Genomic DNA, 288,358 nt, shown 5'->3' with positions numbered 1-288,358 from the left:
CTGGGCTCACAGGCACAGCCTACCCCCAAATGAATCCAGACCAGTGCCTGAAACAGCTGTGACAAAAAGCAAGAGCATATAAAATTTAAAAACCAAGCAGGAAGAGTGGGATGTTCGAAGCAGCTTTCGGTAAGCTTTTAGCAATTACCAGGCCCAGGTTAGTAAACAATGCAGGTGCTCAACTTTTAGGTATTCTCAAAGAAGAAATGCACCTGGGAATCTCATTCAAACCCTATTAAAATTGAACAGAAATTGTGCCACAGGAACAGTTCATCAGCAGGCCCAGGAGTCACACTTCCACAAGAGTATGTTTCTATTCATGTAGTAGTTAAGATATTTCTATGGACATTTTATGGGGAAAATGGAACACTTACTAGCTACTAATCTGTGCTGCATCGAATATTTGCTGTACTAGGGAATTGTTGTTGCATCCCATTCCACCACAAACCATATTCTGTCCATCCAGAGTAGTATAGTCATGGCCTTCTTCTAGCACAAAATATACTGGAGGACCTGCATGCAAGTATTTACTAAGAGAGTTGAAGTAATCCATCATATATGAGTCCTTACATAAAAGAAGGAAGAAAGATCTGTGTTAGTTCTACAATATTTTAGCCCTTTTGTGCTATTCATATTTCTATTAGACACATAACTATATTATTTTAACTCTGTGATGTTACTTTTCAGTAAACTTGCTATTGTAATGACTTCCATTGAAATCTAGCATGGGGTTTTGGGAAAGACATAAAAGCCACTTACATCTGGCATAGATAATCTTTGGTCCAAGCCAATCTCTACTTTGTTGACCACTGATATACTGAATGACAGAACACCTACAAATACAGATATCTGAAAGATAAATGGGCAAAGCTGATGTAATGCACAAAACCAGAAATTTATACTTAATATTGCAGGTTAATACAGCTCTCATATCTTCCAATATTTCAGATTTTAATGCCCACTTATGTCAAGTTGAATTAGCTGTGTGGTAGAAGCAACAATTAGAAGCTGTGTGGTAGAAGCAACCATATGAATGTTCAAGTGCAGCAAAGTGTTAACTGAATGCTTAAATCTGCTATAGAGGTTTACAAGATTATGCATGAGGTAGAGAAGGTAGAGAAAGAAGTACTTTTCTCCCTTTCTTACAATACAAGAACTCATGGTCGTTCAATGAAACTGCTGAGCAGTCGGGTTAGAACTGATAAAAGGAAGTACTTCTTCACCCAAAGGGTGATTAACACATGGAATTCACTTCCACAGGAGGTGGCGGCAGCAGCAAGCATAGACAGTTTCAAGAGGGGATTGGATAAACATATGGAGCAGAGGTCCATCAGTGGCTGCCACAGTGTATTGTTGGAAGTCTCTGGGACAGTGATGCTCTGTATTCCTGGTGCTTTGGGAGGGGGGGGGGAGCTTCTAGTGCCCTGACCCCACTGATGGACCTCCTGATGGCGCCTGGTTTTTTTGGCCACTGTGTGACACAGAGTGTTGGACTGGATGGGCCATTGGCCTGATTCAACATGGCTTCTCTTATGTTCTTATGTTCATGCTCTTTTGGTAGATTTGCAACTGTTTAGTCAAATGAGGTGAAATGTACAGTGTAAAGTAGACTGAAATGGAGCTTAGAATTCCTTTTTAAATTTACAGTAAAATTAATAGAATGTGTATTCTATAGTCACATGTCCTTAATTTGATTATCACTACTCATTTCATAATGTACTGTGCCATAGAAATGCTTTATGGTGACGTGTTGTTATGTACTTAACCATTAATCAGAGATGGAAGGAGAATTGTATATTGTTAACTGAAGATCAATTTAGATGCCTAATTGTATTTATAGTATTTAAAGCAGTATATACAACACAGTTTTTTTTAAGGTTGAGATTAACTAGTAGTATTTTTACTAATAAGGTTGAGATTAACTAGCATTTTTACCAATAAAACAGAAGCAGACATGAAAATTTGCATACCATAATGGGTCTTATCCAATCTTTAAAAAGAAATGGTGAATATATGTTTTTGAAGAACAGAAACAAGCCACTTTCAGAGTGCTGCACACTGCCAAGTTCTTCGCCACCTTTTATGCAACAGAAAATATCCAACTGATTTTTCTGGAAAATAAAACCCCAAAAGTACAAGAGTGAATGTGCTGCTGAAAGCAGTAACTGCCTACACAGAATGAATTATATTACAGTGGATTCACCTCTTGACGCTTAACATCCAGTCCGAAGAGACTAACAAAGCAGGTAACTTGCAGGAGGAAATCAATGAATACAGCCATTGCAGCAAAGAGTGAGAAAGTACGAACAGCAGGCATGGTAGACAAAGTCCCTAAGAAAGAAAAACAGAAATGTATTACAACACTGCATGGTAGAGAAACAGATATAAAACAATTTATGCCTAAAATCTTGTATTAAAAAAATAGCTAAAAGACTTCCCTTTATAAATGAATGGTTAAAGAATTCCTTAATGCTGTAAGCTGCTTGCTTAACAGAAGAGGTGGTTTCAAGATATTCCATTTCAAGATATAACAGTATTGCAGCTGATAGATGCCAGTTTTACAAACAGCTAAAGATTAAACCTGTTCACTCATTTTACCACGAGATAGTTTTCCCTCCAAACACCTCTGCCTTTAACAAATGAATGCAGAGATCTCACAACCCTATATTGGGGGTTGCTAGGTAACTCCAAAATATTATGTTTATGTTCTTATCAAAGGGTGATTAACATGTGGAATTCACTGCCACAGGAGGTGGTGGCAGCCACAAGCATAGCCACCTTCAAGAGGAGTTTAGATAAAAATATGGAGCACAGGTCCATCAGTGGCTATTAGCCACAGTGTGTGTGTATATATAAAATTTTTTGCCACTGTGTGACACAGTGTTGGACTGGATGGGCCATTGGCCTGATCCAACATGGCTTCTCTTATGTTCTTATTAACAAGTGTGCCTCAGTTAGTGTCACTCAAGGTGGCAGAGAGAGACTGAAAAAGTTAGATTGCTGGGAGGAAGAGACAAGAGGAGAGACTGCAAGAGTTATAAGGAGGAGGGAACAGATGCATGGGAGAGAGAAAAGGAAGTAGGGAAAGGGAAAAACAAGGGGGCTGCCGGGGAGACAGAAAGAAAGTAGGAAGAATGAATACAAGGATCAGAATAAGCTAAAACACAGCAGTAAAGAGACTAGAAATTCTTACCCAAGAAAAAAGCCACTGCCTCTGAAAATGATGACAGGAACATGCTAGGAGCCACATCTCCAAGGATTCGTCCTATCTGCTTATCTAGAGTTTCACCTTGAAGACGGTCATCTCTCTGAAATTGCAATTTATTTATTAGGAATATATCTATATACATTCTGAGATATATCATGGAAATCTTAAGAACAAAAGAACATAATAGAAGCCATGTTGGATCAGGCCAATGGTCCATCCAGTCCAACACTCTGTATCACAAAGTGGCCAAAATGTATGTGTGTGTATATACACAGATACACACACACATATATATACACACACACACACTGTGGCTAATAGCCACTGATGGACCTCTGCTCCATATTTTTATCCAATCCCCTCTTAAAGCTGGCTATGCTTATAGCCGCCACCACCTCCTGTGGCAGTGAATTCCACATGTTAATCACCCTTTGGGTGAAGAAGTACTTCCTTTTATCCGTTTTAACCTGACTGCTCAGCAATTTCATTGAATGTCCACGAGTTCTTGTATTGTGAGAAAGGGAGAAAAATACTTCTTTTTCTACTTTCTCCATTCCATGCAGAATCTTGTAAACCTCTATCATGTCACCCCGCAGTCGACGTTTCTCCAAGCTAAAGAGCCCCAAGCATTTTAACCTTTCTTCATAGGGAAAGTGTTCCAAACCTTTAATCATTCTAGTTGCCCTTTTCTGGACTTTTCCCAATGCTGTAATATCCTTTTTGAGGTGCGGTGACCAGAATTGCACACAGTACTCCAAATGAGACAGCACCATCGATTTATACAGGGGCATTATGATACTGGCTTTTTTTTTCAATTCGCTTCATAATAATTCCCAGCATGGCGTTGGCCTTTTTTATTGTAATCGCACACTGTCTTGACATTTTCAGTGAGTTATCTATCACGACCCCAAGATCTCTCTCTTGGTCAGTCTCTGCCAGTTCACAACACATCAACTTGTATTTGTAGCTGGGATTCTTGGCCCCAATGTGCATTACTTTGCACTTGGCTACATTGAACCTCATCTGCCACGTTGACGCCCACTCACCCAGCCTCAACAGTTCCCTTTGGAGTGCCTCACAATTCTCTCTGATTCTCACCACCCTGAACAATTTAGTGTCATCTGCAAACTTGGCCACTTCACTGCTTACTCCCAACTCCAGATCATTAATGAACAAGTTAAAGAGCATGGGACCCAGTACTGAGCCCCGCGGCACCCCACTGCTTACCGTCTTTCACTGCAAAGACTGCCCATTTATACTCTCTCTGCTTCCTATTAATTAGCCAGTTTTTGATCCACAAGAGGACCTGTCCTTTTATCCATGACTCTCGAGCTTTCTAAGGAGCCTTTGATGAGGAACTTTATCAAAATCTTTCTGGAAGTCAAGGTAAACAACATCTATTGGGTCTCCTTTGTCCACATGCTTGTTCACCCCCTCAAAGAACTCTAACAGGTTAGTGAGGCAAGATCTTCCCTTACAAAACCCATGCTGACTCTTCCTCAATAACTTGTGCTTATCAATGTGCCTACTCATTCTGTCCTTGATAATGGTTTCTACCAACTTTCCTGGTATTGAAGTCAGACTGACTGGCCTGTAATTTCCTGGATCTCCTCTGCTTGGGAAGCATAAGGTCCCAGGTTCAATCCCTGACATCTCCAAAAAAGGGTCCCGGCAAATAGGTGTGAAAAACCTCAGCTTGAGACCCTGGAGAGCCGCGGCGCATCTGAGAAGACAATACTGACTTTGATGGACCAAGGATCTGATTCAGTATAAGGCAGCTTCATATGTTCATATGTCCTCTGGAATCCTTTTTAAAGATGGGGGTGACATTTGCTACCTTCCAGTCCTCAGGAACGGAGGCAGATTTCAGTGAAAGATTACATATTTTTGTCAGGAGATCCACAAGTTCAACTTTGAGTTCTTTCAAAACTCTCGGATGTATGCCATCCGGACTGGTGACTTATTAGTTTTTAATTCGTCTATCAGTTGTAGGACCTCCTCTCTTGTCACCTCAATCTGACTCAGATCTTTCAACACCCCTTCCAAAATTAGTGGTTCTGGAGCGGGCAAACACTTCTCGCCTTCCACAGTGAAGACGGAGGCAAAAAATGCATTCAGCTTCTCAGCCATTTCCCTATCCTCCTTCAGTAATCCTTTTGGTCATCCAAGGGCCCCACTGCCTCCCTGGCTGGTTTCCTGCTTCTAATATATTTGAAGAAATTTTTATTGTTGGTCTTTATGTTTTTTGCAATATGCTCCTCATAGTCCCTTTTTGCCTGCCTGATCACAGTCTTGCATTTGATTTGCCACAGCCTGTGTTCCCTTTTATTAATCTCACTTGGAGTAGCTTTCCACCGCTTAAAAGAATCCTTCTTACCTCTTACAGCTTCCATTACTTTGTTTGTTAACCATGCAGGCCTTTTCTTAAACCTGTTTGTGCCTTTTCTAACTTGTGGTATATATTTTATCTGAGCTTCTAGGATTGTAGTTTTAAATAGCCTCCAAGTTTCCCCAAGGGTTTTGACTGTATTTACACCTTTCCTTTCAGTTTCCTCTTCACATGCCTCATCTCAGAGAATTTACCCCTTTTAAAGTTAAACATGGTTGTGCTGGTCTTTTGGGGCAACTCCCTATTTATACAAATGGTGAAATCAGTAACGTCATGGTCACTGCTCCCAAGCGGTGTGATCACCTTTACATCTCTCACCAAGTCTTGGGCATTACTTAGGACCAAATCCAGGATTGCCCCACCCCTCATAAGTTTTGTGACCATCTGCTCCATAGCACAGTCACTGAGAGCATCCAGAAACTCAATCTTTCTCTCGACCTGAACACATATTGACCCAATCAATCTGCGGGTAGTTAAAATCACCTATTACGACACAGTTTTTACGTTTAGCCACTATCTTTAATCCTTCCATTGCTTACCGTCTTCCACTCTCTCTGCTTCCTATTAATTAGCCAGTTTTTGATCCACAAGAGGACCTGTCCTTTTACTCCATTACTCTCGAGCTTACTAATTTAAGAGAGCTTCAAATGAAGTTAAGGCTAAGAACTAGAAATCTGGAAGTCTTACATTATTTCTTGAAGTGTAAACCAAAAAATACAAATGGCAGAATCATATTGATTTGGACAATGATTGGAACAACTAATAATAGACTTAGGACTTTTCGCCTTTCCATAAGTTTTGAGAAAATTGCCAAGAAACATTGGTTAAGTCACCAATTTGATTACAGACAAATCTGTTCAATCCTATACAAATATCCCATTCCTACATGATATGCTTCATTTTGTATTAAAAGGAGATGGCGCCTATGACTGCTCTCTTTGTAATCCCTGGAACAGATACCATTACTGGATGTTCTAGAAAGCATACATTCCTAAATCCTGAATTTTCTTTTTTGCTTCATCTCTTGTCTTAGTCCCTACTTTTCTGGCCATATGTAATAGATCAGCAGTCAGAGAAACTGCCTTTCTCCTTTACACATCACTTAACAGCAATATTATTAAAAATAATGACATGAATGTGATACAAAAGAACAAAAGAATGTGAACAAAAGAACAGGTTTGTAAACAGGCATCTATGTCTTCAGTTAATTTGGTGGGAAAGTTTTATTAACGAAAAGAAAGTGCTAGGTCTCCACCCCCACAGCACCCTTTCAGACTGTGTTGCTAAATTATTTGCTCTGACTCACCATCATCGTAACTGTTCATTTTTATGGGTTAACATCATGTAGGATTATTGGCAATACTGTGATAGAATGAATCATGACGTAGCTTTTTTCAGCAGTTGAAAACAGGTAAGGCATGCTACCATCTTTCAAATATTATTTGAAAATGCCTTATTATTACCATTTTTCTCACTGCGGCAGAGGCAGTGGCATCTCTTACCCCACTCTCTCTGGACGCCCTTGGCCATATTGTCAACCATACCTATCCACTGACAGGTTGTTGAAAGGATAAAATGGGGGAGGGCAGAATGATGTTGCAAGTTTCTTTGGGTCCCCCATTGAGAAGAAAAGCAGGAGAAATATGTATGTATAATAAATAAATTGGATTTTAGCAAGCCAGATTCTACAAGTAGATAGCAGCCAAAGCTTTCACTGAGCTTACCAATAATTAGGAGGTACTTAGCAACTTATAAAAATTTCTTCAACAGGATCATTTTACAATAATGCTTTTTTGGCACTCAGTTGGTCCAAACAAGGTTCCCCAATTAAATGGAACACAACAGAACCATAATAGCTTCAAGTGTTTGACTTGTCAGTTTAAAAGCACAAATCAGAGAAAGAATATAGGACTAAACTGAACACTGATGTCTCCCATTAAGGTAATTCACTGACAAATGTATATTTGAACTCAGTATATATTTTAGAAATAACAAATACCTGAAAAGTCTGAACAATAATGAATATGTTGTCTACTCCAACAGCCAGCACCAAAAATGGAATTACTTCAATCACAATCAATGTTAACGGGACTCCAAAGTAGCTGAAGATTCCCAAGGAACATGCAACTGAACTCAGTACAATGATAACGCCTGCAATGCCTAAGGAAATTTTTGAATCGACCTAACAAAAGACAAAGCAAATCGCACCATTAATTATACTTACAGCTAGAACACGTATACAAAAACATTTTGCAGGCTTAATACCAGTGATCACAAGTGCACTCTGATTCATGTCTTCATAACTAATCCACATATACAGATCTGGGGGAAATTACTGATAATTCTGAAACATCTTCATAAAAGTCTTAACTGTTAAGCGCAATTCCACAACAAATGTAAAGATGCATACCAAGAATCTTCTAGCACTCTTGATGTGTCCCAGAGCTATGGAGACATACATAAACATGACGACATAGCTAATTACAACAGTGTTGACATCACCATTGCTTTCCCGGTTTATTTCATCTTCAATGCTACGTTCAGCAGAGAAAGAAATGGTCAAATTTGGATTGCTGTAGTTTTTCACAAAATTGAGGAACCTGAAATAAAAATCAAAGCTTTCTTAGAAATCCAAAGCTCTTCCAAAACTACTCACACAGGCCAAAATAATACTCCTCTCATATTAATTGTACAAAGTGCTACATTCGTCATGGAGACATATGCTGGTTGGGAACCAAGGGACTGCTTTTTAATACCGAAGACAACATTGTTGTTTTAGTTTTTCTGGATAGCCAATACTAACTCATAGACATGATTCACACTTTTAAAAAGTGAATAGACCATCTGCTAGTAACCTAAACCTAACTCATTTGCTCAGAGGCATGTGTGAGAACAACTGTCAAATTGGAAACGCTGAAAATTTATGTCTGATGACCTATTAGAATTTTTCTAACACAGTTTCTGAATTACACAGATTCCACTTTGCAAACATGATGCAATCACTGAACAACTTTTATTTCTGTAACCCACACACCCAAGTGGAGTTCAGTTACTAGCTGAGATTATCTTGTGCAGGAAAACTCTCCAAGAATACAGAATATATTTCAAGTTAGTTTTATTAGAAAGACTTACTCCTTTTCCCAAGCCAGAGCTTTCATCAGTTTTCCTGTGTCATTATAAAAATTCTTAACAGGAAATGTAATCACAAGGGCTGTGGCATTATTGTAGTTGTCACCTATGCAGAGAGAGGAGAAGCATAAAAGTAATTCTGAAGGGATAGCAGAGAAAGGTGCTTCGCTATATGCATTAAAAGCATATACTAGGAAGTTAAAATCCCCCCAGCAGCATTATTTTAAAACTTCTCCCACTTTTGTTGTATGCTGTCTCACTGACTGCAACTCATCAAGTACTACGAAAATAAAGCCTATTTAGGAAAGGAAAGCTGCCCTGTGCAAGCACCAGTAGTTTCCAACTGGTGACATTGCTTTCACTACATTTTCACAGCAGACTTTTTATGGAGTGGTTTGCCTTTGCCTTCCCCAGTCATCTACACTTTCTCCTCAGCAAGCTGGGTTCTCATTTTACTGACTCGGAAGGATGAAAGGCTGAGTCAACCTTGAGCCGGCTACCTGAAAACCCAACTTCCGCCGGGGATTGAACTCAGGTTGTGAGCAGAGTTTAGGACTGCAGTACTGCAGCTTTAACGCTCATGGATATAAATCCAACTGATCTAGTCTCAGGTGAACAAATGCCCCCCTATTATTTGCTTTGCCCTTTTCCCTTCCCCACACACTAGACTGCACTATTCCTTAACAATTTAGGCATAGAAACTAAAGCAGGAGCCACAGACTTTTTGAGTTTGAAAGTACCTTTGGAATTCCAACACACCCACAGTAGGCAAAACCAACCACTAAATGTCAAGGTCATGCAAAGCATCCCCAACAGTAACTCTTCAGCATTTTGGGCACAAGCTCTTGTGCTATATTTATTGTATAAATTACAGTGGAATAGTCTGTTCCACCTTTCATATTTGTATGTTTTGGTTTTGCCTCATGGGGTGGAGTCCCTGCTCCTTAGTCCTGTTGGTCAAGTTAGAATTGTAAACAGCACCATCACCTTTGTCCTGAAATCTGCTGTTCCCATCCTTGTATCTTCTTTCTAATAAACAAATGTTGTTTTAAATGCACCTGTCTCTGCTGTGTGAACCCAAAAGGAGGGAACTGTGGGACTCCCCTTCCCTGATTTGCAAACAAAAGGGAACATTACAATTGTTTTAACATGATGCCTTTTAAAATGAACATATTGTTTAAGCATATTTTCTTGCATACACACGGCTTTTGCCTTCAGTCATACAACGAAGATCTTTATGCTGTGGTAGCAGCTGCTGACAAAGTAACTTTTAAAAAATATGCACAGCCTATCAGAACTCCAAAGGTCAATCAGAAACCCTGTTGGGCAAAAACCCAACTTGGTGCGGTTCACTTTCTAAAAAAACTGGCAGGCACCAGGAAGTGTGTTAGTAGGCACCATGGCAAGTGCAGGCGCCATTGCTGGGGACATCCAAACTAGATCTTCCCTCTCCTAAACCGACTTTGCCCCCTACCTCAACACATTGATATTCTTAATGGTGCCAAAGCTTCTAATGCAGTATATGGAATTGTAGACTCCAACTATTCACTGCAGTTCTATAGGATATTCTCTCTAAAACAAGCTTTATATCAACATACAAATATTTAAACAAACAGAATAAGAATACTAGTTCATACTGTTTTCAGTAAAATAAACTGCAACTATCCATTAAAAAAGATTTCCCCTCCAAATTATTATATCTAATGAGCTATTTATGTGACCCTCATTCTATGTTCTCTGTGAATCATTATAAAACACTGGCGAGACTACAACAGCCCCATATAGCAATATGGCATTTCTGGCTTCCACTAGGTGACTAGATTTTTAAAAGTCACCCTGCTGAATTTTTTGCCTGGCTAATTTTGTCTTGCTAATTCTTGTTGGTCAAGAAAATGCAGTTTGTAATTACGAGCATCTCCATCCTGCTCACCATGTGATGCCCTCCTACACAGTAAGACAAAAGGCTAGGCAGGTCCTTCTATCAATCTGGGATGTTTAAGAGTCTCACAGCTTATGTTGTACAGGCTAGAAGTTAAATACTGAAGCTGTGCTGTACTGGTGAGATTACAGAAAATGACTTTACAAGTCTTAAATTCACTTGACTTTCAATTTCCCCTCAAAATGAATTATCAGGCTTTCCAAAGTCATGTCAGCCCACAATGCTTTACCATCATATCCTCCCAACACCAGCCATGGAAAGACAGGTCCACCAAATGTTGCCAAGCATGGGTCATGGAATATACTTGTATCGTTCAGAGATGCCGGAGCCCTGTAAAATTCATTAAAAATGCTGAAAATGATCCAAGTGGCAGGACAGTACAGAGAAAAAGCAAAATGCACATTACATATGAAACTGGTACATGAAATTAGATTTTATATTCAACAAATATGCAAAAATTTACTCCATAACAGCTAACCCAGAAATTGTTTCTTGCAGTTAGCACATAAAAGTTATTCAATAATTCTGTTAAGAAGTCCTTATTCATGAAATATTTCATAAGAAACACTTCATTCAACTTCTTCTTTACTCTGGTGCCTTGCTTTATTGCTTACCATCTCAATCCTAAGTACACTTTGTCTAGAATTTTCCACTGAAACCAACAGAAGTCTTCTTTCCAAGCGAGTGAATTTAGTAGTAAGGTATAAAAGTCTTCAAAAACCCAAACCCTTCCAAGCATAGACATTCTCTTTATGAGTTCAGCTTTATTACACTGGAACACCAGTAAACCAAGAATCAAGTCACTCACTCCTGTACAGACAACTAATAATAAAAAGAAAGTCAGCCTGACAAGCCAACATTAAAAAGCAGGTTTTAAACCTAGCCAAATATAAGAAGGGGTGAGGAGTTCCCTCTACTTACTGGACACAGTACAAGAAGTGAGAGTGGTAATCTGTGTAGACATAGAAGTGGTCACCATCTGAATGATCAAGGACAGAATGACTGTTCTGGAAATAGTTGAGTACACTCAGGATGGTACAGTTGTTATTGTAGGGGGAAAGAGGTGCCAGGCAAATGTCCTTCAGCATTACGGTGTCATTATTATAATAAGCAGTTATATTTTCAATAGCATCCTGCAAATCTAGCACCTGAAAATACGAGAAATCAAAAAAACAAAATGGCATTTAGTAGAGAAATACAAGAGATTTCCCCCATGTTCATGCATTGAAGTATTTTATACAGTATTTTGACAAAAAGTACAAAACAAAAATGTGTAATTTAATTTAAAAAAAACTCTCTTGGTGATAACAGAGGCTTCACAGTATTAATTAGAAGGATAGTAATTAATGCTGTGCCATCAAGTAAAACTAAAGCTTAATAAACCAATATTTAGCTGTATGTATTAGAAGCAAACAGTTCATTATGATATATTTAATTTAACATATTTAATCTAATCTGAACCCATGATCAAAAATCCCACACACTGGGGCCAGGTAGCCAGCAGTAGAATGCTTTGTACAAACTTGAGTCAGTCCTCAATTTTGCACAAAAATCCAAAACCGGGGGAGAAAAATCCTAACACGATGCCACACAATTTCAGCTGCTATTCTGAGGGCTGCTTAAAAACCCCATAAACACAAAGAGCCAAAGACAGCAGAAGCAGCTGCAAGGTGCTATTGCTGGGTACACTGTAACACTAGTGATGATGGATGGAAGAGAGGAGGTAGCAGAAAAGGTGCCAAGACTCATCACTGGGTAAGCCCGGCAGGCCAGCAAGGCTGTGCTGTGTGGCAGCAACTGGAGACAGGTAGATGTGGCAGAGACTAGAGAAGCAATGATGAAAGTTCCACTGCTGGATGAACCCAGCAAGCAAAGAAAGAGGCAAGGGACAGGTAAAGTAAGATAAATAAGTGGGATGGAGAAAAAGGGCCAGAGGGAAAAGGCCAGTGGGCAACAGCAGAAATCACAGAAGGAAATGTGGAGAACACATAAATTGTGATCCCACCCTTCTCCACACAAGTCTAATAACCCACTTATTGAATTCCATATTACACATTAACATGCAGCCATTGTGAATGCTAGATTATGTGCTTAATGATTTCCTAAAGCAATCCTAAATCAAAGCATGTACAGTGACCTAGCACTCCAATAGATCAACAAGCCTCATAGAGCCACAATGGTGGTAAGTATCCGAGCAGATTCTGCAAGGGCAAACATATCTGACTAACCCTTTTTTGGCAAGCATCTAACCCATTTTTGGCAAGCATTTTTTGGCAAGCATGTCTTAAAGACAAGGAAAACCTGCACTCAGCTATCCAGGCCTATCCACACACCTACTGCACATCCAGAGGGTCTAGTTCTGTATTACCTGATGTAAGATCTCTTTGGTAAGTGGTGGCCCAAAGGGAACATCTGCTCCTGGTAGGTACGGTGAGTAGATATCTGGCTTGGTATGTGGAGCTTGAATAATAAGTTGTTCAGTACGGAAGAAAGGACCAAAATGAGTGTCAAAATACTCCTTCTCTTTACGAGCTTGACTGTTTGGTGATGACCAGAGATCTATAGGGTTTGTAGTTACTTTCACAAACATCAGGCCTGAGGAGCACATGGCAATAATAACCAGGGAGAAGACAATAACAGGCCTGGGATTTCGGACACAGAAAGCTCCCCATGATGTGAATGTGATTCTTAATGCATTCTCAAATCTTTCACCAAGCCTTTCACACCAAGAAGCATCACCTGCAAGAATATACAAGGAAAATGAAATGGTTCTCATTCTGCAACATGCCTATCTAAGCAACATTTTAAAAGTTAAGTGCTTTTGTTGGATGTAATATAGTTGCAAAAGCATAAAATCGAGGCGAGAGAGAATATTGTTATTCTCAATCCCACCTAAAACAGGACATAATCCAACTATTCTGTGCTTCCTGGTCTGTGCACATATCCCCTCCAAGGCAGCACAGCAAATTGGGATGCAGGGGACAAAACAAGGCTGAAGATGCCCCTGAAGTTCAAGATACATTTAAAAGCCAATTGTGTGACACAATCAGGTTCATTTTCAGCTACTGAAAGTGAAAAAAAACCATGAACTGATGTAGAAACTGGCAATATGAAACAACGTGCCACAAAATATTTAACAAGTACATAACTTCAAAATGGGAAGGGCGGGATATAAGTCATAGAATGAATGAATGAATGAATGAATGAATAAATAGTAATTTTAGCAACATTATGACTGTCATTATAAAGGGAGAAAAACCAAACTACATTTAAACGCTATTACTGTCTAGTACCTACCAGAATTCTGGTGTGAATTAACAGAATAAGCAATGTTGCTGTCAATAGGTGTATATTCAGAAACAAAGTATCTCTTCCTGCAAAGAAGAACACACAGTATATCAGATCATTCTTTCATTTTATTTTATTCACTATTTTGATTCAAGACATGCCAGACTACTGTTTACCAAGAAAAACACAGAGAATGTTAACATATATTGTAAGAGTTGTAAAATGCAAACCACACCATTTCAATGGCAAAATCTGCCATGTCTAATGTCTGTAGATGTTCCCCAGAATAGCACCATTAAGTGGTTACCTGCTTAAGTATGTCCCCAGCTCAAAGCACTGGCACAATGTATTTACAGTAGCCCTGCTTAAATATTTCTCCTCTATGACTGATGTGTTCCTTCCCATCTTCCCACTAATTGTTATTGCCCCTCTAGTGGTAATCATAGCTTGTATAAAATACATAACTATGGTTAGCTCTAAAGACTAAACAAAAGGGGAACACATGAGCCTGAGGTCAAAATGTGAACTGACCAAACTGACTCCAAGCTTCTCGAAAAGCACCCCAGTTTAAAATGGTACTACAACAACTGCATTTTAACACTGAAACTAAATGTTAGTCACTAAATTTCTAAGCAGTCTTACTTCTCTTAATGACAATCCTCTGCTATTTCAAGACTGGACTTTTAAAAGGCTTCTTTAGTCACAAACACATGACCACCAGATACATCAAAATTAGTTTACACTGACAATATTGGTGTGCAGCATTTCAAAAAACGGCTTTATTGTACCCAGCTATGATGGTGCAACTGTGTTAAAGTACAGATAGCGTTTCTATGGGTCATCATTGATAAATTAAAAAAAATTAATTTGAAAACTAAATTTTATGGAGAATGTGCCCCCCCCAGCCTAGTGATTGTTTTTTGTTTTTAATTACGGACAAAAAATACCTACAAATAAATGTTCCTAAGAGTTCTTGTTCATCATCATATTATTCTAACACCTTTTGTATTTTCAGAATCTACAGATATTCAAATTTCCCTCACTTGAACAACATTACTTTAAGGTAGCCAACTCATCACATTGCATGGATTCCCCACCATAGAGAATAACACAAATGGGTGAACATGGAAAATTTGGCATATGGTTACTATGGTATCCTTAACCTATACATTTAAAAATAAGGAACACACAATGACAATGGGTATTTAACTGAGGGAACACTATAAATGGAATTATAGAAATTCTCAGTAAGGTGAATTTTGTAAACCTTGTGTGCGTGCCATTTAACATTATATTAACAAAAGCACAATTAATTTTTCAGTGTCAGGCTTTGCACATTATACATAAAAGGGTGTCTATTTACCTGTAACACCAGACTCCAAAAACCACTGCAAAAAATACAAGTAAAAATCCCATGTAGGAGACCCACATGATGACATACATAGCATCCAAACCAAGCAAAAGCCATGGTGTGGGAGGTGGAGGAGGCTTTGGTTTGGGACCACAGACAGCAGAACAATCTTGACAGCTGCAGGGCCCTGTAAAGTCATCCACAGACTCATTGCAGCCTTTGGTAGCATTATTCATAGGAGTCATTCCATGGATGGAAGCATCTGAACAAAATATATTAAATAGAAAAACAAAAAGGTACTATATACCACTGAGTTTACACATACAACCTATGACTTCAAATTGACACAAACAGCTAAAAGTCTTCAGTTTGGCACGGTTGTCTCTTAGTATTAGTAAGCTGTCAGAATTCCACAGCTCACTATTCTGGATGGAGTTCCTGTATCATTGAAGCAGCAAGGTCCATAGTTTGGGTGTGCTCTTGGCCTAGATGTTCTGTTGGATAACCTGTGGCCAGGAATGCCATTTAGCAGCTTTGACTGGTCAGCCAACTGCAGCTCTTCCTGGAGATAAAAGATCTGGCCACTGTTGTGCATGCCCTGGTTACAGCACTCCATGTGGAGCTGCCCTTGTAAAGTTTTAAGAAACCTGAATGGGTGAAGAATGCTACAACCAGGATGTTGATCAGAGTGGGTCACTAGGACGTGATCACTCCAGTCTTTGCCCTTCTGCACTGGCTCCCAATCTGTTTTCAGGCACAAGCCATGATGATTGTGTTGACTTTTAAATCCCTTCACTGTTTGAACTAGCATATCTGATAGACAGCCTACTCCCTTATGAACCTGCTCAACTGATATCTACCCAGCCCGCTTTCTGAAAATAGGCAGGAACTCTCTCCCCAGAGAGACTCACATGTCCCCTTCCATTGCTGCTTATCACCAGAAAAAGATTTTGTTTTGTTTGGTACCCTCTCACTAATCTCTCCTTCCTCTCATTCTGATGTATTTTTATTGTACTGTATGCTTATTTTAACATTGTTTTAACTGTTTGAATAATGTGAGGGGTTGGTTTTAATGTTTTAAAGAAACATTTTTATTCAATATGTTTTTAACCTGTTAGGTACTTTGGCAGCCCTGGAGATGGCAAATGGAAGGTGTATTACTTTTGTAAAAATATATAAATAGTGTTCTTGTTCAGCTAGATAAAGCTGGAATCAATTAATTAACAATTTCAACCAGTGATTGATCATTCTTGTGCTATCATTTCAGCTGGCATTCCCCAACTTATGCTGTTTAAATGGAAGCAGCAGGATAAAATAGAGTTATAACCAGTACTTTTCTCAGATACTGAATCTTTCATAGTTTTGAAACACAATATTCACTTAAACTGCTCTCATTCTCATTTGTAGACAGTGATTAGGAAAATAATAAACCTTTCCACAGAATATTAAACAATTGCTAGACTGAAGTTAAAAACATAACAGTAATTCTAAATAATTATTCTGGTGCCTGTACTTCTAAATAGCCACATTAATGTAATTGCAAAAGATACAGCCAAATATTTTTATATGTTTTTCAACAGCAGCTTAATCACTTGTGCAAATAATAAAAGCTGCTATTAACCATCTTGCTAACCATAGTTCGGTAAAGAAAAGTATCTTAAAACATTTGTATTACTTACCTGAAAAAACTGCAATGATGTTGAATGGAGCCTGACCATTATCCTTGCTGAACATATACTGAATCCAATTGGTTGCACTGCATTCTTTAACATCTCTCCCACACAACAGTCCTAATGCTTTAACATTGCTTGATGGAGCTTCCACATCTTTACAGGCATTATACATAGCTAGATGTGTGGACAAAAAAGAAAATCTTGCCAATATTGAAAGATACAAACGAATGTTATAGGTCATTTACAATACCTCTAAGTTTGTAACAGGATTCATGGACATTTTGGAAACTGTTCAGAATTAACCATAATTCTACAGATCCCCTTCCCAGCTTGCCAATGGCAACTATCACTCTTATCAACATTATTAATAGAAGTGAAATAAGTCTGCCTTCCTTTTGCACAGTTTTGCTGAAAAAACCCAAAACATTGTTGCGTTAGCTTTTACAGAAGGTTGTGGTCAAGAAACCAAGTGAACTACAAGCAGCTTGCAGCAAAGGCTCTAGTTTTTCAGTCTGTGGTGAGCAAGGAAAAAATTAGGACTGTTAGTTGAAGCAGCTGTACCCCAGCTGCTACCTCAAGCAGTTGCCAGACTGGGCAAGGCACCTCTGCAAGATTCCAAAGCTCAGAGCCATTTGGGAGTAGGAAGAACACACAATTAACATGAGAGGGAAAGGTCTAATTTTTGCTCAAGTAAAGCGATATAGGATTGCTTTAGGCACACCCCCGCCTCCAGACTAGCTCATGTCTAAAATTTAGAAAATGCCACTTCTCCAAAGAGCCTGCTCAAGGCAGCTTATAAAGTAAAGCATAATAAAAACATAACACCATAAAATTAACCGATGAACTATTATAATACCAGCATTCTAGAACTGACCGGGACAAGAATGCTCAACAGCAACAAGACAGAAAAACTGGGAGAAGGCACAGCTTCCCTTACCTACACATTCATTTGGTGCAAAAGTCAATAACCATTCACAGAGTCCTTCTTTAGATGGGAACAGAGCAGAGATGTAAACAAAACAAGAGAACAGCAAGATCCGGTTTGAATGATGGTGCTTTCCCCCAGCATAAGAAGCCTTCTCCCTGAGGTAGGAGACTCTCTCACCAATGGGAGGGGCTGTAAGCCAATGAAACTGCCTTGCACTGAATCAGACAAATAGTCTGTCAAGACTTTGCACCAGCACTTGGCTCTATACGCTGTTGTAAGCTGAACTGATCCACCAGACCCAACCCAAAATATCCTTCTGTAAAATCTAACTTTACCCTAGATTTAGGGGCAAGTTTGTTGTTTGGTTGAATAGTAGATGTTCACTAAAGAATCTTCTCTACAGACTATATGATAGAACTGGTGACTAATCCATTACCGCTAATATTTTCCCACCCCCTTAACATTTATGGCCTGCAGATGTACCATAAAGCCATTTATACAGGTATACGCAGGGAAATAATTACTTCTTATAAATCAAGGGAGTACACAATAAATATCTGATTGGTTCGCTTACCATTAGCAAATGTGTCTCCAATGTAATACTGCAACTCTGTGATGCTGGTTTTGTTCTTTTGGCTAACAGGATCATAATAGGGAAGTGTTTGTGTGACATTTAGAAACTCAGACTGATGAGGACTGCAGGTTAGCTCACAGAACAGATTTACAAAGTTATAAAAACATGATGGACACCTGAAAAGGAATGGGCAACATCAAAATTCATCCGGTATATGGAATAATATATAGAAAATATGTATTGAGAAGTTTAATTCTCAACCTGTCTCCAACCGAGAATAGGGTAGAGACTTTCGAAAGGGGACTTTTTTTTTTTTTTTAACAAACTTGGGGAATACCCCAGGTATGCAGAAAAATCTGTTAAAATTAACAACAGGGAGGTATAAAACGCAAAAATAGAGGATCAAGTTATTTGCACAATTGCAAACAATATAAATTTATGGGGGAGGAACCACATAACCCTGTGCACCCTAATGAAATTCACCCTCCCTTTTCTCTGGAGAACAGTGGGTCAGGAGAAACAGCAAGACCTACCCTCAATGAAGTGGCGGCACTACAGGCAGGTGAAGAGGAACAGGAAACCTTGTTGTCTCCCCTTCAGCCAGTTAGATGGGTGGGCAGGCATTGTTATTGCCTCCTGAACTGCCTCTGCATAAGTCACTGCCAGCCTGGCTCATCTACCCACTCACTCACTCCTGGGAGAGGGCAAAAATACAGGTTGGCGAGGAAGGAGCCACTTCCTGATTATTCCTTAAGCCAGGCAGAAAGGCAAGGGAGGAGAGCAGGAGCCTGCATTATTCTCCTCTACTGAGGTAGTACAGCAGCAGTGAGCCAGGAGAGCTGCTGCCACTCCCTCACTAGCAGGTGGGGAGAAGGATGAACAGGCAGGCAGGGGGATGAATAAGAGTCAAAGCTGTTGCCCTTCCCCACAACTGCTGCATAACTGCAGAGGGTGGCCATGTAGCTTAGGAGGAAGGAGCTACTAATGCTGCTCCCCCACCACCAGCAGCTAAAAGGTGGATAAGCCTGGTGGGCTCGTAGACAGGGGAGGGAAGGAGTAAGAACAGTAGCAGCAACAGCAGACTGCCCAGCAAGAGTTTTGCCCAGCAATCAAAAAGAGGGCTATATTATGCTATACATATACTCTTATGCTAATATACTGTGCCACATCATTTGACAAACTAATTGCTATACTTTTGAATATATATTCACACATTGATTTAGAAATATCCTTAGTATCTATAAAACTGCCCATATATTGTATAATCATAACAAAGCTTACTTAATATGTTTTTACATTTCCCTGTTTTTCTTTCCTTTCTTTTTTTGTATCCATAAGATGGGGCACAACAGATTTATATTTGAAGAAGAGAGAGTTGGGTGGGATTTCACCTGCCTCCACAAGTCTTGCAGGTCCCAACTTGTATACATCTACCTGGGAAAACTGTCACTGGCTCTATTTTGCATCATTTCCATTATCAAATATTGTGTGGATTGGTATCTAAGATATTCCTTGAGAAAACAAAGAATAATGTTAAATCTATTTATTTATGACATTTATTTATGCCATTTATAGATCAGGTTTCTCACTTGGCCTTTGAGCAGGTTACGAAGAGTGAGTCAATACAATCAACAGGGTGGAGTATTCAATGATCTAAAAACAGAACCGAAGCAAAGCAGAGCTCTCAACATGATACATTTAAATGATGCAAAACTTACATACATGAAACCCTTGTTTCAAAAAGATAAACACAGTAATATAGACCACAGTCCTTAAATTAAGTAATTTTATGAATCATTTATTCTATTGCCTGCATAGAAAGCGCTCTTGAGTCATTCAGTTTTTTATAGTTTACAAAAAGCCTAGAAACTTTCCTGACCTCATAAAGCAGGTTGATCCAAAAGGTGGGGGCATAACAGATAAGGCACAAAGATGGGCAGCTGCTGATTTTGCCTGTTTTCAAGATGGCACCTGCAGAAGACCCTGCTCAGAGGACTGATGCTGTTGTGGCAGTGCATAGGGGAACAGATAGCTTCACAGATATTAGGGTCCAAGGCTATGAAAGAATTTTTATGTCACAGCCAGTACTTTAAATGGACAGCCAGTGGAGGGACTGCAGAATGGGAGTAATAAGTATGTTCCATCTAACTCCCAATAACAGCCAAGCCATGGCATTCTGAACCAAACAAAGTATCCAAAATGATTTTCAGGGGAAACCAATGTTCACTGCATTACAGTAGTCTAGTATGGATGTCACTGTCGCATGAATCCAGGTAGCCAGATCAGCTGTACCAAGATAAGGGGTCATCTTACAGCCTAGGCTGAGTTGAGAGAAAGCCTTGCTTCTCCAGCAATAACAGTCGGTCCAGTATAATCTCAAGGCTCTTAATTGAGTCAGCAAGAGTCAGCTGAACTTTATCAAAAGCGTGAAGCACCATGTCCCTCAAGATCTCTGCCTTCCCAACCAACATCACCTCTGCCTTTTCAGGGGTTAATTTAAAGTCATTCACTCTTAGCCAATTTACCACAGCTGTCAGTCAGTTATTCAGGACCTCAGCATCCAGAGATTTGGATAAGGATACAGAGAGCTGGGTATCATCCACATATTGATGACAACCAACCTCAAAGCTATGTTTTGTCCTAAGGGATTTACATAGAGGTTGAAAAGCAGGGGGGATAGAATTAGGTTAGGTCCCAATTGGTAATAAAGAGTTGCTACTGGAAACCAATTGAGTTCAATCTGTGAGGAATGATTTGAACCAGTTCAGCACACATCCTCTGATACCTACTTCTGCCTCCAAGTACCTCAACAAGATAGTATAATCTACTATATCAAAGGCTGCAGATAAATCCAGTAAAAGTGACAAACAGGTACAGTTTGTTTACATTCAAAATGAGATAATCAACTAAAGCCAGCAGAGCTGTCTCTGTGCCATAGCCCAGTCTGAAGCGAGACTGAAAAGGCTCTAGAGTATATGAGGTATTCCAAGAAGACTGGGAGTTGGTCTGCTACTCCTCTCTCAATTACTTTGCCCAGTAAGGGCAGATCAGAGACCCAGAAATAATTGGCCATATTATTTTTTTCCTGTAGGGATCTTACCTTCATTTTTTTTAGAATGCCTATTAGATTGCCTCCAGCTTAAAATAAAAAACCCTCCATAATAGGGCTGCCAGGTTTCTCTCCAAGTTGAACCCTCTTATTGGTGTAGTGTCAAAGTTTAATTGTAGTAATTCTTTATCAGAGATACCATCAGTGATACTAATACCATTCCACCCGACTATCTGCTTCCCTACTAAACAGCGACCACAAGAGGATCTTGGTGTGTTAAATCACTACCCAACTGGTGCTACAGGCCCATCTGATCTGTCTGAATGTTTTATTAGATGGGTTCTTGCTGTAGCACTAGCAGCCCCTGCTACCACTTCATAGGCGGGGTGGGGTGGGGTGGGGTGGGGGAGAGAAAAAATTGCCATTACTTTGATGACGTATCATTTCTGGGGTGAACCCAGATGTGACATGTTATTCTATTATTCAGTGGAAACACTCTGGTAAAAAAAACAACAACAGTTTCCTCTAAATCCTAGAGCAGCACAATGTCACTTGCAGGTTCAACCTGGAAATAATGCCACACAATTGATGTGACACTGCCCATCCCATGTCCCCACCCCCCAATCCCAGGCCAGGTGCCAGCAGCTAGCTGACAACCTTACTCCTTAGGAAGTAAGATAACAGATAATAACTGCCACAGGAAGTGGTGGTGGCTACAAGCATAGACAGTTTCAAGAGGGGATTGGATAAATATATGGACCAGAGGTCCATCAGTGGCTATTAGCCACAGCATATTGTTGGAACTCTGTCTAGGGCAGTGATACTCTGTATTCTTTGTGCTTGGGGAGGGCAACAGTGGGAGGGCTCATGGTGTCCTGGCCCCACTGATACACCTCCTGAAAGCACCTGGGTTTTTTGGCCACTGTGTGACACAGAATGTTGGACTGGATGGGCCATTGGCCTGATCCAATATGGCTTCTCTTATGTTCTTAACTAACATACCTGGAAAGAAACTGCAAAGGAAGGTCCAAGTTGGCTTTCAAACTCTGAAGCTGCTGCACATCACAACAAAGACTAACATTTCCATAGAAGAAGCCTGGGCAGAATTCCTTAACAAAAAACAGATATTGATTGAAACATTTAGAAACGATAAGTAAAAAATCTCAGATTTGTTTCTACTTTAGAAGTCCTACACCTGATTCTGAACACCATAGGTAACTATCTCATTAATTTCAATAAAACATTTTAAAATTAGTGTGACAGTGAAAGTAATATTTCATTCTTCCTTAAAAGTTGCAATTAATTGAAATAAAGGAGATTGGGTTTCACCTCACTTTAAACTTCACAGAACTTGAAAATCAGAACTGTGCACACCAACTTCAGAAGACTGATTTCAATAATCAGAATGCAGTTTACAGCATAGTTAACATTACTGTATTATACAAATAAATACAAGGATAAGAATTCATACGTAATCTACTGTAATGAAAACAAGCTATTTAGACACAATTTAAGAGGGAAAGTATAGCTATGTATTCTACCTCAGATCCCTTCAAGTTGTTATTTTTAGGATCATTTGGGAACATTGTTATCCACAGGAGATTTACCTGAAGTAGTTCATAGCCATCCTTTGGTAGAGGCAGTGGTGGACCATCATATTCACAATTATACCTTTTATCAGCAGAAGCCTTTCCACACTGACCATACCAGACACAGGAGTCTGAAAATACCTAAATAACATTAAAAAATTAAGTTAAGAGACCCAGTACTTTAATTAGTTTGCAGTAGTAACTCTGAGGATATTTTGAAGTTAAAGTTAAGGCAAATTAAAGCTCACAATTCTTACAACTCCAATTTCTTCCTATTGTGAAAACATTTCCTAAGAGAAGATGTTAACCATGGCCAACATCAAAAGAGCTAGGTTTTATTTTTATTTATGTCATTTATAGTCTGGCTTTCTCACTGGACTTAGGTGGATTACACAGAGTGAGTTAACACACATGACAGGAAGGGGAAATACAATAGGATTAGGGTTGTAGAGCCAATCAGAAATCTAAAAACAGAACACAAGCAAAGTTATGATAAAACAGAGTCACACTGAGCTTTTAAAGAGATAAAACCCAACACAACACCCCACAATTCATCCTATGCAGAAAGCATGTAATTTAACACGACTACTACTTTATATATCTGGAGCTGACAGTTGACTTTCTGTATTCCTGCTACATGTAATAGATCTTGCTATCACATGATAAGACTCAAGTTAGAACTGTTCATGAATAACTGAAGCCATTCAAGTTTAGAAAGTAGATTTCGATTTCACTAGATTCCAATGTAAGATTCTTGAACAAAGCAAAGAAAGATGAAAAATGAAACACTCACAATACAAAAATTAAGAAATCACTAAAAGCAATAATTTAAAAAGTAGAAGACGAAGAAGACTGTAGATTTATACCCCCCTTCTCTCTGAATCAGAGCCTCAGAGCGGCTTACAATCTCCTATATCTTCTCCCCCCACAACAGACACCCTGTGAGGCTGGTGGAGCTGAGAGAGCTCTCACAACAGCTGTCCTTTCAAGGACAACTCCTGAAATAGCTATGGCTAACCCAAGACCATTCCAGCAGCTGTAACTGGAGGAGTGGGTAATCAAACCTGGTTCTCCCAGATAAGAATACACACACTTAAGCACTATACCAAACTGACTCTTTCATTAGTTTCAATAAAACATATTTTAAAATTAGTGTGACAGTGAAAGTAATATTTCATACTTTTGATGTCACCAAACTGACACATATATATACAGCAGGAGTATTACACATTTTTATCAAATGAGAATACCCCAAATGCCCTCAGAAACAAAATCCATCTTCCTTTGGCATATAGACAATGACCAGGAGGTAACAAGGTGAGCTTTCCTAGTGAATAAAGCTGCCTCACTCTCCGTTTGTTATTGTTTAGGTAGCAAGCCCAACATCCAAAATTAAGCTAGTCATCAGCTATTAGATATTTTATGTGTATTTTTAAAATTGCACCAACGTTTTTCTAAAAGTATTTCTGTCTGATCTACATGTTTTCTGAATACCCAAATATGAAGATTAAACTTTTTTTCCCTGGAAAAGATGGCAAGTACAGTTTTGGTGCAAATGTGTTTTACTCAAGAAGCTGATATAAATTATGCTGAAGAAAAGGAGTCAATTGATAACATGTAAAAGGTGTACAAAAGCCCTGGTAATTACATTTCATAACTGCCAGATAATTAAAAGTCTGCTACTGGTTTTTATAGAATCCTGGGATGAGAGTGTAATAAGAAAAAGCCTCCAAAACAGTGTTAGATGGGTGCAAACAGTAGCACCCCCTAATAACAAACACCATGGAGTTTTGAACTGAGATAAGGTTGGTGAAATGTTGCTTTTCAAAACTAAAGTTCAACCAAGAACTTCAGTTATTATCAATGTACCTTCCATTCAACCACAGATGTTCTTTGTATAAATGCTGAGCATGTTATTCTGACAACACCAACATTAAAACAAGAGAAGAGATTACAAATAGATAAAGGGATAGCAAATGCCAGTGCCTTTCAGTAATTTAGAAAGAAATGACAGCAGCATAAATATTTGAAGGGAGGAAAAAAACACAGGCTCTTACAAAGCAGAGACTTACAAAACAAGATTTTACATACATCATGTGACAAGCCTTTTGGTCACAACACATTTCCAAAGGGCTGGAAAGAAATGTGCAGAGAGCAGGCATTTTGTATCTTGTCCCTAGCACAGTCCCCAGCTAGCACTACTTGAACTAGAAACCACAATTAGAATAACAAATAGTGCTTAAACTTTAATAAGCTAATGATGTATCTCTGTTGAGTCCCCAATCCAAATGTTATCCATCTCACAAATTCACTAGGAGGCAAACCTGTATTATCTCAGTTTTCCTGTACACACACGTAACTATAATACAAGGGTATTAATACTAGCCTACTCTGTCACTGTAAGGTACTGAACATTAGGCATATATACTATGATAAAGCAACACTTCACCCCAAATAGCTATGTAAAAGTTTACAACTTTGTATTGTGAATGTGGAATTGCACTTCAGGAATGCTCAAAGGCTAAACAAAACATACCTTTATAGGCTGTCAAAAGATTGCAGACTAAGCTTTCTTTCCTAAATTCCACTCTGCAAAGATAGTAGGATGTCAATGCAAATGCTGATGGAGTTCACCAGAAGAACAAATACCATGCACCCAAAAGATCCGTAAAGGCACCAGAGCACTGAAAACTGCTGAGAATTTTATAGGAGCTGGTTAGTAATTTTCCTTTGGGTATATTTGGAAGGGGGTGGGGTCTAGTGGACAATAGGTTGCCAAGGTTGTATACTGGCCAGAAGTTCACCTTACCCCCTCCACTGGCAATGTCATGGCATCATTTCTAGTGTGATCTTGAAGTAACAGCTTCTTGTAGGGGTGACAGTCTAGCACTCACCCAAAACTCTGCGGTTTAACCACAGAGTTTATGTGAATGATAAATCATTGCCCAGTGAAATGATGTCACTTTGGTGTTGCACCATAAGTGATGTAATGGTATCAGGCCGATGTCAATTCCCCCTTCCCATTTCCACCAGAATTTCTCTCTTCTGTTGTCCAACATAGTGGCAGTGGGAAGAACCAGACAGGGGCAGGAAACTTCCCAATGAACCAGAAGTCCTGGCCTCTCTAGGTATGAAAGAAGGAAAGAGAAGATTCAAGAATTCCTTTGGAAGGGAGAAAGGAATCAGACTTCACTAAGAGGTCAACAAAGAACATCTCCTGTACTTCTAGCCTGACAGCTAAGATCTTCTGCACAAGCCCTGCTCTCTATGTCCCTGCCATTAGAGGGTAAGCGGGCAGCAGAGACAGGCCCTCTTCAATGATGGAACTTCACCTGTACAATGCCCTTCCCCCTGAGACTTACCTGGTGCCTATTTTACGGATTGTTTTTAATCTAAGAAATGTTTAAGACACATTTTAAGCTGTCTTTTCTTTATGTAACCAATAACAGCTTATTCAAGCACTTTTGAAATTGGTGTTATGTGGCACAAAGCCTAACTCAGGTCATGCTTACCAAATTACAAAGATAAGGTAGGAAGGTGTGTGCCTGGAACTGAAAGAAAAAGCAAATTTTCCAAAGTTTTTCCCTACATCCATGATGGTCTGGAGTATGATAATGATTCATAAGGAACAGAAATAGTGCATCTGAGTTGCAAGTTATCAGGCAAGCATAACTCCCAACTGCTGGTTGAGTGCAATAAAGCTGGGAGTTGAACTCTTCCACAAGACCTAGCAGCTTGGGACCCAGCTAAGTAAATTCTACATCCCGTGACAGAATGAAGTGCCTGTTTCAACTTATACAGGAAATGCTTTGATTTAATTATTTTATTTAAATGCTGAATAGACGGTTGTGATTTACCATTCTCTGTAATTCGTAATATTTACAGCAAACAAATAATATTTTCCAGCAACTAATATTCTCATTTCCAAAGTTTTCTGGACTTAAGGTTTTAATCGGGGAGAACTGGGTTTGAGTCCTCACTCCTCCACTTGCAACTGCTGGAATGGCCTTGGGTCAGCCTTAGCTCTTGCAGGAGTTGTCCTTGACAGGGCAGCTTCTGTGAGAGCTCTCTCAGCCCCACCTACCTCACAGGGTGTCTATTGTGAGGGAAGAAGATAAAGAAGATTGCCGCTCTGAGACTCTGATTCAGCAAGAAGGGCAGGGTATAAATCTATGGTCTTCTCCTCCTCCTCTTGGTACAAAACTAAATAGTTTTCCTGATTCACAGTTCTCCATAACATAACCCCATGGAAAACATAGTAAAATTCTGGAAGCATTTTCATTTTAGAACACTGTTTTACAAGAAAATTTTCAGACAATTTATTTTAGGAATTACCTTCAGTAAATTATTACTTGTAAATATGCTTGCTTTACAAGGTCAGATTCCTACAGTCTATGTTTGACCATGACTTTGTTAAGAGCCCCGTGGCGCAGAGTGCTAAAGCTACAGTACTGCAGTCCTAAGCTCTGCTCATGACCTGAGTTCAATCCCCAGTGGAAGCTGGGTTTTCAGATAGCTGGCTCGAGGTTGACTCAGCCTCCAATCCTTCCAAGGTCGGTAAAATGAGTACCCAGCTTGCTGGGGAAAGTGTAGATGACTGGGGAAGGCAATGGCAAACCACTCCTTAAAAAGTCTGCTGTGAAAACGTTGTGAAAGCAACATCACCCCAGAGTCGGAAACGATTGGTGCTTGCACAGGGGACCTTTTCTTTCCTTGTTCTCTAGCAAAAAAAAAGAAAAGGGGGGGGGGGGGGGGGAGAAAGTCAGGGAAACAGGAGGGGGTCACCCAGGAGAGGTGACCAGCTTTACCAAACAGCTTTACCAAACACTCATTCCTTGTTTTTCCTTGTAAGCTGTACCATGAATTTTGGATCTGAGAAAATCCATATTCTCTCCCTGTTTCTTTTCCCAGCTCTCTGCTGCCATGGCTGGACCCAAAGCAGCTCCTGGAGTTCGCTGCTACTGCAGTTGAGTCCGGAGCAGCTCCACAGAAGCAGCAGCAGCCAGACCCTCAAAAGTAATTTGCATTGTCTGCAGCTTTTACTGCCTATCTGTAACCAGCCAATTATACTCTTCTCTTACAGCCATTGGCAGGCAAACCTTTTCTTGCCCACAGACTCCTAACCTTAAACAATATATCACCCACAACAGTATCCTTCCAGACATGAACTCTGGGCCCAGGGTCTGCAACAAACCCAGATGCCAACTCTGTCCCCATTTCCACTATGACAACACAATAACTGGACCTAACAACACCAGACATCCAAGTCAGTCCCTATGCAAAAGAATAAAGGTTAAAGGTAGTCCCTTGTACAAGCACTGAGTCATTACTGACCCATGGGGTAATGTCACAACACAACGTTTTCTTGGCAGACTCTCTCTTATGGAATGGGTTGCCACTGCCTTCCCCAGTCATCAGCCACTTAACCCCCAGCAAACTCATTTTACCAACCTCTGAAGGATGGAAGGTTGAGTCAACCTTGAGCTGGCTACCTGAACCCAGCATCCACTGGGATCAAACTCAGGTCATGAGCTGAGCTTGGACTGCAGAACTGCAGCTTACCACTCTATGTCATGGGGCTTGTTACACAAAAGCACATAAATGCAACATTAAAAACCGCAACACTCAAAAACTAACCTTCCAAATCATTCAGTCACTGACCCCAGAATGGCAGTCCTCAAACAAAAAACATCAAGGGTAACTTACAACGCCAGATTGTTGAACTCGAGATGATTCACAAGTTCAGAACCATGGACCCCCTCCAGGGCTGAACAGGGACACAGCATTCTTATCTCACTACAGATGCTAATTTTCTGCCTCCAAACATTTCACCTCTGTTCTAACCAAGCTGATTACAACATACATTGTATTTCTGCATCCTTTACAACACCTTTCCCACCTTCTGACCAAGATAAAACAACTGAGAGATCTCCATTTCTTGTGTCTGACAAAAGGAGAATCCCTGAAACTCTTGTTGGTCTCTATGGGCTACCAGACTCAAATCTATCTGTTCTATTGAGCACATATGGTTGTTTCCTTCCACACTATTCATTGAAGGCTGTGCATTCAGTCAGTGCAAACAAAGTGCATTCTACTGGCAGAAGACTCTTTATGTCAACATGCTGCTCGTAACTGAGCTGAGTCGTAGGATGCAGTCCCCCAAGGACAGTGCTGCTCCTCAATCCAAAACCAATATAAATGTACAGTGTGTGGAAAACTGAGTCCTAATATGTTAGCAAGGACATCTCTGTTTCAAAGGGAAGTATCATCTTCTATGAGGTTTTTGCGCAGGCTTACAATCCTACACAAACTGAGAATGGGGTAGGCTGATTGTTGCAATGTATTCTTCCCTGCCTAACTGTAGTTACTTTCCTCACAAAAAAGACAGATACTGTAGACAGATACTGATGATACCATGGGATTCCCAGGGAAGTTTGAGAGCTTGTGGCTATAAACACAAATGCTGTTTTCCTATCTACTGGGCTATGGAGGTTTTTCCCAGGAAAAGCACCAGGGTTCTTCTTTGAAGTGTGTTCATGTGTTGTGTGTAGGAGCAATAATTAAGCTTCATGACATTATCATAGTACAAGGCTGGCTAAACTGTGGCTCGGGAGCCACATGCAGCTCTTTCACACATACTGTGTGGCTCCCGGAGGTCAAGGAAGAACTCAATCTCACAGAGGTCTGAGAGGAGCGGAACAGAGCACAGCAGCTCTCATAGCTGAGACAGGTAAGTTGACCCTCTAGAAGGGGAGCCACTTAAACAAACAGCATTTAAAGAGGACTGTATATTTTAAAATATATATCATGAAGATAGAATGCCAGCAGGGGGTGGGGGGGTTTCCAGTGTTTTGCACTGAGTGTCACATGTACGACTATCTGCCCAAAGGACAGAAGTCTTGGGTGTGTGCTCGATGCAAGGAGCTCCTGGTCCTCAGGGAACGAGTTCGTACCCTTGAGGCCGAGGTGACTGCCCTCGGGAAGCAGAGACGGTCAGTTAAGCACTTGGGGAAGACTCTCGGGGGCGTATTAGATGAACCCCGCTCTGAACGTAGCAGCCCCGTTGTTGCCAGAGAGCGTGAGGGTCGAGAGGGAACAGGGCACCGTGTTGAGGATAAGGGGAATGCGCCCTCAGAAGGGACCTCTTCTTCGGTTGGTGAGCAGGAATCCTTTCGTGCCAAGGAACCATCACTGGGCAGGGGGGGAGGGGGAGTTTTGGTAGTTGGTGATTCGATCCTTAGGCAAGTAGACAGCTGGGTGGCGAAACCGTGTACTGACCGTATGGTGACTTACGTGCCTGGTGCAAAGGTAGCGGACATTATGTGTGTAGTAGATAGGCTGATAGACAGTGCTGGGGAGGAGCCTGTGGTCATGGTGCATGTTGGCACCAATGATGTGGGGAAATGCAGTCATGAAGTCCTGGAGGAAAAATTTAGGCTGCTAGGCGGGAGACTTAAGGCCAGGACCTCCAAGGTAGCCTTCTTGAAAGTCCTACCTGTTCCACGTGCAGGGCAGGAGAGACAGGCACAAATTAAAAGTCTCAATGTGTGGATGAGACGATGGTGTAAGGAGGAAGGGTTTAAGTTTATTAGGCACTGGGATGCTTTCTGGAACAAGCGGGAGCTGTACAAAAGAGACGGTCTCCACTTGTCCCCGGATGGAACCAGGCTGTTGGTGCTTAAAATCAAAAAGGTGGCAGAGCAGTTTTTAAACTAAATCTTGGGGGAAAGCTGACAGGAGATGAAATGTCTCTGGTTTGGGAGGACTCGTCTCAAAGAGATGAAGGGTTGGCTGCTATTTTTCTACCGGGTAACGGATCAGAGTTGTCCACTGTGATGGTGACAAGCAGTATGGACTGTCTGCCAGAGTCTCGAGGCGGCAGGAGGAAGGTGGCGGGCCTAGCTTGCCTGGGAAATTATAGATGTTTGTATGCAAATGCTAGAAGTGTTCGAAGTAAAATTGGTGAATTGGAATGCTTAGTGTTGGGAGAAAACATAGACATTGTGGGAATTTCAGAAACTTAGTGGAATTAGGAGAATCAGTGGGACACGGTGATTCCTGGATATAAGTTATATCGGAAGGATAGGGAAGGAAGGGTTGGAGGTGGGGTGGCTCTGTATGTCAGAGAGGATATACAATCCAGTAAGACTGAGGTCAGAGAATTAGATTCCCTTTTAGAAATGCTTTGGGTTGAAATAGAGGGCCCAAAAGGAAATTTAACTATGGGAATTTGTTATTGCCCACCAAATCAAAAGAGAGAGGACGATTATAATATGATGGAAGGCTTAAAGATAGCTGCTTAACGTAAAAACTGTGTCGTAATAGGTGATTTTAACTACCCGCAGATTGATTGGGTCAATATGTGTTCTGGTCGAGAGAAAGAGATTTAGTTTCTTGATGCTCTCAATGACTGCTATGGAGCAGATGGTCTCAGAACCTACCAGGGGTGGGGCGATCCTGGATTTGGTCCTAAGTAATGCCCAAGACTTGCTGAGAGATGTAAAAGTGATTGCGCCGCTTGGGAGCAGTGACGATAATGTTATTGATTTCACTGTTTGTATAAATAGGCAGTTGCCCAAAAAGACCGCCACAACCACGTTTAACTTTAAAAGGGGTAAATTCTCTGAGATGAGGAGGCGTGTGAGGAGGAAACTGAAAGGAAAGGTAAATATGGTCAAAACCCTTGGGGAAGCTTGGAGACTATTTAAAACTATAATCCTAGAAGCTCAGATAAAATACATACCACAAGTTAGGAAAGGCACAAACAGGCATAAGAAAAGGCCTGCATGGTTAACAAACAAAGTAATGGAAGCTGTAAAAGGTAAGAAGGACTCCTTTAAGCGGTGGAAAACCAGTCCAAGTGAGATTAGTAAAAGGGAACACAGGCTGTGGCAAATCAAATGCAAGACTGTGATCAGGCAGGCAAAAAGGGACTAGGAGAAGCATATTGCAAAAAACATAAAGACCAACAATAAAAATTTCTTCAAATATATTAGAAGTAGGAAACCAGCCAGGGAGGCAGTGGGGCCTTTGGATGACTATGGGGTAAAAGGATTACTGAAGGAGGATAGGGAAATGGCTGAGAAGCTGAATGCATTTTTTGCCTCCGTCTTCACTGTGGAAGATGAGAACTTTTTGCCCACCCCAGAACCACTAATTTTGGAAGGGGTGTTGAAAGACCTGAGTCAGATTGAGGTGACAAAAGAGGAGGTCCTACAACTGATAGACACATTAAAAACTAATAAGTCACCGGGTTCGGATGGCATACATCCGAGAGTTCTGAAAGAACTCAAAGTTGAACTTACGGATCTTTTGACAAAAATCTGTAATCTTTCATTGAAATCTGCCTCCATTCCTGAGGACTGGAAAGTAGCAAATGTCACCCCCATCTTTAAAAAGGGTTCCAGAGAAGATCCGGGAAATTACAGGCCAGTCAGTCTGACTTCAATACCGGGAAAGTTGGCAGAAACCTTATCAAGGACAGAATGAGTAGGCACATTGATGAACACGGATTACTGAGGAAGACTCAGCATGGGTTCTGTAAGGGAAGATCTTGCCTCACTAACCTGTTACATTTCTTTGAGGGGGTGAACAAACATGTGGACAAAGGAGACCCGATAGATCTTGTCTACCTTGACTTCCAGAAAGCTTTTGATAAAGTTCCTCATCAAAGGGTCCTTAGAAAGGTTGAGAGTCATGGAATAAAAGGACAGGTCCTCTTGTGGATCAAAAACTGGCTGAGTAATAGGAAGCAGAGAGTGGGTATAAATGGGCAGTCTTCACAGTGGAGGACAGTAAGCAGTGGGGTGCCGCAGGGCTCGGAACTGGGTCCCATGCTCTTTAACTTGTTCATAAATGATTTAGAGTTGGGAGTGAGCAGTGAAGTGGCCAAGTTTGCGGATGACACTAAATTGTTTAGGGTGGTGAGAACCAGAAAGGATAGTGAGGAACTCCAAAGGGACCTGTTGAGGCTGGGTGAGTGGGCGTCAACATGGCAGATGCAGTTCAGTGTGGCCAAGTGCAAAGTAATGCACATTGGGGCCAAGAATCCCAGCTACAAATACAAGTTGATGGGGTGTGAACTGGCAGAGACTGACCAAGAGATATATCTTGGGGTCGTGGTAGATAGATAACTCACTGAGAATGTCAAGACAGTGTGTGTTTGCAATAAAAAAGGCCAACACCATGCTGGGAATTATTAGGAAGGGAAATGAAAACAAATCAGCGAGTATCATAATGCCCCTGTATAAATCGATGGTGTGGTCTAATCTGGAGTACTGTGTGCAGTTCTGGTCGCCGCACCTCAAAAAGGATATTATAGCACTGGAGAAAGACCAGAAAAGGGCAACTAGAATGATTAAAGGGCTGGAACACTTTCCCTATGAAGAAAAGTTGAAACGCTTGGGACTCTTTAGCTTGGAGAAACATCGACTGCGGGGTGACATGATAGAGGTTTACAAGATAATGCATGGGAAGGAGAAAGTAGAGAAAGAGGTACTTTTCTCCCTTTCTCACAATACAAGAACTCATGGGCATTCGATTAAATTGCTGAGCAGACAGGTTAAAACGGATAAAAGGAAGTACTTCTTCACCCAAAGGGTGATTAACATGTGGAATTCACTGCCACAGGAGATGGTGGTGTCCACAAGCATGGCCACTTTCAAGAGGGGTTTAGATAAAAATATGGAGCAGAGGTCCATCAGTGGCTATTAGCCACATTGTGCGTGTGTGTGTATATATGTGGGGGTTTTTTGGCCACTGTGTGACACAGAGTGTTGGACTGGATGGGCCACTGGCCTGATCCAACATGGCTTCTCTTATGTTCTTATGTTCAATGCAGGCTGACTCTCAAGTAAGAGTGCTTTGCATCAGGACCTCAGTCAGATCTTTGAGTACTGACCCATAGGTAGGCAACCATTTCTGCTGTGTGTGAAGGAGGAGGGGAAAGGCAGGCTTTAAGCTCTTCTCCACCACCACAGAGGTCAACTGGTGACCTAGCACAGGGAAAAAGAGCACGTGGAGGGAGCCACTGGAAGAAGAGACGGAATTACAGAGGGTTGAGCAGAGTTCCCCCTTAGTTTCACAGCTCTTGTAGCTGTGTTTACTAACCTTGATGTCAAGGCAAAGAGAGATGCATAATGATGCAAACAGTGATCAGTGATTTATATGGTACATCTGTTTTTTTTTTCTCCCACTGGTGCCAAAAATAATTCCTTAACCCTTCCCTATGCTGGTCTTATGGGAACTGTTAATCTCAGCGTTTGTTTTTTAAAAAGTCTCCTACTATGGTTGTGTTGTAAAGTGCATAGATATGTATTTTATCTTTCTGTGCAAGTAAATTAGTAAGAGTTTTGATGAAGACATGGGTGTATTATCTGTTTATATCTTGTGGCTCTCAAATATCTGACATTTATTCTATATGGCTCTTACACTAAGCAAGTGTGGCCACCCCTGTCACAGTATCTTTCATTATCACCTATGGATTGAATGGAACTGTAGATGCATGAGTTCTATGGAATGTTACACACCAGTAACATGATTAGTCTATGGCAGTAGAGTTGCCAAGGACACAATGGGAGGGGCTGTCTATTATACTAGTATAGAGTCTGTTGGTTTTATTGGCAATACTTTGCTTTCGGTAACAATTCTATATTAAGCTGTTTTGCAATATCATACATATCACCAGTTTTGCAAGATCATACATTTTCTCTTCCCATTACTAGTTAGTACTATTGTATGCATCATTTGTAATATTTATGAAATTCAATTAAGAATGAAAACTGTTTATTTGTAGTTTTAAACTACAAATAAAACCAAATTATATGTGGAGCTACAAACTGCTACAATAAGTAAGAACCCATAAATATATCTTTGAGAACTGCAAACTGCTACAATAAGGAACAACCCCAAAAGAGGAACTGTTTAGAAATGATCAGCACTGTCAAAAGAAAGACTCATATTCTTAGATGCTTTGTATTCAGGAAAGATAGTTTGGATAAAGCACACACACAAAATCTAAACTTTTGGTAGCCATAGCAATAGGAATTAGGTGCTTTATCATGTTACCGTAAACAAACACTGGAATTTGAGTTAAGATTTTATTCAGCCATCTTTAGATAGTTTTGTCTGAGCACTATTTGAAAAAGGTTCAATAGACACAACTGTATCTATTGCGCTAGGAGCTTTAATTTTCCTAGTCCAGGTTTTGTAGTAGTAGCACAGACCACTGACTGAAGAGTACGGTATATTCAATTACATATACCAGGTAAATTATCTCATTGCCTCCAGATAACACATCTTAACCATATGTAGCTAGAAACTGTTGGGAGTGGGGACAAACAAATATGAGTCAGTAGATATGATGATGCTATATGATGATGCTGCTAAGATTAAAATTTACCAAGAGTTGTTTAACTGCTCTTTAGCATTCATTCAGTGTTAAAGTGTTCAGAGCTCTACAGAAAATTCAGTTTTTAGTCCTGACTTGGATAGCCCAAGCTATCCCATTCCCTTCAGATCTTGGAAGCTAAAAAAGGTCAGCCCTGGTCAGTATTCAGAAGGGAGACCACCAAGGATGTGAAACGGAGGCAGGCAACGGCAAACTTCCTCTGAATGCCCCTTGTCTTGAAACCCCCAAGGGGTTGCCATAAGTCAGCTGTAACTTAATGGCCACTAAAAAAAACATCAGGTTATTTCAGACAAAGAACAATGTTGCATTAAAAAAATATATGTCTACAACATCAGAAACCGAAGCCAGCTTTGCAAGAAGACGTTTCATCAGACCATCTTTTTGTCATATTGGCCCTGAGCAGTGAGCCTGCAAGCTACCTACCACCTCATGCCTGTCCAATGACCACAGATATTCAGGGCAACTTGACATTTTACCTGAATTCACCAAGCAGCCTTTTCTACTGCAAAATGACTCTTATTTCATTTCATTATTTGTGAATCACTTTTATAACAACTCAGCTCTCTTCACTCTGTGAATGGTTGACCACAGTTTAAGGTCACCTTGTAGCAGAAATTAACAGATGCGTTTAAAACTATCAAGTGTGAGCAATCTTACAGCAGAAGAGTCATGAGAAAGGAAGTCACAGAGGAAGGCTTACCACCGGTACTAAGTCCTAGGCTGCAATCCACAGAAGACTGAAAACTTGAATCAGAAAATAAGTACAGGAACGGCTTAGGTTCAGAGACGCATGCTTCAGCATAACTGTTTGATGGACAACAAGGACCAGTGCTAGTTTAGAGTTATATTCCTCACCCAGCATTTATCTTATTATAGTACAAAATCAGCAAAAGCAAAACTTCTTAAGAGGCGCCTGAAACATCAGACAGGTATCTACCGTCCAACTATTGCTCGTAAATTTGCCTCCCTAATATAAGCCAACAAAGGCCATGTTTTTGGTTATAACCACCCCCGCCCCCTATTTCGTACCTGACACCAACCCAGGACCATGGAGGGTGGGGGCGCGACACAGACAAGCCTTTTCCCTCCCCATCCCACAGAAGCACATGACGGGGGCAGGCCCAGTCCGCCGGCAGAATCCTCTCCCTTCAAGGCCGCCAAACTTCCCCCATACCAGGCCAGTCTTGCCCCATTCCCCCAGAAACGCCCCCACTCACCCGGGCAGGGAGAAGCGTTAGCAGAAAGAGGAAGGCAAGGCTCAGGCCGCAAAGCCACCCACAGCCTGGGCGGACCAGACCAGCCAGCCTTCCCATCTTCGCACAGTCCACGGCGCCACTCGCTGCTAGTTGCTGGAGGGCTGCGACACTCGAGGCGGTCCTGCGCCGGTCGAGAAACTGCTCAGCGCCGCGGGGCCCGTCCCTTCTCTAGGGCTGGAGTCTATCGAAAAGATCCTACGGAGGCTGGGGAACCCTCTTGCCGTCAACCAACCCGCCCTATTTGGCCTCTGAGCTCCTCCTCCGCTCAGCGAAGCGCACGGCCTTTTCCCGGGAGGTGGTGCTAAGCCGCCCCCGCCTCCTCACGCCACCGGCGCTGACTAGCCGGCTTCTCTGTCCAAGCCCTGCACCTGGCTCTTTATGAAGGCGGAGAACGTTTTTGTTGCACGCAGACTCTCCTTGGATATGTTTACTTAGACGCCAGAGAATTTTACTCCTTGGTTCATGTGGCTGAAGCTCAAGCAACAGAAGCGTGTTTGGCGGCTGCTAGCACACAATGCCAAATATACTAGAGTCTGGGTGGAAGGAACCTTCATTGATTTCAGTGGGGCTCATTCCCTAAGACGCGCGTGCAGGTTTGCGATTGGAGTTCTCTTATTTTCTTTTGCGGAAGTTGTGGAGCGGTGTGATTCTGCGCTGTGACAACAGCGTCACGCTTCTTTCGCGGTGGCGCCCCCTACCCCCTTTCCTGGTCTTTCTGGTCCAAATACAGTCATTTTCGTGCAAGCTCACTAATCACGTGGTGTGCTTGACACACAGCCCTGCGAAATGTCTGCATCCTCTAGGCTTGAATCACAAGGTTTCGGTGCGTTTTGCTTCAAATTCTGCAGAGTTCTCATTTTAAAATGTTGTGTCAGCAATTCTGTAGGCCTCATTCTGATGGCTTTAATTTCAATACACCCTTCGTTTTTGACTGTGAGACAACATAACCCGTGTGTATAGGAATTTATACTGCTATGAGTACTGGCTTCTCTACCAGTACATTTTACTTGCAGTAAATCTTGTTAGTGGTTGATGATTTCGTACACATTGTTAGCCGGTTTTCATATGTGTGCAAATAGTGGCTACAGGTGCACGTCTACATCAGATGCACTCAGTACACTTGTCATAAGATTTTCTGCGTTTTGCAAGGTTCAGGCACATATTTGAGCAGTCCCCTGTTACATGGGCATATAGCAGAGAAATCCTGCCCGCCACCCAAATACTTAAAACCTGGGATAGCTTTGCAGCACACTCCCTTGCAACAGCAGCTTTGTTAAGGAGACCCACATTACAACTGCTTCATGATGGATTTTCTTCTCCAGTTTAAATGTGAATAAGCAACCACACATCCACAAACCCCACCTTCCTCAAGCTACATCTCCCAAATCTCCAGATATTTACTAACTTACTTACTTACTTACCTTCGAATTATATCTTGTCCATTCCAAAAGTGGACCCAATCCTAGAAGTTTCTGAAGTTTTGGGGGTGTGGAGTAATGCATTGTCTCTTGAATGGTTGGTAAGCGGCAAAAGCCTTCCTTGTCTGTTTTATCATGTTTTTCCCCATCTAGTCCTGGAACCTCAGTTCACCTTCTTACAAATGCTAATGACTCTAGCAGGCAAGACAATAGGACCGTCAAGCAGGTCCATAGCCATGGAGGGCTCTTGGGGCACTGCCCCCAATTTCCGGGCAGTGCCCCCTGACTTCCAGGGGGCCCTCTGTGGTGCAACCTGCTTTTCTCCTCTGTGGAGAGCCAGTTTGGTGTAGTGGTTAAGTGTGCAGACTCTTATCTGGGAGAACCAGGTTTGATTCCCCACTCCTCCACTTGCACCTGCTGGAATGGCCTTGGGTCAGCCATAGCTCTGCCAGAGGTTGTCCTTGAAAGGGCAGCTGCTGTGAGAGCCCTCTCAGCCCCACCCACCTCACAGGGTGTCTGTTGTGGGGGAGGAAGGTAAAGGAGATTGTGAGCCGTTCTGAGACTCTTCGGAGTGGAGGGCGGGATATAAATCCAATATCTTCTTCTTCTTCTTCCTTTTTTGCCATGGCTGAGCCACTGAAATATCATCAGTGGCAGAGGGAGCTGGGAGAGCTGAGCAGGGCACAGGGCATTGCAGCAGCAAAAGCAGCAAGCGGAGGAGTGGGGGGCAGAGGAAGCCATGTGGAATGGGGAAGAGGGGTAGATGTGAAAGGGGGAGCACTGTTGTTTAACTCTAGTTCTATAAACACGTGTGGTTGCTATGGAAACTAAGTAAGAAAATGTAACTGTAATGATAGTTGGAAGGAGAAAAGCGGAGGGGGGAAGATTAGGAGTATTATACTTTAAAAACCTGGGCGCGTTGATGCTAGGCAAGATTGTGAGGGAATCCACCAATTGGTGGGACCCACAGGGGGTTTGGCTTAGGTATATAAGGTCTGTGCTGCGACACAGAGGGTGGAGTCGACGGATGGAATTCATCTATCCGGGCTCCCCGTGCTTTGCAAACCACGTTTCGATTAAACAATCCTTGTTGGACCCTCCCGTGTATGAGTCATTGTTTGACATACAACATCTGGATAGGCTCTACACATGACAATTTGGTGGCAGCGGTGGGATACGCGTCTTCCTAACAGGGGCCGTCTCAGCGGTTCAGGGGAAGGCCTCTCACGGGCCCTAGGACCATTTGTCCTTTTTAGAGGGGTAACCTCCCTCTAATCGCTGCGCAGACCATCCGAGGTTGACAAGAACCGTAGAGGGTCCTCCAACAATTGTAGGGGCGCCAGGACTCAACCAGCGACGGAAAGTTGGTGAGCGGGCGCCAGCAGGGACAACCAGCGACGGAAAGCTGGTGAGTATCTTGGTTAAATAAGACACAATGGGTCAAAAGGGATCCAAAAATAAGGAGCGCCGGGGAGACATCCCCAAGGGACAGGTGCAAGGGACTGGTAAGCTGGCAGTACAGGGGTGCCAGCGGAAAGTGGAGTTCCCCGTGGGAACCCCCTTGGACCGCGTATTAAAGGCTTGGGAATGATTTAAAGATTATGGCCCAACCAAAGAACAACTGGTTAAAACATGTGTTTTAGAATGGCTGGCCATCCAAGATCTTCCGTACGGACATCATTGGCCAAAATATGGTACCACTAATAAGGAGATAATTCTGGATATGAGGCAATATTGGCTGAGGTTGGAACTGCGCCCGGAGGTTCCTTTTAATTTAGATTGTGTTGTTATCTGGACTGAATTTGCAAAAAAACCCTTTTCCACCGCCATTACAATGATGGCAGTTGAAATAGAAGAAAATGAAAACTCCCCTGTGTGGGATCCTAACGACCATGTTATAGGGAGAAGGCGCCCTCTGCCTTTACCAGAGCCCATCGCGCCAGAGCCCACCAAAAATAATGGCCAATCAATCAATTCTCCCCCACCATATGCTCAGGAGGCAACACCACAGGGAGCCACCTCTAGGGGCTGAGGAGTATATGCTGAAGTGTCCGACCTTTTAAAAAGAACAGAAGAATGGGGCCGCCAGGAGGGAGGAGGAGAGGGGAGGACAAGATCAGAGGTAAAAACAAGCAAGGTTCATGCTCATTTAGCAGACGGTGTGCAAGAACCTGGAAGAGACTTGTTGGCCCCCCTCAGACAAGTTCCAATGGGAGAGGCGGTGGGGTATGTGGAAGTTTTATTTTATTTATTTATTCCGTAACTTATATCCCGCCCTTCCCACAAGTGGCTCAGTTAAGTTCCATTAACTAGTACTGAATTACGTACTATGTACCCTTATCTGAAAATCCAATATTGTTCAGGACAAAACTGGATGGCTTACTGGGACCGTCCATATACTCCCCAGAAGAAATGATGCACATAATAAAACAAGTGGCGGGAAATGAGGAAGCAGCCCAAGCACTTTCAACTGCTAGGAAACAATGGGTTAAAGGGGCTGGAGATAGAACAGATGAAGGAGCCCTGGTGGTTCTTCCTGATGGCAATCCACCAAACCTAGATATTCAAGTAGGTGCTGGACGGACTTTTTGTTCCCAATATAGGGGAATGTTATTGGATGGGTTGGTAAAAATGATTCCCCCAGTGGTTAATTTTCATAAGGCTTTTGGAGAGCCCCAAGGCTCGGCAGAACGCCCTTTTCAGTTCCTAGAAAGGTTAAAGAACAATATGACCGCTTTTACAGGGCTAAATCCCAAGACAGATGAAGGAAAGGCAGTCTTGAAGTTTCACTTTGTGGAACAAAGCAACCCAGATATAAAGAAAAGGTTACAGAAGTTAGATGGTCTGCTTACAAAGCCCCTGACAGATCTGGTGGTAGAAGCACAGAAAGTTATAGCCCGAAGAGAGACAGAGAAGGAAGCAAAGACAGTCAAGTTAATGGTACAGACAGCAAGGGAGGTACAGAACCAGAAAGATAGAGAGAGAGGAGGAGGTTGGAATAACAGAAAGTAAGGAATGCGAGGGAGGGGTTCCCGCCCCCCTTGGGAGGAGCAGAGGGACTCAAGAGAAGAGAGGGGACCCCTACCCAAGAATGTGTGCGAGTATTGCAGGATGAGGGGACATTGGGGAAGAAAATGTCAGAACAGAGATAAGGAAGAGTGGGAGAGACATAGGGTGGCAGCCATGTATGAAGATGGAGAATAGGGGTGTCATGGGAAGAGCGGTAGCCTTCCAAGAGAGAGGTGGGAGGCATTGCCCCCTAGGATATTTTTCTAATACACTAGACCCAGTGGAATGCGGATGGCCGACTTGTTTTCAATCTTGTGCAGCAGCAGTAAAAGCTCTAACGGCAGCCAAACAACTATTTTGGATGGGACACTGGATAGTGCCCACAGTGCACAACATTAGGGGCTTGCTGACACAAGTAGCAAACCAGCACCTTTCAGATGCCAGATTATCAAAAATGGAAGTTTTACTAGTGTCCCCTGGAGACCTGACCCTGGTAACAGACTCCTACCCTAATCCACTTCTAGCCTTGGTGGGCTGGGAGAGCTGTAAGGGAACACATGGTTGCATTCAATTGGTTTCGCTTCAGACTAAAGTACGGGAGGATTTGGAGGAGATGCCCATACCAGGGAGTGAGGTGTTTTATATTGATGGAAGCAGCCGAGTAATAGAGGGGAGGAGAGGAACTGGGTATGCAGTGGTGGAAGGTCAGGGATTTACAGTGGTTGAAAGGAAACCCCTTCCCAGCATTGATCTGCCCAAACAGCAGAATTATATGCACTGGACCAAGCCTTGAAAAGAAGCCGAGAAAAGTCTGTTGCTATATACACAGATTCCAAATATGCTTGGGGAGTAGTCCACACTTCCGGTAAATTGTGGAGAGAGAGAGGACTGATATCAACCAGGGGAAAGCAACTGGTACATGAAAAATTAATAAAGGAAGTATTGGAAAACCTACTTCTCCCAGCTCAAATAGTGGTGGTGCATATATCAGCCCACCAGAAAGGAAATTCTGATAACATAAAAGGGAACAACAAAGCAGACATAGAAGCAAAAAGGGCCACAGAGGAGTTAATAGTGGGAGCCTTGGTCCCTGTCTTACCTTCAATTCAGCCTGAAACACCTTTGTCTTACACAGAGGAGGAGGCCCAGATAGCCAAAGATGAAGGGGGAGTTGAAAAGGGTGGAAGAATATTCATACAAGATAGGTTGTGGTTGCCAGAGGCCATGGCCCGGTGGGTGTTCAGAAAACTACATGAGGGAGGGCATTGGGGGTAAAAGCACTGATGACTGTCTTTCAAGAGAAATACCTTACCAAAAGCCCATGGACGATTGCACAACAGGTGTTGAAAGGATGTGAGGAGTGTACGTGAATATGTGCTGGCTTTGTCCTCTCTCCTTAAGTTCCATAGGGAGCAGGGACTCATACATCTTACTCACCACTGAGACCGCAGTAAGAACTGCAGAGAGAGGTTGGACACATCATACTCACACCAAGAAAGGGGCAGAACCGGAAAACTGGACCAGCCAGACGGTAGAAGGAGAACCCCTGAAGCTGCGATTAACGAATGTGGGAACTAACCAACCCAGACAACTCGGAGTGGACCTCAGTGCAACGTTTCTTGACAGTATCTTCAGCGTGGCCTGATGAGTGGATCTCAGAAGAGCTGACTCTCTAGAAAGGACCCTTGTGCTGTCATTTGAATTTCTGGCTTGTTGGACCAGCCTCAACTGCACCCTTATTCCCTACTTTGTTTGATTTTATAGCAGGTAGACTCTTGGTGAAAGATCCAAGCTTGAATCTTTAAAAGGAAAGATATCGATTTGCAAAAATAGGGAGCACTCCTAGAAATTGGAAGGTTTGGGTGGTGAGTGATTGGGAGGATGGTGAGGCTAGGGGGTTGCACCCACCTGAGGATTGGAGTACTGGGTGGAATACCCTGAGCTATTTCCAACCAGACAACTGAGGAGAGAAGTTGTGTAACGCTTGTACACCTGAAGGGGAGGTTACAGTATGACAGTGAGGGGGGAAATTGGGAAGACTGCTGGGATTCCTATGGGCAATTGTTTTATTCTCAACTGTCCTAGGAGGATGGGAGCAGAATATTTGGCACAAAACAATGAATGCCATAATTAAAGAAGCCAACCTTACAACTTGTTGGGCCTGTGTGCACCCTCCCTCTTCAGGAGGGAAGGGATGGCCCATGATGGTTACTGCAGTACTTTCTCTTTATGGATGGAATATGACATGGCTGCATGCTGCAATTAACGGTTCCAGAATTCCGAAGAATCAAGGAACCATCCCTAAGGATAAAGACCAGATCTTATTAACTAGACAGCACTCATGGCCTGAGGCACAAGTGTGTTTTCAATGGCACAGTCAATCAGAATATCATGTTATTAGTGATGGCTCTCCCTCTGGGCTTAGAGTGAGAAGGGCTTTAGTAGGTGACTATCCAAAGTGCAACTTAGCAATTAAAGTGGGACCCGGGATAGAAGAAGGAGTCAATGGAAAAAACTGGAGCACCCCTTTTTCCATTTATACAGATGGGTCGAACCAAACCCCAGTTATACAATTATACTCACAGAAGGGGTCTCAGTTGTTCTTTGGGATACAAGAACGCATTTATATGAATCACGGGGAATACTTATATGGATTACCATCAGGAGTGTTGTGGATTTGTGGGACATGGGCAGGAAAAATATTACCTAGAGTATGGAATGGAATGTGTATGGTGGGAACAGATGCCCCAGGGGATATTGCCTTTCATATTAAACAGCAAAGCCTAGAAACGTGGGATTCACACATGAAGTGGCAGAGGGTGAGAAGAGAGTATGATGAAAGCAAGTGGTATGATCTAGACAATATGTATCTGTCCGAAGGGGAGAGGTATGTCGCCATCACGTTTTGGGGTGTGGGGATAGCATGGAATGTGAATGCAATAAGGAGGTTAAGCTATACAGTAGAAAAACTAGCAAACACAACTGCAAAAACGGTACAAACCTTGCAAACAGAAATTGAATCCTTAGGGGCAGGATTGTATCAGCACCGCTTGGCTTTGGACTATATGCTTAGTGCTCAAGGAGGCTTATGTGTTTGGCTAACCTGCTGCCATTGGATAAATGAATCAGGTAAGATAGAAACAGATGTAAAAGTCTTACAAGGTATAGGAATACAGGTACGACAAATGTATTCAACGAGTACATGGAATCTTTGGGATTGGCTTACAAGCTGGTTACCTAACTTCAGTTGGTTAAAGGGTTTGTTTACTGTTGTTTTAATTATTTTATGTATGGGGGTTTTGGTATGCTGTTGTATGCAATGCTTACCAATATGTATTAGCTTTATTAAGGACTTGAAGCCAAAAACACAAGTAGGTATGGTTTTACAGCAAACACCACAAGCAGAATATGAGAGCATCATTATAAGTTCGAACTAGAGAAACAAGGTTAGAAATAAAAAGAGGAGGGACTGAAAGGGGGAGCACTGTTGTTTAACTCTAGTTCTATAAACACGTGTGGTTGCTATGGAAACTAAGTAAGAAAATGTAACTGTAACGATAGTTGGAAGGAGAAAAGGGGAGGGGGAAGATTAGGAGTATTATACTTTAAAAACCTGCGCACGTTGGTGCTAGGCAAGATTGTGAGGGAATCCACCAATTGGTGGGCTCCACAGGGGGGCTGGCTTAGGTATATAAGGTCTGTGCTGCGACACAGAGGGTGGAGTTGACGGGTGGAATTCATCTATCCGGGCTCCCCATGCTTTGCAAACCACGTTTTGATTAAACAATCCTTGTTGGACCCTCCCATGTATGAGTCATTGTTTGACATACAACATCTGGATAGGCTCTACACGTGACAGATGGAGTTGCTGGCTGCAAAGTGTTGAGGTGGGAAGAGGGAGGTGGAAGGAACCCACCCCACTTGCTTGCAACATGCAGTCCCTTCTTGACTCCGAAATGTTAGAGTTAGCTGCCTCAATTTGGCCACTTTCAGAGCCTCCAGCTTTGCCCCTACACCAGAAAGCTTCAGAGAAACTGCAAGCCCAGCAGCGGATGGGAAAGGGTGCTCCCCCCACTTTTAAAATCCTGGCTACACCCCTGCTATCAAGTCTTCCCCCTTCTCCCTACTTCCCCAGGCAAGAAACTCCCTCTTCCCCAGGCAAGAAGTCTGGAGGGCTTTTGGCTAGACAGTTTCCAGGAATGGGCTGGAGGAAATGCTTCTTTGACTTGGCATGACCTGGTCAAGTGGGTGAAAAAACAGAGTTAATAAAACTTCCTTGCAAGAGGAAGTTGCTCTCCCTTCACAGAATGCTGCATTGATTAACACAGGGGCAGATCTCTTTTCTGAGTAGGTTGCCATTGACTATGTGGCCAGCCTGAAAGGCTGAAGCATGCATTGAGGTAATGAAACTGGGTAGAGATGCAGAGTGGTAAAGCTGCAGTACTGCAGTCCTAAGCTTTGCTCACGACCTGAGTTCGATCCCAGCGGAAGCTGGTTCAGGTAGCCGGCTCCAGGTTGACTCAGCCTTCCATCCTTCCAAGGTTGGTAAAATAAGTACCCAGCTTGCTGGGGAGAAAGTGTAGATGGCTGGGGAAGGCAATGGCAAACCACCCCGTAAAAAGTCTGCCGTGAAAACGTTGTGACAGCAACATCACCCCAGAGATGAAAACAACTGGTGCTTGCACAGGGCACTACCTTTACCTTTTATCTTTTTAAGCTAGAAGAGACTGTCCTATTTCAACTTCAGAGGGCACATATAGTGGGTGGGACAGTAGAGTTGTGTTTTTACCAATTCCTTTTGTTCTTTCTTGCTCAAATCTGGCATTGTTCTAAAACTATGCTTGTAATTTTTTTTCTCTTTAATAAATATTTTAAGCTTTTGGCTTGAGAGCGATTCTCTGTACCACACAGAACCCCCCCATCTCAAACACACTATTTGAAAGGGAAGACCCAGGAGGCAGGAAGGCAAGCAGTTGGCAACAGGCTATTTCCCCAGGGCACGCCAGGAATTAAACTATCCAAGTGGTAGCCAAGTATTGGGAGGTGGAAGACACAGAGGCAAGGCCTCAGAACTGGGAAGGGGAGCTGGAAGCCCTGATCTTATCAGTGGAAAATCCCTACATTGATCAGGTGATGGTAGTGGTTTTTAGGGGTGGAATTCTAGCAGGTGCTCCTTTGCATATTAGACCTAGGGTTGCCAAGTCCCCCCCAGCCTCTGGCAGAGGACTTGTTTTGCACACGCAAAGCGCGCACAGCACGATGATGTCACCCACGATTGATGTCATTGCGCTGGCAATGTTGTGTGCTGGCTGCTCTAGGCGTTTCCAGGAAAACTCTATGTTTTTCCCAGATGTTCTAACATTTGGGGAGGATTTTCCCTCCAAAATTGCTAGAGCGTCCAGGAAAACCATAGTTTTCGCAGGTGACATCATCGCGCCAGCAACGTCGGAGGAGGTTCCCCACGCTGGCCCAGTGTGGGCTGGCGGGTTGGGAACCTCCCGGACAGGAGAACCCCCCACCCAAACTGGGGGGCTTGGCAGTCCTAATTACCCCCTGATAAGCCAATCCTCCAAGAGCTTACAAGGCTCTTTTTTGTAAGCTCTTGGAGGATTGGCTACATCACGGGTGTGTGGCCTAATATGCAAAGGAGCTCCTGCTAGAATTCCACCCCTGGTGGTTTCTCAAGAGTAAAAGAAAAGCCCCTTCAGGGAGCTGGAAACTCCAAGGATCCCAAGGTGGAACAGGGCCTGCAGGCCAGAGCACATTCTCCCACAAGGAGCGATGCTTGAGGAAGCAAGCAGGGGAGGGGAGGCCAAACAGTATGGCTGTGACATCACAGTATGGCTGTGACATCACAGAGAGTCTGCCCTTCAATGCTGCCATTTTCTCTGTAGTTTGGGGAACAGCTGAAATTTAAGAACCCTGAGCTCCATCTTGAAGCTGGTAATCTTATATTTAAGTGATTGTTTAAAGCACTCTTGTGCAGGCATTCTGTAACAGGTTAACTGAATTCTTTTTGCTCCTTGGTCATACTTAGACTAGCTATAAAATGCATCCTTGGAAAACTAGAAGGGAGGGGTCTGTTTACTCATTAGTTTCTGCTGAGAGTGTTAACAATGGGTCAATCTAACCAGCTTTTCCTCTAGTGAGAAAGGGAAGAGGGACTCCTTAGACTACAAAAGAGGAATCATAGGATATCCAGGGACAAAAGCCACAAGTAATGGAAATTGTAATAAAGAGGAGAGCTAGCAACTTAAAGCCAAAAAACAAGTTAAATCCAACCCAATTGGAGGACACCATGAAAAAGTCACAAGGCCAATTGTGATCCACTTCAGTTTGCTCCATGTTACTTCTCTAAAATAAATAGGCAACTCAAATTCCATACAGTTAAAATATTTCTGCAGTTCTTGCATGCACCTAAGCACAAAAGGTGTCTCTGATTCTGCTCTTCTCGTTTTGTTATTTTGTTCCTAACTTTGTAATGTGAGTGTAATAAATATATTTAGCTCGGAGAAACGTCGACTGCGGGGTGACATGATAGAGGTTTACAAGATAATGCATGGGATGGAGAAAGTAGAGAAAGAAGTACTTTTCTCCCTTTCTCACAATACAAGAACTCGTGGGCATTCAATGAAATTGCTGAGCAGACAGGTTAAAACGGATAAAAGGAAGTACTTCACCCAAAGGGTGATTAACATGTGGAATTCACTGCCTCAGGAGGTGGTGGCGGCCACAAGCATAGCCACCTTCAAGAGGGGTTTAGATAAAAATATGGAGCAGAGGTCCATCAGTGGCTATTAGCCACAGTGTGTGTGTGTGTGTGTGTGTATAAAAATTTGCCACTGTGTGACACAGAGTGTTGAACTGGATGGGCCATTGGCTTGATCTAACATGGCTTCTCTTATGTTCTTATTTCACTTGCAAATAGGGTTGCCAATCCCCAGGTGGGGGCAGGGTATCCCCGGGTTTGGAGGCCCTCCCCCCGCTTCAGGGTCGTCAGAAAGCGGGAGAAGGGGAGGGAAATGTCTGCTAGGAACTCTGTTATTCCCTATGGAGATTAATTGCCATAGAAAAACATGGAGAATTGATCCGTGGGTATCTGGGGCTCTGGGGGGGCTGCTTTTGAGGGTAGAGGCACCAATTTTTCAGTATAGCATCTAGTGACTCTCCCCAAAATACCCACCAAGTTTCAAAAAGATTGGACCGGGGGTCCAATTCTATGAGCCCCAAAAGAAGGTGCCCCTATCCTTCATTATTTCCTATGGAAGGAAGGAATTGAAAAGGTGTGCCGTCCCTTTAAATGTGATGGCTGGAACTCCCTTTGGAGTTCAATTATGCTTGTCACAGCCTTGATCTTGGCTCCACCCCCAAAGTCCCCAGATATTTCTTGAATTGGACTTGGCGGCTCTGAAGTAAACCTTCTCTGCTAAACTACCCTTTCTGCAGAATAAATTAGGAAAGCCTCCATATTGGTAATGTTTTCCATAGGAATTAATTTTGACTGCACCCTATAGATTAAAATTCTGAATAACTCCAAAGAAATTTTTTAAAAAGCTTTACTTGATTTTATAATGTTAAAGTGATTTATATCCTTACAGATTACTTTTATGCATGCTTTCCTGAAAGTGAGTCTTAATTTATTTCAGCCCATTTTATTCCAAGATAAGTGATTTTTAAAAAAATCAGTTCAGATCATTAGCCCCATTGTGCAAGACAATTATGGGCCATATTTATGTCATGTGCTATCATAATTTTTTCTTGGAGTTGCAAGTAAAATGACTGCAGCTCTGTTGTTTGCATGAGTGTAAAATTTCTGTGTGCATTGTACTTACGTAAAGTGGCCTGACCTAGTGTTGCAATTGAGAGCAGTTCTAATCTCCTAATGTGGATGTAATTTGACAGCATGACTAAACAGGAGAGAAGGGAAGAGTTTGTCAATCAGCTGTTGCTACAACAACCAAAATGATTCTCAGCCTAGCTGCAGCCATCCACTAGAAAAAAACAGAAATCACTAACAAGAAAATTATCATTCAGTTTTTGTTTTTATGGAATTTTATCTCTAAGTTTTAAACATATACATTATCAGCGACAAATAACATGCAATTATAACAGTAACAAAGTACTTCAACAGGAGCTCTTGCAGAAATTTTGCAATGTTTGGGAGATATGAAGGTACAAAGCAAGGATTGCCAATAAAATGGGCATTGTTAGAGGACTTCTTTAATTCCTAATAACTTGGCATAAGCAAAAATGTGGTTTGCTTCATGGTTTGTGGTATGCCTGGTTCACAAACAATGTAGTCATGAACATTTTGGTGCTTAAATGAACTGGTGAGGTTCCTGAGATTTGTGATGTAGTAGAATGCTGCCCCCACCCCCGGCATGCTAGAGTCATCAAATTTACAAGAGATCTTTAGTGACACTCTTCTACCTAATCTCCAAGCTTCGTGACTATTGAGTTTATGGGGTCTAAGTTATAGCCCCCCCCCCCCCCCAAGAAGATGCCCCCAGGAAAGTGCATTCTGGGGAAATGATAGGCACAGGTTCAGGAGTGTATAGAACAGGTCCTGTGCAAGCTAGAGACACAAAACTCACAGAGGATCTCTGGCAATCTCTCATCTACCTTCTGTCCAAGTTTAGTGAAGACTGGATTTACAACAGCCAAGTTATGACCTCCCAAAGGTGTCTCATCCTCAATTATTTTCTATGTAGGAGGGGAAAAAACTGCAAAAAAAGCAAGGGCAATAGAAGCCCAACAGAACGGAAACAAAATTCCATAGATTCTCTGCAGTAGAAACTGAAGGTGGAGGGCAATTTTGCAAGCCCAGAAGAATCAATGCAATCTGCACAGAAGAACCAGAGTCACTGTGGCACTGCAAACCCAGAGGCCTTAGGTCAAATGCCAGACACAGGTTCAAAAGTGTATAGAATGGATCCCCTGCAAGCTGCACACATCAGTCTTTCCAAGCTGGTTCTCACACAGGCAATAGGGTGGAGACACTGGACCCATGCTGTGTACTCTGCAATGTATCAGTTGTCCCTGAGAAGGCAGAAAGAACTGCCTCTATTTAAACAAAATGTGGGGGAAGAGAGGATCACATTTTGGAATTTTCCCTGTTAAAACTCCTCACAAGCAAAAACAACAAAAACAGCACAGCAAAGAAAAACAGTTTGACCTTTCTCCCTGCTGTACTAGTTTTCTATTGGCATGGAAGTTTTCAAAAGTGAAGGAACACTCAAAGTGCACTCAAAGTGCAACCTGCAGTTTGAGGCGCTGCAGTTCATTACACAACTTCAGGCCTCTGCCACCACATTCTCCTGCATCTATATTCTACTGCGCTCACCACAAGATAAGACTGAGTTTGCGTATGAGGGACTCTCCTGCAGAACACAGAAAGGTGGTTTTCAGTGTGTTTGTATCAGTTTTTGGAACTGATTAATGGTCACACAAGATGGCAATTTATTTACAGATGTTTCATCCAAAGCATAGTTTTAGTTCTCTACCCACCATTTTCCCCATAGGGTTTTTACACACTTCAAAAAAGATTTATAAAATATTTTAACCTGTTCTGCAAGTGTCACTTTCATCACTTTAACTTCGCCACTTTATTTTAAATGCTTGAAAAGCATTCTTATCTCTTGATGATGGATTTCACTCCAAGGCAGTGTGCAACTGAGTGGAGCCTTTTGGGAATTTGTGCCCTTTATCTGATATGAATGTTCTGTTTTGAGGGCACACTAGAAGGAAGCTTGGCACACACTTCAGATTGGTTTGAACATAAGAGCCCTGCTGGATCAGCCCAGTGGTCCATCTAGTCAAGAATCCTGTTCAGTGCTTTACTTTAGGCTGGCTAGCCACAAACTACACAAGAAGCTGAAGACAAGCAAGGGGGGGGGGGGGCAGAAAGTAAAGATTTTGAAAGGGAAAAGACTTCACAATGACACTGTTCTTTTCACTGGCTTTTCTGTATTGTTAAGTTTGTAGAGCTGATCTGCAAGGCCTTTTGTTCCATCTTGACTGCATGATTCTGCATCACAAGATTAAACAATTGTTCATATTCTTGCTTGTGTGAACTGAGTCAGTATTTTGTGGCCCTTGCCTAATCTTGCGACCTTTGATATTTTGTCATCTCCCAGCCATAATTAGTTCAAGAATGTCAAAACAAAATTGTTCCCAAGTTGAGGAAAGCCCCATAAAAATGCTGGTAAGGTTGTTTCTTTCAACAAACATGCCAAGGACACTAGAAGTGATTCAGCAGACATCTGGGCCCAGGATAAAACTTCACATTTCCTCAAACATGGATAGTGAAGTATACAAACTGTTCATTGGGGCCATAGGTGGCTGATTAGCAGGTCTTCCAAGGTTAGGCTTCCCAACCCTCCCGCTCTGGCGGGAGAGTTCTGGGTTCACAGCCTCATCTCCCGCTCTTCAAAACTCTGGAGGCGGGGGTGGGGGTGGAGGGGGGGGGAGAACATACCTGTAGGCTTCATGTTGCAGAGCTCCTGAGCCCCTTTAAGGCTGGGGAGGAAGCAGGAAGGGCTGCTTCTGCCCCTTTAAGGCTGGGGAGGAAGCAGGAAGGGCTTGGGAGAACGGCCCCGCCCTTTCTTTTGCTTTCGTTTCCACAGCAAGAGTTCTACGGAAGAAGATCTGGTAAGTGTGTGTGTGTGTGAGAGAGAGAGGGAGGGGGCAGGGGATTCCCTGGTTTGGAGGCCCTCTCCCCCCCCCTTTAGAAAGCGTGGGGGGGGGGAGGGAAATGTCTACTGGGCACTCTATTATTCCCTATGGAGAACGATTCCCATAGGGAATAATAGGAAATTGATCCGTGGGTATTGGGGGCTCTGGGGGGGCTATTTTTTGAGGTAGAGGCACCAAATTTTCAGTATAGCATCTAGTGCCTCTCCCCAAAATACCCCCCAAGTTTCAAAACGATTGGACCAGAGGGTCCAATTCTATGAGCCCCAAAAGATGGTGCCCCTATCCTTAATTATTTCCTATGGAAGAAAGGCATTTTAAAAGGTGTGCTGTCTCTTTAAATGTGATGGCCAGAACTCCCTTGGAGTTCAATTATGCTTGTCACATCCTTGTTTTTGGCTCCACCCCCATGTCTCCTGGCTCCACCCTCAAAGTCTCCTGGCTCCACCCCCAAAGTCCCCAGATTTTTCTTTAATTGGACTTGGCAACCCTATCCAAGGTTCCAAGCAGCATTGCAGATCGTTAAAAAATTGACTGAATCATTGCCAAAATTAGGACGTGATACTCTTAATACATCAAAAGAGCTAACCTGATAGTTCCCTTGCTGGTCTCCATCAGCCTCTCCCTCATTCCATTTAAACTGGTAACATGTTGGTATCTAGGAATGTGGACGAATGTGAAATCTGCATTTGCAGTCAAGGATGATAGGTGTGATGATGGTTTTTGGTGAGTAAAACCCCCAACAAACTTTGATTTCAGGAATGTTTATACTCAGGGCTTTTTTTCTGGGAAAAAGGTGCCAAAACTCTCAAGAGGGAAGTGAAGGAGAAATACATGGGGTGCCTCTCATGTGTTTATAAACATTTTTGAAGAATTTTGTTTCCACTAAGGGTTTCTGGAACTCTGTTCCACTGTGTTTCCCCAGGGGAAAAGCCCTGTTTATGCTATTGCTTCACAGAATGTTTATGATGTGCAGTTTTCAGTACCTAAAACCACAGAAGTCTGGTGAGTCCTCTTCTTCCTCATTTTTGCATAACCGCTTGCAGCCATCGCTGTCCTGATGTGTTGCTGCCTCTCTGCCATTTTTAAACTTAATTGGGCATTACCTGTACTAACTTTTCCAGCATGGTTGCTATGAGCTCATCTACTTGCTGAAGCTCATTTTCAAAATTATTCAGTGTTGCCTTATTTTGTTACTCATAAAAGGAGAGTATATCTGATTTCTCAAAACCAAATCTGGAAACAAAACCCAAATCCAGAAGTAAAACCCAAATCCAGTCTGTGTTGAGATAGTATACCAAAAAAAGTACTATCTTATTCTTACTCAAATTATACCTTGTCAGGAAACAACTGAACAAAAAGTGAACATAGAGAAGCGAGACAAACTCTCAAACATATTAATTTTAATGAGTACACATGGAAAGCAGCACAAACTGTACTGTTTCAGGAATCAACGTAGTACAGAAGGGCATTTTCGCAAATATGCTGTAATAGGCAGAATTAAGAGAAAACAATTTAAACTGGAAAACCCTCACTAGCAAATACAGAACTGTTGCAAGGTGGGACAACAGAACCTGTTTCCATTCATGCACATGTCCCTGAAGTATATTTATATGATCTTTGGTTAGGCTGGTTCTGAACAAAGTATACCCAATGTTGTAACATGACAGGATCAACAGGGTTCCAGCAAAGTATTTTGAAAGTATTATTTTTTTCTAAAGGCAGTTTTTTTTAAAAAAATATTTCTTTGTTTTTTCCGTATGAATAAGTCTGTTGAAGAAAATAAGAGTGTAGAATGTGATTTTGTAAACACATCTGATCTGTGTACTTAAAGAGTGCCAGCTACAATATATATCAATTTTGCATGATTCAGGAGTTAACTAGAAAATCACACCTGGCAATGTCTTCATTTAATTCAAGTATTATAGATCAGCGGCTGTAAATGAATTATTTGCATAAAGCATACTGCAATTCTAAATGCTCTCACAAAAGGAATAAGGCATTAGATTTTCAAAATATAATTTAACGTCTTGCACTTCAGCCTTAAGACTTAATGCAATATTTAATTATTTAATACTTTGAAAACCATAGCTACACTAACATTATTCATGCTGTTAAAAAGAAAACCCTAAACTAACACCCAGCAACAGGCATAGCTGTACAAGCAGAAATATTTCAGGTTAAGGGAAGAGTCCCCCCCTTCTTTTTTAGTTTACTCAGAGAAAAGTTTAATATGTAAGATTTAAGTGTGGGCTTTGTAAATGCCTTTCTTGCTACTTGTATACAACTGAGTAAACCTCTCTGTGTGTCAACTTTCCCACCCTTGTATCCACAGGAGAAAATTTACTGGATTGAACAGTGCTATTAATACAGATATCAGTGCCCTATGTAGGCTTACATTCAAAGACATTAGAATTAATTAGATTTAACTGCTGTTAATCAGAAAATGGCATTTACAAGTCAAATTGCAGTCCATGTGTGGGGATTAAACTGTCATGTGGCTTTGAAAAGGTGTATTGGGATGGCTGTGCATTGGTTGGGACCCAAAGTACTGCAAGTTCCACTCTATTTGTTGAATAAATCTTTCTCACCACCCCCTTGTCTTAAGAACATGAGAACATAAGAGAAGCCATGTTGGATCAGGCCAGTGTCCCATCCAGTCCAACACTCTGTGTCACACAGTGGCCAAAAAACCCAAGTGCCATCAAGAGGTCCGCCAGTGGGGCTAGAAGCCCTTCCACTTTGCCCTCCCCCACAAGCACAAGAATACAGAGCATCACTGCCCGAGACAGAGAGTTCCAACAATAAACTGTGACTAATAGCCACCGATGGACCTCTGCTCCATATGCTTATCTATTCCCCTCTTGAAGCTGTCTATGCTTGTAGCTGCCACCACCTCCTATGGCAGTAAATTCCACATGTTAATCACCCTTTGGGTGAAGTACTTCCTTTTATCCGTTCTAACCTGACTGCTCAGCAATTTCATTGAATGCCCATGAGTTCTTGTATCGTGAGAAAGGGAGAAAAGTACTTCTTTCTCTACCTTCTCTATCCCATACATAATCTTGTAAACCTCTATCAAGTCACCCCTCAGGCGATGTTTCTCCAAGCTAAAGAGCTCCAAGCGTTTTAACCTTTCTTCATAGGGTAACTGTTCCAACCCTTTAATCATTCTAGTTGCCCTTTTCTGCACTTTTCCCAATGCTATAATCTTTTTTTAGGTGCGGTGACCAGAATTGTATGCAGTACACCAAATGTGGTCACACCATTGATTTATACAGGGGCATTATGATACTGGCTGATTTGTTTTCAATTCCCTTCCTAATAATTCCCAGCATGACGCTGGCCTTTTTTATTGCAATCACACAGTCTTGACGTTTTCAGTGAGTTATCTAGTGGCCCCAAGATCTCTCTCTTGGTCAGTCTCTGCCAGTTCACACCCCATTAACTTGTATTTATAGCTAGGATTTTTGGCCCCAATGTGCATTACTTTGCACTTGGCCACATTGAACCTCATCTGCCATGTTGACGCCCACTCACCCAGCCTCAACAGATCCCTTTGGAGTGCCTCACAATCCTCTCTGGTTTTCACCACCCTGAACAATTTAGTGTCATCTGCAAACTTGGCCACTTCACTGCTTACTCCCAACTCCAGATCATTAACGAACAAGTTAAAGAGCATGGGACCCAGTACTGAGCCCTGTGGCACCCCACTGCTTACCGTCCCCCGCTGCGAAAATTGCCCATTTATACTCACTCTGCTTCCTATTAATTAGCCAGTTTTTGATCCACAAGAGGACTTGTCCTTTTACTCCATGACTCTCGAGCTTACTAAGGAGCCTTTGATGAGGAACTTTTATCAAAAGCTTTCTGGAAGTCAAGGTTAACAACATCTATTGGGTCCCCTTTGTCCACATGTTTGTTCACTCCCTCAAAGAACTCTAACAGCTTAGTGAGACAAGATCTTCCCTTACTGAACCCATGCTGTTTCTTCCTCAATAACTTGTGTTCATCAATGTGCCTACTCATTCTCTCTTTGATAATGGTTTCTACCAACTTTCCCGGTATTGAAGTCAGACTGACTGGCCTGTAATTTCCTGGATCTCCTCTGGAACCCTTTTTAAAGATGGGGGTGACATTTGCTACCTTCCAGTCTTCAGGAATGGAGGCAGATTTCAATGAAAGATTACATATTTTTGTCAGGAAAAATGTCTTCTGCAGGTCTTTGCATCACTCATACACCCACTCCAAAGGGACAGCCTGGGATAGACAACACAGGCATGCTACAGTTCATGTGAAAGCTGTAGAAATTATAGACCTGCCTGGCACAAATGGAAGTTGTTCCTCTTGCGCAAGAGCAGGTTCCAATCCTTTTTGTGTTTTCTTTCTATTTTTTTAGCTACTGAAAAGTTAAGGTTTTAAAATGTAAGAGGAAAAGTAAAATGATGGAAAGTCCCAGTATTTAATCTGATTGACAATAAAGTGCATTTAGCGTGGTCTGCTGACATGGCATCTTGCATTTGAGATACACATACATACACACATACATTTTTCAAGGGAGGAATTGCATAAACAGATTGTGGCTATGTCTGGACCGATCATGGCCATCTCCAAGGAACCCTGATATCCAGAAAAGAGTCACAGTGCTATCATTTGGCAACTGCAGCTCTTTCCTGCTAGCTGGAGAAAATATTTGAATTGGACTTTACTAGCAACCCAGACAAACTTGTCCAGTAGTCCAGAGCACACACACCCGCCCCCACCAGACAAATTCCACAGTAGATGAATTGGAAGGCAATCGGCTTCACTACTTTTATCCTCAATTTAGTCATTTCTGAAGAACAGTAATCATGCCAATGGTTTGAAAATGACCCAGAAAATGGCCACAGGGAATCCCAAGTCCAAAAAATGGCTACAGGGAATTCTAGTTCTTGTTTCCATTATTTAACTTTAGAACGTTCCTTTTACAAGGGTCTTCAGTTCATGTGATGGCATGCTATCCAATCTATTTCCTCACAGCCATTAACAGAGAAAAAAGTTTGTACTAAATCACCTTCTATGAAATCATAGAGTACGTTACTGTGTTGGAGAACATGGGATATTAATACTTTAAATTTCATCTGAAGCAGAGTTACTTCTTCTTGTATCATTGACCTCAAGAGCCTTAGAAGGATGTAACTCTGTTTACAATGACTCAGCATGTCCATTTATTGATTTTTAAACACATAATTTAAGCTGTTGTGTCAAAAGAGAGGCAGTTGCCCAATCACAACAAGATCCAGGTGCCAGTGTCATGTGTGCAAAGTTTCATGACTCCCCATGTATTTATTAAATACCATATGAACCACATGAAACAACATCACAAGCAAAAAGCATTGCATATATGAAATTGCAGTATTATAGCTCACTTAAGCAGGTTGCTTTTTAAATATCGCACAGCTTAGAGCCCTATTTTTTTCTCTTCTGTATTAGGACATTTGTTTTGTAAAGGCTATGGTGTAAGGTCTTCTCTGAAGACAACAGGGCAGAGCAGTTTACATGGATACTGTTATCAACAATGGCCATTCAGCTGGGGAAGCATATGGTATATTCTCTCTGACAAAAATCAACATCAGCCCTGACTGTGCTAGAAAAAGCGGCTGCAGCAAAATGATCAGCCATAGATGTACATATATTTTAGCACCGTTTATTCTTGTGAGCATTCTACTTAATTATTATTGTGTCTGTTTGGAAGGGCATCTGCCCTATTATTCTGAATCTTGCTTTCTACACGTTCAACGTACAGTGGGCTGTATATTGAATATCTAACTTTATTGCACAGTGGGTGTTCATAACAAATTGGCATTGCAGGCTAAAATACATTACATATTGGCATTATTTAAGAGCAATACTGGCTTTATTTGGTAACCATCTTTAGAACTTCTGACTTTTTCAGCAATTTGTTAATCTATTAAGATATGTAAGGGTTGTATTGCCTCAGTGGTACAATGCAATAGAATATAAAACTGTCCTTAAACCTGCAGCTGACTGTGGCAACCTAACAGTGGGATATAGACACAATAATCAGTAATGAATAACCAGGCTTTCCTGTTGATAATTATACATAATGGATTGCAAAATTTTGTATCCTATGAAATGAAGTTACTGAAATCATGTAACTAGCATTTATTTAAAAAAAAAAATCTCCAAAATAGATCAGACCTAGTGGAAACGTAATCCCAATCCTTTATTTATCCATTACAAATTTCAATACTAAAAGCACCATGTTAAGCAGAGTTATACCCTTCAGAGCTCTTTGATGGTAAAAAGGTAAAGGTAGTCCCCTGTGCAAGCACCAGTCATTTTCAACTCTGGGGTGACGTTGCTTTCACAACAACGTTTTCACGGCAGACTTTTTATGGGGTGGTTTGCCATTGCCTTCCCCAGTCATCTACACTTTCCCCCCAGCAAGCTGGGTACTCTTTGATGGTACTGTCATGTTTAAATGAATATGCTTTGTTATCAGGTTTGTTTCAGTTATGTTTCAGAGTTCTGGTTGGCTCCAAATTTCCATAATCCAAATCCTATTGCTCTGTTAATTGGATGCTTCATCTTGTTGATTGTATTTGATTTACGCTGTGCAATTCACCTTGAGCTTCAGTGAGAAAAGCAGACTATAAATAATGTAAATATATAAACCAACAACCTTTATATTGACTATGCTGATACGTGTATATACCACCATTAAGAAACACAATGTATAGATACAATAAATGATTCTATTTTGGAACAGCCATGTATCCAGCTAGATAGTAGGTGACGGTGGAATTAATCCTGAATGATGCCAAGACTAACAAGTATACACACAGCCACAGAGTAACTTATTCCATTCTGTATTATTTTGCTTTCTCTCTAAATAACCAGTGCCTTAATAAGACACTTGAAAAGCTTGCAGCAACATTAAATAATGTGTTTGTGAAATGAAATAATTATCCTGTCTAATTTACATATCTCAGTCACAGAATGAAAATAAATTATTTCATGCAGTCTGTAAATACTATGCTATATATGCTTTCTTGCTTTTCCTGTTTAATGGGCTCACTTGTCTATTTCTTTAGCATTTCAACAGTGCCCATGACATTTTTTGCATGGTTATGCAATTCCAAAACCCACTAGAATCCATGACATTTTTGCATGGCATGTTATCAGTGCAAAGTGAGGCCCAATCATACAAGTTTTATGTCTTAAAAAATTATGGATCTGTCTGTGAAATATTTCCAGTAGACAGAGCATCCCAGTGTAACAACTGGAGTCCTGAGATTCAGCAGTGGCGTGGATTAGCTTGACAATCCTGCAAGAGACTAACTCGTACATTTTTCTTGCAAATCTTTGTGCTATTGCTGAGCACGTATGCATTCAAATTAATTGCTAGGAGAGAGGCTGAAGTCTCATATATTCCAGCACTTCAGATGCTATAAGTAAATATTAATTTTGCAGTCATTTTACGTAGGAGCTTAGGACCCTCACCCCCAATTTTCTATAATTACATTTCACTCTGTAGTTGACTGCATTTTATGAGACCCTGTTGTTGTTTTCTTTTCCAACTCCCACATAAATGAATACAAAATAAGTCTTATCCTGGAAAACAAAATTTGTTGGTCATTAAGGTGCCACAAGGCCCCTGTTTATCTGTGCTGCAGCAGATTAACACGGCTATCCCTTTATATATTTTAAAGAACTGTTTAGTACCTGGGGAGTCATAGGAGGACTGGGAAGGCCAGTGCAACACCACTATAAAAGAACCAGAGAGAATGGATGAGGCCATAGCAAAGAAGCTTTCTCTGAGGCAGAAAAGGCTGTCATTTGGGAATGCTACATTAGAGACAAAAACCTCCTCTGGACTGAAGCCAGCAACAGAAACCTGGTGAGTTCAGTGGGATAAAATCAATGCCTCAGCAGTGCCACTCCTTGAAGAGTCCTGAGCTCATTCTCAGAGTAAGAGCCACGGCGTGTTCAGGTCTCAGCAAGACGTTTCCAGTTCTGCAGGAACACTAGCTTTGCTCAAGGGCTCATAGCAGGCAGGGCTCCTCTGCTCTCTCAATGCATGATCTTGCATTAGCTCTTTCTGTGCTTTCCTCGGGCCTGCAGGAGCTGTAGGATGCGCTCGTTTTTTGTTAGATCTGAAGGCAGTTCATTTTTCTGAAACAAGAAACAACTTGGATGGAAAACAGACACAAGGTTTTGGGTGTGGCTTGAATGTGGAGTTCAGAAAAGAGCTTCTGCATCCAACTGTGGACTATAATGTTAACAATTAGACAATATATTGTTGCAGAGCCATTCCACAGGCTTGCTCAATAGCAACCGTATTTCAAAATTGGGCTTGTAATATGTTTTTGGAGTAACACCAGAAAATAAACTGCCAGAAAATACTTGTAGGATAAGTTTTGCATGCATTTGGGTAGGGGAATACAAATTAACCTGTCAGAACCCGCATACACTGTACCTTATGTATTTTTTTAAACTATGCAGGTTAGAAGATGACATCTTTGCAGAGAGATGGTTTAAAAAATAGTCAGCATTTATGTAATAGTTAAAGTTAGGGTAATATCACATAATTTTCATGGTAACTTTCCCTAAACCACCATTTACTTATCCCATAATCTGTTGCACAAGCCCTAGATTTTGTTTCTGTGCCTTCAATTCAATACACACTTATTTGCAATAAGTTCTATTGAATTCAATGGAAAATTCACTGCCAAATAACAGGAATATGATTGGTCTGCTCATAACTCATGCTGACACACTACTAACACCATCATTTTGATGTGGTTTTATTCACCTGACTAGAGGTGGTGAACACATTCTAAAAACTAGGGCGGTTCCCTTCTCCAAATTTAGTAATGATCTCTGGCTGTGAGTTTGTGTATTTTACTCTACTTCACCTAGCCAGGGAGAGTTTGCTGAGGATGAAGCAGGAAAGTTGCTTCAGCTAAATAGATGGTTTGCTGGAGAGATCCAATAGTTAATGTGCATGTACTGTTTCCATTTGAAATAGCAGCCAAATAAGTCTCCCTAGCTACCTGTAACATAGCAAAATGCACAGGAGTGTGATTATTGCAGTCACAGTCTACATGTAAGGTTTCATTATTTTTTTTCGTGTACTAAAGGTTCTTTTCTCATGAAACCTTATATCTTTGATAAACATTTTATATTGTATAGTTACAGGGATAATCTTTGGGAGTGGTAGTATCAACTGCATAGGAATGCTCAACGTTATCGCTTAAACCAAAGGATTTTAAAAAAGTTTTGCTGGATTTAGTAGCTTCTGAACCAACCCCATACTGAATTGGGTTTCAGATTTGGATCACCTGTGTCCCTTGAAGAAAATAATGACGTTAACTTCTATATACATTAGCAAATTACCAGCATTATGGTTAGCATGTATAGTTTTCTTGGTGACTGAGATTAAGAAGTGCAGATAAAAGTCAAGCAGTAAATGCAAAGGTTTTTTTTCTGTAGAAAGTAGTTCTGCTGCCATCTAGTGAACATTTATAAATGCATCAGTGCGATTTATTTATCTTATTTCAAAGAAGCAAAAGTTTTCTGTGGTTGCTTCAGGGGCTGACACTGCTTTTCATGTCTTCCTGATCATATGGCCACATGCATCCAGCCTAACATACAAAGCCAATGCATACAGTTAGTGCACAGGCTCTGTACAGTTGACTGATGTGGCACAATCTCACTCTGGGATAATGCACGCTGCCTGTACACAGGAATGTTGAAAACCATTTTATTGAGGACCACATTGGGTTAAATTTACTAGCAGTCCTGAGTAGTGATTTTACATTTTGGTTGTATGTTTTTAATGTACTTTATTCTGGGTTGAGCACCCTAAGGACAAAATGTGGCTAATAAATGTTTTTCATAAAATAAACAAATGCATAAATAAGTTGTCTGTACGGGGCTTATTTGAGTGTACTGAATGCTTCATAACAGTCTCTAAGCTCCCTCAAGTATAAAGCACATAAACATAAACACTACCTTGTTCCTAAGGAAGGGATCTGCCCCAGCTTCCAACAGTAGTGCTACTGCTCTCAGATTGCCACCAAGAACTGCTGCATGGAGTGCTGAGGTTCCATTCTGTGAAACAGAAAAAAACACATGGATCTATTCATCAGGCATACACTGAATACTGAAATATCAGCAGATGTTTCTAGTGGCATTTAAAAGGCTCAAGAGGTTCTAGGGAGTAAGCTTTTTCACAGTTTTTCAAAAGAGGAGTACTGCAAGCCTTCACCCTCCTGGCTTTATTACCTAAGATGCATGTTATAAGAACCACCAAGAAATTCTACTGTAATAACTGACATCTCTAGCACTAGACCATATAAAAGAAAACGTGATGAACAGCTTAGGATTTTGGAGTATCATTGACTGATCTTCCAAGCAAGCCCACACCTTCCCAGTGAACTGTGCTCCTGCGTGTCTTAAAGGGTTTCTCAATACTTACCTTCAATAAACCCAATGCAGGGGAAAATTTAAGCAGTTCTTCTATAACACTACTATAGCCTTTGTTTGCTGCTTTAAACAAAGCAGTTGTGCCATCCTTCAAAAGGAAAGAGAGAAAAGAAAGAATGATGAGTTAGGGTGATCATTTGTCATTCAGCTGAATTCACATGGGAAAGTCCCCCACATGTAGGATGAAGAGAAGCACATGCACAGCTTCCTCCACAGGTAGCTTCTATGCATCATCTCTGCATTCCTGGCCTCCATTCTACTTCACATCCAGTCCACTCTTCTCTACATCACAGATGTTTTCACAGACATATTTTCACTTCAATAGGAAGAAAGAGTAGTCTTTGATATGCTGTTCTTAAAGACCTCAAAACCTGAACATTAAGGAACATTTCAGAAAAAGATAGAATTGTTCAGGGGAATGCTTTTGTTTTTATACTATTTATAGTATGTCATGTCTTATACTGCCTTTATTGCAGTATTTTTACGTTTTGGAACCTGCCTGGGGTATCAAGGAGCAAGATGTGCTATTAATAAAGTAAATTAAATATCATAGGTATAAAAATTAATACAGTGTACACCTGGTAACATGCACCTGGAACATAAAATGTAGTAAATGTGTACATCATATACATATACATCAGTGAGCCAAGACTGGCTGCAGCTCCTCCTTAGAACACACTTAGTAATAAATTTGGGTTTCATCTATATATGCACAAAACAATACATAGGCATTATCCTGACAAAGCAGAACATGCAGTCTGGTTTACAGAATGTGACTATGGCCTCCCAGTGTTCTGAAGCAAACGTAAGATATCCAGAAAACTTCAGATCTCATTTTTTTTGGTATTATTTTATCGTTGAACTGTGTTCCTCGACTGACAGTTGTTGTTGGGGGCAGCCACCCCCCACCTCCATGGTGAAACCCAGTGAAGGCCCACAATCTGGCCATGAGGGCCCCAGAAGAGAGGGGTCAGGGTCTTAAAATGATGTTTAAAGAAAAGCAGCATAATGTAAAGCTTGACCAGTATGGTCTCTACCCCAGGCCTCCCCCTGCCAGATTTAACCTAAGTGGCTTCTGAGCTCAGCACCAATGAGGGGAAAAGAAAAAAACAGTAACTTTTATTAGGGACAGGGTAATAGTTTAGAAAAGAAGATAGAATCTATTGGCAGGTATCATATAGTTCTGCTGGGCCCATTCATTCATAAGGTTACAGTTTGTATCCCTGAGGCTTAGGGATACAGTTTGTATCCCTAAGGCTTTCCCTCAGCCTTAGGATTCTCACATTGTAAATGTGAGCTCCTCTCAAAAACCACAAGTCTTTCACTAGTTTCCTTCAGAAGGTGGTGTTTTCCAAACTGCTGCAGTCTCTTCCACAAGCTAGCTTGCTTTATCACAGAAGACAGGTTCTGAGACGTCCCAAAAGTCTCCTCTTCCAACTAACACTCTGGAAATGTAAACCCTATCTCTACACATTTACTAGTTTAGCTTGTTTACACATAAGGCAAACTTCTGTTTCTCTTTCTCTGAAGGTTCAAAACCTATCTGTTTGAACTAGCAGCTTTTTCTTTCTCACCCACCCCTCCTCTCTGGCAGTTCCAGCCCTTCCAGGGATCATGATTGGCTGCTAGCTACTTCACTCACACATCAAATAGGAATAAAAGGGATTCTTCACTGTTGATCCACTGCAGTATTTCTTGTGCAGGATGTGCAGTGCATACTTTTTGTTTTCATTATCAAATGGTTCCCGTGAAACATGCTTCTTTGAAGGATGTTTCCTGTATTTTGGGTGCACACCACAGCACAATACTGGCTATATAACAGTCAGACTGGGCAATATGCAGGAGATTTGTGAACAGGATCTCCCACAGGTAGCTTCAGCTCAGACTGTGGCCAAGGGATGATGATGATGGAGGAGGAGGAGGAAGAGGAAGATGATGATAGATTTATACCCCACACTTCTCTCTGAATCAGAGTCTCAGAGCGGCTTACAACTCCTTTATCTTCTTCCCCCACAATGAACACTCTGTGAGGTAGGTGGGGCTGAGAGAACTCTCACAGAAGTTGCCCTTTCAAGGACAACTCCTGTGAGAGCTATGACTGATCCAAGGCCATTCCAGCAGCTGTAAATGAAGGAGTTGGGGAATCAAACCCAGTTCTCCCAGATAAGAGTCCACACACTTAAGTGGACAAGATTAACTCTTTCCTCCCATAACATTTTTCTATCATAAGCCCTTCTCTCAAAAGCTGCATTTTCCCTGTGGCGATCGCAAAGAGAATTTCCACCAATGACAATGGTGTGATCTTGGACAATGCTGTACCTGGGGTGTCTTGTCTCCAAGAAGCAACATGGCGGTGGGTATGGGTGGGTTGTGTGGCAGCAGGAGAAGGGAAGATAGGAACATCCACTCTGCTGACATAGAAATCTCTTCAATCAGAAAAATGTTCCATGGGATTCAGGCCATACAAGATAATGTACATATTTTCTAGTATGAACCTAACCCTAAGAAATGATGGATTCTCAGAAATGCTGTTCACAGTAAAGTTCACTTGAGTTATATGCCAAGCTAACAGTGCAGACAATTATTATGTTTATAATTGGAAAGCCAGTGTAGTGTTACAAAGAACCAGGTTCAAAACCTCATGCTATCACAGCCTGAGTGACTTTATGTCAGTCAGTCTCTCTCAGCTAAAACCACCACACAAGGATTGTTGTGAGAATAAAATGTGGGGATGGATGAACTATGCATACCACCCACAGCTCCCTGCAGGAAGGGCGGGATATCAAATAAATAAAAATAAAATTATTAAAAATAGAAATCTCAAAACTGCATTGACACTTTTCTTCCAGCATTAAGTTCACAAATGTCAGTTACTTACGTCCCTCGCAGCATCTCGGTCTGCTCCACGGAGCAGCATTACTCTCACTACCTCACTGTGACCCATCTGAGAGGCTATCCACAATGGAGCTGTCCCATCCTTTAAGAGAAAAAAAGAAGTCCCAGGATTGCTTGAATGAAAATGGGCATCATTTTACAGCATTAAACATCACTGGCAGTTTATCACAGGATTCTGGCTGGAGCTCAAGGATGTTATGAAACTGGATCCCTGAAGGATGTTTTACCATGCAAAGGGACACAGTGCTCAGCATTCAGAATGTGAATGGAATATACAGTGTACCCTTGTGGATGAATGAACATTTTCTTGACTCAGCTAAAACATTCAATGCATTAATAATATGAAAACATCACTCTGAATGACAATAATGATATTTTCGTATTTAAAAATACCTTCATTTTTATTCTGTAAAAAAGCATAACTACTAGAACATACTGGGTTGGATCCTATGACTCCCTTCTCTAAATCTTCCTTCAACAAAGACCTCCATCAGAGGAAGCTTTTCTCTATCAGAAAAGTCGTTCATCATTGGCAGACATCTTTCTTCACTGAAATAAAAATTATACCACAGATGCCCTGACACCCCTCTGACACCTTTCCCGGGGCCTACTCAGTGTTCTCAGAAAGTGGATGGGGCTCTTGCCCAGCAAGGCTTCTGACTGGCCACTGGAGATCCAATTGACTGTGCAGATTAAAATAACATTTCAGCAGCAATTGTTACCATGGTGCTGGTTTTAATCTCTCTCTCATATCCCGCTTTCCCAGTGTATTTTTAAAATTACCCCCCTCTCCTTTTCCTTTGTATTTAAGCTTTCTCTGTATGGCTTTGCCTCCTGTGGCAGTTATTATGGAGTTGCTGCCACAACATTTTGTCAGAATTCCAAAGGTGCCTACAGGCTCAAAAATGTTGGGAATCTCTGACTTTAGAGGCAGGCAGTCATAGAATATAACTCAGAGGAAGGCAGGCATAGGAACCAACCCAGTGGGCTTTACATGCAACTGAAATCAGAATTGTAATAGCTAAAGAGAAATTACATGCAAAGATGGGTCTCATTCATTCATTCATAAATAATTTGACCATTGCCTCTACAATATACAGTTGGCTGCAACTCAAGGCAAGGCTTGACTCCATGGTGCTGGTTTTAATCTCTCTCTCACAGTCTTTAATCTCTCTCACAGTCAATTTTAGATACCACTGCTCTTTCCAGTGATAAAAAAATTTCCCTGTGCAATAGACACTTCTAGCGCTAATGAAGCTGAATGGGTGCCCCTCCCTTCCAGAGAGATCGCAACAGTTCTTTCCCACTTAAACCACCACATGCTAGCGCTCTCTTCCTCAGCTCCTGCTTGTCTGCTGTGACACTCTCCAATTAGAACTCAGCAAATAAAACAACAAGAAAGAGCTCACGGGGGCAGGAGGGACAGAATGTGCCTCCACAGAAGATACATCAATGAACAAAAGTTACAAATAAGTGCAACCCTGTTTTCATCTTCCATCTTCTGTGCAGTCCCACAATGGGAATCTAGTAAAGCTATTCACCAAAGGAAGCAGGGTGATGCTCTCACTGCTGCAATGACTGAAGAACATCTTTACTGTCCTCTGCATCTTTCATGCCTCACAAAGGTGCCTCTTGACAACCAGCCTTGCAGATCTTCACAAACAGTAGTACCCTGTGATGGAATGCAGCCAAAGACCTCTGTGCTCTGGTAGAATGAGCACAAATGTCAAGGGGGCAAGATGCACCAGCATTCTTATAGCAAAATTTCATTGTAGACACCAATCATCTTAACAGGGACAAAGGAGATGCAGCTTTACCTTTTGTTGGCCAGAATTACAAACAAACCAGAGTCCTTCCTGAATTATTCATTTTTTTGTGTAAAACAATAAAACTTTCCTCAAGTCAAATGAGTGCAGTGCTTTCTCAGTTTGAGATGTGGGAGAGCCTCAACTCAACCTCCTGAGCTATGTGAAACTTAGAACTGTAGGCTGGGGCGCAATACAGTTTTCTCATGGAACATCTTAAGAAAGGGAGGATCCATCCTCAGTGCAGCCAACTGACTGATTCTTCGTGTGGAAGTGACAGCCACCAGAAAACCCACCTCCAAGCTCAATGCCACTAAGGGCAGAAAGCCAATGGTTCAAATGGTTTCAGCATCAGCTGCAAGAGAACTAAATATAGAGATCACTGTGGGACTATCTTGAGCTGAGATGGGAACATATTAATTAGACCTCTTTAGAACCTTAACGAAATCCTGTGAGAACAAAGAGAAGAACCCTTGCAAGATTTCATTTAGGTTCCAGAGAGATCTATTTAATATGTAGTGGTGGATTCTAATCTGGAGAACTGTGTTTCATTCTTCACTCCTCCACATGAAAGCCTGCTTGGTGACCAGTCACAGTTCTCTCAGAATTCTCTCAGTCCCACTTACCTCACAAGATGCCTGTTGTGGGGAGAAGGGAAGGCAATTGCAAGCCCCTTTGAGACTCTTTAAGGTACAAAAGAGCACAGTATAAAAACCAACTTTTGTTCTTTTAAATTATAATAAGCAGATACAGCCACTAAGTGAACCTTTACCGAGGAGTTAGCAAACCCCCTCAAACTTAGGGAAACTAAATAGTCCAGTACTTGCAAAAGCAGGCATGGGTACAGGCTGGATACAGGACCCTCAACCTAGCCGAGGAAGAGAAACACTCCCAGTTTCTAGAAAAAGAATCAAATGTGGAAGGCTTCCTCAGTTGAATCAAGACCTCACAAACATAAACTAATGGGGAATCCTCCATGCAGTCAGGCGCTTTATGGGTACATTATGGGGCAATACTGGATCCCTGGGTAGAAGATCCCTTGCTTGTGGGAAATGAACATACCCCCCCCTCCTCCCCCTTGTCATCTAGCACAGTTCTGAAAACCAGACACAATGATGCCAAAAAGGTGTTACAAGGATATAATTGAAGTTATTTGCTTGGATTCTGCCCAGAACCCTGCAGATCAATGGGAAAAGCGGAAATCCACAGAAAACTCGGGGAATGCACCCCCATTGAATGAGGGTTGCTGCTCACTCCAGAACAAAATGCCAGGGTCTTTACCACAACCTGTGTAGCCAAGTGATTTATCTGTGGCATACCCCAAAGGTCAAAAATGTAAATACACTCCAATAAGAAGGGTGAAATCCTGTCCCTAAAACTCGGACCCACAGCAGGCTCTGCAGATAGTCAAAACAGCTGGTTTTGAGGGAAGTGTTGAGGATCTTCAGATAAATTAGGCTGAATCCCTGTCTTAGGCCTATTAGATCCCCTCTGTCTTTGGAATGATGAAGGCTAGTACTGCTTGTGTTGAGGATGCTTTTGGTGTGGCTGGAAATATCTCTGGCCTCTGTGGTAAAATGATAGGTAGTTCTACTGGTAGATGAGCCGGTTGTGGTCCAAAAGCCATAAGCTTGACACCCCTGAACTAGACCCTACTGCCTGGAATAGCAGTAGGAGGTACCGAGCTTTGGTGGTTCCACTCCTACCTGTCAGAGAGGATCCAGAAGGTAGACATGAAATTGAAGTTATGGGGAATCTGTACTACAGAGTTCTTCAAAGAATTATTCTCTACATATGCTGTTAAATCTATGTGAAACAATGGAGTGAGGTCACTCAGAGATTTGGAATCATTAGCATGTGGCAATACTCAACTCTACTTGTCATTTAGGATCCGTTGATGCAGTAGGTGCTCTGGAGAAGTGGCATCAGTAGTGAGTTAATCAACTCAGTCTAGATGTGCTGTTGGGTGAGGGTAACTTTTAGATTCCATTTCATGCAGCATCTAATGCTTGAAGTGCATTTCCGGTTGATATCCCTCCTGGATAGAAATTGTCTTGCCAATGTTATGCATGATCTTATATCCAAGCTTGATTACTGTAATGTGCTGTATGAAGGTTACCTTTGAAGGTTGTTTGGAAACTGCTCCCAATCCAAAAATCCATCTCTTTACCCACAGTTTTAATCACTTTGGTTATTGGGCTATAACTGCTCATGTCTTCTTCTATTGCTGTATTTACTGTTTTTAATTGGATTTATGGTATTGTGGGTTCATAGGATTATTTTCTATTGTTGTTACTAATCTCTTGAGAGTCTTTATGGCATAAAGGCAGAATCAACATTTTTTAAATAAATGGACAAAACATAATATATGGTATTAAAAGAGAGGCCATGAAGTTAGGGTTTATTTATCTTCATTGTATCAGAGTGAGACACTAGGAAACAAAATGCTGATTCAGAAGAGAAGATGTCGCTGTAGAGATGCCAAAATTCCAGAGCAAGTTAAACTACAACTTCGGCAGTCTGTATAGGGAGCCAAATATTAACACAGAACTCCAAATGTTATCAAATATTAACTTAAGTACCAAAACACAACTCTTGTTGGAATTTAGCAAGTATCAAGTTATAGCTGGTTATAATTTTAGCGTATAACAGAAGAGGGAAATCTTTTAAACAAATACACCCACACAAGAGAAAGAGAACAAAATGCTCTGTCTTAATAATGCAGAACATTACCTGCCTTGGCTGGTTGACCTTTGCTCCTGAAGACATTAGTATACGAATTAAATCCAGGTAGCCTCCTTGTGCAGCCAGGAACAGGCTAGTAGCTCCATCCTTTACATGAAAAAAATGTAATTATGTTTAAGGTAACAAAATGTTCTTAATAGAACTGTCTCTTATCATTGAGCAAAAAAGCAGGAATCCTTGCACTAGCCTGTAACCACATATAAGCTTTTGCTGCTTAACACAAGGCTTTCTTCATTCAACACTGATAAAAGCAAAAGGCAAGGCTGCTATTTAATTAGTCTGCTGCTCTCCTTCTAATATGTAATCAGTTTAAAGATTAAGTGATAAGTCTTGAGGCTTTCTGAGTAATTGTTCCAGCAAGTGTTGTATTTGAAGATTGCCTTTCATAGAAGTTGGCCAATCACAAAGAAAGCCCCTTGCTAGTATAATTGAGCAACAGAAGATAAGCAGAAGCTTGGATGAGAGACACTTCTTTTTATTTATAAAAATTCCATATGTGTTTTAACATTCAATGCATTAACATTTTTAAATGGATACTAAGAAGAGATTAATTGAGAAAGGGCCTGCATCTCCCAAATCTTTCTCAACTATTTTATTAAATTATTCAAAGCAATCTAATAGAAGATATTGGATTTATATCCCGCCCTCCACTCCAAATCTCAGAGTCTCAAAGTGGCTCACAATCTCCTTTATCTTCCTCCCCCACAACAGACATCCTGTGAGGTGGGTGGGGCTGAGAGGACTCTCACAGCAGCTGCCCTTTCAAGGACAACCTCTGCCAGAGCTATCGCTGATCCTTTTTAAATGTAGGCATCCATTTAACCCTAACAATGGATTTTTCAGACTCTTCAATGTGTTTAGCTCTGGATGCAATATGTTTCACTCTAAACACATTGTGCATGTGTTTAGCTCCAGCAGCAAAAGCAATTACACATTTAATATTATATGTGGTTTTAAAAAGAAAATTTAATCCAAGAAAAAAACTGAAAGTGGAATATACAAAGATATAAAAAATTACACTAACAATAAGCTCATGCATATGGAACATATTGTATATCTAACCACACTAAACTGTATATTAATCAACAAAGTCCCTAAGGCTCAATATATGACAATATCTCAATCTACATAACATCCCTCAATTAAAACACAGCAGATTATGAATAAGCACAAAAACTTTTGTTTAATACCACACCTTCCTCTTGTTCTAAATAAAAGCTCAATGTGTTGGCTCAACCCTCAATTTTTATTGGAAGCAAAGCAAAGCAAAGCAAAGCAAATTTTATTTTTATATCCCGCCCTCCCCCACCAGAAGGCGGGCTCAGGGCGGCTCACAGACATGACAAGCATGATTCGGTTAAAATAGACAGCAATGGTTTAAATAATACAATTACATGAATTAATAAAGTTTAAAAATATAAAAATAAGAGAATAGGAGATTAAAAGATATAAAAATATAAAGTAGGTAGAAATAGGTGCTATATTTCTGTCGGTCATAGTTTACATATTGTCATACATCAGTTCCAATTTCAACATAAAGTGGCTAAAATTACGATAGTTAGTCAGTTTGGTCAGGTCCTGTTCCAAATGAGAGCTGAAAAAGATGGGTTTTGCAAGCCCTGCGGAACTGATTCAGATCCCGCAGGGCTCGCACCATCTCTGGGAGTTGGTTCCACCAACGAGGGGCCATTAGTGAAAAGGCTTGCTCCCGGGTTATCTTAAGTCTGGCCTCTTTTGGCCCAGGGATTTGTAGAAGGTTTTGGGAGCTGGATCTTAGTGCTCTCTGGGGAATATATGGGGAGAGGCGGTCCCGTAGGTAGGCAGGTCCTCGGCCATATAGGGCTTTAAAGGTGATAACCAGCACCTTATAGCGAACACGGTAGACAACCGGCAGCCAATGCAGATCCCGCAGCACAGGCTGCACGTGTTCCCATCTAGGTAGTCCCGCTAGCAGCCTGGCCGCCGCATTCTGCACTACCTGGAGTCTCCGCGTTCGACACAAGGGCAGCCCCATGTAGAGGGCATTGCAGTAGTCTAATCTTGAGGTGACCGTTGCGTGGATCACAGTTGCTAGGTCGTCGCGTTCCAAGAAGGGAGCCAACTGCCTCGCCCTTTTAAGATGAAAGAAGGCGGATCTTGCGGTGGCGGCTATCTGGGCCTCCATTGATAGCGAGGATTCCAGTAGCACCCCCAAGCTCTTGACCCTGCGCACTGGTATCAGTGGCGCACCGTCAAAAGCCGGCAGAATGATCTCCCCTTCCGGTCCGTCCCGGCCCACGCAAAGGACCTCAGTCTTCGTTGGATTCAGCTTCAGCCCACTCAGCCTGAGCCAGTCAGCCACGGCCTGTAACGCCCGGTCCAAATTTATAGGGACATCGCCAGTCCGGCCTTCCATCAATAGATAGAGCTGGGTGTCATCAGCGTACTGATGACAACCGAGCCCATACCTCCGCGCAATCTGGGCAAGGGGGCGCATAAAGATGTTAAACAATATCGGGGAGAGAACTGCTCCCTGAGGCACCCCACAGTGCAGAGGGTGTCTCTGAGACAGCTTCCCTCCAACTGCCACCCTTTGTCCCCGATTTTCGAGGAAGGAGGAGAGCCACTGTAAGGCTAGCCCCCGAATTCCTGCGTCGGCGAGGCGGCAGGCCAGCAGCCGGTGGTCGACGATGTCGAACGCCGCCGACAGGTCGAGCAGCAGCAATACTGCCGAGCCACCCCGATCCAGTTGCCGCCGGAGGTCATCTATGGAAGCTGTGGCAACCACAGGAGTGGCCTTGCACTCTGACTGTCACCACTCCCCGTCATTGGGTAGCCTCGCTGTGACCAGCCTACTGCTGGCCCTATCAGGCTAGAACCCCATCAGAAGGCCACTGACCTTTGAGTGAGACAGTTCTCTGCTGAGAGGTTTTCCTGGAGCCTTACTGATTACTACTGCCTCGCCTCAACGCCTGTTGTAAGAAGTCTGGGAAAGTCCGCCTCCCCCCCCCCCCCCCCCGCCACAAACAACATTGCTGCAAAGTAAACTGTGAGAAGCATATTCCTCTGCCCCTGCCTACTCAGGCCCATGAATGTTAACAGTCTTACTTCAGAGACAGCCAACTCTTATCTGTGTCCTCTCTGTCAACCAGCGTCATAAAGGACTGCAAAGCTATTGTGGCCTCGTGAAAGGCCTCCCAGCACATGCAGCCTCCAAAACCCACACAAATAGCCAAGGAGGGAAGGCCCCACTTATTTCCCCCCTGGGAAGTGCTAGCCAGAGGTTGTTGCTAGGCAACCCAGGCTTCTTTTCTCAAGTAAAGGAAGAGGCCTCAGGTGAATAGAATAGCATACAGTCCACCCTCCAAAGCAGTTATTTTTTCCAGGATGGGGAGAGAAATCTGTTGTCTGGAATTCAGTTCTGATCCCAGGAGATCTTCAGGCTCCACCTGGAAGCCTGGCAACACCCTCTGGGTGACTTGATGCCACCCAGCTGGCATGACTTAACTAGGCCTGGCTGCTTCCTCCTGTTCAGCTGCAGTCCCTCTATAACAGCCAATGTGAATTAGCAGTTGCCAACTCTAGGTTGTTCTAGGCTACTTTTCTCAGTAAAGGAAGAGGCCTCAGGTGAACAGTCCACCCTCCAAAAAAGTTATTTTCTCCAGGATCGGGAGAGAAATCTGTTGTCTGGAATTCAGTTCTGATCCCTAATCAGTTCTGATCCCTAACTTGCCAACTGATCCCTAGTTGCCAACTCTAGGTTCCCTCTCATGGATTGCTGCCTTGACATGGTGAGAGGGCTTGCGCAGTTCAGTGAGGCTGTGGGCTAAGCCATGCAGGGCCACCCAAGATGGACAGGCCACAGCTGAGAACCCAGACAAAATGTGATCCACTGGAGAAGGAAATGGCAAGCCACTCCAGTATCCTTGCCAAGAAAACCCCATGGACAGTAACAAAAGGCTAAAAGATATGGTACTAGAAGATGAGCCCCTCAGGTCAGAAGGTGCCCAATATGCTACTAGGAAAGAGTGGAGGACAAGTCCAAGTAACCACAGAAAGAGTGAAGCAGATGGGCCAAAGCCAAAACGACGCTCAGCTGTGGATGTGTCTGATGGTGAAAGGAAAGTCCAATGCTGCAAAGAACAATACTGCATTGGAACGTGGAATGTAAGATCTATGAATCAAGGTAAGCTGGATGTAGTCAAACAAGAGATGGCAAGACTGAACATTGACACCTTGGGAATCAGTGAACTAAAATGGATGGGAATGGGTGAATTTAACTCAGAGGATCACTGCATCTTTTATTGTGGGCAAGAGTCCTGTAGAAGAAATGGTGTGGCCTTTATAGTAAACAAGAGAGTGAGGAAGGCAGTAATGAGATACAATCTCAAAAATGACAGAATGATCTCAGTCCGTATCCAAGGCAAACCATTCAATATCACAGTAATCCAAGTCTATGCCCCAACCACTGATGCAGAAGAGGCTGAAGTGGACCAGTTCTATGAAGATCTACAACACCTTCTAGAATTAACACCAAAAAAAGATGTCCTCCTCATCATAGGGGACTGGAATGCCAAAGTAGGAAGTCAAAAGATAACCAGAACAACTGACAAGCTTGGCCTTGGAGAACAAAATGAAGCCAGACAAAGGCTAATAGAGTTCTGTCAAGAGAACAAACTGGTCATAGCAAACACTCTCTTCCAACAACCTAAAAGGTGATTCACCTGATGGGCAACACAGAAATCAGATTGATTATATACTCTGCAGTCAATGTACTTCCTGTTTGAATATACAGTGGAGATGAAAAATAGGTTTAAGGAACTAGAGTTGATAGACAGAGTGCATGAAGAACTATGGACGGAGGTTCGTGACATTGTACAGAAGGCAGCAATCGGCACCATCCCAAAGAAAAAGAAATGCAAGAAAGCAAAGTGGCTGTCTGATGAGGCTTTACAAATAGCTGAGGAAAGAAGGAAAGCAAAAGGCAAAGGTGAAAAAGAAAAATTCAAACAACTGAATGCAGATTTTCAGAGAACAGCAAGGAGAGATAAGGAGGCCTTCCTGAAGGAACAATGCAAAACAATAGAGGAAAATAATAGAATGGGAAGGACAAGAGATCTCTTCAAGAAAATTGGAGAAATCAAGGGAACGTTCAGTGCAAAGATGACCATGATAAAGGACAAAAATGGTAGGGACCTAACAGAAGCAGAAGAGATCAGGAAGAGGTGGCAAGAATACACAAAAGAATTATACAAGAAGGATCTCAATGTCCTTGACAACAATGACAGTGAAATTGCTGACCTTGAACCAGACATCCTGGAATGTGAAGTCAAATGTGCCTTAGAAAGCATTACTAACAACAAAGCAAGCAGAGATGATGGTATCCCAGTTGAGCTATTCAAAGTCCTAAAAGATGATGCTGTTAAAGTGATGCACACGTTATGTCAACAAATTTGAAAAACACAACAGTGGCCACAGGATTGGAAAAGGTCAGTTTATATTCCAATCCCAAAGAAGAGTAATGCCAAGGAATGTTCAAACTATTGCACCATTGCACTCATTTCACATGCCAGCAAGGTCATGTTAAAGATCCTACAAGCTAGATTTCAGCAGTATGTAGATCGGGAACTACCAGAAGTTCAAGCTGGGTTTCAGAGAGGTAGAGGAACTAGAGATCAAATTGCCAACATTTGCTGGATAATGGAGAAAGCACAGGAGTATCAGAAAAACATCCAATTCTGTTTCATTGACTACGCTAAAGCCTTTGATTGTGTGGATCACAACAAACTGCGGCAAGTCCTTAAAGAGATGGGAGTACCAAACCATCTCACATGTCCTGAGGAATCTGTATAAGGGTCAAGAAGCAACTGTCAGAATGGGATATGGAACAACTGATTGGTTTAGAATAGGAAAAGGAGTTCGACAAAGATGTATATTGTCACCCTGCTGATTTAATTTATATGCAGAGTACATCATGTGGAATGCTGGCCTGGATGAAGCAGAAGCCGGAATTAAGATCGCTGGGAAAAACATCAACAACCTCAGATATGCAGATGATGCCACTCTAATGACAGAAAGTGAGGTGGACCTAAAGAACCTCTTGTTGAGGGTGAAAGAGGAGAGCACACAAGTAGGCTTGAAACGCAACATAAGAAAAACTAAGATCGTAGCATCTGGCCCCATCACACCTTGGCAAATAGAAGTAGTGACAGACTTCACATTTCTGGGATTCAAGATCACTGCAGATGGTGACTCTAGCCATGAAATTAAAAGACATTTGCTCCTTGGGAGGACAGCTATGGCGAACCTGGGCAGTATAATAAAAAGTAGAGACATCACCCTGCCAACAAAAGTCCGTATAGTCAAAGCGATGGTATTCCCAGTAGTCATGTATGGCTGTGAGAGCTGTACCATAAGGAAGGCTGAGTGCAGAAGAATAGAAGCTTTTGAGATGTGGTGCTGGAGAAGAATCTTGAGAGTCCCTTGGACTGCAAGAAGATCAAATCTGTCAGTCCTAAGGGAAATCAACCCAGACTGTTCCCTGGAAGGTCAGATGCTGAAGCTGAAGCTCCAGTACTTTGGCCACCAAATGAGAAGGGAGCACTTACTGGAGAAGATCCTGATGCTGGGAAAGACAGAAGGCAAAAGAAGAAGGGGACGGCAAAAGATGAGATGGCTGGACAGCATTACTCATGTGACTAACACAAATTTGAGCAGACTTCAGAGGATGGTGGAAGACAGGAGGGCCTGGCGTGACTTTGTCCATGGGGTTGCAAAGAGTCAGACTCGACTGTGCAACTGAACAACAACAACAACAACCTCTAGGTTGGGAAATTCCTGGAGATTTGGTGGGTGGGGTCTGGAGAGGGTGAGTTTGAGAAAGGGTGGGACCTCAGCCAGGTACCATGCCATAGAATCCATTCTCAAAGTTAGTCATTTTTGCCTGGAAAACCATTGTTGCCAATCTCCAGGTGATGGCTGTGTCATTATACCCTGCTGAGGTTGCTTGCTTCCTGCTTTTGTCCCCATTGTGGAAAAAGACTGTACTTTTACTAGGTAGATGCTGCAGGGAGGGGGGAGAAGATGGAAAATTTCCCTACAGAAAATACCTGCCTTGAGGTGCTGACTCTATAACACAACCATGCCGCCGCCCCACCCCCAAATCATGCCACAAGCTCACGCTGATGCTAAACACCGCAAGGCTGGATATGACAGAAAAAACTGGCAACACTGCACTGCAAACAAAAGGAATGATGTCCTTCATTGTCTGTGTGACCATCGTCATGCTCCCCCTGCACAACCCCCCCCCCTGCAATTATTCTTCCTTCTCGGCATTCTGGACCTGTTTCAGGACTTTGAGCCACCACAGACATGGGGACACACACACATACACACATATGCGAGGGGGGAGGGAGTGGAAAGCAGGTGTCTGTTTCAGCTGCAAGGGTGAGGAGCAGTGTTCCCTCTAAGCTGAGTTAGCATGAGCTAGCTCACAGATTTTTAGTCTCCACCTCACACCTTTTTGTTGTCTTAGCTCAGGAAAAATTGCCCCAGAGCACAATAATTTATGCAGTAGCTTACAACTTTAATGCCAGTAGCTCACAAAGTAGAATTTTTGCTCACAAGACTCTGAAGCTTAGAGGGAATGTTGGTGAGGAGGTGAGTGAAAGCCAAGGCTGAGGGGGGGCCTCAGGGTGGGGTCTGCCAGACCCAGGTTTTTGCTGTGGAAGCTGACTGGGTGATTTCGGGCCAGTCACAGACTTTCAATCTAACCTAATTTATAAGGTTGTACAGATCAAAGCAGGACAAGGAAAATGATGTAAGCTCCTTTGGTCTTCCGCCCCCCACCAGTGTGAAGAAAGATTGTCCTTTTCGTACGTAGAAACTGCAGGGAGGAGGAAGGCAATGGAAAGCTGAAAAAGGGAAGGACATACAGTTGCCAACTCCAGGTTAGGAAATTCCTGGAGATTTAAGGGGCGGAGTTTGAAGAGGGACGAGAACTCAGACAGATACAATGCCATTTCCTCTTGGGAAACCACTGTTGCCAATCTCCAGGTGAGGACTGGCGATCATTCAGAATTACAACTGCTCTCCAGATGACAGACATCAGCTCTCCTTCAGGTGTGTGGGGGAAGTGCATGCCTTTACTTGGGTGGGTGGAAGACAGCAGGAGTGTGGGGGGAGGCACTCAACCACAGCCTCTTTCTAGAGCCCGTATTTTTCTTCACAACTGGCCTTATTAGTAGTAATTAATAAAAGACTTCCATCTTTGTATGAAAACAGAGTATATTGTTTTCCCCCTCTTAAGTATTTGCATATCATTGTCATTTTTAATGTAAATTCTTCATCATAAACAGAAGTTCTGAATTAGCTTTGAAAATCAGAAGCTGCACTCGAACCCCATGGCAAACCTATTTGTTCTTGAGAAACATAAAGGAAATGAAACTTACTGTCCTGCTCAGGAACTTTTCTCCTCCTTGTGTGTAAGGCATTGAAAGTTTCCTGCTTCTATACACAGAATCAAGGTACTTCTGTGCCTGCATAGTAATGATTATCTAGGCCCAACGACATGATCTAGGCAATCCAGTGCTTGATTAGAGCTAGATTGCAACCATTTTTATATATTTCAGAATTCTTATTGTGCCTTTCATCAGGTGTGAGTTTGTAAAGCAAAACAACACTGACTGATTTATGCTACTTCTGTGTCATACAGACTGTCTTTTCAAAACCCTGAATGAATCTTAATTTTCAATAAATGTGATGTCATCATTCACAATAAAGGTGGAAGTAGAAACGATCAGAGAAAGACTGTGAGAGCAGATGGAAAAGATAAAGGTATTTTGAACAGATGCTAAAAGAACTGAGAAATAGGAAGAGAAGCACAAACACATGAAGCAGACCAGAAATCTCAAGCAACATAGTATATAGCTTCTCTTTTTTTCTGCCCAGGGGTCTCAGTTATAGAACAATTCTTTCCATAGTGATAGAATAAAAGAAAGAATTTTCCAAGTGTGAGGCAGATTTTCCTATAGAGACATCAGCCACTGCTAGAAGATCTCTGATTTCTTCTCAGAATTCACTTCACTTGTCATTTTTACACTCAGGCAATTTTAGCATCTGTGCCCAACAGCTATTGTATTACACAGACAGCCATTTTATACATTATGTAGACTGAGGCAGAATTCTGCACTGTACCCTTTTTGATAAATGCTCCTCCAATGCAAAGCAAACCTTGCATAGAGTTCTGCTCTCTATTTAGAAAAAGAGTGAACCCTGGAAACACTCCTAAAGCCTTCTACTTTTCAGGGGAAAGGGAGGATCAGAACTATGAATGTAACTCCAAGGCAACTCACGTAAAGCTGATCTTGAATGTTGGCACCATGCTTCAGCAAGGTCTCCACCACTTTCATATGCCCATACTGACAAGCAGCTAGCAGAGCAGTGCCTCCATCCTGAAGGGGGGAAGAAAGCAGACTGGGCACAAGGGAAGAGAAATAAACAAAGGCTGCAGAGAACAGAAAGTCTTAAACATTTCTTAGTATTTGGCTCACAGAGGCTGGAAACAAATCCCTTTTCCCTGTGATGTTTCTCCCAGTTTCCCTTTACCTTAAAATGCTCAGCCTTTTAAAAGAATCTGAACCTTCCTCAGAAATCAGAGCAGAACCCCTGAGTTCTTGTCCACATTCTACTGCTTGTAGGAACCTGTCACTTTTAATTTTCTTCAGTGTTTCCAGTAATGTGAAAAGTTTCTTGGAAGACAGAGCTCTCTTTTCTTTTCACTAGCAGAAATGCACTTTTCAGGGTTGGCAGGCACTATGTCACTCCCAAGGACACAAAAAAGCAGCAAACCCATATCCTCAAATATGCCACTTAGATATAAAGTAGATAGTGAGAATGCAGATAGGAGGTATTAGCTATTCCCTTATTTCCTTCTTGTCTCCCTGCACCATCCCCCATCAAGGGCTTTTCTCCCAGCCGGGCTTACTTTTGGGATGAGAGCCAGAGAGAAAATAGTGATATTGAGCAGCAGACTGTATGCAAATAAACTATGGATGTGTGTGTCTAAATGTGTTAGCTTCCTTTTCCTATAAGCTTCTTTATATCCTGCATTCTATCTGATAAAGGCAGTCTGCATTCTAAAAAGTAAGCCTGATACACTCACATCTACACACATCCTTATTATAAGGACTAATTCTGTGGAATGTTGCAAACCAGAAAAGGTCACACCAATGCCTATTTTAGACAGACACTAAATGCAAGATGGGTGCCCAATTTGCACAGTGCTCCTATCTTGTCGATCTGGTAAACTTACTGAATGGTTGTATCCATTCTGCCATTTCAATACATGTCGCTATGTTAATCTATGAGTACATCTTGCTCTGAGTTTATGCTGCTTTGGAGGATGTCGCTATGTTAATCTATGAGTACATCTTGCTCTGAGTTTATGCTGCTTTGGAGGATAATTGCGTTTTGGCTATTTTATATTTCAAGGATCTCTAGATTTTGTTCTAGTGGTGATCAAGAAATCTAATAATAATAATAATAATAACCATATGGCAGTGCGTGTAGTATAGCCAGGAGAGCCTAAGATTATCTGGCAGCCAGAAGTTTTAGTTCTTTTTAGCACTTGCACCACTAGCTTGTGAGCTAGACTTGATTTTAAGGCAAGAGATGTTTCAGAGGTGGTTTGCAACTGCCTGCCTCTGTGTCATGCCCCTGGTATTCCTGGAAGCCGCCCATCCAAATACTAGCCAAGGCCATCTGTGCTTAGCTTCCAAGATCTAACAAAATCAGGCTAGCCTTGGCTATCCAGGTAGGGCTAATAAATCCTATAGCAGTCAATCCTATTGGTCATTCATATTAAAAAAAGCATCCCATTACCAAAATCACAAATTTGTAATTTGTTCATATCATCTAGTGCTTCCTAATAATGACATTGTGGAAAATGGTAAACATCTTTTCCACATTTGCTTCTATGAATGGCCAAGTATTTTAAAGTATCTTCAGCACGTCTCCAAATAGCCCCAATAAGCAAGCAGCTGTAATCTTTCCCCATTTGTATCAATTTACCCAAATTACACTGGTTATTTATTGTGAGCAGGGAAGGGCAACATGTGGGGCAGAGAGGCAAGCATAAAATCTTTCTAGAGTCTGTGAACTACCAGTGTTACATTTTCTAATGTAAAAATTCTTATTTGCACATAGGAGGGTGCAAGCACCTGCCTTAAAAGGACTTAGTATCATAGAATAATAGAGTTGGAAGGGAGCTCCAGGGTCATCCAGTCCAACCCCTACACAATGCAGGAAATTCACAAATACTTCCCCCTAAATTCACAGGACCTGCATTACTGTCAGATGGCCATCTAGCCTCTGTTTAAAAACCTCCAAGGAAGGAGAGTATTTTGTGAGTACCCTCAATGACAGACAGAAAGCACCCAGTTTCACGCACATAGAAGCCCGCCTGAAAGCCACCAGGGAAAGGGCTTTCTCCGTTATGGCCCCCGTATGGTGGAATCAGCTGCCGGAAGAGGTGAGGGCCCTGCGGGACTTAGCGCAGTTCCGCAGGGCCTGTAAGACGACCCTCTTCCGGCTAGCCTATACCTAGCCTACATTTAGCTAGGATAACAACCGGAGGAAACTGGCCAGCCATCTGTTCACAGGAAACTGAATTACTTTGTTTTAATGTTTTAACTGCTTAAATTATTAAATTGTTTTACATTTGAAATTGTTTACTTTTAAGTTTGATTAACTGTTGGAAGCCGCCCTGAGCCATCCGTGGGAAGGGCGGGATATAAATCCCAAATAAATAAATAAATAAATAAATAAACATATAATGGCCAAGGGGAAGAGGATGAAACAGGTAGCCATTAAATGTTGACAGTCTTTGAAATAATCCCTACTGAACCTAAGCTTGAGCAGCCAGAGCTGGAATGAACATATTCATTTTATCCTTACCCTCACCTCCCTCCGTCATAGTGTCCCTTGGGTTACGTAAATTTTCATTGTAAACACCTAGGGACAGAGAATTGTCTTCTTCTGTTCTGTACATGCTCAACAGATGGCGCTGTAGAAATTATGTATATGGTGACAATAATGTAGGCATTGCCTTGTCCTCATTTAACAGGTAACAGGTTAGGCAGCCTTTAATATGCAAGGTTCTCCACATTGCTCATCGTTTTCTCTGCCCTTTCTTTGTGAGGTTCCGAATCTTTTAATTTTGGAACCATTTTGACTACATCTGTAGGGAATTAGCTGAGGCAGCACTGTTGTTGTTGGCACACACTGGTGGAAATTCTGAGAAACAAATCCAGTACTAGCAGAATTGCACGACAGCAAATCCAAACAGAGAAATTTGCATAATGACTGTAGAGTTACCAAGAAATAGTCATGCTGGCAACCGTGTACATCAGATCTTTTCAGCCAGAAAGCAGAGGCAGAAATTGTACCATCGATCCTGAGCATTTAGAACAGATGAAACTGTGCTATGGATAGTAACCCTTTCATGCCAAAAAACCATGGCTCTCAGCCACTACACAATGCTTTTACAAACTGACCTACAATTACAGTGTAATATATTAAAGTCTGAAAAGCAGTGTAGCACTTGGATTCTGTGGCATGCCAACATGCTCTCTTTTATTCAATATGGCAGACTTCAAGCATCTTTATACCAGGACAGAAAGCATCAAAAAGAGAGTACTTTCTAATCCTTACTTAAATCTTTTTTGGCCTTCCTATTCAAAGTGTAAAAGAGGAATGTCTGCATTTCCTCTATATGAAGTTGAGCCAATTCCACATTTACACATCACCCTAGAAGTCCAAAAAAAGACAAGCACGATTTGGCACTTGCAGTGACATGCAAAGCCATTGTAAGGTGTTTTGTTTTGTTTTGTTTTGCAGTGTGGCCAGAAAACCATGTGATGGCTGGCATCAATCAGCTGCTTCTGAGAACCAAGCACTTGTACACAGCAAGATTTCTTTGCAGTTGGCTCTCTAGAATTTCACATACTTTGTTGAAGCCTAGGACAGTCACAAAGGTGGTAGGGTTCAGGACTGAGAGCAATCTGTGCTGGAGAAGTACATCTGCCCACATCAGTCTGTTGTGTCAGGTAAGACAGTGCCCCTCCACCTAGGTGTACAATGGAAGTATCAGGGACCAGCTTCACAGAGATTTAATGAAGACAAGCCACATACTGATTGCATAGCAAGTATGGTAATAGCAGTAGCCCAAGTAGTTCAGCATTGTCTTGTAAACCAGTTTAGAAAGGTGCTGTCCCTAAGGACGCAGCACGCAGAATGTATCCTATAATTCTAATGGCTGGAGCTGATACTATAGTTCAGGGGAAAATATAGTCAGCTTCTCTTCTTCAACACTCTCAGGATCAAAATAGATGAGATACTGGGGGGATCTGTGACCTGTATTTAATGAAATACATTTCAGGCATGCATGGGACTGATTCAGATTAAAGTTATGCAGAAACAGGGCTGAAGCTTTCCTGCACTGAAAAGTTTTACTTACTGACTACCCTGCCCAGGATGGTTGCCTATCTTTTTTCCCCTTTCCAAAAAGAACCACAGGTGTGTGTGTAAGGGAGGCGGGAATTGGCAAAATTGTGCAGAGTCAGAAGGATGAAATCCCTCTACCCTTCCCACAAGGCCACAAACCAAGAGTTAACCTTCAAAAGTCGCAGACAGATCTGTGAACTCTGTCTTGTCTAATGTAATCCTAGATCAGATGTGTATATTTTTAAGGTTCATTTTCTTGTATTTAGTGAAACTGAAAGTGAAGAAATGCTGAGTGAAAAATAACCCTTAACCACAAGGAAGCTGCCGTCCAGCTGGTGCAGGATTACCAACCACTAACATAACAGCAGCTTACATTTCCATACTGTTGCAGAAATTCATTCATATAGGCTCGGCATGAAACAATTATGCCAGATGCACTGCAAATGAAAAGATTCCTTCACACGAATCTTTGCCAAACCTGACACCAACTGAATTAAGAGAAAGATCTTACAAGAGATAATTACCAGTGGTATTTAACACCACATAAATTGAGTTGCAGCCTATCCTATTTTGGATATTTATTGGTGGTGTTAAGATTTCAAATGCAGATTTTATTCATGTATTTTGGTACTGTTCCAAAGTAAGAGCTTTTAGCAAAAGATAGTGTAATTAATTAAGGCTATGGCTAGATATGGTCTCCCAACTGATTCTAAGGCAGTCCTTTTGAGATAACTAAAGGGCAAAGCAGAAGAAACAGATGAAAAGATGTGTTTGAATGTAACCTCTGTTTTCCAAATGTGTATTGTTTTCACTGTAAGCAAGTTCATGCACCAATACCAGCAGAATTATTTAAAGGAGTTTGGGAGATTGTTTTAATGTCAAAGTAGCATACCACAGGAAGTTAAGAAACTCCTGAATGAATGAATGTATTGAGAAATCAGAGCTTTTTATTATGTTTTTGAATCTACAATATCAAGACATGGGCTTTTTGTTTGGTAGAAAAAGCCCAGAAAGAACTCATTTGCATATTAGGTCACACTCCCTGATGTCACCATTGTTTCACTGTACATGGCTTTTTTTGTAGAAAAAGCCCAGAAGGAATTCATTTGCACACTTGACACCTAGCCAGCCGGAACTACGTTCCTGTGCATTCCTGCTCAAAAAAAGCCCTGATCAAGACAAGATACAACCTAATCCATTTTCAATCTCATCTAACTAGCTGACTGGATTAATGTATCCCCAAGAGATCCCCAAGATGGTTGCCATGGCTGCCAAGATACCCACAAATGTGCTTCCTGTTGCCCACCTGCCTGGGGTCAAAAACATCTTTCCCTCAAAGCCAATCCTGGCTCTCCTGAACTTCACTTGAAGTGTTTCAAAAGACTTTTGGATCTGCAAGTACTACCCATTTGGAAATGGCTGCCCAGAAGGATGTCTGGCTTTTACCCCCACCCTTTTCTGTAATTTCCTTCTATAGCAGTCATTTTGCAGAGGTGTCCATTAACATTTCTCAAAATTCCAAAAGTGTCCACAGACTCAACAAGGTTGGGAAAACCCTCTTATATAGAGTTGTTGTTAACTGTCAGTATATTACATATTTTTTTTAAAAAAGAAAGATTTCTGAAATGTCTGGATGATACCAGCTGACAATCTTATGAGTTATTTATCCTAGCAGGTATAAAGGTGTACAAGAAATGAGAACCTCTTGTTAAAAATCCAGTTGCCAGAGCACATGCAGTAGTAATTCCATACTCTTACACTCTGACATCTAAGTGGAGAATCTTGTCTGTGCTTTTGGCTTTCACATGACTGAACAGAATAAATAGGACAATCAATCTGGTCAGCTTTCATTCTGCCCTTTCAAAATGCAAGAGTACAAAGTGTAAGAAAATTAAGGAACACTCATGCAATGAAAAACAAGCAATAAAAGCCAGGCCTGGATCAATGTTCTGCCAGAGAAATGCATGGCAAGAAGGGGAAATTATTTCATGGGCCTCTTGCTTGCTTCCCTGTCCAAGTTTCTGATCAGCAGAAAACAGCAGCCTTTCCTTCCTGCCTAAATCCACCAAAGCCAAACATAATCTCTTACTTGGGTTTTAAACTCTGTGGAGGCTCCATATTCCAACAGAAACTTCACAGCATCGTTGTGACCTTGTTGGGCAGCGAAGAACAGGGCAGTGGCACCAGACTGGAAAAAACAGGCATGAGGCTTGTATTATTATCCATGTTGCATGTGATTTCATTTGAATTAAGCACAAACTGCATTTATACTTTAAACAGAAAGTCCAGGGCCACCTGAGGTCTTAGGTACACTCAAAGTCTCAGCTATAGCAGGAGATAATCTTGAAGAAGAGCACAGAGAATCTCACTTACAGAATTACCAGCTTTTCCTTCTAGTAAAGTTCCTATTCATTTAAAAATTAGCAGATCCACTGCTCAATGAACAGATAGACAACTCTAAGGAAAAATGAAAGTGTTACATGTCTATATCATTCCAATTCTGGTACATGAGCTGTAGAACCATGTACTGAAGCTAATACATTTCTGTCACGTAGCTGTGAAAGGAGAGGGTGATGGAATGCACCTTGTAAGTTGTGTAAGGCCTTGTTGAACATCATGACAGACACCATACAGTCTTCATTCAGGCTTTACTGTATATTCCTGTTTTGGTGAATGTAAACCATTATCCAAATTCTGTTAACAAAGAAGATTTGAATAGGAACGTCTATGGGTGAGAATAGAGAACCATTAATGAGCTGGTAACTTACAAATGTGCACATGTTACCACGTGCTAAGCCAGTCATCTTTACTCAAATAGAATGTGTTCATGGAGATGTACAACAATGTCTTTCTAATTTTATAAGTACACTCATGGTTGCGCTAGCTTTATTCTCTTAAGTCTCTTTATCAGATACTTAAATACATGGAAATAATGCAACTATTTACATATATTAAGTGTTTTGCTGGACAAAAGCCTCATAGCAGACATTCCAGTCTACTTGAATTCACACAAAAATACCCATTTGTCTGCTGTTAGATCTGGTGATGTGATTTGTAGATGTTGACATAAGGACTGATATCCTAATTCCACTCATCAAGATCAGTTGGACTGTACCCTTTCCTGAGGGGATTTATGTACAATAATTCATGCCTGAGTCATGTCCCCTTGACCATGGCACTCTTTTGCACAAGGCTGCTTTCAAGTAGCAACAACTGGTACAGAACACAGCCATTTGACTGCTATGTGCACTATCTAAGCAGACAAATCTATACTAATTTTTCTGCTGACTTCAGAAGTTGCCTGTTTGTTTAGGGGTTTAAAGGGAAAACTCCAACTTTTGAATTAACATGGAAACAGACAAAGAAATTAAAGGAAATTAAAGGATCATCTACTCCTTTGCTGAACATGAAGAACTGCCTTGGTGGTACTGTATGCCATTTCCAGCAGAAGTCTATTGGAGAGTACATCAGATAGGGTCTCTTCAACAGTGGGGAAAAGATTATCTCCCTAAAAAATACCTTTTGTGCCTTCCCTGACAGCATTTTGCCATCAGTTAAAAATTATTCTCATCAAGAAAGCTTCTAGATTCCCCATTTAAATGGCACCTGATGGATCTTTTGATTTTTTACTCCTCTGCTTCTATTGCTATTAGATAAAAGCTTCAGAAGAGTCCTACTGGACCAGCTCAAGATCCACTGAGTCCAGCATCCTGTTTTCCTCAGTGGAAAATGAGATGCACTAGAAGAACAAAAGATGGGGACAAAAGCCAGTACCTCCACCTGTTGCTGCCCCTCATCAACTGGTATTGAGAAGTTTAGAGCCTCAGAACATGAAAGGTCCATTTAGGATGGCTAATATCACTTGATGGGCCTAATCACATTTCAACCCGTCTATGACATATTTGCTGATATACTTGTTTTGTTCTTGCCAGTTTTGTTATTTGTTTAAAAATTCTTTTCTTTTTAACTGCCCTGGTGGCTTAATGTCTGCTGTTCCACTGTAAAAGATACAAAAATCCTACTGGGGGAAAATTCAGCAACCTTATAAATAATTAACATTCCCTTTAGGTTCAAAGAACAAAAAGCCCTCCCATATTGGCAACTGCAATTGTGCATATGAAATAGAGAATGCCATATCCTGCATCCTGTAGTCCAGGGGTGGCCAATGGTAGCTCTCCAGATTTTTTTTGCCAACAACTCCCATCAGTTGTAGGCAAAAAACATCTGGAGAGCTACCGTTGGCCACCCTTGCTGTAGTCCCTTTATAGCTAAAAGGCCACCATGAAAGAGGATGGTTAAGATGCACCATCACTGGGGAATATTTATCTTTGACTGAGTCAGACTAACTCTCAGCATGATTACTGTTGCCTTCTCTTTGTAGTTTTATGGCAATATTTAAGAGCAAGACATTGCTATTCTGGTTGCAGTAACCAAGAAAGCTCAGAATATCAGTGTCATCATTCCCATTCATTATTGTTTTCTGTCATCAGTTAAAAATACAGTGACCTCCAGAAAACTGCTTGGTCAGAAACCAAGGCTGCCAACACCTTGCGCAGCAATTTCCTCAACCAGTGTTGAGTTCAGTGATTCTGTGACCCTGAGCAAAAGGCCAAGATGGGGCCCGAGAATCAATGCCCATAGCCAAGCAAGGAATGCCCCTTGGTCTGTGCAAGGCAGGCAAGTGTCACTGTCCATCTGCCTGTCTAAGCCCCAGCCAAAGCAGGCAGGAGTGGCAGCAACTGCAGGTGCCTCCTCTTCATTGTGGGGCCTGAGGCAAGTGCCCTGGTTGGCCATTAGTTAAGAGCAGACTTGCCAACAGGTGTCCAGTACAGGTATACAGAAACACCACCGGATTCAGGACCAGACCCTCCACTTCTGCTGTGAGAGACATAGCTCCCAGCAGCCTCACTATACAGAAGCATGGCAGCCTTCTGGACAACAACACAGGCCCTTACTTAGCACCACAACTCCAGGTGCAGGCAGAAGAACCAGCTGGGGCCCAACACTGAAGCAGCCCAAAGAGGATAGCAGCCTTCACAGCCAGACTAGAAGCCAGGGTGGGGCCAGAGGCCTGCACAAAGACAAGCCACAGCAGAAGTCAGGTTGGGCCAGAGAAGTCTGCTACTGGGCAAGTAAGCTCAACAACAGGCCTGAGAGGGCCAGGGAAAATCAGAACTGGGGACTGGTAGCCTACACCCACCAACTCCTGGTATAGCCAGTAGGGCAAGGGAGAGGGCAGCTGGGGAGAAGAGCCATCCAACAGCCCAGTAGGAAGGACGTGGGAGAACAACTCACTGCTTTCCCTCAGAGAGAAGCTGGGAACACCCAGGGTAGGAGTTACTGGGAAAAATCAAGGAGAGAGAGATGCAGCTCTGGTTCTGGGGAAGAAGAAGGAATAAGGCAGCACAGCCCCCTTCCCTTCCCCATTCTGATGCTTGGGGAGACCTGCTGAAGACACTCAGCAAGACAACTGAAGTCAAGCCACCAAAGCTGGAGAGGAAGAGCCTCACGGTTGACAGCCTTGAAATACAGTCACTAAATCCCCACACTATAATAGCAGATCTTGAATGTATGTCTGTGCTTTGAACTGTTAACACTCTGCAACAGTCTCTTTGAGAAATCTGTCCTTAAATGTGGAATTTTACAGTACCTCTCTCTGAAGATTGATATCAGCTCCTTGCAGCACCAGTTCTCGGATGCATTCTTTGTGGCCATAATATGACGCTACCATAAGAGGTGTTGTACCAAGCTGGGGATTAAAAAAATACAATTCAGTACCTGTAAAGTACAAAATTTTAGCCTGAAAAACTGCAGAGTATGCTCAGATGGCCTCCCCGCTGCTAGAGGCTAATTATTGAAATCTCTTTATATGCATCAGAGGGGTTAACTGTATTGGGATGATTAATATAGCAGAGTAATGTTAGCAGTAGTGGATATTTGGTTAATATAGCAGAGTTTTGCCAAGTCATAGAAGCATGATACTGAGTGCAGTAAATAAATCTCCCAATAAGTATATAACAAAAGGTAAAAACTTATTTATTCAGTTCACATTCAGGATAAAGTCAAAAGGAAAGAGAGAAGCCTAATCTAAAGATTATTTTCCCTATCACAAATGCCCAGCTAATCTGGCATCATATGTATGGGAGTAAGATGGCATTGTTTCTATGGGAGAAACTGGCACACATGTGACTCCATGAGAAGCCATGTGAAGAATGGGAAAAACAAGTGACACAAAGAGAGAGGAGGGGTCAGAGGGCAGCTCCCAGGTTAAGACAAAGAGAGGCATCCCATTCAAGGAGATAACACCTATACACACTTAGGGGGATGCAGTGCCCCCCTCCAATGTCCAGGCATACTGAGTCACTCATTCCAACAAGCAGATGTGGTTCTCAAGTTATTGTATTAGCTAATTACACCCACAACTCATATTAACATGCCCTGACCTTGTGATCTCGTCAGATCTCAGAAGCTAAGCAGGGTTGGCACTTGTGGGTATTTGTATGGGAGACCAGCAAGAAATATGAGGATCATGACGCAGAGGCAGGCAATGGCAAACCACCTCTGAACATCTCTTGCCTTGAAAACTCCACAAGGTCTCCACACATCAACTGTGATTTGATGGCAAAAAACACAAAAACAAAACTCTCCATTTAGGATAATGCTGTTAATTTACAAAATATTGCTCCAAAGTAACAAAGACTTTGAAAACTTACTTTTAAGTATACAACAAAGTACAGAAATTAATGTGTATTCAAGCTGGTTCTTTCTCTGCAAAATAAGGCCACACTAGATAGCATACAGGGCACTTCTGAACAGCATATAGGGCGCTTTTAAGCCTGCTGACTTCAGTAGACCCAGAAGGGTGTGTAACTCTGCTTAGGATGGCACTGTCATAATAGGATCTATCCACACAAGTTTTTAAAAAGGAAAAGTAGCTGAGGAAAGGGATGGATTATGGCCACAGACCATGACCTTTTCAGATACAACTCATCCCTTCATGGACCTTATCTGCATACAGGTATCATATGCAAAGTGTTTATATTCGAAAAAATTGCAGGAAAAAGATTAAAAATTACACCTCCTTCAGTGCCGTGGTCTTGATCCAAACTGAGACACTACACAACTTCCTTTAGCTATGGGAAAAACCTGCAGGATTTCCAGTCACAAATTACTCAGCAATTCATCCAGTTTGACCCACAGTTGCAAAGTCAGGCTCCTGCCATTCATCCAGGGTTCTTACACTGTCTTTGCAGTCTACATCCACACGTCCACTGTTCAGCAGCAGCTGAAGAAGAGCCAGGTTTCCCTTCCTTGCAGCCCAAAATGCTGCATTTGCAAGTGGCGTCTCCTTCTATTAAAACAAAATAAAACCAAAATAAAATCAGTTTCACATTATTATTATGTACAAACAAGTAAAGATTCAGGAAACATTACCAATAATGTTTTTCTGGCAAACATTATTTTGTTCTTAATAAAATAATCTTTTTCTGGCAAACATCTTTTGTTCTTAATAAAATACAGAGCCATCCTTTTTTGACAATTGGCAGTGATGCAAGCATAGTGCTTTGCCGATCTGTGACCTGCTTCAGTTTTTGCTCTAGGTCCCACAGGAGAGAATACACATTAACACATCAGAGGTCTGCGGGATCAGACCACTGAAACACAATTCCTACTTTTCATCTTCATTAGGAATGACAACTTCGTTACTCACTCTGCTCAACAACCACCTGGCATGCAAACATTTAGAAAGTGATTCTTTAACTCAGTGCTTTATTTCTATGCCAGGAACAGTTTTCACTGGCTGCATGGTCTATGTGAAAGACTGTAAAGGATAGTGAAGAACTCTAGGTTTCATGTAAATAAGGGCTAAGATAACTTATAATCCTCTGTGATGTGGGCCTTGTACAGTCACTTATCAGTCAAAGAAACCACATAAGTTTCTATTCCTTCCTCTCTTTGTATTGTTCAGTCAGGAAATCCTCATTTAAAAAAAGCAATGTAAATTTAAGGTGCTCATCAACCCATTAACACTAACAAGGAAGCAAATGGCTTCATATATTCTTCTCTGACAGTAGGCTGATTGCACTAAGCTGGTTGTTGACGGAATCTATGTATATCGAACAAAATCACACTGCCTGATTTAAAACAATGATTTCCTTACCACTAGGGCTAGATCCTCCACTCACTGATGCAATTAGTACAACACTTAAAAATAATCATTAATAGCGAGTGGATAATTCAAAATAAAAATACTTAATATTTTCTGCAAGAGATAAATATGACATTGTTAAGATATAGCAGTGATAGAAAGATGAAAGTATTTTTAAAAGTTGTGATTTATAAGTGTGATATGCAGAAATCAAAATTATTTCAGTTAGAATTAATCCCACTGTAAAAAGAGTGTGAATAGCTACAGTATTCCCCTTTGCAGGTAAGTAGGATAAATATTCATCAAAACGAGGGTAGCCACCTAAATCAGGATCAGTGCAGAAAGAGCAGGACAGGTGTTTAGTCCCTATAACAGCGCGCCTCGCGGTCTCACTGGATCGCTTCTATATGCGGCTTATGGCTACCCCAGCCCTTCTTCCGCCTCAGTTCTTCCTTTTGAATTTTACCTCACGACTATGAAACGCAAGGGGTGGGTGTAATATGGATTTCTCACTACTAGTCTCTTCGGGGGTTTTGTTTTGCTTTCAGATGAATATAAACTCAGTTTGTAGGGGACCACAGCAGCTTTGATAGCTTTCCCAATATACTGGCACCAGAGAACTTTAAAGTAAACCACAGAAATTTATTAATGTACACACACCGTCTTCAACTGGGGAATGGGAAATATATACATGGGCTATATTGTATCTCAAGCAGTTAACAGTTTCTTTGTAGTTCCGGCTTTGTAATATCAAATTCACTTAGGTCTCTCAGGTTTCACAGATCATACAGCTTTCACTCTCCAACACTATTCTGGGTTGGCCTCTTGGGTATAATGTGCCAAGTCCCTTAAGTCGACTGGTGTCTCTTCTCCCAGCCCTTCAGATTTCTAGACCTACATCTTTCCCTCAACCACCTCTTTAGCTCTTAAGAGAAGTGTCTCTGTGTTTGTGACCTCTCAGGTCTTTTACTGTGACTTTTCTCTAGTCACACACACAGTCCCGTGGCTGTCCTTGTAGAGTGAACAGTGAGCTTTGCTTCTCTCGAAGACTCTCCTCAGCTGCTGTCTCAGCTCCTTCTCAGACCAACTGCTCTCTTCAGCAGTCTCCCTCAGACTCCGTCTGTCACTAACTGCCCTCAGCCGTTAGCTGTCAATCACCTCTGAGAGTTCCGAGCACTCTGGCCCCTACCCTCAGATCAACTGACGTAGGCTCTATGAGTCCTTAGTTTTCTTGTTAACCCGTTAATTACCGTCACAGTCCCATTCAAAGGAAACAACTTTGTTGTACTCCCCCAACTTTTCTGCCAGCTCCCCTGTGGGCCTGCAACTGCCACAGTTAGGAAGTGGCTAGGGTAAACAATGCAATCATACCACCAGGATTTCCTTTCAGCATTAGTTATTTTCTTTCAAATTCAGGTTGTTATTGTACAAATTGGTGTGCTACCCTGATAAATCATTTTCTCACTTCTGTAATATATTTGGATTAATAATGATGATGATGGAGCTCACCATGTTTTGAGTAGTATTGACAGGCACTCCTTGCATTACTGAGCAACAAAAAGCACAATATTCGTGTGACAAGGTTTAGCATCTTCCAGATGAGCACTGAAGACTTACGATGTCTTAGTAATCAACTTAACATTTTGCCACTGCCAGTTCTCGTAAATTTTATTTCTCGTTCTAATCAGATCAGGCACCTGATTAGACTACAACACACCCTGTGTGAGTTAGAAACAAATAAGAGGATGCATGGGGAAGAGGAAATCCCATTCCTCCCTAACTATCCCTTGCCCAGCTTCCTCCCCCTCTGTGGCTTTGCTAAGCCCCCTGCTGCTGCTCCTATCACCACTTACTCTTCCCTTCCCTCATGCTGGACTTGTGCCCTCTCCCTGTCCATCCTCCAGTCTCACCTGACTCCTGCCTGCCTCTCCACTTTCACCACAGCAGCAAAGGGGGGAGGAAGAAGCAGGTTGTTGTGGAAGTCACCCAGCCAGCTCTAGCTTTTTCTTTCAACTCTACTCTGGTAGTCATCACCACCATGTTTTCACATGAGTGCTATAGTGGTTAAAGCATCACAATAGAACTGGGATGATCTAGGTTCAAACTTCTGCTTTCTTTCAGCCTCACCTACCCCACAGGTTTGCTGTGATGATTAAGTGGAGGAATGGATTTCTATCTATGACAAATTGAGTTCCTTGGAAAAAGAATTGAATATAAAGACACTAATAAAATTCATTCAGATTTGGAGTTGCTATCACAATCCAATGTACTTTCCAAACTGTGCTATTGTTGTTTTTTGTTTTGTGTTCTGCATAACAGCTGTCTATGCACTTATACCATTTCCAGAAGTGTTCACCCTGCAATATTTTAAACAGAATTTGAATTTTTCTGCAAACCTGGAGTTTTTCTTGAGTTTGCAAAATCCTAAACCAAGCTGGGCAAGCCCCATTTTGCAAAGATTTTAATTCACATGGAGATCACCATAGTCTGTTAGATATACAGATGCTAAAATTCACCCATTGTAATTTGTTGCTTTGGGTGGAGTAGGATTTGGTGTTTACTAAAGTCTCAAGTTGCCCCACAACACAGAGGATCTTTACCAAAATTTCCTAGTTTGGTATAGTGGTTAAGTGCATGGACTCTTATCTGAGAGATCTGGATTTGATTCCCTACTCCTCCACTTGCAGCTGCTGGAATGACCTTGGGTCAGCCCTAGCTCTCTGCAGAGCTGTCCTTGAAAGGGCAGCTTCTATGAGAGCTCTCTCAGTCCCACCTTCCTTACAGGGTGTCTGTTATGGGGGAGGAAGGTAAAGGAGATTGTAAGCTGCTCTGATTCAGAGTGAAGGGTGGGGTATAAATCCAATATCTTCATATCCTACTTCAGGGGTGGCCAACGGTAGCTTTCCAGATGTTTTTTGCCTACAACTCCCGTCAGCCCCAGCCAGCATGGCCAATGGCTGAGGCTAATGGGAGTTGTAGGCAAAAAACATCTGGAGAGCTACCGCTGGTCACCCCTGTTCTACTTTGCTCTGCAGGTATCTGGGGATGCCAGGTCATAGACTTCAAGTCATCTGGTGGTTTTTTAATAGGTTTCTCTTCTTCTTGCTTTCCTGTCTCCCTCTGACATGTCCTTGCCCAAAAAGCTGATCTAATGCCCGCACCAAATCTTTATTTAGAGAGAAGACACTCTTGGTCAGCCAGACTGATCTATTCAGGCTGGCTAGCTCAGTAATTCTCCTTTCTCTCCATCACCCCACCTTTTATATTGAGAAAGATCTCAGAGTCATCCCAGTTCATTTTGCTTCTGTAACTCATGGGCTTCTGGATTACTCCCACTGTAGGGGCCTGAACTGATACTCAAAGCCATTGTCACAGGTTAATCATCTATAAGGACTGTTTTCCTCACCACAGCTTCAGGTTGCAGCTGGTTTCTTCCAGGACACCACCTGCTTCTTGATGCACTCTCGCCTCACAGTTTTCTGGTCCCAGAGATGGTTCTTCCTGTTTTTCATCATCCCTATTGGCAGGCTTCAAGACAAAGCCTGTTGATTCTCAGCTTCTGATTACAATGCTCTACAGTCCAAGAGTCAGCTGCTCACCAACCTCACAAATATCTTTAATTCCTCCTCCCTCCAACTAGGTACTCTGCAACTGGACTCCTGTCTTTGTATATGGCTTCAGTTGTATTTAAAAACTTTCCAGGCTGTTATACTTGTTTTAAGATAATTTTTAAAGAGATGCTCTATTTGGTGCTAAGACACTAATTCTAATAAGCATGCGGCTCCTATTTTCTCCACTGTAGATCAATTATATCATTCCCCCCCTCCCCAAGAAACATCAGTTTAATCAACACTTCCTGTTCCATGAGTGAAAGAATTTCTGCACACACAAAAGAAGGATTTCCACAGAAGGGCCCTGCCCCCATTAAGCATCCCACACCTTCAGGAGTGGCATTTCTTGAGGGGACAGGAGACCGGCAGCAGAGAGAGGGAATCCTTACCCATGTGACCATTTATTTGGACCCAGCCTCAGTGTCTTTCAAATCTATTTCCGTACAAATATTGGAAGGAAGTAGATTCCTCAAAACCATCACAGACACTGATCTCACATCAGATTCTGAAAAAAACTGTTTCATGTTCAGCCAATTCAGTTTTCTCTTGCTGTCTCTATCTAAATGTAATGCTTCAACTGTTTCTGGCTGTCTCAGTGTTCCTCCCACAAAAGCTAAAGGGCATAACATTCTTAAGGTTGGAGAAAAATTCCAGGCACATCTGTCAAGTATACCAAACAAAAACCACAGTGATGGGTTACTAATTATCATCAAGTCATCCAAACTATAATGCAATAATTAAAAATGCATAACTATAAAAAGGAACATTTTTAAAAAAAACAACAACAGCACAATACAATGCAGAATGAAGACAAAAATGCAATTATTGAACTCTGAATTGGAAATCAATGTCACTTAAAATAAACCAACAAAAATGTATCAACAATAGAATGTAATGCCCACCAGGGAAAGTAGCCCGATTATTTAATCTATCATCTCTTGTGTTCTGATCAACTGTAATCCTTCTTTCTCTTTAAGAAATGAATTCAGCTATTTAAAGTATTCCAATAACCCAGTCTTATCTTAATTCAACCCCCACCCCAAGTTTGCTAACTATAAAACTATACAATATGCTTTTGAACCAAACATAGTGAAAATAAAATAAGTAGTTCTGAACATTTTAGAAACACTGAATCAATTCCAGGTTGAAGATATGAACATACATGAAGCTGCCTTACACTGAGTCATGCCACTGTTCCATCACAATTAGTGCTGTCTACTCAGACTGACTTCAGTTCTTCAGGATCTCAGGCAGAGCTTTCTTTACGTCACCTACTACTACCAGATTCTTTAACTAGGGATGCAGGGAGCAATGTTCCCTTTAAGCTGCAGAGTCTTGTGAGCAAAAATTCTACTTTGTGAGCTACTGGCATTAAAGTTGTGAGCTACTGGCATTGTGAGCTACTACATAAATTAGTGTACTCTGGGGTCATCCTTCCTGAGCTAGGACAAAAATGTGTGAGCTGGAGGCTAAAAATCTGTGAGCTAGCTCACGCTAACTCAGCTTAGAGAAAACACTGGCAGGGAGTGAACCTGGGACTTTCACATGCTGTGCGGATGCTCTGCCATTGAGCCTCAGCCCCTCCTTCAGTGAAGTTAACTGCAAATGGTTAAAATACTCCAGCAACAAGCATCTTTTTTCATTTTCTAAAAGCAACTGGATTTTTGCTGCTCCTTTACTATAAGGTATTTAATTTTTTAAAATCTCACCAGTGATAGGTCCATATCATATTTAATATAATTAGCAACTTCAAGAAGGCCAAAGCCACTACAGGTTGTGCAGTTTGATGAAAACTTTATAATGTGCAAGTAACATCTCATCATTGCTAAATATATTGTGGGAAACTGAGTGTGTGTGAGAGAGATAATAACCAAAATACTCCTAGCAGACTCTTTAAACGCACTCCTCAAACATGCACTCGGCTGTTTACGTCTGCGGTAAAGCATCTCTCAAAACATTTCTCCGCGGTATCAGTGGTCTACGCTACGGCGCCACTGCGCTATGGCAACAATGCTTTTGAGCATGTACAGAGAGTTCTCTACCTCGCCCTTCAGAAATCATAACCAGTCTGCATAGACAAAGGAGAAGGACGTGACGTCCCGCCCCCTCTTGTAAATACAAATGGCCATCCAGTTTAGTTTAAACTAGGAAGCGTTTGGCTCAAACTCGCTACTTTCCGACTCTCGTTGAGTGATTCCACGCCGCCGCCGTTCTGTTTGCTTCCCCGTCCACCCGGTCTTACTTCAGCAGCTGCACTGGTGAGAGGGAAGGCTGAGGCCCGCGACCGCCTCTGCAGTGCTTGCAAAAGGAGGCGCGGGAGGGCTGCCGGAGACCCCAGCCCTAGAGTGGACGGGGAAAGGCTCACCTTGAAAGACATCGTGTCCATCCTCCAAGGCGCTCATGCCGGGGATCCAGAGGGGTGCCGCATTGCTTTCGCCAGCAGCGCTGCCGGGGCCTTCCCCGGCGTTGGCGAAGGACTGATCATTGGCTCGCTTTGCAGAGTGACTGGAGCAGAGCCGCGTCTGGCTGCAGGCAGCAACGCGCCCGAGCCGGCGTCTGGGTAATGGTAGCGGCTGCCAAGCACCCAGAGAGCACACGAGGCCTGCTCTGCTTCGCGACAAGCATGCTTCACTCTCATGCAATTCTCTCTCGGGTTAAGTTACACCGCAAGCTGGAGCTGCTCTGCTGAAGCAGTGCGAAGACTAGAGCTCCGCACGCTCGAGGTCGGCGGCACCAGGGCGTCTTTGCAGCACGAGGGGTCCGGGGCTCCCTAACCGCGCCTCGCTGATCAAAGGGCCTGGGTCGTCTATACGGATTTCTGGAACAGGGCTTGGGACAAGCGTCATTTGGCATGCATGTACCATGGCCGAGGAAGGTTGCACAAACGGATATGATGAACGGCACAAGAACTCTGGCCTCCTTTGCAGCGGGTCATCCTGTCTGTTGGTAGGGTTGCCAACTTTTCGACCAACCATGCAGCTGTGCATCTTGAAAGGCAGACATTAGGGACGGCTAGAAATAATGGTCATGTTGTTTTTCTTGCTGATCGCAAGAATAGGACAGGCAGGTTGGGCCGGTTGTTTTCGGGCCAGTTGGCAGTCCTACTAGTCAGAAATGATACATAAATGTACCCAACACAGACGTAATCTGGAACTGAGAATGGAAAAGTTTCTACAGAGCTTCTTTTTTTTTTTTTAACATAGAGATGGCTCAAAGTTATCCGCTGCAGATCACATGGGAACTTAGAACACAAAAACACAGGATGAACTTCACTGGACAACAGCTCTGCTGCAGTACAAAGACTTTGGAGACCCAGGTTCAAATGCTTTGTGCCATGGACTTGACTGTGGGCCAGTTACTCTCTGCTTCACCTACCTCACAGGCTGGTTGTGAGGGAAAAAAACGAGGGAGAGCCAGATAAAATGTTTTGAGCTCCTTGGGAAAGTGGGATAAAGAAATTCAATACATAGGTAGATCTGGGCCCAAATCCTAATTAATCACTTGTGCTCTTATAAGCAATTCCACAATTCACTGTTTTGATTACAGATCATAGTTGGCAACCCCACCCCAACAAAAGAGGGGGGAAATGCTGCTTGGTACCTTCAGACTTGAGAGGAGATGAATGGGGTGTCGCAATTAAGTCTCAGTTTACTAACTCCCATCTTGACATATTTGTTGCTTAGATGTTGTTCCCCCTTAATTAAATCCATATAGCTGTTGTTCCTATATACTTGTTATTCCTGTTTTGTCTCCCCATATCTTAAAATATCTTCAAAATGTTATGTGCTAACTTACTGTTCAGCCTCTGTGACTGTCTATAAGTCTGAATGGTTTTCTTTCATTTCATTATATCTGAAGAAGTGTGCGTGCACACAAAAGCCTTGATTAAAATGTTTTTGGTCTTGAAGGTGCCACTGGACTCAAACTTTGTTCTACTGCTTTAGAACAACACAGTTGCCCACCTGGATCTATAGAGATAAAGATAATCCCCTTTGCCATGGGATGATGTCACATCATGACGTTTTCTTGGCAGACTTTTTATGGGATGGTTTGCCATTGCCTTCCCCAACCTGTCTTTATAGTTGGCAACAAACTGTTATAAAAACATGCATCCAGGCCTCTGTACTATTAAAACAATAGCCAAGGAGGCACAGATCCTTATGAATTTATACATGAAAATTAAAAAAACCCAGAAAATTAAACTATGCAAGATACTAGGAGACTAGAAAACAGATCTCCCAGACTTTTAAACAGGTATAGTAAGCTCAACCAGAAATCTAAATAAGACCTACAATGTGGGGAGAGGGAGGTTTAACCTATTTCTCCTTGTGGCATTTTCCTGACTTCTAATAGTCTTGTGTAACTGCTATTTACCCTTGAAGGGGAAATGTACAGGAAACCAATGTTTCCTCCAATGGAACAAACTTCAGCTGTAGGGCATTATTTGCATTGGTGGAAGGATTCACCCAACAACGCATTGGCCAAATCCAAATTGGGGCACTCAAGTAAATACCCTCAGGAGATCCATTAGCAGCTATGCCAACTCCTCTAGTTTGGCACTAATAATAGCCCACATGCAGGCCCACAGTAGCACTATACAGACTCCAGTGTGGCAGCTGTCCATGCCCATGTGCTAACTTTGCTTGGCCAAACAGCTTTTCCTTGTAGTGCCCTCACGGCAAACAGCATGCACTGCCACTATTCACTCAACTTTTTTTGATTACTGCTCTGCTCATGGCTTCAAAGAGTCCTTCCATTCTTGTCAAAGGCTATTGAAGTTTAAAGGGTGCTCTGTTGAGGGCTGTGTAACTTGACTGAGGGCTGATTTTCTCGAAGTTGTTGATTTTTGTATTCTTTAAAATTTTGTTGTAAAAGCGTTTTTGTCTTGCTCCATTGCACTCAGCAGGGCAGGGTATGACAGTGCAGAGCCAATGGATTTAAACGGGTATAACTCTGCTTAAGGCTGCACTGAAAATGTTTCAATAAATAAAAAAATGTTTCAATAAATTGCCATGGTACAGAAAACATACATATGAGGTGCAGATCCTCATGAAACAGCATGATTTTCTAGGCAATCGAAATGCATTTATTTATTTATAGTCCATCTTTCTCACAGGTGCTCAAAGTGGATTGCACAGAGTGAGTCAGTACGGTCAACAAAATGGGACATTTGGTAACCAGTGCATTTGAATTTTAGAAGTCTAGATCAACCAGAAACAACTGAAGCATAGCATAAGTATTCACATGACACATCAAGTGGTACAGGAATTACCGTACATAAATCGGATCTTACTTATAATAAACTATAGACAGCAATATAAACCACAGCCCCTAATGATTTATCTAAGAAAGTTTGCAAAACCATTTTGTACAGCGCAACCCTATTGCCTGTGAAGAAAAGCACTCTTGAATAGTTCTATTTGTCTAGTTTGTGGAAAGCCAGGAGAGAGGGAGCCTTTCTGACTTCCTCAGGCAGGTCATTCCACAAGGTGGGAGCCACAACAGAGAAAGCACAAGTGGGGGCAGTTGTTTATTTTACCCATGTGCAAGTTGGTGCCTGCAGAAGGGAGCACAGGGAGAAGACTGGTCTTGCAAACAGAAGGGGATGAGTCCATGAAGGGCTTCATATGTGATTGCCACAGGACCCAATGCCTAAGCAAAATTTGTATCTGTCCATGCCGTAAACTACCCCTTGAACTTTGATAATATGTGAGTGAAGCTCATAAGAATCCAGGCTTCAGAAGAACAATATATTTTGGCTAGGGTAACAATACCTAGATTTGAAGGAGGGAGGGGGTTACTCTGCAAGGAGCCCCATGGCACAGAGTGGTAAACTGCAGTACTGCAGTCCCAGTTCTGCTCACAATCTGAATTTGGAAGTTGGAATCAGCTGGCTCAAGGTTGACTCAGCCTTTCATCCTTCTGAGGGCAGTAAAATGAGTACCCAACTTGCTGGAGGTGAAGTGTAGATGACTGGGGGAAGGTATTGGCGAGCCATCCTGTAAAAAAAAAGTCTGGCAAGAAAATGTGATGTGACATCACGCCATGGGTCAGTAATGCTGATCCAGGGGTGCTTGCACAGGGGACTACCTTTACCTTTTTACTGTGCACTGTGTGGGCACAGGCATGAATGGATTAGAAACTGGATTTAGATCTTTCGTAAGTAAAGATTATGACAATTTTGGATTAATTATATTTGCCACAGACTGCATCTGGTCACATAATTTAAAATCACAGTGTTTTTGGTTGAGGGTGTACAACAAAAGCATAAATACCTATAATATGCATTCATGGAAACTGCATTATGTTCCTCCTTCATGATCAGGGTTTTTTGTTTTTTGAGCTGGAATGCACAGGAATGCAGTCCCAGCTGGCTTAGTGTCAGGGGGTATGGCCTAATATACAAATGAATTCCTGCTGGGCTTTTTCTACAAAAAAAACCCTGTTCACTATCATGAACATCCATCTAAATACATGCCCCTGTGAGGCATATGTATTTAGATGGATGTTCAAGTAAAGACGCACCTCTAGGTTTCCTGGAGATTAAACTTCAAGAGACCCAAGAGAGCAATCAGACCTATGTAGCAGCACTGACAGCATTTTCAACAGGCGTTCTCAAAAGATAAGGACTCTAATGTCTCACTGTGATTCTTTTTTTTCCCTTTCTCCCCCTTTTTAAAAATTTAAATTTAACTTACATAAGTTATTACATGCATAAATAAGAAAAACAGATCACCTATATTACAATAAAGGTGGGTTGTCTTTAGTATATTTGTTGTTCCAGTATGAAATAAACTATTTTCAGCTATCTTTACAATTTCCACTCTTTAGCTGACTTTTTTTGTAAACAGAACATTTGAGGTTCTTTTTCTCATTAATGCCATGTTTTCTTTTCTGGCAAAGTAGCATTAAGTTAGAAGTACTTTCAGTAAATCACTCATCTCTTACAAACTAAAGGTAACATAACTTTTAACATGTGGTTCTAAATTATTTACAAGAGTATTAAATACTTTGCTATCAGCACTGAGCTATGCAAGCAATTTTCAAGAAGGAGTTTCCACCACAGTAGCAGAATGCTGCAGTATGAGCCATTTGGACCCCTCCCACTCAGCATTTCCTATCCCTGTTATCTAGACAACAGAGAGCCACTCTCAGTGATTGTTTGTGAATGGAATAATCTGTGTTCATCTCATACTTAAAATACTCCTTATTGATCGCCTGGACTCATTTTCTCCTAAGAGCTTACTAAATGGCTCATTTACTCTCACAGGAGGGGTAGGAAACCTTTCTGGTGCAAGTCCTAAAAAATGTGCGGCAGCTAGACATCCAGTATATGACATATGTACACCTCTGCCCTCCCCCTCCAATGAAGTAAAGGACCAAAATAAGTCCGCATTAGAAATGTCTGTATGAAAAACCAGTGGTTTTGTTTTCAATGCAGACACTTAGGAATGTGATTGCAGTGGATGTATCTAAGGTTGAGGGCCCTGCCCCAAACTTGCCATAGCTGAAGGGGATCCCAAGGCAGGTGGGGCAGGCTCTGCCTATGACCAAGGCAGCCCTGGCATCTTCAGAACCTAAGTCTTGTCCAGAAATATTGCAAGAACCAGGTGAGCCATGAGGTGTTTCCTAAACTGGCCATGCCCACCACCCCACACAGCAGGGAAACAAGGCTCCATAGCTGAGCCACAGCTGAGGCCAGCAGCATTCCTGCCCTTCTTGGACCTGTATGAGCTGAGGAGGAGGCTTTTTTAGGCAGTGGGGAAGGTAAGGAGGCATTCACTGGATATCCAGCTTCTATTGACCATGCCTCACAGAGCCCCTCCCAATGTCACAGGGACATTGGTGAGCCTGGTGCTGTGCCACCCCCAAGGGCTCCTTCAGTGGCAGGACCTTGGACAGCTGAGGAAGAAGAGCCAGACCTCTACCTTGCTGCCAGGGAAGAGGAATATGTAAGGAAGAGGCCTAGATGAGTTAAGAACATAAGATGAGCCCCTCTGAATCAGATCAGTGATCCATCTAGGCCAGCATACTGTCTCATACAATGAAGCTGAAACTCCCTTCTCTCCCAGCAACTGAGACTCCTCCTACAGCTTGTCAGGAAAGGAGACTGGAGAGCATGGCAGACCCAGCGAAGCCTGATAGGGTGAAAATAATAACTGAAAAATGTCTGGTTGAAATGAGGCAGAGAGGCACTATTGAGAGAGTTTCCACTCAAATTATCATACTCCAAACAATTGCTGTTCTACAAATTGAAACCAATGTTCCCTCTAAGTTGCAGTCTTGTGAGGAAAAATTCTAATTTGTGAGTGACTGGCATTAAAGTTGTGAGCTACTGCACAAATTAGTATGCTCTGGGGTCATCCTTCCTGAGCTAAGACAAAAATGTGTGAGCTGGAGGCTGAAAATCTGTGAGCTAGCTCACGCTAACTCAGCTTAGAGGGAACACTGGTTGAGACCCCTCCTCATGGTCCTGCAGGCTTCTCAGCTATGATCTGAACTCATGCAAGCTCAACTGCAATCCTGTTTTTGAAATGCAGAAAGTCTAATGTGCTGCCCTTCAGCATGCATGCTAAGATTTGCCTACTACTGTCAACCATGATATTTCTGGGTATTGAATCAATGTATGTACTGGAAGCCATTTCCTCTCTGCCTCTAAATTCTTCTCTCTCACAGTTGCATTTCAAAGTTTGCTTCTTCCTCCCCCCCTTTTTTCTTTCCTTCCTTTCTCACCTCTTGATAGAAGATTTAGAATATGCAAGTAACCTTGATGCTGGAAGTGAGCCGCCTCCCCCGACCAGTTCCCATCCATACATCTTATCAGAAAGACAGGAATGTCTGGGAACCGGGAGAAGTTGTAGTAACATAATGGTAGTTGATAGTACCCTTTGAACCTTTGTTGCAATTTACATCTGCATGCTATGTTTTGGAGCTATCTTTTCCAATGTCTTTGAAGTAGCCTTTAAGAATCTATACTGTGTGAAATTTTGTATCACTTCCAAGGTATCAACACCTTGGAGCAAGTACCGGATTATCAATAAAACGAGTCTTTGTATCAAACAATTGCTTGGTTATTCGAAATAGCGATGCTTGACAACTACTGCCTTATAGCTTGACTTGAGGATCCAGCAATGCATGCTCGGGTCAATAGTATATTGTTCATTGTCAATCATGGAAATAGAAAAGCATGAAATCTTTCATTTAATCATAGATTTTGGAATTGTAGGATAAGTAAATGTTTGTAAGATAATAATTGTCACTGGGGTCTAAATCTCAAATGAAATGGTTTAATTTCTAAGTCTCTTTTACTATGATCATCTTTACAACATGTGGTATTCGGTACCATAGGTGAATTGTACAGTGTTAGAAAAAAATGTTTTGATAACATTTAAACCCGCTATATGGATGTAAGTGAGCATTCACACAAACAAAATTACCTTTGTGAGTTCCCTCTGTTTTGAGAGAGCTCTGTCATTTTCTGTTCTTTTTCTTTCTGACACTGGATGTTCTTAATAATTTAGTCTCGTCTCATATAAAAGCTGCTTTTATAGTGCACTCCGTCAAAGATGTGCCCTGCAGGACCCTTTTGTACCTACCACACTCTTCAGAGCTCTACACATGGGATTTGATCCCTCCTGCAAATGCAGTCATTTTTTTACTCCACTTATATCACCTAGACAATTCATTATTACCTAGATAGCTTAGAAAGCCTGGAATCTTCCACTAGCCCTGGTGTCAAAATCAGCCATATATCCAGGCCTCATTTTGGGCATAAGCTCACAGGAATGGAACTCTGGAACCTCTAAATTTAATTGTGCTCTTTCTTTCTTCCCCCCTCCCGGCAAAATACTTGCTTCTGGACTCCACTGTTCAAACCCCGTGTGAGAATTTTGCTGAACACTTAAGATGTGACTATATTCTTATATTTCCTTCCACGAAAAAATGGGAAAAATAACCAAAACATATACAGCATACAGATGGAAGTTTTCATCATGCTGCTGTGGCCACACAGGAGAAAGTAATTTTAAAAGTATGATGGGAATAAGGTTTTATAATGATAATTCTAATTCAAGAAGCATTTTAAAGTAGATACTGAGCTGATATAATTAAGTACATCTCCCAGAGATTTCAAGGGTGACCTATGCAAATGAGTTGTGATAATGAGCTCTGGCACCTCTTTTTCTACAAAATGGCCCCTGCATATATCCCAGAGCAGGGAAACTGTAGTGAAGGGTACTACTGTGGAACAGCACAGACCATCCTAGGCTCTACTGCTGTTAGAGGACTACCTGGAAAGAGCCAAAAGATTTCACAATGAGTAGTGTTCTGCAGCAGTGGATCCAAGTGCTCTGCACATAGGAGTGATGGATCTGAAAGAGTGGCACCATCCAGGTGCTCTTCAAGTTCCTGTACCCAGGGACATCCCTGCCACTAGGAAAACTAGGCAATTGCCTAGGCCGTTGGCATTCTGAGGGTACCAAATTGGGCAACCCTCATGTGAGTCAGTGACATTATCAGTGTGGAGGGGCGGGGGCAGATAGCCTAGGGTCAGCCCTGCCTGTACTGCCTTCTTATCCCCTAATGATTAAGAGTGATCCACTTGCTGATGAAGTGTAGCCATCATGCCTGTATTTACTGATCTGTTATTAGGAGTTGCACTAGAATACAGTCTGTGGTTTCTGTTGAGGTTGCTCTATGGGGATCTTGTCCAGCAAACAAAGGATTATGAGTGTTTGGTTCAGGTCCATAGTGTCCCATGGGGCCTTCAGGGCCCAGCCTCCTTGTGGATTTTATGGGCCCCCTCACCAAGCCTTGGCTTCCCCCTCCCTCTCGGGCCCCCTCACCCCAATTGCCTCAGCACATGAAACAGGAAGTGGCACCGGCAAGCTCTTTCCTGAAGCACTCTGAGCAGAATTGGGTGGGTGGGCGTGCAGATTCCAAAAGTTGGGTGGGCAGGTGGGCAGCCAGCCCCATCCCCTGCTCCCAGCAGCCCTTAGTTCGGCCATGAAGAGCTGGGGGCTTCACATTCTGCCTTGTTTTCTACCGCCATGAGCCTGAACGGTAAGTTCTTGGGTGGATGGGAGGAGAGGACCCTAGATTGCACAGGCTGCAAGAGCAGCTAGAGTCCTTTCAGAGTGGGGAGGGAGGAGGGCGGCCAGAACATGTCTCCTCCAGCCAGCATGTACAAACTGTGTGTGTTCCCTGCTGCTCCTGGTTGTGGAAGGGCACAAAAAAGCAGGGAAATGGAGAGGGAGCGCAGAGATACAAATCAGCCTTCTTTTGAACTTTGGAACTGGAAGTTGATCACTGCAGGCTGAAGTCCAGGAAAGGTAGAAGGGGAATCGGAGCTTACATGCAATTTAAATCACACTGGAGGGGGGAGGGAGAGGAGTGTCCCCCAGCTCTCCAGCTTCTTGCTCTCACCCCATGGCCCCCCCTCCTACAGCCCCTTGTGGCCCCCTCCCCTTGTGACTCTTAGCTACGAGGCTGGTTTGGTTCACATTAGCAAAGGTTGGGTGGTAGTAATCCAGAAATGTGCTTGTGTCCAATTTCTCTCAAATGTTTCATCAACATGGCTTTGCGCTGATATCATGGTGATACTCCGTTCTTGTATCTCCATGGAAGAGTCTTCCTTTATGCACTGTGCATACATATGCTGTGCCCATTGTGTGGGAGACACTGCTAGCAACTTTCAAGGGAGGAAGCATTTTGAGATAATCAGGGGTCGTTTTGTAGATTGTTATCCAAGGATTGTTATGCAGCTGGACCTACTATTCAGTGGACAAGGTGGGAAGGAGGAGGTGGAACTCTCAGAAAGGTTCAGAAGCTGCGCTCCTGTGAGCTCCCGCTGAATCCGAGGCCTGGAGATAATACACTGTAAGAACATGTGGTTGGATGGCAATGAGAGACACTTGTCGCTGTAAAAGTTTGAGCCAGGGATTCCATTTCCTGCTTTGCTATGTGACCGGTTAGTGTTGTGAGGTTCAATAAAGAGCATAGAAGTATTAGAAATAATCTGTTGACCCATCCTTTGCTGCTTGTGCAAAATGGCTTATTTCTAGAGTTCCTGTCACTGAATTCCCCCGTGTGTGCCACTGACATGATGCCACAGGCCATACACCTGATCACCTGAGATATAGGTGTCTTGGCTGGGTCCATGTAGTGCCTAGGAGAACTGAATTTACCTATAGATTTAGACAGTATCCTAAGCTGTGCCATGCCTGTGTAGGCATGTGGGAGGCAGATTGAGGGGACTTTGAATTCAGTGGGAATGTTTTTACTTATGGCAAATAATTATTTTATTATTTTGGTGGAAATGTTATGCCAGCTGTTGGATATGAACTGCAGGTTGGTTTAGAATAGCCCAGCGTGTTCTTCCACTGTCAATTCCTGGTGCCTACGCAGATCTATACCAGCACCAGGTTTACACTGGTGTGTCACCATAAGGGTGGTGTACCTCTATGTCATACTCATGTGGGGCTTTGTTATCCAAAGCAATTTACAGACTGGTCTTAGCACTGCACCCAGGGTGGCACACTGCTGGGCAAAACAAGTGTCTAAATGTTAATCTGAACACAAGTCAGTGGCACTACTCTGCAAATAATTCAGAACCAACTTTTCACTCCAAACATTACATCTAAGATTCTCTGTTGTCTTGTACCACTGACAGTGTAATCCTCAGAAAAGTTACACCCTACTGTGGCCTCTGAAGTCAATGAACTTAGAAGGGTATAACGCTGCTTTGGATTGCACCACAAGTTTTCTTCTTAGAATGTAAACAATTTTCCCTTGCATATATAGGTACAACAAGTTTAAAAATATTCTGTTCTTCCCCTCCCAGCATCGGAATTTTTTCCTTTATGCTTTTTTTTAAGACACAAGTTTAGTACATTATGTGCAGGTAATGATTTCATGCACCCTTTTGCCAACTTTGCATGCCCCTCCTTTTTCTTTTTGTGTATCTTATGATTCAGTCTGAAGTTAACTGTTTACCTGTTCTCCATTGACTCAATAAAACACCCAAAGGACATTGCACTGCCTTTCTGTCGAAACTCTTGCCTTTGGAGCACTTTCTAAATATGGATTCCATTAAACTGCTACTGTTAACATCAGCATTTGACATCCAAAAAGCTAGAAGCTAAGGGATACAAAGAACTACCAGACAATTTGAAATAGAAAAGTTAAATTGCAGCAAGGTCTATTTTTAGGACATTTTCTGGGCGTGGAAAAGGCAATTCATTGATTCACACTGTGAACACCTGAACAGAACATGAGATCTTATCTAAATGCACACAAAAGAATGATAACTTGAACTAAAATCTCACATCTTTTGCATTTCACAGATGAAAATATTTCATGCCAAAGATCATTTCTGACAGTGCTATCATCAGATTTATTAGATGGAGCACACTCCCATTTACGTATTCATCAGATTACTGCCTCTCTCTCCGCATTCCCATTTTGCTTGCTTGAGGGCTGTATTCACCTTATTCTACAATATCCTATCCTGCAGTATTTTAGAAGCTGGGAGAAGGGTTCTTTTTAAAGACACAATAAGTGGCTGGAAGAATTGACCTGGGATGAGGTGTTTCCAGCTCTGGATGGCATGATGGCAATCCCCTTGAAGGAGCAGGGAGGACCTAGCATTCTCCCACAGAAAGACTCCAGATATCAGTTTCCCTGGGGGGCAGGGAATTGGCAACCCTAGGAGGAGGTCTGCAGCTTGGGGGTATCATTGGAACTAGGTCTACTGTTGGATAAGCAGATGGCAGCTGTGTCCAGAGTTGCCTTTTGCTAGCTTTGACAAGTTAACCAGCTGTGACTTTTCATGGGAAGAAAAGGTCTACCCACTGTGGTGCATGCCCTGGTAATAATTAGCTTATATTACTTCAATGTGATCTACATGGGCTGCCCTTGGGAAGAAATCAGAAGCCTCAGCTGGTACATTTCTGTATCCAGGGTGTTAACTGCAGTGAGTCATAGGGACTATATCAAGCCAGCTTTTGTCCAACTGCATGGGCTCCCAATTTGTTTCCCAGACCAATTCAAGGTGCCTGTCTTGATCTTTAATGGCTTAGGACCACCCTACCTTAAGAATTGCCTATTCACACACACACCTACCCAACTGTTATGGTCACTTTGCGAGGTGATGCTTCATGTATCCTTGCTTTCTGAGGCTAGATGGGTAGCTACCTGAAAGGGAGGGCCTTCTCAGTCATGGTGCTGAAATGATGGAACTTCCTCTCCATGGATATTCATCTGCCCTCCCTTATATGCAGGGCTTTTTTTGTAGCAGGAACACCTTTGCATATTAGGCCACACTCCCGTGATGTAGCCAATACTCCAAGAACATACAGTTTTACCTGCTGTTAGCTGATCACCTTTAGACAGCCCAGGAGCGGTGCTCTATCGCCCTTCCTGACATTGAAATAGACCTGGGGTGGGGAAGGGAAGAAGAAGGAGGCTGGGGAACGGGCAAACTAGGCGTTTGCCTAGAGGCAGAGTGGAGGAGGCCGAATTCAGGGGCTCCACGCTGCTGGTGCCCTAGGCAACCACCTAGTGAGCGACCCAGCCCTGGGTGTGTGGCCTAATATGCAAGAGTTCTTACTACAAAAAAAGCCCTGCTTATATATAGGGTTGCCAATCTCCAAGTGGGGGCAGGGGATCCCCCAGTATGGAGGCCCTCACCTCGCTTCAGGGTTATCAGAAAGCAGAGATGGGGAGGGAAATGTCTGCTGGGCACCCCATTATTCCCTATGGAGATCGATTCCCATAGGGTATCATGGAGAATTGATCTGTGGGTATCTGGGGCTCTGGGGGGGAGGCTGTTTTTTTGAGTTAGAGGCATCAAATTTTCAGCATAGCATCCAGTTCTTCTCCCCAAAATACCCTCCAAGTTTCAAAAAGTTTGGTCTGAGGGTCTAATTCTATGAGCCCCCCAAAAAGGTGCCCCTATCCTTCATTATTTCCAATGGAGGGAAGGCATTTAAAAGGTGTGCAGTCCCTTTAAATGTGATGGTCAGAACTCTCTTTGGAATTCAATTATATTTGTCGCACTCTTGCTCCTGGCTCCACCCCACCCCCCCAAAGTCCCTGGATAGTTATTGAATTGGACTTGGCAACCTTACTTATATCACCATATTCTGCCAGCAGGCGAGAACTCCAGTGCGCCCCCTCTGCGTTCTATTTCATGCATGTTTTTAATTGGTTTTCCGATTTACTTTATAATGCAGTTTTAATCATTAGCTGCCTCGGTGGCCCAGAAAGGTGAGATATAAATGTTATAAATAAAATCAAATAATAACAACCTTAGTTAGCACTTATTTTTATATCTTGGCACACCAGCAACTGCTTTTTTAATAGTGGGAAGTTCCCAGATATAATAACCAGGAGAGGATATTTTATCATTATGAAAACCACATCCTGATTCTTTGCCATTAGGTGCATTTATTCAGAAGATACCAGTATGTAATTTCAAGTCATGCTTAAGATTGCTGTTTGGAGTGCCATGGCAAAAGCACACTAAAAGCCACCTTTCTTGACCCAAGCACTGAAGAGAAAGAACACTAGAAGCTGCTCATAACAAAAACAGGATGTCAGTTCAAGAGATTGAACATCAGTTTTTCCCCAGGTATTTGTCTGGCAAGATAGAAGCAGAAAGTGCTGTAGTGGTAGAACCTGGAACAAGTGAGTCATAGCTGCTGTTCCCTATTATTAAGATCCCCAGATTATCTACCCTATCAGCACCTGCCTACAATAATCTGCCAGCATAAATTTGGCTGTATGGATAGAAGTTCCTAAAGAAGGAGGAACAAATTACCTGGAGTGTCAGTTGAACTCCACAAATGAATCATGGATATTTCTAAACAGATCACTTAGATTTGTGAAAGACCTCACCTTTGTAATTTTATGCAATGTAGTCTGAAGTGCAGTGCAAGAAACCATGTATTAGCATATCACAACTGTTGATGTGTATGTACCATAGTGTGAATTAGGCACCAACCTTAGATAGGAACTGAACACAGAGATGCAATTGATAAAGCATGCTGCATAGGAATCTCCACAAGAACTGCAACAGGATTATTAGAAAGCAGACAAGCTTTACAGAAAGCAATTGTAAGCACATGGAACCAATAATTAAAAGATAGCTAAAGGAAAGTAGGCATACCATACATAAGAATATTATTATAAGAGTATTATTATTATTATACTAAAATACTATTATGTTTATTATCAGAGTTATCTCTTGCATATAGTATTACAGACACTATCTACCAATCTGGATACCATCTGGAGAAGGATAGAAAATGCTAGATTTGCCTACAGAGAGCAATGGTAATAATTCGATTTCAAGAGATCCATTATATATAGCTTTCTCAGAGGATAATAGTGATGCCACCAGCAGTTCTACCAAAGAGAATAATTCCTGGCATGCTAACAAGCTCCAGCCAGTAAATGTTGGCTGGAACCTTTAAGACCTCTATAAGTACTTAAAAATTCAATTCGAGAGGAAAAGACTGGAAATTTAATAGTGCTCTGTTTAGAAAACACAGAAACACAAATGCAAATAACCTCATGTATAGCTAAGGCTCATCACATTGATGAATATTAATTAATAAATAATCTCATGAATAATTTAGTTTCAAACACTAAAAACTGCATAAATGAAATGTGAAGTGAAAGTTGAAGTCACCCTGCCATGTTCTCTGTTTCAAGCTGCTTAGGTTAAATATATTTCATACCCTTGATATGAAATTGCAGGTAGCTGTATTGGTACAAATCAAAATCCCAAAAATAAAATTCATGTAATACCAATTATTAAGACCCATGAAAATTATATTAAACATTGGGTAAGGTTTTGGGTTCTCCAGAACTCCTTATCATTCTGGAATATTAAAAAAACTGATAGGGAAAATATGTTTTAGGCCCTGATTTTGAGGTGACACATCAAAAATCTGTGTCAAATGCCAGGCAGTATTGAATATATTGGGGTGGTGCTGGGTGCAGCTGGTATCAGGATGCACCTTCAGCATTCTGGCAAGAATGTAAAATAGATGCCTCCAGTTGAAAAATATAAAAACCAGTAGATGATTGAACATCTCTCTAACATCAAATGGACCACACAGGTCCTGCTTCTGTGGCTACAGAAACGTTTCATAAAACAGATTAATGGTTTGGAATGTATTAAAAATGGTTCCATCCTAAGCAGAGTCACTCCCTTTAAGGCTCACTGACTTTGACAGACTTAGGAAGGTGTAACACTGTTAGAATGGTGGCACTGTAAGTACTGTACATACAAGTTGTTCCTTTATGTTTTAGTTGATTCTTGATGAGTAACTGCTTATTTCTTCAGGTATTTGAAGGTGTCAGGTATCTGAAAAAGTGATCAGTGACTCACAAACGCTCACACCCTGCCACAAATTTTGTTGGTCTTTAATATGCTACTAGACTCTTGCTCTTTCTATTGATTCCTGAAGGTTACTCCAAAATGCACTGAAATGTAAGACCTGATGCACTGTAGATGTTATATAATATTGTATGTGACCATTATATGTGCAGTAATGGTATTGGTTTCGTGCAACATTATTCATGAAAAAATTGATTTCATGCAACATTAACAACCTGGATTGTATGTATGTCAGGCCTAAAAGCCAGTTTGTGACACCCTTCTGATTGTTGTTGTTGCACCCCTCCATCTTAATTTGAACAACCTGCTTATTTTGCACATTATGACAAATGTTTCAACATGGATCAGCCTTTTTCAACCTGAGATTGGTTCATCATAATTGTATTGGGGGTTCAGGGAGGAAATGAAGGTGACCAGCTGTCCGCACTGGTCATATTAATTAAGCCTTTTATTTCATTCATCCATTATCAGTTTAATTCTTGTTATTTCATTCCTGCAAGGCTGTCATGTGATTTGCACAATACTTTTTGAAGGTAAAGAATGGAAGTGATGCACCTTTTCTGATGCGTTTTGTGACTGGGTTTAACAGGCCATTGAGCAAACCTTCCCCAAACAAGCAAACTACTTTGTTTCAGAAGAATAGAGATGTGATCTGCATTTCTGTATTTGTTGTGCTCATCAAAATCTTCTAAAGAAGGTGTTGGCAGTAAGTTGTAAGATACACTCTCACTTTACTCAGGCATAACCTTGAGGAAGTGCTGAACTAGGCTTTGGCAGCCAGAATCCAAGGCAGTGTCTCCGTTTACAGTTGCTGAGAGGTAATTTGGATACTCTGCAGAAAAAAAGCTTGCTTTCATGCGTACCCTGTGCCCGCATGGGAACTGCAAAGGGCAGCCCCTAGTCATGGCTATCATCTTCAGTTCACCATAAGTCCCACATGTCTCTATATATTTATAGAGCATTAATGTTATTTAGAACAAGCAAAAGATACTTTCAACAGTTCTGTTACTTATGTAATTACATCACAAATTAGTTACAGTATTGTAAGACAATGAAATTCTCAGCAAATTTATAATGAATTATAGCTTCTATCATAAAAACCTTAAGAAGAGCCCCGCTGGATCCGAACAATGGTCCATCTAGTACAGTATCCTGTCTCACACAGTGGCCAATCAGTTCCTCTGGATGAACAACAAGAGGGCATAGAGGCTGAGGCCTTCCTCTGATGTTGCCTCCTGGCTCTGGGATTTAGACAATTAAGTGCCTCTGAATGTGGAGGTTCCTTTCAATCATCGTAGCTAGCAGTCAGGGCTTTTTTGGAGTAGGAACACATAGGAACGCAGTTCCAGCTGGCTTAGCATCAGGGGGTGTGGCCTAATATGCAAATGAGTTCCTGCTGGGCTTTTTCTACCAAAAGGGCCCTGCTAGTAGCCATTGACTTATCTTCCATGAGTCTATCTAATCCCCTTTTAAAGTTGTTTATTCCTGAGCCATCTCTACATCCTCTGGCAGCAAATTCCACAGTTTAATCTCACTCTGTGTAAAGTAGTATTTCCTTTTGTCCATCCTGAACCTACTGCCCATCAACTTCATTGGATGTCCTCAAGTTCTAGTATTTCGGGAGAGGGAGAAAAAGTTCTCTTTTCCAGTTTGGTGTTGTGGTTAGGTGCGTGGACCCTAATCTGGAAGAAATGGGTTTGATCCCCCACTCCTCCACATGCACCTGCTGAGTGACCTTGGGTCAGTCACAGTTCTTGAAAGAGCTGCTTTCTCAAGAGCAGTTCTCAAAAAAAACTCTCTCAGCACCACCTGCCTCACAGGGTGTTGTTGGGAGAGGAAATGAAGGAGATTGTAAGCCACTCTGAAACTCCGAGTGAAGGGTAGGGTTTAAATTCAATTTCTTCTCTTCTCTTCTCTTCTCTTCTCTTCTCTTCTCTTCTCTTCTCTTCCTCTTCTCTTCTCTTCTCTTCTCTTCTCCTTCCCCATGCATAATTTTATAAACATGTATCATGTCCCCCTTAGTCACTCTTTTCTAAACAAAAGTCGTAGACTCTTCAGCCTTTCCTCATAGGGAAGGTGCTCCAGCCCCCTAATCATTTTCGTTGCCCTCCTCTGTATTTTTTTCCAGCTTTGCAATGTTCTTTTTGGAAATATGGTAACCACAATTGTACACAGCACTTCAAATGAGGTCGTATATAGACCTATATAGGGACATGATAATATTGGCCATTTTATTCTCAGTCACTTTCCTAATAATCCCTAACATCCCTTTTCACTGCTGCAGCATACTAGGTTGACACTTTCACTGAGTTATCCACTATGACCCCTAGATCTTTCCCCTCTCAGTTTCAGCAAGTTCAGACCCCATTGGCCTATACTTGAAAGTTGGTATGTTTTTGTACCAGTGTACATCACCTTACACTTACCAACATTTACTTTCATTTGCCTTAGAAGGTGCTTCAAGGATCATCTAGTCCAACCCCCCAAGGTAGTGAATGCGCTCCATGTTTCAAAGCAAAACTATCGTTGGTAGTTTCAGAACTCAAGCCAGTTTCCTCAACTGTTCTGGTTCCTTAGAACCCTGCCCCTGTGAAGATCTCCTCTTGTAATCCACATCTTTTCTCTCATCTTTACAGACCACTTTGGGAGAGTGTTTAGACTTAGTTGCTCCTTTTGACAGCTTGCCTGCTTCTCCTTCTTGCCATTGAAATATGTGCTCAGCCAAATCTTCCCCTACAAACATAGCCACAGGGGTGTGTTCATGCACAGCAACCTTCCACTTTCTGCTCCAGCTCTCGTACTGGATAGGTATCCTGGCCATCGGGAGGGTAACTCCTTTGGCTTCATGAAGGCGAAGCACCTGCCTTCCTTCACTTATGATGAAATGCTTAGGGTCAACAAAGGAAGAGGTCAAAAGGAAGCAGTGTCTCACCAGGCTGTAACACCATGCCCACCCATGGTTAGTTCCTTATGGTGACCCCCTTCTGCCCACCCACAGTTAGTTCCTTATGGTGACACTGGGGAATATTCTCAGGGTCCATATCAGAAGTGGGTTCAGGGCTCATTGGCATCATGTGGAGTGTCATGCTAGTGCTAGACCTTGGGTACTGACTTATGCCCCAACTCATTGCAGGTCAGTGGCGTAGGGAGGGGGGGGGCGGGGGAGGGCGGGTCACCCCAGGTCTGGGGGGGTCTGGGGGGCCCCTTGGCAATGCCAAGGGGCCCCTCAGAAGCTGGCTGCACTCGCCGCCTTCCCCGCCCGCGCGCGGGGCCGCGGCGCGTGTGGCGGAGGCTGGAGAAAGCGGCGGCGAGGCCGGCGCTGGTCGCTGGAGGGCCTCCAGCGACCAGTGCGGCCTCTTCGACGCTTCCCCGCTCCGCGACCTGGAAGCAGGTAAGGAGGGCAGGCAGGGAGGGAGGGGGCCGAAAGCGGGGGGGGGGGGCTGGTGGGAGGGGGCGGCCTTCCTTCCTTCCCTCCCTCCTTCCTTCCTTTCTTCCTTCCCTCCTCCCTTCCTCCCTCCCTCCTTCCTTTCTTCCTTCCTTCCCTCCTTCCCTCCCTCCTCCCTTCCTTCCCTCCCTCCCTCCTTCCTTCTTCCTTCCTCCCTCCTTCCCTCCATCCCTCCTCCCTTCCTTCCCTCCCTCCCTCCTTCCCTCCTCCCTCCTTCCCTCCCTCCTTCCTTCCTCCCTCCCTCCTTCCCTCCTCCCTCCTCCCTTCCTTCCCTCCCTCCCTCCTTCCTTCCTTTCTTCCTTCCTTCCCTCCCTCTCCTTCCTTCCCTCCCTCCTTTCTTCCTTCCTCCCTCCCTCCTTCCCTCCTTCCTTCCCTCCCTCCCTCCTTCTTCCCTCCTTTCTTCCTTCCCTCCTCCCTTCCTTCCCTCCCTCCCTCCCTCCTTCCTTCCTTCCTTCCTTCCCTCCCTCCTCCTCCCTCCCTCCGCCAGCTGTTTCTGATAGCCTGCGCCCCCTCTTTCATTTGATATGTGTCCCGTGCGGGTGCCACCCTCCGCCGGGAGATGCCGCAAATGAGCCCCCTTGAGGCTTATGGCAGCAGGGCTCGGGGAAGCGAGCTAGACTGCTGTTCTTTTGAGGGGTTATAGAGTGTTTCGAGCCCGTCCCTGTGGCATCGGTCCCATCGTTGTGGGACCCAGGGGGGCGGCGCAGCGGCCCGCTGAAGCAGCCTGTCGGTCACTTCTGGGTTCCTGTCCTGCATCTTGACCTGTGTTATTAGTGACAGGCTGCTTCGGTGGGTCGCTGCGCCGCCCCCCTGGGTCCCACAACGATGGGACCGATGCCACAGGGACAGGCTCGAAACGCTCTATAACCCCTCAAAAGAACAGCAGTCTAGCTCACTTCCCCCGAGCCCTGCCGCCATAAGCCTCAAGGGGGCTCATTTTGCGGCATCTCCCGGCGGGAGGGTGGCACCCGCACGGGACACATATCAAATGAAAGAGGGGCGCAGGGCTATCAGAAACAGCCGGCGGAGGGAGTCGGGAGCCCACCCCACTGGGGGATCCACACCCCGAAAGTGATGAAGGTGGTGCAGATAGAGCCAACAGAGCAAACAGGACAAAATAAATAGGCTGCATTATGCCGCACAGTTGAGAAAGTGCCTTATCCATATACTGATGAAGTATATACAGGATTTGAGAACAAAAATTGTTTCCGGCGGTGATATTTGGGGGATTTTTGGGGACGTCACAGGAAGTGCTGTGAAGTCACTTCCTGTTTCCGGCAGTGGCATTTGGGGAAATGATGTCATTTGGGGGAAGTGATGCCACAGGAAGTGATGTCACTTCCTGCTTCCGGCAGGTGGCGCGCGGGGAAAATGATGTCACAGGAAGTGATGTCACTTCCCGTTTCCGGCAGCTGGCGAGGGGGAAAATGATGTCACAGGAAGTGATGTCACTTCCTGTTTCCGACGGTGGCATGCCGTCACCGGAAGTGACATCACTTCCTGTTTCCGGCGGCGTGCACACACGTAGGGGGGCCCACATAAATCTTGGGCCCCGGGCCCCGAAAGCCCTAGCTACGCCCCTGTTGCAGGTATAACATCGGGGTACCTTCCGATCTCCTGACTGTGGTCAGGAAGGAGCTTTGGGTTTTCTCTCGGGCAACCATCACAATTGGTGCTGGGTCTCTGCCCTCCGTATGCCTCAGCCAGACATTCTGCCCACTGTCCAGCTTCTTTGAGAATGGAAGGGCTCTTGTCAATCAGAAGGCATCCAATGTGCTCAGGAATTAGAGTCAAGAACTGAAGAATACCCATTAGAGCTTTTATATCAGCTAGGGTCTTAGCATCAGATACTTGAATTCATAGATTCCTGTCTATACATTAACTGTGGGTAGGGCTCCTTGGGTTCAGGTTTCACTTCCTTGAACCTCTTGCTGCTTCTTCTTTGGAAAACCCTACCCTCTCTCACATCTCTGTTTAAACAGCTTGTAGTCTGACCTCTCTTCACCTTCCATCTGCCTGGACACTGAAGCCAGAACTCCACTCAGTTGGGGTCTCAACTTCTCAACATATAACTCTGGAGGGACCTTGTAGTTGATGCAAACTTGCTCAAAGGCAGGAAATTCACAACTATGTTCCACCCCAGCTGCCCCAGTGACTCCCTGCTCTATGCTCAGATAAAGGCAAAAAGCAAAAACAAAAAAACCCCTCCAGGATCTCTGGGCCAATCATCCCTGGGAAAACACCCCTGGCAGGGATATGTTGGGCTTCAGATAGCAGCTTCCCTCAGTTCCTTCCCCAGAAGAGCTTCCTTCGGTTATAACAAAAGGATCGTGAGGGCTACTTGGAAAGAGGCAAACAGGAATCAGACTTTGGTTTGATTCAACCTTGTGTTGAATCTCCTGCTAACTGCTAATTCAGTTAAAGCCAATTGCACAGAGAATTCAATCTTGGAAGATTTATGACAGGTTTTACACAGTTTACCGCAACATCGTCCTTTTTTACTATAAAATTTACATGTAACAGATTTCACATCCTAATGCTGATTGACACTTTTGCACCTCTCTGCGCTCCATGTGGCTGCCTAGTTGGTCTAATGGTAGCGCTGGCCCTGGCTATATGCACATCACCATGCTTGGATTTATGGAATATTTAGCAATATCATTCCAAGAAGAAAAAGAAGAGACTGGATTTATACTCCATTGTTAACTTGGAATCTCAGAGAGTCTCATAATCTCCTTCTCTTCCTCTCTCCACAACAGACACCCTGTGAGGTAGGTGGGACTGAGAGTGCTCTGAGAGAACTGTGACTGACCCAAAGTCACCCAGCAGCTGCATGTGGAGGAGTTGGGAATCAAACTCAGTTCTCCACATTAGAGTCCTCTGCTCTTAACCACTATGCCAAACTGGCTCTCAAGGTAAAATAAGAGTTTGCCAACTGACCATTTCTAGCAATTAAATTTATCAGTGTGCCATTCCTTGATACCACAGATCTAAAACTGCAGAAAAACCTTTTGCATTACCTCAAACATTCATTCAAATGCCAGCCATGAAGTACAGGGAAATGAAGCATAGTGTAATTGAGATATGTACACATATGCATAAATGAGACCAAAGTCTTTTGGGGCGGGGGGGGGGGGAATCCAAGTGAACAGAGTAACAATGGAAGAATACTTATTTGAATACCCTTGACACATGCGATGTGTGATGCAGATGTCCTGGATGTGCTGAGCACACCTGAGCACCTTTTAGCTGGTCTGTTTACGCCTGAGTATACTGAAACTGGCTAATAGCAGTGATTATGGTTTGAGTACCATGGGAACATGAGCTCTGTTCAACATCAGTCACCCTATTAATGACAATTGGGGCTTCAGAATGGGATCTGGGCAACCTGGGTTCAAAATCACCAGTCTGCCATGGAAGCCCACTATGTGATGTTATGCCAGTCATACACTTTCATCCTAATCTACCCCACAAGACTGTTCTGAGGATAAAAATGACAGGAGAATGATGTCAGGTGCTTTGTGGAGAAAGGTGGGGTATGACTGAAGTAAATAAATAATTAATAAAGCTGAAGATGGGAGGTGGATAAAAGACAGATTGGTGGGCAGGAAGCAGAGAAGCAGGGAGTGGAGAGAGGATATGAGGGTTGCTAGGTGATAGGAAAGGGGAAATAATGTAGGGAAGGGGATACAGGGGAAAGCAATGTGCCCCCCAAGTCCTTGAGGCTTTTCCTACCATTCACAATACAACTAGGCTATAATTTTCATAGGTAGCTGCTGCCAGGGGGAGGGATGAAGACAGAGGCAGAAAAAAGTAGGTTGGTTGTGTTGGAGTGGCAAAGCTGCAGTACTGCATTTCTAAGCTCTGCTCACAACCTGAGTTCGATCCTGACGGAAGCTAGGTTCAGGTAGCCGGCTCGAGGTTGACTCAGCCTTCCATCCTTCCAAGGTTGGTAAAATGAGTACCTAGCTTGCTGGGGGGAAAGTGTAGATGACTGGGGAAAGAAATGGCAAACCACCCCTTAAAAAGTCTGCCGTGAAAATGTTGTGAAAGCAACATCACCCCAGAGTCGGAAACGACTGGTGCTTGCACAGGGGACTACCTTTACCTTTTTGTGTTGGAGTGAGCGACTCAGTATGCCTGGACATTGTGGGGGGGGGGGGGGGGAGGCGGGGTATGCTACATCCCTCTAAGTCTATATAGGTGTTATCTCTTTGAATGGGATGCCTCCCTTTGTCTTAACCTAGGAGCTGCCCTCTGATCCTCTTCTCTCGCTTTGTCCTTTCACTTACTGCACATGGCCTTCCATGGAAACATAGGTCTCTGCAGGTCTGTCCTGTAGAGACAATGCCCTCATACTCCCACACAAATGATGCTGGGCAAGTTGGCCATTTCTGATGGGGAAAGAACTCTTTAGATTAGGTTTCTCTCTCTCCTCTTTCAACTGCAACCTGAATGTGAACTGGATCTACTTGAATAAATGTAAGTTTACACTTTTTGCAGTATACACTACTTGGGAGATTTATGTACTGCACTCAGTATCACACTGCTACATTAAACAAATATTGCAATAGGTTGCTGGGTTAGAAGGTAGCAGAAAAAGGGGAGAGGTTATGGGGGCTTTCAAGGAAGAAAAAGAACATAAGAGAAGCCATGTTGGATCAGGCCAATGGCCCATCCAGTCCAACATTCTGTGTCACACAGTGGCCAAAATATTTATTTATATATATATATAATGCTCCATATAATTTATATATATATATATATATATATATATATATATATATATATATATATATATATATATATATATATATATAAATTATATGGAGCATTTTATATATATATAAAAATATGGAGCAGAGGTCCATCAGTGGCTATTAGCCACAGTGTGTATATATATGTGTGTGTGTATACACACACACACACACACACACACACATATATATATATATATTTATATATATACACACTATGGCTAATAGCCACTGATGGACCTCTGCTCCATATTTTTTTATCTAACCCCCTCTTGAAGCTGTCTATGCTTGTGGCCGCCACCCCTCCTGTGGCAGTGAATTCCACATGTTAATCACCCTTTGGGTGAAGAAGTACTTCCTTTTATCCGTTTTAACCTGACTTCTCAGCAATTTCATTGAATGCCCACGAGTTCATGTATTGTGAGAAAGGTACTTCTTTCTCTACTTTCTCCATCCCATGCATTATCTTGTAAACCTCTATCATGTCACCCTGCAGTCGACGTTTCTCCAAGCTAAAGAGCCTCAAGTGTTTTAACCTTTCTTCATAGGGAAAGTGTTCCAACCCTTTAATCATTCTAGTTGCCCTTTTTCTGACTTTTTCCAATGCTATAATATCCTTTTTGAGGTGCGGTGACCAGAATTGCACACAGTGTTCCAAATGAGACCGCACCATCGATTTATACAGGGGCATTATGATACTGGCTGATTTGTTTTCAATTCCCTTCCTAATAATTCCCAGCATGGTGTTGGCCTTTTTTATTGTGATCGCACACTGTCTTGACATTTTCAGTGAGTTATCTACCACGACCCCAAGATCTCTCTCTTGGTCAGTCTCTGCCAGTTCACACCCCATCAACTTGTATTTGTCGCAAGTATTTTTATTTATTTATTCTTCATACTTATATCCCGCCCTCCCTGCTGAAGCAGGCTCATAGGAAGTATAGGAAGGAGAAATTATATGTCCCCTGCAAGTCCTTGTGGGTTCCTATTCTTTCTGTTTTACAGACAGGAAATGGATTCTCATAATTAAGACAAGGCAATACATGGCATTTGGTTGATTGTTTATGTTACTGTGTAGTGTCAACTGCTGTTCTCATGGGGACAGTCTGTGGTTCAGTAGAGTATCTACTTTGAATGCAGGAAGGCTTGGGATCAAATCCAAGCATCTCCAGTTAAAAAGATTAGGTAGTAGATAATGTCAAAGACCCCTGCTGTCAGTTGTAGATTAATTATCTGACACACTAAGATGGTTTACAGTGCAATCCTAAACACCTACACCAGAACTGTTGAACTCATTTTGTTATGAGGGCCGAATCTAACATAAATGATACCTTGTCAGGCTGGGCAATGTGTGTACCTATTTGAGATTAGGTAGCAGAGATATAAACTTTATAAAGGACACAAACACATTTAAAGTTTTGGGTTTTTAAAAACTTCTTATTGTTCAGTTGCACAGTCGAGTCCGAACATGCTTAAAACATTAGCACTCATTGGTCTTAAAGGTGCTTCCTTTGTACTTCTCCCATGGGATTCAGGGAACTGGGCAAAAGAAGCTCTGGCTCTTTTCTTCCTTCCCCAGGGGACCAGGAGGAGGAGGAGCCTCAGCCAATAGACGGAAGAGAAGCTTGGCTCAGTAGCTCTGTTGTATGATTGAGACAGCCTGGCAAAGCAAGCTCTCCCTCAGAGCCTCAGGCAATGGAGAAAGAAGAAGATGATATTGGATTTATATCCCGCCCTCCACTCCAAATCTCAGAGCGCCTCACAATCTCCTTTATCTTCCTCCCCCACAACAGACACCCTGTGAGGTGGCTGGGGTTGAGAAGACTCTCACAGCAGCTGCCCTTTCAAGGACAATCTGCCAGAGCCATGACTGACCCAAGGCCATCCCAGCAGGTGCAAGTGGAGGAGTGGGGAATCAAACCTGGTTCTCCCAGATAAGAGTCTGCACACTTAACCACTACACCAAACTGGCTCTCAGAAAAGAAGATGACAGCCAGTCACTTGGGGCCCTAATAGGAGCCCTCTGGGGGCCTGATTTGGCCCCCTAGGCACATTTTTTACACCTCTGACCTACACTCTTCTACCATGAGTTTAGAACAGGGGTGTCAAACATGCAGTACAGAGACCTGGAGGGCTCCTATCAGGCCCCCGAGCAACCGGCTGTCATCTGCTTCATTCTCCCTCTCTCTCGCTTTCTTCTGCATCACAGCTTGCTTTGCCAAGGTTGCTCATTCGCACAGGAGCTACAGAGCTCCAATGGACTTTTTAATGCCCTCTGTGAATTTTTATTTACATTTATTTCTATTGAAAACATTCATATCCTGCTTTTCTTCTGATCAACAGGCGATGTTTTAACACATGTTCGTTTTCAAGCACCATTTAATGTGTGTGCAATGGGCGCAGCTTGCACAGCTATCAGTCTCGTTAGCGTCTGGGCAGGTTCTGTTCTGGACCCAGCAGTGGGTGGCAGCTTTTTCTCAGCCTCCCCCCCCCGCCCCCCATCCGCCGCATCGTGTACACCACGAGGTCCACACGTGGACATAAGTCTGCTCGCTGGCTCAACTGGAGACCCGAGCCAGGCACCTGGCCTCCTGCAGCCTCTCAGAATCTGCGCCCTTCACTCCCTCCGGCGGCTGGGACATTTTCCCGCCCGCTGCCTGCAGTACAGTTGTCTGCGCTTCTCGCTGGCTCCTGCGAGGTTGGCGGCCGAGCAGCAGGGGGTGTCTGCGCCTCCGCCTCTCTGCACGGCTTAGCTGTGCCCTTCGGGCCAAGCGGCAGAAGGAAAACAAAGGCGGGCAAGAGAAGCCGCCGAGAGCGCCGGTCTCCTGTTGCCTGCCTGCCTCCCTCGTGCGCGCCGGAGGGAGAATGGCCCCCGCCGTGGCTGCCTTGACGCCTCCGGGCTCGGCGATGGCGGGCATCGTCTTGGCGCTCTGCTACTGCTGCTGCCGCCCCGGGAGCGCTCAGATGGTTCTGCCCGGCTACCCCGAGGAGCAGGGGCTTAGCCTTTACCCGCCCTACTTCAACCTGGCGGAGACAGCCCGCATCTGGGCCACGGCCACCTGCGGCCAGGACGAGAGCCAGAGGCCACGCCTGGAGCTCTACTGCAAGCTCGTGGGGGGCCCAGCTGCTTCCCCCGCGGGCCAAACGATCCAGGTAACGGGGACCGCGGCGGGGTCGGGGGGGGGCGTTGGTGGTCCTAGGCTCGCTTGCCGCGAAAGGAGGCGGACGGAGCGGGTCGCTCTTTGACTTCTGTCGCGCTGGAGCCTCACCCGGTTTGCCTCCAGTCTTGTGCTTGCCGCTGCTGGACCCCTTAATCCGGCGTCTGAAAGGGTTGCATAAGGACGTGTGGAAGGGAGGGGAGGATCCTGCCTCGGAGAGGCTCCGATTCCTGTTCCAAGCTTGCATTCTGAAGAAGAGGCAGCTAGGGTTGCCGCCCTACGGCGAAACGTCCGCGGGACAGCGTTTCAACAGGTGCAGAGTTCCATCCTGTCTTCGCTGCCAAACCTGGCACCGGTTGACTTTGTGTCGCGAAGTTGTTTAAGCCGCAGAAGCCTTGCTGGTTTTTTTTTTTTTTAAAGAACCTGTTATATGTATTGAAAATATCTTAATACCAATTAGTTGCCCTTGTCTGAAACTCCTGCTCACAGTCCAGGTGGCTAAAGGAAATGTTCAGTGCATCTTTGTGAGTGAAATGCGAATTCTCCCTCATTGATTTAATTAAAGTATCAAAGGGTGGTTGTTAAATTACTTTGGATTAATGAACATCTAATGGTTGTTATTGTGAATGCAGAACCTGGATGTAGTAATTATTCTGAATCCATACTACCAGCAGGGCTTTTTTTGAGCAGGAACGCAGTTCCAGCTGGCTTGGTGTCAGGGTTGTGGCCTAATATGCAAATGAGTTCCTGCTGGGCTTTTTCTACACAACAGCCCTGTGTGAAACAATGGCGATGTCACGGGTGTGTGGACTAATATGCAAATGAATTCCTATTGGGCTTTTTCTACCAAAAAGCCCTGACTACCAGAATCACTCAAGGATAGGAGGAGTGTGATATTATCATTTTAGAAACAAACATGTATTCCACCAGGATTTATGAAAAGCGTTATGAACAAGGGAGCAACACCTGTTTTCCTCAGGCAATCTGTAGTTGTGCCTCTGTTGACCCCAGCGCTGCAGAGTGAGGTTGAACCTTGGGGCCTCCTTGAATTCTAACCTGCACTCTTCTTTCCTATACTGTGATAGCATTGGTTGTTATGCTTGGTGTAGGAAACCAGCCATAATAATCACTTTTATGATTGTACTTTTAAAAGCAAGCACTGTATTGTTGAAAGGGGAAAAGACAGATAAAAGACTCTCAGGCTTGCAGACTTCCTACCCAGATTTTCCCTCAGACTTCCCTTTAGTTACAAATAAGATACTTACAGACTTAGAATGAAGGCAATTATCTCATGATGCAAAAAGGAAATGTGTACCCACCTTGTGGGAACTGAGCATCCTATCTTTTCCAGTGCTTCCGGATTATTTAAAATTCTCAACTAGATCAACCTTTTGAAGATTTTTCTTTTTGGCCAGACATAATGCCTTATCCCTTAATGAATTATTTGGCAGATTCTCAGATAGTCCGATTTAACAGAGAGACTGCCCGTGTGGAAATTTGAAGATGGAAATACCCATTTTTTCAGTTGTGATTTATATTCTTCTATAAGATATTCTTTTATTTCTCCATTGGTTTCACACTTTCCAGTATGCTCATATGATTACCATTTATCACGGCTTTTGGGGGGCAGGAGTGTATAGGTGCGGAGCTCTGCCTGAGCTGGCCAGGGCTCCGCGTGGCACACTGGGGAAAGTGTGGGGACGCATTTTTAAATGCCTCCCTGATGGCTTCAGCCTTCCCCAGCATTGCCCATAGACATGCTGGGGAAAGACATGGAGGAGCTCCTGCTGGGCCTTTTCTATTAAAAAAAGTCCTGCCATTTATTATATTTGCTGTTTGGCAAATATAATAAATATTATGTGGCCCAAAGATTTAATTAATTCATGCTTAAATGCTTATTTGCGTACTGACGCTCTTTTTGTACTAGAACTGAGTGGAGGGGGGAACCATATAAGCCAAGAACAAGACAGGTTGCCTACATTCTGAAATCTTTTTCTTCTGTGTGTAAGAGTGGAATACCATTTACTCTTACTGTTCCTAAGTTATGCGTAGACATGTAATGGTCCATGAACCTGTCTTCATACTGTGGATGCTTCAGTTACATTACACTGTGATGAGTTGCATCTCATGGCAAAGAGTCATTTAAAAATACTATTTAAATGTATGACTTGGTTTTTCAAATCCAGAATCTCTGACCCTTCTAAAGTAAACTTAAGTCATTTCTTGCCTGTTGCCCAAAGGAGCGTGAGAATCAAATGATATGTTTAAGCAGAGTTATATCTTTCTATATCTTTAAAAATCAGTGGGCTTAGAAGGGTGTAAATGTGCTTAGAATGGCACCGTTAGTGTCTCAGGAGCATGAAAATGACAAAATTGCCAACCTGTTCAGATTATGAACCTGTATGTATCATGTGCTTAAATAACAATAAAATGAAAAGTCAAAGACAATGTTTCAGGGTTGGGTTTAAGATGATACACTTTCCCTTAGGTGTTTTGGCAGTAACTTGTAGAATCTTGCCTATCTGGGAACAGCAGTAGAATAACAAGAATATAGCCAGGGTGATGTAATGATCAGCATGTTGGACTAGGACCAAGGAGACCCAGGTTCAAATCCCTGCTTATTGGGTGACCTTGGGCCAGATACACTTTCTCAGCTGAACCCACCACACCAGATCGTTCTGAGGACAAGATGGAGGAATAGAAAACTATGTCTGCTGCCTTAGGTTCTTTGAAGTGGGTGGGATAATAATGGACCAAATACACGGATTTTAATAAAAACAGTACCATATAATATGGAACATTAGTTCTGCATTACACCAACCTGGTGACAAGTGATGCAGATTAGTTGCTGGGCCAGTTGTAAATTAGCCAATTTGCTATGTATGTGTTTGATTTCTATCTGTTTAACTCATTCCCAGTGCTAATGAATAGACAATTTTACCTTGATGTATGCTTAAATGAAGTAATAGATGTAAAAGAGCTTTGGTTGTCTTTGTTTTCCAGGGAAGAGGGCAATCCTGGTTGGAGATGATTTTCCAAGTAGTATTTATGTACTCTGCAGGAGATTACTGATGGTATAGGAGCAAAGTTTAGTAAGGTTATTTATGAGTATTCCAAGGGGCAAATTTCTAGCTGCAGACTATTGTGTTTTAACATTCGGGGAGGGACAGTGGCTCAGTGGTAGAGCATCTGCTTGGTAAGCAGAAGGTCCCAGGTTCAGTCCCTGGCATCTCCAACTAAAAAGTGTCCAGACTTGAGACCCTGGAGAGCCGCTGCCAGTCTGAGTAGACAATACCGACTTTGATGGACTGAGGGTCTGATTCAGTATAAGGCAGCTTCATATGTTCATTAGTGGAGGAGTTCCAGAGTTACATCCTACTACAACCACTGAAGTCAGTTGTCTTAGAAGAGTGTAACTACATTTAGAATTTCAGGATAAGAGGGTTTAAAAATTATTTCAGTAATTTTAATGATGGATTTTAGTGTAATCATGGTGTAAACCATGTCATGTGAGCCGCCCTTAGCCTGCTTCAGCGGGGGAGGGCGGGATATAAGAATAAATTTATTATTATTATTATTATTATTATTATTATTATTATTATTATTAAAAAGAAAACATGTAAGCTAAGCCAAGGATATAGTTTGAAGGCAACTATTTGTATTTTAATATGTGAAATTAATATTATGTGGCCTAAGAATAAATTAATATAATTCTTCTGTTTGTATGATGGTAATAGAGAACAAGAGGACTCCTTTTGTTTAATATTTGTCTTAGATTCCATTACAGAGGTCATTTGTGTTTTGTGTCTGATCCAAGTTCGTGGAAGGATTACTGATAGATCTGCCCTGGCACAAGGAAGCATGCTGTGTTGCGTATAGTATTTGTCTAAATGTGACTGCAGCAGTGCTATCCTTCTCCAATTTCTAACAAAGCCTCATTGAGACGCATAGCATGAATACTTCTGCAGTTTACCAGACATTCTGCTTCAAGAGGGATTCCATATTATTTGAAAAGCCAAGGAGATCAGCTCTGGAAAATGTGATAACAGTACAATATTATCATACCTCTCTTTAGTGCAAAGAAACTTTGTTGCAGAATAATATTTTGTGGTTCAACCTCCCCCACCCCCTGTCCCTTGAACATAAATTCAGAAAAATAGAAGGTTGAAACAGACATGTCCACTTATATTAATGTGCATGGTATAAAAGGGCAGAGAAAAACAAAACCTGTGGAAATTTCAAGTAATCACAAGGGCAAGATGGACTATAGTACCTGCAGCTGGAAATTCCAGGTTAAACTGTGATGATGCTTTGCCATAGTTCTATGGTGCTTCAGAGGCATGCATTAGTCTTGCCTTCATTTGATAGAGATAGCCAGTTTGGTGTGGTGGTTAAGAGTGGCAGAATGTAATCTGGAGAACCAGGTTTGATTCTCCACTCCTCTACATGGAACTGCTGGGTGATCTTGAGTCAATTACAGTTCTCTCAGAACTGTTCTCCCAAGACCAGTTCTCTCAGAGTTCTCTCAGTCCCACCTACCTCATAGGGTGTCTGTTGTGGGGAGAGGAAGGGAAGGAGATTGTACTCTTCTCTGAGGCTCTGAGGGAAGGCCAATTATTATTATTCCTCCTCCTCCTCCATATTTGCCATCAACAATAATGTATAATGCAGGTTTTAAATGGATGTAAGCGGTCTGAGAGGCTCATAATACTCAGGTACTCCAAGGAGAATTCTCAGTGAGGTATTCAAAACTTCCAAATTCGTACAGCTACAAAGATCATACTTGAAGGTGGTTTATGTTCATGCTAAGTGGTTTGAATAGCTCAATCATGTTAGAGTTTGGAAACAAAGCAGGGTCAGCCATAGTTAGTACTTGGATGGGAGACCATTGAGGAAGACCAGTATGATCATTAATTATGTTTATGTTGGGTATAAAAATGTTCTGACTCTACTTTAAGTACAGTATTTGGCATCATAGGTCCATGACTGCTTCCGGTCTGTACTAACCAGGAGCATCATATATATGTGCACAGTTCTTTAAGCATACCTTCAGGTGGGCATAGAACTGTACATTTCCTTTGAAAAACTACTGCTTATAATTTTTGCACAAGCATTTTCTCTTAATGATTTAGATCCCTTTCCTTTGTTAGAGTAACATCCTTATTGGTAATTGAAGAAGTGTTGGCTGCAGTACCTGTAGCTGAGCTTGGTGGGAAATCCCCAAATCTTCTAGACAATTTGCTTGTAATTTTGCTGCCTCCTGGAGTTCAGCGCCCTTATCATACTATACATACTTAATAACATCTAGTTACCGGGGGTGTCGAACTCATTTGTTATGAGGGCCAGATCTGACATAAATGGGACTATGTGGGGCTGGGCTATGCATGTCATAAAATGTAATGCCAGATATAAAGGAGATATAAAGGACACAGACAAACACAATTAAAGATATTATTTTTTAAACTCAAAAATACAAACATGCTTAAAAATCATGCAGCATTTTGTTTAAAAAGAAAAGGTGGGGGAATAGTGGGATTGGGAATGCAGTTTTTAAAATAAAACACCAAGAAAAAGCACAAGGAGCACAGCAGAAATTGAAAATATAAAATACTCTGAGTCTAGGAAAACATGAAATGGTTGGGCGTTGCAAGCTTCTCCCCACCCTGATCTACTCAGATTGGCAATGGCTCTGCAGTGTAATACCCCCCCCCCTCTTTGGTTGTGGGTTCCCAGGGTAGAGTACTCACTAGGCAGCAGCTCTCAGGTCCATTCAGCAGAGACAAGCTGGCTCAAAGCATCAACCCTTTATTTAACAGGAAGTAACAACTTCAGCTGGCCATAGGAACACTGGGAAGTGAACTTCCACTTCGTTGAAACACATTGCAGCACAAACAAAATAGCGAGGAAAACATGAAATGGATTTTCCATTAAGGTCTATCTGGGCGCAGAGACCTAAATGGAAAATCCATTCCACACTTTCTTTGCAGCTTTTCAAGCCCAGAAGAGGTTTCTGCTGCAGCTGGCAAAGACAAGGCAGAAGGAGCTGGGGGAGCTTCAAAGGGTGAGGACAGGTGGGGAAAGAGAAAAGAGCCCCATGGGACTGATTAAAGCCCTGGGTGGGCCAGACATATAACACCCAAAAAAGGCTGCACTATCTTCTGCTTGTGAAATGCAGCCGACTCTTCCTAATAAATCCAAGTTCTTTTTAAATTTTCCTGCACTGATTTTGAGAATCTTTCTACCTCCCACTGTAACCTGATAAAGTTTTATAGGGTAAGGTGGAAAGATTATTTAGAATTATCCCTTTTTTCTTAGTTATGAAGCATTAGCAAGAGATACACCCTGAGTGGAATGGGTATAAGCTGCTTTTCCATTCTCATTTATTTAATTACTTATAGTTTACCTTTCTTGCTAGGATTCAAAGTGGATCACAAAATCAGAAAAACAATGCAATAAAGAAAAACAGTATATAATGTACCATAAACAATACAACAACTGGATTACAAAAATTAGAAAAACAAAAAATGTAACCCAAGAACCCCAAGATATTAATAATAAAAGTCAGTAACAGCCAAATTAAAGCAACTATCCTTAATTAAGAAAGCTAAAACATATAATTACAGCAGAGAAAAGGAGGCCGGAGGTTTGCTAAAACAGCTGTGTCTTGATCTGATGCCTGAAGGAGGGCAGGGAGACTGATAGAGGTGCCTCCTGAGGCCTGGAAATCCAAAGCCTGGGTGCACAACTGAGAAGGCTGGTCACTCATACCCAAACCACCATAAGGCCCTCTAATAATGAGGGAATACAGATTACTTCATACAGAAAGAGACAATCTGTAGGATACTGAGTCTCCAAATCATGTAGGGATTTACAGTTCAAAACAGCACCTTCATTTAGGCTCAGAAATAAACTAGAAGCCAAAGAAGATGTACAATGTAAGCATTGGCAGTAATCTGACTTCCACATTCTAAATAAGCTTTTATTGGTTTCCAAACACTGCAACCCTACAGCAATTACTAGTGACAGTAATCTAGTCTGAATACGACCAAGGCATGTGTGACTGTGGCTTCTAGATCTGTGCTATTCAGGAGTACTGTGCTTCTTAGCCAGTGTAATTAGACCTCACTTTTCTCCTGCTCACAATATAACACAACACAGCATAGCAACATAACGAACCTGCTTCGGCAGGGAGGGCGGGATATAAATCCAATAAATAAATAAATTTCTTCATTTTAGTCTCACGACAACAACCCTGTGAAGTAGGTAAGGCTGGGAAAGTGATTGGCTCACTGTGCAAGTTTCCTTGGCAGAGTGAGAATTTGAATCTACATCTCCCAGGTTCTTGTCCAGTACTCTAACTAGGGTTGCCAAGTCCAATTCAAGAAATATCTGGGGACTTTGGGGGTGGAGCCATAAGCAAAGTTGTGACAAGCAGAATTGAACTCCAAAGGGAGTTCTGGCCATCACATTTAAAGGAACTGCACACCTTTTAAATGCCTTCCCTACATTAGAAATAATGAAGGATAGGGGCATCTTCTTTTGGGGCTCATAGAATTGGACCCCCTGGTCCAATTGTTTTGAAACTTGGAGAGCATTTTGTGCAAAATCATCAGATGCTATGCTGAAAATCTGGTGCCTCTATCTAAAAATAAAAACAGCCCCTCCAGAGTCCCAGATACTCCTAGATCAATTCTCCATTATACCCTATGAGAATAATGAGATTTCCATAGGGAATAATGAAGTGTCCAGCAGACATTTCCCTCCCCCCACTCTGATTCTGATGACTCTGGAGCAGGGGATTGGCATCTCTACTCACGAGTTGCTGAACGTCAAACTTCAAAGTAACACAGAGTAACCAAAGGTTCAAGTTTACCTTTCCTAATGCAAATTACCTTTGAAAAGATTGTGCTACCAATGGAGGGGCTGGGCTGCTTTCACAGCCACTGGGAGCAGCCATATTGTTCTGCCTGCTCCATCGCCCCCATTCAGCCTTAAAGACACATATGCACCATCCCAAGAGGAAGCCTTTCCAAGCAGAGTCTGAAGCCTCTGGAGGTGGAAAGGCACATGGGGGCTGTGGGGTGGGGCTTCCCCCGCCGGCCAGCTGACTGGGAGCGGGAAGGAGTCTGGGAAAGCGGGAGAACCCCTGCTGGGACCTGGGGATTGCCAAGCCTAACCACTATACCACTTTGACCTTCCAATTAAAGTTTACAACTTTACTGAGTTGTGTGTGTGTGTGTGTGGGGGGGAATTTTAAACAACAAGAGTCTAGGCCATATTTCCATAGGCCTCAGAATCTTGCTGCATACTCATGAGAACTCTAGGTGATGCAGATGATGTGATCATTAAGACATGTACACCTACTTTGATGATGAATTCCAGCCAAATTGTACACATGGGCCCTAGCCTACTGGAATTGAAGCATGTGTACCCTATCAGACAAGCTAGTGTGGAATGCTTGTCTGCAGCTATTGCCAATGTGAAGTGAAGAGGAAGGCTTTATCCAATTACCTGTTTTCCCTCGGCTTCCATCCGCCGCCTTTATTGGCAGCTCTTGTGGAATGTACTTTAAATAGCTGAAATATTTTCTGTTCCTGGAGAATGTTTTGACGTACATGTTAGAAACATTACTAAACCTTGTCTTCAGAACACCAAATGACCTAGTTAAGTAGAAACAACTCTCCTAAAAGCCTAATAACTGGTAACAAGCTAAAACCTTATCAAATTTGAAAGGTGGGATGGGATGCCAGGGTTGGAGAATCCCATTCAGGGTACCTCAGCTTGAGATCCTGGAGAGCCACTGCCAGTCTGAGTAAACAATACTGACTTTGATGGACCAAGGGGGGTCTGATTCAGTAGAAGGCAGCTTCATATGTTCATGTTCATATGTACCTGTTTGTATGGATGGGATGAGTATTCCTTACTGAAAGGCAGACGTCTGGGAGGCTATGCTAAAAGACTGCTACCATGGAAAGATCTGTGTTATTTGAAAATGAAATATTCTTTTTCTTTCTTGATTTACGAAATTATATTTATAGGATGGGGTCCTTTGTGTGTGTGTCCTAACCCTACTCTCTGCTAATAGTTCCAAGTGTCCCCCTCTGTTTACCAAACCTTACTAGCTACTTCTACTCCTCTAATAGAAATACCATGACTGCATGTAAAGAAAAGGGTGGAATCAGGGGTTATTTTTCAGACTTACAGTGCTGCCCCCTGCCCAGTAACTGCATCCTCTGGCACAGCCTGAAAGACAGCTCTCCTTCCTTGCCTCCATGCCTCTAGTTTGCAGGGAGAAACAATGTAAACCCATGGCCCTTTTCCTGCAATCATAGAGGGAGACAGTAATCTTTGGTATGGAATTCCTATCAGTAAGACTAAATCATCAAGTGTGGTGCTTATTTTCCCCTTCAGAGGAACAAAAAGGAGTCTTCTGTGTGGGAAGGGTGTGGGTGAAGGCATGCACTCAAAAACACAATTGGAATGGGATATAAACCTTCCCTTCTACCCAGTGGTCATCAAGGTTTGTTCTGTCCTGAAGTGCAAACATTATATGTTTGTCTCCATAGAATTCAGTTGATGCCACAGAGTTTTGAATCAGCCACTGACTGCATTTTCTCACTTGGGTTCATTTTCTTGGCTCTTTTTTCACTTGTCTTTTTCAAACAGAAGGTAGTGCAGAGTGGTAAGTTGCAGTACTGCAGTCCAAGCTCTGATCATGACCTTAGTTTGATCAGGTAGCTGCCTCATGGTTGACTCAGCCTTCCATCCTTCCAAGGTTGGTAAAATGAGTACCCAGCTTGCTAGGGGTAAAGTATAGATGTCTGGGGAAGGCAGAGTCTGCCAATAAAATATTGTGATGTGATGCCAACCCATGGGTCAGTAATGACTCTATGCTTTTTTTCAAATGGCTGTAGGTAATTCCAGAATTAACATCAGGAGTAGGCTACTCACCTACCACTTTGGTGAGAAATAAACTATTGCTCTTCCTTTCTGTCTCCAAATTGAATATTGGTTATGTCACAGATTCTGTTTTTCAGGAGTACACCTGTCTAAGAAGTTCTAAGCAAGATGGTAGAAGCAGGTGCAATCTATGACAGAACTGTTGTCATTGTCGCTTTCAAACATCCCAGAAGTAATTACTATAAACCACTGGATCTTTCAGAAGCATTTTGGACTGATGTAATGCTGGTTAAGTATCCGGCCCATCATGTTTATTCTTATGTGGGTTTTTTTAAAACATTTCTGTTTCAGGGCCAGTTTTGTGACTATTGCAATGCTGCTGATCCCAACAAAGCCCACCCAATAACCAATGCTGTAGATGGGACAGAGCGTTGGTGGCAGAGTCCTTCTCTCTCCCAAGGTTTGAAGTATGATGAAGTAAATGTCACTTTAGACCTAGGACAGGTAAGTGTAGCACTGATTTTTTTATTTTACACATTGATCCAAAAGACACTGTCTTTTTGTGCAAGTTAACTTTTGTTCTAGAACATTTAGTTATATTGTGACGTTCTTTGCTCAAAATGTTAGCTGTGTTTTTCTATAAATTGTATAAGATATTTTGAATTCTTGAGCAGAATGGCTGATGATGGGACTTTCTTGCCAAGGTACTAGAGTCCAACAGCTGCCACCACCAAGTCCTGAGAATGTCCCAAAACCAACCACAAGCTTTCAGGAAGAACTTCAAGGTCTTCTCCAAATTGGGTGCCCTTTGCAAAATGTGGACCTAACATTGTTTAGAAGAAAACAAAAAAAGAAAGTTATCTAGACAGCCTCTTAAAAAGTATGAGTGCACTCTTAAAGGATCATGGGCATATGCTTTATTTAAAAAAGCAGTTTTTGAAAACCTGAAAAAAAACAAAAGAAAGCAAATATTACTCGATCTGTTTCAGTGTCTGCGTTTGTCTTAAATGGAACTGTCAGAAAAAGAGGCTAAACTTACACGTTCTGAAGTCCTTTGTTCATTTTAAAAGTTTGTTTGCCTTAAAGAGCTCAAGATAGTCAACCTCTTGTTTTCTGGATTCAATTCATTTCTAGTGCAGCTCTTCCCTTTAGGCTTCCTTATTGACACTCTGTCTGCAGACCTAGAAACTTAAATTTCACACACTATAAACTTCTTTTTAAAAATTTATGTGAGCCTTTGGGACTGCTTAGTCTCCTGATCCTCAGTGAGGGCAATGCCTGAATTCAGGGTATTCAGCTGGCCTATTATGAGCAGATTATAGGCATGAAGGAACTATGCTGCAGGGTTGAAGAAAACAACTAAGAAATAGGTTTATTTCAGTGGTATGTGTAGTTTGTTTTTATCTTTGCTTTCCTTCTCTCCATCCCTGTGAGTATTACACTAACAAAGCTCCTGGAGAACTGGGGCCTGAGAAAGTTTAAGAGTTACAGTGCAGGTTTCTTGTTTGGCTGATTTCGACTTTTAACATGGAACAGAAAGGCTTAACTTTTAACAGGAACAGCGCTCAAACTCTTCTTATTTTCAGGATACTTGAAGTCCCCAATGGATATGGTTGCTAGCCCCCGCAGTCTAGGTGGGGATTCCCCTACCTTTGTGGGCTTCTCCCTGGTGCTGGCCAGCGGGCTGGCAGGGGAAAATTCTTCTTGCAAATGCCCCCAAATGTGGCGTAATTATGTCACCTGGAAGTGACATAATTGTGCCACTGATGTTGTACAGCAATGCTCTAGTTCTTGGGCAAAACTCTGTGGTAAATTTGAGCAAAACTCTATGGGGATGATTGCGTAAACACTCATGGTAATATTGATACGAGTGTAAGAGAATCTGGGAGTGAGGACACAATGGTGACTGAGGGCCACATGTGGCACTGAAAGGACTGAGGAAGGTGAGAGTTACTGGAGATGGAAACACATTATGGGTGTTTATATGCCACTGGTAGAAGTCTGCGAGCCAAGATGAGCTGAGGGAGCCAGAGTGCTCGGTGTTCAATGACAATTTTGTTACAGTAGGTATCTCACAAACATGATGGAATGGGGAAAATCCCTTTGGGATACAGTGATTCCCGGGTATAAGCTCTATAGGCAGGACAAGGAGGGATGGGTTGGGGTAGGTGTTGCATTGTACATCAAAGAGGGCATAGATTCCAATGTTAGAAAACATCAGGGGAATGAGCTCCCCAGCAGGAGCAATCTGGGTTGAAATACTTGCCCTTAAGGGTTACTTAAAAGTGGGGTGTACTATTATCCACCTGATCAAACCCTGGAGGTTGAGCTTGAGATGGAGAAGGAAATAAGGGAGGTGACTAAAGCCAGTGATGTTATATTGAGAGACTTCAGGTACCCTTTTCCCATATACTAGTATTCAAGGGTATCCAATGAAGCTGATGGGCAGTAGGTTCAGGACGGACAAAAGGAAATACCACTGTACACAGCAAGTGGATAAAATGTGGTTTGCTGCCAGAGGATGTAGAAATAAACAAGTTTTAAAGGGGATTAGATAGATTAGACAAGTCTATCAATGGCTGCTAGTCAGTGGTAACCTCCACTTTCGAGGCACTAAGCTTATGAATCCCAAAGCCAGGAGGCAACATCAGGGGAAGGCTTCAGCTTTTGTGCCTTGTAGTTGGCTGTCCAGAGGAACTGGTTGGCCACTGTGCAAGACAGGATGTTGGACTAGATGGACCATCGGTCTGATTCAGTTGAGTGCTTCTTATGTTCCCTGTGCTGAGACAATCACATAGTTTGATCAATGTGCATATAAATGTTCTAGTTCATCGCCTGCCCTGAGTGGGTTGAGCAGCTCTGTGTATATACAAATAAGACATTTATTTTTTCTTCCTCCTAGGAGAATAGCCAGCTTCAGTTTGAAGTTGTATTTAAATACCATTCTGAAATAAACTCTAATGTAGTAAGGTGGAGATCATTACAGAAAGTTTATCAAGATTAATCTGCAGGCTAGGTCAATATACTGGTTTACACTTCCTTTGAGTTAGAAAAAAAATGCTGCATTGTGTGGAATTTCTTAGCTGTTTTATAAAACAAGCAGTCATTAAATATCCACAATTAGAGGAAGGGGGTTGCAACCGAAACCACAGATTGTGTTCCTCCTATTCTGTCTTAAAAACCATCAGTGACTTCCTTCCGTCCTTTATAATGAATGTAAGATTTCAGAACTTTTTAAGGAGTGGGCAACAATATCCTCTAGCTTTATTTTCTTTAAAAACTGCTTGGGTTTGCAAAAATCCCCCCCTCCCCCAGTATTCAGTGGGAATATTTTAGTTCAGGATTCTTTGGAAGAGTATTGTTCTGTGCTTTCCTTGAACATGCTCTGCAAACAACTAGCCTATTTACAAATCTATCAGCAGAGCATACAAAAGAAATAAATGCACGGAAGATAATAAATTAAAAGAATGAATAAATGCTGAAAGCCAACAGCAGCATTACTTATCCTAAATCTGATTCTCAGTGAGGGTCAGTGCACCTGACTTGTATCTCCCTTCCACTGCAGCTGAATTTAGATATAATATCTGACCATCTAGTAATGAGCCTTGTACTCATATATTCCTTCTGTCATCTCCCTTTGTTCCTTTGCATGCTTCATTCCAATCAATCACTCTCTTTTTAGTTCAAAGTAGCTTATAATAATTAACAATAACTAGAAATATCTAATTGAATCAGAAAGTGCAAAGGCTAGAATAAGAGGGAACAGGGAAGGTGAACACAGATTTGATCCATGTATATTCAAAACTTGGTTTGGCATTATGTCTGAATTGAGCCATGTTGTTATCTACCTTTAAACTGAAATTTGCTATAAGATGTTTCTCTTTTCTTTGCAATAGCTGTTGCTGGTGAGCATTCCAAAGGCAAGGGAGAGAGAATTCCAGGACTTTAAGGCAACCATCCACAGTAACACTATTACATCCCTGCCTAGCTGTTAAGCTGCTAGATGGAATAATAAGATTAAGTTCATTAATGCTGAGAAATATCCTTTAGAGTATAATATGACACAACCAGTTTATTAATCTTGGAGATGCCCACCCAGTTTGCCAGGTCATATAGAATGGGACTCTGCTTCCCCAAGTATTGCACTGCCACGCTGTCATGTTTCTGGATAGTAGTTGTGCTGGTTATTGTTCACAGCTGTATGGCCACATTTATACTTATTTGACCTTTGCTTCATATCTGTTTAACCCATCAGTCTTTGCCCTATTCCTTGGTGTGACAACTGTTTATGTTTAGGCATACATTTAGGCTAGGGTTGCCAAGTCCAACCCCAGAAATATCTGGGGACTTTGGGGGTGGAGCCAGGGGACTTTGGGGGTGGAGCCAGGAGACACTGGGGTGGAGCTAGGGGGGAGGGGGGAAACGGCGCCAGGGAGCGTGGCGAGCCGCCCCGTCTCGGAGTGGGCGACGCCGCTGCGCCACTGCCGCCTCTTCTCCGCTCGCCGTGGCTGCTCCTCCGAGATGGGCTCAGTCTGGCTCAACCTGGCTGTCTCAGATCCTAGTTGGACATACTGGTTTAATCTTAAAAAATTAAAGTATTAATTTGCAGCCTCCATGTTTCTACTAGACATAGAGATGATAATAGAATTGGCTTCTAACCAGATCACTGTAGATAGGCTTGAGAACTCTTGTTGAAAGCTGAGTCATATATCGCCATATAAGGAAAATTAGAAGACCATTTAAAAAATCTTTAAGGTCCTTTTGTTGACTTCGTATTATCTCATCAGTGTTTGCTCTGGCTTGATCTACATAGTCACACGGTACTTCTTAGAATTATTTTGGATTTGTGTTGCCCCAGGTTAATACTGGGTGCATGCAGAAGTGCATGCACAGACATGTGTGCTCATTCACATTTTAACATAAAAAGGGTCAATGGAGTGCAGAAATGTGGAGGAAAGATATGCATTGTGGTATTTTCATTAAATAGATAAAAGTGAAATCACAATAAACCATTTATTTAAACAGTGAATTTATGTTAAGTATTTGGAAATTATTGTAATCATCAGGACAGATCAACAGGGGAATATGCTACTAAGATTGTTTCCAGGATCTGTTTTCTTTGAGGCTGCCAGTACAAGTTGCATAAGTATCTGCTGGGAATGCTTTGGGATAGGATATGTGTTCTGTGGGCAGTTAGTTACATTAAATGTTAACTCAGGTTCCTTTCAGTCACAACACTCTTTTAATCCCATGTTTTATATTTTTAATGATTAGATACATCTCAAGCTTAAACATAATTTACTATTTTATTCTGAGAAGCTTTCTGTTCTTATTTTGCTTTAATGTACTCAGAATAGCGTACAATTCAGTTATCTGAATGCTGGCTGCTTAAATTCATCAAGTCACCTTTATGCTAATATGGACTTCAGATCCATACTAAGAATGCAATCTAAGAAAAGAGGTCCTTGTGCTCTTTGTAAGCTATGATCCTTTCATGGACTTCTGAAATGTGGGTACTGTCTGGCCCACCAGGCTGGAGGCAAGGCCTTGGACAGCTGCAGTAACAGAACTTACCAGGCTGAGACCCAGTCCAGCAACTGGTAGCCACATCAACAAAGTTGCAGCCAACATAATTCCCCCCCTCCCCTCACTGCAGGCTTATATAGGGAGTTTCCCTTCAGGTGATCCAATTTTAGGCTCCTCTTGCAAGCTGAGTTGATGCTTCTACACCTGAGGAGTAGCAAGATCCAGATCCTACAGTGACTTACTGGTTTGTTATGATGTTTCCTTAGCAGAGGGGAGGCTTTGGGCTGCCAGGCACTTCCTCCTGTGTCTGGTCAAGGCCTTGGCCTTAGTTCTTCACCTTCTTTGCTCCTGGGGATATTGTTACAAGTCTGGTAGCAAGTGGGTCCATTGTGTGGCCCCTGCTGGTTCAGGGAGCAGCCATGGCAGGTGCTGGTGAAGGTTCCCACTGAGAAGGTACTAAGGCATTTGCCTTGCAGGGAACATCTGGGCAGGTCCTCCACCTCCGATAAGGGCTCCATCCTCCCATGCTAACATTTGGCAGTATATGATAGGTACTTAACAAAATGTTATGAGACCATTATCTATAATCAATAAAATGAATTTTAACAGGGATAAATGTCAAGTTCTGCATTTAGGTAGGAAAAATCCAATGCATGGTTATCGGATGGAGGAGACTTGTCTTAGCAGCAGTATGTGCGAAAAGGATCTAGGGGTCTTAATGGATCATACGCTGAACATGAGTCAACAGTGTGATGCGGTGGCTAAAAAGGCAAATGCAATTTTGGGCTGTATCAACATAATAATAATAATACCTTTTATTTATATCCCGCCCTCCCCGCCGAAGCAGGCTCAGGGCGGCTAACAACAAAATTCAATATACATAGTACAAAACAACGTTTTAAACCACAATTAATTAAAAGCTATTAAAATTCTAGAACAGTAAAATTAACATTTTGTGCTATTACCTGGATGGCGAACTTACTTAGCAGTTCTAGTCTGTGAAGGCCATTTGGAACAAGATGGTCTTGCAGGCCCTGCGGAATTGCTCAAAGTCCCGCAGGGCCCGCATTTCTTCTGGAAGTTGGTTCCATAACTGTGGGGCCATAACAGAGAAAGTCCGAGTACGGGTACTCTGAAGTTTTACCTCTTTTGGCCCGGGGATAGTCAGCAGGTTCTTCCCTGTTGACCTCAGTGCTCTCTGGGGTTCATGTGGGGAGAGACGGTCCCTAAGGTAGGCAAGTCCTCGGCCATATAGGGCTTTAAAGGTAATGACCAGCACTTTGTAACGAATCCGGTAAGTAACTGGTAGCCAGTGCAGTTCACGCAGTCCCGGCTGTATGTGCTCCCACTTTGGGAGCCCCAGCAGTAATCTAGCAGCCGCATTCTGCACTAGCTGCAGCTTCCGGGTTCGGCACAGAGGCAGCCCCATGTAGAGGGCATTACAGTAATCTAATCTCGAGGTGACCGTTGCGTGGATCACTGTTGCCAGGTCCCGATGCTGTAGGAAGGGAGCCAGCTGCCTCGCCCGCCTCAGGTGAAAAAAGGCTGACTTGGCAGTGGCTGCTATCTGGGCCTCCATTGATAATGAAGGCTCCAGTAGAACTCCCAGGCTCTTGACCCAGCGTCAAAAACCGGGAGAGATATTTCTCCTCCCAGAGCGCCCCGACCCAAGCAAAGGACCTCTGTCTTCGCTGGATTCAGTTTCAGCCCACTCAGTCTTAACCAAGTTGCCACAGCCTGCAGTGCCAGGTCCAAATTCTCTGGGACGCATCCAGGCCGGCCGTCCATCAGCAAATAGAGCTGGGTGTCATCTGCATATTGGTGACACCCAAGCCCATACCTCCTGGCAATCTGGGCAAGGGGGCGCATATAGATATTAAATAGCATCAGCGATAGAACTGCTCCCTGAGGCACACCACAATGTAGTGTGCGTCTCTGGGAGAGCTCTCCCCCGATTGCCACCCTTTGTCCCCGATCCTCGAGGAAGGAGGAAAGCCATTGTAAGGCCAACCCCCCAACCCTGACATCGGCGAGGCGGTGGGTCAGTAGCCGGTGGTCGACTGTATCGAACGTGGCCGACAGATCTAACAGCATCAGCACCGCCACACCGCCTCGGTCCAGATGCCGCTGGAGGTCATCCGCTAAGGCGACCAGCACTGTTTCCTTCCCATGGCCTGGGCGAAAGCCGGACTGGCAAGGGTCTAGGACAGAAGCATCATCCAGAAGTGTAGTGTCCACATCACATGAAGTGATGGTATCATTTTACTCTGCTCTGGTAAGACCTCACCTGGAGTATTGTGTTCAGTTTTGGGCACCACATTTTAAGAAGGATATAAACAAGCTGGAATGGGTCCAGAGGAGGGCGACGAAGATGGTGAGGGGTCTGGAGACCAAATCCCATGAGGAAAGGTTGAAGGAGCTGGGGATGTTTAGCCTGGAGAGGAGGCAGCTGAGAGGTGATATGATCACCATTTTCAAGTACTTGAAGGGCTGTCATATAGAGGATGGTGTGGAATTGTTTTTTGTGGCCCCAGAAGGTAGGACCAGAACCAATGGGTTGAAATTAAATCAAAAGAGTTTCTGGCTCAACATTAGGAAGAACTTCCTGACTGTTAGAGCAATTCCTCAGTGGAACAGGCTTCCTAGGGAGATGGTGGGCTCTCCTTTCTTGGAAGTTTTTAAGCAGAGGCTAGATGGCCATCTGACAACAATGAATAGCCTGTGAATTTAGGGGGAGATATTTGTCAATCTCCTGTATTGTGCAGGGGGTTGGACTAGATGACCCTGGAGATCCCTTCCAACTCTATGATTCTATTCTATGATTCTAATAAGCTAAGGGTGGGATTGCATGCTACCTCAGTGAATGTATTTCCAAATCTGCTTTTGTCAAGCTAAGTAAAGGCAAAATGTGGTCATTTGCAGGGTAGAATAATCAGACAGAAGTATGCACAGCCTTTCCTTTATACCCAGATCTCAGTTCTATAATGGGGAATATCAACAAAAAATGATTTTGCAGAAGAGAGACAGACAGTGAGAAATAGGTTAAGGACTTTCTTTTTTGCTTCCTTATCTGTGGATTTGCATTATAAAACAGTCATGGGCTTGTGTGTGCTGTGTTTGTCTCATAATGTGTCATTGCAGCCTAAGAACACTGTTCTTGATAGAGTTGTTTCAACAAAAAAGTACCTTCACTTTCTGGGATGATTCAAGTCTCTGCTTGTTTCCAGATCAAGAAAACATTTTTCCCCCGACTTGATTTTCCTTTGCTTAGATCTATATCTAATGTGAACTATACACACCAGGGGCACCTTGGAAATAGTTTCCTTACCTTCTTTACTATGTTGCATTGCAATAATGTACATGTTACTCATTTACCAATTACTCATCATTGCAACATTTAAACAACTAGTGGATTCAGATGGACCTTTGAATAATATAAAGTTTCTCACATCCAAATCCCTACTCTGATATGAGAGCTTGCTGGATGATCTTGAGCCAACTGCATGCTCTCAGTGTTTTGAGGATAAAATGGAAGAGAAGAGAATGATATAAACTGCTTCGGGTCCCAATTGGGGAGAAAAGCTGGGATATAAATGAATTAAATAAACAAAGTTGTAATAATAGCTTGCAGGAGTTATTATGCATGAGACGACTCCTGTAGAGTGAGACAGTCAGTGTGGTGCAGTGGTTAGAATCTCAGGCTAGGATCTGAGAGTCAAGTTTGAATTTCAATCTGTCATGTAAGCTAGCTGGGTGACCTTGGGCCCATCAGGTGCTCTCAGCCTGACCCACTTCACAGGATTTTTATGAGGGTAAAACAGGGGAGAGAAGAATGGTGTAAATCACTTTGGGTTCTCATTCGGGAGAAAGGCAGGTTACGTGAAGCAAATAAATAAATGTTCATATCACATGTGATGCTATGGCTGCATTTCTCTTATCACATATGATGCTATGGCTGCATCTCTCTTGGTTTTCCTAACCAAAATGAATAATTTTTCTTTAATGTATAGAGTGCTTCTTTAGCTGGAGATAATCAGATTGCCAGTGGAAGGTAGCAGAAAGTCTGTGTTATAACTTTGCTTTCATATAACATGTGCATTTTCAGTGGACTTTAGTTATCATGTTGGGAGCATGGGTTAATAAAACAGCATTATTAATTTTAGTATGTGAATGGCTGTTGAAGAAGGTTGTTGAAGAAGGAAAATGACAATTGATTAAGACTTGCATGAATGAGCAGGAAAACAGTGAAGCGTCTGCGTTTCTTACAACTGGCAGGTTAAATTCTTACAGAAGGCAGCCCTTTCTTCTACTTAGGAACTTTTAACATGTAGCTGGAAAGAATTGTACTCAGTGTATACATGAATAGTAGGAAGTATTCCAGTTTTAAGTCAGTTGTAGGATAATGATGTGTATACTATGATGCTGTGTAGATGAGAACTCTCAGCATCCACAGGACTAACTCACTGTCAACTCTCAAACATATTGGATGTTAGTGTAGTACATTCCCAATAGTGTTGAAGCTCCTAACACTCTTTTGCCAAGGCTTTGAAAGAGGTTTGGGTGTACCTTAGTTTTTCATACCATCTGATAACTGAGCATGTAAACCCAGAGCTCTTGTGATGCACTGTTGTCAATCATATCTGTGTTTTCACTGTCTCTTGTATGTGTATATTTGCTGCCTGATCGATGGTGCTGCAGGCAGGCCAGGCAAGGATGGCTTCTCCCAAGCTGCTGTCATCCATCAAGTTTTGCAGTGGGCCCTAGGGGAATTAGATCTTCACTCCAGGAAACATCACAGCAGAGTTATTTTTGCTTTGTCTCCCCTCGCCCCCCCCCCCAAATGATCAGAAGCCCCTGCAGGACCCTTCATGTAGAAATCTAAATCCAGTCCTGTTTCAGGTGTCTTTCTTGTTTTAAGTCTGTTTGATAACACCGTTCATTACAACCTTTCCTACTATGCTAATAAATAATCTATTTTTAATCCTAATACTATTAATAATTGCATTTTATGTACCTTCTGTGTACATATAAATAATCCTACAGTCATGCCAGTAGTTTCTTGTAATTTAAAGTTCCTTGAATATTTTCTCGTAAGAGATTTCACAGCTGTTTATTACTTTATCTATTTATCTGCTTCTCAGGCATAGGCAGATCTGTGGATACTTAAATCTGCAAACTGGACCCACACGGAGGGAAATTATATCCCTCCCCCATACTTGGGGAAACTCCCAGGTTTGCAGAAAAATCTAAAATCTGTAAAAAATTAAATGGGGGAGTTAAATTCCCCCCAACCATACCACCATCTGCACATGTGCAGACAATGAACGTACCTCCCATCTGTGGTAGTGGCCTCTGAGGGTTACTCTTGGTCTGCCAATAATGGCAGCAGCCTGAGAAAGACACTCTGGGCCACCCTTGTTGGTGGCAGCAACCTCCCAGAGCTGTTCTAGGCCTGCCCATGGCAGTGGCAGCCTGTGAGAGCCGTTCTGGGCGCACCGTTGGTGATGAGAGTAACCTCCCTGATCTGTGCCAGGCCTAGCCTACAAGAGCTGTGCTAGGACCATACAAGAGTTGTGCTGGGCACAGCAGCCTACAAGAGTTGCACTGTTGGTGGTGTGCAATTTTTATGCCAAGCTTGATCACACTGTAGCAGTCTGCAAGAGCTGTGCTAGTCCCAGACATACCAGCAGAGGTCTGTGAGAGGCACACTGGGTCCAAACATGTTGGCAGCGAAGCCCAAAGCTGCACTGGGCCCAGGGTTGCTGCTGTGCATCCTTCCAAATATGAGTAAGAGGGCAGAACAGAGTTGTTGTTGCAAGTTGCAACCCTTCTCCCCATCCAGCTGGCAAAGATGCAGGTAGTGGGATGAGGAATTGTCAATATACCCCCAAGCACACAACAATGGAAGGGTGTGTAGAAGCCACCATTCCCTCTCCCCACCAAGCTGGCAAGGGTATTTGTGGGCTGGGGGTCATTGCTCTTCCCCCCTGCCCCCGCTAACCTGGCAAAGCTAGAGGCTGGGCGGAGGAGCTCAGGAGTAATAGCTTCCCCATTACCAACCAGACAAAACTAGAGTTGGGGAGAATAATCTTTGCTGGCAACAGAGGAGGACTGACAGCCAGGGGTTAGGGGTGAGTGACTTAAGTGGTAGCCATGAAAGGAAGAGGGGATGGGCGTTAGAAAAGGTGTGGGGGAGATGAAATAGAGACAATGGGAAGGGGATGCCTATTCCCTGCAAGTTCCTTCACCTGGGGCCCATCACAGTTGGACATATGAAGCTGGCTTATACTGAATCAGACCCTTGGTCCATCAAAGTCAATATTGTCTACTCAGTCAGTATTGTCTATTCCAGGGTCTCAAGCTGAGGTTTTTCACACCTATTTGCCTGGGCCCTTTTTTTGGAGATGCCAGGGATTGAACCTGGGACCTTCTGCTTACCAAGCAGATGCTCTACCACTGAGCCACCATCCCTCTCCAAATAAGTTTTCTCTCAGAACTCTCGCAACCCTACCTACTGAAGGAGAGCCCCTGAATAATTAATACCCCCAATAATAATAATATTTGTCATATTGAGTAAAAATATGCTTTGTCTTCAAACAGAGGAGTCTGTTGTAAAACTGCCATTAGAAGCACGGACAGCCTTCAGTGGGTGTGTATTAGGATAAGACAAAGGGGCCTCATTGAGAAGCTTCTTGCTGGAGCTGATGAAGGAAGGAGACAGGAGGAATAGAAAAGTACTAGAAGGAGTTGCTAGGGGATGGGGAATGTTGAATCAGATAAGCTTATGTGCCTGCCTGCTTGTTTTCTGTGTGAATAAAACTGGCTGTATGTAGAATGATTGTAACTTAGTCATTTTGGGGGCCCATGCCCGACTGGGTTCTGCTTATGGTACCATAAAGTAAACCTCACTTCAAACCAGTAAGTCTGTGTAGACCTTGTTATTTATCTGCTTCACTACCTCACAAGTTGACTGTTGTGGGGAGGGGAAGGGAAAGGCAATTGTAAGCAACTTTGAGACTCCTTAAGGCAGATAAAAGTGAAGTATAAAACACTACTCTTATTTTTTACCTGCCATGTATTTGTTGTGATCTCAGTTCCCACCCTACAGCATTGTCCAAGCATCAGAAACTTTTTGGCATTATGTTTGGAAAAGAAGATTAAGATCTTAAAAACAATGCCAAAAATTGTTCCCCTTCCTGCCCTGTACATGATCAGAATGACCTTCTTTCCATGGGTGCTACTTACCATTTTTAAAAAATATCAGATCTCTTAATGGATTTTCTGTTATTATATCAGTGTGGTATTGGTGGTTAGAATTTATTTATACCCTGAATTTTTTCCCAGTGAGGACCCAGAGTGGCTTGTATTGTTCTCTTCCATCCATTTTAAATATTACAGAGTGTTAAGTAAGATTATCAGGCTATAATTTGATGGTGCACATCTTTATTGCCTCACAAATAGGCACAAAAATCACAACCCCCTCCCAACCCTTTGGAATTCTTCCCATTTTGTCAATTGCTGTAAATAGGGGTGTTAATATTGGCACTCACCATTTTGTGATCCTCTTTATCAATACCTGGTGCCTTACCAGGCCTCAGGGTTTGAATAAAATTCCTCGCCTCTGAGGGCTCAACAGGCGGCCAACTTGGCAAATTTTCAACGGTAACAAGATCAGCTTCTTTAGGTTGAAAGCTAGCATATATTTCTCTAAAATACTTTCTCCAAGCTTCTGGTAATATAGAACTATTCATATCCATGGGAAAACTATTTGGGCAATCAGGCACAAAATGCTGGAAAAGAGAGGTATTTTTAAGCGTAACTGTATCCAGGCTCCTTTCATAGCTTCTTTTTTCTTTCAACGAAGAAGCACTTTATAGTGTAATTTTTGCTGCTTTAATACCACCTGCTTAACATCCTCTGGGTTATTCCTGTATCTAATATAATTAGCACTCAGTTCCTTTTTGCTTTTCTACATTCCCTATCAATCTAGGGTGCCCTTTAAATGTTCTTCCTCTACCACCAGGGTTTTTTTTTTTTAAAAAAAATTGGCAACTGAATAGCATTATATTATACAGCAGCATAACAAAATGTGTGTGAGGTTTTCTGAATCCCCAGTTTTCATTTTAAAAAGTTTCCAACATTTTGATTTGCAGATATATGCCTTTTCCTGTATATCTCCACAGCAGAAGAGAGTTTCACAATGCTTGTCACAGCCTTGCTCCTGACTCCACCACCAAAGTCCCCAGATATTTCTGAGTTGGAGCTGGCAACCCTTTGTCAGGTGCTCATGCAACTCTTGCATTTCCAAATTTCCAAAGAAAATTTCCATTAAGAGCAGAATGAATTTAATCAGAACAGTGGTTCATTGTGATTTCTAGCCAAGGAAGTGCAAGATCAGTCAAAAGTCCTAAAGTAGTCTGCACTTCAAATAACTGATGGAAGTGTAGATTGTTTTCTAGTAGCCTCTTTTGAAGAAGCTAGAGAATATATATTTATGTGTGTGTGTGTTGTGTGCTCTTTTCATATACCTAAAAATATTAATCTACAGCTTCCTGCTCAGTGATTTATATTTTACTGCTCTATCTAGATTTTTAATGTTGGATTTTAATTTAAAACTTTTAATATGTTTTTATTGTTTTTTATTTTATATGCTGCCTTGGACAGGTCCCCTGGAGAGGAATTTTGTGGGTTGCAGGATGGTGCTAATGGCTGTGCAAGTGGGTGCAGAAATGTCCTACGCCACTGCCAGCATTGATTAACAACATTTAAGATATTTTTAAAATGTCCCTTGTCCTTCCATTTAGCAGATGGGGAGTTCATAACTTCTATTTTAACAACATATATGTGTGTAAAGTTTTGTGAAGTCCCTACTGACTTATGGCCACTACAACAAAGGGCTTTCAAGGCAAGTGAGAAGCCGAGGGGGTTTGCTATTACCTTCCTCTGCAGCATCTTCCTTGGTGATCCCTCTTCCAAGTACCAACCGTGTCCAGCTTATGAGATCTGGTGATATCTGTCTTCCCTCAACAAAACCCAACATAACAAAAGCTTGTTTTGTTTTTTGAAATAAATGGTACTCCCCATACTAAGAGTGCTGAAATCTCCAGCAGCCTCACCTAGTTGTGGCCAGCCACAATTCTCCCTTCCACTAGGCATACAGATTCATCTTCATGCAGTGTAGGCTTCAGTTAATTATTCTCTTTGATGTTAAAGAAACGAGTAAGCCAAGCCCCAGTACAAGGTTCCAAGTAAAACATCATAAAAATGAACAGAGCATAGTGCTGACAGAGGAATTAGGAAAGATCCAAGCCTAAGGCTGCAGTTTTAAAACTGTTTTGAATGACTCTGCTGAAGTCATGTCCCTTATAGTTTCAGGAGTTACATGAAACTTGTTTGTCTTTATGTGACAGTGATGATAACGTTTTTTAAATTTATGTTAGCAAGATCAAGAAAATAAGGGTGGTGCTGTGAAAATGCAGCAAAATAAAACACCACAAAAATATTTATATGGGAAATGTATAAAACAGGGGTGGCCAACGGTAGCTCTCTAGATGTTTTTTGCCTATAACTCCCATCAGCCCCAGCCAGCATGGCCAATGGCTGGGGCTGATGGGAGTTGTAGGCAAAAAACATCTGGAGAGCTACCATTGGCCACCCCTGGTATAAAATATTTTAATCATGTACAGTGTACATTGTAAATCATGATTATAATTCCTTAGAACTACTACCCAACAATATCATTCTGCAGAGAATCCTTTGTAATACTTTCAGCAGTGTAAAACTGAGATGAATCAATTTGCTATGCCCTTCTGCTTTAAGAATCACATACGTTTCAACCAGAATCTTCATACTGTCATGAAAATGCACCTATGTCTCTGAAATTTACTATAAAACTTCCTTCTTTGTCATATTGTTAGGTGCATGTGCATCACCCTGAATTAATTTCTTGTATAGGAGCTGTTACTTACCTTCAGAGAGAATAAACATTTCCAAGATGAGAAGAAAAGTCTTCTCATCCAGCCACACTTCTCAGCTTGAAATATTCTTGCTGTGCTCAGCTGGAAGTACAATTGTTGTGCTGAGCTGAAAATGAAAATGGTGAACAGGGTGACTGGCTCAAAATACTTTTTAAAAAATTCCTGATGTAGAAGAAGTACTATTAAGAGGTGGTAGCCCCATTGTTCAGTGATTCCCTTTTTAGCTTTCCATTCCTGTTCTGTCCGTCTCTTGCTTGTTATAGGTGATGCTCTAGTGTGAGATCTATTCCTCAGGGTTTTGCACTGAAGGTTCTCCTGTGTTGCTCAAAAGGTCCAGCTACCAGTTCCACATCCACTTGAGAAAGTGGTGATTTTAGACATCCACACATGTTGTGATCTTCAAAAGCAGCAATAGTGGGGGTAGTGGTAATCTGAATCAGTCTATAATTTTATTATTGTATTGTCTTCTTGTACTGGAAGTCGAGTTCATGAAGTAACTCTTTACTTTTTTAGGCTTGTTACAACACATCAGATTCATAGAACACTGAATTGCATGTGCATAGAAGATAAAATATTTACTATACAAATAAATGTATACTATACATGTAAATGTGGAAAATTTAGGCTAGCTATTCTAATACATGCCACTTTATTGTGCTGTTTTCTCAAGAACTAACAGGCTTAGCTTTCTTCTTGTACTGCACAGAGGAGTTAACATAACTGCAGCAACTCGGTGTTTCTTTACATATTTTTATATCTTCCTTACATGTATTTTATTACCAGTTCTTTCATGTGGCCTACATCCTCATCAAATTTGCAAACTCTCCTCGTCCAGATCTGTGGGTATTAGAAAGGTCGGTAGACTTTGGAAGAACTTACACACCGTGGCAATTTTTTGCTTGTGAGTATCAACATTTAATTGTGGAGTTTAATAAACAGTCTCTTTTTTATATAAGTATTGCATGTGTGTGTGTTTGTGCTTGCGTGCCTGAAAGTCATAGTGTCTTTTGATGACCCATAGTGGGCCTTGGACATTTCAGAGAGGTAGCTTGATATTGCTTACCTCTGTATTCCAGCATGGGTATTCCTTGGAGGTCTCCTATCCAAGTAGATGGCAGGGTCAGCCCTGCTTAGCTTCTGCGATTGGACAAGATCAGGCTTGCTTGGGCTATCCAGGTCAGGGCAGCCATCTTGAAGATTGAGAAACAGGAAGGGAAAATTGGGAAAGGGTTGCTGGGGTGGGGGTGTTTAGTTCTTTCTTCCCAGGATTCTTAAATGATTTAAATTGCCTTTGTGGAGCTCCTGTTAACTGCACAGGAAGATTATATATGTGTTCTGTACCTATGTTTTTGCTCCTGCAGTATAAATTGCAGCTTCAGAGGGGCAATTTAAATTGTTGAAATGTTAAATACCCTTTCCTCCACACTTTCTTGGTCATGGAACTGCTAAATAGCTTTTTACAAACAAAAACCTTAGGCATAATGTCTTGAAAATGCATGACACTGCTAGGATGAGGTTGGAAGATTGCAGCCTAATACCCTGTTAAGAGAATCTTCCAGCCATCTGGGGCTTGAGTGTGCCTAATTGTGTTCTAGATCACAGCCATTATATCCTAAGCAGGGATGGGCATGAACTGAGAAATGAACCATGGTTTGAACACAAACCAGGACAGTTCGTGGTTCGTTTCAAACCAGTTTGTTTGGTTGCATCATTCCCGAACCAAAAAATGAACTGCATTTTTCCCATGGTAATTTGGTTTGGTTCATTTTTGAGGTTCGTTCTCCAGACAGCCTGGCTCTAATTCAGTAAATTCCGAGGCAATGCTGAGGGTGAACTTCTGGAGAGCCCTAGAAACACCCAAAGCATTTTTCCGTAGCTTGATTGGCAGCTTTGGGAACCTACCATGGGGCTCCCATTCTGCTCTGTGGGAGCACATTATATACCAGTATAATACCACACCCTGGCTCAGTTGCTCACACTTTGCAGCACGAAGAGAGAAGATTTAGGGGAGGCTTTGAGGGACTCCTTTTTTCCCACACAGTGGGACAATTTTTTGTTTCCTGGCTGGAAAGCTGTTCCTTGCTGTTGTTTCAGGAAGTTAGTCTGAAGCTAGAGCTGAGTTTTCCTGGGAGCACCTGCTTTGGGGGGACGATAACTTGGACATCCGAAATCCAATCTTTGCCAGACTTAGAGGTCTGGTGGAGGAGATCTTGCTGAAGACTTTCTGAGAGTTGGTATCTCTAAATTGCGAGGGGGCTGTTTTACCATCTCCCAAATGAAATAAATCATGCACTGGTTTGAGAAATCAAACAAACCACCAACCACCAGTTCGGGAAATCAAACAAACCATGAACCAACATGAACCACCATTTCCCCAGTTCATGAGCATCCTTAATCCCAAATTAAAAACAACAAGATGAATATATTTCTTATAAAAGCTAGTGTTTTGTGTTGGATACAGTGACCTGTCAGCAGAAGGTGCCGATAGTCAGAGATTTTACTAGGTTCACTCCCACCCACCCACCCAACCAGAAGTAATTTATGACCCTGGGAAAGTTTATTCCCAGGGTCATGGGGCCTACATGGACTGGGATGTAGGAGGGGCAGTATGTGATCACTCTTGCAGCTTTTTCCATCAGCACAATCCCTGTCTCCACTGACACATGTGGCTGTTATCATACACAGCTCCCATGACCCCAGGAATAATATTCCCCAGCTTTGGTGAGGACTGTAGGTGGGGAAGGGAATGCAGGAAAGATCCTTATGCCCTTTGATTGTGTGATCAGCCCCCTGCCTGCCCTGCTCTTTCCTAGTCTCTTCCTTACGCCTGCACTCATTGATTTGTCAAAAAGTCAAAGGAAAAGGCTTACAAAATGTATATAAAGGTACTCTGGCTAATCTTTTTTCATTTAGGTGGTGATTTACCTGAGTTTGTTCAGAGTATACAACTTCTGTACTTACTGGGCTCAGGAATTTTCCTGAGATGTGTCCTTTGCCCAGCTCAAAGACTGCAGAGTTCACTAGAGCCTTAAAAATCAGTCATTGGTTTGTACAACTTGAATGATGGTATTCATATCTTAAAGGAGAAAAATATAGCATTCTGATGACAGTAGAAAATAATAAGGCTCATCAGAATTATGAACTGGTAGAGAACTCTTAGAAGTAGTTGAGCTAGTTTTTAAAAAGAGTTCTTTAAGAGAGCTTTTAAAGTCCCAGTTGATATAAGATCAAGACAAAGGAAATTGGTACTTGACTAACTGTTATGCCTGCATGATACCTTGCATATTTCTGAAGACTCCACTAGAACGTAATACAAAACAGCGATGAAGATTATTTAACAAAGATTATAATTCTTAAATTAGATTCTAAAACAGACTGCTGGGAACGTTTTGGAAAGGAGGCGAATGTTCGTGTTAAAAGGGATGATGATGTCATATGCACTACAGAATATTCCCGGATTGTGCCTCTGGAAAATGGTGAGGTAAGTATGGGATTGACAGTTATAACACCAAGTGTTTATTATTTATTTATTTAAAACATTAGCCACCTTTCTCCCTCATGGAACTCCAGGTAGCTTACAGTATAATTCAAACATTGTTAAATGCACAATAAAAATCACTATTATAAAACCCATAAAAGTCACAGTTTAAGAACTCCAGTTTTGGGACTGCCAATAATAAAAGCTGAATCAATCAAAATGCAGTCTTTATAAAACTGTCTTCAGCTGCCTCCTGAAGATCAACAATGAGGGATCGAGGCACACCTCCCTTCTTTATTTATAGTCTCTTTTTTGCTGAGACTCAAGCTGGAACACAAAATTTAAAGCAATGCAAAGTTTAAAGTGATGCCATGTAAACCTTCAGTTTCTAAGTTTACTTCCCAAGTTATCTTTCTCATTAGCCAAGGGACGGATCTAGCGATGAGTTCTGTAATGCCAGGCCTACAGCACTGGGAACAGAAAGACCTCTTTCCCACTAGGCATCCTCCTCCATTCCTTGGCCCACCACATCTGCTTATGTTCATTGTCATAGTTACTCCCAGCTGTCTTTGCTTTCTTTGTGTAGACAATAACATTGTCAGTGGGACTTCTTGTACTAATAAATGCTTGTTGGCATGGCTTAATGATTTCAGCATGCTCCTAAAGATGCAAGAACTGAGTTCTGAGCTACTGCAGATTGTTAGTATTGTACAATGAGATCTTGTTAAAAAGAACTTCGAAGCATTTTCTTTAATCATCAGAAAAAACCCTGCTCCTGCTTAGGGGGGAATTCCAGAATAATCTGTATTTTCTTGCTGTGATAAAGGGCCATTAATCAAAAAACCTCTTTTGCAGTTAGTGGTTAAGAAGAGCTGTGATTGTTGTTATCATAGAAATAGTTTGGAAGATTAGGCAGCTGCAGAGTTTTGAATATTTGTGGTTTAGCCTTCAATATATAAGTAATTTAATGAAGAAGGATTTGATTATCCTGATCTTAGTTTATATCAGGGGTGGCCAACGGTAGCTCTCCAGATGTTTTTTGCCTACAACTCCCATCAGCCTCATGCTGGCTGGGGCTGATGGGAATTGTAGGCAAAAAACATCTGGAGAGCTACCGTTGGCTACCCCTGGTTTATATTATCAGTAGGAGTGTGCATTCAGTTTATCCAAACAACCCTCCCCTCCACTGAGAAAAACACCTTACCAGTATTTTTCAGGGTTTTTAAAGCTCAAACCAAATTAGAGGTTGTTTTTAGCTACCAATATAGCTGAGCCTGTATAAAAAACCAAGAGTATTCAGCTTTTAGTTGGGCGTGAATTGGAGAAAGTATTTAAAGAGGCCATGGTCTCTTTAAATGCCTTCTGAGTTCGGTTGCTGAGTCTGAGTGCAGGCTGGCTTGTAGAAGTCATTCAAAGAGACTTTGATCTTTTTAAATGTCTTCCCCCGTCTCCATTGAAAACAATAGAGGATGATGTCCAATTCCATAGAATTGGACCCCCGGTACAGTCTTTTTAAAACTTGGTGGGGGTGAGGAAAGGCACCAGCAGCTATGCTGCAAATATGGCGCTTCTACCTCAACTGCCCCAAGCCTCAAGTACCCCTGGATTGATTAAAAAAAATTGGGTTACCCAAAAATTTGGGAATATTAGGAAATACCAAAAAAATGGACCAAAAAAATTTGGGTTACCTAAATACCGTTATTAGGATTCAGGAATATCAGGAAATACCACTATTTTCAGGTTCAACCCCCCCCTTTAAAAAAAACACCCAGATTTTTTTGCACAATCCTGATTATTGGCCATATCTGTTAACTTGTACTAGTTATTGGAGTTGCTCCCCTCAGTTGGATTATCCATCATGGGCTATTTTGGAGGTTTTTAGTCTGATGGCCCTCTTTAAATGGATTGTATTAGGGTCTATTCATGCTAAAATAGATCCTGCTTGTCCTGCAATTTGTACTGTAAAATAATTTCTGCAGTTGGACAATTAAGTGTATAATGTCACAACAATATCAATTAGACTAATTTCATATGGCAAATTAATACTACAGTATGTCCAAGATTTAAAAATTGGGAAGAAATCTTTTTAATGGAAGGCTTGGAGAGATAGGAAGATTTTTTTGCTTTAGAACAATTAATAGAATATTATGACAAGTATTTGCTATTTTCTTAGTTGAGGTCTAGATATGATCTGCCAACCTCTGTTCAATGGCAGTATTTACAACTGCAACATCTGCTGGTATCTAAATATGGCCCTGCAGCACTTAGAGTTTCAGTATCTCCCTTTTTCTTTTAAACTTTTTTGTTTAAAAGTATTTTGTGTTAATAAATATGATATGCAATAAATATGATATGACTCCTTTCTGGAGTCATATCAATATAACTGTATATGACTCCTTTCTGGAGTCATATACAGTTGTATTCCTGAGGTTTAGGCATTATCATCTCACCATCATGAAGGTTTAGTTGGTTTTTTTTTAAAAAAACACATTATTAAATTGTTTTTGTGTTTGTGTTGGTGCATTGTACCTTGCCTTGAGCCTGCTTGCTTGGGAGTGCGGGATAAAAAACAACAACACATAAATAAATAATAAAGGAATGGAATGGAATAACAAGCTATATCACCCTATATTGTCAAAGCAATGGGATATGGTCCTAAATTTTATATCTGTTGTTTCTGTGGATCTTAAGCTGTGACTTATTAAGAAAAAAACTAGGATATTCTGGGATACCACACCACCTATTTAGTAAAGGAGTAAGTGTCTAATTGCTGGCATTCTAACTTACAAAATGCATCCTTTAAACATGTGCTTTGGCCCTGTCCAGTTATTTGGTCTTTTGAGGAGGAAAGTAGTTATTTGTTTAAGTTTAGATGTTATTAGAATATTAATTAGGCTTCCCAAACCCCCCGCCCTGCCGGGGGACCCCTGAATTAGCAGCCTAATCCCCCGCTCTAAAAATCTGAAAGCGGGGGTGGGGGTGGGGTGGAACCGTGCCATGTCTCTTTCCCTGCCTGGCTTCAGGCTTTTCCCTTTTTCCGGGTCACAAAGACCCGCCCACTGCTGGCCTACTATTTGCTCCAGTCCGGCCTCCCTTCGCGAGGTGCATGCTGGGACTCGTAGTCCTTGCATCCTCTCTGGCTGTCGGGTGGTGTCTCCTTGGGGAGTCTGGCCAGCGGGGGGGGAGCTCCACCCCCGGAGGACCATGTGCGTTTCTACCTCTGGGGGCTTCAGTCGCTGATTGAAGGCTTCCTCTTGGGATGGTGTGTCTGTGTTACTTTGAAGAAGTTGGCAGCAACTCATGAGTAGAAAGGCCCATCCCCTTCAGAGTCACCAGAAATTGGGGGGGGGGGGACACGTCTGTTGAGCATTATTCTGTATGTGGAGATTGATTCTCATAGGGTATAATGGGGAATTGATTTGGAGGTTTCGGGGGCTCTGGGGGAGCTGTTTTTTGAGGTAGAGGCACCAAATTTTCAGTATAGTATCTAGTGACTCTCCCCAAAGTATCTCCCAAGTTTCAAAACGATTGGACCAGGGGGTCCAATAATGAAGGTGCCCCTATTCTTCATTATTTCCTATGGAAGGAAGACATTTAAAAAGGTGTGCGGTTCCTTTAAATGTGTGGCCAGAACTCCCTTGGAGTTCAATTATGCTTGTCACACCCTTGTTCCTGGCTCCGCCCTGATGTCTTCTGGCTCTACCCCCAAAGTCTCCTGGCTCCACCCACAAAGTCCCCAGATATTTCTTGAATTGCACTTGGCAACTTTAATATTAATTGATCTTTGAGGATGCTTATGTACTTTTAAATGGTTTGCCTGTCTCCTGGAGACTAACTGATCATCAATGAAAATGGACTTTCTGTGTCCTTAGTATTACTAAAGGACTTGTATCACAGCACCGGAAAGATAAATGCTCAACTAGAGTAATCCATTGCATTGAGGACCTTACAATTTTATCAACAATTGAACATATGTATAGGTATATAGACAACAATTGCACATGGACATAGTTTTAGATATTTGGAAGCTTTTAACAAATGCTTATCTATAGACTTGCCACCATTGTTGTTACATTTTGATTTTTTAAAAAATATTTCTGTTTGGGATAAATCAAACATTATTAAAATGTAGATACTTTGTGATTCTTTTGTTGTTAGTGTTTTTGACATATATTTTATTTCAGCTAATAGGGTTGGAAACACTGCTTGCTGAGAAATGTAGACTTGGGACAGTAATCTGGTAGTTGGGATAGAGAAATGGCTGGGCCTATGCAAAGTTATAAAGCTTATGTAGCAAATGTACACATTTTAGTTTCTGATTTCAGTCTTGTTCATACTTCAGCTGCTATGCTTGACAAAGCATTTGCCTCACTGTAATATTTTTACTCCAACTTATGTCTGAATGCTGCCTTTTAAAACTTCTTTTCCACCCTGCCAGCCTGTGGTTTGCATCATATGGCTTTCAACTATTTTTGAGGCAGAAGTATTACTAGAGAATCTGCTGCTGGGGCCAAAGAAACAGCTGTAGCCAGTGGCATCTGCTTCATCTGAGGGTTGGGGAGAGACCACTTACCCTGGAAATACCTGTCCCCTAGGACCTGATTTGCTGCCATTGAGAAAGAAAACCCAGCAGTTACTGGAGGAGCAGCAGTAGCATTGGCCCCAAAAGTCCAGCGTCAGATGTTCCATTATAATATTCTATTATAGTTGCCTTGACAACAGTTCCAGATTTCCCCCCCTCCCCCAGGCATAGTAATGGCAATAGGCTTCTCCAAAGAATGACAAAAACAGAGTTTGCCACATTAGAAGAACATATAGGTTAAGGCTAGGGTTTACTGAGGTACTTGGGGCATTGAAACAAGGTGGTGGATGTTTGAATAGTCCTACTAATGTAGGCTAGTATGCTGCTATGATACGCTGTTAATCGGTGTTCTTTCATTTATGGTTAATTGCTCTTAGTGAGAGATTTTATGGTAGGACTGAACTGATGGGGTCTGAACTGGCAGAGACTGACCAGGAGAGAGATCTTGAAGTTGTAGATAACTCATTGAAAATGTTAACTCAGTGTGTGACAGCAATAAAAAAAAAGGCAAATGCTGTGCTGGGGATTATTTGGAAGGGAATTGAAAACAAATCAACCAGTATCATAATTCTCCTATATAAATTGATGGTGCAGCCTCATTTGGAATACTGTGTACAGTTCTGGTCACTGCATTTCAAAAAGGATATTGCAGCATTGGCGAAAGGGCAACTAAAATGAATTAGGGAATGAAACACTTTTCCTATGAAGAAAGGTTAAAGTCTCTTTAGCTTGGAGAAACAATGACTCAGGGGTGACATGATAGAGGCTTACAAAATTATGCATGAGATAGAGAAGGCAGAGAAAGAATTACTTTTCTCCCCTTTTCACAATACAATATCTTGTGGGCACTCTATGAAATTAATGAGCAGTGGATTTAGAACAGATAAAAGGAGTATTCTTCCCCAAAGAGTAATTAACATGTGGAATTCCTTTCCACAGGAAGTGGTGGTGGCTACAAGCATTAGATAGCTTCAACAGCAAATTAGATAAACATATGGAGCAGACCCATCAGTGTCTATTAGCCACAAGATATAGACGGAGTACTATGTCTAGGGCAGTGATGCTCTGTATTCTTGGTTCTTGGAGGGCAACAGTGGGAGGACTTCTGGAGTTCTGACCCCACTGGTGGACCTGCTGATGGTTCCTGGATTTTGGCCACTGTGTATTGACTGGATACAGTCAATACAGAGTATTGGACTGGATGGTCCATTGGCTGGATCTTACATGGCTTCTCTTATGTTCTTATGACTATGTTATAGGTGGTTTTATACTGCTGATTTGTGATATCATTTCTTTTGCTATAAATAATACATATAAATAATACAAACCATCTCCAGAATTTGTCATTAATAGTGAGGGATAAAAAAAATAAAAGTTATCTGATTATTAATTCCATATGTACATATGTGTACATAGTAATGCATTTAGTGAATAATGCAGCTGCTGTGCCTTGCCTAGCAACCCTTGCTCTGTATCTCTCTAGGATCACCCATTGTATTAAGTAATCATTATATAAATGCTGCCAGCAGCCTAACAAACTCATTCTTTCTGTACAGATTTATATTTACTTGGTACTATTTTGTCTGTTTTTAAAAAATGGTGCATTTTCTCGTTCTCCCTAACTAGATTGTGATATCCTTGGTTAATGGCCGTCCAGGAGCAAATAATTTCACCCACTCTCCTGCACTTAGAGAATTTACTAAGGCAACAAATATCCGATTACATTTCCTCAGAACTAATACTCTACTTGGACACTTGATATCTAAAGCTCAACGGGATCCTACAGTGACTCGCAGAGTGAGTAATGCTCTCAGAGTAAAAATTAGGATTGATGTGAACAGGCAGCAAAACTCATGATAATCTACATATCACTCATCACCTTGTTTCCTTGTTTTCATACACCTTTGATATGGAACATGGCAAGGCCTTGTTTTGGAGATTACTGACAAATAAGGAAGCTGGAAACAGAGGCCACTTATGTTCCCAGTTTGCCTCCAGTTTGTATTGTCCAAACCTACTGTTATGTCTTTGGGGCATCAGATGAAAGTGGGATAATATGGATTATGTAAATCATGAGATGTGGGAATCTTCAAGGACTCCCTTACCAGCTCCCATTTGCTCAATTTTCCTGTTTTTCTCCATTTCAGATCTCCAGTCCTCATCTCCACTCTGTTTCCTCTGTCTTCCTAATACTCCTCCCCATTTATGCCTTTGAATCTCAAAATGAGACTGTTGAGAATTTCCGAAGTAATCCAGAATGACTGCTGAGATATTATGAGTTAGTCCCATGAGATCTCAGCTATTTTGAACTTGTTTTGTCCCTCCCCCAATTTAATATTTATTTATTTATTGTATTCAAGTTTTATACTGCACATTCCCTGAAATAGGGTTGAGGGCAGTGAACAACAAACCACTACAACAGACATTATCATAGGTTGTAATTTGGTACTTGCTTTCAGCTGCTAGGACATTATTTGCGCAGTTGTGGAAGCAAGAAAAAATACCAGAGAAATGGGATTGGATTATAAAAGTTATGACATGAAATGGACAAATTAACAAGAATATTAAGAGGCTATGATTTAGAAATTTTTAAGACGGAGTGGAAAAAGTTTAGAAGATATGTAGAAAAAGAGTGTAAAATAAAAGGACATTGGACAATTTTTGATAATGATTAAGTTTTTTTAAAAAAGAATATAAATTTTTGTTTTAATAGTTAAGGGTACCTTTAAATATTTGCATTTTAAGTAAATAACACCGGCGGGGGTCAAGTAATGGGGGGAGGGGTGGGTAAAAAGTAATATATGGGGTAGAGAAAAGAAGTTTTTAAAGATGTAAGAAATAGATTTATTACCATATGTTACCAATAAAATTGTTTAAAAAAACAGACGTTATCATAGGAATAAAAATATTAAAATTACAGTAAGATTCAAGTAGCAGTTGATTTAAACAGATGGCATTAGAAAATTCCAGTTTTGGTACCACCTTGTGGGGGGGAGAGGGTAAGAGTGCCAGCCAGGTGGATGCTGTTGCTGTCCTCAACAAAACACCTGGCAGAACATCTCTGCTTTACAGGCCCTGCGGAGCTCTATTAAGTCATGCAGGGCACAGATGTTACTCGGCAGAGAGTTCCACCAGCCTGGTCGAGGACAGCCGGATATCTCTCAGGCTGTGGACCTGCAACATCTAGTTTAGCCCTAGGTGGCTCTATAGTATGGAATTTTAAATTTGGGATGGAGGTAGGCTTGCCAATCCCCAGGTCCCAGCGGGGGTTCCCGTGCTTTCGCAGGTTCTTTCCTGCCCCAGCCAGCTGGCCAGCTGGGGAAAGCCCTGACCCAACAGCCTTCAAACCTCAAAGTCTTAAGAAGACCCTGGGAACAGCTTTTTTCCTAGAAAGGTGCTCTGTGCCTTTAAATCTTAGACCAGGCTGCGGGTGGGGCAAGCCTGCAGAACAGCGTGCCTGGTGGAAGGGAAGGGAAGGAGTCCAGAAACTGCATTGGTTTTATAATTGTCTCAGAGGCCGTTTGCACAGGAAAGGGTAAACGAGAACCTTTAGCTTCCTTGTGTTATTCTTTAGAACTTGGAACTTCAGCAACTCGTGAGTAAATTGCCCTAGAGAGACCACACAAGTGTGGGATTGCCAACTGTTTGTTTTGGCTTCTCTCTCTCTCTCTCTGTGTGTGTGAGAGAAGGTGCAGCTGGTTGGGGTGAGGAAATGGACACTGTATTCCGGGGAACTGCACTGCTGGTTTTTGTATTTATTTTAGGGATTGTGAAAGTCTCCTGGCTCCACCCCCCAAGTCCCCAAATATTTATTGAATTGGACTTGGCAACCCTAGATGCAGGGAGCATTCAAGTGAATCAGCTGTATGGTAGAGAAATTCCCTCACAGATATGGCTTTTTGTGTTTCCTGTTCATTGTAACTAAAATATCAAATTCGGTTTCTCTTTGTTTCTCTTTTATTGTACATCAGTATAGTTAAGGAAGGGTGGGTAATTTTACACTCCATTTAAGTGTGCGTAGAAATTACTACAAATATTGGCATTTATGTGCTGATGCGCCTGTGCTTAGTGAGGGTGGTCTTTAGTGACGCAAAGAATGAAGGCTTGCACACAGCAGTGATAAAACCACTATATATAATTTATTTACACCTCCACTCTACAAACGGACAGAATGCTCCACTGCAACTCCACCATACATATCCCACACATAGTAAAGTGTCTTTGTACCTTTATACACATCATCCACCCAGGTAACCAATCAGCTTGCTGCTGAGTCATGCTGACATTGTCCAGGCTGATGCAATCTGGCAGCCAGCCACTTTTGTCACTTAGATGATCTACCTGGCAGTTCTGTTACTTTCACTTCTCCCAGCATGTGCATAGAAACTGCTTGGCTTTGATTATAATGACATTATGTTGATTCAGCTCAAATAATTTTGCCATACATGTGTATAGGGAGTGTTTCTGAATTAACGTTAAGCTCTCCGTTGAACACCGTTCAGTAATGCTTGCAAATGACTTAAAAGCCCAGTACTTGGTATATTTACTCAACATAACTCCACTGTTTTCAGTAGTACTTGCCTACATAAGCATATATAGGATTGTGGTATTAGTCTTATGTAAGCCTGAATATTGACAATGTTATATTGAAAAAACCATCATGAGCAAGGACATGCTAAATAATCCAGGAGAATGACTAACAATTTGAGGTTTTTAAAAAGTAAATGAGACTATACATTATCTTGGCCTGTCCTGACTAGTACCATAACACGGAGAGAAAAATATCCTTGCTACCGCCACCCTGTGGCTGGCACTACTATAGTGCTATTTTATTTATTTATTTTTCATGATACCAGCTCAGTTGGGTCTTTCCTATCTAACATATCCCTTCCCTTCAAGTCTAGCTATTACTTTTTGTCACTAAGGATAACTCTGTCCAACTGAGGCACTTCCTTTTCTTTGTCCATAAAAATTTAACATTGTAAAAAAAAAGTTATAAGGTGAACACATTGTAGGAGAATATACAGCTGCTGGTGGTGGGAAGTGCCATCAAAACATCCAATTTATAGTGATCCCGTAGGGTTTTCAAGGCAAGAGATGTTCAGATGTGAGCTACCATTGCCTGCCTCTACATTGTGACATAGAGTTTCCTGGTGGTCTCCCATCCAAATACTAACCATGGCTGACTGTGTTTAGCTTCTGAAATCTGACAGGATTGGGCTAGCCTGGGCTGTCCAGGGAAGGGACAATGTACCTCTAGTCATTAATATATGATATACCTTCTGGGATGCAGAATCTATAACCATCAACAGAACATATCAAGGTCAGATCTGCTCAGCTGATTACATTTAAATATCCTTTCTGTTGTCTAGTATTACTACAGTATAAAAGACATCAGCATTGGCGGACAGTGTGCTTGCAATGGACATGCTGATGTCTGTGATGCAAAAAGTGACCAAAGCCCATTCAGGTAAGGAAACTTGCCATACAATCTAAAGAATTTTGCTTTCAAAATTATTGGTTTGTGGCTGTAAAAATTATGTCGATTTCCTAGTTTTCTGGTATGTTAGTATTTCTGAGTTGGAAACAGCCTTGTAGCCAGGATTTAAAAAGTCGGAGACCTTCAATTTTTTTGGGGGGGGGCACTTAGCAGTCCCGTCCCCATAGTCTTCCTTCTGACCACTGCCTGAGGAGGAAGCAGCCTCTGGGCTTCTAGCTCACCCCGTGGTCTTCCCCTGTTCCCCACAGTTGCCGCAGGGCCTTCCCTTCCCACCCCTCTCCCAGCTGCTCTCATAGAGCTATTCCACCAGGCCTTTGAGTGGGGCAGTGGACACCCATAGTACATCACGTCTGGCTTCCCTTGTCGCACCACTTATTGGGCCTATTGAGATATCATCAGTACCAGCTCTGTTCTCACTATGGCCTGATTAGTTGTCTTCCACCTGAAATTGAGTAATTTATTGTTTCATTGTTTTAACTGTTTTAATTTATTTCTAATTTTAATTCCATATTGCTGTTGCTTAAATTTGTTGTAGTCTGCCTTGAACCCACTTGTGGGATAGGGTGGACTAGAAATTAACAAAAATAATAAATAAATAAATGGCTGCCCCAAGGCTGCCCTGCATGACCTTGCCTTCCTTTCAGGGCCTCCAACCTGCCATTATGCCTGCTGGCATCCCGAGTAACCTTCCTTCCCTCCTGCTCTTGTCATCACTGTCTTCCCTTCCACTCAAATCCCACACGGGAGGGGCAGCAGAAGCAGCCACCGGCCTCCCATGAGATTTAAAGGGGGCAGGGCCTTTAAATAGCACAGGAGGCCAGTGGCTGCTTCTGCCTCCCGTCCACACATGATTTGAGTGGTGGGGAAGGGAGGGAGGAGGTAGCGAGAGTGGCAGGGAAGGGATGGTCCTGCAGGCTGCCAGCTGCAAGATTGCAGGTCTGGGGCCCTGACTTGGGGCACCAGACCTGCCAGTAATTGGGGCAGTGCCCCCAGAGACCCCCTTGTAGTTAAGGGCATGGTTTAAAATCAATCACTGTGTGGCAAATGGAATTGTTTGTAATAATAAGGGGTTTTTTTGCTACCCCCCCCACACAATGTTTATTTATTTTATCTTCAAAATTTATATCCTGCCTGTCTGTCATGATCAGGGCCACCAAGGCATCTTGATAGAGGCGGTTCAGTGGTTCTGATGCTATTGGACCTGTTGGCTGCACTTGACATGGTTGACCATCAGTTACTGATCCGCCGCCTTGCCGACGTTGGGATCCAGGGGTTGGCCCTACAATGGCTTTCCTCTTTCTCCAAGGTTGGGGATAGAGGGTGGCGATAGGGGAGGAACTATCCTGGTGGCACCTACTTACATGTGGTGTGCCACAGGGGCAGTCCTCTCTCTGATGTTATTTAACATCTACATGCGCCTCCTTGCCCAGATTGTGCAGAGGTTTGGGCTGAGATGCTATCAGTATGCAGATGTCACCCAGCTCTATCTCTTGATGGGTAGCCAGTCTGACTCCACCCTGGAAGTTCTGTCTACGGCCTTACAAGCTGTGGCTGGATGGCTCAGGCTAAGTCAATTGAAATTGAATCTGACGAAGACAGAGGTCCTGTATCTAAGTTGTTGTGGTCCTGGACCGGAGGTCTCTCTACCAACCTTCAGTGGAGCGCCAGTTACACTGGCACCAAAGTTTAAAAGCCTAGGAGTGCTCCTGGATCCCTCTCTAACAATGGAGGCCCAGGTAGCAGCCTTCTATCACATTTGGCTGATAAGGCAATTGGTTCCCTTTCTCGAACACGATGGCTTGGTGACAGTGATCCATGCTACGGTCACCTTGAGACTGGATTACTGTATACCCTCTACATGGGGCTGCCCTTGTCCCAAACCCAGAAGCTTCAACTAGTGCAGAATGCTGCAACCAGGTTGTTAATGGGGCTTCCTTTTTGGGAGCATATTCAACACGTACTGAAAGCGCTGCACTGATTACCTATTGCTTTCCGGATTCGCTTCAAGGTGCTGGTTATCACCTTTAAAGCTCTATATGACCAGGGACCTGCATGCCTTCAGGACTGCCTTTCCCCACATGTCCCCCAGAGAGCACTTTGATCAGGATCGCAAAACCTGCTTTCAATCCCCAGCCTCAAAGAGGCCAGGCTCAAGATGACCAGAGCTAGGGCCTTTTCTGTTGTAGCTCCATGCTGGTGGAATGAGCTTCCAGAGGAGGTTAGGGCCCAGCGAGAGCTTGCACAGTTCTTCAGGATCTGCAAAACAGTGCTCTTCCGCCAGGCATTTGCTACCCAAGATCAATGACAACAGACATTGAACTATCTGGCCCATAACAACAGAACTATCTGGCCAATCTCAAATGCACAATCATGACTTTAGGACCTATTCTTTTCTGAGATCGAAATAGCACCCAATACTGTTTATGTTTTTATTTATTCTGTATTTTTATATTTTTATGATTTAGGTTTATACTGTTTTTTATATGACTTTTATGAAATGTAAGCTGCCCTGAGCCTGCTTTGGTGGGGAGGGTGGGATATAAACAAAAAAAAAATAAGGCTGCTAGCAGATTAAAAACTATAAATAATAAAAACATCTTAGAAATCATTAAAAGCAAGTAAAAACACATCATTAAAACACTGAAAACCAAGATAAAATACACATGCAATACAAACAGGGTAGGAAGCTAGTATCACTGAGAGAACACCATGTGAAACAGAGAAGTTCACAATGGTAAAAGATGGCAACAGAAGGGGACAGGCAAGTTCTGTCAGGAGGAAGTTCCAGAAGTTTGGTGTTGTGACTAAGAAGGCCTTTTTCAGGGTTACCATCCACTTAATTGCATAAAGCAGGGACATCTGAAGCAGGGCCTCAAAAGATAATTGTTGTGGTTGGATAAGTTCATAAGAGGCAGCCCTTAAAGTATGCTGTTCCCAAGCCATATAGAACTTTAAAGGTCAACACCAGCACCATGAATTGTGACCAGAAACAGATTGTTAGAAAAGCCAAGATTGGATTATCATGCCTACAGTGCACTCCAGTCAACATCCTAGTGGCAGCATTCTATACCAGTGTGCACTTTTCAAAGGCAGCCCCACACAGAGTGCATTGCATAACATTGGTCAGATCTTGCTTCCCCAGGAAAGGCCACAGGTGGACAACTAGCTGAAGCTGGTAAAAGGCACTTACAGCAAGATGGTAGGACCTACAGGAACCAAGTGGCATTGAAATGGCTGTAGTGTCCAGGCCAAAAGAAAATATGTCCTAGGCGGAGGGAACGCTGAGGCGCTGCTGTGGGCAGGACCTATGCCAGCAGAGGCAACAATAAATGGTAGTGGGGAGCCAGCAGGAAAGAGGGAGACTGCAGTGCAGAAGGTGCAGTTGAGAGCTGGGACAGGGTAGAGAGCCTGACAGAAGTAGCAAGCCAGGACAAGGTGCAGAAGGAAGTCATGGGCTGGAAGCAGAAGCACTTGTAGGGTGGGAGCAAAGTGGCTCCAATGTGGGGACAACCAGAGTGCAGGAGCAGGAGATCTCTAGAGTGCCAATGTGATGGGGGGAAGAACAGATGTACATAAGTCTGACAATAGAAGCTACAGCATTAAAAAAAACAGTTGGGGAACATTTTAACCTTCAAGGACAATGAGTTGCTGACCTAAAAGTAGCAGTTCTATTACAAAAGAAGAATAGAAAGAGAGACTGCTGAATTGCAACTGATAATGAAGCTCAAGACAACGCATCCTCCTGGACTGAAACAAGAGACCTAATTTTCCTGTCTGTTTTCTCCATGCCTGCTATCCCTCTGCATATCATACCTAATTCAATCAAGCCTGCTATTGTCATTCACCTGATATAGTCATTTGCCTATAGATGGGGGATTATTTACTTATTTTCTGGGTTTGTTTTTTGCTGCTGTGATTTCTTTTTGCCTTTGGGGAGGAATATTTTTTAGTCTTTTGTTTATCTGGTTGTGATAAGTGTTTGGTTATCTTTGTGTTGAAAGGTAGGATATAAATGTTTTGCTAAGTAAATAAAAAATTTTCTGCTAGAAAAATATGTGAAACTGTATTAATGTGTTGTAGAAAAACATTTTAGTCAAGTGTAATGTTGAATGGGCTTGTGCGCACATTGTGTTCTGGGAACAGTGAAAAGAAAATGAGGAAAAAAAATCAAATAAGAATTGCTTAAATATCCAGGTATCAGTGTGTATGTCAGCACAATACTTGTGGGGAAACCTGTGACCATTGCTGTGATGGATATAACCAGAGACAATGGCAACCTGCAACAGCCACCAGAACAAATCAGTGTGAACGTAAGTTTATTAAAAGGTTCTAGTTTAACAGTTATTGGGTGTGGTTCATGGTGGATGAAGGAAAGGAAAGGTCCCCTGTGCAAAAACCAGTCGTTTCTGACTCTGGGGTGAGGTTGCTTTCACAACGTTTTCACGGCAGACTTTTTACGGGGTGGTTTACCATTGCCTTCCCCAGTCATCTACACTTTCCCTCCAGCAAGCTGGGTACTCATTTTACCGACCTTGGAAGGATGGAAGGCTGAGTCGACCTGGAGCCGGCTACCTGAAACCCAGCTTCCGCCAGGGATCAAACTCACGTCGTGAGCAGAGGGCTCCAACTGCAGTACTGCAGCTTTATCACTCTGCGCCACAGGGCTCTATAGTGGATGAAAGGGAAGAGTAAATAAAGTGAATGTTATATGCATGTTTAACACATAATTCTGAAAGCCTAGATTGAAGAATATAAAAGGTAAGCAACCTTGTGTTGAAATATTCCATCTGTGCTTTCAGGATCCCATGTTATCCCTATGAATTTTAGCTACTTGATCCTAATATAATGACTTCTCTTTTCTGGTCTGTTCACTTGATTAGGTAGACAAAAAAAAGCACCTAATTAATTTCTCCCATTGAATAAAAAACAAAATTACAATTCAATAAAATGAGTTAATTTGTGTAATCCCTAAATTAAATGTGTGTAAATTCACTGCAAGTGCATAGGGATCTGAGGACACAATAAATATTTATTTATGGCTTAATTTGTATCAAAGTAAACCATGATTATTGAGGCTATTGTGGTGCAGAGTGGTAAAGCTGCAGTACTGCAGTCCTAAGCTCTGTTCATGACCTGAGTTCAATCCCGGCGGAAGCTGGGTTCAGGTAGCCGGCTCATGGTTGACTCAGCCTTCCATCCTTCCGAGGTTGGTAAAATGAGTACCCAGCTTGCTGGGGGAAAAGTGTAGATGACTGGGAAAGGCAATGGCAAACCACTCCATAAAAAAGTCTGCTATGAAACGTCGTGATGCAACATCACCCCAGAATCGAAAATGACTGGTGCTTGCTCAGGTCTTTGCCTTTAATAAGCCCTGTGGTGCAGAGTGGTAAAGTGCAGTACTGCAGCCCTAAGCTCTGTTCACGACCTGAGTTCGATCCTGACGGAAGCTAGGTTCAGGTAGATGGCTCGAGGTTGACTCAACCTTCCATCCTTCTGAGGGTGGTAAAATGAATACCCAGCTTGCGGAGGGGGGGGGGTGGAGTGTAGATTACTGGGGAAGGCAATGGCAAAACACCCTGTAAAAAGTCTGCCGTGAAAACGTTGTGAAAGCAACGTCACCCCAGAGTTGAAAATGACTGGTGCTTGCACAGGGGACTACCTTTTTAAAAAAACCATGGTTCTGACTTGCAGACTGTTTAAACAACTTTTGGTCCTATTACATGTAAAGTTTTCTTTTGCACAGTCTGATTTGATTCATATGTGTATGTATTACGTTGTGTTTACTTAGAGAAACAAAATGTATTAATAATATGCAAGCTATCCAAGCCCTTAGAATAGATCAGGACCTTCAGAGGTTGGTTTAAGATACAACAAAACAAGGCACCAAGTCCTAGCTAAACAGTGAAGACCAAGCACTAGATCTTCTGTTGGCTGGAGGTGCTGTTCATATAGCCATTACATTATATATAATCAGTGTTTTACTGAATATTTTATGGAATCAATTTGATGTGTCCCTTCTGCCAGGAGGTATCAGAGAAGAAAGAGGTAATACCTAACTCTGTTATTCTAACTCTTGTCCACTGTAGAGATCCTGTACCTTTAAGCCCTTCACTGCTGAAAGCAGCTAGTAGATTTGGTATTTCTTGTAGTAGGCCATATGCCCGCCCTGTCTTATTAGTTCTGCTGTAATATAGAAGAGTTTCAAGGATCACTACAGTGAAGCAGCAGAGGGAACAGACATTTGTGATCAGATAAACTTCATGTGTGCTTCTTAGATAGTTTCCTTGTATGCTTGGGAAATACTGAGATTGTTTAGGTCATTTTATCTGTGAATATGCAGATTTTTAAAACTATATTGCATGTTCTCCTGAAATTTGCTCACAGCTCATTGATATAATGAAATTTAATTCACCATTTCTCCCAGCCTGCAACTGTCATGGGCATGCCAGTGATTGCTATTATAGTCTTGAGGTTGAACAACGTAAAGAGAGCTTAAGTCTCTCTGGACAGTATCAAGGTGGAGGAGTTTGCATCGACTGCCAGGTAAAATACACTTCTGTTCTTACAGGCTACATATATAAATAAGAGTTGTGAGTTAGATAAGTGACTTTTTGTGATAGATGGTTTCAAGTTTTATCCAAGAAGAAAATAAAATGGCTGCACAGGAGATAAAAAATAAAGCCAAGACTGATGGTGCAAAATCAAGTAAAAATATATATTTTGTTACTCAATTATTATTTTTTTTTTAAATTCTCTACACATTTTGACAACAGTTTTCATCAGGGGAATCTGTAATATTATAGTATATACAATTACACCACTGAGTTTAAATAATAATATAGTTAAAATTATATAAATAAATAGGGTATTATGTTAAAAGTAAAAATCCAGGTCATAAAATATCTATCTCATACAAAACTGCTAGACCTTATTCTGTCCTTGAGATTGTGTGAGGAAAAGAAACTCTCTGTAAATAGGAAAGATAAAGGCCTAGTATTTATCCAAAAAAAGGATTAAAACTGATCTACATGCATCTACTCTATTGGAATACTGTCAAACTAAGCATATTCCAAGAGGTCTGAGAATTACGTAATAAGGAGCTTGGACTTTTTCTGAATGATAAGAAATTTGTAAAAGGTGCTCAATTTGAACATCTTTGGATGATTGGAACATATGATCCTCATCACTCAAAACATGTAACCAAACTATCACCAAGCTATGATCAACCACTGATAATAAAATACCTGAATTACCAGAAGAACCTGAAAGAAATATAGATAAGAAATTAGCACAACTAGATAAGGAACTACAAGTTTTTAAGGAGGAATTAAATTCAGAAATTCCAACAGGATAAAATATATTATGAAAACAGAGTTTATCCATGAATATTTTAAAGATCACATAACTCTACAAGGAAGGTTTCCTTTGCTGACTCTTCTGATCCTTCAGATGAACAATATAGTTCCTGTGCCATACAGCATAATAATACCAGGGCTTTTTTGTAGCAGGAACTCCTTTGCATATTAGGCTACACCCCCCCGATGTAGCCAATCCTCCAAGAGCTTACAGGGCTTTTCTTACAGGGCTTACTGTAAGCTCTTGGAGGATCGGCTACATCAGAGGGTGTAGCCTAATATGCAAAGGAGTTCCTGCTACAAAAAAGCCCTGAATAATACTAATGAAGATGAGGCCAGTAGCTTCAACAAATCCACCTCTTCAGCATCTTTTTTGAGGGACCAGCTGCTGTGCTGTCAGAGGGCTCAGCTGCTGGCTCTGCTGCAACCAGGAGCTCTGTGGCCAGCAGCTCCCCTTCATCATTGTCTATGACACATAGTAACACCCCAAATGTGTTAGTCAACAGTTCTACCTGGTACTAATCATCCTCAGAAGCATTTTGCTTGTGAAAATTATAACTGAAATTTGCAAAGAGAAAAAGATCCTTATAACTTAGAGCCAAAACCTATTACGTAACTTAGAGCCAAAACCTATTATGTAAACTTAGTAGTGTGATGGTATATTACAGATTCCCCCGACAAAGCCTGTTGGTGATACGCATTGGGAATTTTTAGGAATTTTTAACAGTAATAAAATGTATTTTTCCTGAATTTGCAGCATAAGCTTCTGCCTTATTTATCTTCAAGTCTTACCCTCTAGGTGCCTCAGATAGTCACTTTCAGATGGTAAATTGGAATATTGAAAGGGTGGGGGGGGGGATGAATTTGGCAGTTTAACTGCTGGTCAACTGACAGAGTTGATGGTTGTTGGATTTTGGTGGGAGAAGGGTTAGGAGGGCTGCTGGTTAGGCAAGAAGCCCATAAGGGACTTTTTAAGTATTTTGCAGTGTCAGAGCAGCTTACAATTTCCTTCCTTTCCTCTCCCCACAACAGACACCATATATTAGTTTGGTGTAGAGGTTAAGTGCATGGACTTTTATCTGGGAGGACCGGGTTTGATTCCTCACTCTTCTACATACACCTGCTGATGTGACCTTGGGTCATCCACAAGTTCTCTCAAGGCTGTTCTGCTCAAGAGCAGTTCTGGGAGAGCTCTCTCAGCCCAACCTACCTCATAGGGTGCCTGTTGTGGGGAGGGGATGGGAAAGGAGATTTGTAAGCTGCTCTGAGATGCCTTTGGCTAGCAAAGGGCGGGGTACAAATCCAATCTCTTCTTCTTTTCTATAAGGTAGGTGCAGCAGAGAGAACTTTGAGAGAACTGTGATTGACTCAAGTTGACCCAGCTGGCTGCATGTGGAGGAGTGGGGAATCAAACCCAGTTCTCTAGATCGCCAGTCTTAGCCACTATACCACACTGGCTCTCAAGGAAGGGTGATGAAAAAATTCCCATCAATTAATACAGCCCTGTTATTTATGGTAATTAGAAAGGGGAGACAGATCCTTATTGTTAAGCCAAGAAATGAAGACATACGGAGAACTGAAGGGGAGGATCAGAGAATGCCTAAGATATGATTACGGGGCACATGACACAGCAGGCCAGTATCCAACCAGAATGGGGGATCTAAGGTGTAAATGACCTTGAGCTCCAGAATGGAAGAACAGGAAGCTAAAGATTATAAATAAATAAAATACCTCTAGATGGCAAGTGGCCTTCTCCTTAAGATGTGAAAAATAGAGAAAATTTGCAGAATAACTGTCATGTATTATTATATCTATGTGTTAAACTAAAGTCAGATTATGCATGATATGTAGATGGATATAGTTTTTTAAAACAACTTTTTCAAAAAGAAAGGATTCTCTTTGGTTTTCATTTGTTATTTCTACGTAGAGCTTCCTCATTGCATCTTGCCCATGAAAGGACATCTCAGTTAATCTTCCAGGAATATAATAGAGGGAAAGTGACTAGAAATTAAGAAACAGTGTCCAGGCAACTGATGATTGTTCATAATTTGATATTCTGGAAATTAGATTGGGTAAAAATGGTTAGCCATGGAATTTAATTATAGGTTTCCCCAACAGAAGAGGCAGTTTCCCCAACAGAATTGGAGTTTCCTTTTCTCATTTTTATCATAGAAACATAATGGGAACTGTATGCATGAATGAAATAACAGAAATTGAGACATGGTGTACAGAGATAGTGTGATTTGTCATTTTTCATAGACTGTTGCTTGTATTAAATGTATTACATGTATTAAATATAAGGAAACCACAAATGAATATTTTAGCATAATAAGTAATTTATATAAGATTTTATTAATTTTACCAGTAGGACCAGATAGTGTTTGTTGCTGGCAATTCTGTTCCTATGTAGATTTATTTTTACATGGAAATAGTCCAGGGACAGAAGCCAGGAATTTATTTTATACTGGTTTAAGCATTTCACTATATATTGATCATTTTATATGTTTTATGGTAATATAATATGGTCCCAAGATGACAGTTTTGCAGTATAAGCAAAACTTAATGCACTGTCCATCTGCCATATTTGCTTTGCAGTAGTAATGTAGTTTTAAAATTGCTGTATTCACTTCATTTCCTGCCTGGCTGCACTAACAACTGTATTTCTCTAGTTACATTTTTGTCTCACTTTAACCTGCCTAGCACAACACAGCTGGTGTAAACTGTGAGAGATGTTTGAAGGACTATTATCGTCCTTACGGTGTTCCAGTGACAGCACCAAATGGATGTATACGTAGGTTACTTTTTTTCCAACTTTTTGATTCAGTTTTTTCCCCTTTATTTCAATGGTTGGGGGAATCTGAAGTTCATTTCATAAGATGTTACTATATATAGTTAAAATATTTAACTATATTTATATTTATAAATATTTAGAAGGGGGTTAACTCTGCTTCGGATGCCATTGCTGGGGTCTTTGATTCAGCATCAATACACAGATAGTAGATTGCCTGACTTCAAATATCTGCTTAGCAAGCAAATGGCTGAAAAGAACAGCTTCTTTTACTGCTGTACTACAGCCAGGAAAAACTGTACCTGCCAGTGTATCCCTATGCACAGGCACTAGAGCAATGGATCCAAGGAACTGAGAATAGAATGGAGTAAGCAGAGTGAATCTTGGCCGCCTTTCTTGTAGCAGTCCTCACAACCTCTGAAAAGTCATTAGTGAGGGAAGACCCTCAATAATATTGAGGGATATAGTGAGAATTGGTGAACATCACCCTCTCTTCTTTTACCACAGCTCTGATCAGAATTGTCCTCTTGCAGCTGCTTTTTAGTGTTAAAAACTTGTCAAGAGATCAGATAATAGATCTCAGTAAATTGAGGTTTGAATCCAGAGTACAAGTTGACAAACAAAATTGGCTTTAAAAAAAGATAGCAGCCTGCCATAAGCCAAGGAGACAGAGATGTTAGTGATGTAAGAAAGCTTAACCTCTGGCAGAGAATTACTAGTCATTTGTTTAGCATAAGCTACTGTCAGAAGAAAGGCTATAGATTAGTGTGGTTTACTCACACAGCACTATAAAGATATGAAATAATATTCCACTTCCAAATTACAGACTTTTGCTCAATGGAAATTGTTGTAGTTACAATATTAATCTTCAGAAAATAAATTATGTACAGGAAAACTTTTATACTATGTTTTTTTATTTAGCTTGCAGCTGTAATCCAGAACATTCTAATGGCTGTGAGGAAGGATCTGGTCACTGTTATTGTAAACCGAATTATCAGGGCAAGCACTGTGACCAGTGTGCTGAAGGATACCATCATTTTCCCTTCTGTGACAGTGAGTACCAGTGTATCAGACACATTTTTGCATTTGCATCCTCTGATTTATTAAGTATGCACTTTCATCATTCATTCTAATTACGGTGCATTAAACAATCTGTAAATAATATTATTTCGAATAAGACAAGTAAATATTCTGAATATTCTGTGCCCGTTTTCAGGAAGGGTGGGGTAGAAATGCTAAGTCACAAATAAGTAAAATTGTCATGCAGTAGGAATAAGAGCAGCTGTCATTCCTGAAATTTGAGATAATTTAGATTTCACAATTGGTATATGTGGTTATCTCTCCCTGATTGGTTGAATGGGAGCAGACTTTTGTAAGTTCTATTTTAAAATGTCCTTTTAATGAGAGTGTAGGTATGTTGCCTAGGGGTGTGTGCACCAAGAAAATAGGTTATAACTTCAGATCTAGACTTGGAGGAAGCAGACTTTTACTGTGATAGCTTATTTTTGGGTAGGACTTTTCTGGTTTGAGATTCAAATTTGTGTGATTTTTAACTTTGAGACCATTATTTTCAGTGGGGAACATATATGAAGGTCTAGGGCATTTATTCATAAAAATGTGATCAGCATGCACAGAACATGCTTCTCCCTCTAATTTAAAGACATGCCAAGTTTCAAGTGATTTGAACGAACAGGTTCAATTTTACAGACACCCCCCCCCCCAAAGTAAATGCTTCTTGGCCTCTGAAGATAGCATAAGTTCTCTGTAATGATTTCTAAAATGGTGGTCAAGGAAGCCTAGCAAGAGAACACTGGCTAGCCATGACATTAGGAAAAAGTCTGCATTTTCATTCAGTGGTTGACTGACGAAATTTCTTACCTTTCCACTGAAAACTGGACATTTGTCATGCTTTTTCATGGTGGCCTGTTTGTTTCCTTTCACAAAGTAAAAGTGGTTGCCTTTGCAGACCTTCCCATCGCTTTCTGTTAGTCTGTCATTATGGGCATGTACTAAATGAATGACTGGGGTGCCTATTGGGAACAATGGGATAGGCTTGAAGGCCCATTGGGTATAATGAGAACCAACAATGCCATTGGTTTGCATGAGCTCTATTGAAATACATTGCAGCACACAAAAGTTGTCATAAAAATGTGGAACAGATTTCATGAAACCTGTTGTAGGCCTGATATGACAGTCTTTAGAGTGCAGTCCCTCAGCCACGGGTCATTTCATAGCAGGTGCTCCTTTGCATATTAGACCACACACCCCTGATGTAGCCAATCCTCCAAGAGGTTACAGGGCTCTTTTTTGCAAGATCTTGGAGGATTGGCTACATCAGGGGTGTGTGGACTAATTTGTAAAGGAGCTCCTGCTACGAAATGACTCTTGCCCTGGGCACAGATAGATTGCTTTGGACCCAGAATGAAAGTTCCCAGAATAGAAAGATGATCCCTGGGAATAAAATGAAAGTGTTCTGGGATCGGAATAACAGCCCCTATAGTGGAATGATGGTCCCTGGGGTTAACATAAGGGTACTAGGCCTGGAGTGACAGCACTCATAGTGGAATGATGGTCCAAGATAAACTGCACTGGAATGATAACTCCCAGAGTGGTGTTACCAAAATTGCTGGGGTCTCCTCTTTTTGATGGGGGAATTAGCAAGAGGTAGAGTTAGGTAGAGCTATTTTGGAGCAGGATTCTCTCACCAATAATATGGAGGTCCAGTATCAGAAAGAAGACTCCAGATTTAAAATAGTTTAAAATGCTTAATCACATAGGAATACAATCACATGTAAAGTAATCAAAATATATAAATAAATTAGGAGTTAAAATATATAAAATAAATATATAAATTAGGAGTTAAAAACAGAGATTTTTAGGGAAAATTACAGAGGTGATATTACCTGTTCAGATGTGCAGAAGTCCGTGTAGAGAAAAACGGAGATGGGGACATGCACGGCCAGCATGTCTTGTCGAAGAGGCCCATGACTTAGAGTAATGGTGATAAAACCTGTATATGACACCCACCGATTGTATGGGGTTGTATTGTTTGTTCTCAGTTTATGTAGTATTTGGAGGGGTGGGGGCCCACTCCTGGGCTTTAATCATTCGTAATGATCATTGATGGGGTTTTTCTGGGTGCCTTAATGGATTCCCAGTGTGAGACAAAAAGATGAAAATGGCTCTTAATGGTTGTCAGGAAGAGCCATACTGATTTAATGTTTGGGATTAATTTTGCTCAGTACTCTGGGGGGAGGAGGGCAGGAAGGAGAGGAGGTTTGTGCGGATCAGGTTTGCACATTAGCATAGGGTAACACAAAGGTGCCAGGAAGGAGTATTGGAAACAGGAGAGGAGTAGGCAGATGTTGCCAGACACCTTTAGAAATGGAGATGCTTACCTGGGAGAAATCATTGTTTCAGACGTTCCATTGTGGAGTGGGAGTGGGGATGGGGGAGGCAGGAGACTGGAATTAGCCTTGAGGATGCTGTTTTGCAATCTTATGCAGAGACCCTTTAGACAGGACTGGGCAAGTTTCCAGGCCTAAGCAGAGTGTCCTCACGTGGCCTGTTTTGTAGGGGCCCCATTAGGTATTGGGGTGCTTCCATGATTAGGCAGCACTTCTTGGGCAACAGTGGAATGAAGGCTCCCTGGCATTAGAATCAGTGCTCCACAGAATAATGACAGTCCCTGGACCCGGATGAATTGCTCTGGGACTAGGATAGTCCACAGAATGGAATGGTGGTCCATGGGACTGGAATCAGTAGTCTGAGACTAGATGACAGTCCCCAGAATAGAATGATAGCCCCTGAGACTGGAATCAGTGCTCTGGGAGTAGAATGACAGCCCCAGGATTGGGATCAGTAGTAGGGGGTTAGAATGACAGCCTCCAGAGTGGAATGACAGTCCCTGGAAGCAGCAGACGTGTTCTAGGACTGGAATCACAGAACACTTCTGCTATTGCCAGGGGCCATCATTCCACTCGTGGGGCTGTCATCCCAGTCCCTGAATATTTATGATACCCTGGGATACTTATGATACCCTGTTATTCCATTCCCAGAGCAGTCTATCTGGGCTCAGATACCATCATTCCACTCCAGGGGCTGTTGCTCTAGGTGCAGGGCAGATTTCTCTCTTTCCATTCAGCATTGTTGTTGCAACTTTTGTTTACTGTAATGTATTTCAGTGGAGCCCATGGAAGTCAGTTGGCTGGCATTCCTGACTCCTATTATATGGGCCTTTGGACATCTCCCATTGCTGTCAATGGACATTCTTGTCAGTTGTTCTAATACATCCCACTCTAGCTTTCTATTTACCCAGCCGCAGAAGAATGAAAGGGCTTTGCCCCACCCACAAACAAAGGAGAAAGAAAAGAAAATTGTGGCTGTCTGTGGCTTGTCTGCAAAGGTGACCGGCCGTAAGCACTCTGTGTTTCTCTCTTGTGGGATCTGATTGGAAGGGAGAATGCATAGAATCAAGGAAAAACATGAGCACACATTGCTCCTGGTGAGTAGCTCCTCAACTCAAAAACAACACAAATTCTTCAGAGAGGGTAGGCTTGTTTCACTAAGAACCATGGAATTCTAATACTGTTCTGGAAAAACATAGTAATGACCTGAAACAGTGTTTTCCGTATATATCTCCAGCTCAGGTATTTCATTTTGCACACCTCTAGTGCTTCCCCTTTCTCCCATTGCTTTTTGTTGCCATTTTAATACTGTAGAATATTTCTGTTGTGATATAATAATAATAATAATAATAATACTTTTTATTTGTATCCCGCCCTCCCCGCACAAGCAGGCTCAGGGCGGCTCACAATGTATAAATGCAATACAATACAATAAAATCATACATAGCAATAAAATCATCATGAATCAATATATAGTTACATTAAAATTAACATTAAGGTGCTAAATAGGTCTTCATAAGTTCAGTGGGAAGAAAAAGAAAACATACACAGCGACATTATCTTAGCTCGGTATGGGCGAAGGCTATTTTGAAGAGGTATGTCTTACAGGCCCTGCGAAATTGGTCTAAACATCGCAGGGCCCGTACCTCCTCCGGGAGTTGATTCCACAGCAGTGGGGCCGCAATGGAAAAGGCCCGATCCCGGGTGGTCTTCAATCTGGCCTCCCTTGGCCCAGGGATATTCAGCTGGTGCTTACCAGCTGACCTCAGTGCTCTCTGGGGTTCATATGGGGAGAGACGGTCCCTCAGGTAGTCAGGCCCTCGGCCATATAGGGCTTTAAAGGTCATGACCAGCACCTTGTAACGAACTTGGTAGACCACTGGCAGCCAGTGCAGTTCGCGCAGCCCTGGCCGCATGTGCTCCCATCTTGGGAGCCCCAATAGCAGCCTAGCCGCCGCATTCTGCACCAGCTGCAACCGCCGAGTTCGGCACAAGGGCAGCCCCATGTAGAGGGCGTTGCAGTAATCCAGTCTCGAGGTGACCGTAGCATGAATCACCGTTGCCAGGTCCCGGCGCTCCAGGAAGGGGGCCAACTGCTTTGCCCGCCGAAGATGAAAAAACGCGGACTTGGCAGTGGCCGCTATCTGTGCCTCCATTGATAGTGAAGACTCCAGAAGAACCCCCAAGCTCCTGACCCTGTGGGCCGCTTTCAGCGGCACGCTGGCAAGGGAATTTCCCCTCCCGGAGCACCGCGACCCAAGCAAAGGACCTCCGTCTTTGCTGGATTCAACTTCAGCCCACTCAGCCTGAGCCAGCCAGCCACGGCCTGTTATATGTTAATCCAGTGGCAGAATATGACCTTGATAGGATAAAGATACATTATACTAGATTCTCAGTTTCTGCATTTGTAAAATCAGATATCCTGATGAGGACATTTCAGTAACCTATAATTATGGGAAGGCAGGTTAGGAGAGAGTCTCTAGCTGTGGCAGAAGCCTTGTGCCAGAAGGAGGGGAGGGGGCTGAGGTAGCTGGATTTAAATAAGGGAGAACAAGAAGGATGTGAGCCTGGAAGAGAAATTTGGAAAAGGAGAGTGAGAAGATGAGGCAGGAGTGTAAGTGGGTGAGGCACATAAGGAGGAAGGTGATGGTGAACCAGGAGACCAGGAGGACTAGGGTAGGGGAGAAAGGAAAAGAAAAAGAAAATGAATGGAGAACAAGTGGGACTGCCGGAGTATGAAGTGAAGTAAAAAGAAAGTGAAGATGACAGTTTTGACTTCCCTTCCCTTCCCACAAGTTCCTTGTGGTATCTGTTAACATTCATATATTAGAAAACAAATTTGATCTGTAATGTAATCTCTAACAATTTCCCTAATAGTTTTTTCTCCCCACTTAGAAGGGACTTCTGTTTATCCTGCTGCTACTCCAGGTCCTGAAGATCCTTCAGCAGGTCATATACTTGGCAAGTCCTCTTCTTTATGCTGTTTGTAGTTTATTATTTAATGACAGTCATAGGCACAATCCTGAGAAAATTAGATACTCTGAAGTTATATTACTATGTTAGTTGATAGGGTTTGTTTCTGTGTTTTGTTGGAAAATGTCCAAGGATGGTGAGCTTATATGTAACTTTATATTAGAACATATAGATCTTTGCCCCCTTTGCTTGGTGTCCTATTTTTTTATTTAATGTTTGTAACCTGTCACCAAGTGCTTCTTTCTTGTTATTTTTTTCAGTGCTAAGGGCTAAATTAGACAATATATATGTGTACTAGTTGTGTCCAGGTTCCCTGCTTTGATCAGAAGCAGGGCTTTTTTGTTGCATATTTGGTCACATTCCCTGATGTAGCCAATCCTCCAAGAGATTACAGTAGGCGCTGTAAGAGAAGCCCTTTAAGCTCTTGGAGGAATGGTGCATTAGGGGTGGGTGGCCTAATATGTAAAGGAGTTCCTGCTACCAAAAAAAGAAAAGCCCTGATCAGAAGTCATGCATCAGCTCCAAGAATGTTGTTTTAAAAGCTTGAGAAGCTAATTTTGCTAGCAGCATATGACTTGGGTAGAGGAGGGGGCTTCTGCTAGGTCCCAAACTTTTTCTTGAACCAGAAGTAGTTCTAGGGGGAAGTCATTTGTTCCAGTAATTTCCCACTTGGTGTTCTTGAAACTATGGAAAAAGTGGAAGGGAGCCCCCTCCTCCACCAAACCTGTCCTGAGAAAAAGCTTCATAAAAACAGACCTTTTCAAACATCAGACTTTTTTTACCCCGTGAGCTTTAATACAAACTAATTCAAGCCTGTTTGGAATACAGAAAAAGAGGAACAAACTCACATGAGTTTTTTTAGTCACATAAACTTGCCCAAAATGCCATTGCAATTGATGGAGAAGCACTGTAATCCCACACATACTTACTTAAAAGCAGGGAGGTTTTTGTAGCAGGAACTCCTTTGCATATTAGGCCACACATCCCTGATGTAGCCAATCTTCCAAGAGTTTACAGGGCTCTTCTTACTGGGCCTACTGTAAGCTCTTGGAGGATTGGCTACATCTGGAGGGCATTCCCTAATTTGCAAAGGAATTCCTGCTATAAAAAAAGCCCTGCTTAAAAGTAAATTCAGTTGAATTCAGTAGGACATACCTGAGTAAACATTCTGAGGCCTATAGATTGTCACATTTAATGATATTATTTTGTCTTTGATCAGGCTCCTTGAATTTCAGTTTTCTTTCTTACCAAGAATGAACAGAATAGCACATTGGCCTGTTCATGTTTGTTTTAAAAGTCTTCTAGAAATGCTAGTTTAAAATATGAAAGCTGTTTTAAAGTAAGTGTATTTCTATACAGTCTCTGAACACACCTGCAAAGAAAGGTAGCCTTCCCACTCCCCCTCAAGAGCTCATTCATCAGAAAGCTCCTCCAACAACCAAGGGTTTTTTTACTGCTTAGAACTAAAAGCCTTTTACTTGAATCTATAACTGGAAATTACTTCAATTTCCCTTAGCAATACAGTTGGTTAAAATTTGTTCTTTAAAAAGCAGTATTGTCATTACATAGGCAGCACTAGGCCCCTCACTCTTTTAGTTTGGGTAAAGATTCCTTTTGCTTGTTTGAGCAATAATGCTTCTGTGTTCTTCTTCCTTTTGTATGCAAAGATGGCTGCAAAGCAGAATTGTTTGGGCTCACAATGTCAGTGCAAGTGATGCAATTTTGCTTTTAGATGCCAAAGTTAAATGCTGCTCAAATGTCATCCAACATTTTCAATTCCACAGTAATGTAAAACTCAAGATTATTAAACTGTTTCTTTAAATTTGTACTGCCCAGGTTGTTGGTGCTATGGCTCAGGCGTATTGGACAGCAGTGATTGTGACAGAAGAACAGGACAGTGCAGATGCCGTGTTGGGTTTCAGGGGATTGCCTGTGATCACTGTGCAGTGGGGTATTTTCACTACCCTTTTTGCCAAAGTAAGCAAATTTCCCATTTAGAGACTTCAGCAATTCTGGAGAGTTTGTGGAAAATCCCTTAGAAATAAGGCTTGCTTTGTTAGCAGGTACTAGAGACGCAGGATCCTGAATGAATCCTTCTGCATAGATAGGAATATGCCATGAAAATATATTGAAAATTAATACTTTAAAATTGTTGAGTGCTGTGGTACAGTTTTCTAAATTATAATCAAGGGCACATATCATTCTATGGGAAAAAAATGTCTGCCTGTTTGGTTTAATCACCTCCTCGAATCACCTCTTTGCAAATACAGAAAAAGCAGAGTCATTATTGCAGCCTGACATCCTACCCTCTTTTGCAGTCAGTAATGCTGTATTTGGGGATGTTTCAGAGATTCCACTGTGTTGACCACCCATAGTGCAGTGTATCAGGGAGCTGTGGTGACCATTGCTTCCTTCCTTTCTTATGATGATGTCACTGCCTATGTGTTAGCCGAAAGAGGGCAGAGTGAGTGCTGCTTGAAGTCTTCCTGTTCCTGGGGCATAGAGAGGTTGCTGCAAAATGGTGGATTAATTTTTCATGGTATAGTACAGGGGTGTCAGACAGGTGACTCATGGGCTGGGTCCAGCTCATCTGGCTTGCGATCTACTGACCTCCCTACCACTGCCTCTCTGACTGTCAGAGAGGTGCAGGCCAGCTGGGCTTTCCTCTTGCTTCTGCAGCCCCAGCTGCAGAAGCAAGAGAAATATCTCCCGAGGCGCGCCCCTTCAACTGTCAGAGAGGCAGGACTGGTTGGGGTTTTCCTCATGCTTTTGTGGCCACAGCTGCAGAAGCAGGAGGAAGATCTCCCCACCTGTGTCTCTCCCGACTGTCAGAGAGTTGGGGGATGCCTGGGCTTTTCTTGTGTTTCTGCAACCATGGCTACAGAAACACAAGGAAGGAGGTGTTTAGGGGGAGGTGTTTGTGAGTTTCCTGCATTGTGCAGGGGGTTGGACTAGATGACCCTAGAGGTCCCTTCCAACTCTATGGTTCTATGATTCTAAGATCTTCTCTTCCCACCCTGTGCTTCCCGAGGCACAGGCTGTCTGGACTTTCCCTGTGCTTCTGCAGCCAGGCTACAGAAACACAAGGAAGATCTCTCACCCCACACTACCCGACCCAACCAGGTCTTGTTTATGTCAGACCCAGCCCTCAGAAAAAATGAGTTTGACTCCCCTGCACTAGAAGATCCTAGTATGTGGTATGTAGTGGTGCAGCTTCCCCAGGAGTCAAGAGGTGGAGTTCAGCAGGGTGGATCACAGTCAAGGTTGCAGAGATAACCAAAGCTCAGTCCAAAAGTCAGGGGCTCCAGAGAGCAGGTTTACCAAAGTCCAGGCTAGGGTCAAGGAGTTCCAGGGAGCAAGTCTAGTTCAGGAGTTCCAGAAAAGGCAGTTATCATGTCCTGTTCAAGGTTGCAGAGGGCCAATAGCAGCAAGGTCAGTGGCTCAGTAGCAAAGTGTACTTGTTGCATCCACAACCTGCTGCTTCTCCCTGCTGAATTTATAGCCAAATTTTAATGAGCTCAACTCCCAGCCAGTTCCTTGACAGTCATTGTGAAACTGACAGCTGACGACTGGTCACTTCTTCTCCTCTCTTGCAACTCTAAGCGTCTCTGACAGCGTTGGTTCTGCAAGGGTGTTGCTGATCTAGGTGGACTGGGAGTGGCTTCTGAAGACTTATTGACTGCTTCAGAGCTATTGGCTCAGTTTCAGCTCTAGGCTGTGATTCCTGATCAGCTGCTGGCTGTTCAATCAGTAGCTGAGGGCTTGATGCAGGTAATTATCCATCACAGAAATATGAGTCCTCACTTAGAACAGACTAACTTATGAACATAGTTCTCCATGTAGTATAAAAAGTGTTTTAACTGGACTGTGTAATAGCCATATCTTATAATGACTACCTCTGAACTCCAGATAATTTATATTGATACAGTTAGGCTTACTCCTTCAAGTTAAGCTTTCAGTTTTGTTGTATTAGCTTTCATAGGAATGTCTCCATATTTGTATACATTTTGTTTTTGTTTTGCAATATTTTCCTCAATGTTTAGATTTCATGTCAGTTTCTGAAGATAAAAAAATTTAAGACAATCCAATTTGGGCTGCCTTTTCTCCAGTAGAGTGTGACTTGATTCCTGTCCAGTGAAAATTTCCTGTGCTAGCTTATGAGTATAGTGTATGGTTTTCATTAAATCATGTGGGTGTTTTCCAGGTTTATAAAAGGCTCCAGAAATATACTAGTTCAGTCTCTTTTGTTGGTAACTCAATCCAGCATTTTGCTACAATATCCAAAATTCTTTTCTGAAGGCACAACTAGTAGTAGGTCAGCTTTCTCCACCCACTTACACACAGTGCTATTTTGTGTGTTTGTATGAGAGAGAAAGAGACTATCTATCCCTGTTTTCTTAAAATGTAGTATGCTGAACTTCATTCAGAGATGCCATGCATAGACAAGGCAGAAATTGCTACAAAATTGAGAAAAGCCCCAGTTTTGCAGAAAAATCTGAAGTCTTGACAAAAATACATTGGGGTATCCCTTCCCCCAAAGTAGCACCTATACCTTTAAGAAATTGCTGTTGTGAGGTTGCTAAGTAACCCAATAGTATTGCTACCCTTCAAGCCTTTGTTTCTGTCAGTAAAATGTAGGAGGATAGGGTAGGGCCCTTTCCAGAGTTGTTTTGGCCTTTGCTGAGGACTCATCTAGCCAGGTTTTACAATAACCACTGGGTGACTTACTACCACTTGACATGCATGACTTAGTCTCAGTTGCTTATTGTTGTTCAGCAATGGCCAGCCCATAAAAGTAGACTGTTGTGTAGTAGTTAAAGTTTCAGACTAGGATTTGGGAGACCCAGCTTTGAATCCCCACTCTGCCATTGAAAGTTCATTGGGTGACCTTGGGCCAGTTGCATACACTCAATTTATGTCACAGGGTTGTTGTGAGGATAAAATAGAGGAGATGAGAATGAAGCAAGTTTTTGGGTCCCCACTGTGGAGAAAGGCAGGGTACAAATGAAGAGAGTAATTAATATAGTGATGATGGGAAGAACAGATAAAAGGTAGGTAGGTGGGTGGGTGGGAAGGAGAGAAAGATGCAGGAAACAGTGAGGAAGGATATAGGAGTTTCCAGGAGGAGGGGAAGAGGAAACAGTGTGGGGTTGGGATACAGGGACAGTAAGGCATCTCTTGCTAGTCTTGGCAGGTTCCACACTGACCAACTGGGCCCAGCCCCAGCAGACTCTGTACAACTCAGCCAGTGTTTTCCTGGGAAGAGGACATCAGGGGAAGAAAAGCTGAAGAGAAGGGATGGGGTAGATAAAGGTAGGTTGGCTGATAGGTGAGAATGAACCAGGAAAACATGAGAAGCTAATGTAACCTTTAAGGAAAGGAAAAAAATAAGTTGTCTTCCACAAGTCCTTGCAGATCCCTGGTTGTTTTATCCTAATTCAGAATCTACTGATTGGCCTTAATTCCACTTTCTCAAACTTCTGCCTCCAGTTACAGTTTTCACATTCATCTCCTAAAGTGCCAGAAGGACTAAAATAAAACATGTTACTTTTATTTTCTTTGGCTTTGACAAATTGATTGGTAGAATTTAGTTTCCTGATACTTTTTGGTTACAGCTTTCTGCCTGACATGGAAGTATGGTTATATGCACATTTGTACATGATTTCACTTTATGTTTAAATAAGTGTGAAGGCCTATCACAGAGGAAGGACATGCCTCTGTTCCTCTGAGCTAGTCAGTTGCAGCTAAACCAAGGTCTTTTGCAGCATCCTGAAGAACAAGATATTTATTGTGGCAGAAACTTGCATGGACCAGAGACCACTTCATCAAATGACAGAGGAAAGAAAAGTAAACTGTGAAGTCAAAATGAAATGACATTCAAGAGGTGGAGCGCATGATGAGACTTATGTAAAGTTCAATTGAGAATAATCATGTACAGCAACTATCCAAAATAGTGTTAATAGGCAGTAACACGATCTTCCTAAACTTGTTAATTTATCCCTTGTAGTATAATAAAAAATTATTATCCTTATTGAGTTCTAAAATTATACTGTCTAGCTTGTTAATGAATCCAGTGATCAACGTAGTACCTGCAGCCTTTATTAAGGTTCTGAGTACTACTTCTTAGAGTGGTATGTACAAAGTTCCCAGGCTAGGCCTGGAAAACACCATTTTCATTATGCTGTATGACTTAGACTGTGTGCCCCTTGAAAACCCACAAGGGCTTCCAAGGCAATGGAGAGAATCCAGTCTTCATCATACAGTTACTAAGTATTACAAATCCTCATGGCATCCTGAGTGCATGAGAGAACTCCATTAATCATAGCAAAGTCCAGTGGATTCCAAGAATGACCCGGAAAATCTGCCACTATTAATTTAAACCTAAAAATGTAGTTCAGATTCCATTCTAGAGCAAAATTTGCCTGCATTTGAAATGGAAACAATTTTCCACTTCAGTTTGTCTGACTATATTTAGCTAATCATCTGGCAGTTCATTTTGCTGAGTCCAGAATGATGTATTTGAAATGGCAACTGGCAAATATATTTCAGATCCCTGAACTGCACGTAGAGTACGTCATCACCAGTAATAGATATTTCTAGATTGTGGTAAAATAACTACCTTACTTTTGACTATATTTAGCTAATAATCTGGCAGTTTTTCCTGATGTATTGAAATGGAAGCAATACCTGTTGGGCTGCAGTATATTTGCAGTGTAATTAAAGAAATCACTAGAGTCACTTTGTATCTCCCCCACCCTGAGTATATCTATATCGCAGACATGGCCAACGATAGCTCTCCAGATTTTTTTTTGCCCACAACTCCCACCAGCCCTAGCCATTGGTCATGCTGGCTGGGGCTGATGGGAGTTGTAGGCAAAAAATATCTCGCAAGCTACCATTGGCCACCCCTGCTTTATAGCAACTCCCAGTTAGGTTCATGAAAAGTGTCCTAGAAAGAGAGCGCTGCCTCCTTATCTGCCCCACCCCCCCAACTCTGGGCTCGCCTTTAGAAGCCAACTGCAGAGAGGAGACTACTCCTGTAATCACTGTCTGTGGGGGATCAGCATTCTTATTGGAATGAAAATGTCAGCAGCTTGCAATTAAGATAGCAGTTTGGTTGCTACAGGCATCACTGGAGGCTAATTTAGAACAGGGTGGAACTGTGAATTAGTTGTAATAACTTTGCTTTTCCTCTTTTTGCTGGCTGCTGAGTGATTCCTGCTTCCTTTTGAAATCCTTGTTTCTGAAGACTGTTTATGAACAGAAGAAGAATGACGTTGTTACTGAATAATAACAACAAAGCATAAAACATTTAAAGCAATGCTATGTATGGTGTTTTTTTTTTTAAACGACCAGCTGGAATCTATATTTCAGATCCTTGAACTGCATGTAGAGCATGTCACCACTAATGAATATTTCTAGACAGCAGCAAAATAACTACCTTACTTTTGACTATAGCTAATCATCTGGCAGTTTGTTTTTGCTGAGTTTAGATTGATCAGCATTTTTAAATATACACTGAGCATCAGGATATTATACTAATAAATGTCACAGCAAGAGTTCAAGTATATGAATCAATATTCACCATACATACTCAATTCTTATTGTTAAATGCCATGTAGGAATTGCATAAGCATTTCCCTAAAATAATGTGTATTGGCTTTAATGGCTTATCTCACTTGGGTCGGGTTCTCTGAAGTCTTTTGTACAAGTTCAGGTCAGTTTATTATTACAGTCATTGAGCAGAACATTTTAGTCATATAGAACAACCTTAAAAGTACCTTATAAAAATTCCCACAAAGAATCTACATGTTAAGATTTGATGACTTGAGGGTTATAACAGTAAAAAATTGTACAAATTCCATATATTTTTAAAAGGCTCAAGAATCTCATTTGATTGCAATAAAAAAAGCCAACGCCAGGCTGGGAATTATTAGGAAGGGAATTGAAAACAAATCAGCAAGCATCATAATGCCCCTGTATAAATCGATGGTGCGGTCTCATTTGGAATACTGTGTACAATTCTGGTCACTGCACCTCAAAAAGGATATTATAGCATTGGAAAAAGTCCAGAAAAGGGCAAGTAGAATGATTAAAGGGTTGGAACACTTTCCCTATAAAGAAAGGTAAAACACTTGGGGCTCTTTAGCTTGGAGAAACGTTGACTGCGGGGTGACATGATAGAGGTTTACAAGATTATGAATGGGATGGAGAAAGTAGAGAAAGAAGTACTTTTCTCCCTTTCTCACAATACAAGAACTCATGGGCATTCAGTGAAATTGCTGAGCAGTCAGGCTAAAACAGGGTAATTAACGTGGAATTCACTGCCACAGGAGGTGGTGGCAGCTACAAGCATAGCCAGCTTTAAGAGGGGATTGGATAAAAATATGGAGCAGAGGTCCATCAGTGGCTATTAGCCACAGTGTGTGTGTGTGTATATGTATATATATATATATGTGTGTGTGTTTGTGTGTGTGTGTGTATACACACACACGCACACATATTGGCCACTGTGTGACACAGAGTGTTGGACTGGATGGGCCATTGGCCTGATTCAACATGGCTTCTCTTATGTTCTTATGACCCCTTTCAAACACCTGTTTTTGAAGAACTTTTATGTAGATGAATTAAGTCTTTATATACATTGTAAGCTGTGATATTGCAAGAAGAGCATCATGAATAAATTAATGGACAATTTTGCACTGAAGGTTGCTTTTCTAGAAGAATCAGAATGTAAATTGATTTCCTTCCATTTTGCTTTAGACTTTAAAATGTATAGAACATTGTGTTTTAAAGAAACTTTATAGTAAATAACTGCAAATACAATACTTTGCTGTTGTTTTTCCATGCAGGGTGTAATTGCAATGCAGTTGGATCTGTTGACAATACATGTGGCCCTCAGGGTCACTGTTTTTGCCATAGAAACTATGCTGGGCCACAGTGCCAACAGTGCGCTCCTGGTTACTACAACTATCCCAGTTGCTTGTGTAAGTGACCAGCCAATTTTCTTCTTCCACTTGGAAAGTGTGGCATAGTGGCTAGAAGGTCAGTCTAGGATGTGGAAAACCTGGGTTCAGATTCTTATTCAACCATGAAGCTTATTGAGTGCTCTTAAGTCAGTCACACTGTCTCACCCTAACCTATTTCTGAAGACTGATAGAAACAGAAGTGGTAGAGAACCATGTACACAACCTTGAGCTCACTGGAAGAAAGGGGATAAAAATACAACAAATGTTCTTATGCTAAAAATTCCCTGATTGAAATTGTGTTGCATGGAAATAAAACTGTTTAACTTGCAGTTATTACAAATTTCCTGCCTTACTGGTAGTCAGTTTTCTGCCGCAGGAGGAGGCAGTACTGGGGATCTGTTTTCTGCCGCAGGAGGAGGCAGTACTGGGGATGCAATGCATGTAACGTGTAACTGAATTCTTACCCAAAAGTTGCCTCTCTGTAGTAATAGTAATGTTCCTGCATGCTGGTTGCAACATGTATAATCTTGCTCATATATTACATACTATTCCCTGTGATTACATGTATTAGGAAGTTGCCACTGGCACAGCAAATGTCTTGTGTTTTCGATCATAGGCAGTAGATAGGGGAAGGACCATGGCATAGTACCAAAGCCCCAGTTTTTGATCTTCACAATCTCTAGCTAGAGGGAAAGGCCAGAACCCTAGAAGAACTGTTGTGTGAGACAAAGGTGATAGAGTAGTGACCTGGCAAAATATGGCAGCTTTATATGTTAGTTTGGATGGATGACTTATCTTTGTGGCCTATGATAGGTTAGGCTGCTAGACCTAGCTGCGTTCTGTGGCTGAGTAAAAATTAGAACTCCTGTCTCCACTGTGCTGATCTAACATTCCAACCAGTACACCTTGCTGCTTCTCTTGGTATGGCAGCAGCTCATGGAGGAAGGTGTTTTCCTTTTCCCATATTCTGCATTTGAGATAATCCCTACCTCCTGTTAACTGAGGAAAGTAACCAAGTCAGTAGCAAAATAAAACCCCTGATTTGCCTTCAAAATGTCAGTTTTGCATTGTGAAAAAAAATCACTAACAGCAAAATGATAGCTTCTACAACTTGAAGGTTGTTACAAAATTTTACTTTTGAAAAGTGGAGAAGTTCGAACTTTGCCACTGAAACCTGAGAGTGGCTGAAGCTGAACACTTTCAGTTGTCATTTGAAACTGAATAATTTGAATGTGTCCAACTTGCAAAAGGTCATCTTTGTGAGAACTCCTTTTTCCACCAAAGCCCCAAACTATTCAGTATTTGAATGCAAGCCCTTTGCATAGAGCTCTGTTTTCTTAGTTAGAGCTTTTCTGCTCTGATTTAAGTTGTTGGAGAGATTGCTTGTACAGGAGACACATGGTATACAGCAGTCACATAGACCCTGAAAGAAACAGTTCTTGCTGGAAAGTGCTCTCAGCCATTTATAAAAGAATAGTCCCATGAACCCCACATTTGTTTCAATTAGAGTTACTCTTGAGAACATTCATTAGGTAACATCGATCATGTAAATGTTACCATATAGTTTAAATCTGACATCTTTCTACAGCTTGTCAGTGTTCAGCCGATGGCTCCTACAGCGACACGTGCAATTCAGCAACAGGGCAGTGTGAATGTCAACCAGGTATGACAGGTCAACAGTGCGACAGATGTCTTTCAGCAGCCCACCACTTTCCTCATTGTCTAGGTAATAATCACTAGGAAATTACTCTTTTTGACAACGTTGTAGAAGAAACTGGCAAATAGCATGAACTTGTATGACATTTGTTGAAGATTCTGAGAGCAATCCTAAGCAGGTCTCCTCAGAAGTAAGTCTCATGACATACTCCCAGGAAAGGGTTTAGGACTCCAGCCACAGACAGATTCAACCTTGCTGTACCTTGCAGTAACTTTTTTAAAAGGTATGCTTCCTGAATGTTAGGCATTTGGGCCTGAGAATTTGTGAGTACCTTGGACAACAGTCAAGTGGTAAGGTTGTCAAAGTTTGATGGCAAAGTCGTGCAGAAGTAAGGCCTGGTGGCCTCACTCAGCTAAAAAAATATGTCCAGTTGAGGGAAAACTGAAAATCAGACTATGGAAGATCAGAGGTATGGATTGCTGTTTGGTATCTTCTGATTTCCCAAGCAAGAAAGGTTATTGACTGATGTGTAGCTATTCCATCAGGAATTGCCTGTAGTTACAATTCCAGGGAGAAGGAATCCTGGTGGTACAGGCAACCAGTGTCTGATTTACATGATTCATGGTTCAAACCCTGAAATACTAGATGCCGAAAGCTAACTGGTTTAGTGAATGGAGATTCTGGTTGGAATTTGGATAAGAAATGTAGGTGCAGATCCTTTTGTGGTCATGGAATTCATTCACTAGTGTTGGTCAAGTCAGTTAGGGCCAGAGTGATCCAGTGAATAAAATCATACTCACTGAGGTAACTGAGCAAGTCACATTCTCAGCCTCAGTTCTATATCTGTAAAATGGGAGTGGCACTGGGAGTAACAGGACTATTGTGAGACACTCTGCACATAATTTATTTATTTTATATCCCACTCTCCACTCCGGAGCAGGCTCAGGGTGGCTCACAACAATAAAATGAAAACAATCAATTTAAAAATTGCATAACATTAATATGACAATTTAAAATTCAATAATTAAAACAATCTGGTGCTGATATCATATATAGTTGTATCGCTTCTGATGGCTTCAGTATTCCTACATTTTCTCCCACAATGATGGTAACTCTAGATCAGTTAAAGGCTAACTGGAGGAGTGTGGTTTTACAGGCCTTGTGGAACTGGATGAGGTCCCGCAAGGCCCTCACTTCCTCCAGTAGCTGGTTCCACCACCACAAGAAGGGTTATTTAAATGATTAATAGTAATCTGCTAAAATTATCATCACCTATCTCACAGATATGCTTAAAAACATTTTGTATACTTAGAAATAGTTGAAAATAAATAACTTTCAAATAAGTGCCTATTGTTTTTGTTTTTTAATTGTGGAAAGGTGTCAGCAGTGAATGTGACCCTGCTGGAACTCTTGATTCATATTCTGTAAGTATAGTCGTGTTTACTGGTTTATAGACTGGTTTACATAAACAGAATTCATGTTTCTTCTTTGGGTTTCTGTTGATAGAGTAAGGGTTTAATTACTGGCACTTTGCTAGCACTCACTATCCAACAGATAGTCTAAATATTGTATAGCAGGCTGTTCCTGCTGTCCAAATGGATATTCGTATTACAACAGATTTGCCTATATAGGCCAGAGGCAGAGGTTTAACCCTTTCTCTTTGCCAGTTAGTGGGGTATAGACAACTGAGCTCCAAAGGGAATCTGCTGGTACATAGAAGGCATCATTGCAGTGGCCCAGCTGAATCTGCCTGTAAATATCTTCTAATTTTTACAACTTATGGGATTTTAAGGAAGTGTAGCAGAAAAATAACGAGGTCCGCACAGAATTCTGGTTTGAAGCGAGGTTTACTTCTGGTACCAAAAATCAAATCCAGTCGGGCTTGCTGCTCCAAAGACTGAGTTCCAATCATTCTACATACAGACAGCTTTATTCACACAGAAGCAAGCAGGCAGGCACATAAGCTTATCTGATTTAAAGATCCCTCCTTCACAGAGTCCTCCCCAGTAACATTCCATAACATCATTCCCTTACTTATCTACTATAGCAAGACGCCTCTAAGAGGCTGTTTCTCTTATCTTAGCTGGCCAGCTTGGGCCCGCACCCACTGTGCGGTGGTCAGCATTTCAATGGAAAGGTTACATCAGACATTTTAAAGGCAAAGCATACTCTTAATCATTATTATAGGGGTATTAATTAATTATTCAGGGGCTCCACTACAGAAGCTTGTGTGTGTGTGTGTAAGTAAATTGGAAACTCTTTGTAATGAATATTCCTCTGTGCTATTCTAATTTCGTAGTCAATTTTGTCTGTAAAACAACCCCCCCTCCCCTATATTTTCAGCTGATTCTCTCTGGCTTGATGGCCCAGAGCTAAGACTTCCATGGATACCAGCCATTTTATGAACTTGAGATTTGAACTTGGGTTTCAGACTCACAATTGCAGTGGACACGTTGTGTTTATTTGAACAACTTGCTACTCCTCTTCATTTTGTATAATGGAAATTTTATTGGCTTATATTATTATTTTGTAGAAGCCCTTTACTTCCTTTAATGACAAATACATTATTCCCATTACCTATTAGGGCTATTGCCACTGTCTGCAAAATGTAGAAGGTCCAGTCTGTAGCATCTGCAAGCCACTATACTGGAATCTGGGTAGAGAAAACCCTGATGGGTGCATAGGTAAGGCTGCATTGACATACTTCATGTTATGAACATATCACCTGTGCCTTCTTGCATGATCCAGGCTCTCATAGTTAGCCATTATTTTTTGTTCTGCCATTAGAGCAGGGGTGTTGAACTCATTTGTTTTGAGGGCCAGATTTGACATAAATGAGACCTTGTTGGCTGGGCCATGTGCAGGGGTCATTTTGTAGAAAAATAGGTTGTGGAGCTTATCCAGGGATTGTTATGCAGCTGCAATACTATTCAATGGACAAGGAGGTGGAACTCTCAGAAAGAAGAGGTGGAACTCTCAGAAAGTTTCAAGAGCTGTGCTCTTGTGAGGTCCCACTGAATCTGAGGCCTGGCCATGTGTGTCATAAAATGTAATACCAGGTACCCGAGATGTAAACTTTATAAAGGACACAGACAAACAAATATTTTTTTAAACTTAAAACATGCTTAAAACTTTAGCACGCTTGCAGTATTTTGTTTATTTAACAGTCTCTGGTAACTAACACCTCTTTTTCTGAATTATTGCATCAAAATCTGGAGACAATGTCTGTGCTGTAGCAATCTTGAGTATGCTGTTCAGGTGTGTATGTGTAAGTTGCAAATCCCCTTTGATTTATTAGCATTCATTACAGAAATCTCATGAGCCAAAGACCCAGGGGAAAAGGTGAAATGGCTGGGCATGGTGAGCTTTTATACATAAGTTGCTTTGTGTGCTGGTCAAGAACATGTGAAGGCACTGTGACACAGACTGAGAACCAAACTATAGTCTTCCCCAGAGAAATAACTACAATTCTTCTGAGGCAGTGCGAGAATAGAGAGATAGCCGTGTACATTGGTCAGTGTCAGCCTACTAGCTGGGAAGTTTAAGTCCAAAATCTCCAGTCAATCAAAGGAAAATATGAAAGAAAAATAAAAGTAAATGTGCTGGATGAACTTGTTCTGGATACACATTCTCAGTCTAATCTGCCTCACTGGCTTGTTGCTATTTCTCATCTAAATAGTTCACATGCTTTCTTACTAAGAAAGACTGGATCATCAGGGCATGAATCAGTGATAAAGGGAAGGCAAACCCAGTGGCACCCAGGAGAGTTCTGGCATAAGAAGCTTAACAAAACATACACCCACATACGAATTGTCTCTCTGTAGCAAGGCAAAAAGCTCATACCCTGAATAAAATCTTGTTTATCTTAAAGGTGCTTTGTATTTCTCCGTGTGATTGAGGAAACTGGGTAAAATAAGGGGACGAGAAGGGAGAGGAACCTCAGCCAATGGAAGGAAGAGAGCCTTGGCTCAGTAGCTCTACTGTGTGATTGAGAGAGCTTGGCAAAGCAAGCTTTCTTATTTTGTAGCTCCTTTGCAATTGAGATGTGCAGATTACAGTGAGTTGCTTGCAGGCCTGATAAGAGACCTGTGGGGGCCAGATGCATCATGTGGGACACACATTTGGCACCCCTGCATTAGAGTTATATTCTGAAGGGGTCTTTAAGGTGCCACTGAACTGTGGTGGACTAGAGAGTCAGTGTTTTGTAGTGGTTAAGAGTCTCAGACTGGGATTTAGAAGATCTAGGTTTGAATCCCCTTTCCGCCATGAAAGTTTACTAGGTGACTTTAGGCCAGTCACAATCTCAGTTTAGGGGATTGTCCTGAGCAGGAAAGTAGAACTATAGCTGTTTGGGGAGAAAGGCAGGCTATAAGTGAAGTAAATATATAAATGATGCAGAGGTAATTGCTCATGTAGCATTTGGGTTCAGCTACTTGTTTGCTGCAAAAAGATTTGTATATATTTTCATCAACATATATTTCTCACAGTTTGAGAGATAGAATAATCCATGATTCTTGCAATTTTAAGACACTGATCTCTGTTAGTCATAGCAACACTTAACAGATGCTTACCTAAATTCTGCCCTCTAGTGTTTCTTGATATTAAATATACTGGAGTAATTTGGTGTATTTGGAAGCGAGGAATTTAGTTTGGAGAATATGCTTTCATTTGTTCAAGATACTTTTTGTTTTTGTGAACTGTTCTCTGCCTTGTCCATTGGCAACCTTGCATTTTGAAGAAGTGTAGATAGAACATGGAAATAAATACTTTACACACAGGGAGTTAGGGGTCAAGTCTCTGGCTCATGTGTTCCCTCCCTCCACCATTTAGAGCTTAATGCCAGAACTGGGAGAAACACAGTGGAACTTCCTTGGCTTCATCATCTTGATCCTGGATTGTAAAATCAGGAGGACCTGGCTCCAAATGTTTTGTTCTTCATATGATGAGAGCGGCAGAAGGGAGGGGTGATGAGATTACACACCTTCATATGTATTGTTTCTGTGATGGAATGTTATATGAAAAGTCATCAGGTCTCTTTGCACACCCCAGGAATGCCAGTGATATGAAAGAATTAAAGAAAGGTGATCCAAATGGCTTTATTTGCCTTTGCAGAGTGCCAGTGTGCTGCAGATGGAACTCTGAGTGGAGTTAGAGAATGTCAGCAGGTAAAACATTCAATTTACAAATGATTGGACTTACATACTGTTTGCATTCTAGTTGAATAAAGCCTGATGAACAGGTAGCTAGGAAGCCATCCAATACTGCCAATAACAACCTGATCTGATGTTCATATTTGCTCAGGAATAAATTCCATTCCCAGGTAGTGATGTATATGATGAAACTTAAATATTCTACAAGTGGATTCTGCTGCTCAGCAAGCAGGTCTTGGACACAGATAACCCTCTTAACACCAAAAGCCGTTACAGATGTGAAGAGAAAACTCCCATGCCAGCTTATGACCAAGAACCTGCTTGCTTTAGGCTGTCCAACTAGGACAATGCCTACAATAGTGTGTACAATTGGGCTTCTTCATAGCTTGAATGGTGATCCACTTACATGTCCTTATGGTAGCTACAAGCCAGTTCCCAATTTATATTGAGAGCCTTTCTTCATGTGTGTTTCAATGCAAACTATTTTAGTTTATAATTATTTGAATTAAAAAATGTATCAAAGGAGAAGAGGAAAATTTCACAGTTGTTTTCTTTACAGGTGGATGGCAGTTGTTACTGCAAACCAAATGTTTGTGGCGACTCCTGTGATACTTGTGAGGATGGTTATTACGGTCTTGAAGGCCAGAATTATTTTGGATGTCGAGGTACAACTGAAGTTTTTCATATGATAAAAGCTTTCTAAAAGATAACAATCCCATCTTTATAGGAAGCAAGTCTGTTTTGCATCAACAAGACCCCTTTACCTTGGTTTTTTAATTTGTTATGTAACTGAGTTGATCTTTTTAGTAATTTTTAGATTATTGTACTTAAAAAAAACTTGTTAGCTGTGTTGAGCTTTCAGAAAGTGCTTTTGTTGTGGCAGTTTTGCATGGGAGAATGCAAGTGCTCTGGATTAGTGCTAGTTTTCAGTGTACACACACTTCAAGGAAAAGGTCAAAATATCCCCTTCCATTCATTTCTTTTAATGAGACATGAAGACTGGAGGCAGGACAACCAGAACCTCTTTTGGGAACTGTTGCCTGAAGCACATACTTCACATTGCTTTATGGGGCGGCTGGACTTGCTGCAACCATTTATTTCAGTATGAGCATTCATGAAAGAGGACGTAAATGTACTTCAGCAGCCACTGCTATAGGAAGTTTCTGTTTCTTCCATTTTATTTCTGATAGGGCTGTGCTAGCATATTCTGGATCCCTGTATGTACATCCCTTCGGAGAGACTTTGAGCTTATCTTATTTTTACAGGATAACTTTAGTGTTATTTAGATAAAGTACTCTCTTTCATTTCTTTGCCTGCCATTAGAAGGAACCCTCAGATCTGTCTTTTTATAATATATATTTTATATTCTTGTGATTTTAAAAAAGTGTGCTCTTTTTTCTTCCCTTGCAGGATGCCAGTGTGATGTGGGGGTGTCTGTGAATAATGTGTGCAGTGGTCCCTCGGGAGCCTGCCAGTGCAGAAGACACATTGTCGGAAAGTCCTGCAATGAGTAAGTGAACTGTGAAAGAACAACATATTCCTTAAGATTTCTTGCTTGCTGTTCAGTAAATGATTGTTAGCTCTGCTGGCCCATCCGCTACTAGTTACATAAGAAATTATTCTTGTAATGGCAGATGCTAAATTCAAGGAGGATCGTTATTTATTTAAAAAAATTATTAGCCACCTATTTTACTTATTGAGCTCAAGGCTGCTTACAAACATAGATAAAATACATTGGATAGAATAAATTAAAAACTTAAACCCAAAATTTAAAATAACCTTTAAATTTTTATGACAGTTAAAAGAAACTCTCATGTACCTAATGGGCCATGCTAGTGTAGCAGGAAAGTAACAGAGCTGCACACATTACTGGTATGAAGCGAGGTATTTTACTTCTGGTACCATAAGCAGGATCCAGTTGAGCATCATAGCTCCAAAAATACTCATCCTCCCCGCCCCATCCTCAGACTGTGTTTTTAAGCACAAAGCAAGCTTAGCAGGCAGGCTTCACAAGTTATCTGATTCAACATTCCCTGTCCCCCTTGGTCTCCTAGTACTTTTCCATACCTCCTGTCTCCTTGTGTTATCAGCTCCAGCAAGAAGCTTCTCAGTGAGGCCCTTTTGTGTTATCCTAATGCACATCTGTGAACCCACACCCACTGAAGGCTGTCTGTGCTTCTAACAAACATTGCATCAGACATCCTCTTTTTTGAAGGCAGAAGCATGCGTTCATTCATTATTATAGGGGTATTCATTAATTATTCAGGGACCGCTCTTCACTAGGTGCGACAGAGTCCTTGTAATTGCCACATGGATGCTTCCATTTTAAAATGCTACAAGGGCCCAATCTGGATTGGACCAGCAGCAGGGCACTCTTGTCCTTCCTACCCATGTCTTATTGGGCCCTGAAATAGCCAGGGACGTGCATGTGTGGCCAGGGAGGGGATGGCAAGTGCCTCAGCCCACAGCGCTCACTTTTAAATGGTAGCAAAGTCCTTGTGGCAGCAACAAGGTTGTCGTCAATCTTGTTGGGGCCTGTGCTTCTAATTACTAGGTGCTGAGAACAGGCAGTAGTGAGGGTTGTTTCCTTCATGATTTACTTCATGCTGTTTCCTTCACACTTTACCTGTGACCTTTCAGAGATTGATGCTGGAAAAAGAATTCTGGATTTTTTAAATTGGTAGAAGAGATATTTAAATTAATTTTGTATTTATGAAAGGCCAGAAAAGAACTACTTTTTTCCTGACTTACATCACCTGAAGTTTGAAATTGAAGATGGAACAACTCCAAGTGGAAGAAGAATCCGGTTTGGATATGATCCTCAAGAATTCCCTGACTTTAGCTGGAGAGGTTATGCACAGATGTCCTCTATACAAGTATGTATTGTTGTTGCTTTTCTCATATGTATGTGTTTAACTTACTCCCTATTCCCTTGGCCATTTCACAGCATAAACATGTGCATAGTCCTTCTTTATTTTTTTTGAAAGAAGTTATTTCCATATGTTGTAAAGCCTTCTAGAAAATTTTGGTTATCATTTTTCAGAACAGTCAGGACTGTGCAATTTGTCAGCTACTATCCCAGCAACCAGATGACTTATGTTAAAAACAACAGAGTGTTGGTGAATATTCTGGCCTCACAAAGGTAGCCTGATGTACTAAACAAATGAAGTGACCATTGCAAGGGAAAAATGAGATAAATTTATCTCTTAAGTGCTATTCAGATATCTTTTTTGCTGTTTGTTCATCATTTGGAAAGCCCATGTCCAGTTTTGTGTGGCAACCAGAGCATATATAGAGAAGCTGCTGGAGAATCATATATATAATAGATTGTCTTTCCTTACTTCTTCTTTCCTATTAAATTAACTTTTCTTAAGAGATTAGGAATTGGGGAATTGGGAGGGTATACCAGATGAATAACTTAGTTAAGGGGATTAGTCAGAGGAAGGAAAGTATCACTATGCTTTCCATCTTGAATTATTACCATTCCAGTTTCTGTATATATAAGGAAAAGGAGTAACCATGCAATCATAAGAACTCTTTCCTGGGAGTAAGGCCCACTGTGTAGACCTGAGTCATAGCCTTAGTGGACCTGCTCAGGATTGCTCTCTGAATGTTTGTGGGACATGGGCTGGTGGCTAGCTTGCAGTTGGCTGGTGGGAAATGAAAACCAAGAGAATATTCCTGGAGGAAGAGGAAAAAAGAGGATGGCCAATTATATGATGTGAAAATCCCAAATTAGAATTAAGAAACAAAAAAATGAACATGGCATGAAATTAATGAGAAAATGAGGCTGGCAGATTTATAGAATGTTATGGTTTCAACTAACTGCTGACCCAAAATCTTCAGTATTCTTGTCTTTCAAGTGCTTAGAAGTGATGTTCTTTGTGAACAACTGTACTTATTTACCAAGTAGGAGTTCATTATTTCGTTGCAAAAGGTGAGGGAGGAGGGTGGGCAGAAGGATCAGGCAAGCAACAGGGATGAGCTGGATACCTGCAAACTGTTCCCATTGCATTGTCATGTTAGGTTCTCCATGTTGTGGCCAGCAATCCTAATGTTAGTTCTATTGGGGGGAGGGGAGATCATCTTAAAATACCAGGTTAAATAATATGAAAATCATACTAGCTTGCGACTCTACTAGTCTCTGCACTGAGTCTGTCACATGGCAGAAGCAAGTATTCCACATCGGAAATACTTATTTCCTTGTTCTGTGGTACAAACAACTGGGACTGGTTTTGTAAATCTGTAGTTTTGACTATTCCTGCGTGCATTGTTGCTTTTTTTTTGTTACAACTTTGTAGTATCTTCCAGTCATCTACCAAAATAGATGCTTGGATGGGAGGTTAAAACAAACCTCTGTGGTATGTAATTAAATCTGTCCACATGTATGTCCATGTACTTTCTTTACATTATTGGATTTTTAATAGTGTATACACCACTTGTGCAAAATGAAAAAGAATAAGAAACAATGCCTGCCAAGGTTCATGTTCAATCTTAAAATCCAAAGTAAACATATATACACATCCACTGTATCCAACACCCTTATAGTAGAATACAGGAACAAAGATGACGGGGTATGATTTACTAATAAAAAGGGGAAAATTATGAACTCCTATTAGTAACTGTATAGCTAGCCTGGGAAGAGCACTCGGGCAATTTGGGAGAATTCATGCTGGAGGTTGCAATAACAGTTTTCTCAAAAACTAGCCAGGGCTAGTAGATTTCTGGAAGATTCTGATGCCTCTGGGAGCTTTGTGGGTCCTACATTTATATGGGCCTCAGAAAAGGCCCTATGCTGGGAAAAGGACAGCTAGCCTGAGGGGACACCAGTGTGAGGAAACTGGGTAATTCTAGAACACCTTGTCAGGAATCACTACAGAAGCCTGCAATGTATAAGGGATAAGTTAAACCTTATCTGACAGGGTCAATGTTGAAGTACCCTGGGGACTAAGGGTGCTCAATAGCATTAGCTAGGGCCTAGTTTGCATCTCTGAGGTTAGGGAGGCACTCATGGAATGGTATACAAAAACTGCATTGTGACCAAGCAACCTAGGTAATAGAAAACTCTATGATGTATGTGGTAGAAGCATATCTTGGTTTTGTGCCATATAATACTACAAACAAAATTATTTACAAATGATCTCCAGACTATTGTCACTAGGCCATACCTCCAAGTTTGTCTGCTTAGAATTAAATTGTCAAGACTTTGTAATCTTTATGAAGATATGTGGGGAGTGTTTTCCTCCTTTGACTCATCAGAATCTGTTGTAATATTTTTTGGAATTTCTACATGTGCTAAATGATTTCTAAATGTTCTCTGTCTTTGGGTGGTAGTGTTAAATAATATGCTTTCCTGTCCTCTTCTTTGCTTCTTTTTTCCCAGCCAGAGGTGGTAGTGCCTGTCACTGTGGCTTCTCCTAAGCCCTTCCACCTAGTTCTGCACTATGTCAGCTTGGTTTCAAAAAGCTCTAAAGGGAGGATCTCAGTTGCTGAGGGCAAGCATTTTGACCCTTATAATACTTGTAAGTGAATTACGTTTCTTGCTAGGTTTGCCTGTCTTCTTCCTTTTCCTTATCCAGAAAATGCTTTTTCTCTGCATATGTGTCTGCCTAAGCAGTGTTTGTAAAAAAAAAATTCAGTAGGAATTGAATATTTTGCTTGCATGGCTTCTAACTTGTTTATCTTTCTTGGCACTTTATGGCTCTTTTTTCTTGTTTTATTAACTTCCATTTTACAGAATGAAGTGAGGATAACTTTGAATGTGGAGAAATCAAACCTCTATTTATTTCATATCATCTTGAGGTATATTAATCCTGGAACTGCAGTAGTATCTGGTCACATAATCACTTATCAGTCTCGACCTCAGAAAGGTATGTAAAGTACAACTGACAAACTTCTTCAAACATTGATTTAAAAGCCACACTGCACACTATGTTAGAGAGCTGTACTTAAATATCAGGAACTCTGCTGGGGAAGGGGGGACAGGGTTAACTTTCCCCAGTGCCTTTTCCCCAATTGAAACCACCTCTACCTCTCAGGCTGTCATTCACTGGTTGGAGAAAAGACAGGCAAAGAGAACGTGGCTGTCTTTTTTCCTTGTTGGGACTAATAGAAGTCAGAGCTTGGGGGAGGAGACATTTTCAATAGCAAAACAGCACAAGGGCAAGAATTAATCTTTTCCTTCCTTAGAATAACAATGGCGTCATCTGTAACTTCTTTTTAAGACTTAACTGTATCGTAGGGGAGATCTTTTCATATAGCATATAATGTCTCCCCCAACATCAACTAAATTTGTGATCTGTGAAATATGTTCACATAATTGGGGATACTGAAATAGTTTCAGAGGCCTTGTTCTACTGGAGTTTTTTTGTGCAATTTTCAGCCTCATATTAGGAACTTGATATTTTCAACTTTCATTTTTGTCAGACCCAAGAAGAGAGCAATGATGGTATCTGCATGTCATGCATGTATACACTGTCATGCACATACTCAAGAGTGGCAGCTTGTGGAGCAGGGTGAAGGGAATATCCCAGCTTCCACCATAAAATTCCACTAGCCATTCAGAACCTGCACTGACACTGTGCTGCAGCTGTGCTGCTGCCTCCCATTGCCTACTAATAAGGATTACACCTTCCCCTACCCTGTAGTGACACACAGTGGTATAGGTTGTGATATTCTCTGCACTGTATCTCTTGAGCTGTTAGGGTTGCCAGGTCTGACTTAAGAAATATCTGGGGACCTTGGGAGCCAGGAGTCTTTCGAGGTGAAGCCAGGAGACATTGGGGGCGGAGCCAGGAGCAAGGTTGTGACAAGCACAATTGAACCCCAGAGGGAGTTCTGGCCATCACATTTAAATGCACCCCTTTTATATGTTTTCCCTTAATTTGGAAATAATGGAGGATAGGGGCACCTTTTTGGAGGGGGGCTTATAGAATTGGACCCCCGGTCCAACCTTTTTGAAACTTGGGAGGGGTGTTTTGAGGAGAGGCACCAAATGCTATTCTAAAAATTTGGTGCATCTACCTCAAAAAACAGGGCCCCCTCAGAGTCCCAGATTTCTATGTATTGATTCTCCATTATACCCTATAGGAACTGGTCTCCATAGGGTATAATGCAGTGCCCAGCAGACATTTCCTTCCCCCTCACCCCCTGCTTTCTGATAACCCTGAAGCAGGGAGAGGGCCTCCAAACCGTGAGATCCCATGCTCCAAACTGGAGATTGGCAACCCTATGAGCTGTTACCACACAAAGGAACATATACAATGCAAAAATCAAATGTGTTGAAAGAGATTTTTTTAAACCATTGATTTCTTAATCTGATATTAAAATAACTGAGGATCCAGATGTATTAATTAAACACATGAACTTCAAAGATACTGTTAGACCTTCGAGGGGGTATCTCTGGGTGTGGTGTGAAATAATGGAACCTGGGAACATCCACAAGAGAGGTTACATATTGGCTAAGAGAAGGGAAAGGACCTGCAGCCTCTGAAGGATGGCTGTGCTCACCTGTGCTCACCTCGTCCTCTTCTTCCTCATCAGAAGATGAATGAGGCGGAAAGCACATGGACTACACCAGCCTGTGCAAAGACTACACCAGCCTGCAAAATGGCCGCCAAAATCCCTCCAAACGACGAAGAAGCAATGGCCACCGATTAGGCAATGCCAAAAATGGCCACCAGCCCCAAGGCAGAGAAGGGGGTTGGGGGGGGGAGGGAGTGTAAGCACCCACAGCCTAAAACCAAGGATCCCACAAATCCCACCCGACTGGGCTGGGCACCCTGCCGCACTAAGCAAGCAACCCCTGACGTTCCCTTCAATATATATATATATATATTTATAACAACAAACTACAATCCAGCGCCGTGCTCTCCTCGACCAACGCTGTGTTGAGAAAAAGCCTCCGATGCCAGCCCCCAGACACGGCCCGACGCAGGCAAAAACGACCTCCCACGAGGCCTAATCCCCAGCGCTAAACAAAAGCATGATCGAGCTGCTCTCACACCGAGCAACGTCGAGGGACTGACAAGAAGGGGCGGAGGGCCTCAAGAGGCACGTTCAAACCCCGCCCCCTGAAGACGCACCTGTTGTGCGCACCAAAGTCCGCTCTCCCTTCCTGAGAGGCAAACGATCTCCGGCAGCCAAGCCACGAGGCGGCAGGCTGCCAGAGATTCAATAATAGGAGGAAGAGTAGAGAGGAAAGTCAGCTAGAAAACTCTGGGAGGTTAGGAGGGACCCAGGAAGTAGTATACCAGGTCAGGAGAACACCAGAAAACCTGGTCACTTTAAGGCCTAAGTCTGTGGTAAGGATATAGTGGCTAGAGACCCCAGGCAAGGCCACTGTACCGTTGATACTATTTTTTTATTTCATTAGATTATAAACCGCTCTCCCTCTGGCAGGGCAGGGCTCAGGGCAGTGTGCAACATAGTAAATTCATGACAAATATGGAGTCTTGATGTCAACAGGTGGAGAGGATAAGAGTGTAATCAGGTATTTGTACCTGGGAAAACAACAATAAACTACAACCTAACCTAGCACCTGATGTTAGCCTGTTACTGGAGAGTCTAGAGCCTGATGGAATGCCCAAGAAGAAAAGCAGCCCCTTGATCTCGGGGCTTCAGAAATAGCTTCAGTTGGTTCTTGTCGTACGTTATGCACCTGTTTTGCCAGTGACCTGTGATCTGATTATTTTGGTAAATAACAATGCAAGCCTAAGCAGAATTTAACCATTCTAAATCAGTTGAAATCGATTTGCTTAGTTGGGTTTAACTCCACTTAGGATTGCACTGTAAATATCTAGACCAGTGGAATGAAATGTGAAAAGACAAATCCAGACTAGATTTTCTCAGAATGTGTGATTATGAAGACATCCCCTATGTTTGCTGATCGTTGCTGTAGTTGTCTAGACTACTTTGCTGTGACAAATGCTGCCTTGCGCATGATACTCATGGACTTATTTATTAATGCATATTCCTTGTGTTAATAGCTTGCCTGCCACTTTTAGATAATCAGTACTGACAGATGCTCCCTGAGAGATGTTCATGGCAAATACTTTGAAGAAAGCTGCTTTAGATTTAATAATCTTCATTTAAGAATCAATCATTTCCTTATTAAAATTTAGGAATTGCATTAATCTGAGAAACTGAAACCTCTCTAGGCTACAGAGGAATGTGGAATGATACAGATTCTAAATTTGATTTATACTGCTTACTGAGAGCTTTTAAATATTCCCTCAGTGGCCAACATCAGATCATGGCTTAGGGAATCCCCAAGTTGAAAAATGCAGGGTATGTTCAAGTAATTATTCTGCTCCTCGCTCTGTATTTCATTCCTTAGTGAATGGTGCAGCCCTAGGATTGGTTTACACATGCAGGAGAATGAGTTGAGGATGATGTGGCACAATCCTGAGATGATAGATTGGATCGTACCACTTCAGAGTACAGGTGGAGGAAAGTGAAGGATCACATTTTGAAATGCTTCATTGTAATAAACATTCTTTGCAAGCAGAAAATGAGCATGCCAAGAACCTTTCTTTGGTTCTGTTCTACAACCTAATTTCCTGCATGTGTGAATCACTCAAGGGAATGGTAGGAGTCCAATGGCATTTTTAAGAACAATAAAATTTTAATCAGGGTGAGCTTTCATGTGCCAAGCACACTGTCAAACAATAGAATGGAGTAGAATAGCAGTCTGCATAAAGAGGGTGAGCTGTGAATTAGTATGCAAAATAGTGAAAATGTTTTTAACAGATTAATTGAATAACAAACTTGGTTAAGGAAATGTTGATGCAGTCAGAACAGATTCAGACTCGTTAGTTGCTTCCTTAGCCCTACCCATTGACCTGATGTCTGTCTACTTTCAGTAAATAAAATATTATTGTCAGATAATTAATAATTAAGCATTTAAAATTAATTTACTTGTTTGCTGACAGGGACGACTCAGACCAAAGTCATTATGTTCATGCCCAGCAGGGAGCCAGTGTTTGTAACTGTCCCAGGAAACAGCTTTGCAGATCCATTCTCACTTGTCCCTGGAACTTGGATTTTTAAAATCATGGCAGAAGGGGTTCTTCTGGTAAGAAGCATATCTATTTTATAGTGTTTGTACTTTTGAGAACTGAATCTGTGCAAGTGTACAACATAAGGAAACACAGGAGGAATGTTCACGGAAGAAGTTAAACCTGAGAGCTTGTGGCTGCTTCCACTTTGCTATCTCTTGTTATTTATAGTCTGCTTTTCTCACTGGAACTTAAGGCAGATTACACTGAGTGATTCAATACAATCAGCAGGATAGGACATTCAATAAACAGTGAAATAGGAGTAAGATTGTAGAAGTCTGGAACTAACCAGAAATCTAAAAATAAAACTGAAGCAGTCTGGAACTAACCAGAAATCTAAAAATAGAACTGAAGCAAAGTATAAGTATTAACATGAGACATTAAATGATGCAAGAATTACATAGTAGGATCCTACTTATCTGTACATGGCAGTATAGACAACAGTCCCTAGCCATTTATCCAAGTAACTTTGTAAGTCATTTTATATAATGCAACCTGTGTAGAAAAGCCATCATGGTTTTGAGAGCCTTGAATCAAGGTACATTTAAATACAACATGAAGTGTGTTTTTCCTCCACAAATTGGGATTCTATACTTGTATTTAAACCAAGATTTAGCATCCATATTTACGGAGAAGAAATAAAACCCTGTTTTTCCTGGCACAGAATTTTGTTGTTTGGACAGTTTGCTGCCATGGAAAATTGGGACTTAATTGGGACTGTGTTCTGTGTGCGATGGGAGAGGGGCGGAGTACAAAGGCATCAGATGGGCGAAGGGCAGAGTACATAGGCATGACCACAAGCTGTGAACGTGTTCAATACAGGCAAATTCTTATAGCATCTTAACACAGCCTGTGTGGTCTAGTGGCTTAAATGTGTGACTCTGGCTGAGTTGTTGCCTTCCACCCTTCTACTGAATATTTTCTGAACAGCAGCATCCCCATACTGCATCACAGACTACAGTATGTTACATTTAGGTCCATAAATCGATGCTGCTAGTGTTTGAGTGCACTTTTGCAAATTTAATCCACAGCTTTGCTTGTGCATAAAATTCCTTGGGTATGCATAAAAGCACTTCTGGGGGAATTTGGGGTTTTAACACTTCTTAAAGTGTGAGGCTTAGTCCTGTGCAGTGTTCAGTTTATCATTCATTGTCAAATCATGTTGTTGACCTTCTAGAGGAATTGATAGGCCACTGTATGAGACAGGATGCTGGACTAGATGGACCATTGGTTTGATCCAGCAGGGTCTTCCTGCAGAGCCTGTGAGGAATGATTAATACCTAAGGTTGGATTCAAGTCACTGTTTTCATTCAGTCTCACATTCATATGACAGCTTCCAGTCTCATAATCCCCAGCACAGTCTTTTTGCTGGTCAACAAAACTTCCCTTTTTCAACATCAGAAAAAGGATCAAGCCTCTAATCCTCATGAACTGATTCCTCTCACTATCTATCATATGATTCAATGGAAAAGTAATAACATCATCCTAAACAAAGCTAGGCTGTTCTAAATACATTGAAGTCAATGTGCTCAGAAGAGAGGAACTCTTCTTAGGACTAAATTGTAAATGTCTGTGCTTCTCTGGCTGTACCACATTAAAACGATTAAGTGTAACAGACCATTTTTATTTGGATTATTGAATATTTCTCATATTTCCCACAAAGTGGAGTATTGTGATGTACTTCTGAATATGTTATGTGCAGGAGGGAGACAATTTGAAGTGGGAACTAAGTTTTTTTTGTGAAACTGAGCGTATGGGATTTAATATAGAATGAAACAATTTTTAAAAATACACAGAAGAGAAAAAGAGAAAGGGTATGCTGTCATTTTGTTTCTTCCTTTCTTCCTATTTGTATTTTTTATTTTTTATTGGTTAAAAATGTTCCAGTATGTATGCCTGTGGATAGGGGAGAGAGGCACTATAAAACTCTAAAATGTGTGGTGGTTGGTGGTGGTGGTGTGATGGTGGGGTTAGAATAAACTCTGCCAAAGAAGCACTTAACCCTCTTAGAGATGCCAGCCTGGACATCACTAGAGACTATATTGAGTCAGCTCTGTCCAGTGTCACAGCAAGCAAGTTGCATGTCACAGTTCTGAGGCACTGCCGATCCCAGTATATCTGAGATCTTCACAAAATGAAATCTATGAATTGCACTTTTATTGATTGAGTTATTTTAAAGGAAGTCCATTGTGCATCATAATCATCCATGGAATCGTATTAAGTATGTAACTTTGCTGCAGTTGTATTACCATTTTATATGAATTCAGTAAATACTCTTACAGGAGTCTTGTTCTTCTGTATTCTTAGGACTATCTGGTGCTCTTACCCAGTGACTACTATGAAGCATCCATCTTACAGCTGCCAGTTACAGAGCCTTGCACATATGCAAGACGTGCTGCAATAGATAAGTCAGTGTCTATCATATGAATAGGAAAAAAATCTTGCTTTATATCTAATTTAATGCTAAAGCAGAGTATGACACATCACCATCACTTCCTTCTTGTTTTAAAGTTGTCTAGAGTACAAGCATTTGCCACTGGATCAGTTTTCTTGTGTGCTTGGTTCAGAAGTAACATTTTTCCTGCATGGAGGAGAGTACAGAAAAGTAGTTTTCCAGACGCCAGCATCCCAGCATCCAGTAATGTCACATATTAGTGGTCAAGAGGTAAGACATCTCCATTTATGTTTAAATTTATTGCTGTATGAATCAAGATAATATAGTTCAGCTTCATGCATCCCCATAGTATCACTTTTGATCTTCTTCGTGGTCTCTGTGCAGTCTTGCTGCAGGCAACGGATCCGTACCTCGGAGTTCTAATAGCTCGCCTATAGCGTTTTTTGGCGCGCTTCCCTCTCGCTCTGGGGAGCAGGCACCGACTGCACATGCCTGGAGCGAGGGGGAGGTGCCATTCCCACTCAGTTTCTTCCCTTTCGCCGCCCGGACAACACCTACCTTGTTGCGCTCCTCTTCTGGCTCGTCTCTTCTGTCGGTATCATATTCCTCCTTTCACTTTTCTTCATTCTATTTCTTTTCGTCCACAAGAAAACTTCTTTAAAAAAAAAAAGGAACCGACTTCTGCGCTTACTATTTTCCTTCCTCCCCCCCCCTTCCCTTCCATTTTCCCTCCCCGTCCGGAGCGTATGGAAGGGAAAATTACCTTCAAGAAGTGTCGGAAGTGTGGGTCTAAAATCCCTACTTCTGACGGGCACTCCTATTGCTTCTTCTGCCTTGGTGAAGCTCATCGGGTCGATACTTGTCCTCATTGCGCCAGCTTCGGCAAACAGGCGCGAAAAAACCGAGCGGCCAGACTTCAGAGTTTTCTGCTTGCAAAGTCTCTCCGGCCTATGTCCGCCTCGGATTCGCCACCTCCCCCGAAAAAACGAGCGGGAGATTCGGCAGTATTGGCCACTTTTCAACTCATAAAAAAGCATAAGTCCGATAAGAGACCATCCAAGCACTCCGAAGGCCACAAGGCTTCGAAGAAGTCTCGGCATTCGGGTTCGCCGACGTCCGATCCGAAGTCTCGGCATTCGATTTCGCCGAAGTCCGATCCAAGGTCGCACCCGGACTCGACGAAGGCGCGCGATCGGGCCGTATCGCCCTTGATCCTCAAAAGATCCTTCGACCCAACCCAGTCGGCGTCTACCTCGGCTTCCACCCCGATGACTTCGGCTCCTATCATCCCGCCTGAGCTCTCGGCGCCGTCCGACGTCATCGCGGATATGCCGCAATTGACTCCGCATTCACCCACTGTGGAGGTCATCCCTATTGGATCCCGATCCCCTTCCATCCACAGCGAGGTTCCCGATAACATCCTAGAGTCGGATCCATCGGCAAGAAGGGGACGCCCGAGATTTAAGCCCGGATCGTTTCGAGACATTGCGGTCTCTCCGCTATACAAGGAATCTTCCACGCAGGTCTCGGCACAGCGGGTTCGATCCCGCTCTCCGGTTCGGGGCCATCGTTCCCCTTCCTCCTTTCAAGATCGTTACGACTACTCCTCACCTTCCCGTTCACCATCTCCTCATCCACAGTTCCACCAACGCTATCCATCTCCTTCGGAGCGGAGCCCCCACAGATCTTATCATGATGTCGGCCTGGACCGGGATGTATTGACCCCTTGAATCTGCAACCTTCGTGATTCCCCTCGGTACCATTCCCGTGCATCACCTCGATACCAATATCGTCATTTATCCCCATACTATCCTGATGAGGATCCCTATTATGTGCCCCATCGAACCCGTGATACCTATCGAACCCGTGATACCTATCGAATCCATGAACCTTCCTCTACCCGAGATCTACCGGAACGCTTCTCTCCTCGCGAGAACCCTCGCCTTGAGCCCGTGAGACCTCTTCCCGGACCCGCGAGACCTCTCGACCCCGTCTATCCTCTCGAACTCAAGATTCCTCCACTACACCTCTGGACCCGTCTATATCGTCACATCCTATCAAGACGACTCCTAACCTTCCCAAGGAATTGTCATCCTCCACTACCAGACCCTGATTGTCGTCCCCACCCGATGGATCCCAATCCGAGATGGCTTCCTCAGATCCCTCCGACTCTGATGACCCTCCTTCCTCTCCTGCCTCAGGCTCCGTCCAACCCACCAGACTCTCTCCCTCCGACAGCTCCAAAGCCTACCTTAACCTTATCACCACCATGGCCGAAGCCCTTAACATCCCTGTACCTTCTGACTCTCCTAAAGTGTCGGATATGGTACACGATCTTGTCCAGCAGGATTTCCCATCTGGCTCCATTCTGCCCATGCTGCCCGTTCATCTGGAGGGCTTGCGTGAATCCTGGGACAAGCCGGCTTCTATTCCCCCTACCTCTAAACGCCTTGATTCCCTCTATAGAGTCCATACCCCTGGTCTCCCACCCAGCTCCCAATTCAATTATTGTCCATTCAGCTACCAAGTCCAAGCCATCCCGTCATCCCATTCTGCCTGATCGTGAGGGCAGGAAACTGGATACTCTCGCTCGAAAAATTTACAGCCTGGCATCGACCAATTCCAAGCTTAATAATTATTTGGCATACTTCTCCGCATACACCTACAACTTGGCTAATCAGATAACACCTCATATTGCATCCCTACCTGATGCCCCGCAGAAAGCTGTCTCTACTTTGGTCTCAGAGCTGTCAAGGGTGTCCAAACAACAGATTAACTCCCTGAGGCACGCTGTGTCATGTTCATCGAGGGTTTTTGCTTCGGCAGTAGCCCTCCGCCGTCACGCCTGGCTTCGCTCTACCAATCTGCAGCCAGACATTAAACAAAAGATTGAAGATTTGCCTTTTGATGGCTCGGGCCTGTTTCATGCCTCGACAGATGAGGTCCTTACGTCCATGGATGATGGTCGTAAGAGGGCAAAGCGCTTGGGGGTTTCTCAGCCCACATTGCAGCAATTTAACAGGCCTAGACCCTGGAAACAGCCATTCCAACGCCATCAGCGCTCACCCAGGCAGCCTGACTACTGGAAGAAAAAGCCTCAGCATAAGCAGCCCTTCCAACAAAGGCCTCACTCACAGCCCGCAAAGAAACCGGCACAACAGTCCACACAGTCTCTTTGACTTTTCTCCGCCCATCCACCAAGCGGAACCTCTTCATGGCACACGTCTTCTTCCCTTTTATCAAGCCTGGACCTCAATCACCACAGACTCCTGGGTGCTCACCATCATACGCCTCGGTTACGCAATCGAGTTCGATTCACCACCTCACCACCATCGTTGCATCATTACACTGCCCTCCCCTCACCTCCAACAAGAAATTCTGGAGTTACTCCAGAAAAATGCCATAGAACCAGTTCCTCTTCAATTCCGCGGGACCGGGTTCTACTCGAGATATTTTCTGGTGCCCAAGAGGGATGGAAGCAAGCGTCCTATCCTGGATCTTCAGAAGCTAAACGAGTGCATAACGTACAAAAAATTCAGAATGATCTCTCTGCAATCCATCCTCCCTCTGATCCCCAGGGATTCCTGGATGGCTTCCTTAGACCTTCAGGACGCTTATTTCCATGTAACCATCCGCCCTCAACATCGGAGATATCTGCGATTTGCCATAGGTCAGGATCATTTTCAATACCTCTCCCTGCCGTTCGGACTCTCCACTGCACCCAGAGTGTTCACCAAATGCATGGCAGTGGTGGCGGCTGCCCTGCGTCTCAGAAACGTTCCTGTGTTCCCGTACATAGACGATTGGCTTCTGATTGCACCAACACAGCAACAACTGAAGAGGAACCTCGATACAGCCCTCTCCCTGCTGGCTTCCTTGGGACTTTGTGTGAATATCACAAAATCGCACCTCACACCGACCCAGGACCTGCAGTTCATAGGTGCTCGTCTATGTACGTCCCCTCACTTGGCCTTCCTCCCAGTGGAGCGTGTGCACACTATAATTTCTCTAGCCAACATAGTTCGGCAATCCCCACACAGTCTGCCTTTGTCATTCAGCGGCTTCTGGGACTTATGGCTGCAACCACGTCTATTCTTCGCTTTGCGAGGCTCCGGATGCGACATCTCCAACTCTGGTTCATGCCTACCATCCACATCTGCAGCCACAGAGCACTCTTCTCACTGTTCCCCAGAGAGCCTTACAATCCCTAGTTTGGTGGACCATACCACGAAATCTGCTTGCTGGGATGCCGTTCCTCCCGCCTCCCCCATCAGCCACCGTGACATCCGACGCCTCCAAGTGGGGTTGGGGAGCCCACTTAGAGGACAAAACTGTCAGAGGGCTTTGGACTCCGTCCCAAAGGGCCATGCACATAAACTGCCTAGAACTGATTGCTGTACACAGGGCCCTCCATTCGTTCCTACTGCTGATCAGGGGTCGGCACGTTCAGATCTCCACAGACAATATGGCTACTGTATTTTATGTCAACAAACAGGGCGGTACCAGATCGCTTCGGCTGTGCCGCATAGCCATATTGCTCTGGGAGTGGTGTGTCAAGCACAACATCTATTTGACTGCCATTCATCTCCCGGGCGTAGAGAATGTTCTGGCCGACTCTCTCAGCAGGACTCGGATAGACGACCACGAATGGTCCATCAATCAGATCTATCTCTGTCGCATCTTCCTGTGCTTCGGCATGCCCAGGATCGATGTTTTTGCCTCAAGGAGCAATGCAAAATGTGCTCGTTTCTACACAAGAAGGGGCAACGATGCATTTCTACATTCCTGGAGGGGCCCTCTACATTACATGTTTCCTCCGATCCCCCTGATAACGCGGACGCTACTCAAGATCGCTCGGGACGGTACGGACTGCATTCTCATTGCTCCATGGTGGCCTCGGCAGCCGTGGTTCACGAGACTCCTGCAGATGTCCCTTCACACCTACCGCCGCCTCCCCGTAACAGGCGATCTCCTGACGCGAGCCAATGGTCAAGTGTGGCACTACAATCCTCAGGTCCTGGCCCTCACAGCGTGGAGAATCCGTCCACCTCCCTGTCTGCAGAGGTAGCTGAGGTTATCCTTAACGTGAGGAAGCCTTCCACCAGACGTTCCTATCTTTGTAAATGGAAGCGTTTCTGTTCCTATTCGTCTTCCCAGCACCTACGACCAGAGGCTGTGCCCCTGCAGTTGGTTCTTCAATATTTACTCTCCTTACAACAATCAGGACTGTGTTATTCCTCCCTAAAGGTTCATCTGTCTGCCATCTCGGCCTTCTACGACCCTGTTGAGGGGCATACAGTTTTTTCACACAAGTTATCCAGATCATTTCTGAGGGGCATGTTGCACCTGCATCCTCCAATCAAACCTTTTGTTCCAGTTTGGAGTTTGTCCCTAGTGCTTTCATATCTTATGAAGCCCCCGTTTGAGCCCATGGCCACGGTGCATCTTAACCTACTGTCCTGGAAGACTGCTCTACTAGTTGCCCTTACTTCGGGCAAGCGGGCTAGTGACTTATGTGCCTTCCGCCATGATGCTCCTTATACTGTTTTCCATAAGGACAAGGTCGTTCTCCGTCCGGACCCCTCCTTCCTTCCCTAGGTTGTATCCCATTTTCATTTGTCAACGTCAACCTCGTTACCAACGTACTTTCCTGACCTAAAGGACTCTGGCCAAAGAGCTCTGCACGCCCTTGATGTCCGAAGGACCTTGTCTTTCTGTCTCGCTCGTACACAACAGTTCCGTAAGGACCCTAACCTGTTTGTGGCCTACGGCAACCCTCGCAGGGGCACAAAATTTCTACCCAGAGACTATCTAAGTGGGTATCCAGTGCCATCAGACTGTGCTACAAGCTGGCTAAGCAGCCTATACCCGAAGGCCTTAAGGCTCACTCCACCAGAGTGGTCTCGACGTCTTCGGCTTTCCTGCAGGGTGTCTCCCTAGAGGACATCTGCGCTGCTGCCTCCTGGTCCTCGCCGTCCACGTTCGTCTCCCATTATGCGTTGGACATTCATGCGAGAAGGGACGCATCCTTTGGTCAAGCGGTCCTAAGGTCCATCTTCCACTGAAACGTTGGTGAGTGTATCTATTTCCATATGTTGCTCTTATATGTGAATAGATCATTGTATATATACTTGGGTGATGTAACTAACCTTTTTTCCTTTGACCAGCACCCTCCTCTGGGACCATTTAGCTGGCTAGTCACCCATGTGTGGGACTGCACAAAGACCACGAAGAAGATAAACAGGTTGCTTACCTGTAACTGATGATCTTCGAGTGGTCATCTGTGCAGTCACACACGCCCGCCCAGCCTTCCCCGCTGCTGGCCTCCTCTGCCTTATATTATCTCTACTGAGTGTCAGTGGCGGCTGGAAGAAACTGAGTGGAAATGGCGCCTCGCTCCAGGCATGCACAGTCGGTGCCTGCTCCCCAGAGCGAGAGGGAAGCGCGTCAAAAAGCGCTATAGGCGAGCTATTAGAACTCCGAGGTACGGATCCGTTGCCTGCGGCAAGACCCATGTGTGTGACTGCACAGATGACCACGCGAAGATCATCAGTTACAGGTAAGCAACCTGTTTTTTTGTAACTTACCCATTGACCAGTCGTATTGTAGGAAATGGGAAGAAGAGTTTTGTTTGTTTCTGAAAGAAAGACCATGACAAGCAGGATTTAGCCTTCAAGTGGGCTTACCCAGGCTTAGGAGGATCTAAATGCTTGTGGAAAGTGCTTGAAACAAATTTGGGCATACTTGTAATGAATAGGTTAGTAATCTTCAAATGCTGTTTGGATCTTGCTTAGGTGGATTTGAACATAAGACTAAATGTTCTCCAAGTCAGCCGCTATGTGGTAGTCCTGGAGTATGTTAATGAACACGATCAAGTATATGTTGCTGATGTAAAGATTCAAGACTCTGAGGAAGCGATGGAGGCAAAGGTGTATATATACAGCTGTAAATATAGGTAACAATGTCTAAAACTAATAAGTTTTGTCCAGTGGAGCATTTCCAAGGATGGTAGGATTTCAGTCCATGCAGTCCCACCTTCTCACCTCTCTCCCTCTGCAACCGAAAACATTCTCCATGTTGCTCTTGAGGGACAGGGGACCCTCTAGAGGAACAGAATTTTGGTAGGCATTTATGTCTGTAGTAGAAGGCTAGAGATGAGAAAGTCATGCTTTGTGGGCAGAAATTTTTTCATCTGCAGAAATGTTCTTTTGAACCCTGTCTTTTCTTTATTGTTAAATGCTGCTTCTTATTTTTGTTTCCTGTCCTTGCTCTTCTGTTTCTTTTATTGTTCTTTACTAAATTGCTGTTTTATTCTTAATAAGATAGCTATTCTTCAGAATGCCTTCTTTTATGGTTCTCCTCTTTTCTGTCATTGAAGCATGGTTTTCTTTTTGGGTTTTGGAGCTCCTGGTATATGACTACCTTTTTTTCTACCCCATGCCCTTTGTGTCAGGTTTGTAAAGTAGGTTTTCTTTTCTTTGATTACTTTTGCTATTTTTATCTCTATGGAGAATGTTGGTGCTGTTATGATCTAAGGCAGCAATATCCCAGCTATTTCAAAAATTACCTTATTCTGAAATGCTTTGTAGAAGGACATAGCCATACTATATACATAGGATATTTTTGTTTTTGTCCGTTTAAATCAAATTAAACATTTTAATTCATAGACTTCAGTTTAGGGATATACACTTCAAAAACTATTGGTTTAATTCTATATCAGAAACTCGCAATGGTCATGACTATTGTTTTCATATAATATTAGGAGTATTGTTATACTGGGAAGTTGTTTCAATAAACATCAAAAATACTCCCAAGTAAAAACAATAATAATCACCTTTTAAAAGGAAGCATTTTAAGCCCGACCCAAGGCAGCAGGAGCAGGGAGGGAGGGACAAGTATACCCCAGCTGCCAACTTTCACTGATCTTAACCCTTTAGCACCTGTTATCCATTGATGCCAGGAATAATTCCAAACCTTTTGTTGGATTGGTTTTACCAGATCTTTTGATGTTTTGCATCAAATAATTTTTACATATTTGAACATTGCTAGATTGGATACAATCCTGTTAATGAAACAATGATGTGTTTTTCATTGTGAAAAAGGGCAGGGGAAAAGTTGTTTAGCTGGAAAACGTCTAGCATGGACTGTGTCGAAAGAATAACAATCCATGATAACTATTTTTAAAATCTTCTGTCTGCTCCAGTTTCCCATGCCGCAGTGTTGTGGTCGATGCCATGAATCGAGTGGCAGTCTATGATCTTTTGGCTGATGCAAAATTACACCTCCATGCATCATCACTAGATTTCTTCCTAGTAAGTGTTTCCCGGTATTCGCTGGGAATTTTCAAGGTTACGTATTTTTATAATTTAGATAAATAAGTGTAAATTGCCATAATTAAAGTGGTCCTCAGTTCTGCGCATAAACACAGGAGGATTTCACAAAGTTATTACTTTACTCTTTTGACCCTTGCATGCTCATACTTTGTCATATTAAGAGGCACAATCTCTCAGATTGAAGTAGCTTTACCTGAGGTTCATGGAAGGTCCCACCATGCTGAGAGTTCAGTCTTTGCCTAGTTATTTGCACTGCTAGCTGCGTATAATTTTTCTGTTTGATATGACATTTTGGATTTGGGAAGGAGACAGATCAGCCGTGGTCCAAAGATGAATGCAGAGCTTGCACAGTTAAATGAATTCAGCCTGCTGATCTCAACGGGGCTTAAATCATAGTGCAGGATATTGCATTGCTGTTTTGAGTATATGCAGCTTATGTATTTGCAAATATTTCACTTGCTTTTGTTTGGAGGTGGTTGGGTTTAAGATTCTTAAAAAACCAAATCTAGCAGAGTTGATGTTCTGTCTTTGCATTATTTTTGTTGTACTTTTATCCTACTACTCAGCCAATAAATTGGCTCCCAAATTGGCTTAAAATAATAATACAAATATCAGTTGTGGTATTTAAAAGCTGCACAGAAATAACCACTAGCTTGAATACATGGTGTCTGAATGAATAATCTTAGTAGCTGTCAGCAGAGCACACTTTTAATCCCCATAATGGTATAATAGCAGCTCTCTGCCCTGCCACACTGAATGCACTTTTTGCTAACTCCCTACAAATCTTCCAAATGAGGGAAGGAGGCTGCAGAAAGCTCTGTGGTCACAGAGAAGGACATTTAGTCCCCCGCCTTCCTGTTTCTTGGCCTTTTTTTAAATTACATGCTCTCCGTTCACAGGTATCCACAAATTTTTTGCTAAACTGGATCACTACCCTTATTTAAGGATTTTATTTACAACCCATGAGCTTACCTGCACATATTATTGCTGTTGTATTTCCAACTCTGTGGTCATTTGGTAAAATAAGTAAAACATGCATGTTTGCATTTTGTTTTCTAGCACAAAATTTGCATTATTCCTGCAGAAAGTTTTTCCTTAGAGCACATGAATCCAAAGGTACATTGTGTTGCAGCTTATGGTCCTACTCCTGATTCAAGGTACATTTATTTTTAAAAAGTTTTAAGATTCCAAACACCAGAAGATTACAGTCTGCAATAACAGTATCACTTTTCATGTGGCAGGTCAGCAGTCCTGCCTACACTGAAATAAGGGCAGTAGATCTTAGGTACCATTTTTAATCTCTCCAGAGTGAATTTACTAGGATTCAAGGTTGTAACAGTTTCTTGATCTCTAATCCATAAATGCTTCTGTTGCAATAACATAGTTTAGTCTTCAAGGTGCTTTTTGTTTGGCTGTTCTCTTAACTGAATAGTACAAAATGTTTAGCATTTTTAAAGTTTTACTTTACAATCTCAACATAAATTATCTAATTCTTTTTGTTGTTTTAGTGCCTCATGCATCCCCTCACAAGATGAAACACCTCCATTTGCCTTGGTTTTGGATGCTCAGAGGGATGGGAAGGTTGTAGAAGCAGAAAGCAATGCCTTCTATCAGGGTTCAGGGAGTTCTTCATTACTGTCTTCACACCTAGCTAGTGGAGTAACTTTGACATCTTCACAGGTAGTTCCCATTTTGAATAAAATGTAAGTTACAATATATCCTAGAGTTAAGAGCTCAGTTTGTGGGGAGTTGGCCTTATAAAGAGCTATGGCCTGATGTAGTAGTTCATGTCTTGTAAACTTATGGTTTGATGTGATAGCTAAACTCTTGCAAAGGTAATCATTAACTGTCTTTGGTTCCTTTACGCTGCAGCAACATTAAGACAAAGTCTAATATATGTAAACTGATTTAACCTAGTCAAAATAATTTATGTTGGCAGAACCAAATTACCCTGAGTGGCAGAGTGACATATTTGGGCAGATATGTATTCATCATCCATTTTTACCAACCAGAGAGCCCAACATTTCCTGTGCCTGTTATTGTGGATGCAGGGCATATATGGTCAGGTGAGCTTGATTTTTACTTTGGCTAAAAGTTTAACACATCCTCCACAGATTATATTTTAAAATTTCTTTGTCTGTTTTAGGCTCCTTTAATGCTTCATTTTGTCCACATAATGCTGGATGTCGGGATCTGGTGATGGCAGAAAATCAAATTGAACTTGATATCCCTCAGCATGAATTCTCAGTAACCTTGACAATTCCCAGTGGAAAAATACTAGTTTTGGTATGTTTCCCTATAAATAAGATTCTGGTCTCTAGATTCAAGAGCATTCCTTTTTATTTTTTAAAATTGCCTTCTTTTTCTAGGTGCAGAATGAAAGCCCTTATGAATGTTGTCAGTTAGAATGAATGGGAATTGCTTGGGAACAGTGCTTAGTGATACATACCTACAGATGTTGATTTCCCCAACCATGCAGTTTCATTTTCTCATTTCTGATTTTTTAAAGGAACATGTCTTGGTTATCCCAGCAAAAAGTTACAGTTATACCCTTCTTCACAAAGACACTGTTGACAAGTCATTTGCTTTCATCAACCAATGTGGTGGAAACAGTTTTCACATTAAGTAAGTCGTTCTGAAACAGTGACTCTCTATTATGGCGATTGCCTGTGATGAATAGTGTCTGTGCATGTGTGTAAACATTCCACATGTATTTTATATATATTTATGAAAGTTGACTTATACATCTGTATTTTAAAGCCAGTTTGGTGTAGTGATTAAGTGTGTGGACTCTTATCTGGAAGAATCGGATTCCCCACTGCTCCACTGGCAGCTGCTGGAATGGCCTTGGGTCAGTCGTAGGTCTCGCAGAGCTGTCCTTGAAAGGGAAGTTTCTGAGAGAGCCCTCTCAGCCCCACCTACCTCACAGGGTGTTTGTTGTGGGGCAAGAAGTTAAAGGAGATTGTAAACTGTTCTGAGACTCTGATTCAGAAGGGCAGGGTATAAATCTACGGTCTTCTTCTTCGAATCATAGAATCATAGAGTTGGAAGGGACCTCCAGGGTCATCTAGTCCAACCCCCTGCAAAATGCAGGAAACTCACAAATACCTCCCCCTAAATTCACAGAATCTTCATTGCTGTCAGATGGCCATCTAGCCTCTGTTTAAAAACCTCCAAGGAAGGAGAGTCCACCACCTCCCGAGGGAGTCTGTTCCACTAAGGAACCGCTCTAGTGGTCAGGAAGTTCTTCCTAACATTGAGACAGAAACTCTTTTGATTTAATTTCAACCCATTAGTTCTGGTCCTACTTTCTGAGGCTATAGAAAACAATTCCACATCCTCCTCTATATGACAGTCCTTCAAGTACTTGAGGATGGTGATCATATCATTTCTCAGCTGCCTCCTCTCCAGGCTAAATATGCCCAGCTGCTTCAACCTTTCTTCATAGGACTTGGTCTCCAGACTCCTCACCATCATTGCCGTCCTCTGGACCCATTCAAGCTTGTCTATATCCTTCTTAAAATGTGGTGCCCAAAACTGAACACAATACTCCAGGTGGGGTCTTACCAGAGCAAAGTGATACCATCGCTTCACATGATCTGGACATGGAGCTGTTTATGGAGCCAACTGGCTTCTTTAGGCTTCTTCCATTTTTTCTTCTCATAGGAGTCGTCTGTGATTGCGCTTTCTTTTTCTTTTAAGAAATTCCCACCCCTCCTGAACCCCCTTTTTCCAAAGTATTTCTGACCATGGGATTTTACCCAGCATAGTTCTAAGTTTGTCAAAATTTACCTTTCTGAAGTCCAGCCTATAAGTCTGACTATGTATAGCTTTTCCCTTCACTAAAACTGTAAATTCCAAAATCACATGGTCACTACTGCCCGGAGTGCCCACTATTTCTACTTCTTCAATCAATTCTTCCTTGTTGGTGAGAATCAAGTCCAAGATAGCAGATCCCCTTGTTTCCTCCTTCACTTTCTGGAAAAGGAAGTTGTCAGCAAGACAAGTCAGGAATCTATTTGACCTTTCATTTTTAGCAGAGTTGGACTTCCAACAGATGTCCGGGTAATTGAAATCTCCCATGAGCACTGTGTCCCTTCTCTTGGAGAACTTTGCAGTCTGTTGTAGGAGTATCTCATCCAAGTCCTCTGCCTGGCTTGGTGGTCTATAGCAGACCCCCACCATAATATCACTGTTATTTCTTACTCCTTTTATTTTTACCCAGAAACTCTCAACTGCACTGCCATGCTCAGGTTCACATATTTCCTCATAAGTATATACCTCCTTCACATATACTGCTACGCCTCTCCCCTTTCTAATTTATTTGTCTCTTTTAAATAAGTTGTACCACTGAATCCTAATATTCCAATTGTGAGTATCATCCCACCAAGTTTCAGTAAGGCCTATTATGTCATAGTCTCCTTCTCATATTAGGACTTCCAGTTCCTCCTGTTTGTTTCCCATACTGTGTGCATTAGTGTAGAGACATCGGAGTCCATGTTTTATGCATCCTGTGGGTTTAGTTTCCGTACTTACCTGCAAGTTAACATTACCTAGTGTATGCAACACTCTCTGCAAATCTTTAGTGTTCTTACCCTCAGTTTCTGGCATCATACGAGGCTTTGAATTATTGTCTCACTGCCCCATACAATTTAGTTTAAAGCCCTCCTTCTTAGGTTAGCAAGGCTATTACCAAACACCTTTTTTCCTACTGTTGTAAGGTGCAAACGATCTCCCGATAGAAGACCACCATCTTGAAAGCGTAAGCCATGGTCCAGAAATCCAAATCTTGCCTGACGACACCATTGATGTAGCCAGTCGTTTATTTGAAGTATTCTTCTTTCTCGTCCTAAGCCACTGCCTTCAACAGGAAGCACTGATGAGAAAACAACCTGTGCACTCAGCTCCTTCACCTTCTGACCCAGAGCCACATAGTCTTTTCTAATATGTTCAGGGCTATGACGGGCAGTATCATTCATTCCCACGTGGATCAGCAAAAAAGGATGATAATCTGTGGGATAAGTCTTCCAGTCCTTTCTGTCACATCTGGATGCATGCATCCGGCAGACAGCAGACCTCTCAGGATGACAAGTCCAGTCAACACACTTTCGGCTCCACCTCTCTGAGCAAGGAGTCTCCAATTATCACCACCTTCCTCTTCCTACATTGGGGAGCAGAAGCTCCAGGCTCCTTATCCACAGGATCATGAGAAACTTTCTTCAAGCTTTGCGGAGGCTGGGGAAGTAACCCTTGTTCCAATGGTTCAGAATCAGTTATTGTAGGGAGATCCTGAAAACTAGTGCTGAGCAGCAGACGCTCAAAACATCTCCTGATATTTTTGCTCCTTTGGGTTACATTTTTCCATGAACCCTCCCCCTTTGTTGGGTTCTCTTCCAACTGCTGAGATACACTTCCCGTTCCTCCTCTTGTCCTTTGAAGAGCACCTCAAGGGTTTTGTCAAGAAAATCCTCACCTTTTATACACTGCAGTGTGAACAATCTTGTCTCCAGTCCCTGTATCATCATCATCATCTTCATCTTCATCTTCTTCTTCTTCTAGCAAAGCATGCCACTATTGAAAGAGCTTCACTGCCTGAGTTTTCCTTTCTGAGTGCAATTCACTGTGCTTCAAATCATATCAGGTGGCCTGATTATTAAGATCTATACCTGAGGCCCTGTTATGTGTGCCTCATTTACTGGATGAAGATGTGTAACCTCAAACTTTTCTGTGATGGCACATCATTTGCGTAACTTTTTCCCTGCCACTAGATTTTGGGTACTTTTGTTGTTCACTTTCTTTGTTCTTTAGGTGCTAGGGAAAAACTGTTTTTTTAAAAAAACAACTCTTTGAGGCTTTTTATTATCAGTGTTATTACTGTTACTGTGTCTGAATTGTGTGGGCTTTTATTGTGGCATGTTAATTTATATCCTGTTCATTTGATTTAAATTTAAAGTTGATGTGTTAATTGAGAGTGATTTTTCTTCTTGTACTGCACTAACTTAAGAACCTAATGGGGACATAATTTAAATAAATGTAAAGGTTGTTATAAGAAAAATAATGCAAAACTTTTTAAATAAACCATGGATTTTGTCAAACAACAAAATTAACCATCAGTATGTAATATCAGTGAATGTAAACAAACAGCATTTCATTTCTAAATCCCACACAGAACATCAGCTGGCCAGTAGTTAAATAGCAGAATTCAGGTGTTTTCTATATTTCCTTCTTTTAACAGCCCCATAACTTCCTCAGAATTTTGTCAAAATTCTGCAAGGTCCCTTGTGGCTGCCTACAATGATGGAGCTCTGCCTTGCAATTGCCACAGAAATGGTGCCACAAGTCCTACTTGTAACCCTGTTGGGGGACAATGCAGCTGCAAACCCAACATCATTGGTCGGCGGTGTAGCAAGTGCCAAACGGGCTATTATGGTTTTCCATTTTGCAAGAGTAAGTCTGTAGTGACTGCTGGTCCAGAGCTGTTGCTTGTACTCATTACTTTTTCCCTGAAGAGCTGGATATTTCATCTTAATCTCAGTCTCTCTTTTTTGTATTTTTGTTTATATATATATATATATATGTGTGTGTGTGTGTGTGTGCATGTGTGTGCGTACACTTGGAAGTTATGGCAACCTCTGGGAACTGACCTCTACTGGGGGCCTGGAGGATATTTAGGGAGATGGCTGAATAAAGTCTGCCCCTGTCTCCTGACTCATGGTATTCCTAGCAGGTCTCCTATCCAAGTACTTGCCAGAGTTGACCCTGCTTAGTTTCCAAGATCTGTTGAGATCAGACTTGCCTGGGCTATCCAAGTGAGGGCACTTAGTCTTGATTTAAGAATTTTCTCCAGCACTCATATTGCAGCTCATCCCTATGCATTTTTTAAAATAGCCACGACACGAATGCAGCTATTACATTTACTAATTCATCATTGTAACATTTTTCTTTGTGGGCTTTGGAACAAATACCTATACATGTTTACAAGAACAGAGTAGGACTATATCCCCAAACCACAGCAACAGCTTCAGTTCTGCCACTACTTGAGTGTACACTCTGTGTGGTTATCTACAAGTATTCAAGCTGTATTTAAGAATACCTGTCCTCTCACCTCTGTTTCTTTCACCTTAATTTACAAGTCTCAAGCTGGCTTGGAGAAGGGGATGTTCACATTTTTAATGTTTTGAAATTAGTTCGAATAAAGTAGGTGCAAGGCAAAATAAACTGCAGTTGGATTTTTTTTATTCCTATTTGAGTACGATCAGCAGTGATTTGTATACAGAGGATTTAACTAGTATATAAAATGGTTCTCCTCCCAATCCAAGGATGCAGCTGTGGGCGGCGTGTTTGTGACGATGTAACTGGAAAATGCATCTGTCCTCCTCAAACCATTAAACCAAGATGTGAAGTATGTGTGAAGCAGCACTTCAGCTATCACCCATTCGCTGGCTGTGAGGCATGCAACTGCTCAAACAAAGGAATAGCCAATGCAGCATATCCAGAATGTGATAAAATTGATGGGCAGTGCAAGTAAGTTTCTTATTATTGGATTATATTTTCAGTGATATAACTTGTGAACGTTTGTAGGGCAAGGAGATGCCCGTTTTTATTTAGATATGAACTGATGTATTGATGATTAATGTTTGGAAAGGAAAAATATCCAGAATAAGCCAAAATGTGTGTTTAAAAAGTTGATTTATTTTGAAAGATAGTTTGAGGGAACTAGAATGCTGCATTATTGATGTGAGTATAACATACTGCTGTGGGAGAATAAATATTCAGAACATCTGAAATATCTGTTTTTGTTTTTATTCAAGGATCTCAGAGCAGAATACATGATTCTTCCTTTTCTGTTTTATTCTCACAACAACCCTGCAAGCTGTTAAGCTGAGAGAATGACTTATTCCAACCTGTGTCTCCCCTAATCCAGTATGTTGTTTGATGAATTCTTAAATGGCCTGTAGCCCAGGAGGTGGCAAATTGAAGGGTGTCTCTAGGTGAAGATGGAAGAATGGTGGCCGCTGAGCTGGCAGCATGCAGACACATGGTTTTGTCCTCCTCAGTTGCTGCTCAGCAGCAGGGGTCTCTAACTTCCCAGTGAACCACCTAGCTTTTCTATGCTTATTGAATATACACCACCTAAAATTACTATGCCTGTCCATCTTTTTGGCTTATGGGACACCATATCTGAAAGGCAGAGTTTGATCGTATTCTTGATATAAAAAAAAGCTGACACATATATTGGTTTGAGAGTCTGTGTGGTGTAGTGGTTAAGAGCAGTGGACTCTAATCTGGAGAACCAGGTTTGATTCCCCTCTCCTCCACATGCAGCCAGCTGGGTTACCCTGGGTCAATTGCAGTTCTCTCAAGAGCAGTTCTCTCAGCCCCATAGGGTGTCCGTTGTGGGGAAACGAAGGGAAAATGATTGTAAGCCACTCTGAGACTCCTTTGGGTAGTGAAAAGTGGGGTATAAAAACCACCTCTTCTTCTTCTTTAACCAGAACAGGGGTAGTTCTCATTGCATTTGAGGTGCTGCCTTATCCATTAAAGTGAATGGGAAAGACTTTTCAGGAAAGGAACTTCATATGTGTCTTGGAGCATATGCAGAGTTCTAGATCAAGGGCAGTAGCTTTGTTTGGACTAAATCCAAGCTCCTTTTACCTTAAATTGATAGGTAGCTCTTTATAAAAATGCCACCTTTCATTACCACTAGTTTAGATTTACAAGTTTAGTGTGCCCAGAGAATGAAAACTGAACACCAAGCACAATGCTTACAATAGAACCATTCTTTTCATTGTGGCAATGAAATTGAGATTTATGGAATGTTCCTGGGTCCAAAGTCCTAATGCAATCTGCAAATTTACTTTATCATCAAAGTTTGTCTGTAATGCCCTTAACAACGTGCCCCACCATGTGCAGGTTTTATCTTGCATGCCTTATCAATTGTAATATACTTTGTTTAAGGCTTGTAAAGTTGTGCTAAAAAGCCCCACAAGCTAATTTATAACTCACACATAGAAAATTCATTGGTATAAGCCTGTGGTCCATTTGTCCATTATAGTAGTAGCTATTAATATAGCAGCTATACTTGGACTAAATTGGGCAGTGGTACTGACGTGCAGCTGGCACTTTTAAATCTATGTACCATCATGTTCACCTTTGTGTAACAGCCAAGAAACAGTGGCATGGCACATTTATAATCTAATGTTGCACTTGTGTATCCTAAACAATTATTGCTGGTACAGCCCCTCTGATGGGCTTGTCTATCATACAGTGTACCGCAGTGGAGATGTGGATACTGGTTGTACAGGTTGCAGTTCCTTTGTACCTAATTTTAAAGGACTCTCCCACTAAGTCATAGAATCAGTGAGCAATATTAGGCAAAGTATTCTCTGCCTCAATTCTCATTTTACAGAATGAACAGATTGTAGAGCACTTTAGCACACTAAAGACAGTTGCAATATTAAAAAGAAGTAAAATCACGGTGAATAGAAATGTTAAACACATTTCCAAAACACAAGCATTTCTTTGCAAGCTTCTTCTAAGCCTGCTGAAATTTAAAGGCACAGGGCTTCCCCCCACTGGCCGGGTGGTGGGGAGGAGCCTGCAGAACTCGGGAATCCCCTGCTGGGACTTGGGGACTAGCAAGCCTAATTCCTAACCTGCAGTGAAAAGCTGGGTGGATCCAACCCACTGTACCAAAAAAAGTTCTTCACTCTGTGACACTGTTCAAAGTGTAAGAGTAATCTAAAGCCCGAGGTCAAGTCACCTGCATCTTGTTCCATGATTCCTTTTAAAAAAATGTGACGGGGTTAATTGCTTTTACAGTCCTCTTAAGTGTTACATTTCTCCGATTCTTTGCATTATATAAAATCTCCACTGTAACCTGGCTTTATTTCCTAATAGCAATTTTTTGAAACAAAATTGTTCTTTGTTTTGTTGCTGAAGATGTCTCACAGGGATAACTGGACGACAATGTGATCGATGTGCTGCTGGTTCCTATGGTTTTCCTGACTGTAAACCCTGCAAATGTGACAGAACTGGAACAGAACCTGACATCTGTAATCCACAGACAGGAGTTTGCCTTTGTAAGGTCAGGTGCTTTTGATTCAAGTTACTGTGGTTATCTGTATTAGTCATTATTTTATAATTAACATTGCCTCATTTGGTTAAGGAATAATAAAAAAGGTATTTATTAGAAGAAATTGCAAGAAATCAGCCTAAAAGTTCTGCAGGCAAAAAGGTGATTATTGCTGCCCCTCCCCACAATTGTGTCAACCACCATCTCCCACAGGCTACTCTTGAGGGTCTCCATTCTTCCAGGAGTAGCATTTCAAGGGGACATTCTGGGATGCAGCAGGATGGGAGGAGGCATCAGGCTCTGCAGACAAATATTTCCTTGTGCAGAAATTTGAGGTGGAATCCAATAGTGTGTTCTTCCTTACCTGAGTTGTCATAACTTGAACATCTGAGGTAATTCTAAAATGTAATTAACAGTTATCCGCTTCACAAAGAGAAGTCTTGGGTTAGAAGAAAATATGTTAGCCCTGCTGATTCTTGAGCATTTATCTTTCCAATCTTCCCTTGTTTCAGGGCACAGTATACTCTCACTGGCTTCAACAGAACTTCAGTATTACAAACCAATCTATTTAGAGAGATCCATGAGATGAAAGAGGCTTTTCCAGGCAGATGCTGAATAAGGAGAACCGATACCATAAGATGGGATGATTAAAGGGCTAAATTTATTTTAATTTTATATTGATTAAAGGATCTGCAGCGCCTGTAGGCCAACCCATTCTATAGCCTAGTTGTTGTGTATTCTGGAATGCAGAACAGTCTGGCCACCTCACAGGAGAGGCCAACCTGGCTGTGAGCCCTAAGCAGAAGTGCTTATGGCTCAGGCTTAAGGGAGTTGTGCTGTGTCCTTTCTCCCTAGTTGCAAGATCTGTGGGTTGACAATCATGGCATCCCTTAAGGGGTTACTGTCCCAATTCCATTAAGGCACCAAGTCTTCTGGTTTGAGGATTGCCCCTTCATTCTGCTAACTGGTGTCTCAGGGTGCTCACTTAAGCCTGACTGGATACCACTCAAAACTTTACTGCACTTCTACCACCACAGTGGAATGCTACTGCTCATTAGTAAATGTAGATAATATTCCTTTATTTGGTTGTAGTTCACTCAAATGATTAATGCAGTCAAGTGTCAGCCCCGCATCTAATTTTTCTTGTTGGCACACATGTCTCTGCTTGTTTTGAAACAAGGTTGGGTCTCTGTGTTCTACATTATTTCCCTTAGTCAGCTCCTCCATCCATACCTAGTCATGTACAATGCATTTCCTTTTCTTTATTGCAGTAATAGCACACAAAAAAATCAGAATCAAAGCACATAGGCATGTGTGAGTTTTGATGTCATTCTGTGCTCTGTTGCCATTGCTATCACACTTAACTCAGTAGGGTTCTTTCACAACAAATATTCAAATACATACTTCTGATTAGAGTCTAAGGATAATTGTGTATATATAGTTTAAATCAACCAGTAACTAACAGAAATGAAATGTGTAAAACTCATCCAAGGCTGGCATCAGGGGTTAGAATGGTCAGTATTATTTGAAACACTTGACCACTTTTGCCTTGCAGGGTTCTCAGGACTTACTTCCCATTTTCTTCTGTGAGAGGTGCTTATAAACAGCAGAGCACAGTTGTCACTTGACAGCCTCATCCAACTAGGAGAGGGGAGATTGCCCCCAAGGGTTCTGGGGCAATCCTCCCTTAGTTCTAGGAGTGGCACCTACCTGGACGTTAGGGACAGCTGGGTCCAGCTAAACCAATTGCACCAGGCAGGAATGAGGGCCAAAAGGAAGCAACCCAATCTCAGACAGACCAGTGGTCTAGGGTCAAAATTGCTTTGCAAGGAGAGAAGGTATAGTCATGTCAAATCCAACACAGCAGGCAGTAGGGCCAGAGGCAAACTTCTGTAGCCTCACCCCTCCTGCAGTCCCAGTAACACACCTGTAGTTCCTAGAGTGGCAATTTATAGGATGACCAGAATGATGTAAGATCTTACACTAGAAAGTGACTCTTTTATTCTTCTTTAAGCCCTGTCAGGGTCAGCAAAGCCGGGCACATAAGAGTTGTGCTGTTATGAGTACACATATCTGCACATGTGCATGAAATGGAGATCCACCTGAGGGCATCATGCCTTGGGGCTCTCAGAAACTGGACCGGGTCCTGCAGTCATCCACAAAACTGTCAGAGAGGCCATAATTTGAAACAACAACAACCAAAACTGTATATGTATTTATAAATAGAGAGCAAGGCCATTTGTTAGGCATTTCAGAGGGAAACATTGTACTTTCAAAGGCAAACAATTTCACCTGTAACTTTGCACCTGTGAACTTAAAAGAAACATTCTGTAGAACTGTGAATGTGCTATACTGCTATTTTTAATGTGTATATGACTACAGAACTTTATGAGGAAATGTTTAATGATTTCTTGAACTAACTTACAGGAGAATGTTGAAGGTGCACAGTGTGATATGTGCCGTCCTGGTTCATTTTACTTGGATTCCGCTAATCCAAAGGGTTGCACCACTTGCTTTTGTTTTGGAGTAACCAATAAATGTCACAGTTCAAATAGACGTACAGCTAAGGTATGTTTACCACATGTTGTTGTGCTTGTTGTTAGAGAAGGTTAACTAGTTCCCCAGTTCCATTTGTTAATAGTTGCAGGAAGGCCTGGGGAAACTCCCTTCATGAAACTAAATTGTAAACCTGAGATTTTTATGTGGAAAACTTGTCCAATGTATGCCCAATGCTGATCTCCATAGGCAAATCTAACATGTAGCCTGAGATGATTTGTGGTGACTAGGAGTCGTATAATTTACTCACAAGAGCAGTAGATTCCATGGCTGAAGAAAAAGATTTCTGCAATAGACTTAGTAGTCACATAAATGAATTCCTTCCCTGGGAAGAGATATATTCATTTTCATAGCTTTTTATTCTCTAGTCTTTTTTTTCATTAGTTTGTTGATATGAGGAACTGGCACCTAGAAGAAATGGATGGTACGGACATCCCTATCAGTTTCAATCCAAGCAGCAACAGTGTAGTTGCTGATGTTCAAGAGTTGCCTCCCTCTGTGCAGAATTTGTACTGGGTGGCACCACCATCTTATTTGGGAGAAAAGGTATGTGTTCCAGGTTCTTATGCATAAGAGCAATGCAAGCCCTTTTAGATTACAGTGTGACACATGCAACTATGTTTAAAGTTGTTAAACATTTTATTTTGCATTCCTCTTTCTCCCTATTCATTGGAGTCACTGTTTTCTTCCACCTCTGTTTCTACACACCATGGGTTGGTTCCAGCAATCCACCTGCAGAAGCCTTGACAGTCACAGATCTTGCCTGTTTTGCCCTTTCCATGGGAATCCTTTTTGAAATCAGGAAAGTTTACTCCTGTTGATGCAGGATCCATGTGGACTAATAGCCTTACAGGCCAGGAGGCTCTACGGATGCAAAAAGAAGGAAGAAATTTGACCCCCTTGCCTCCTCACTGTACCCTACCAAACCATATGGTTATTACTCCTGGGGTCAGAAATGAGTAATGGGAGGAAGGAAAAATGGGAAGATCCACAATTCTTGTGCAGTATTTGTGCTGGATCCAACTCTGTATCTTGTATGATGCCATTATCACTTAGCAGTATTTTCTTATTCTTCATCAACTGCACACTTCCTTTCAGCTAATATCTTCTTGTTCCTATAAATAGTCCATCTGGAAATAAATGATGCATAGCTGCTCTCTGATTTCTGTAAAAATTTTGATGGTATTGCTTATGAAGTCCTTAAAAAGGATGAAAACATTGAGATTGTCTGTTATTATAATGCCTAGAAATAATGTCAAAAGTAAGAACTGCATTCATAACTGTTCATAAATGTGTTTTTCAGCTCTCTTCATATGGTGGCTACCTGAGTTACCAGGTGAAAACCTTTGGCTTGCCCAGTGAAGGCATGATGTTGCTGGGAAAAAGACCTGATGTGGAGTTAATGGTAAGAATAACCTTGCATGGAACTCAGGAAAGCCAGCTTTTTCCACCTCAAATGGGTTTTCATAAGCCTTATGGGTTGCTTTTTTTGTGCAATTCTTGTCCCCCTTGGATGGTCAGAGAAAAACCTTCCTTCCTTTTTCATGAGCAGAAAATCAGATTGGAGCTAACCAAATGTCCTTTTTAGCTGATAGCTTCATAGTCCTATCAGGAGAGGAACTGGCCTTGCCCCTTGCATGGTTTGTTTCCCACTCCATGCTTAAAATTTTCTTTATCTCCGCACTATGGGGAGGTGCAAACTGTGAAAGAAAATCTACTAAAAGAAGGTTTAAACCTCTACACAGAGGAGATACTTCAGCAGTCAAACAAACATGGACTTTTCTGTTTGGGGCTTTGGGTGTTTCTTGTGAGGGAAGGCTGGAGGAGGTGGGGGATGAAGCCTGCTCCTAATCTCTGCCCAGGCTCTGTTCTATTCTTAATTTAGATGTCACAAACAAATTGCTGGTGGGCACAACAAAATTACTGTTTTAATTTTTTTTTTTAAAAAATGATACTATATAAAAATATTTTAGTTAAGATTCATAGTTTCACAAAACTGACTGCTGAGGTTAACTGCATTGTGGTCCTCCCTACTAATACTAGATTTCAGCTGGTCTATCTAAAATTAGCAGAGTAAATGCTCATTTTTAAAACAAATTGCTCTATGTTGGAATGATATTTTGTACAGGGAAAGCAGCTGAAAATAATCTATGTGGATCCTAACAGTCCTTTGCCTGGGAGGCAGTATTATGGATCAGTTCGACTAGTTGAGGTAAGAGCTGTGATCATTCACTTTCCTTCACAATCAAGAATGATTTTCCCTTCGCCTATTTTATAGCATAGCATTGAAAACAACATACAAAATTGCTCTTCCTTCAAAATACATTTTGAAATGTTCGATATTTTGCAGTTACATAGTTTGGGCCATATATAAAGAAACTGCATGGCAAATATAAGTATTAACTTGGCATAGAAAACCTGTTGTAATGATGCCTGTTTGTCAGATGAGTCTGCTGTCCTAGTCTTATGTATGATTTGGACAAATTGAGTCTGTTTCTTTAATAGACATATGAAGTTGCCTCTTGCGGACTATAGATCAGTCTAGCTCAGTATTGTCTGCTCTGATTGGAAACAGAGCAGATAAAGAAAGAGAAAGGCACTTACAACCTGAAACCATTTAACTAGAGATGACAGTGGCTGAACTGGGACCTTCTACATGTGAAGCATGTGCTCTCCTACTGAGACATGGCCCTTTCCAGTTGGAGGGGTGGAATATCCTCATGTGTTGCAGAATGTATCCTGCTCACAGGTCTGACTGCTGGCTCACGTTCCACTTCATGCAGGCTTAGTGTTTCGTAACATTGACAAGGGCCTTTTGGTGGAGAGTAATGAAGTGATAGCAGTCATTTGACTGGGGCTCCCTCAACCTCTTGTGAGGGTTTGGGGGGCAGAGATGGAATCTCATGAGGAAAGATGGGCATGACACCAGCCCGCTGGAAAAGCTCAGCTCTCTCCTGGCTCACTGTCTTGTTGGAGAAAGAGAATGTTATATGGTATAGTGAGCTGGGAAGTTACATGGTAAGGCTGAGAATGTTAGATGGTATAGTGATTAGAGGGCTGAACTAGGATCTGAAAGACCCAGGTTAAAATTCCGACTCTGTTGTGGAAGCTTGTTGGGTGACTATGGGCCAGCCGTACACTCTCAGCCTACCCTACTTCACAGAGTGGCTGTGAGGATATAAACAGTAGGGGAGGGTGTAAGCCATGTTGGGTCTTCACTGGAGACAAGGGAGAGTATAAAGTCTAAATAAGACCAGAGAGGATTGTACTTTTTCATAGCAGTTGACTATAAGTGAAGGATCTTTGAGTGCACATGGTGTTTGTGGTTCTGTTGCAGAACTATTGATTGTGCTGCCTCATTTAGAAATATTTGTTGCTTCTAGTATGCTTGGCTTGTAAATAAGTAGCTCATACAGAGACACTGATCATACAGAGACACTGTGAGTCTATAGTTCTCATCCAAAGGAAAAGAAATCTTGCAGTGCTACCCCTAGATTTCTTACCACTAGAGGGCAGTGAGGAGCATGGAACAGGGAAACTGTTGAGGAGCTGTTGAAAAGGGAAACTGTTGAGCAGCTGTTGAAAAGGGAAACTGTAAAATTAGCATCCAGTTTTACTGGGTTATGTTGCAGTGCTTTCCTGAGTTTATTTGCTATGTTTACCATTAGGCAGATGTTTATTCTGACAACATAAAACCTAACAGTCATGCTGGATACTTGTCTACTTCATGTTCAGGCTTGAATTATTACAAAAAAGAAGATACATTCATATTTTACCTTCAGTCACACATATGCTTGCTGATGGCTGGGGACCATTCCAAAGAAATCACATTTTAATGTCTTGAGATTTTTCCCGTGGGGATTAAAACTGTGCTAGAGTAAGTCTGTCCACAAGGGGTGGATTCTTCTTCCAGCTCCTTAGCCAAGGTCTACTAACATCTCTCAGACTGCAGCATCAGCATGAGGAAGTGGCATCTGGTAAAGGTGACGCTTGCTGTGCATAGCAAATAAGACTTGTGCCTATGGAGTGTAGATGTGTACACTACAATTATGCCATAGCCCTTCAGTAATAATACATTTTGATGCCATAAAATTTGGAGGGATGTGGAGTCTTCTTTTTATACACTATTTCTCTGTTCAAATAAAAAAAAACATTTTTGTGCTCCCTAGTTTCCATTTGACAAATGCCCAAGGTAGCAGCTAATTATGATTCCAAGAAAGTGCTTTCAAACATGTCCTTGCTTTATGGAATATTATCTCCTCAGATAGGGGTCTTTTGCATATTCCAAGCAAAGTGTTCAGGGCAGTGACTGCTACGCTCCAGCTGCTTCTTTTCTTAGTGGTTGCTGTACGAAAATTAGCCTTTTTGTTCAGAGTCTTCAGATAATGGTTCATATGGAGCCTGATAGAATGAAAATATGTCAGACTCGCTGGAGTAAAAATGTCTCCTTATAATTTAGGAAGCAGTTTATTAGCAGTCTCTAATATACAAATGAACCTGGATAAGACAGGTCTCAGGGAAAAGAAAGACATTCTTTTGGTCTGCTTTAGTTTGGTGAGCCAGTTTGGTGTAGTGGTTAAGTGTGTGGACTCTTATCTGGGAGAACCGGGTTTGATTCCCCATTCCTCCACTTGCAGCTGCTGGAATGGCCTTGGGTTAGCCATAGCTCTCGTAGGAGTTGTCCTTGAAAGGGCAGCTTCTGGGAGAGCTCTCTCAGCCCCACTCACGTCACAGGTTATCTGTTGTGGGGAAGGAGATAAAGGAGATTGTAAGCTGCTTTGAGACTCTGATACAGAGAAAAGGGTGGGGTATAAATCTGTGGTCTTTTTTTCTTCTTCTCTTAGAGCTGCTTCCTCAAGAACAGTTTACTCAAATCTCTCTCAGCTCCACCTACCTCACAAGGTGTCTGTTGTGGGGAGAGGAAGGGAAGAGAGATTGTAAGCCACTTTGAGACTCTGAATGAAGGGCAGGATATAAATCTCTTCCTCCTCGTCTTCCTGCTCCAGCATCCCTGTAAGGTACAAAGTGTACCAGGAGATATGGATTCCAAGAAGCAGAAACTGATCATATTTTATAAAGCCCCATCTCTTGCTTGTCTTTTCCTTGTGTTTTCTGTGGGTAGCATGACCTTGCTATCAATTGAAAATATGCTTATTGTTAACTTGCATCATAAAACAAAGCCTATTTTTTCATTGCATGTAATTTTTATGTAAGAAAAGATATCTATTGCTCAATATCTTCCTCCTTTTTGAACATCTTTTTAGAGGAATCCCAAATAAAAACTTTTGCTTCTGCTTTAGTTTGTTCAGTTTTTTTTTCTTATTCTCTCTCTGAGGAAGTCAGGGTGGCACTTTCAGTTATGCGTTCCTCTGTTTTATTATAACAAAAACCCTGTGAACTAAATTGTGCTGAAAAAGAATGACTGGCCCAGTTTCATCCAGTGAGGCCCACATCATGTAGGGATTTGAACCCAGACCTCTGTGCTGCACTGGCTCTCTGCCATCAGCACCTGCTCTTCTCCTCTTTTGGGTCTCTTGATATAACAAAGTGGTTATTTCTTTTTTCAACAATATGCCTAAAGAGAGAGAGCATGCAGCATATGAAATTTATTCTAGAACCAAGCTTTCATTGTATTTTTTGTACAGGGAAACTTCAGACATGCAAACACCAATAAGCTGGTATCTCGAGAAGAGCTGATGACAATGCTGTCTAGATTGGATGGATTACACATCAGAGGGCTGTATTTCACAGAATCTCAGCGGTTAACGTTGAGTGAGGTTGAATTGGAAGAAGCCAGCTGGAAAGGAACTGGCAGTATTGCCTATAATGTAGAGAACTGTTCCTGCCCTCCTCAGTATGTTGGTGATTCATGTCAGGTGGGTGATTTTCTTTGTCTGTGTCATTCATGAGACATTACTCATAATAACCATTATTGATTTAGCTATAGCAGCGCGAGACAGATGATTCACATTGATTGGCTTAAACATGCAGAAAAGCTACATTTGTGATCTTAGGTCAGTTTCATGGATCTTGCATAGTGGACCTTAGTTTGTATCCTTCCTGATCTCTCCAAAGAGCACTCAGCACAATTGCGCCTTTAGACCCTGGCCCAGTCCAACTCCTCTTCTGTGCTACTACTATTTAGTATGTGAGTCCCTTTGTCAAGTCCTCAGTCTCTCAGGAACATCAAACAGACCATTGGTATAATCGTTTATTGAACCTCAATAACTGTCAGGCATGGCAGATCTTGTAAAGACTGGTGGGGCCCCCTTATATACATTCAATAAAACTGTTATAATTTCAAAGGGAAAGTGGGAAGGCAAAGTGGGAATGATGTGTGGGAAGTATCCTAGCCCTTTCCCTCCCAGGTACATCTGGCCTGGTCAGACTCGATTGGCCTTGGTTTCTTAGGCAACCACCAGGCCTGCAGAGTCTTCTTGATAACTTGTTGCAAAGAGATAGTGGAGAGCAAGAAGTGAGAGAGCAAGAGAACACCAGAATAACAATGTGCAAGGCCTTTGACACCTTTCACCTTAAATTTACAGTCAATAGTAATGGCCATGCATTTCAGGCCCCCTTTTGGCCATGCATTATTAAAGGACTTTTTCCATATGAATGTGTATATACTAATTGTCTTCATATGATATTGCTTGTTTGACTTAGTCAGAATTGTTCAGGAACTGAAGAGGAAGGATAAGTTTGTGCTCTGACCTTTTGAATCTGGGAATGGCAGTTGACTCTTGACTTTGCTGCATTCTTTCTTCTGTGACCATGAGCAAAAACCATCTCAAGGCCCCTGAGATGCAAAATAGTATTCGTACTTTGTATCTAAAAATATGAGGACGGTTAGGTTTACCTGGCACAGGGGCAGTTTACACCTGGTAAATAACATTTTTTCTCCATGTGACTGGCAAATCTGAGGATGGCTGTCAATAAGATTTCATCATTCATTTTAGCTTTCACCTGTACATGGTTGCTGCTGACAGAACTTTTTTTTCCTGTGAATGGAACAGAAACGTGTTGTTTCCTATCTGTTTTTTCATGTGATGGTATTACGATTACCGTGTAAGTCTGTCAGGTTTCTTCTAAAGTTGCATTAAAATATTCCTTGTTGAATCTCAGTTTGAAAATACTTTCAGTGATTATTTTAAAACAACATTCACAGTCCACTATATGATGAATCCAGTTGGTTAGCATGCCAAGGCTTTTGCTGGATACACATACAAGGACATCCCAAGTCTGTTCCTGTTCACTACCTTTAACATGTCTCTTTTGTGCAGTTTTGCTTTTCTCCCCCCGGGCTTATAAAAACCTGTAGCCCAAAGGAAGCCATACAACTACCCATGCCAGTAGCTCCCACACCCTGCATGTTTCTGCAGAATTACTCAGCCAGTGATTTACAGTTTTAATCATCTAGTACCGTCTGACATCTGACTGTGTTAGGCAGGGAAAAGGGGATGCCTGCCACACCTTAATTCAGGTGCGCGTTCATTTGCAGGAATTACAGAATGGTTCATTAACCTCAAGAACTGTTATGTGTTGCACAACCTGACTCAGGCATAGAGTTTAAAGGAGGGGCATATTACATACAGACTCGCTTATCTGAGTCAGAAGCCAAACAGTAAGAGGTAGTATAAGAAAAGGGCTGTGCAGGATCGCAGCACAGCCTAAAGCTAAGCAAAAATGACGGCCAGAATGCAGAGGCCAAGTATTATAGGATGGCTAGTTTTGTGCACAGGCCTAAGGCATTGTATGGGACATGCTATACAACAGCGGGTAGTGTTTCCTTATCTTCAAGGCCGAGGGCAACAGCAACAAAATGACTGGCATTTTAAACCAAGACTGGTAATGTGTGTTTTTCTTTTTTTCTTCCTCCTGCCCTTTTAAAAATGCAAAAAAAGTGTTTTGTGCAATGTTTGAGGCCAAAACACCCATAAATAGCAAATCTTTTTATCTATTGAGCTACATCATTCTCTCAGCAAATGGGAATTCTCTTTTTAATATTTAGTGTTGTTATGCCAAGCTTATATGTTTTTTCTGTTGTGCTGAATTTTTGGATGAAAGAATGTCAATGCTTAAACAAACATTCAGGGCATAAATATTTTGCTGTGTGTGTGGCCAAACAGACATGGGTGACTTGGCTGAGTTTTGGCATGTCTGTGTGGCATCTTAAGCAAAATCGTTACCTTTATAAGACATCTTATTGTCCTGCAAGACTTCAGTGGGAAATGCTGTTTGACTGCCCAGGGAAATTGTCTTTAATTTTAGAAGTAACATCTCATTACTTTTGTTTGCTGGTTTCACTTGATGGTCAGAAGGAAATGCAGCTTACTTTTAAACTGTTTTATTCCTTTTAGTTTAGTGGGTCATCAGTAGTTTAATTTCTGGATCTGTTTTAGAAATTTTAGAAATAATCCAATAGGATAATAGCCCCATGAGTGGAGTCCTTAGTTGTAAAATTTCTATTGCCATCCATATTGCAAAGTGCTCTATAGCATTTACCGTGTTTGTCTTCATGATTCTTGTATGAAGGAGAGTGATGCAATTCATGGTTTACAGATTATTAGTTTAGCTTGATACAGATACTGGGCTGTGAGCTAAATAGTACACCCATAGCAATGAGAGGGCTTCACTCACTGCTTACTGAATACAGTAGCTTAGCATCATGAACTCCATATCTTTTTTTTGCATTCACTAATCTCAGGTACACAATCCTTTGTTAATCAAATATAGCACAGAAGGCAAGCATCTGGTTTTCATGTGTTCATATGGTCATGAGTTGCTCCTGGCGATTAGCAAAAAGATACGGCACCAGTTGCATTGAGGAGTTTTCTTTTCCAAAGTCTACAAATGTGCTACCTAGTCTCTTAAATCTGCATCTAGTAGTTTTCATAATTAAATAGTAATCTGAGCTTGCAGAAATTCATTCATATGAATGGATGTGTCACTTAAGAGTATAATAGATCTGCAAGTAAAACTTTGTATCCTCCTCCCAAACTGCTTTTCTCTGCTGCAGCATCTAAATGCTTATGTGCAAAGTAAACATGCACCTTAAATGTTTTGATAGAAAAGCAGCTGAAAAGAAGTAGAGAGAGTTATGAGGGGAAAACATTTAGATTCTACCCAAGTCAGGCTTTTTGATGCTGTAGAAGTAGAACGCGTGACCACTATGGTCCCATTCTGAATATGATACTGAAATCTGAGGACACAAGACATGGAAGTCTGGAATAGAAACCTGCAACAGGTTCCACCTTTGATCATCCTCCCTTTTGTCCTTTCTTTTCTCTGCTCTTTTAAACCAGACAGATAATGCACCACTCCCTCATGAGTTTTATGCCATCTTTTAAGCATATGGTTAGTTCTTACTATAATGTATTTTGTGATATAATTACTATTTTATTGTATTTATTGTATTTGTCTTAGATTGTTTTATTATGTTAGAATGTATATTTATGATGTGAGCTGCTCTGAGCTTGGACGCAAAGAGAGCGGGATACAAATCTAATAAGTGTTGTGTACTGGACTCAAGTGAAGACTGTTTTAGGAGTTCCTGCCTGGCTCGTTGGAGCCATATGAATGGAGCTTGGGGACTCGGGAACAATGGGCAGCAGGATCCAAATCCCTGCAGCCCTGCACCAATCAGAGACCTCCAGCTGGTTTGAATGACCCAATAATGTGCTTGCGAACCAAGTGTTGTGTATAGTTGGCCCCGTTGGCCCAGTCTTTGGAGTGCAGCCACCTACCATGCTGTAACTAATAAAGAGCTTGTTATCATTAACCACCTTGCCTCCTCAATGAATAGAACCCATTATATTATAATAAGTCAAACCAATCAGTGTATAAGATTCTAACGTCTTAGGCTACTCAGGACTAGTAAAATTTGGTAATTGGGGCTAGGCATTAAGGGAGAGAAGATTCCACATATCTGAGGGAACCCTAAAGTATGCAACAAAATCAGTCTTTTTCCCCTTAATGCCCAAATTGGAGCAACCCCCATAAAAAAACAACTTGTTCCTAAAATCTGCATATGCATCGGAGATGTACTGTGGACCACTAAAATTGCAATGACTACAGAAATAGTACCTGAACTCTTGTAAGACTAGTAGTGTCATTTTGTGTTATTAATCTGTTAGAATCCAAGGAGTCACAACACAGCACAAAGTGTTCAGCCTAGGACCAGATTTCAGTTTGGATATCTGATCCTTAACCAAGGGCACTGTACCATGGCGTAATATGAGTCATACACTTTGGTGTCTGTATGCTTAGTATGTCAGTCCAAAATGGCACTAACAATCTCACAAGATGGCTTTGCAATACACTGGATTCCATTTTTTTTATTCAGCTAGCTGCTGAGGCCTGCTTACAACTGTTTGAAGGAGGAGGAGGAGAATTATGAAGGGAAATGAGATTGAGGGTAAGGTAGAATAAGATAAAGGGATCAGCTGAGGGAGACCTACTGCAGTTCTGAAATGATAAAAGCAAATACTCATGGTCCACTTCACTAATTCTGGAGAAACGATTTTGGGGTCCAAAAGGCTTGAAATTTCTAAATCTTTCCTTTGAATCTTCCAAGGCAGAGATCTCTGTGAATCTATGGCCTTGAAAGATGCTGCAGAAGAGATGTAAAAGTGTTTCCATTTATAGTTGGAGCATGGAATGTGTATATGATCCTGTAGGTTGTAAAAGGGTGTGGTTTAGATTCTTGGAGCCTCCTCAACTGTTTCATTCACACAGTTGTCCAATTCTGCCACACTGGACCAGATAATAATCTTAAACAGCTATGTTTCTTTAACTTCTTTGTTATTATTCTTCAGCTCCTCACAATCTGTTTTCCTGATCATAAAAAGAGCAGTTCCCTTATCCTAATGCTTCTGGCTGATGAACATTCTTTTCATGCTTTACTTGTGTTTAGGGCAAGTCTGTACGTACAAATTGTACTGCATATTAAAGAATGCCTCACATTGTCTAAACTTGGCTTCATATACCTTTGGGTCAGGAAATCAGGATGAGTTAATATATTAATGACATCATTCCATAAGTACTTCTGGTAATCATCGTTTAGTACATATGTTAGGATAAGCTAATTAACAAATCTGCATCTGGATTTAAAAACATAAAATCAAGACCCAACTCTCTAACAAGGACTTTACTCTTCAGAGTTGTACTCTCAAAACATTATTTGTCAGACACAAATTGCCTGCATTGTTCATAGCCTCAGAATCCTTCTAGAAATCAGATTAAGGGTGTGTGTCAAGAAAAAAAAATCATTATAATTCTGAATCTGGGCTTTGGGGGTGAGATTATCATGAGTGCATATTTTTGGGTAGGACATTACTGGTTTGGGATTTAAATTCATGTGGTTCCAGAGTTTGAGACCATTATTTTCAATGCAGAATGTATCTGAGGGTCTGGGGCAGCTGTTTAGTAAGGTAATTCCATCAAGTTTGCATGCAACAGTCATTTCTGTAATCTAAAGACCCGCTCACCCCACGTTTCAATTGAAGGGGGTTAGTTTTGCAGATCTCTGAAGTAGACACTTCTCAGCACAGAGTCAGTTGTCTCTACCGATTCCTAAAATGGCAGTAGCAGGAGAGCTTCAGCCAGCTGTGACATTTTTTAAAAAAGGAGTCTGCAGTTCCCTTCTCTTACAGTGACTAACTGATAACAAAATTTCTTACTTTTTCACTGAAAACTATGCATTTTCCGTCCTTCCTTGTGGTGGCTGAATTGTTTCTTTTCATAAAGTGGCTTCCTTTGCAGCCCTTTCCCTCCTTTTCTGTCTGTCTGGGAATGTACCAAAATGAATGACAAGAATGCCTTCTTGGAATAATGAGAGAAGCCTGGCACCTGAAGGCCCACTGAATGTAATGGGACCTGCGAATGCCAATTGGCTCAGCATAGACTCCACTGAAATAAGTTATAGCACACAAAAGTTGCAAAGAAAATGCGGAATGACTTATGAGTATTCCTTGACCTGGCATGATAGCTCAGATTGTTGAATTTTGGATGGATTGTGATAGGTAGATTTTGTAGCGCCAGTGCAACTGCTTTTCAAATGCTTAGGAAGGTATTGGGAAACAGCTATCTGTTGTCATATGTTAATACTCTGCAGTTAGATTTTTCTAGTTTAAAAGAAGTTGTCTAAAGTTATCAGCAAACAATTGTTTATCTTTTTCCTTCCTTTCACATGGTTAGGAGTGCAGCCCTGGATTTTATCATGAGAACAAAGACTTATTTGCAGGACAGTGTGTCCCTTGCAGTTGTAATGGAAATGCAAATACATGCCAGGATGGCTCTGGGATTTGCATTGTAAGTAAAAATGACAACCTTCGCTGATATACAGCTGTTCTTAATTTATTAATTTGTTAAAATCTCTGATACAGCCCTTCTGGCAGCTGACTGTGGCAGCAGCCCTGAAAGATTGTAATGTGTTGCTCTGTCATGATACATAGCTATCACCACTCTTCAAGGTGATAGGGCTTGCATCAGCAGCAGGCTTTGAGAAATCAGAATTCTGGTTTATTACGTTGCAGTGCTTTTATCTCATCAGTTTGTTTTTAAAAATTATTCCTGTGATCTTTAAAAAGTTTCTCTTTTCCCCTAGTGTAAATGAGTATACTGCCAGATTTATTGCATGGTTGATTCCCCCTTTCATTTTATGTTCTTTTTACATGCTGCAGTATTTCCCTTAACTTTTGGTTTTGACACCCCTTTGAGTTGAATGGATGAGTCATAAGCTAAATCAGCATATTTCATGAGCTATATGAATCATGGCATATTTGATTGGCGATACAGACAGGCCATGACAAGAGAAAATAACTGCAGGAAGATCAGGAGGGATAGTTTACATTTGTTCAAGTTTCGTAAAACTTTACAAAACATCCACATTTTTTAAACTTTAATTTTTTGACATCAATAACCACCCAAGTTTAAAGTAACAGTGCAGTTCTAAGGAGAGTCCTGCCTTTCCAAGTCTATTAATGCTAGCGGAATTAGAAGAATGGATCTTAGTTTAGAATTGCAGTGGCTTTATTTTTATTTTGGGCATTGTATTTTGCTCTGACATGGATGACCCCAATTAGATCAGCCTCATCAGATCTCAGCTGCTAAGCGGGGTCAGCCTAGGTTAGTACTTGGATGGGAGAACACAACACCAAAGAAGTCCAAGGTTGCTACGCAGAGGCAGGTGATGGCAATTGACAAACCACCTTTGAATGTCTCTTGCCTTGAAAACCTAATGGAGTTGCCATGAATCCATTGCGACTTGATGGCACTTCCCGCCACCAAGTACAGCTTTCATTCTAATATTCTAATGTCTCTGATGCCAACTGAGTAGATCTGTCTATACCAATCAAGTACAATTTTTTGCTACATTTTGCATTGAGATACATTTGTGAAATAATTGGTTTGGAGCCTTGGAGGAGATAAACTGTAGTTTTATTTTCCTACTAATGATGAGAAATTGAGTTGCTGCTATTTTTCTGGTTTATACATATATTTTTATATATATTTTAAAAGAACTGCCAACGTAATACTGCAGGGGAGAAATGCGAACATTGTAAAGAAGGTTACTTTGGAGATGCCAGTCAAGGAACGTGCAGGGAATGTCGCTGTCCTTATTCAAACAGGTACTGTTTTTATTGTGCTTGGCTCAGAATTTTCAAAATTTGATTTTAATAAAAAGAACCACATTCATTAAGCATTGTTTCCATTTGAGTACTTGGTTGTTTGTTTTAAATAACCTAACTTTGATGTCCCAAGCATGTTCCCCCCCCCCATTACTGCTTCTTTACTTTTGATTTTTTTATAGACATACACCTGTATGTCTAGGTCACTACAAATGTACTTCACCTACTTTGGGATAGGATGGGAAACTTTTTTCCTTTAAAATATCTATAAAAGATAATGTTGGTGGCTACCTCTGTTTTGAAACCTATGATCTAAAACAGATCTATGCATAAAAGGTAGCAATCAGCCATTATTTGCATACATTATTCATTCGAAAACTGTACTTGAAGTATATGTTTTATTTGGGAGAAAAAAATATTATTCAAGAAAGCAAGGCTATCCAATTCTATTGCAAATACAAATTCATTTTAATAATTTTATCTCTTGAAATACTGTGTATTTTGGCTTCTCAAATTAGGACACAATTCATAAGGTTACTGTAAATTGGGAGCAACTTGATGGTACATCACATGCTCCTTTTAATTTAATCCTCCTGATCATATGGAATGGAGTAGATCAGGGAAGAGTGCAATGGACTGGTCTTCTTGAAGCAACAATGTAAGCAGCTGTTGTTTGAAAGAGGAAATTACCAGTTCCTTCAATACAGAGCCTTTTGTGTCTGCACCGTGCTTGTGAGTGTGGTGGGCCCTAGTGAACTGCACAGATGCCATATGCTCTTGAAACAAATGTAAGGTGTTGCAGCAGTGAATGTTACCTGCATAAGCTACTTTATTACATAAGCACAAAATAAATAATGAATATAATTTACAGGAATGGTGTAACAGTGTTATTCATCACTGAATACAAATGTGGAATCTCTGCTTAAATTTAGCTAGGCTGGACTTGCCAGGAAGAGCAGTATATGCTCCAAAATAAAGTGATGTCTTTTTATTATTGATAAGTTTGCTTTGTTTTCAAGGAGGAAATGCATGCTGGAAGAGTGGGAATGCATTCAGTACATAGGGAAAAAGATACTGAGTTCAGCAACAAAAAAGTGATTATATCTGACTGTTAATTTTGAACTATATATAAAGTTGCCAGCTCTGGGCTGGAAAATTCCTGGAGATTGGGGATGGAGCCTACTTTAAGGTGAGAAGAGACCTCAGCAGTGTATAATCACATAGGTCGTTTTCGCACTTAGCGTTTGCTCCCCTTATTCCGCGGCGCAATTATGTCCGGCTCATTTTCCTCGTTTTCGCACATGGACTCTTTTGCGGAGTCGCTTTCCATGAAGCCCCGGCTCAAATCGTTTCCCCACTGGCATCGACTTGAGTTCGATGCCCTGTCAATCATTTTTTTTTTAAGCGCAAGTCTGGTTGCGTAACTACGTAACAACGTAACATCGAGCAGTCACAGCTGTTCATTCCCTTTCTTTTCGTGGACAAACCGCATCACGTGTGCCGCTTCTGCTTATGGATTGGCTGCAGCTGTAGTATCCTCCACAGCCCTTTATGTATTAACAGAAGCATTCACAGTGGAGAATCCCAGCACTAGATTCCCCCCCCAACACAAATTCCGAAGTTGCGAAATATCGCAATAACGAAGAGAGAGAAATCGAGGGGTTTGTGTGTGTGTGTGGCAGCTTCTTCCTTTCCCAGCCTCGCTCCCTCCCGGGTGGTGAAGCTGGGATTTCCTCCGTGCTCTTCCCCCTCCCCGGCTGGTGCTTGCAGCTGCAACGGGGACCTGACTGATTCCTGCTGCCAGAGCTCCCCCCCCCGCCCCATTCTCTCCTTCCCCTCTTGTGGCGCGTGTGAAGAGCGCGCTCGCGTGTATTTTCTAACCGAGCGGAATGTAGCCAGGGAGGAGAATGCAGGACTCCAACTTCCCATTTTATACATGGCGATTTTGTGCAGGTCCAGAAATGCTGGTGGCACAGCTGAGGGAGGCATTGCCTTTTTAAAACACACACACATGAACGCTTTGGCCCGCGCCGGCACTAGATTCCCCCCCCCCCAACAATGTATAATGTATAATGCAATTCCGTAGTTGCAAGATAACGCAACAGCGGAAAAGCAACCTCACATACCCGCCACTTCAGCGAAATAACGCAACTAAAGTCAATAATAAAAAAAAATTCTAACGAAACCAATTGAAGTGGCAATTGAGGCTATTCCAGGAGGGTTTTTTTTTTCTATTTGTTAATTTCGAAATATCGCTATTACGCAAGAAATATGAAGTTTTTTAAAAAAAATGGCCGTGCGGGCACTTTTGGGAAGCGCCGCGAACGGCTGATGATTGGCCAAGGGGGTGGATGGGGTGGGAGGACGGAAAGGGAGAGGGTGACGCCCACAAAGCAGTTGATCCGGCGTGGATGGATTTCCCACAGCAAACTCCGCAGAGTGGATCCGGAGGTTTTCAAAAACTCCGGAAGCCATGTTGAAAAACATACTCCGGCGTGAAACCCCTGAAGCGCCGGAGCAACAGGTGCGAAAACCAGGAAAAGATCCGGAGGTAAATGGGGTGCTACGCCGGAGTAAACGCTAGTGCGAAAACGCTCATAGAGTCTCATCTTCCAAAGCAGCTATTTTCTTCAGGGGAACTGACCTCAGTAGCCTGGAGATCAGATGTAGTTTCAGGAGATCTTCAGCTACCACCTGGAGGTTAGAAACCTTGGTATTTGGACAGCAGTTTATATATATTTGAGATGTAATCTAGAAGCTTTATGGCTTTAGATCTTTATTTTTAGACAAATTAAGAATTCTGAATAATAAACATGGTTTTTAAAAGATGTCCATCTCATATCTTTCTAATAGGTTTGCTGTTGGCTGTGTGGAAAATGGTGGAGAAATGCAGTGCTTCTGCAAAGAAGGATATACTGGAGTGCACTGTGAAAGGTATGGGTCTTGCCTCAAAATGTCACAACTCCTTTTGAAACTGTGTTTTTGTGAAGCAGATTGCCTCAGTGGAAAACAAATGGCACATTATATAATGTTGCGTGTACTAAGCTACGCCATATTCACATGGTTGGGCTGCAGTCCAGAGTGCTGCAGGGCTTCAAATCACAAACCACGCTTTCTACAAAAAGGAGTTGTGACATTCACTTCAGTTATTGAGAATTGATGTGTGTACTGCACACTTCCTGACTTTAAAGTGAATTGTTCAGTGCTCTGGCTGCTTGGCGAAACTTTCAGATTTCATTTTTTTTCATTTTTCATTTTATTTCGTTTATATCCCGCCCTTCCCACCAAAGTGGCTCAGGGCGGCTCACAACACAAAAGTTCTAACATAGGATTAAGTTTTAAAATACATCAATTTACAACATTTAAACAATAAACCAGTTGAATTCTGCTGTCAAGTATTGGTCCAATCCAGAGAAAGTTATGGCCAAGTGTAAGTGATTTCAACAAGTATATTTTTCTCTTGCTGGATGGCCCCACATATGTGTATACAGTGAGCAAGGGTATAACATTAAGCAGTGGGGAAAGAATGCCCTTAAATTCAAGTTTGCCTAGTACCTTCCAGTGTGAGCAGCTAAAAATATAGACAGAAATTTTATGCTTAGTTGGTAATAGTGCTGCCCACCAGAGTAATTAGAAGTCAAGTAGTGGCTTACCTTACAGACCAACAGATGCGTCTTCAAGACAGGCAGCCACTGATAGTACTTATTATGTTGTTCTGTTGTTTTTTCTTAATTCAGACTTTATGAAACTTAAGCTCTGTTGGCTGATTTTCTTTTCACCTTGTCATATAAGTTTGGAATTAAGTTCTTTGTACAGATATACAGTGGCATTATATTAAATCTCATAGATAAATGCTAATTTTGCCTTGAATCTCCAGGTGTGCTGAGTTAGGCATCCTAACAGGGAGGAGCAGGCAGTTATTCATAACCTGCAGAGGGGTAGTGGAGTGTAATGGTTAGAGTGCTGGACTAGGCTTTGGAAGACCCAGGCTTGAATCCCCACTCTGCTGTGGAAATTTGCTGGGTGGGACATTACACACTCTCAGCCTAACCTACCTCACAGGGTTATTGTGAAGATAAAATGGAGAGCAGTATGATCTCACCTGCTTTGGGCTCCCATTGGAGCAAAAAGCAGTGTATGTGAAGTAAATTTAATAGAAATGAAACACTTCTTTATTTACTATAGCTGTGCTCCTGGTTATTTTGGCAATCCGCTGAGATATGAAGGATACTGTCAGAAGTGTTATTGCCCTAATAATGGTCAACTTGCAAGCTGTGATCGCCTGACTGGGGGTATGTAAAGATTTATTGATGTCATTTGGAAATGTACTGTACTTCACTGAACAGTGTAACACATAGGAAACAATACTAGAAAAAACACTTCTTGAGTGGAGACTGGGAAGCTCCAGTGTAGGGATAGGCCACGGACTGGGCCACAGACCTAATTTTATCACAGACCAGGAGCCAGTTTGCAGTCCATGCATTCTCATTTTCAATGGACCACCCATGGACTTTGCAGTTTTTAGGCAGTCTGTTTGGTCCCTGGGAGAAGTCTGTGGGCCAGTGCCAGAGCGTTAATTGTCAAGGCAACTGGGGTGGTGTTTTTCTGCAGCCCTGAAAATTCAAATACTGGAGCAGCACTCCCATAGGCTCAAATGACTGGCTGTTTTCCCCTTCAAGGGCAGGGCAGCTTCCTGTCGATCACAATGTGTTTGTCTCATTTTCAGACTTTTAAAAAATCCATTTTACTGCAACACATAGTTTCCAGTGTGTATTATGCAGAAGTGAAGGCAGCATAGACTATTACATGGAAATTAGCATCATGAAAAGCATCTACCTGTTTACATCAAAATTACAATAGAATTTACAATTAATAAAAAGTTATGATTATTTTTATTGCCTCCATTTTGGGATTTATACCTCCGTTAAGCTTTGTCATACCTTGACCTGGATGGGCCAAGCAGCCCAGTTTTATCAAATCTTGGAAGCTAAGCAATGTTGTCCTTGGTTAGTACTTGGATGGGAGACCACCAAGGAAGTCCAGGGTTATACACAGTGGCAGGCAATAGCAAACCAACTTTGTTCATGTCTTGCCTTGAAAACCCTACAGTTGCCATAAGTCCGTTGCAACTTTCTACCACCAAGTGTGGTTATCTCAGCAACTGTGAACATTTTAGCCAACTGCTTCCTAATAGTAGGAATTATCATTTAGAGACTGATAGAATTTTACCTTAATCCACAGGGCAGTTGGGGATGGGGCAGAAAGAATAGTCAAGTGGTGCATATCTGTAGATATTCGTAGCAGTTCACATTTGTCTGGAACTGTCTATGGTTTTCTAACTATTCCAGCTCATCCAGACTACATGTAGTAGTTAAGGGAGGAGCTTGTATGGTATATGCTACATATGTGTAAATGCAAACATAAAAGGAAACTGGATTCAGGTGGGAAGTTGTGTTGGTCTGAAGCAATAGCTTTAGCCCAGTGGCACCTTTAAGACCAACAAAGTTTAATTCTGAGCATAAACGTTCATGTACATGCACACTTCTTCAGTATCTGATGAAGTATACACAAAAGCTTATACCCAGAATTAAACTTTGTTGGTCTCAAAGGTGCCACTGGACTCAAACTTTGTACAAAAGGATGCTGTTTGATTTTAATCAACAGTAATGTTTTTCCTAAGGTAACATTTTTCACTACTTTCCATACCACAAAAGAACTGCATTATTGGTAGACATATTCTGAAGAATGTCTTTTAAAATCTTCCTGTCTTACTGAAATAAGTTGCTGGAACAAGTGATACCTTGAATTGGTATTCAGTTTAATTTCCAGTTTTGAATTGCTACATCCAGCCATCTGTTTCTCCATATCAGCAGTAGCACAGTGTGTTTTAGCAGACTCTGATGTCACTGTGGTCTTATACTAGCCTATCCAAAGGCTTTAATTTCATAATTTTTGTGGTTCTGATTACTATGCAGGCTATAAGGAAAATCATATTTAATTGGCCCTTTACTTAAACATGTCATAAAATATATCCAAGTGGTATTTTTGAGTGTAAAGATCAATGAGTAAAAGTGCTAGGCTAAATCCCCAGTGATGTTAGCTTCAATCTAAATGTTACATTTACTTAGCTGAATAATTTCTTTTAAAATCACTTAATTCTTTTTAAAGCAACATTCCACTGGAAAGATGAAGTCAGATGGCCATGGTACTGGATTTAGATGTTCCATGTAGTTTAGGCTTAATTCTCTTTAAGTATTGTAATTAAGTATTGTAATTAAAATCCTTAATAAGGACTAGATGCTGATTTTCAACATGGGAATATGTTCTACACCATGGAACCTGAGAATGTCAGTTTGGGAGACACTACATCATGGCTGCTTTCTGCCATTCAGCATCAGAAATCTGAAATCATTTGGCAAGCACCCACTCTACTATCTTTGTTCCTATAAAAATGGTATTTTACCCAAGGAGAATGAGCCCAAGAAAAACCTCTAAATTTAGAAAGCATGAATAAGCCATCTGATGTCAGGTTATTACTGATTTTTGACAGTCTGAGGTTGTCTCTAGCCATCATATGCAAGGGATTAAGAGCCATTTGCAGAATGTAGAGAGCACCCACTATTCATGGCATCAACTTTTTAATGACCATTTCACAATCTCTTAATTTGTTAGCCGTGTTACATTATATAGTTATGATCTGACTGTTTTCTTTTTAATTTCCAGAATGCATAAGTCAAGAACCAAAAGATGTAGAACGTCATGAAGACTGTGATTGTAAGTCATAATCCTTGACTAGTTTAGATTACTGCTTATAATATTTCATTTATTCATCATTTTGAAGGCCAAGAGTATTTGTTTCAGTGTCAACTTATTTTTTAAAAGTTGGTTTACAAAGTACTTAAGGAAAAGCCAAACAAATAAAAACCCTACTTTGTAAAAAAGACTGGATATACATGTACAATGGAGGTCTGTGGGATTTGGGTGGACAAATTTGTCTTGTCTTTGTCTTGCATATAGCAGTACAGTGTTTTGAGTGGTGTTCTTTTAGTGTCACATTAAGGTGTTCTATATGTTGTTGTTTGCACATAGTAAAAATTGGCAATTTACACTGTCTTTTTCCATTCAGCTTGCGATAGCTGTGTAATTACTTTGCTGAAAGATTTGAGTAAAATGGGCGATGAGCTCCATCTGATTAAGTCGCAGATGCAGAGTCTTAACATGAATGTCCATGCACTGGAGCAGATGAAGAATCTGCAAAACCATGCCAAGGACCTAAAGGTGACATGAAAATCTCTCTCTCTCTCTGTGGCGGCAGGGAATGGGATAAAGAAACAGGAAGTGACTACTCCCAAGGTCCCCACATAGGACTGACAACATAAAAGTGTCTTTTATATAGGGTACTAATCACAAACAGAAGGAGGTGTTCCTTTCCATTGTGAAAGAAAGTCAGGAAGGGAGCTGAGTACCTGGAGCAACCATCTTTAATTTATTACAGGAAAAGGGAGAGTTCAGTGCTTTTCTTCTGTGTGCTTGCTTTATTGTTCGAACATTAATACGAATGAGGCATACACATGAAAAGAAATATGTCTGCCCCAGTTGTGTCTAGTTTATTTCTTAGGTTGTTGCTTAATAGCACCATAAGATGTTTTAAAATATTTTAACTGTATTTACTGTTTGAAGTTTTAAACTGTTTAATAATTGTATTTATTGTTTGATGTTTTGAACTGACTGTTAGCTGCCCTGAGTCCGCTTGCGGAGAGGGCAGGATATACATTGAAGGTAATAATAATAGTTTAGCCCAATAAAAATATGTAGCTCCAGTTTCATACTAAATTTTGATTTATCTAAGATCAGTCATCTGTCCTGTTTGCCTTTATTTTTAGGCTCAGTTGAACAACTATCGTTCCATTATTAAGACTCAGGGCACAAAAGTGGATGAACTGGAAACGGACTTGATTGACCTTAATCAAAACATTAATGCTTTGAGAGAAAAGGTAGGCTGTTCAAATATTATCTAATTCTGTATGTTATACATGTTGCAGTGTTTGAAATTGTCATGGGCATTGACACTTATTAGTAAATTCTGAGATTTTAAGATAGTTAGTGGAAAATTTCAGAAAACTTTAAATTCCACTGATAGTTAAAAATAACAACGTGCCTTCTTTAGGATGTCTTTCCAACTGAGTCCATGGAAGTGGAATCTGTGGACAAGGCGTGACCTGTGATGCATTTTCATTCTAAAATCTTAATTAATACATGTCAAATTCACAGTGTTTCTCAGATCTACCATAATGTATACATTTATATATTATTTTGATTAACTGGCAATTGCAAATACTGTTTTAATCAAATACGTCTCTTGTTTTTTAACTTAGGGGTTTTTTGGTCTTTTTTATTAGGCTGAAATGAATTACAGAAAAGCAGAAGCACTGTTTAATAATTTTAGAAAGACCAACCAAAGGGGAAAAGACTTGATTTCAAAGATACAAAGTGTTGTCACCAATGTTAATGGTAAGAACAGCTTCTGCTCCTACTTGATCATATCCTGTTTTGTAGAAATAATTTCAGGTTCTTTCATTTTCTACAGAAATTTGACATACTATTCTTTTCTCTGCTGCATTTTTTGTTAATTTTTAATTTATTACATTTTTATCCCACCTGTTCTCCAATGGCTCAGGATGGCATATGTAGGTTTTCCCTTCTTTTTTATCATCTGAACAACTCTGTAAGAGGTAAATTAGGCTGAAAGAATTACTGGTCCAAGGTAATCTAGCAAATTTCATAACAAGCAAGGATTTGAACCTGGGTCTCAGGCCCTGTCTGATTCATCACATTCTCCTTCATAACCTAGTAATTGATAAGATAGTCTTATCAATGTTTTCTTCAGTTTTGACAGCTGTGAGTGTACATAGTATGCTTCCTTCGGGATTTTTAATGAAAATGGGATGTCTCTGACAGTTTTTCTACTCCCCAAACTTGTATCTAATTGCTTTGTCTGTGTATATTGCCCTCATAATTCTGTGAGTAGGTGCATCTTACCAGCACTGCCAGAAACAGAGTGAAAATGTGGCTATATAGCAATGAAGAAAACTATAGGGTAGAAAATGCATAACTGGGAATGCCATTTGGGTAGCATTGCTTTGGAAAGAATAACATATGTATAACTCTGGTGATGGTGAACTTATACATCAGCAGGATAAGAGAAGAGAAAAGGCAACCATATAATTCTATGAAATAAGAGGTCAAAGCAGAGTGAACTCAAGATTGGTGCAGAAGTGTTGCAGGATGAGTGATTGGTACTTTCTTGAATTTGTGTTGAATGATTTAAAAGGGCACACTGCTCTGAAAAAAATATATAGCTAAGTGTTTAATTTGAATGAGTTTTTTGTGTTATAGTTCTCCTGGAACAGATAGCTGGCATTTCTGCAGAAGGAAATTCTTTGCCTGTAGGAGATGCTGCCAAAGACCTGGCTCGAGCTCAGCAAATGGTCACAGAGATGCAAAACCGCCATTTTGGTCAAGAGCAGCTAGAAGCAGAAAAGGAGAAGAGAAAAGCTGAGAATTGTAAGAGCTTAATGATTGTTTGCTGTTTCATGAAAACCTTGGAGAAGGAAATGTTTTGTATTTTGCTTCCACGGGACGGATAAGGAACATTATAACCTTATTTGGAGAAACCAATAGGGGCAATAGAGGTGTTTTATGTATTAATGTAGAACTGGAGGTGGAAATTGCAGCATTAAGACAATGCAAGGAAACTTGTAGCATGCCAGACATTCTCAAGCCAGTATAAGAGAATGAGAGAAACAGAACAGAAATACAAATAGTAGAGTGGTCAAAGCAAACAAGAGCTTTCAAATTAAGAAGCTTTATGGATTCTAGTGCTATGGATTCTGAGGTTTAAACTAAAGAGGAGACTAATGTGAATTGTCTGTCTTTGACTGGTGTTTATGCTGTTTATTACCATTGAAGAAGGAATGTGAACATTCCTGGGTTTTTTTGGCCACTCTGTGACATAGAGTGTTGGACTGGATGGGCCATTGGCCTGATCCAACAAAGCTTCTCTTATGTTTTTAAACATTAAAGAGATGTAGAAGGAATGTTGCAAGAGTCTGGAGGCCTGTCTGTGGAATTGAAGGTGTATGGAGAATTCTTTTCTCTAGCAGTGGGGAGAGTGGTGGTAGCAATCCAACAGGGAAGAGAGCAGCAGGCTTACAGTGGGTAGGAAGGGAGTCTAATGCCTCCTCAGATCTGCTGCTGAGAGCACTTCAGGCTGCCCTGTTATGGGGTCAGTCCTGAACTTCAGATATACACTCCCTCTCCTGAAAACTACAGTGGTATGGTCCATTCTCTCTTCTCAGCACACTGCCAGCTCATCATCGTCTAATTCTGCTGCAAGTATAGAGGAGATGTAAAAGCTCATCCATATGTGATGCTGGCAAGCCTAAAAGATTCTCTGTTCTGTAACTTTGCCTGCGATTAAAGTTTTATTTAAACTGTGCTACAGCTTGTGCAAAGCAGCTATATGTGTTTAGTTGGCATATCAGAGATCTATAGCCATTATGAACATTATGCTGTTGGGCAAATCAAATATGCATAAGTTCTATGCACAGATTCCAGCATCATTTAAATAAGACCCTGAGCTTTTTCAGAGTCACACTGGGAAGCTCTTTTGCTTTATCAGCCACAGGTTTAATTAAAGCCTAAGACTATTCACCAGAGAGAGCTAAAACTGTGTGGAAGCTCTTCTTTCTACAGCAGTAATGCTCATAGAACAATAGAGTGCTTTCTTATTTTGTTATTCAATACTAAAATCTGCCTTTTCTAATTGAATAGTGCTGGATCGTATAAGAAATGAACTACAAAAACATCAGGAGAAAAACCAAGGGTTAATTAAAATGATAAGGGATTCATTAAATGGTTATGAAGCCAAACTCAATGACCTCCGTGAATCTTTGAAGGAAGCAAAAGAGAAAACCAAACTGGCTGAAAATTTGAATGGAGAGAATAAAGTCCTCTTGGAAGATATTAAGGTAATACTGTGTTGTTGTTTTTAATTTTTTCCTTAGCTTAATGGATGAAGAATAGGCCAACTTCCTTTTACAAAGAAACTGGTAAAATAAAATACAACTGTTCTAATACATTGACAACTGTTGTTTTGCATTATCCCTTAAAAGAGGTTTGTAGTAGTCCAATGAGACTAGCAATAAAGATATTCCTGTTTTTTTACCACTTTATTTCTTAGACATTTGACATGAGAGTTCAGTTTCTCTGGACAAAGCCAGATAAGCTATAATTTATTCAAACAGCATGCCCAGACCCATTTCCTTTATTCTGAAAATACCAGGGGTGCCTCTGTCATGTATAGACATGTACAAAATTGTTCCATCCTGTTCTGTTTTTCATTTTGTGCTGAACATTTTTTTGCTGCAAGAATCTTCCTATAAAGCATTAAACTGTTTTGGAAGCAACAAGTTGCTTCACTTTAGAGAAATAATATTCCAGTGATTCTGGGGAAAATTTGACTTGAATTCTGTGGCCATCCTCCTGTTGATTGCAGCACAGTGGCTTTGTAAAGGATAATATCACATGGGGGAAAGGAGGATTCCATTCAGCATTGTAGGTAAATACTGTTGTTTAGCAGGAAACATCTCATAGCTTAACCTTTCAACTCTTACAGCGGCATCTTATGTACAGTTACTCAGTCTGAGATCAAAGGAAATGGAGTAACTCTGCATAGAATTGCAGTGTTAAACGTTTTAGAAGTCCTGCTGTTCTTTCTTTCCTCCTTGTTCCTTTCTTAAGGGAGATTTGCACATTACATATACTCCTGTGCTTATTTTCCCCAAATGTTTTAACTGACTGTGGCTGTGCAAGTGAAGAAATGTGTGGGATACAGGGGCTATTTAACTCTTATTCACAGTGTAGTCCAGTTCAACACCTGCCCTAAGGATAACTTTCTTTGTTTTTACCTTAGAACTTAAAACCAACCTACCCAAAATCATAACAGAAAGGGAAATTTGATCTGACCTATGAATTCCTGTGTTCAGTTGTCTCCAAGTGGGACGGTCTAGTTGCCTGCTTTATAACAGCAATACAAAGAAGATTGATGAGAAACAATATACTGAGGAGCTTTTATATTTGATGCAGAGTTTGAAGTCACGTATTCCAGCTGTAGGCTTAGATAGTTTGAGACTGGAAGGATTACCTTCTTCCAAATCTTGTGATTTCCCTTTACCACTCTCAGATTGGAAGTCAGTTACAGAATCATAGAATCATAAAGTTGGAAGGGATCCCCAGGGTCACCTAGGTCAATCACTTGCACAATGCAGGAAACTCACAAATACCTCCCCCTAAATTCACAGGATCCTCATTGCTGTCAGATGGCCATCTAGCCTCTGTTTAAAAACCTCCCAAGAAGAACTGTTTACCTCTATATGCTCCTCCTAAACCACTGAAAATGGGAATTCAAAAGTAAGCTCAAATTGTACTTACTTCCAGAAAACCAGAGTTGACTTAGGATCAGCCTGCCTTGGGGCCAGTGCAACTTCATAATTAAAGATGTTTGATCTTCTCTTGAGTGGAATAGGCAGCTGAAGCCAGTCTTCAGCTTGCTACACAAAATACATTAACTGCACCTCTGAATAACATAACTGCCTTTTCTGAATAACTGCACCTCTGAATGACAAAACTCTGCCTTTTCTGCTTTAAAAAAATTGCAATATTTGCTTCCTTTTTTTGTTAGAAACGGACTGAAGAGATGACTATTCAACAGAACAATATCTTGGATCATCTGAGTTCTGCTGAAGCAGCTTTGTCTGAAACAAACAGTGTATTTGTATTACTGCAGAAGAGTAAGGAGGTATTGAAGGAGTAACACTTTAATTCTGTGGAGAGAAAAAATAAAGAATGTAATTGTGATGAATTTTTTTTAAAAAATCTCAATAAATGTCTGTACTTTGTAGAAAGCAATAAGCTGCCTGCAAAATACAAGTTATATAAATTTCATCTTTGCCTAAACCTCTGTTGCTTAATCCCCCATGCCATGCTTGAAAGCACACAATCATCAGGATTTGCATGAAGAGCTAAGGCGCACAAAAGAAAAGTGTGCCTTTTATTTCTTGTTGTTTTATAATATGTGTGTGTGTGGCAGCAGAAATAACTATTTTCCCCTCAAACCTTAGGAATATGAAAATTTAGAGGCCCAATTTGATGGTGCAAGAAAAGATCTGTTGGAAAAGCTGAGGAGTCTTTCTTTAGCTGGCAGCAAGACACCTCTTGTGATGAGGGCTGAAAAGCATGCCAACTCTTTACAAGACCTGGCAAGACAGCTGGATGAGTATGTTTTCATCTCTATGGATTAATAGTTTAAGAATAAGAATCATCTTGCCAAAATGTGCATAGCATGTTATTTCACCTGTATTAAATGTAAACTACAAAAAACCAAACATGGTCTATGAGGAGTGCCTCTTAATTTGAGTTCTCAGTGTAACAAAAGTTCATGGTGCTGGAGTGTCCATATCAACAAATGTCTCCGTACTAAAATATTATGTGCCAGACCACTCATGTTATGTAACATACATTTTCTTAATGGGCATCTGTGTATTTGCTTTGTCTATGGTCTTCTCACAGGCTCAAGAAAAATGCAAGTAATGATGATCTGGTGAGATGTGCTGTGGAAGCTGCTTCTGCCTATGAGAATATTATCAATGCCATCAAGGCAGCAGAGGCAGCCGCAAACAGAGCAGCCAGTGCTGCGGATTCAGCGCTAGCTGTAAGCATATTATAAAATGACTTCATAAAGGCTACTTTATTTTTCAGCCACTGGATTTCTGAAAAATAAGTGTCATGCTGGTTGAACTTGTGCTTTCTTAGGAATAAGATGGCCAAGTGGGATCTAATAACTCTTACTGGGAATATAGGGGGCTTTTCATTCACAGTTTTAACATTTTGAATTCCTTGAAATGTTGCTGCTGCATGAATGTTGCATGCTACCTTTTTTGTAGTTTAAAACAGGGTCCCCAACCACTGGGCCGTGGGGCAGTACTGGTCCGTGACCTGCTAGCAACTGAGTCGCAGAGCAAGGCCAAGTCACCACACCACCTCCCTGAGACCTGGGTGGATGAAAGAGGCAGCGCAGCCTCGGGCGGGGGTCTTTAAATGGGAGGCTGAGGCAGATTGGCCTTCTGCTGCCTGGCTACCTAGCAGGGTGGTTGCAGAAACAGCCCGTCTCCCTCCCCACTATTTAAAGATCCCCATGGGGGGCAGGGATGGAGCATGACGGGGGGGGGCAGCCTGGGGTGGCAAAATACCCAGCACTGGTACGTGGAAAACCCGCTGGTCCGTGGAAAAATTGTTTTCCATGAAACCGGTCCCTGATGCCAAAAAGATTGGGAGCCACTGTTTTAAAAGCACTGTCTAATGCCTGCAACAGAGCTGCCCAAGTATGCAGGCTAACCAAGGAGAAACCCCTAATTCTGCATTCAAAAAAGCCACTTACATTTATTCAGCTGCTTGTGATGAAAAACCACTTTCAGATGCCCAGAGATCTCACTTCATTATTACCTTACTTACTGTAGGGCTGAGACCCTGGGCTTAGAACCTGTTACAAGTGCCCCTAAATTGGCATGTACTCGTAATGATGTGTCTTTGAAGCAAATGGAGGTTGCGTACAGTAGCAGACTATTGTGAATTACATTCAGTGCAAACAGAAATCAATTGGAAAAAAATGAAACCTCCCTGATGGCAAAGTGCAACTGATTTTCTATGCCACTAAGCTCTACCTATTCCTAATTTAATTCAGAAATCACAGGCTATGGTTTGTTTGTGATGTGGTCAAGACATAGTCTCATGTGTTTTATGTTTTTCCTCCTTCCATCGTCTTCCTTCCCTTTTGCAGCATGGCAAGACTGAAGACAAATCTTCAGCTAACTCCAGTTAATTGTGACATGCACACATGAGCACATTTCTTTCCCATTAACTGGGATTACAGATTAAATCACAGTTTAATCCTGGTTAAGAATCCCATCAACTAGAAAATAAACTAACTTCAGATTATTAAGAAGCCTGTGTTTGGATATCACAGCTATTAAGAGTTAACTGAAGACTTTGGACTTTCATCTTGATATGCAGCATGGGGAGTGAGGAGTGCTGTAGCCCAACAGTTAACAAGGTTTGTGGCCATCATAAATTTCCCCATCATAAATTGTTCATGACATTCTCTGCTTTTCTTGCAAAGTGGTAAACTACTATTCCCCCTTCTTTATAGTACTATGGGTTATCAATTTAAGATTTTTAAAAAGTTATTTCTATTTCTTATTGACACCTTTACAATTCTTCATTACCAGACAATGGACAAAAATGATCTAGCAGGGAAGGCCAGGAGACTGAAGACTGACAGCGGCAATCTGTTAGATCGAGCACAGAAGGCTCAAAAGAAATTAGAAGGTATCTTGAAAAATAAATAATCTGAGGAATGAGAAAAGCTTTGCAAGATTTTGGTACTGCTGTTCCTTATTGGGAGCCAATTTATACAGCTTTTCTGAGGTTTTGCCATTTTAGTTTCTTGGTGAAAGCCATTAGTTTAAAATTGACTGAAGAAAAAGTTGACTAAGGCTGCAATCCTATGTACATTTACTTGAGAGTAAGTCTCACTGAATGCAGTCGGATTTGCTTCTAAATATACACATTTAGGATTGTGCTGCAAGTCACTATACTGAACAAAAGACTGGTTTCAAAAGGGTTCTTTGAAAGTTGAAACCATCCCATTAAATTGTTGAAGTGGATTCTGCAATTTATAGACACAAGGAATGCAGGATAATCCCTACTCTACCCCTGGAACACTTTCCTATCCTTGGAATCTTTATTCCTGGGGTCAAGGGATGTGTGTGTACTAAGAGCCATGTGGGTGGAAAGGGGATGAAATTGTGCCTGTTTCTTCTGTGAGCAGAACTCTACTCTTGTAAAAGTCTGAAAGGATGATTTTGTTTCCTTCTCCCTCCCCACTGTAGCCCCCCAGCTGGCATAGCTATTAGTACAGGGGCTCTGGAGGGAAGGGAGGGAAAACCCCCACACTGTCTGTACTTTCCTTTGACAGTTTTGAATCCAAACTTTGGTCTGGTTCATAGTGACCCTAGAAAATTTTAATCAGAGTTTAGAAAAAGTTGTAGTTACAGTTTGGAATATGAGGGGGGAAAGAAAACAATCCCCCAAACATTAAGTAGCAGAAAGATTCCATCTTTTAATGTGGCATTTATCTGTGTATGCAGTGTACATGATAGCTGCTTAGGATTTTATTATTAGAGCTTACATCAAAAGGGAGGAGATGTGATCGGACTCTAGAACACTGACTACAGCATATGAAGCTCCACCATACAGTGACAGCTCACGTTATGTAAGGTACTGGCCACCAAGAGATGCTATACAACAAGCATTCAAATGTCCCCAGTGCTGCTTAATCCTCAGATAGCTGCTGTATTTGCTAAAAGTAGTCTGGAGCTTTTCTGGAAGTTTATTTGTACCCTTTATCTACTCACCACACTCTGACCCTGTGAAAAACTGCTTTCAAGTAGTAGAACATTTGGTTTTCAGCATGGAAGTATGGATTTCCTGAGTATACCTAAGGTTCTTCCAAAGCCTAAGGAAGAGGTGGCCAAACTTGCTTAATGTAAGAGCCACATAAAATACATGTTAGATGTTTGAGAGCCACAAGACAGGAAGGAAGATGGGGAAGAGATGGAAAGAAAACAATTTTAACTTTAAATACATTCTCCACGCTGCCAGCTGGCTTGACTTGAAGTGATTTAAAGAGACAAGGGCTGTGGGGGCTTCGAGAGCCAGACAACATGAGTGAAAGAGCAGCATGTGGCTCCTGAGCCGCACTTTGGCCATCCCTGGCCTAAGGGAAATGGGAGAAGGGCACATTAAATTAATGGAGTTTCATTAGAGCAGAATATGTCTTTAAGATTCACCTTCCTTTGCTTAGCAAAGAAACCCTCGAGAGTAAAGTAGAAAGAGGTTGCAGGTGGCCATGTTGGTTCAAAGTAAGAGCCAAAGCTACATAATACCATTTTTAAAAGACCAACCCAAATTACATAAAACAAAATTGAAATACAGTTTATATTTACCAGGCTAACTCATTCCAGATTTTAAAAATTTTGTACAGGAATCAATCCAGTACTTAAAGAAGTAAACAGCAGAGTTGGGGATGCTCAACACAGGAAAAATTCCATACAGGGAGAGCTTACAATGTTCCAAAATGACCTTCAGAGGATAAACAGAGGTAAGTTACTTAATTTTTACCACTCCGTATTTTTGTCTGCGTTTATTACATGTTTTTCCCAAGATAATTTTGTCTCTTTCTTTAAAAAATTTAGTAGAAATTAGAGACATTGGAGGGAAACCGATTGGCATTAGGTTTGGGTGAGATTTCTAGAGCCATTTAGAGGACCACTTTGGGAAACAGTGTCTGTTGAAAAGGATGTGAGCCAAACAATATATCAGGCAAATATTGCTTTTTATTACATGTTAAGATAGGAGTATTAACTCATTAATCTGTGTGTCTCTTTGTCTTCTGTTAGACGATATAGACAGCATGATTACAAATGCAAACAACGTTGTCCAAAATGCCAAAGATGTTACTGCCAATGTACTACAAGAACTGGAACCAATTAAAACAGATGTTGAAAATATAAAAAATACATATGAAAGCATGCATAATGCTGACTTCAACGCAGCTTTGGTAGAGGCAAACAATTCAGGTACATAATTTGCTTACTCTATTCTTTTCTGAATTGCAGATATGGAATCTATCATAGCACTTACAGTTTCTCTGTGGAAAACAAAAAATACAAGATTTTGTTGTGTTACTAATTTTTCAAAGGATAGAGGCAACCTGTTAACAACGAGCCCTTTAATTCATAAAATGGAGATTACTGTGAAAAAATGGCTTACATATAAATTATCGTGGCTGGGTAGGACTGCTGCCCTTAAGATGTTGCCCATATTTCTGTTTTTATTCTCAGCATTACCACAGTTCATATTGAAAAGATTTGGTCTGTGTTCCTCAAAATGTTTGAGTAGTAAGAAACCAAATGGTTGTGTCCTTCTTGAATCCAGTCAGGGAAGCATTAATTAATAACTGGGACCGATTTCTCACTCACCCTATGCCGCTCTGAAGTTCCTCTTTTCTGTGTGACGTTCTTCCAATTTCCCATTATCTGCCCGGGGGCTTCAGCCTACATCGCCATTTTTGCATGGCAAAGAGAAACTGTTTAGCAGTTTCTCTTTGATGCACAAAAATGGCAACACAGGCTAAAGCCCTGGGGCAGATAGTGGGAAATCGGAAGGACGCTGCACTAAAAAGAGGAACGTCAGAGCAGCGTAGGGTGAGTGCAAAATCAGTCTGGGTTTAAAGAATTTCCTCTGAAACCTTGAATGTATGTTAAGGGGTTGTAGAAGATGCTAAAATTTGGGAACTTTTATCAGTGGCTGCAAACAGGTCTCTGAAGACGTTGATATCCAAGAAAAAGGAAGTTTTATGGCCTATAATGAGCTGTAAAAGAGAATTGCACCAGTTAAAATCCCTTTATTTCAGTATTTTCAGTTGAGGCATTGTCAAAAGATTCAGAGGGGGGGAGGAACCCTCACACAGCAGCTGTTGTTATTGTTACTAAAGGCCCAGCTGCTAACTTATAATAATAAACAATAAAATGTTACGTAGGTTTTTTTTGGTCAGGGTGTTACCAGGTCGCAGGTATACCACATAAAAGACAAAACTTATAGAAAAATATATAAACTTTATTTACAAGATAAAAGGGAAGGGGAAACACAAAATGGGCTGATAAAAACCAATAAAACAAACATACTGTGTACAAAGGAATACTTAAACAAAACCTCAAGGCAATTTTTTCCTATCTCCCCGGACTGTGTAGTAGTTAGCTAATTCCTTAGTCTAATACTCACTGACACTTTTCTGCTGTCAGGCCCACAACACCAGAGAGACGTCTTCCAAAGTCCCATCCTCATTTACCTGGTTGTGCTGTTACCTTCTCTTAGATCTCCTGGAGAAGACTTCTGGCTTGGAAAAGTAGAAGCTCCTCCTTTAGTGGGCACCTAGTATGATTTTATCCAGGCTGGCTGATTGTCAGCCAATCGCTGACAAGATCTAATTTACAAGCTGTCTTATAGCCTTGACTCTAGATTCTAACCTGTCAAGGCTGGATCTAAACAATCTATGTCATTTGTAGGCTGACTTCACAGGTGCATCCAGTTTGTCTCCATTTGGGACTACTTAAGTGCCTATTAGCTTTGACACACTGTTGGTGCAAATCCTGAAATACTTATAAGACATATAGACACTGAGTACACAAACACTTAGGTGTGTCTCAGTTTCTTGATAGGCATGAAAAAGAACAACTAATATGTTTAAATCATTGAATCAAAATAATTTTGATTTGTGAAGGGTGATCTAAGAACCTGTTTGCTAAGATGTATTTATGTTTTCAACAGAGTGATAAAAAAGATTGGACTGCAAAGTATTTACATAGGGTAGACTAAAATTAAGCTGATTTGGGGCAGACTGTTCAATTAGAAAATTAGGAAAGAGCATTCCAGAAGGAAGCAAAAGGATTGCTTAATATAGGGATTAGAAAAAATGGTTTGAAAATGTTTTATCAATGGCATTTTGACACCAGTGAGATTGGCTAAAACTTCAGGTGAATCAGAGTCATGCTGAAAGTGTGATTAAATCCTGACATTGTTCCACTTACGATGATCTTGCACATTTGGTACAAACATTCTGGAACATAGTTATAAAAGAATAGCGGTTATTCTTATTTTTTATTTAATGTTGAGGATTTATATTTTGGCTGAATCCCTGTCCAGAATATGAAAGCATCAGAGAATCCTGTTATAGCAATTGGTCATTGCAGCCAGGATGACTTTAGCTCAGAAGCAGCAGTTGACTCCCTCATTAGGCAGGGATAAGTCTGGTACATGTGGTACATGCAAAATATAAGACTACACAACCTATAAATACACATGGGCACAAAAATCTTTTGTCAGTTTCAAAATTTGTATATATTTGGTCACCATTTGCTAAATACTGGATTTGTCACAATGTATTTTGTGAAGTACCCTAAAGGATATTAGAGTGAGTTTAGAGGTTGAAAAGTTTTTGCTCCAATGAATCATTACAGTTTACAAAATATGTTAAAAATAATTTCCTGCATTAGCTTTTTAAACAAAACTTAAAGTTTAACAAAGATGGCTTGAGTTGTGTTTCTCCCCATTTCCAGTTTACCTCTTTCAAATGTATAATTTTGTTGTCATTGTCTTTAGCCATTTTTATCATAATCTATAAAGTCAGACATTTAGGAGATTAGAATCATAGAAAGATGTAGCTCTTTGTAGGACTGCTCTGTAAATGTGTGATTCCTTTATGCAGATTATGTTACTTGTATTTGACATTTTCTTAACCATATCCTCACTCTCTTGTTTTAATTTTACAAACAGTAACAAATTTAACAAACATCCTCCCGGATCTATTTGACAAGATTACAAGCATCAACGAACAATTTATGCCAATAGGTAACATATCTGAGAATCTAAACCGCATCAGAGAGCTCATCCAACAAGCTAGAGATGCGGCAAACAAGGTGTGTCTGTGGCAGAATCTTTCAGGGCTTTTCCTTCTAATCATTTGTTGTCATATCTTCACTCAAGAATGTTACTTCAAGATATTATTTAATATTTACATGAAACCTCTGAGAGAGATCATCTGGTCAACTATGCCATCAATATGTGGCTGACACTCAGTTCTGTTTCTCTCTAACAGCTGAGTTTGGTGGGTGTGTGAGCTCCTGAAACAATGCCTGCAAATGGTAATGGGATGGATGTGGGCATATAAAGTGAAGACTAGGACTAGAGTGGGGTGCTGTTTGTTGATGATAAAGCCTCTCAAGGATTGAGGAATCATCCTTTCCTATTGGGGTTTGTGCTCTTCCTGGAGAAGTAGCTCTATAGTTTGGAGGTGCTGCTGAATTCTGGTCTATAATTGGAGCCCCAGTCTCTTATTATACGTAGTATCATGTATGGCTGATATGTTGACTGTGACCACTCCTCAAAAAGTGTGATCTAGCCTCTCTGATCCATACTTCGGTCACATCATATTACTATTATGGGTTTTATGTGGGGCTGCTTTTGAAAATCATACAAAAATCTCAGATGATCCAAAATGCAGCAGCCAAAAGTCAGAGATAGATCATTATCACACTGTACTGGAAAATTGGCTGAACATTTGTTTCTGTATGGAATTCCGACTGCTAATTTTACCCTCAATACCCTAAACAGCTTACCTGAAAAACTTCATCCTCCCATACTGTCTCGCATAAGATCCCCTTCCCAGTCCCTGCTCTCTTTGCCCCTTTCCCTGGCAGACATTATAACCAGACCCAGGGCCTTTTCATTGGCAGTGCCTCACTTTTAGAAAGTTCTCCCCTCAAGACTCACCCAGTGAGTCTGCCCATTAATCATAAGGCCAAAGTATTTCTCTGTATCAGGCTTTTAATTGAACAGTTCAGTATTTTTAGTGGGTTTCTGTGGCCTACTATTTTATGGACACCTTTTAAAGCTGTTTTTATGCCTCTATTGAGCTCTTAGTTTGTTATATGCGTTGTCTTAATTGTGATAACATTGTTTTAATGACCTTTTGTTTTTACTTGGTAAACTGTCCTCGGAAACGCAACATATAAAAATACAGAAATAAGGCCATTCCCTTCACTGAATAAATAATAAATTCATTCCCTTCACTGAATTATCTTATAGTCTATTTAGTGAAAGCTGTATGTAAAAGAATAAGCATTTATTCTTTTATTTATGTGTACAGAGGGCAGTTTCACCAAAGATGGCTTAATGCAGTAAAGTTAAGCTGCTTGTGGAAGGGCATAAGTATAGTCAGCAGGGGAGTTGTACTGTTTGGTACACTAGTTCATTCTTTTGAACTGGGCTGCCTGTGCAGCTTCTACTAACCTATTCTTTGCTATTTTCATCTAACAAAACTGATCTCAGGAAAAATGGAATTTGAAAAGAGCAGAAGTGTTAGCTGTCACAAAGAGAGCTTTAGAATGTGCAAACAATACCCAGCAGTTATTGCTCTTAACAACCTCATCACATTTTCTAGAACTCTTGACATGCATCTACCATTACAGAGCACCATGATTTCTTCATATTGAAGAAAACTGTTGCAAAGAGAGTTTAAAGTTCTAATGTTGTTTCCTGTGTTTCACATACTATCCTAAGCAGACATAACTTTCATTGTCCATTGCTCTGTGTGTGCATATACACACATATATGTATACAGGTATAACAGGGTATAACTCTGCTTGGGATGTTACTGTTAATGTTCACTGAGTTGGTAAGAACCTTTATGTGAGTACTTTGCCATCTTCCTTTGCTTTCTACAGATTTCAGCTCTCCCTAAAAGGTAGGATCCCAGAATAGCATTATACATATTTACTTGAGAGTAAGCTCTACTGAATTTAGTGGGTTTTGCTTCCAAGTAAACATGCATAGGATTGCAAGGTATGTTATAGCCATGCATACCTACAGATATAAGTGAAAACTATAGTGGTTTTAATCAATTGTATATCATATACATTCTGAATAGGTTGCTATTCCCATGAGGTTCAATGGCAGTGCTGGTGTTGAAGTTCGACCACCAAGCGTTCTTGAGGACCTGAAAGGCTATACTTCCCTTTCTTTTTTTCTTCAAAGACCTACTTCAAGATTGGATACCCCACGGACTTCCAATATGTTTGTTATGTACCTGGGTAACAAAGATGTAGGTATTCTTTTGATGTCCCCATCCTTTGAATTATTTGAATATATGAAGATACCTTTTAGTGAGTGAGACCATCGATCCATTCAGCTCAATGTAATCTACTTTGACTGTCAGCAGCTTAACAGAGCTGGACAAAAGAAGGCCTTTCCCAACATTGGAAGCTCTATGGAAGACATAGCATGCTGTACTGCTAGCTCCTTCATGCAATATATTTACCTTCAACTTGGGAAGTGGGTTGTTAATGTGTTTCTAATGAGTGCTAAGTGGCAGTTGAGGCAGAGGTGTCCAAAGCAGGATGTCTAGTAGTTAACTTGCCATTTAGTATAGCCACCTGCCCTGCAATGGCTACTGTTAGCCAAACATCACCAAAACCTCAATACAGTATAGGCTGGCATATGTGGAAGCCTGAGGAATTTAAAGCAACTTAAGATGTAAACAAAGCTATCAGTTGTTAATTAGAAGGAAGGGTCATCGCTGATATCCTGCTTTTAATTCCTATTACAGTGACACACCAAGACCAAAATGGCTTTGAAAATAACTTGGTTTGCATGTTCCTTTAAGTCACAGTACATTGATTAAAGTTTACAGCTCTACTGTGAAAAAGGCTCTAAACAAAACATTTAACAAATGCAGGCACATAAAATACATTTAAGGGAAAAACAAAGGAATACTTTTAAAAAACATTTTTTAAAAATTCCTTATGACTTCACATGTGTTTGTGGTTTGTGTTTATGTTTGCCTGTTCTGTCTCCTGTCTACAATATGATCTGAAAGTAGACTAGCTGTTGCATATTTAAATACATGTCTTAATGTTCTGTTGCCTACTATTTAGTTCTGGGTAACAAATGTGAAGTGACAGGAAATAAAATGTATTGGTTCCTTATATAATCAGGTATTGCAGAACTTAAGCAAGTCTAGACTTCCAAATTAAATTCATTTAGTGATTATAACTACTGCCTAAGGAAACTTGAGCACGGTGGTTGTGTAGGGGATGTTAAAACTTTATCAAAAATAAAAGAGTCTCAGAAAACTTTGAATCACAATCCCTCTAAGTTGCTTAGGTCTTTTGTCATGTCAGTCCTAAAACTAGTTTAAACTTATAATGCAAAATTAATAATCTTTCAGAAATTGAAGATACTATACAAAATATTTTCCTAGGAGACATTAAAGTCCCCTGAAATAATTATAGGGTATATTTCTGGATTTGCCAATGACTAAGATCTGTTTCTCTTATGAGTGTAATGAATGAAATGCAGCACAGGTGTTTTTTGTTCCACAAGCAGTTGCTATGTTAAGTTTATTACTGCACTGAAAAAGTTAAATATGTGAAGGAAACTCATTAATTAACTTGCATTTGTAGAGTTCCAAGGACTATATAGGCATGGCTGTTCGGCGCAGCCGTCTTATTTGTGCCTATAGTTTAGGTGGCAATGAAGCTGAAATCGAAGTACCCGAACCAGTGTATCAGAGTGAGACCAAGGATGCCATTTTGGATCATGTGAAATTTGAGAGGTATAGGACTCCATATGCCTTACTTATTTAACTGTACTGTCTTCTTTAGAGATGTTTCATTTTTACATTACATTCTTCTTTCCTCTTTCATTTTAGAATCTATCAGTATGCAAAGCTGAATTACATTAAAGGGGCAACCTCCTCTTCATCCTCAAGCCTCGGCCCTTTTAATAGCAACAGTGGAAGTAGTCACACCCTCCTCGACCTGGATCCTGACAATGTGGTCTTCTATGTGGGAGGATACCCAGAAGACTTTATAGTAATGCTTTCTAATTTACAGAGATGTTACACTTAATTTTTAAAAACTGGTATTCCTGATTCTTTGTTTCTTATAACTTGGCAACATCGTCTCATAATTAGAGCCAGGAGAGGGTGTGTCATTTGCATTAAACAGTAAATGAAATACTGTTGCATTCCAACATTAAATGAAATTATGCAGCAGAATCCTGAAATTTGATTTAAATGTATAAATTATGGTAGAAATCCTCTACTGATTTGGCATTATTTGTCCTGCATCAGCTAGCCACAGAGAGAATCAGCATCTGTGTAGGCCGATACCTTGTCTGTGGCAGGACCTAGGGGGAGGGAATTACTCTTGTGCTGCTGCAGTTATCTACACAGGAATTTGCAGCTTTACTGATAGATAGAGGGATGCAGCTGATGGAAAACTGTTTTTATCCTTGCAGCCTCCTAGCACCCTAGTCTTCCCTCGTTATGAAGGCTGCATCGAATTAGATAGTTTAAACGAGAGAGTAATCAGCCTATACAACTTCAAGAGGATTTTTAATCTAAATACAACAGAAGTGCAACCATGCAGAAGGTAAAAACAGAATACATTTGTGTATGTACTGTAAGGGCACACCTGGAGTTTCACAATACTTAATATAGTATGTCAAGGATAGTTTGACATTGTTTTTCCTTACCTCAGGGCTCTTCTGCATTTTTAAAATCAGTTCTGACCCCATCCTGCTTCAGTTTATCCCCTGATTACAGCACTCATTTTTGTGCCTTCACTTCATATCTGTTTTGTTTGTTTCCCCTCAGGTATTTTCTGTTTCTTTTGAGACCACTTTTCTCTCAGTCTTTTTCTGGAAGCTGATTTCGAGTTGCCTTTTTCCTTGCATGTAATGTTTCTGTTGGTTTTATGTGTCCCACAGGCTCCCATGCACCTCCAGCCAATTTTTCAATGATTGAACACTCATAATTGTCAAACCACTCAATCCCCTTCCCTATTCCCTGAAGAAAAATGGTTTCATTTTTTAAATGGAACTTAGATAGGGAGCCCCATGGTGCAGAATGGTAAGCTGCAGTACTGCAGTTCAAGTTCTGCTCATGACCTGAGTTTGATCCCGGCAGAAGCTGGGTTTAGATGGCTGCCTCAAGGTTGACTCAGCCTTCCATCCTTCTGAGGTCAGTAAAATGAGTACCCAGCTTGCTGGGGATAAAGTGCAGGTGATTGGGAAAGGCAGTGTCAAACCACACCATAATCAAAAGTCTGCCAAGAAAACATTGGCTCAGTAAAAAGTTTTACTATACATTGTTAGCCAGTATATCACAGTGTTTGTTTTTTGTATTGCCTGTAACAATAGGTCAACCAGGTTCTCGGAATTCACTGCTTATTTTTAATGTAAATCTCTAGTTGCTTTCCTTGTGGAAATATGCCTTTTCTATTGTATCTGCAAAGGAAAAGGCTGGAGTATTAGTGCTTTTTAAAAATGAAAGCTGGGAATTCAGAAAACTTGCTTGACCTATCATTACAGCAACATACAGAGATATTTATATTTTAGTGCTTTTTTTTAAAAAACATAGTCATTATATTTATATATTGATATAAGCATGTGCAAAAAATAAAAAGAAGTGGTGTGACAACCAATGATGAGGTGATAGCACCCTCACTCGAAAATGCTGATTATTTAAGACACATGTAGAAGACAATGAACTGACTCCAGAACTGTAAAAGTGCAGTGGGAGGGCATATCCACAGAAGAACAGTGCCCAAACTAATTATAATGCTTATAGATAGACTCTTATGAAAATCGGGAATAAGTCAAGAAAAGAGTTCTGTTTTCTGTTATATTGTAGCACTCTCCATATAGAACAGAGCTGGAAGAAAGGGTACAGTATTTAAACTTCGATTTACAAGCTAATCTGAGTTCAACAAGCTTTAAAATTAGTTTTGCTAAATTCATGTTAGACGTTATCCAAGCCATTTATTATTAGGATTTTAAGAAGGCTTCCCAATATTTATGCACCTGGCATATTATAAAATGGTCTTTACTCTTTGGCAGAGTGATAAAAAGGACCAACTAACTTCAGGATAAGAGTGCTCACTAGAAGGGAGTTCAGAACATTCATCTCACTATGAAGTAACAGAAGAGAATCACCTCCAAGTGAAGGCCGCCATCTGAAGCTGAAACAAAAAGGAGTGTTGAGGCAACTTGATGACTCACAAATTTATTGTGGCATAATATTTTGTGGACTAGAGCCCACTTCATCATATGTATAAAATATGTTGTAAATTGTCACCTTATGCTTCTGATGAAGTGAGTTCCAGTTTATGCTACAATAAATCTGCTGATCTTTGAGATACCACAAGTCTCTTTATTTTTTGCTGAAATGGGATTCCACTCTGGAATCCATTTAAATATAATTACTGCAAAGCACACCTGAGGCCTGGCCTGTTCATTTGGACATGTGGACTCTTGAGTGTGTTGTTGAATGAATGTGAAAAGTGTCTAGGCATATGATGAAGCAGTTGTGCTGTTGTTCCATTGCATATTTTAATCCTGGTAGTATATTTTGGGTTGATATTGCATTAGAATTATCTTAGTGTTTTATTTATGTAATGTGTTGCCACTTGGATGGCCTCAGACTGGAAAATTAATTCATTTACTTTATTGATATCTTGAGTGTGCCTGTAGATGGTAAGTTAATGTCATTTGTCACATATCCTTATCACAGATACGCAGAGCAGTCAGCTAAGACTTATTTTGAAGGCACAGGTTATGCGCATGTTACACCTTTGCCAAGTACTCCTTCATCAAGTGTTCGATATGAGCAAACTATTCAAACAACTGCGGATGAAGGATTGGTATTTTTTGCAGAAAACCAGGTAATTTATTTGCATGGCAATGTGAAAAGGTGACATTAAGTAATGAATGATTGTCAAGGGCTACTGCAAATGAACATCATATTTAGAAGCATTTGTTAAGCGTATGCCCTGACCTGGATAAACAGACCAGCCTGATTTGGCTGTGGTTAGTATTGAGATGGGTGACCACCAAAGAAATCTGGAGTTGTGACACAGAGGCTGGCGATGACAAAACCACCTCTAAATATCTCTTGCCTTGAAAACCTCATCAGGTTCCAGTAAGTTATCTGTAATTTGATAGGAAGGAAGGAAGGAAGGAAGGAAGGAAGGAAGGAAGGAAGGAAGGAAGGAAGGAAGGAAGGAAGGAAGGAAGGAAGGAAGGAAGGAAGGAAGGAAGGAAACAGAGTATGTTCATTTGCGTAAAAAAATTAAACCTGAAGTTCTCAGAACTGCTGTGCAGAACATGGGCAAATGTGCACAGTTCAAATAGTGGTGTGTCAAACATATTTCAAAAGGCATTCTTTCTTTCTTACAGGATGAATTCCTTAGTTTAAGGATTGAAAAGGGTCATCTCGTAATCAGGTACAAAGTTGGTTCACAGCCTCCAAAAGAAAGAAGATCTGGAGAGATTGTAAATAATGGAATGGATCAACCAGTAAGTTTTTTTTAAAAAAATCATATAATATAATGTATTTTATAAATGATGCAAACCTCCAGATAACGTTTCCACTCACAAAAAATGTATAGTCTTCTACCATTTAGTGTCTGCGGTTAGAAAAATAAGTTTATTACCATTATCTTTACTTGTGGTAAGTATTTGGAACATTATTTATTTATGTAGTACATTTTCATCCTGCCCAGGGTGGTGTGCATCAGACCCATTTCCTCTATTTCGCTGTCTTCATAAAACATAACTTAAAGCCCAGTTGTACACAAAAAAATTCACACAGAGAATTGGAAACTCTGGCTCATGGCCAGTATATTTATGGTGAGGAAGACTTGCTCAGACTCTGCAGTGGGTTCTTGAAAAGGGGCAGCTAAAGCCTTTTGTTTTGCCAAAAATTCTCAATTATTTTCTTCCTTTTCTTTCCTACTGTACATATTATAGGTTGATTTTTTAAACATTATTTTTGATTTTTTTCTGTGTCGCTGAAGTTATAATTGACCTGTAGTTTCCTTATTGTTTGAACTTTTCCCACCGTTTTTATTATTAGAGAAGCTGTTTTGATTTGCTGCTGCTTTTACTTGGCAAGTAATACATTTGCTGCTGTATAGTAGTTTATTTGAAGCTGTTTCTTCATTGTGTCATTAGTATGTGCTTTGAGTAAGAGTGCTGCAAGCCTGGCTGGCCATTTTTAAGTGAAGAATGTGTATTATAAAGAATTTCATTTGCATTTTACTTGTATACATGTTTTATTGATGTCTTTTTGTGCTAATTCATTTTTAGTTATCTTGACTGACTTCTGATTTTAAAAAACCAAATTTTATTTTAACTTTTAATGGGGGTACAGAGAGCAACCCCCCCTGGGAAATAGGGTAAAGGAGAAAAATATACATTAATAGTGCAATCCTAAAGAGAGTTACACCAGTCTAAGCTATTTATTTTAATGGGCTTAGACTGGAGTAAGTCTCTTTAGGATTGTACTGTAAGTAAGTTTTCTTGTAATTACCCGAATACCCAATGTATGGACAATTTTACAGATATCAAGAATATTTCTTAACTGATGTATAAATATGTAAAAAGAATGTATAGGAAATAGCTCAACAAATACATGTAACATGAAATATTAGCATATTAACATGAGAGTATTTATATATATAAGAGTATTAACATATTTGGAGTACTGTGTACAATTCTGGTCAAAACAACTCAAAAAAGATATTATATTTTTGTATTTAATAGGCTTATATTCCGCCTCTTCCTGTAAACGGGCTTAAGGCAGATCACAACATATTAAAAATAACAATAAAAACCCACATATCAAAGTTAAAACACCAATTTAAAATTAACAGTAAAAACAATAAATAAAAGCACCACCGGCAGACAGGGCACAGCGTATCAATAACCAGTTGTAGGTCCATCTTAAACAATGGTAATAACAATAGGATAATATAATAGTAATAATAATAAATTTATTCTTGTATCCCGCCCTCCCCCGCCAAAGGCGGGATAGCATTGGGTAAAGTCCAGAAAAGGACAACTAGAATTATTAAAGGGTTGGAACACTTTCCCTATGAAGAAAGGTTAAAACACTTGGGTCTCTTTAGCTTGGAGAAATGTTGACTGAGGGGTGACATTATAGAGGTTTACAAGGTTATGCATGGGACAGAGAAGGTAGAGAAATAAGTCCTTTTCTCCCTTAATACAAGAACTCATGGCACTCAATGAAATTGCTGAGCAGTCAGGTTAGAACAGATAAAAGGCAGTACTTTTTCATCCAAAGGGTGATTAATACATGGAATTCACTGCCACAGGAGGTGATGGCAGCTACAAGCATAGCCAGCTTCAAGAGGGGATTGGATAAACATATGGAGCAGAGATCCATCAGTGGCTGTTAGCCACAGGGTATTGTTGGAACTCTCTGTCTGGGGCAGTGATGCTCTGTATTCTTGGTGCTTGGGGGGCGGGCACAGTGGAAGGGCTTCTAGTGTCCTGGCCCCTCTGATGGACCTCCTGATGGCACCTGAGTTTTTTTGGCCACTGTGTGACACAGAGTTTCGGACTGGATGGGCCATTGACCTGATCCAACATGGCTTCTCTTACGTTCTTGTGTGTGCATGTGTGTAATGATATATGTATAATATAACATGTTTACTTAAAGGTCTAATACAGCTGTTTATTAAAGCCTCTATAGTCTATAATATTCTCATGCTTTCTAGTTTATTCTACTATATGATATAAGTAACCTCATAAGGACCAGTATAAAGTGTTCATGCTAAAATTTATTATATTAAAGAAAAACATTTAGAACTAATATCAATAATATTTTATGTTTATCATACAGTATCTCCAGTTTTTCAGTTTTCAATTCAAATCTCCAGTTTTTCAATTTACCTTTCGATCTTTGGTTAATGTAATTTGTCACTTTTGCCATGATTGCATATTCTTACATCTTATCTATCCAGTTCTCCAGAGTTGGGAAGCTCTAAATTTTCCATTCAGTAGCAAGTATTACTCTTGCTGCAGTTAGCATGTATCTGAGTAGTTCATGCATTGTTTTATCCATGTTCATTGGTAGAATTTAAATCTCTTTTTTCTTTTACAGATTGGTATAGTTATTGTTCAGCAAAAGATTGTCCTGGTTTTAAAGTCTGCATCACCTTTAGAAATAGATGACGTAGCTTTATTTCGTTTTGATTCATATTACTTGGGAGGAATCCCTACATCTCTAAGAGAACAGTGAGTTATGATGGTCTTAAGAGCAAGAGCTAAATTTCTAGGAGAGTGTGTTATGTAGGTAGATGAGGCCCACACAACTGGTGACCCACCAAGCTGTTGGGGGATCGATATGTCTGCTGGCAAAAGCAACATTGTCAGTCATACTGAAGAACACAGTGCTGCTGTAATGGAGAACTGGACCAGAATAACAAGATGGTAGAGACCCCACTGTAAGAGATAAAAGAGAATGGCAAGATGCATGAGATCCCTCTTTTGAGAAGAGTTCTGGACTCTTAGAGTCCCATATCTTAATACTGTGATTTCTTTTGGTTTGCTAGACATAGTTTGGTTGCTGTGGGCAGCTGCTTGACACTGTGGTCAAAGCGGTGCAGTAGCTAGCTGGGGAGGCTGCATTTTCATAGGGTTATTTTTTTTAGTGTATGTGCCGGTTTAAGTATTACATTCCCAAAAAATAACTTTCACTGCAAAGCACTTGCCAAAAGAGGAAAGATTGCTGCCTGTCACACTGCAGAATCTTGGATTGTGTGTGTATGTTAATGGGAAATATCATGTTGTTGGAAATATATACCAGGATGGAATTTATAATATCACAATCTTCAGGAGTTAGATTTCAAAAATTATTTAATCAAAAGAAGTGCAAAAATTTAAAAATAGTCAAAACTTGCATTTTTTTATTTCTGGAAACAGCTTCAATATATCAACCCCTCCATTTCGTGGATGCATGATGAATTGGAGAACCTCTTTTGATGCTTCCCCTACTTTCTCTGATACTCTTGGTGTCAGCAGGAAGTGTTCTGATGATTGGAAGGTAATATACACACCATAACACTTTTAAATACTGGACACTAGGCATGTACACAGCTTTTTGTTGGTGACATCTGTGCACAGAAATGTCAGTGAAGAATGATGATGTATGGCATGAACATGAGTTGTATGAATGGTGTAGCTGTCAAGCATATATTCATTCTCTCCGCTCACATCCCATCTCTTATCCCTTGCTATGCCTGGGAATGGAAATTTAAAGGCAGCATGAAAACCAAAAACAGGGTGAAGCAGCAGACACTGTATCACTGCCATGCTAATGGCTAGAACATACTTTGTCTTTTTGGATATGAGAGTCCAAGAAAATTTCATTCAGATTGGTTAAACTTTTAGGGTTAACAAACAGGGTGTATTCAGGTTGGATTTAGATTACTTTCTAGATGCATGTTGGATATATTGACCTGCAGCAGTTAAGATAATTCAATCTCAGATCAATTGTTGTTAATTCATTCTAAAAAGTCACATCCCCCTCAACATGAGATCCGTTAAATTCACTTTATATAGTTCAGTTCAGTTTAGTTTAGTTTATTACAACCAAAGACCAGTTGCATGTCAAAAATTCTTAGCTATTAAATTCTTATATACTATAGTAGAAGTAAGGAAAGTACGGATGAATCTAGGCTTGCCAATCCCCAGGTCCCAACAGGGGTTTCCCGCTTTCCCAGGCTCCTTCCCACCCCCAGTCAGCTGGCCAGCGGGGGAAGCTCCGCCTCCACGGCTACCATGTGTCTTTCCCCTTCAGTAAAGGGTAAACTTGAATCTTTGGTTTCCCTGTGCTATTGGAAGTTCAGCAACTCGTGAGTAAATTGCCCTAGTGAGACCACATGAGTATGGGATTGCAGACTGTTTTATTTTTGCTTCTGGGTGTGTGGGTGTGTGTGTGAGTGAGAGAGAGAGAAAGAGAGAGATGACTTGCAAGTGCTTGAGTGAGGAAATGAAGACTGTATTAAGGGGAACTGCACTGCTGTGTTTTTATTTATTTATTTTAGAAAAAGTCTCCTGGCCCCACCCCTAAAATCTCCCAGCCCCACCCCCAAAGTCCCCAGATATTATCTGAGTTAGACTTGGCAACCCTAGATGAATCTCACTGTTCTGATAGTGGAATCCTAATTTATTAACCATTTGCATTTTTAGCTTGTAAGGACTGCAACTTTTTTCAAGCAAGGAGTACTTGATCTGAGTGATGAGGGTTTCCCATTTCCAAATGATTTCCAAGTTGGATTTGGATTCTATACATTGGCACTGGATGGATTATTATTTAATTACAATCAACGGGTATGAAATATATATTTTTCAAATATACTCAGATTAGTTTGCTGCCAAACGTGAAATCTTCTTAAAATGAAACTCTATTTTTTGTGTATTTTTTTAGCCTGATATGCTTTCTGTTCTTCTGAGGAATGGCTCTGTAGTTGTAAGATTAGCTGATGAAGAACAGCAGTCTAGCAAGCAATATGAAGCTGGTTTAATGCATTATGTAACCCTAATGAAACAAGGTGACATGTAAGTACAATATTCAGTTTGATTAGGGGGGGAAATAGAGCTCTATTAGAGAAAGGATGCTGTGGTTTTTATAAACATACATATATAAATTAAACTTCATTGGGATTTGTGCGAGCAGTAGATATGAAACACAGTTTTGGTTTCGGAATGCTCTTCATAGTTCCATTCTTGATCATTGAAGTCATATCAGTGATAAAACAATTGCATACTTTTCTGGATCATATAGTAGGCTATTATCCAGAGCACTGCATTTGATAGTGCATTACACACTCTTCTGTGAGATTTCAGTGGCATTTCATATTGTGTGTATTTCCCTCACATAAATGAAGGGAGGAAGACCTCGCACACATGAGGCTCTGTAAGCAGACATGCAATACAAGGCAAAGCGGACATGCAATACAAGGCAAAACTGAGTTCACCTGGATTTATAACAAAATGTGTATAGGACTGAAATTGCTAGATCGGTCAGCACACAGAGATAGCTGTCTTGGCATATTGAAGACATGGATGCTGTTTTCCTTCTTCCTAGTTTCTTTGTGTTGATGTGCAGCAGAAGCATTCTGATCAGTTCTCTGGCAATATGACAGAGTTCTATACTTCCAGCTGGAAAATATAATAAATGGAAAAATAATGCAATGAATGTTAAGGTTATGCTCATTATTTATTTGTAATTTGGGAGGGGGGGGGTTGGGGGGGAAACCTTTCAGAATTTATATTCTCATGTGATAATTACTGTAATTTCATAGTAACATCAATGGTTGAAATTTCTATCAATGATTGGCTGTCACAAACTATGTCTTATCACATGAAAACCCAGCTGGTGGGAGATAACTTGGCATGTGATAAAATTGTCCCATGACAACCAATATGGGAATCAGTTGCTTGAAGCCAATTCGTATGGTAAAACCTGAGATGATAAGATTTTCTATTTTCTGCATTATTAGGAACTTTTAAAGTATGAATTTATTTCAGAGATTATTTCTTTTTGTTTGTTTTTCTAATTTTTAGTTCATATTAGGCAGAAAAAACAATTAGTCATACTGCATACATACCTCACAGCTTTTTGTCTTTTCTGCTGTATTAGTCATTCATTTCTTGCCATTTTCCTGTGTCATAAATAAAAATTTGGTGACAAATAACATGTTCCACACCAGTCAACCTCTTTGACATATGTCATTAAGAAAAAATGACCAACTGTTTGCATGTCACACATTATCTGGCAGTGTTATTCCCAGATCTTTTGCCCAGTGGAATCTTTTTTTTCTAACAGTGCTAACTGGAGTTACACCCTTTTAAATCAACTTTAGACAGTGGGCTTAGATGGGTGTAACTCTGCTTAGGGTTTCACTGTTGATTTAGTAAAAATTCATGCACCTTTGAAAGAACTCTCCCTTTTAAAGCAACCTGTGAATCACTGCCAAATCGTCCTATGAGGCAGAAAATCTAAGATTATAGCTATAATTATTGTTTTACACTTTTGAATCATTCATTCAGCTACATGGAAGGGAACATTGCCTAAATGGATCCTTGGGCTCTCCACAGAACATGCTGCATTTTCTAGATTGGTGCAACTTTTAAGAGCAAAGAAGCACTGTTAGTATTCAAATCCTATTTGCCCTGTTACTCTGTTTTACACAGGCACTATTTTTCATGCTTCTAGATTTGCATTTCTGAGCAAAACTAAGAGCATAGGAGGACATACATGCCTGCTTCGTAGCTATACCCTGGACTAATCACAGACCACTACTGAAAAAGACTCCATTGAAGTAATTTGAAGAATTAATTGATGAATAAATGAAGTAATTTGAAGAATTAATTGATGAATAAATGAAGTATAACCAAAAGAACTTACATGGGTTGATAGTTTTGCTCTGAAAATTTAACTCTGGCTCTTGTATTTTTGTTCAAGACTAAGGCTGTTTGTTGATGATGTGCCGGATTCAGCAATCGAGGGAACCTTTGGAAGGAAAACTTCAAGTAGACCAATAGAAATGGGTGGGAATAACTTTGAAGGTTGCATTTCTAATGTCTTCATACAAAGGTATATATAATTCACTATGTGGGTTTCCATACAGAGATTGATTACATAGAACATTTATACATGACATTTCTGAACATTTCTGTTCTTCACAAAACCCCTTATGCTAATAATGACAAAACAGAATGAAAATGGCACAGATGGCGATGTATGGGGATACATCAGTAAAGTAACATCTGCATGCCTGAAAATGGAACTAGAAAATTAGCATGTAAGATGTCCATTTATTTAGACATTTATACTTTGCCTTTCTCACCAAGACTCAAGACAGATTACAGAGTGTAAATCTGTACAGTCAACAGGATAGGACATCCAATGAACAACGTAATAGGCTTTGGACTGCAGAAATCTGAAACTAAGCAGAAATCTGCAACAGAGGTGAAGCAAAGCATAAGTATTAACATGACATGTTAAATAGTGCAGAAATTACATAGTAGGATCATACTTAGAGCAACAGATAGCATGGACTATATATAGCAGCATAATTCACAGTCTGTGTCCCTTCACAAAAGCAACTTTATGAACCATTTACTTATAGTACAACCCTATCAGCTGTGTAAAAAAAAAGCCTCCTGAATAACTTAGTTCTGTATAGTTTGTGGAAAGCCAGGAGAATGGAAGTCTCCATGTTGAGTTCAAGGAGAAGACCTCTGTGTAGAGTACATTACAGAAGTCTATTCTTAATTTTAGAAAGTATGGATCCAGTAGGCCAGAGTGGTTTGTATCAGGGTAGGGGATCATGTTCTGGGCTAGACTAAGTAAGAAGAAAGTGTTTTTGCAGCTATGTTAACTTGCTTCTCCAGCAGTAATGTTGCATCCCTCTGTGAACTGAATTGCCTCTGCTTAAGCTTAAGGGTGCTTTCACACACACGCACACACGTGTGTGTGTGAAAGTAACCACTTTGTACATTGTGACAAAAGTGGTATAGTGGTTTGAGTGTCATCTTGAGAACATTATAGTCCTAATCCCTGCTGTATTATAAAGCAGAGAGATGTTGAGTGATATTGACTCAGTGAGTCTCTCTCATCCTCATGTACCTCATAGGGTTGTTGAAACGTTGAATTGGGGAAGGGAGAGTAGGCTGCCCTTAGGTCCTTGAAGGAAAGGCAAAATAAAAATGGAATAAACAAATGTAATTTAGCAAAGGTATTTGCTATTTTCTAATGTAGAGAGTGGTAAAACAAATTGTGAATCAGATTCAGGATTATATCCTTGAAATGGGCAGTTCTTTGCATATTCTTCAAATGAGCAGTTGAGAGACTTGCAAAATCTTTTAGAAGTACGTAGTTTTTTAAAAGTAGACAGTTGATGTAAATGACATTTAACCAAGCACCCCCTCTTATCTCATTCAAAGTATTCTCTGTGTTAGTAGCTGTCATTTTTATTAGCACTGTATTTCAAATGCAAAGTACATTCATCCTCAGGAGAGGTTTTTGGATGCAGCTGTTTAGCATTTCCAATGTGGGCAGTAATCTTCAGATCTCAAAACTGGCAATATCAGTTGAACCAAACCAGTGGGTTTTGGCATTACAGGAAGCAGCACTGGGTTCCTGCAACTCCTTCTTCGCCCTTCCCCTCCCATTTGTGCTCTCTGATTTCCTTCTTTCCTGTTTTGTGCAGACCCCAGTATGCCCACAAATCAGAACTGAAATCCTGTGGTCTGAAATAAGCCCCTGGCATTGACAGAAGTTTTCTGAGTAATTATACTGAAATTTAGGACCCAACATGATGGAATTCTGCAGTAGTAATGCCTGATGTTTCATTTGATTTAAAAAGCAGACTCAGGGCAGCCAAAAGTGCTTCTGAGGAACTCCAGTGAAAACTGCTGCCCCAGGCTCTTTTAAACTCTAGTATGGGGTGCAGGGAGACTGCCATATTGTGCTGACTGTTTCTTTTTCCTGTTGGACATAAAACAGTTGCGGAGATTAACTCAGAGAAATCTCCTTGGGAGGAATGGGATTTCACTGCCTCTTTACCTAGTAAAGTACCTAGTCCTGATCCACATTTGGAACCCCTCTGCGGTTAATTTTTAAGGACCAAATTACATATCTGGACCAGAGGCCCAGTCACAAAACTCCCACATCATGTGCAGCTTGACTCTTGGGAAGCAATGCACTATCACACGATTCATTTCCTCTCACTATTCCAGAACAGGCCAGAGTCCTCAGATTCAAAATCTAACGAATAATACTTTGAAGACTGATGTGTCCTTAGGATCCTGTACAATAAAGAAGCCACCCCAGCTGATGCTGCTGAAAGAATTAGCAGATGTCTACCATTTGAAGCTTTTGAAGGTCAGGAATCCAGAGTTTTATAAAGACAATATCTGTTAATCCATGCAATGGAGAAACCCTTTTATCTTATCTAGTTAGACAAATATGCCCATACAGACTTTATTTACCTCTTTTATGGGATTTGAGATCAAAATTATGAGATCTGATAAAAATTGGCAGTTTGTTAAAATGTGGAGAGAGAGCTTGAAATTGATAAAATACTGTGGAGCAGTAAACATGTATTAGCTGGGACCATCATAAGGAGTTATGTTCTGCTACAGAACTTTCTCATGCTTAGAATAAATAATAAAGATTAGCATCCTGATCCACAAAGCCAAAATTCTGACTTAACTGATTAGTTAATTTCAGGTTTAATCCTTGACTCATTAACTGAAATTCAGTACCTATTAATTTTCTTGGATCTAGATTTTCAAGCAAGATGAATAAGACCACAAGATAAGGAAGCATATAACCACCCCCACCCTCCAATAAAACCCTAATATATTAGGTTATTCTTAGAGGAACTGAAACAAAATATTTAAATTTTCTTTTGTCCTTACAGAAGAAAACAGATGCAAGTGGAAAGCAAAACAGTGACAACTGTCCATCAGATGCTCCATTAAATTTTGTCACTGGAGCATATCACTTTGGCAATACTCCTGGCACTCATTTGTTGTTTACAACTTCCCAAATATCACCAAGAGACAGGTATTTGGATTTTCATTTTGTTCTCTCTCTTTCGGCAAAATCTGAAACTGCGTGGGGTATTTCAGTACTGAGCTTTTCTGTGCCATATAATAATAAAATTATTATATTATTAATAAGAAAACAGAAGTTATTTCCAGAACATCCAATCCTGGGTTTCTCAACGTCAGGTTCAAATTTCAGCCTTGAAGTCCACTGGATACCTTGGGCAAATGATTTTCTGTCTCACAAGTTTTGGGCAATCTAAAAGAGAGTATTGTGCATAGTTTACACTGGTATAATGAAAATGAATAATATATTGAGAACTTTTTCTGCATTTCCGTTTCATCTTCTCTAATGCTTTTTTTCATTTTTATGTTCAAGATCTCATTTTGCAGTTGAGGTACGGACTTCGTTATCTGGAGGCTTGATCTTCTTCATGGGGGACAAGCTACAGAGGAGTTATGTGGCTCTTTACCTTTCCAAAGGACGTTATGTCCTTTCACTTGCTGTTGAAGATAGGAGGAAGATAAAAATCAAAAGCAAAGCCAAATACAATGATGGACAGTGGCATAATGTGAGTGAAATATCTGCTTCAGTTAAACTATTTCAACCAGAGTTCCTGAGATGACCACTCTGACCAATCTGTGGGGTATCTCTCTAAGGAAGTGAGGCTTGAGTTCCGCTTGCTCCCTCCAGACTGCTCCCTGTCATGGCAGCAGGGGGGGAATGCTAGCCACTGTTCTCCTGTTAAAAGGTTTGTGAAGATAAGAATTATATAAATTTTAAAGAGAGCAATGTATTCCTAAAGATGTAAAATGCCCCAAGCTTGCTAAACATTGAAATAGTTGAAAAAAGCATCTAGTGTAGTTATTCCTTATTAAACAGAGTTTGTTATTTTAAATTCGAATGAAAAAGTGGTATATATTTGTTCAAGACAGTGCTCAATACTGATTACTGTCTGCCATATATTTATTCAACATTATATTTGTCTCCCCAAAAGGTGGCATTCAGCATTGCTGAAAAGAGAGTGCGTCTTGTCATTGATGGCTTAAGGGCTCAAGAAGGCAACATTCCACATAATTACTCTGCCAGTAATGAATTACCAATCTATCTAGGAGAGGTTCCTAGACTGAAGGTAAAGAACTGCTTTTTTATGATTGGGCTCTTCAGATAATGTGTATGTATTTGACCCTTCATCCCACTTTAACCCCAAGGCTTAAATCAGCTGTATTTAAACAAGCAAAAGGAATATATAACAAGCATGTCACCTTCCAAGTCACCTCACACTGATACTTGTATATAGGCTTTTATACATGTGGGTCCTACTTTGAATTCTGTGTTATTTTGTTCAGGAACCTGCAAGAATTTAGATTGGCATCATAATGAGAACCAAGAGTACTGTTCCCCTTTTATTTATTTCATCAGGAAAAAGATAGCTTGCTTGTCTCAATTTTGCAAGGGCTATTCCAGGGTGGCATTTGTAAATATTTACATAGCCTCAACATTTTTTACTGTTTTATTTATTTTATTTAATACTCTGAATTATTTAACTCTGTTTAACATATCTTGTTAGCACTAAAATGTTAGAGATGGGACCCGTAAAGCACTCTTTGTGGACTTAGATTTCTGCTTCTGCCTTTTCTATAGGTATCTTTGCCCCTGTGTTCTGTTCCTCTTTAATCTGTGCTTTGGGGTTCCTTAATCATACCCTTTTCTTAATCTTTTGGGAAGTAGAATCTCCTACTTCTTTAATTTATCCATTACAAGTAGAGACCTGCGAGATAAGCTGTGTGCGAACCATTTTCGCACACAGTTTATCTCGCAGTCACAATCCTGTTCCCTCCGCAGCGTCTGTCGGATTTCCCACCATCTGCGCCGGAGTTACAGGAAGTGCTGCGGCTTTTGCGTAGCAAACGTAAACTGGGTTTTAGTGGTTTACGTTTGCTACGCAAAAACTGCGGCACTTGCTGTAACTTTGGCACAGATGGTGGGAAATCCAACCAGATGCTGCGGAGGGAACAGGATTGTGACTGCGAGGTGAGCTGTGTGCGAAAACGGTTTTAGTTTTCCTTTCCCCCCTCACTGTTGTCAGGCTGCAGCAGCTCCTGCACCCCTAACCGTCACCGTTGCGGGCCTGGCACAACTACTGGCCACTCCTCCTCACATAGTGTTGAAACTGCTGCTGGTAAACATAGCTCAGCTTGTGGCCTCCTCCACTGGCCCACTGTGGCTTCCACCCTACACCATTTCTAATACTGCTGGGTCCACTGTAGCTCCTGACTATTCCTCCCACCATTGCCAATGCTGCTGGGCCTGCCATAGCTCCCAGCCACCTCCCACTAGGCCTGCCAGTGGAAGAATAGGTAGCAGTATTGCTTGCACATGCTCAAACAACCCTTTTTTGAAGGAAGATTTAACCCCCCTGTAATTTTTTTTAGCAGTTTCAGAATCTTCTGCAAACTTGGGGAAACTCCAAGTTCACAGGATTACTGGTTTATGTCAGTGTGGCCGTGATCCATGGATTTAAGTATCTACAGATTAGGCCACACTTGACTATTAGAATATAAGATATCTGACAACTGTTAGCCTAAACACTATTGGATACTTTTACAAATCCACTCTTATGTTACTTTGCATGAAGTGATATAGTGCTAAATCACATTACTAAGTTTGTCATAATATATAGGCTGAACTTATATTTTCAGAATTTGCCAAAAAAGACTTTTGTGGGTTGCCTGAGAAACTTCAATGTGGGAGGAAAACTCATACATATTAATCATCAGAACAAGGGTGTTCTGCCATGTTTGGATAACACATTGGAAAATGGAATCTCTTTCTTCAGTGAAGGGGGGCATATTGTCATCGGTAAGTATTGAAGGAGTTGTTAATTTTAATTAACAGCTCTTTTTTCACTCAGAAAACTCACTGTTCGCAGGATTTCACAGTTGAATAGGTGGAAGGGCTCAGAATATATAGTGCTGATCCATTTTATTGACATTTGTAAGCAAAGAACCCCAGTATCAGGCTGAGTGTATAAAACTGAATTCATATTTTTGGTATCTTTTCTAATATACTGTTTCCAATTATTGTTGTAATCTCAGAAAATTCTTTTGCAATGAGTTTGGAATATACAGTCGTATTTAACATTCGTCCAAGAAGCTTGACTGGTATTTTAATCCATTCTGGCAATAAACGAAGAAACTACTTAACTGTTTACATAGAACGAGGCACAGTAAGTTTGACTTTCATTGTATTTTCTCTTGATCTATAGTGCCAGCATTCACTGGGTAGGGGTAGCAAGAGACAGGGAGTTATCTTGAATTATTGAGGGCCTGATTATACAATGCATTCTTCTGGGTCCTGTTAAGGAGACCCAATGAGGGGAGTTCGCAGATAAAACAGATTGTCAGGTATGTGGGAGCCAATTTAGATTAGGACCATAGGGCACAGGGCGAGAGGCTTACACCTATCATTTGCACATTCTCTTCGTTTCTTCTTCCACCACAATTTTGCAGATGGTAACAGGGGACATGAGATTTTTGCCCCATCCCCTGTTTAGTGCACTCCCTTGAATCATATACCCGCTAATCCAAGTAGGTCCTCAAGAATCAACTCTCTTGGGGTAGGAAAGGACAGTGGGGGGGGGGGGACAAGAATTGCATCTGTCAGCACCTTACACTGATTAATTATGGAACTAAACCCATTTATTTTACTGTTTTATTTATAAATTTCTTCAAGAGGTTTATGCTGAAAAGCAAATAATAAATCTTAATAAAAGCATTGGTCAAATTAATCTTAATAGTAGCATATTGGTGTGTCTGTACTCTTGTTTTATCTTTTATTACTGGTAATTCAAAAGATAACTTTTTCACAGCTCATTGCCTCTGGAAATAATGGTGCTGGAGAATTCTCAACATCCGTTACACCTCAGCAGTCTCTGTGTGATGGAAAATGGCACACTGTAGCAGGTACTATGCGTTCACTGAGCAGTTCTTTAGAAACAAGATAGAGACATTTTTTGTGCTTCTAAGATTTAGGTCTTTTTGCCTTTTTAAAAAACCCAATATTTTATGCATTTTAAGGGACATTCTTTAAATTTATAACATGATTTGCATGCAAGGCTTGAGTATGTTGTTAGTTTTAGTTTTCGTCCTGCAGTTATGAACTCTTGATTGCAAATGCATTATGATCTCAATTCATAAACCATATCAGAATAATCTTGAAGTGGTCCTGGGATATTGTTGGAAGGCACACCTTATTGAAACTAAGTAAAGCTGTGTCTGATCACTGCTTGGATAGGATCTTTCCTAGGAATGTGATGGATACTGTTTTAAATTTCAAGATAGATTTGAGTTCTGACATAGAAAATATGTTTCAATGGGACTTGGATTGCTCTGGAATACATGCTTGGTGGCGTGCATGAAGGAAAAGACAGCATGGTATAGCCTAATTTCATTAGATCTTGGAAGCTATGTAGGCTCAGTATTAGAAAGGAGACCACCAAGGAAGACTCTGCAGAAGAAGGCAATGGCAAACCATCTCTGCTTCTCATTTGCTTTGAAAACACCTTGCTGGGGTTGCCATACATCAGCTGCGACTTCATGGCACTTTACAGACACACTCACACCTACATAAAATTATTTGTAAAATAATTTGACTGAATTTGAAGGATTGGCTTTGGTTTCTGTGTATTAAAGGCTTTTTCTGATGTGCTTTTATCATTGGAATAAGAGGCATAGACTAGCATTACAAAGTACATTTCTGTACATTGCAAATTACATTGCAAGCTACATTTTTGTAAGAGTAGGTGTCAACAAAAGTTCCCTCATGTTACACTTAATCTGTATGTTATGTTACACTAATGGTTCCTTTTTCATTACAAAGTACATGTAAAGAGGGTGCCTTGAATTAGAAAAGGAGCAAGAAATGTTTAACCCTTTAATTAAAGCCTCTTTTGTACTGAAACTTCTCCCCAGCTGTTTTCCCTCCCCCACCCCTGGCCACAAGGCTCGAAGTTTGTATCTGCAAGGTAAGCATAGGTCTAGAACCCAGCAATGGTTAAAGCAGCTTGGAGAGGGAAAACATCAGGGAAAATGGATGAGCAAGGGAAGGGTTCTGTATTGAACTAATCTTACATGCGCTGTAATTTGTTTGGCCTTAAATCCAGGCACATTATAGGAGCACTAAATTTGCCTAAAGGAGAAGGGGGTTAGCTAAGGAGAAAGGAAATTGGTGAGATTTGTGGGTAAAACAAGAATGTTGATTGATTTTTTATATTCTTTACAGTAACTCAGAAGCAGAACAGTGTGCATCTAAATGTAGATACAGAGAGTAACTACACAAGTGGACCATCAACTATACTTTCTACCAGACCAGCACAACCACTGTATTTTGGGAGAGTTCCAGGTAGAATCCTTGTTAAAAATCTTTCATTATTGAAACTTTTGTTTTGCATGCGCACATCCTGGATGTGCTATCACATTTATAGGGGAGAACTCATCGTCAAAGGAAAACTGAGATTCTCATCTGTTGTGGAAAAGGCAGGTTTTTCTTTTTCACGTGCAATGTGCACAGTGGCTAATCCAACAAATCACCAGCTACAGAAAGTGAAGATGATTTTGTTCTTGGTATCTACTTTTTATATGACACTTAAGAAGTCATAGAGAAAAATTAAAAGCATGCATTAGTAAGATTATAGAAGACACTCACAAATTTACACTAAAGTTTCTAAGGGCCAACATCATAAAATGCAAATGCATGAAATATGAGATGTGATAGCAGTCCTTTAGCAATTGCATTAGTTCTGGATACAAGACTTCTGGCTTAACCAACCACCTCCTCACTGTGCAGCTTACCATCTTGCCTGCAATCCACCACTCTCCCTTGGTCATGGTTGAGCAAGTGGAGTCTCTGATGTCTTTAACTACTATTGGAGAATGCTGGAAGCTTGCATATTGCATGTGGCAGACACAGCAGATAGGAGAGAAGAACAGAAAAATTCATCTAAAGAACTCTGTATTGTAATTCTGAACTGCCCAGTGTACAGTGCAATCACAAGCAGAGTTATACCCTTCTAAGTCCACTGAATTCAAGAAAAGGAGCCCCTAATTTTAATGGTAAGAGTGTAGACTTTTTCTGAAATCAGAGCTATATTCAAAGTAGTTTTTAAAAATTATTTTATATATTACAAGGAAGAAAACATTTATACATGGGAATTTAAAATATTGTATTCCAGCTGTCTTCTACAGAAAGAAGACATTGAAGAATATTTCTGAGTCAGATAGTTGCCTTCTACACCCTTTACCACATTGCTCATGTATTCTTTGTTTAGCTGTGTTTCCCTCTTTGTCTTTACAGTTAATTTGAAAACCCCATGGCTTCCTGTTCAAGATGTGTTCCATGGCTGCCTGAAGGATGTTAAAATCAATGAGAAACCTCGCTTACTCAACAGAATGTCAGACATTCATGGTATTGTCAGCTTACAAGGGTGCCCTGTCAATTAACAGTCTACCATGAATCTTAAAAGTACTGTACAAATTGCCACAATATGTTTTCACTCCTTCTCATCCTGTGTTAGTCTTGTAATCTGTGGACCATGCTATCATTGTAAAGCTTCTCATGAAATGTTGTTTGCTTGTACAGATTGCTATGTATGACAGAGCCCTTGAGTGTACAGAGCAAAATACAAAATGGCCCTGTATATGACACAATCTGCTGAGGTTCTGCTGTCGGCCACAGTGATGCATAACTAAAGTGATTCTATTGACATAGAAGCCCCAGTCCTGAGGCTCTTGCCAAGACAACTGCTGTCCAAATTAGAACTGGAGGATTTGGAAAATGCAAGCAGAACTTCATAAAAATATTTAAAAGGTTGCTGAATCACTTCTTTTATACTGAAATGTGCATTACATAATGACAAAAATAGCATGAATTTGAAGCACTTTAAAAAAGAGAGGGAACCCAGAGGTGATAGTCTTCAGAAGGCTATGACCAAATAAATACAATTTGCTTATTAAAAAATCTCCACTGTATTTATTGTACTGACACTTTCCATGTATCCATCAGCATTAAACAAAGAACCGAACAGGCTCTGTCACTGTCTTGGTGCAGAAGATTTAATATCCATATGATTGTTCTATGTAGAGCAATTTCCCTGAATAATACCACCATTAGAATAAAAAGAGGCTATTTCTAAGTAGTAGATCTTCTGCTTTGGATACAGAAGTCCTCAGGTTCAGTCCTCAGTGTCTTCAGTTTAAAAAGGTCTGGTAATACAAGAATGAGGTGTTGAGAAATACTAGTTTTGTTGTTATAATTATTTAGGACATCTAATTTCCTTTCTCCTCCCTTGTCTCTAACCCCTACATCAAAAAGCACTTTTATACACACAGAAGTAAACATAAAGATAGATCCAAGCAGGCAGCCGTGTTGGTCTGAAGCAGTTGAACAAAACAGGAATCAAATTGCACCTTTAAGACCAACCAATTTTTATTTAGAACGTAAGCTTTCGTGTGCTCTTAAGCACACTTAATCAGACGAGGAATCCAGCACAGTGAGCAAAGCCATACATAGCTGAGCAGAGCCATACATAACTGGTAGGCAGTGGCCCAAAATGCAACATACAGATTTAAGAACCAATGACAGTGAAGTAAAATTATCTGGTAGGCAGTGGTTTAGAATGTAAAATGGTACAATGACAAAATAGTAAAATTAACAAATTGAGCAAACCTTTGATCTGAGTAGCATGAGCATGCGAAAACCTAAAAAACATAAAATGCGAGTAAACAAACAGATTCTGATTCAGCAGCTACATATTTTAAACTACCCTTGTATAAATTCAGACAAATTCATGTGTGATGGTACTGATGACAACTAGATGACAACTAGAGAAAGAACAGAATGGTATCAGTATAAGATCCTATTGTACTATACCATGACTGTTGGAAAGTATTATGAAAAGTATGAACAGAACCTCTTGCCATTTTCTGCTGCTCAAGCAGCCACAAGTACTGAAAAAATGCTGCTCTTATGGTAAAGT

At 41.5% G+C, this 288,358-nt stretch overlaps 3 protein-coding genes across 3 annotated transcripts in view; 1 reads left to right on the top strand and 2 right to left on the bottom strand.

Annotated features, from left to right (window-relative positions):
• Nucleotides 1-37,026, bottom strand: part of NPC1 (NPC intracellular cholesterol transporter 1) — a 46,285-nt gene extending 9,259 nt beyond the window's left edge. Inside the window, exons 1-18 of the mRNA XM_060243903.1 lie at nucleotides 36,744-37,026; nucleotides 23,136-23,258; nucleotides 22,531-22,637; nucleotides 18,480-18,655; nucleotides 16,984-17,151; nucleotides 15,317-15,566; nucleotides 13,963-14,039; nucleotides 13,034-13,404; nucleotides 11,587-11,813; nucleotides 10,895-10,995; nucleotides 8,730-8,832; nucleotides 8,008-8,197; nucleotides 7,597-7,779; nucleotides 3,194-3,308; nucleotides 2,204-2,331; nucleotides 1,971-2,111; nucleotides 760-849; nucleotides 375-565 (exon numbers count right to left, since the gene is read on the bottom strand). Coding sequence (XP_060099886.1) covers nucleotides 375-565; nucleotides 760-849; nucleotides 1,971-2,111; nucleotides 2,204-2,331; nucleotides 3,194-3,308; nucleotides 7,597-7,779; nucleotides 8,008-8,197; nucleotides 8,730-8,832; nucleotides 10,895-10,995; nucleotides 11,587-11,813; nucleotides 13,034-13,404; nucleotides 13,963-14,039; nucleotides 15,317-15,566; nucleotides 16,984-17,151; nucleotides 18,480-18,655; nucleotides 22,531-22,637; nucleotides 23,136-23,258; nucleotides 36,744-36,839 — 2,837 coding nt within the window. The 5' untranslated portion in view covers nucleotides 36,840-37,026. The remainder of the gene's footprint in view (nucleotides 1-374; nucleotides 566-759; nucleotides 850-1,970; nucleotides 2,112-2,203; nucleotides 2,332-3,193; nucleotides 3,309-7,596; nucleotides 7,780-8,007; nucleotides 8,198-8,729; nucleotides 8,833-10,894; nucleotides 10,996-11,586; nucleotides 11,814-13,033; nucleotides 13,405-13,962; nucleotides 14,040-15,316; nucleotides 15,567-16,983; nucleotides 17,152-18,479; nucleotides 18,656-22,530; nucleotides 22,638-23,135; nucleotides 23,259-36,743) is intronic.
• Nucleotides 37,027-59,311: 22,285 nt separating this feature from the next.
• Nucleotides 59,312-97,880, bottom strand: ANKRD29 (ankyrin repeat domain 29). The gene is made up of 10 exons (XM_060243906.1): nucleotides 97,448-97,880; nucleotides 90,563-90,673; nucleotides 88,973-89,071; nucleotides 85,412-85,510; nucleotides 79,173-79,271; nucleotides 69,829-69,927; nucleotides 65,274-65,372; nucleotides 62,388-62,483; nucleotides 61,922-62,020; nucleotides 59,312-60,079 (listed from the first exon to the last, which is right to left on the bottom strand). Exons 1-10 carry the CDS (start codon nucleotides 97,466-97,468, stop codon nucleotides 59,996-59,998), a joined length of 906 nt encoding a protein of 301 aa, XP_060099889.1. The 5' UTR covers nucleotides 97,469-97,880; the 3' UTR covers nucleotides 59,312-59,995.
• A 25,685-nt stretch (nucleotides 97,881-123,565) lies between these two features.
• Nucleotides 123,566-287,515, top strand: LAMA3 (laminin subunit alpha 3). The gene is made up of 77 exons (XM_060243900.1): nucleotides 123,566-123,844; nucleotides 134,101-134,253; nucleotides 150,036-150,153; nucleotides 152,615-152,733; nucleotides 158,939-159,109; nucleotides 162,685-162,782; nucleotides 167,007-167,122; nucleotides 169,237-169,355; nucleotides 172,868-172,958; nucleotides 173,877-174,008; nucleotides 179,261-179,323; nucleotides 181,172-181,312; nucleotides 188,188-188,322; nucleotides 189,893-190,030; nucleotides 191,339-191,385; nucleotides 192,546-192,645; nucleotides 195,074-195,126; nucleotides 195,671-195,776; nucleotides 196,522-196,621; nucleotides 197,831-197,987; nucleotides 200,849-200,981; nucleotides 205,044-205,186; nucleotides 207,477-207,577; nucleotides 207,681-207,834; nucleotides 214,359-214,519; nucleotides 215,768-215,876; nucleotides 216,957-217,054; nucleotides 217,406-217,577; nucleotides 217,837-217,963; nucleotides 218,044-218,183; nucleotides 218,407-218,522; nucleotides 222,133-222,344; nucleotides 223,217-223,421; nucleotides 225,840-225,984; nucleotides 228,400-228,540; nucleotides 228,913-229,074; nucleotides 229,832-229,933; nucleotides 230,657-230,740; nucleotides 234,174-234,404; nucleotides 240,724-240,837; nucleotides 242,047-242,156; nucleotides 245,010-245,090; nucleotides 246,342-246,448; nucleotides 248,880-248,930; nucleotides 249,283-249,434; nucleotides 250,040-250,150; nucleotides 250,556-250,667; nucleotides 251,553-251,720; nucleotides 252,990-253,186; nucleotides 254,899-255,015; nucleotides 255,338-255,492; nucleotides 255,786-255,927; nucleotides 257,501-257,600; nucleotides 259,318-259,434; nucleotides 259,733-259,912; nucleotides 262,668-262,810; nucleotides 264,820-264,993; nucleotides 266,354-266,505; nucleotides 266,602-266,764; nucleotides 267,192-267,325; nucleotides 269,467-269,617; nucleotides 270,132-270,251; nucleotides 272,863-272,996; nucleotides 273,684-273,804; nucleotides 274,953-275,093; nucleotides 275,191-275,321; nucleotides 277,231-277,362; nucleotides 279,510-279,668; nucleotides 279,896-279,902; nucleotides 280,199-280,341; nucleotides 280,702-280,894; nucleotides 281,321-281,449; nucleotides 283,014-283,185; nucleotides 283,422-283,552; nucleotides 284,195-284,288; nucleotides 285,607-285,726; nucleotides 286,678-287,515. The coding sequence occupies exons 1-77, from the start codon at nucleotides 123,599-123,601 to the stop codon at nucleotides 286,821-286,823; spliced, it is 10,143 nt and encodes a 3,380-aa protein (XP_060099883.1). The 5' UTR covers nucleotides 123,566-123,598; the 3' UTR covers nucleotides 286,824-287,515.
• The last annotated feature ends 843 nt before the right edge of the window (nucleotides 287,516-288,358 follow it).

Source organism: Heteronotia binoei, chromosome 7 (assembly GCF_032191835.1).
Source record: "Heteronotia binoei isolate CCM8104 ecotype False Entrance Well chromosome 7, APGP_CSIRO_Hbin_v1, whole genome shotgun sequence".
Classification (NCBI taxonomy): Eukaryota; Metazoa; Chordata; class Lepidosauria; order Squamata; family Gekkonidae; genus Heteronotia; species Heteronotia binoei.
The sequence above is the reverse complement of the archived record's forward strand: the minus strand, read 5'-3'. Positions and strand labels throughout refer to the sequence as shown.

Coding starts and splice junctions, on each gene's coding strand:
- ANKRD29 (XM_060243906.1), bottom strand. CDS start 97,468: ATGGACACGATGTCTTTCAAG. Junction 85,511..88,972: donor ATATCAATCTTCAGAGAGAG/GTACTGTAAAAT, acceptor TGTTTTTTCCAG/TCTGGTGCCACTGCCCTGTT. Junction 62,021..62,387: donor CTGCATTGGGTTTATTGAAG/GTAAGTATTGAG, acceptor TCTGTTTCACAG/AATGGAACCTCAGCACTCCA.
- LAMA3 (XM_060243900.1), top strand. CDS start 123,599: ATGGCGGGCATCGTCTTGGCGCTCTGCTACTGCTGCTGCCGCCCCGGG. Junction 229,934..230,656: donor GACCTGATGTGGAGTTAATG/GTAAGAATAACC, acceptor TATTTTGTACAG/GGAAAGCAGCTGAAAATAAT. Junction 272,997..273,683: donor CCTACATCTCTAAGAGAACA/GTGAGTTATGAT, acceptor TTCTGGAAACAG/CTTCAATATATCAACCCCTC.